The sequence below is a fragment of the Schistocerca cancellata genome, chromosome 4 (genome assembly GCF_023864275.1).
Source record: "Schistocerca cancellata isolate TAMUIC-IGC-003103 chromosome 4, iqSchCanc2.1, whole genome shotgun sequence".
Lineage (NCBI taxonomy): Eukaryota > Metazoa > Arthropoda > Insecta > Orthoptera > Acrididae > Schistocerca > Schistocerca cancellata.
In genome coordinates, this window is record NC_064629.1 from 850530701 (window position 1) to 850819058 (window position 288358).

General features: G+C 39.6%; 1 protein-coding gene across 1 annotated transcript; it reads right to left on the bottom strand.

The window, feature by feature from the left end:
* Positions 1–8302: 8302 nt before the first annotated feature.
* Positions 8303–239048, bottom strand: LOC126184964 (RNA exonuclease 1 homolog). Its single transcript, XM_049927660.1, has 14 exons — positions 238833–239048; positions 205836–207716; positions 157415–157581; positions 113757–113873; positions 92000–92102; positions 66006–66172; positions 56323–56457; positions 51691–51805; positions 42410–42544; positions 40367–40630; positions 25241–25547; positions 16842–16980; positions 10253–10373; positions 8303–9965 (listed from the first exon to the last, which is right to left on the bottom strand). The coding sequence occupies exons 1-14, from the start codon at positions 238930–238932 to the stop codon at positions 9877–9879; spliced, it is 3840 nt and encodes a 1279-aa protein (XP_049783617.1). The 5' UTR covers positions 238933–239048; the 3' UTR covers positions 8303–9876.
* Positions 239049–288358: the final 49310 nt, after the last annotated feature.

Below are 288358 nucleotides of genomic sequence, written 5' to 3' on the forward strand. Positions count from 1 at the left end.
AACATATTCTGTATAGTATCAGAGAGTGAAAGTATGCAAAGTATGTTAGATTACTAATTTCTATATCCTCAAAATTGGCAATTACTCTGATTGCAAAAAATGCTGAAAAATAGACGCTTTAGAAGACCCAAAATATGAATTTTCCAATTAAGATTCTTATCTATATGTACTCCCAAAAACTTTGTATGCTCTACCCTGTCTGCTGACTTCTGTTGATGTGTTATATTTATTGAAGGAACTGTACTTTTTGCAGCAGAAAATTGGATGTACCGTACTGTGTTTTTCAAAGTTTAGAGCAAGCCCATTTGCAGAAAACCAATTAATGACTTTACTAAAGACCTTATTTGTATCATTTTCAATTGGAGTTTCTTTTACTGGATTAATAATGATGCTTGTATCATCAGCAAACAGTGTCAGTTCAGATTCTTGTTCCAGATAAGAAGGGAGGTCGTTCACATATATCAAGAACAGAAGGGGACCCATGATTGAACCCTGTGGAACAGCTAATGTAATTTCACCCGTTACATGAAGTGGCAAAATTATTTAAATCACTTGACCCCTATAAAGAAACATTTTGTTTCCTGTTCTGTAGGTATGACCACTCATATGGTATTTCATTTATACCATAGAAGTGTAATTTCTGTAACATAATGTCATGGTTCACACAATCAAATGCTTTGGACAAGTCACAGAAAATTCTTATCAGTGACATTTTACTATTTAAAGACCCTATTATGTTGACAGTGAAATTGTATATTGCTGTCTCAGTGGAACAGCATTTTTGAAATCCGAACTGTGATTTACTAAGTATCCCATTACTGTTGAGATGGCTAACCACTCTTGAGTACATTATTTTCTTTAAGATTTTTGAAAATGCTGTAAGCAAGGATACTGGCCAATAATTATTGACATCTTTGGTGTCCCCGTTTTTGTAGAGAGGCCTGACAATGGCATATTTTAACCTGTTTGGGAAAATACGTTGAGTTAGCGATGCATTACATATGTGACTCAGAACATTAGCTGTAATTGCTCCACATTCTTTTAATATCATATTAGAGATGTCATCTACTCAAACAGAACATTTATTTTTCAAAGATTCAATAATTTTACTTACTTGACAAGAGGTTGCTAGGTGAAACTTAATCTGACTAAAATTTTTCAAAGTTGGCTCTTCCATATACTGCCTGTCTTTTTCTTTTGAACTAATCTCACCAGTTTTTTCTCCTACACTTAAGAAATCATTGTTAAATACATTAGCTACTCATGTACTGTTGGTTACGATGGTCTTGTTCTCTTTAATAGTAATACTACCTACCCCTGTGGTTACTTTTCCTGTCTACATTCTAACAACATTCCATATTGATTTGATTTTATTGGCGGAGTTGGTAATTTCTTCTCTAACATACATATTTCTTAATTTTCTTACAACTTTTCTCAGTGTGTTACAATAATTTTTATAGTGTAAAACAACTTCTGGATCTTTACTAGTTCTTGCTGTCTCAAGCAGCTTTGCTTTTCTTTCTGAAGACACTTTAATACCTGTAGTAATCCAAGGTTTCTTTGAATAATTACAGCAGTGAAAATTTGTCTCAAATATCAGTCTGTGTTGGGGATCATTTGCAATTTGCATAATTGTTGTAGGTGGAATGGGGTCGTTAATATTTCCAGAGTGTGTTTTCTCTTCTTTTTCTATTGGGTTTTTGGTTTCAGCTTGGAAATGTCAGGGCAGGTTTCCGGAACTGAACATGAATAGCCCATCCTCCAATCCATTTCATGCACCTCTTTCAGCCACTGACGATTGTGGGTCATAGGCCGATGCTAGGGGTGCCTTTGCGACAGTGTACTTATCAATAAGAATCACTGGTGACTAGTTTCCTACACCATTTAATTGAAGAACAGCAGACAAAAAAAATTCTAGAAATTTTGATGAAAGAACAACATATTTTGGCAAACAACACACCAGACTTTTCAGCTGGATGCTCTAACTCAAAAGCTCAGCAATATAGATTCGAGAGCTTTATTTTTTTTAAGTGTCCAAATAAAATATTTTCAGTATGTAAACTGTACACAGGATGTTGGGCATGAATTATATGTACATGTCAATTTAGTACATAACATGGAAAGTTCAATGTGTGTGTTTTTTTTTTTTTTTTTTTTTTAAATAAACAGTTAACCCTTTCATGGGGTGTGGGGGATGTAATTCCCACTAAATGTATTTCTTTACAGCTTTTAAGGGAATATGTTACCACTTCTGTATGCTCCTGGCATCTAGTGGCAGTCTGCTACACCAGCCTTCAGGACTGTGGGAAGTATATATCCCACCGAACAATGGTGTTTTAATGGTTCTTGGGAAGCATGGTTACCACAAAACTAGTTTCTGGAAGGGGCTTGGGAAATATACTTACCTCAAAATTAATCTGTCGTTTGTGATCCTTGGGAAGCATACTTACCCCTAACTTAAGGGTATCCCAAAGCTTTTGAGAATATGTCTTACCATCTCTGTCTATGTCTGGTATCTTGTGGTACTACACTGCACAAGGTGAACGAAAACTGCTACAACAATCAGTTTCTGTTTGTCATGGGAGCAGCTGCTGTTGGAACACATTGCTTTGCTTCTGCAATAAACATAATTGTGACCTGTATCAGCTCATACTTTTATTAGTGATAAAATTTCTAGGATTGTTTTCACATTGTGATAAGTAAAATTTAATACTGGTAACAAATATGTTTTAACTAAAGTTAATAAAACATAAAATAAAAACAGAAAACACTGTTCATTATTTTTTTTACATGTAATGGTAACATACAACAGCTCACAAAAGTGCATGGGAAATCCATTTAGTACCATAGTTTTAATACCTCACAATGATGCCTTAGTGATATATGACCTAAATCACAAAAATAAAATTATCAAAAACTGCACTCATGCTCATAAATTAAGGATAATGCTGATACATGGTGAAACAATGCTCTGGTGGATGGTTTGCGAGTTTAAATCACCTCGGAGTGTAACCATGTGGTGCATTTGACCTGCGGTCATCGCATACTGGCGCTGGCAGCAGTCCACATACGCAGAGGTGTACTGGTGCATGTTAGAGTACGGTGCAGCGAGTAAGTGTGCAGACATTTTCAAACTTGCTAATGGTGACTGTGTGTTGAAAATAGCTCAAAGAACACATATTGATGATGTTATGAGGGGTAGAATACTAGGGCGACTGGAGGTTGGTCAAACTCAGGTCATAGCACGGGCCCTGCGTGTGCCACGAAGTATGATCTCAAGATTATGGCAACGATTCCCGCAGACAGTAAACGAGTCCAGGCGTTACACTACAAGACGTCCACAGTGTACAACACCACAAGAAGACCAATATCTCACAATCAGTGACTGCAGACAGCCACGGAGTACTGCAGGTAGCCTTGCTCAGGACCTTACCGCAGCCACTGAACAGTTGTCTCCTGAAAAACAGTCTACAGACGACTGAACAAGCATGGTTTATTCACCCGGAGACCTGCAAGGTGCATTCCACTGGAGAGCCCATAAAGCCTGGTGTCAAGAACACAGTACATGGTCATTGGAACAGTGGTCCAAGGTTATGTTCACAGACGAGTCCATGTATAGTCTGAACAGTGATTCTCGCTGGGTTTTCATCTGGCATGAACCAGGAACCAAATACCAACCCCTTAATGTCCTTGAAAGGGACCGTGGTTTGGTGGTGTGGGGTGGGATTATGATTGGTGCACGTACACCCCTGCATGACTTTTACAGAGGAACTGTAACAGGTCAGGTGTATCAGGATGTCATTTTGCACCAGTATGTCCACCTTTTCAGGGATGCAGTTGGTCCCACCTTCCTCCTGATGGATAATAACGCACGGCCCCACCAGGCTGCCATCGTGGAGGAGTACCTTGGAACATAAGATACCAGACAAATGGAGTGGCCTGCCTGTTCTACAGACCTAAACCCTATCATGCACATCTGGGATGCTCTCAGTTGACGTATCGCTGCACGTCTTCGAACCCCTACGACACTTCCGGAGCTCCGACAGGCACTGGTGCAAGAATGGGAGGCTATATCCCAGCAGCTGCTCGACCACCTAATCCAGTGTATGCCGACCCGTTGTGAAGCCTGTGTCCATGCGCAGGAAATAGTGGCATTTTGTATCACATGTGTTTCGGGATGGTTTTCTCAACTTATCACCAATACCATGAACTTGCAGATTTGTCTCATGAGTGTTCCCTATGTGCCTATGCTATTAGTGCCAGTATATATATAGTCGCTTGATCACAATTCTGATAGGACAGCAAAAAAAAAATTATCTTCACCAAGTTCCTGCAAAAAATGTGCTTGCGAAAGGGTTAAGCATACAGTATATTATGCAAAACTTACTTGTATAATTACCAGGTCAATATTTGAAGCTGCAGACATGGGGTACTGTGAGTTAGGACAGAAAAAGTTTTGTAGCATGTCAGGTGTCATTGTGCTTTTTTTAAAAACAATTCTATGTGATTGTGCTAGGTATTAAACAGTTTTGTCCCTGAACACTATATACTTAATTTGTACTCAAGATGCTGTTGTAACAGCTACCCGTAATATACTTTTCATGACATGTACACCTACTTAAAGCACATACATGCCAGAGGTAAGTTTTAATACTTTTAAAAAGTTTTGCTTGATTTTCAGCAACTTGAATTTCACTTTTTTGTGTCCCAGAACATTCTTGAGGGGCATTTCCCTGGAAAATGATGCCATGCCTAAGGAAAGAAAGTACAGAGCCATAAATGGTTCAGCAAACATTATTACAAAGGATTTTTACATCACAAGCCATTCATGAAAGTTTGGATAAAAGCTAGTGTTGGTGCATATAATGTAAATGGAACAGGTAATGAAGCAGCCTCTGCAGTGAGCCACATTATGTTGTACAGCATGCACTGCAACTATAAGACATAGTTGGCCTTTGCACACTATATGGCAGTGGCCATTCATAAGGGAGTGCATAGTCCTATTGGGCTAGGATGTTACACAATAGTTGCAGTGTAGTTAATATCATACTACTTCCACAAGTAGCTTGTGTTTGGTGAAACAACAAAAGCCAGTGTGAAGTGTGAAATAGAAGAATGTGAACAGATGTATAGTAAAAGTTTCCAACCTGGACCTTCCACAGAAAAATGAATCATTGAGAAGGGACAGCTAAAATTGTTATTTTTTTGACTAATTATGGTTTTTAGTGCCGACTTGTGTATATTTTCTGAGAGTTTATATTTCATGTGCCATATGTTCTTTTTTTTTCTTTTTCAATTTTTTCCAGAGAGAGGTTGGAAATGAAAATGTACCCATGAGTTATATTTATTGCCATCACACATCCTAATATGTTACTGAAAAAAGAAATATTTATTTTCACCCTGTTCAGTTTAATAATTTAAAGAAATAACTCTGAAACTATAAACTGTTTGAAGGTTTTGAAAAGAAAACACTGTCATATTTTCAAAGTTTTCTTCAGAGACATTATTCTGCCCAGCCATCAATATTTCACTGTAGTACTAAAACAGATGCTCAGACTGTATTTGAACACTGAAACCAAACTGCGTTTGGTGCAACAGCAGGCATTTGACAATGTCCAGATTTCTTGCTGGCTTGGGAAGTTAGTTTTCTATTAAGTTCCGAAGGGATTTTTATATCTTCAGAATATCTATACTGCTGAGACCTGCCTTTCCAGGTATACATACCAGACTCTTTGCACGTCAGTTTTAATGAATGAATGAAGCCATCTCCAATCTTTTAACATGGAGCAGAGATAATAGTTTTATCAGCTGACATTTTATATGTTGATACTTCTGCACAACAAATCATACCGAAAATGATATGTTTTGGAGAGGGCTTTAATGGGATGTATTATTAATCATATTGTAGTTTCTTATGTTCGTTGTTGCTCTGTGACCTATTAACTGTTATGCTGTCACTCCGTGATCTGATAAACTGTGGACTTCTTGTAACTGCGGTTTTCATTCTGTACCAAGTCACAACACATATTTCTGTTGTACACAAGGATAAATGAAAACCACCAAATACTTAGTTTCACAAAAATATAAATCAGCGTGGCATCTGCTCAGTTTGCTTCTGCCAGAAAATCACAGCATAGGACATGATATGCAGACATGGTTCAGGTGGTGCCAACGATCACTGAGAATTATTTCTTTATATAGTTCTTTAGTATTATTTCTATTATTTTCTGAATGAAGTCAGTCATGACAGACTGATCTGGTGTAGCTTGAGGCGTAGGACAGGCTGAAAAACAATAATTTGGTGGTGAGTTGATCAAGGCATTGAACATTACTTCATAAAAAGCTATGAAACTGCAGCATCATTCGAGTCCTTCTATGTCTGATATCACAAGAGAGATGTTTATGTGACATTGCATACTACAGAAATATGCCCTGTAATTGATGCATCACATTAAAGACCTCTCCTTGATATGTTGTTTTTGGTAAAATTCTCTGCGCAAAAGTGTTAGAAAATGTGATGTCAGTGAATTAAACTGTTATGGGAACAGTATTGCTTGGGAGAAGTCTATTTTCGTTTTATGTTAAATCTAGTGCATCAGTCCACTATACCAAAAGTTAAATCTTAAGTTTGATTTTTAAACTCTGCCTTCTGCAAAACACAATGTGCTTCTTGTTTCCATTTTCCCAAACATGTTTCAACACTGGTGCATCATCTTCTGTGGATCTCAATTCATTTCTGCAAAAATATTGTACAAAGTTCACAGTTGTTTTCCTATGTCAAGCCTAAAAACTATAATGTGCATTTTGTTTTGCTTTGATTACTCACCTGAAATTACATTAGTTTTAAAAGTGGATTTGTACAGGCTGATTTACATTTATGCCTTTTTATGGTTTTATGACATGTCATCTACAAAGTAGTTGCAATAATTTTTTAAAAGTGTTATTGATTTTGAGAGACATTTCAAGAATAGTAGCAATGTATGTCCTATACCTACACGCTCTACCCTGTTGTGCATAAATGATGTGTTTTGTTGTTTCAGTTATAATTACATACATTTTCCTCACACCTTTTACATTTCATTCACCCTCATGTGTGAAAAAAGTGTGTGTAAGTACACACAACTAGCAAAACACACAAATGATGAACAACAGGACAGAAAATGTTAAGTGTCACAATACTGTGTGCAGGGGTGGGGTGGGGGGCATAATACTGGTTACATATGGTAAGAATTTCTCAGCCTGGCACAGATATCCATTTGAGGTTTGTTTAAGTTATATTAATTACATAGCATGGAAGTGTAAGTCAAGTGTCTACCCAATATGTGGATCCTCAAGTGGTGTTTCAGGTGGATGAAATTAAATATGGAACCAATAAAAGATTCTTTGTTTTAGATATCTTATCACCAGTGGAAATTTGGTTAAAACTGGTGAAGATTTATGAGTCTGCTCCTACATTTTAAGATTATTAAATGAGTATCTAAATTCCAATAGGCCATTTTCCTCTCAAAGATGAGATATGTGCAAGGCAATCCAAACTGCTACCATAAACATGTGTACATGATTAAAGAGCACAGTATGATACTGGAAGATCAATAATAAAACATTTACGAAACATTTGCACTGTACTAATGTAAGATGAAATTTTCTGACACATTTCACAAGACTGGTCATCTATGAGAAAACTTCGAGTGAAATTGAATGTTTGGACAGTTTTAAAGATTCCTAATAATGTACTGCCTCACTCAGTTATTTATTTGTATGTTCCACAGATTTTAATTGTGATCTCTCGCAATGATGTGAAACGAGTCAATCTTACAATTATGGTACACTTTCTCAGTGAAAAATGTGGTAACACGCTGCCAATTTACGTGATTGTGTTAAGCTACTATTGCCCCTTTTTTTTTCAAGTCTGATTTATGATTAAATATTTTCAATACAGAGAGGGTGGGGGTGTGAAAAAGAATAAACATAGTTAAGGCCATAACAGGGCTATGCCAAATTATATGTGCTTTCTTTATCTAAAAAAAAAAAAAAAAAAATCTTACCCTGGCAGGCTGAATAATTTTTTCCTTGATTTCACATAGTTTTTCCTGAATGATTTGTGATACGTAACTGGTGAGCTTATTGTTTCATACCTGTGAGGGATGTTCACTGACACTGTAAAAGAAGCAGTACTTACAGTTTTAGATGCCATTTCCAAAATCTCTCTCTCTCTCTCTCTCTCTCTCTCCCTCTCTCTCTCTCTCTCAAAAGGATAAGACTTCACAAAGGTATTGAAATGACAGAATGAAAACTACACAAAAATTTTATGAAAAATTTAATACTGCTTTGAAAAGTAACAAAAAGGCAGTTATGCTTTGATGATCAAGTGACTCGGATGAATTTTTGATAATTATGAATATGAAAAATGTGGTTTCAGCCATTTGACAGCTGTTATAAGGCAAAATTCCTTACAATCAGTGTTTTATAGTTGAGACAGACATTACCTAGATAGACCTTATGATATGCTTCAGCTCTCCGTTTTTCAGTCTTGTGAACATATACAGATCAGTTTTCTTCAAAGACCATAACTGTAAAGAAATGAAGTTCTTGTGGCCTGTGTCTGCCTGAGAAGTGTTATTATTATCCTTAAACCTGCTCCCTTCTTACCAAGTGTCACATTCTGTTCCTATCTGGCACTATACGAGTGCACCTTTCAAGATGGCATGTTACGTAATTATTTAGACCTTCTTTCCTAACTCAAAAACATTCTTACATTTGTGGCTCTACATTTCTCTATAGAAAATTATTAATTTGGGAGCATCTGTACAATATCAAAAAGGTATTTTTTTCTTAACTAGTCTTAAAACCATGGGCACTGCCCATGTTCCCAGTAAATTATAAATAAAAGACAATGGAACTAACGCAGTACTTGCAAGTGATAAATAAATCAATCAAAAGTTTCATGTTCACCATATTTCATAATCAAAGGGGACATAAGCAGCAAAAGATATATAACTAATATAAGGTTTGACGACATCAGTGTTGTACAAAAGGTATGCATGATGAAGATCTGGATACTCAATCTGTCATGGTCAAAGATGCACTCACCGTTGCAACGAGGAATAAGGAAATAATACTACTCTGTATTACAAAACATGAATCCTGGGACTAACAGACAAATATGGCAGCTACATTCAAAACAAGTATCTCCAAAAACTAATTCCCAGATAAGATGGGGAAACAACCAGTTACTTTAAAACACCTGAAGTTGTTTTCTTGCAGTACACTGGAACAAACATAGGCCACATGCGCCATATCACTATGCAGTTAATTCATCAATAATATCAGTAAAGAAAGATACATGTCACTCATACTGATGATATATATCATACTATCATCATATGTAGCGACTACCTGTTTATTCAGTACCATACCTGCTGGTAATTTTGTCTATGGCTACAACAAAAGCCAGAATTGAATAATGATATACATTTAAGATAAAGTCAGTAGAGAGCATTCAGCTCCTTGGTAAAACATGTCGACCTGAAACACTGAATGTTAGGAACTCTGGTAACAACGACCAGATGTGTCTACACGATGTGATTAAATGTCCGTCAGATGAAGTGGGCACATACAGCTTCACAAATCACTGAATGTGGTAAAAGTCCAACTATATCATGGCTATTAGTCTGATGGCAGTTAACTATATCAAGTCACTGAGGCATTGAAACACCACAATCAACAACTGCACGATCCATGATATGTTATCAGCTGAAAGTTTGGTGAGACACTAAAAACACAGTGACGGTGAAGTCTTCAAATGATGTTGCACGGAACCAACCACTTGTGCTGCCATTTGCTAGTGGCTGGACCCTGACTGTTCTGCAGCCCTAGCTATGTAGATGATGACCCTTCGTGTTTGATCTTCCACAGCATTAGTTCCATACAAGCTTTCGCATCTTCTGCACTGTCATGTCCAGATTCTAAGAGAAGCAGCAAACAAATAAAATTAAATAGTTTCTTCATCTAGAAGCACTTACGACTTATTTTGTTTTTATATGTGTGCTTTATTTCAAGACAAAGACTTCAGAGACACCAGTCACAGCGTAACTGAATGGCACAATTAATTCACACTGTCAGCTACTACAAAGGAGTTTAGAATATACTTTGTATTGTGCTGAGATGATCACATATCTCACATAAAAATGTATCTTGTTTCTAAAATGATATTAAAGTAAAATTGTATATCAACTGAATTTTTAACACTTACCACTATTTTGAATATTCTTCGATAAGTATTCATTACAAAGAGTTTTCAAAGCTCTCTTGTATGGAGGGCCTTTCCTATGAGGAAACACAACACTCGTGTCCACTACTGTATCATGAATCAACTGCAACATGAAACCATATTTGTTAAAAGTGTTTCCAAACATATGTAAGCAGTAGAAGTATTTACATGCTATCCATTTTAAAGTGGAGAAATTTCTTTTAAGGTAGCGAAAAAAAAAACTACCATTACAGTAACAAATTAGAATATCTCTGCTTAGACAGAAACAAAATAACTATTTAATTAAATTACAAATTATGTATTGTTGTTTGTTAGTGACTGATGATACAAGCATATTAATGAAGTGCCCCTACCCAACCAGAAGAGAGACAAAGCACAGATCACACATACCTGAGGATGGTCAAAACTAATTCACAGCAAACATTTGAAACCTTACTCTCAGAAAGGCTCAAACACTGAGGGAGAATGGGGGGAGGGGGGAAACTGCAACAGCAAGGAGGAGTTTTGAAACAAACAAAAGTTGGCAGGTATGGTTGCTAGATTATGTCTATTAAAATGTTATGCCATTTGCATACGATTGGCACTAGTAGTGCCACTATGAGGACACAAATCAAGTTTGCTTTAAATAAACACTGAAACGGTCGTGAGTGTTAGCTACCTCGAAGATTGGGCATGGTGAGTTGATATCATTCAAGAATGTCATTATCAACACTTCACTGAGTTTGAACGAGGTCAAGTAATAGGGCTACTAGAACCTGAATGTTCCTTCTGCAACATTGCAGAAAGACTTAGCAGGAATGTAGCCACTGTACATGTATGTTGGCATGGTGGTCACAGAATGTACAGTTGCAAGAGGACTGGGCTTCGAATGGCTACATGACACTACCAAGAGAGAGAAGACCATCACATTTGGCGTATAACTCTGGTGCATCATACACCATTTGCAGCAGCCATTGACCAGCACTTGGCACCACAATGAAATGTTACAACTTGGTTATTTCAAAGACAGCTCCGAGCTAGACACCCTGTAGTGTGCATTCCACTGATCCAAAACCACCACACCATTTGTGACTTCAGTGGTGTCAAGCAAAAGCTCTTTGGAGGGCAGGGTGGAAGTCTGCTGTGTTTTCAGTTGAATGCTGGTTCTGCCTCCGTGTCAGTGATGGCTGTGTGTTGTTTTGAAGGAGGCCAATTGAGAGCCTCCAACTATAATATGTGCTAAACACGCTGGACCTACACGTGTGGTTATGGCCTGAGGGGTGATTTTGTATGACAGCAGGAGCCCTCTCATGGTTATCCCACACACACTGACAGCAAATCTGTATATCAATCTGGTGATTCGAATAGTTGTGCTGCCATTCACGAACAGCATTCCAGGGGGTATTTTCCAACAGTGTCGACGTGTCAATTTGGTCTGCTCAATCACCAAATCTGTCTCCAATCAAGCACATATGGGACGTCATCGGATGGCAACTCCCACGTCATTCACAAACAGCATTAATCATCCCTACATTGATTGACCAAGTACAACAGACGTGGAACTCCATCCCACAGACAGACATCCAGCACCTGTACAACACAATGCATGCACATATGCATGCTTGCTTTCCATTTCACATTTGCAATGGCTTATCTCACATTTAAATTAAGCTGCGATCTTGCAATATTAATCACTTAAATTTGTTACCTAGACAAATGTATTCCCAAAATTTCATTATTCTACAGTAATTATTTTTTACTGTTTGATTTTTTCCCATCAGTCTGCAATTTCAAACCAGCAAAAGTAGTCTGATGGTAACAATAATACACATTAATCATAATACACTAAATGAAACTTGAAGTGTAAGATTCCTTGATGTCCAGATTGATAACAAACTCAAATGAACTTAGGGCATAGATAAGCTAATGAATAAGCTCATTTCAACATGTTTTGTGCTTGGCACTATCTCCCAGTATGTTTATTTGACCAATGTCTTAGCTTGTTTTGTACCCTGTCACTGCCAGTTGTTTCATGGAATTATCTTCTGCACAATGCATCTAAAGTAAATATAATATTCATTCTGAAAGAATAAGCAGTTAGAATGCTGTGTAAAGTACAAGGGGAGCAGGGCATAAGTGCCTACTATAAATACGTAATCACTTTAACAAATATTAATCTATTTGTTTAAAACAACTGTTTTTCTTTCTTGCAGTGGCTGAAGTTGATCTTTATGGATATACTTCTTGCAGTGGTAGAAATTGATCTTTATGGATAGATGTATGCCACAGAATGAATGGGCTCAGGTGGACTGTCGATCTGAAGTGTGGCATTCTTCAATACTCGTTTGGGCTTGGCATTATTGCCGGGAACTGTCTGCAGAAGATTGTGACCATCGGAGAACAGAGAAATCATGCTAGGCTGGTTCGGAGACATCCCCTTGTTGTTTCCAAACAAAATTTGGAGTAAGGGTGTGTTTCATGTGAGAGGATTTGTAAACCGTCATAATTCCCATGACTGGATAAAGGATTCTCCACATGCCACCAATGAGTAAAGCAATATCAGCCCCTATGTAACAGCATGGTGTGGTATGACATCAAATCAACATATCAGTCTGTTCCTTCTTCAAAGAGCAGTTAACTCAGACTAGCCATTTGGGAAACCAGGCTTGGCTTTCTGATCATGGTGCACAGCTAGTTACAATATATGACATAGCTCCATTCAGCAATACTAAACAGTCCTCCAAAGTAGTACGTTCAGTCGACGATTTAACAATTGCAAATTTCAGGGAAAGCCTACAGCAGTTAGACTGGGATGAGGTGTACCGTGAACCTGATGCCAATTTAAAATATAATTTATTTCATGACATTTTTGTAAATGCATTTGAAAACTGCTTCCCCAAGAAAATAGTTAAATATACTCGTAAGAAACCTTGTAACAAACCATGGCTTACTAAGGGTATAAAAATATCTTGTAACCGGAAAAGGAAAATGTATCTGACAGCCAGAAAGAGTAGTGACCCAGAAACTATCAAACATTATAAAAACTACTGTGTTATATTAAGAAAAGTTATTAAAAAATCCAGAAGTATGTGTATCATGTCTGAAATCAGCAACTCTGATAATAAAATTAAAACAATTTGGAATAATATTAAAAGAGAAACAGGTCAACCAAGAGCACAGGAAGACAGTATTACCATCAAATTGAATGAAAACTTTACGAACAAAAAGTCAGAAGTTGAAAATATTTTTAATAATCATTTTCTAAATGTTGTGGATATAGTAGGATCCAGGTGTTCATTAGAAGATGCTAGGCTGTTAATGGAAGAGGCCATACCTATGCAATTTGATACAATTGAAATCTCACCCACTTCTCCCTCTGAAATTAGGAAAATAATAAACTTGCTTAAAAGCAAAAACTCACATGGAATTGATGGCATTTCCAGCAAAATACTAAAAGCTTGTTCTCAACAGATAAGTAAGATTCTCAGCCACCTGTGTAATAGCTCTCTGGGACAGGGAATTTTCCCTGATAGACTGAAATATGCTATTGTTATACCTTTGCATAAAAAGGGGGTAGATCTGATGTCAACAATTACCGTCCAATCTCCCTTCTAACAGCTTTATCCAAAATTTTTGATAAAGTAATGTATTCAAGAGTAGCTTCACGTATCTGTAACAATGAAGTACTAACAAAATGTCAGTTTGGTTTCCAGAAAGGTTTTTCAACAGAAAATGCCATATATGCTTTCACCAATCAAATTTTGAATGATCTGAATAACCGAACACCACACCCATTGGGATTTTTTGTGATCTCTCAAAGGCTTTTGATTGTGTAAATCATGAAATTCTGCTAGACAAGCTCAAGTATTGTGGCATGAGTGGGACAGTGCACAAATGGTTTAATTCGTACCTAACTGGAAGAGTGCAGAAAGTTGAAATAAGTAGTTCTCATAATATGCAAAGATCAGCACATTCCTCAAACTGGGGAACTATCAAGAATGGGGTTCCACAAGGGTCAGTCTTGATCCTTTGTTGTTCTTAATATATATTAATGACTTGCCATTCTATATTCATGAAGAGGCAAAGTTAGTTCTCTTTGCTGATGATACAAGTATAGTAATCACACCTGACAAACAAGAATTAACTGATGAAATTGTCAATACTGTCTTTCAGAAAATTACTAAGTGGTTCCTTGTAAATGGACTCTCACTGAATTTTGATAAGACACAGTACATATAGTTCCGTACAGTGAATGGTATGACGCCATTAATAAATATAGACCTTAATCAGAAGCATATAGCTAAGGTAGAATATTCCAAATTTTTAGGTGTGGCCATTGATGAGAGATTAAATTGGAAGAAACACATTGATGATCTGCTGAAACGTTTGAGTTCAGCTACTTATGCAATAAGGGTCATTGCAAATTTTGGTGATAAACATCTTAGTAAATTAGCTTACTATGCCTATTTCCACTCGTTGCTTTCAAATGGCATCATATTTTGGGGTAATTCATCACTGAGGAATAAAGTATTTATTGCACAAAAGCGTGTAATCAGAATAATAGCTGGAGTCCACCCAAGATCATCCTGCAGACATTTATTTAAGGATCTAGGGATATTCACAGTAGCTTCTCAGTATATATACTCTCTTATGAAATTTGTTATTAACAACCAAACCCAATTCAAAAGTAACAGCAGTGTGCATAACTACAATACTAGGAGAAAGGATGATCTTCACTATTCAAGATTAAATCTAACTTTGGTACAGAAAGGGGTGAATTATACTGGCACTAAAGTCTTTGGTCACTTACCAAATAGTATCACAAGTCTGACAGATAACCAACAAGTATTTAAGAAGAAATTAAAAGAATTTCTGAATGACAAATCCTTCTACTCCATAGAGGAATTTTTAGATATAAATAAAAAATAAATAAATAAAAAAATAAAAATAAAAAAACACAAAAAATAAAAAAGTTGTTATATTAACTTAAGTATGTTGTTAAATTAACTTAATTATGTCATGTATTGGAAAATTTGACCCGTTCCACATCATTACGAAATATCGTATTCATGATCCATGGAACTAGTATTAATCTAATCTAATCTAGCTGAACCTAACCGTTTCAGCAGATCATCGATGTGTTTCTTCCAATTCAATTTCTCATCAATGCACACACCCATAAATTTTGAGTATTCTACCTTAGCATCAGACTTCCGTTCATAGTCTATATTTATCAATGGTGTTATGCCATTTACTGTACAGAATTGTATAAATTGTGTTTTCTCAAAATTTAGCGAGAGTCCATGTGCAGAGAACCACTTAATAATTTTCTGAAAGACATTATTTGCAATTTCCTCAGCTGATTCTTGCTTCTTGGGTGTGATTACTATACTTGTATCATCAGCAAAAAGAACTAACTTTGCATCTTCATGAATACAGAGTGGCAAGTCGTTAATATATATTAAGAACAGTAAGGCACCCAAGACTGAACCCTGTGGGACACCATTCTTGATACCTCCTCAGAGGACTCTGCTGGTTTTTGTAGACTATCTGTACTTTTACTTTCAACTTTCTGCATTCTTCCAGTTATGTATGAATTAAATCATTTGTGCACAGCCCCACTCATGCCACAATACTTAAGCTAAGCAGTTAGTTGACTCTGCACCACAAAAACTGTCTGGAAAAAAAAATGTTGACTGAGGTAATGTCTAAAGGGTTTACTATGTTTCAGAAAAAATTATGGACCTAAAAAAAACCACTGTATATAATATTTCAACATTTAAGGTTGGTTGCATAGACCTTAATGAAAATGAAAATATAAACTTAAGACAAACATTTTCTTGATTCAGAATATGAGGAAAATGAAAATCAAAAGAAGAATCTCACCATTACTGCCTACACAGGAGACCAACACAGAAAGAAACTGTGGATATGTCACTAATAATTTGATGCACTTGAGTACAGCTAAAGTTTTGACAGACATAATACAAAATATGAGCTAAAAACACAATAAAACATAACCAGAAACTGACAAAGTAACTTACTGTGTTCTTTAAAGGAATGGAAGAATGAAAACAACAAACTGCAATAAAGCAGCAAATACTTCAACTACTGTCGATATTGGTGGCCAAGATCAAGAGGAAACACATTTTTCACCTCCTCACCATGCCCACTAGCATAGAAAAGGTAATACTCAGTATGGTTCTCCAAATCACTACATGTGAATACTAGAATGATTATAAGCAAGCCCGATAGCACAACACTGCCCTTTTAATTCTCTAAGCGAAGTAGCAATATTTTGGCTCTAATATCGCTGACGCTATGTCCTTTTCTTTCTATGTTCTCCAAACCTTCCTCCTTTCTATTCTCCGACTTTCAGTTATCTATCATTGTCAATGTGAGGCAAACTGTTTTGAAATTTCCTATGTATTGTTGTTCAAATTTTCATTATCTATGTTTTTCTTGGCACACACTCAATATTTGAAACAACAAATGTATTAAGTATTTAAGAGCTTAATTTATTTTTAGCTATGATGTTACCATTATTCTGGTACACGACAGAGAAAGTGATTTAATATGAAATGTACAATACCTTCAGTGCCCTGAAGTCACTGTCCAGACTATGCCCAATTAAAATTGTCTGGGAGCTAATGAAACTCAATAATGCAGACTGTACATCATATATTGAAGTTGTAACATCCCGTAACTGCTCCTCCGTTATACCACTAAAGCTGAAATTAAAAACAAAGCATATGTAAAAGAATCCTTTCTCCTCATGTAACAATGGCAATAACAAACAATTTGATTATTCTATTGTTCTATGGAGCTGCCACACAGGTCGCCAACAGAGATGTCAGCTCTCTTGCCTGTTGTGTTCTCTTCTTACTGTATTGCTATTGACACATTATCCACTATACATGTTACAGGAAGTGCTCACAGTTATCACTTGCATTGCACCTGCCATAGCATCATACCAGAACAACAATTACTACACATGTATCTACCACTGACATGACTTATGAGGCAACACTGCAGTTGTTCCAGATATCTGCTGTGCCAGTTCTCTACAGTATAGTTTGGTTGAAAAGATTTTACAGCAGGTGCTGAAACTTGAATGCTTCCACTTGATTTTCCCCCTCTGACTGAAAACTAGGGCAAGTATGAAACAGTGGATAAAAGATGGAAGGGATCCCTTTCTTACTTGCCAGTCAAAACAGGACTTTTACTGCTCCCATATATATATATATATATATATATATATATATATATATATATATATATAAAATAGAGGGAAACATTCCACGTGGGAAAAATATATTTAAAAAGAAAGATGATGAGACTTACCAAACAAAAGCGCTGGCAGGTCGATAGACACACAAACAAACACAAACATACACACAAAAATCTAGCTTTCGCAACCAACGGTTGCCTCGTCAGGAAAGAGGGAAGGAGAAGGAAAGACAAAAGGATATGGGTTTTAAGGGAGAGGGTAAGGAGTCATTCCAATCCCGGGAGCGGAAAGACTTACCTTAGGGGGAAAAAAGGACAGGTATACACTCGCACACACACACATATCCATCCGCATATACACAGACACACAGGGTGTGTCTGTGTATATGCGGATGGATATGTGTGTGTGTGCGCGAGTGTATACCTGTCCTTTTTTCCCCCTAAGGTAAGTCTTTCCGCTCCCGGGATTGGAATGACTCCTTACCCTCTCCCTTAAAACCCATATCCTTTTGTCTTTCCTTCTCCTTCCCTCTTTCCTGACGAGGCAACCGTTGGTTGCGAAAGCTAGATTTTTGTGTGTATGTTTGTGTTTGTTTGTGTGTCTATCGACCTGCCAGCGCTTTTGTTTGGTAAGTATATATATATATATATATATATATATATATATATATATATATATATATATATGATTATAAATTACTCTATATGTAAAATGATTAGAAATAGCGTAAGAAATTACTCTATATGCATCATGTGTACCCAAAGAAATATTGCAAATAAAGCTTAATACTTTTTTCTCAGTTACTAAAGAATGGCTGATAGAACTTGCACATACACTTTTCTCTGATTACAGTACTCCAACTTCTGGATAAATGGTGGTCCATCAATTTAAAGTAATACTTACAATCCACAGGATTTTCCACTGCAAATACTGTCTCTAGAAAAAATTATATTCTTAAAATTTACATAACATATGATGTAACAATGAGCAGTTCGAGACGTCAGTCATAAAGCCATATGCCCATCATGAGCTCCTAATTGGAAAGCCAAAAAATAATATAATTAATTTATCTCACATGTGTAACATCATGATGTGTGAAAAGGGTAAGACAACATAACAAACACAACACTAAAAAAACTGAAATGCAGAATCTACAACAGATATTTATGAAAGCAAAAAAAAAAAAAAAAAACTACACTTAAGAACAAACAATCGTTTCACACATGTTACCTAAATACATCTCCCAAAAAGTAAAAGTTAAATTAGTGACATACACACACATGACTCAAATAGATAAGGGGAGTGACATTGACATAATAAACTGGTATCACACCCAAGAGTCCAAAATAATACCAATTTCTCAGCATATAAATCAGAACAATATCAACAGTTTCCAAGGTTGGAATTACCTCATGCTACAAAAGTGTGAAATATCTTATGGATTAAAAGGCTTTCCTGCTCCACAGTGTTGTGTTTACCAAGACTGAATTTTAATAGAAATAGTGGTGTAAGTCAGTTTACTTTAGATTTTGAGTAGCACCTTGCATATACAATAGGAATCAACCCTCTTACATGTGTGTGGTGTGCATACTGTAAGACCTTTGGTACACACACCATGAGATTATTTGACTTGTCACTCTAACGAAGTAGGCGAGTGTCAGCAATATGTCTCATGGTCTTATCGTGGCGTGTTTATCTTCTGCCATTAGGTCAGACGATAGAAATGCCACTTGCATGCTTAGAGTAGCAGATTGATGGTGACCAACTTTAAACAGAACTTGATTAATTTTCACCACACATTTATTAAAATAATAAAAAATATAGACATTACATAACTTGATTCTGGATGCTGTTTACAATGACAATCTGAAGTTCCTTTGGTCTTGGTACGTTAATCTTATTCTCACATATCTCTGATACTTGACAAAGTGTCTATACATTTCTCTTCATGGCTGTGTACAGGAATATGATAATCTTATTAGGCGCAAACTGAAACTTGACTACAGACTAATGCAGACTGACTAATCGGAGGTCTGTACACTCGTTATAATGCCTCGTGCGTTCAGGTATCACAGCGCGAGTGTGATCCGCGAGGAGAAAAGGTTCTACGTTAGCAGCGATCTCACTGGCTGTGTTACATATTACTACACAGATCGACGGAAGCAGAATTTGGTCCGTCTTTATGACAGCGCCGTCTCGTAGAGCGGAGACGGACGAGTGCTGCGCCTGTGCTGTTGTGCTTAGTGGGGCGCGCTCTAGTGGGAAAGTTGTGTCCACGCTGACTAAGTGGAACTATGTACACAACAATGTGCAACAGTGGCATATGTCATATTACTGGTGCTTACATGTAGATAGCAACAATAAACAGAGACATACAAGTTTCATTTAGAGACTGAGCAACACTGATATAAAGATCAGAAAGTGAATCCTCTGCCCACGTGTCTATATACTTGGACGAGAATAACAAAGTGATTGATAGCCAAACAGTTGCACACAGAAAACAGTGATATTGGAAGTTCAGCATTAACATAATTTCACACTTCCCCTTAACATGCAGTGTTGAGCTCACTTAGAAGGATGAAACTAGTTTCATCACTTGTCTGTGCAATTTCATTGCTAGTTTCCACTAGTCCATTGCGTAAAATGAATACGCTGTACTGAGAAACAAAACATGCAATGAAACTGAATCAAATGGCTCTGAGCACTATGGGACTCAACATCTTAGGTCATAAGTCCCCTAGAACTTAGAACTACTTAAACCTAACTAACCTAAGGACATCACACACACCCATGCCCGAGGCAGGATTCGAACCTGCGACCGTGGCAGTCCCGCGGTTCCGGACTGCAGCGCCAGAACCGTGAAACTGAATCAACAGTTACATATAGAGTCACGACTGCTATCTGCAGCTGATAGTTCTAACCAACACCTGAGATCCCAGAGTCATACGACAATGGTAAACACAACAGAAGTTGTAGGCAAGGGCGTTCTCTAATTGCTTCTTGCTGTGTGTGTGTGTGTGTGTGTGCGCGCGCGCGCGCGCGCACTGTGATGCAGGCTGTGGCTGAAAGCTATATGCGAGTGTAGTGTCTTTTAATCGCGCCTGTCTGCAACTTGACATGTCTTCTTTACAGTAAATAGCAGTCTACCTCCTTCTACATTGTTGATATTACTGCCTGGAGTTTCCATTCATACTAGAGTGATTTGTAATAATGATAGTAACTATTCCAGTATCAAAAACTCTTCTGTAATATCTGATGCAACCTACAACAAAGGTGAATTGACGTATTTTACTCGTTAACACCAACTGTGGCCAATCCATCAAATTTCAAGAGTTCTTGTGCTTGTTCAGCTGCCATGGATGCAGGAGTGCAAAGTAAGAGAGGTTATCAAGACAATTCAATTCTCCAACAATATGAACAGGTAGGATGGCTACAAGCTTGTTAATGTCCCTGCTGTCATAGATTCCAGTCCATGCGTGTGTTTATCAGCCAGCATCTCCTCAAGACCCAGGTTCAACAGTTTAAACAAATGACCATAAAGAACCGCCATACAAAACTGACGTATTGCTGCAGGATAATGTTGCTAATTTACTGTTGCCTGCCAAATACCTGAAGATGTAGTAAAGGAAACGGCCTTCTGTACGACCTTGTCTACAGTCATCTTGACTTTCATTTGTCCAATGATGTTCCAGAACAGGGACTTTCGTTGCTGCATGACAATCATAATAGCATCATATATAGAGAAGACTGTCATCAGAATCCAGCACGTTCATTACTCTGAAGAGGAACATTGGAAGGATGTATGTTGAATAAAACTGCTGCTCATCTTACAAATCCCTTGTTAAAGGGACGACTGTTTCATAATTTTACTTTACGTCATCAGAAACAGACCATGAACAATATTACGCAAAGACCATATGACAGTCATAGAAAGCATCCAGAAAACCGAATACTTACATTATGCAGTCAGGCCACTTGTACAGTCCAATCCCAAGCCTCTTTTTAAAATTTGGAAAATTATGCAAAAAGCAATAGTTATGGATCAAAAAAAAAAAGGTGGGTGTATGAAACTAGGACTTATGAATGAACAGGATGAGAGGAAAGATTATAAAACACCACCAGAAACGGGGAGGGACAAAGTATAGAATAAACTGTTCCTCAGCTGAAGCTGCACTGGCATGGAATGCTGCGACTGCCATACATGGACTGACTGGATATCAAAACATAAACTCCACAGGAAGCGGTGCATGCACAGAAGCATGAATAACCTCTGTTAACTTTAAGGAACTGGGTGTACGAAAATAAGCATACTAATAAAAATAGCAACTGTCAAGTGAATAACTTCCAGACATAAAGACAAAAGCCTGGAACCTGTTGGTAGTCATTCACAAACATAACATTTAGAATTAAATAATCTTGAAAACTGTTACAATTTCCTTTTTTAAAAAAAAAAAAAAAAAAAACATTTTAAAGAGACGTTTAAAAAGGGTGAATAGCCATTGTAAAGGCACCAAGTAAGAGGAGGTGAGGGGGAGAGAACGAATGAACCAGGCTATTTATTTAAGTAATCAAATCTGGCCAAATGGCTTTATGCCTTAACTCAGTTTGAGACTGTTGTGTTTAGTTTGAAGGTTTTCTTAATGCATGAAACAGCTTCAACTCTTCCAACATATTAAGAACATTATTCTTGCATTCTGTATGCAAAATTGTGAGACCAGATGTAATGCAAGAAACTGAGTGACCCATTTCAGATACATGTAAACTCAAGGCAGAAGTGGGACCCAAATCAGAAATATGTTCCCTAATCATAACTTCATAGGACCTTCCAGTTTGGCCTATGTACTTAGACTGGCAATCATCACAGGCAATGCTGCAAACACCTGATGACTTGTAGGGCTCCCGTTTCATCTTCTCCCTGTGTTTAAACCACAGCCCATTATTCTTAGGAAAGAAATATGCTGGGAAGATATCTGAAACCCTCCATAGCATGGAATCCTATGATAAGAAATATTCCTAAGCCCCCTCTCCCACACAGGGAATAATGTTGATGAAATATCCTGTTGACCCTGGGTCAGAGCAATCATTTGACTCTTTTTCCTTTTTATTTTGTAACATGCTCTTGTTAATACTGTCCAGAGTATTACCAAGAGCATTGTAAAAAAGAAAAAGGAAACAAGCCACATGACTGCACCAACCCAGGGTCAACAGGATATCTTGTCTACATTATTCCCTCTGCAGGAGAATGGCCCCGGGAACATTTATCATAGGATGCTGTACTATGGAAGGGTTTCAGATAGAGTGGGTATACAGTTGGCTACAAAAGATATCGTTCCGTCAGATTTCATTCCCGATAATAACAGGCTGTTGTTTAAACATAGGGAGAGAGTGAAACAGTAGCCCCACAAGTCGTCAGGTGTTTACAACATCACCGGTGAAGATTGCCAGTCTAAGTATATAGGCCAAACTGAAAGATCCTTAGAAGTTAGGTTTAAGGAACATATTTCTGGTTCAGGTACCAGTTCTGCCCTACGTTTGCATTTATTTGAAATTGGTCACTCAGTTTCTTGTATTACAACTGCTCTCACAATTTTACATATGAAATGATGGTGTTCTTAATGTCTTGGAAGGGTGGGAGATCTTTTGCACATTGAGCCAACCTGCAAACCAAACAACGAATTCTAAAATGAGTTAAAGCATAAAGCTGTTTTGGCAAACTTTGATTACTTATAGAGCCTTGTTCATAATCGCCCTCTGCCCCTTTTCTTCTATTCTTGGGTGCTTTACTAGGGCTATTCCCCCCTTTCTTAAATTTTTAAAGAAATTTTAAAAATTTAAAGATTATTTAATTCTAAATGTTATACATGTAAATGGCCCTCATCAGGTTCCATGCTTTTATCCTTATGCCTATAAGTTATTCACTTGACAATTGCTATTTTTATTGTATGTTTATTATTGTACGCCTGGTTCCCAACCACTTCCTTAAAGTTATCAGAGGTTATTCATGCTTCCATGCATGCGGTGATCCCCGTGGGGCCTATGTTTTGATATCCAATCAGCCAGTGTATGGCAGTTGCAGTGTTCCATACTAGGACAGCTCCAGTTGAGGTATTGTTGCTCTATACTTTGTCCCCCCCCCTCCCCCCCCATTTCTGGTGAATTTTATAATCTTTTCTCTCATTCCGTTTGTTCATAGGTTCCAGTGTGATGCCTGCCCCCCCCCCCTCCCCCCTCTCTCTCTCTCTCTCTCTCTCTCTCTCTCTCTCTCTCTCTAATACATGACTATCACTTTTTGTGAAATTTTCCAAATTTGAAACAGAAGGTTAGGATCAGACTGTAAAAGTGGCCTGATCACATAATGTAAATATTTGGCCTCTCTCTTCTTTTTATTCACATTTGCATCTGATGATGTAGTTTAAAATTACAGAAACCAGTCACATCTCTAATAAAGAATTTATAACAACTGCAGCTGTTTTTATTCAACATGCAGAAGTTTGGCTGTGGATGCCCATCCAGTAATTTGTTATGCTGTGTTACAAAATGGCATGACCTAATTAAAATATATATATATATATATATATATATATATATATATATATATATATATATATATATATATATAATGTCTGCTTGTGTCTGTATACGTGTGGATGGATATGTGTGTGTGTGTGCGCGAGAGTGTATACCCGTCCTTTTTTCCCCCCTAAGGTAAGTCTTTCCGCTCCCGGGATTGGAATGACTCCTTACCCTCTCCCTTAAAACCCACATCCTTTCGTCTTTCCCTCTCCTTTCCTCTTTCCTGACGAAGCAGCCGTTGGTTGCGAAAGCTAGAATTTTGTGCGTATGTTTGTGTGCCTATCGACGTGCCAGCGCTTTCGTTTGGTAAGTCACATCATTGAACTGACACTGGCCTGGCAATCCTGAGTTGGTATGAAATGTAACAACATTATTTTCCTTTAGCAGCAATCCTGGTGGAATCCAGAACCTGTGAGAGGGTGAAATCCGTTCAGTCGTTCAGTAACCGTGCATTAGTAGGGCCATCTAGAATGGCTACAGCATGACCAAATTGATTTTACGTTCAGATTATAAAACATGCTTATACATAAACTTAATTTCTTTGTTGTACATTGTAAGATCTTGATGTATTTTGAATGACAACTTCATTTCTTTGTTGGCTGTAAATTAACTGTTTCATAATATAGATGTAATGTCTTTGAAGCAGAATCACTAGACAATGGGCTTGAAACCTGAAATGCAAACCACATAAAATAAAATTTTGTGAAACATAGGCAACAAAGTGTGTTTTCTTGTGAAACTACTTACAAGGTTTCACCATGAATCCACAATCAAGCCACATAAAACTGGAGGTTATTCCTGTTACAGTTACTTCAACTGGCATCACCAATTATGTGTGGTACATATTTAGGCATATAAATTACAATATATGCCACAAGACATCTTGTAACAAAATCATATTTATACACAAAAAGAAACATGAGTACCAAAATGTAAAACATTAAAGTTATGCTGGAAAAACATAGTACATTTTACTTTAGTTGTTATTTGTAAAAAATTTTTGATGGAAAGACTATAAAATAGGTTGACAACAGTGATTTGCATATATTAAAAATAAGTTTACAAGTTTCACTTAAAAATTGATCAATATCGGAAAGATACACAACAATAGAGGTCGAAACTCGTAAACTGTTTTTCAGTATACTAGTAAGTACTAAAAAATGGAAAAAAGACTAAGATTGATTTACCGTGTATTATAATCAATTATTGGATTTTTTGGTTTCACTAGAGTTTCATAAACAGTTTTGTACTTTCGATCAATGACAGTGACTCTGGTTAATTCCAGTCCCATTGTTGTGTAACACATCTCACAGTCCAGTGCATACACTCCATAGTCACCATCTGCAACCTCAGTTTCCCTCGGTAGAGTCCTCACAAATCCTCGGAGGTTACTTGGATTGAAATTTGATGACACATGGCAATCACTATGATTACACCCTGCTGCACCAATGCCTTCACTGCAACAGAGGTACCTCTCTTGCCACGAGCCATTAACTAGAAAAATAAAAGAGAACTGGAACAATTATTGCAGTTCTGGCCTTTTCTTTAATTTACTTGCAACTTAAGCCAAAGAAGCATGAATCAGATACTGTTGTAAAGGACTGAAAATAGATTTACAGTTAAATTACACCACCTGACAAAAAAAGTGAATCACCCAGGAAGGTCGCAGGAAACGAAATGGAACTTCATACGTTGAGAGGGTGTGTGTTGTTGTTGCAGTGATCACAAAATCGAGCCAAATCTATAAAGACCTTGGCAGTATGAGGCAAGTTATTGGGATAATTTCGCACTCCTCCTGGCCTGGCTGTACGCACCAATGCAGTTGGGAAGGGTGTATAAAGCCATTGTATTCTCTCCCAAGGAAATCTGTCCCACAAATGTTGTACCTGGTTCTTGGTACCCTGGATGTTCGAGCTGGTTCCACATTTTCAAATGGGGACAGATCTGTGGATTGTGCCAGCCACAGAAGTAACTCAACATCATGCAGATAGTTTAAATAAAGGCACATGCCATGGGTGGACATGCACTGACCTGTTGAAAAGTGGCAGTACTATATTGTCACACGAAAGGTAACACATAAGGATGCAGGATGCCAGTGGCATACCATTGTGCCATCAACCATTATTACCTGAAGTCATACCAATTGCCTCCCCTCATCAACATGCCAGCAATAACAAACACCACTGTGCCTCTTGAAAACATTCGAAGAATAGTACCTCTCACCAGGTCGCAACCATAGTCACCGATGGTGAGAGTCAGAGGTAATGCAGAATTGCGATTGTTCACTGAACACTATGTGACATCACACCAGCAGTCCAAGCTTGCCTATTCCAGCTCCTGCTAGTGTCTGACCAACAATGCAGGATGACTCAGAATGTTGCATGGAGTCCACTATCTATTATTGTTGTGGCATAGACATGAAGGGGGTTGTGATGTGTTTGGGGTACAATACAGCGATCCTCCCTTGTGGCAGTCATCCATGGTCAATGAGTATTCCTGCCCCAACATTCCCATGCCGTTCACCAGCAGGCCGCTGTCACATTTTTATGACCTGCAAATATGGACACTGCACGATTTGACCTGCCAGCCAAATGGAGACCTAAAATGAGTTCCCTTTCAAACCATGTCAGATGCTAATAACACAGCCTCACACAAGTACACAGTGTATCCATGCCCTTCACAGTGATCACTGAACATCTGATGCTGTTGACACCTATTTTACATTCTGCCAGGCCTGGCAACAACACTAACCACAAGCAGTACTAATGCACTCTAGTGGCTTGTCTACCTGTCACAGACAGTTGCAAATCTGATCATTTACATACCCAATGCTGGTGTGTACATGTATTAAGTTGCATTTCCATCTGACGATGTTTTCTGGGTGCTTCACTTTTTTCATCACATATTGGGCAAGAAAATTCTGGACAGGCAAAATAGCAAAACAGTTGGACAAAAATTTCATGAAATGTATGAATATAAAAAACAATGTGAAGTGAAAGAAAATTGTGTGTCTATGTACTGCATTCCTTGTTTGTCTGAATTTTACAGCACAGAATAGTACAAAAATTTAAGGTGCTTTTGACAAACAGTATCCTATTGTCCATACACCAATCACCACTTAGAGAATATGAGAGGTAGGAGAACTGATTCTTAATAAAGTGGCATTAATATGTCAACATGAGACTTCCAATGGTTGCATTAGAAGAGCCTTGAGTTTTATTTTAGTACTCAACTTCATTAAATACATCATGACTAGATACACTGGCCAGTCATTTGAGTAACATTGTTGTCTTATTCACATTTGAAAGTCAAGGTAATCATTTTACAATGGATATGGCAGGGTAGAAGTATCAGCCAATTTATTTCATTGTCACTTTTTAGTATATGCACTTATGCGCTATGTGGTATTTTTGCGTGAATTATATTTTCTTTTTGTCTAAAATGAGATAGAGCACCCACAGGATTTTTGTGTCACCAACTGCTGCTTGCTGTCCCTCACTTTCACCACTTATCTTGCCTATGACACATGCCCTGTACTTCAACAACAACGTCACAATACATTAGGTAACAACTATTTTGCTGTACTATGACCTATACAAGCCTCCATGACTGCTCTATCTTTGACACACTTTATCCGAGTTTCTGCATTCTCCGATACCTTGTAAATGACACCACATTCATTGCCTTTGAAGGTGTAAAAGGTAGTTTTATAAATAACGGACCTGTCTCACTTTAGGTTGTATAATTAATGGTGTATATGTTGCTCAGAGAATCAGCCAGAGGAATTTCAGTTCATGATCATATTTTGTCTGTTCCGGTGCTTCATTCTTAATCAAATAGAGCAAATATGTTCAGCAAAAGGATCTCTTAGATACAGAAAAGGAAAATTGTGGAGCAGCCAAGCCTGTTATCCTGCTTACCCCTTCCTGTGTATTGTTGAACAATTACAGAGCTCATTAAAATAATAACAAAGATTAATTTTAAAAATACTGCTTTTTAGTTGCTAAATGTAATAGGAAACTGACAGTAGTCAGTAGTCAGAAACTGGCAGTAGTGGACTCCAGACATGATTAAAGACAGCCTCCTACTTTACACCAGGTGTCATTAAGTTACACTTTGCAAGGTTCACAAAAGGCCTCACAGCTTAATGACAATAAATAAATATCTATTTCAGTGATAAGTGAACAATTATATAACCTACCAGCAACTGTGGAACAGACAAGATCCTGTTTGCTTAAAACACCACAATGGCCAGAAAACTTTGTATGCAGCTACTCCTGTAGGTAGCTGTAACCATCTAAATCCTCTTCAAATATATGTATTTAAGTGGGTAGATCTCACTTATTGATATATTGCACACCAACACTTAAGATCATTTTGTAAAGAAAAAAGGGATGTTCTGTCTGGTTCTTGTGAAATGTGCCCTAAGACATTTAAAGGTGTCCAGTGTGTTACCTGCTTGCTTCAGATATTTCAGGTGTAGTAACCAAAACATTTTATAAACAAATAATGGGTCCATTTACAGTAAGAGTGTCCCATGTAAATTAATCATATTAACTAAAACATAGCAGTGTGTTTGATCTTCTTCGATGTATGAATTCTGTAAAGGTGAATAAGAAATAAAAAATGAAAAATTATACAAAAACAGGAACAGTAAACACAAGTTTATACTGTGAACATTATAATGTTAATAATTACAGTAATGTAGCTTCACTTTAGAGTATTAACTGTCATTCTTCTCTTGCTAATAATGGGAAGGTAAAATACAACCAACACAGTATCTGAAATATCAATGAGAAAGAATAAGCCATATAAAAATGAGAAAATATACACAATATCAGTATTCGGGGAGCAGTTTGAGGCTACTGCACCTCTAACAAACTAAGTACTCCAAGTCAAATGGCCTAATCAAATAAAAATAATTTTAAAATAGTGAGATGTGTGCGTCATGTGGCCCATCAATGACACTTACTTGCAAAACTCTGCATTTGGCTGAAATTGATATTTGATGTTAATGAATTTGAAGACAGCAGAAGCAAAAGTCACTGAAGAAACAATATCTTGTACAAGACAATTATGAACAGCAGATTCACAACAGTTGCAAATGAGGTATTATTTGGCCCAAAATTGAAGTTGTGACAACATTGTAAGTTCTTCCCTTATTTGTCATCAAAGTGCAAATGTGAAGTTTTAATGAAGTGATTAAAACACAGTGGAATGGAACACTACACACACTTGACAAGGGAAACATGTAGACACGTTAGATCTTTTTCGGTGAATCTGCAGTAGTCCAGTGCCAAAAGCGACAGTCATCACATTAGCAAATGCTGCAACAGTAATACCAACTTTTAACCAGATCTATGACACATATTTGTTAACAAATCTCTGTATCTTCATGAAGAAAGTTGGTTGTAGATAATAGAGTGAATGCGGATGATGAAATATCAATCACGTAATGTGACCTGTGGTTTGTCAGTTTCCAAGTGTAATAATCAACAAGATGTATGGCACAGAGATTTTGTACTGACTGCACAAATATAAAGCTTGTTCACTAATATACCATGCGTGGAAACAGCCATATTTATCGCGTAACTGTGTGGACCTATAAACAGACTGCACCACACCAGCTGTTTATTCATTTCTTATTTTCAATATTCTGGCTGCAGTCTAGGTAGAAAGTAAATGTAATAACACAGTTTGTAGCAACTGAAGATGACAACTGGGTTGACTGTCAAAACATTGTACAGAAAAATGCAATCAACAATTCCTCTAGCCACCCAAAAGCACATCATTACTGTAGCTGCAATTATTCTCATAAAGGTTATTCAATGTTCAGCCACCAGTACTCTGCAGCAGTATTAATTTTTAGGAGTGGAGGTGTGCACTGACTTTGACTTACAGTTCCTTCAGTTGCTGGATATGACAGTTCAGTGCTGTTGGAACTCTTAACATTTGCATATTGTTTTGTCTCTGTCATCAGACACACAGTCAGACTTCCTCTCAATTGTGCTGACATGTGTTTCATCTATGTGCCCAGAAACTTTTTTTAATTATGATATCATGTAACTTGCATGCAAACAGCATATCCTCCAATCCAATTAATATCAAAAATAAATTGCCTGTCCCTATCTTAGGGGAAGAATTTCATATGGCACACTCAGTGGACATGTCAGAATAGCTATGGGGTGTGCTTTACTTTCCATTATCCAATATGTAAATTTCATGTGCCTTTTCACACAGCAACTTAATGTGGTTCACAGGATTAATTGGCATCCACATACTCATGTTGTTCTATTCACTATCAAACACAGCAACAGCCTCACTTGTATGATGTGTACACCTACAATGCAGCAAGGCTAATACACTAACCTCCAGATGGGTACTGCACAATGTGTAGTTTACAACTGTATGGCATTGATAACTATTCATACTGGTACAATATCAGGTCTTAACCACACTGCCAGTCGGTTTTAGCCATTCAAGCTAGGGTACTTCTCATGTGGGTTGTACTGTATGCAGCCACGAGCATAATTTAATAAAATTATCGGGAATACTTTCAGCGGGTTTATTACTTCTACTGACCAACTGAAACAGTTATTTGAGTCTCAGAGCAGTTTACCATTTATATTACCCATCATGGTGATGTTTCAGGCACAAATTACTTTGGTAGGTGGATGCAAATGGGCATTTTGCTTGTCTGCCTTAGTGAAAGGCTATGTTTTTTTAGTAGCTTGCTTCTGTGTTTTAAAGAGATTTGGTAGGGCAAATCCTTCTCTAAAAGACAAGAGGGCTCATTTTTATCTACGTTTTCCTATTTTTTCATTCGAATTTTAGTAATAGTGTGCATGCTATGTGTGGCCACAGGAGGAGCTCGTTGCAGTTCACAAATGGCTGGGATGCTGTTGGCCACAGTCTGCTACCTGCAGACTCATGCCTTAGGCTGTAGCAGCATCAGAGAAACTCGCGTGTCACATGAGACACATCGAGGGGCACTTGTTTCACCCATAAGCTCTGCTGCCAATGCACATTCCAGTGTATCTGTTGGGAAAATATGCTCACTGCAGAGTAAGTGGCAGGTTGTAACATATTCACTTCACTCTAGGCAGAGGGTAAATGTGGGGACCACCGATCTGGCCCTGCCCATTTGACCTGAGAGTGAACAAATTGCCACTCCTGCAACAGGATCCATGCAGTCACATGAGGGAGGGGTTTGCTTGGTATCAGGAGCTCCATTTTAGGATTGTTATAGAGCTCCTAAGGGAAGTACTGTCTAGGGTTGGAAAGAAGTCCAACATGCACTCAGTATGTCTGCCAGATGGCCTCATCCTAGATTTGGAGGTGGTCCTACCTGCCACTATCGGGAGTGCAAGTACAGTCACACCTTCAAATCGAGGCTTACATAGGTGCCAGTGACGCATGTTGTTTCAGTTCTGAGGTCCAGAACTTTCAATTTACAGCATTGTACCTGGAATTGATCAGAGTCCTTTTGTTTGAGCCAATTCGAGGGTCTCAACCAGAAGCTCCATCGATTCTGTGATGAAATTGGTTGCAGATTTCTGGACCTGCGTTATGGGGTGGATCATTGTAGGATTGCTCTTGATACATCATGGGTGCACTAAAGAGACAAAGCAGCTACTCAGGTGGCAGAGTACTTGTGGAGTGCACATGGGAGATTTTTAGCCTAAGTAATAGTACGAGGCTCTCTGATTAGTGGTTGTGAATCAATACGCAGAGAGCAAAATCAGATCACATGCAAAGTACAGATGCTTCAAATGTCATGATGTTAACAATATATTGCTGAAGCATTTCTAAGAAAGTCCCCAAATTTACTGCCCTTCAGGAAAGTTGGCACATTGAAATTATACTCAGAACTCAAGAGCTGCACGAAACATGAAGAAGAAAGCCCTGAAATATTTAATGAGGCATGGAACGTATACTGAAAAGGCAGGTTAGGTGCCATAGGGAGGGTGAGTGTTCAATGAAGTAGACAAAAATATTGTTGATCTAGGTTGAAATTGAATCTGACTGCTAAGTTATGTGGGTGTGACAACTCCAGTCTAGGTGAACTTAAGTTAATTTTTTCTGACGTTTCTACTGGCCACCCGATTCCTCCATAACAGTCGTATAATCATTCAAAGAAATTCTACGGTCAGTAGTGCAGAAGTATCCCTATCGTGCAATATTAATTGAAGGTGGCTTTAATCTAACAAGTTTAGACTGGGACATCTATGGATTCATTTCAGGTTGTCTTGTGAAGTAGTTCTGAACACATTCTTCGAAACTCAGACAGACTTGACCTTACTGACAGTGTCAGTACAGAGAAAGAGATCTGTGATCATCATGTAATCACAGCAATAATGGTCATTTAAGTGAATAAAGTTATCCAGAAGCGTAGGAAAGTTTTTATGGTGGAAGAGAGGATTAGCAGTTGTTAGCATCCTACTTGCACAATGAATAGAAAATTGGGAAACACACACACACACACACACACACACACACACACACACACACACACACACACACACACACAAGGGAGGACTCTTAACCTCTGACGACACACACACACACACACACACACACACACACACACACACACACACACGCCCAAGGGAGGACTCTAACCTCTGATGGGGGGCAATGAATAGACATCAATAACTTTCAATATTGTGGATGAAGAGGACTTATGGGCAACATTTTAACTGTTCCTAAACCATGCTCTGGAGAAGTATTTGCCGAGTAAGTAGATTGAGGATGTATGTACCAACCATTGTTTAATAACAAAATTATGTACCTGGTGATCAAAAAATCAGTATAAATTTGAAAACTGAATAAATCACGGAATAATGTAGATAGAGAGGTACAAATTGACAAGGGGTTTTACTAGAACCAAAAAAATACAAAAGTTCAAAAAATGTCTGACAGATGGCGCTTCATCTGACCAGAATAGCAATAATTAGCATAACAAAGTAAGACAAAGCAAAGATGATCTTCGTTACAGGAAATGCTCAATATGTCCACCATCATTCCTCAACAATAGCTGTAGTCAGGGAATAATGTTGTGAACAGCACTGTAAAGCATGTCCGGAGTTACGGTGAGGCATTGGCGTCGGATGTTGTCTTTCAGCATCCCTAGAGATGTAGGTCAATCACGATACACTTGCAACTTCAGGTAACCCCAAAACCAATAATCACACGGAATGAGGTCTGGGGACCTGAGGGGCCAAGCATGATGAAAGTGGCGGCTGAGCACACGATCGTCACCAAACAACGCACGCAAGAGATCTTTCATGCATCTAGCAATATGGGGTGGAGCACCATCCTGCATAAACATCGTACGTTCCAGCAAGTGTTTATCAGCAAGGCTGGGGATGATGCGATTCTGTAACATATCGGCATACCTCTCACCCATCACGGTAGCAGTTACAAAACCAGAATCACGCATTTCCTCAAAGAAAATAGGTCCGATAACAGTAGATGTGGTAAATCCAACCCATACCGTGACTTTCTCGTCGTGCAATGGAGTTTCCATGACAGTTCTAGGATTTTCGGTAGCCCAAATTCTGCAGTTGTGGGCATTGACAGACCCTCAGAGCGTGAAATGAGCTTCGTCGGTCTACAACATGTTAATCAATCAATCGTCATCTTCCGCCTTCTTTTGAAACGCCCACACCGCAAATGCCCTCCACTTCACTAAATCGCCAGGTAACAGTTCATGATGCCGACGGATTTTGTACAGATAGCATCGGAAGGTACTCCTAAGTGCCAACCAAACAGTAGTGTATGGAATGCTGGTGCGAGGTGCGACTGCACGAGCGCTGACTTCCCCGTGCATAGACGAACCCGCTACAGTCCCCATTTCTTCCTGAACTGTCTCAGCAGCATTACACCTTGTGCTCGGTCGACCACTACGGGGTCTATCGTCTAAACAACCCGTGGCTTCGAACTTCAAAATCATTCTCGCCACAGCTGCATTTGTCGACGGACCTTTACCCGTTCGAATCCCCTTCCTACAGCGATAGGATCGTAACACTGAACTAGCACATTCCCCATTCTGATAATACAGCTTCACTAAAAGCGCCTTTTCAGGTAACGTCAACATGCTGCGACTGTTGGCGCATCTGATTCTCTCTCTCATTACAGCTCCTTTTATACACGATTGTCATGCGCAGTCACTGACGTTTTGTTGTCCACCGCCATCTGTCAGACATTTAGTGAAACATCCCCCCCCCCCTCCAATAAAAACCCATGTAATTCCAAGCATGTGTGTCAATTTTTACCTCTCTATCTACATTATTCCATGGTTTATTCAGTTTTCAAATTTATACTGACTTTTTGATCACCCGGTATATGCTGAGGAAAGACTGTTGCACTCTCAGTTCAAAAAAGAACAGGCAAAAGTTATTAGAAATTCCTGCATCTCTAAATACATCAATGTACAAAGCATACAAAAACCTTCACCATCATACATTACTGAAAGATCTTGCTGATCACCCAAGCAAATTCTCGTCTTATATAAAATAATCAAGTGGGCTGAAAGCTTCTAGTCTGTCACTTGCCAACCTGTCTCAGGAGAATAGAAGACAACAATCGGAAAGCTGAAGTTACAAATTTTGTGTTTCAGAAAATCATTCACACAAGAGGATAGTACAGACATACAATAATTTGACCATCACACAGACTCCCCTATGGAGAACGTAGAAATAGGTGACCCTGATGTTGAGATGCAGTAGAAAGAGTTGAAACCAAATAAATCACCAGGTCCAGATGGAATCCCTGTTCAGTTTTAAGGAGAGTACTCTTCAACATTTGTCCCTTACTTAGCTGGCATTTACAGCCTATCCCTCACTCAGCAAGAAGTCGCATGCAAATGGCAAAATTTGCAGGTGACTCCTGTTTATAAGAACAGTAGAAAATGGACCCACAAAATTACAGGTATCTGCAAAAGTCTTGAACGTATTCCAAGTTTGAATATAATAAATTTCCAAAAGACAGAAAGGCTCCTGTCCACAAATTAATGCTGAGTTAGAAAGCACCACTCATGAGAAATTCAGATTGCTCTTTTAACCACAGATGGAGGGCAACAGGCAGATTCCATATTCCAAGATTTCTAAAAAGCATTTTACACAGTGTCTCACAACAAATTGTTGACAGAGGGATGATTATACAGAATAGGTTCTCAGATACACGAGTAGCTCGCAGACTTCATAAGTAATAGAACCCAGTACGTTGTCCTGAATAGTGTGAGTTCACAAGAGAAAAGGGTATCACCAGGAGTGCCCAAGGGAAGTGTGATAGGACTGCTCTTGTTCTCTATAAGCGTAAATGATCAAATGATCTGACGGATAAAATGAGCAGCAGTCTACGACGGTTTGTTGTTGATACTGTAGTGTATGCGAAAGTGCTGTCATTGTATGACTGTAGGAGGATACACGATGACTTAAACAGAATTTTTATTTGGTATGCTGAATGGCAGCTTTATCTAAACGTAGAAAAATATAAAGTAGTGCAGACGAGTAGGAAAAACCCTGTAATGTTCAAAACAGTATTAGTGGTGTTTGACACAGTGACACTGATTAAATAGTGAGATGTAATTTTGAAAAGTGATATGAAATGAAAGGAGCATGTTAGGTTGGTAGCAGGGAAGTCAAATGCTTGACTGTGAGGAAACTGTAGCCCATATATAACAGAGACCATACATAGAACACTGGTGTGACCCATTCTTGACTACTGTTTGAGTGTTTGGGATCCCCATAGGGTTGGATTAAAGGAAGACATTGAAACAATTCAGAGCCATGCTGCTAGATTTGTTACTGGTAGGTTCAGTCAACATGCAAGTATCATGGAACTACCCCATGAAGACAAATGGGAATTAAAAATGAACATGAATGGTCACAACCGCAAGAAACCTCCTTTTTTATGAGCTTACCGATTTTGGACTGTTTTAGACCATCTTCAGACCTACCACCATGATGGTAGATGGTGACAGTGAATCGTGCAAGTGCTATAACTCCCCGAACACTAACTGCCAAACTGTAGTAGTTAGCATTCAGGGAGTCTTAGTTCTTGTTCCATTCATAGCCACTGTCTACCATCATGGTGGTAGATCTGAAGATGGTAATCTCATAAAAAAGAAGTTTCTTGGAGTTGTGACAGTCTATGTTCATTTTTAAGTAATAAAAAAATTTCTGTTCTCCAAGATAAATATTCTCAAAAATTGTCAAATGGAAGTACCTGCAGGGACTGTTGTGAACGTACAAGGTGCATTCAAGTTCTAAGGCCTCCGATTTTTTTTCTAATTAACTACTCACCCGAAATCGATGAAACTGGCATTACTTCTCGACATAATCGCTCTGCAGACGTACACATTTTTTACAACGCTGACGCCATGATTCCATGGCAGCGGCGAAGGCTTCTTTAGGAGTTTGTTTTGACCACTGGAAAATCGCTGAGGCAATAGCAGCACAGCTGGTGAACGTGCGGCCACGGAGAGTGTCTTTCATTGTTGGAAAAAGCCAAAAGTCACTAGGAGCTAGGTCAGGTGAGTAGGGAGCATGAGGAATCACTTCAAAGTTGTTATCACGAAGAAACTGTTGCGTAACGTTAGCTCGATGTGCAAGTGCGTTGTCTTGGTGAAACAGCACGCGCGCAGCCCTTCCCGGACGTTTTTGTTGCAGTGCAGGAAGGAATTTGTTTTTCAAAACATTTTTGTAGGATGCACCTGTTACCGTAGTGCCCTTTGGAACGCAATGGGTAAGGATTACGCCCTCGCTGTCCCAGAACATGGACACCATCATTTTTCAGCACTGGCAGTTATCCGAAATTTTTTTGGTGGCGGTGAATCTGTGTGCTTCCATTGAGCTGATGGCGCTTTGTTTCTGGATTGAAAAATGGCATCCACGTCTCATCCATTGTCACAACCGACAAAAAGAAAGTCCCATTCATGCTGTCGTTGCGCGTCAACATTGCTTGGCAACATGCCACACGGGCAGCCATGTGGTCGTCCGTCAGTATTCGTGGCACCCACCTGGATGACACTTTTCGCATTTTCAGGTCGTCATGCAGGATTGTGTGCACAGAACCCACAGAAATGCCAATTCTGGAGGCGATCTGTTCAACAGTCATTCGGCGATCCCCCAAAACAATTCTCTCCACTTTCTCGATCATGTCGTCAGACTGGCTTGTGCGAGCCCGAGGTTGTTTCGGTTTGTTGTCGCACGATGTTCTGCCTTCATTAAACTGTCACACCAACGAACGCACTTTCGACACATCCATAACTCCATCACCACATGTCTCCTTCAACTGTCGATGAATTTCAATTGGTTTCACACCATGCAAATTCAGAAAACGAATGATTGCACGCTGTTCAAGTAAGGAAAACATCGCCAGTTCTCATTCTCGCCGCTGGCGGTAAAATTCCATCTGCCGTACAGTGCTGCCATCTCTGGGACATATTGACAATGAACGCGGCCTCATTTTAAAACAATGCGCATGTTTCTATCTCTTTCCAGTCCGGAGAAAAAAAATCGGAGGCCTTAGAACTTGAATGCCCCTCGTATTTTGATTATGATCCATGAAAACAAGATAAAAGAAATCAGAGTCCATCCGTATGGGCCATGGTTTCTTTTGTAGATGTTTTCTTAGTTTCTGCTCACTGGGAAATACTGTAATAATCACCACTCAATGACTACATTTATGTGTATACTCCACAAGCCACCTTACAGTGCATGGCAGAAGGTACCTTGTACTGCTATTAGTTATTCCCTTTCCTGTTCCTTTCGCAAATGGAGTGAAGGGAAAACCATTGTCTCTATTCCTCTGTACGAGCTCTAATTTCTCGTATCAGTCCTCACATGAAATGTACATTGGCAGAAGTATAATCCTTCTGCAATCAGCTGCAAATACCAGTTCACGGAATTTTCTTAACACTGTTTTATGGAATGAATGTCATATCCCCTCCGGGTTTTTCATCTGAAGGTTTAACAACCCACTGAGCACATATTCATTAGAGATGGAGCATAAGCTCAGAGTGCGGAAGGATAGGGAATGAGACTGGCTTTCTCCTTTACAAAAGAACAACCAAAGTATTTGCATTAACTTATGTAGCGGAATCACTGAAAACATAAACCTGGAGGGCTGAACAAGAATTTGAACCACTGCCTTCCGGATGTGAGTAACTGCACCACCTCGTTTGGTAAGACTTGTAGCAGTGTTGACGTGAGCCTTTGCAAGCATATGAAAAATTTCTGGTCCTGAGACTGTACTATTTCCGCGTGTCTGTAATGTGGACTTGATTTTGTGGCGGCTTTTTGACTACTGATGAGAGTTAAGGCCAGGAGATATAGTAGCTAATATACTTTTAGGTATTTCTGGATCAATGAGAGGACCTAAACTTCAACACCTTAATTTAATTTTTTCAACACTAAAAAAGTGGGCACTCCCAACTTCAAACAGCAGCACTACCATAGTGGTTATTAAGAATGTGGAGATGAATGTTTTTCTTGTTTCTTTGACAACTTTGGCACATTTTCTGCCCTATATGACAAAATGCTTGAATTTGCATAAGATGTCTGGTGTCTAGGGTAACATTATGAAATAAATGAGCCCTGCCATAATATATAAGGCAAGTAACAGAATTGTGAATGGCAGCACAAAAGTTGCTGTCTTCTGTAGCTCACCATTGTGCCCGTGATGTTTTATGACATCATATTTGCCACTTCTTCCTTAGTTACACCCCTTCTACACATATAGAGCATTCCTCCTAAGAGTTCTCAGGTATATTTTCTCTAGTATTTTGGCATGTACTTGCAATTTCACAATTTCACTTATTGAATGTGTAGCGAGAGTCAGCCCAAACAAATCCTACTGCTCACCACGTCAATGTTGACTGAAAGCATTGGTTTGTTTCCCATTACAAACAAACGGACTTTTATGGAATTTTGTGTGCCAACTGTTCCCATTAATACACAATGATAAAAAATTTCTCATTAGACTAATCTGGGGCCAATAAGTAGTTGTTGTGGTCTTCAGTCCAATGACTGGTTTGGTGCAGCTCTCCAAAATTCAACCTTAAAAATAATTTTGTTTCTAATTGGAAACAAACCAATGCTTCCCGTCCACAATGAGCATTGCACGGAAAACATGATGAGCAATATTTGTTTGGGCTGAATCCAACTACACACTGCAAAAATGAAATTGCAAACTTCTGCTGAAACATCAGAGAAAATTCACCTAATGACTCTTCTAAGGGACACCCAGTATATAATTATGTCACATTTTTACATTATAGCACCTTTGGTCTAATTAAGCATATTGGCATTATTGTAACTGGATATCCTCACATATTTTTACACATCTACAAGAAAGCATTATCATAACAGGATATTGTCCCATATTTTTACACATCTACAAGAACAGTGGTATGACAATAGTTAGTTATCAGTATTAGGAAAGTTCCATTTCATTACCTTTTCACTCACTAATGAGTACCACTAACTCAGTACAATGTTTCTGAATATAGCAAGATAATACTTCTTTGACAGGTAATACTTTTTTTCCAACATTGCCACCTTTATGCAATCAGACACACAATGGTAAACACATGTATTTCATTATGGGAAATCTGACTGATCTCAGAAAAATTATATCGAAGGAGGATGAAATGTTGAGTTCTTTTGTTAGGTTAGATGTTAATGCTACTTAATGAATTATCTGGGTTGCTGGGAGAATCACTGGTGGAATTTATACGTTCCATGTTTCTTTCTTCAAGCAAAGCTTTACATGCCTGAAGTTTTTACTGTGAAACTAGATTATCTAGTCTCTCTAACACACAATTTTCCATTTTTTGCCTACAACTTTTACTAATAAATAGCTGACCTGTGCTTAACAGATACCACTGAAGGAATCTCAACATTTGTCAAGCTAGAGCCTTGACAGATGCGACATAGTTTCATGAGGTATCTACTGTATAGTGCCATGCAGTGGAAATGTTAGTGTGGTTTCAGGAACTGTAAAGATTTGATGAACATCACGCTCCACTCATCCTCAAAGAGAAGTGAGGAATGCTGATACTTTCTCATTTCATCTAGTCTTATTGATTATTATTATTACTCCTTTTACAGATAAAATGGATCTTATAATTTTTGCAAATTTAAATATAGTTAAGCCATCAGTGTCAGCTGAGCTGGTAATTGCATTCATTGAGGTGTTGGAGGTGTATGAAGTTAAGTAAACCGCAGCAGTAGAGGTGGCACTGTCAAAAATAATTATAGCAGCAGCAGCAGCACTGTCAGCAAATATTGATGAAAAACACATACTCCTCATATTGTACAGCCTCCCCGAGTGATTTATACATTCCTCAGCCTTTACAGGAAATCCCTGAGAATTCACAGAATATTCTTTGCCACAACGATCACATATCCTTTTTAAAGGATTGCTTGCCACAATAAATTGTTTATAAGATGAATAAACAACAGCTACACCCTTTTCTTCAGGATGTGGTCTTGGGAATCCATTGTTCCTCAGATCCTCTTCTGTCATAAGATGCCTCAAAAAGCAGCTGTAAGTATCTAATGGTACTTCTGAAATAAAAAAGATAATAATATATTAATGCTAAAGACTTTTATTACATTACTTCCATGCTTATAAAAACTACTTCTCAACTTTAATATTTCTGGTGTTATCATTCAAGAGCAATAGGATGTACTGAAAAATAGTAGACCCCAAAGTATTACAACATTTATGTTGAATTCTAAACTGAATACACGCAACAACTAAAGGTTTCTCAGATGTTAGTTATTACATTTGTTTTTAAAACAGAGAATTGCAGCTGAACATAAAAACTGAAATTCACAATGCATCCATAATAGGAGAACAAAGAGGCAAAAGTACAACTGAAACCCACTCAATAAGATTGAAATTTCCTTCAGGAGGAAGATCTTTCCTGAAAGAATCAGTGGTGATTAAAATATATTTATCACATAGCTTTCTCTTGCGACAAATATTTCTGAGAGCAGCAAATGCAAGTATTCTTTATAGCTATAAGCTTCAAAAATAACTAACAGTAGAACTGGAACTTCAAAAATAGCTAACAGTAGAATTGGCTCCGAGGTGCAACGAAAACAAATGAAATATGCGGTCAATCTGAAAAACAAACCGAATGTCTCCGAAAATGAATTCAGAATTACTACATCATCAATTAATGATCTAGGACTGCTGTATTAAACACAGTTACAAGCAATGAATACCCAAAGCAAATAAAGAGGTAGACTATTGCTGCCTGTAACAATTATAGGAAAATGTAATAAAACAGAAAAAAGCAAACAAACCACAACACAATTCGTCATTGTCTGGATGATGTCTCCCAATGTTATTTAGAGACACGTGCTTCAGAACAGCATTTCTTCACAACCTACCATGTTTGTCACAAATCATCCTTATGGCTTTCCATACCACTGCAGAGCTACATGAAAGATTTATTGAGCTCAGAAAAACTTGCTATAACACCTTCTGGTTCTTGCAACCCAAAAGTTTGTGAGGCTCTCTCTGTACGGTTAGCAAAGAAAGAGCTTAACTCCATTCACCTCACCCAAATTGTAGACCAGTACTAGTAACTCCACTACTCTATGCACAGCCTCTGAATTTTGACTCAGAAATTTCAGACACAGCCATCAGTAGCAAGACAGATGATGCTCACAACAGATCCACTCCGTGTAAAATGCTGTCAAAAATACTTATTTGAACATCCAACATGGTGGCTTTTTTTTTTTTTTTTTTTTTTTTTTTTTTTTTTTTTTTTTTTTTTTTTTTTTTTTTTTGTTTGGAAACTGTGGACCGAAGAGCTGGATTCAGATAAGGAAGAGATCACTTGAATAAGTCATCAACCATTTCCCACTGAGCACCATTTGAGAAGGCAGGAGAGCAAAAAGTGAGGTCAGTGGCAGACTGGTTTTTATGTCAATTAATAGAGTGCCCAAGTTTCTGGCACTTGAAACACCACATGGGATTTGAGATGTCATTTTCAGTCATTTCCTACAATCCTATGCATAAAATAATGGGATCAGTCCAAGTACTTCTCAAACATTCTATTAAGGAAATAAACATGACTCATATTTCAACAATACTCAAATGTTTCACAACAGAGTATGCTATTACTCTACATATTATAAAATCAGGTTCAACCAGTTCTCAGTGCGGGGGGGGGGGGGGGGGGGGGGGGGGGGGGGGCGTGGAAGGAAAAGAGGAAATATTAAAAAAGCAACACAGCTAAAGCCACAAACATTTGTATCTGAAAAATTACACAAATTAACATTCAGGAGTGACAGTACAATAAACAATTAGTGTAGACAGATGTTTCTCACCTGGTTGCTTCTTTGGTTTTTCAATACTCCAGCTGACCTTGTTTCGATTTTTTCCAGCTAACACTGCATTGTGCGAGACCGTTCTGTTCCCAAATGGACGCATAGTGGGTTTTGCTGATGCAGCCTTACTGGTACCTGTCATTTAACCAGATAGTGAATAATGACAAAAACAGAGAAAATCCTAAATACTAGGGTAGTATGTATACAAAATTACAGAGATAAAGATTATATCAAAATACCCACAAAAAATTAAAACTTAATATGACACTAAGTCCGTAATTTTTTTTAAGTCTAGGTATATGACATATCCACATAGAAGACGATGATATGATACTTCTGTCTTGCTAACCTAATCAAGATGGTATTGGAGTTGCTTAAGCAATACATTTTTTGACTTGTGGATGACACGTCAGATCTGTATGGATGACCTTAGTGAGTGATAGTTGAGCAAAATGTTGTGGATTTTTACAGAATTAATGAAGACAGAGGTTTGAAACATTACACCACCACATAATTTCCTTCGCTAAAATTTTCCTCCACTAAAAAGTAGCAAATGTACCACAGAGCATGACATCTTGCATCATAAAGATAGATCACCATTAACAATAATTCCCTCACTTCATAAGACACTATGGAGAAGCTTGGAATTTAATCAAACATACTGGCACACAATCTACTGAGTAACAGAATGTTACCCTCTGTCCTTCATTTTTTGGTCAAATTCTGGGGCAAATATTTCTTCAGCCATTGTCACAAGTGGCAGAACATCAATGTAAATCATCAGTCTCAGCCATGGAACTGGAATCTTTAAAACTATGGAAGTCATCAAATGCAAATGAGAATAACCATGAAAAAAAATCATGAGAAAATTCATTCAGAAGTAAAATCTCTAGTCTTTGTGTATAAAGAAATTAAACTGAAATATTTTTGTAATGCCAAAATATATATAACTGTCAAATAAAAAAAATGTATTGATGTTAATTAATTTTTGTGGAATAAATGATCTTTTCCCCTTTTTGTTCCTTTTTTTTCTGGCAAATAATTCATTGTCATTTAACTTCCAACTTATTAACTTCAGGCCAGAATCTGATATAACAGTTATATTCAATCAAATTATAAGTAAGTTTTGACACCATTACAGTGCCACAAATTCACATTTCCTGGATTATTTAAATGTATTTTCTACACACTTTCACCATGCACTTGTAAATATGCTGAACAAGTTGATCATTTCTTTATTCTTTGGCTCTCAGGCTTGCTTTAATTAACTAATGTACAGCAACATCTACAGAATGGTGCCACAAAATGTACAATGACTGTTTCCACTATTAGTACCTGAATCAGTAGCAAAAATGGCCGGCACACTGCGAGTCACCAGTTCAAACCCAGCCACCAGCAATGATCTGTTATTGGGTAATTATCATTTCTGGAAGGTTCTTGAAATATCTTATGTCTGCAATGTCCATATTTTCTGGAACATTTGGCATTTGCATAAATAACTGCAACTTCCACCCAGAAGTTCAGTTCTGTTCTGGCATTCATGCTGGTGTTCATAATAAACGTGCTTCTACGTCTACATCTACATAAATACTCCACAAGCCACCATGGGGTTCGTGGTGGAGGGTGCCCTCTACCACTACTAGTCACTTCCTTTCCTGTTCCACTCGCAAATACAGCAAGGGAAAAATGACTGTGATATGCCTCCATATGAGCCCTAATCTCTCTAATCTTATCTTCATTATCCTCATGTGAAATGTATGTTGGTGGCAGTAGAATCGTTCTGCAGTCAGCCTCAAATGCAATTTCTCTAAATTATCTCAATAGTGCTCCTTGAAAAGAACATCACATTACCTCCAATGATTCCCATTTGTGTTCCAAAAGCATTTCCATAATACTTGCACATCGTTGGAATCTAGCAGTAACAATCCTAGCAGCCTGACTCTCAACTGCTTCGATATCTTCCTTTAATCCTGACCTGGTGCAGAATCCAAACACTCTACCAGTACTCAACAAGGGGTCGCACCAGAATAATATATATGACCTCCTTTACAGATGAACCACACTTTCTTAATATTCTCTCAATAAATTGAAGTCAACCTTTCTCCTTCCCTATCACAATCCTTACATGGTCATTCCAATTTCATATTGGTTTGCAACGTTACATCTAGATATTTAATTGACATGACTGTGTCAAACAGCACACTACTAATGCTATACTCCTACATTCAGAGCTAGCTGCCATTCATCACACCAACTAGAAATATTCTCCTACAGTCACTTGAGAATGACACCTTCCTATACACCACATCATCAGCAAACAGCGGTAGACTGCTGCTTATCCTGTGCACAAAATCATTTATGTATATAGAAAATAACTGCGGTCCTGTAACCCCTCGGAAACTCCTGATGCCCTTTTCTCTGATGAACACTCACTGTTGAGGACAACATACTGGGTACTATTACGTAAGTAGTCTTTGAGCCACTCACTTATCTGGGAAACTATTCCGTATGCTTGTACCTTCATTAACAATAAGCAGTGTATCACCGTACAAAATGCTTTACAGAAAATTAAGAATATGGAACCCACTTGTTGCCCTTCATTCATCATTTATGGGATCTCAAGCAAAAAAAGAGAAAAACCGAGTTTTGCATGAGTGATGCTTTCTAAGACCATGTTGATTTGTGGACAGGAGCTTTTCCCTCTCAAGGAAATTTATTATATTTGAACTGAGAATATGTTCAAAGATTCTGCAGCAAACCAATGTTAAAGATATTTGTCTTTCATTTTGTGGGTTCGTTCTTTTACCCTTCTTATATACAGGAGTCACCCACACTTTTTTCCAGTCGTTTGAGACTCGGCACAGGGTGAGAGATTCGCGATAAATGCAAGCTAAGTAAGACGAAATTGCTGTAAAGTACTCATTGCAAAACCAAATTTGGATTCCATTGAGGCCTGGTGACTTACTTGCCATCAACTCTTTCAGTTGTTTGTCTACACCAGAGATGCTTATTACTATGTCCTCCATAAGGCAGTCTGCGCGATAGTCAAATGACGGAATGTTTGTACAATTCTGCTACATTAATGATCTCCCAAATGCAAAATTTAAAGCTTTCGCTTTCCTTTTGCCATCTTCTACTGCACATCAAACTGGTCGGCAAGTGACTGGACAGAAGCCTTACACCCACTTCACGATTTTACGTAGGACCAGAATTTTCTTGAGTTGTCTGCAAGATCTATTGCTAAGGTATGGCGGTGGTAGCTTTGCATTCTAAGTGATGTATTGCACTCATGAAACTGCATCTGGATTTGGACTAGGGTGACATTATGATGAGACATTGTTTCGTTGAGACACTGGTTACTTCAAAACATCTATATCTCTGTCACTCCAATTAGACAATGTAAAAGGCATCGTCTACATGGACACGAGCCAGAATATGAGCACTACAATTGCTCGCACAGTTCGTATATTCAGGAGCCAATGGATTCCAGGCCAGCAGTGAGTCAGCTGCACATCAGCCATCCATCAATTTTCTACGGAGATGCTGGTCAGTACCCAAAAAAAATGACTGAAAGGATTCGACCAACTTCCAAATACAACATGTGGCATGAAATGATGTGTTTTGCAAATGTGTAGAAGCTCAACATCTGGAATAAATTCTAGCTCGAACTGAAGGAAATGTTTGGCAACAATCAGCATCAAGTCCACTAAGCGGAAGAATAACTGAAGAAGAGTGACCAATGTCATGATGACATGAACCAGTCCTAGATACAGCACGTTTTGGCCTATGCCCCATTGCTGATCCAAATATGAATGCTGACAAAACTTCACATTTGGTGAAAGGAGTTGCAGGAGACATGTACCAAGCTCTTCTGATAAAAGATGTCACACAACCGAGGAATTCATCAAATGGTGCAAGCACATCACGGAAATGTAACAGTAATGAATCAGGTGAAAGAAGTATTACGGACTCCCAAATGTGGTTGCTATGGCAATTTTGGAAGACCAGCATGACTTTCCCTCTCTCAAATGTTAAGTAGTGAAAAGAGATACAGCATTTTATGGCAACCAGAAATGTTCGACCAAGTAAGCTAGAGACAGCAGTTATGAATGTCAATGTCAATACATCAAGAAGTAATAGAGAATGCTGAAGAACAGGTCTGCCAATCCTTAGCACCTGTCTTTGCCACCAGCCAAACATGCCTGGAAGAATGGACTTGGCAAACTCAGACTTGGGCTGCAACCATCAAACGACAACCCAGCACTGACCAACATACATATAACCTACTCCTACACCTACTATATCATCCCGTTGACAAACAGACACTGCTGGCCGCTGTGGCCGAGTGGTTCTAGGCGCTTCAGTCTGGAACCGCACGACTGCTACGGTCACAGGTTCAAATCCTGCCTCGGGCATGGATGTGTGTGATGTCCTTAGGTTAGTTATGTTTAAGTAGTTCTAAGTTCTAGGGGACTGATGACCACAGATGTTAAGTCCCATAGTGCTCAGAGCCATTTGAACAGACACTTGGAAGACAGACGACAGCCTACAAGTGTCTTTCAACTGTGGACACTCTGTACATGTTGTATGCTATTGCAGAGAAAGATGGTGGGTTTTCAACAATTACTATGCTGCCAGATGTCAACCATCACAATAGTTCTATTCACGCCAGTCAACTGCAGACGACTGTAGTCGGCCAACAGGACAAAGTCCACTGCCATACCCTGAATGAGGTTGCTTCTCAACATGCCATAGCCATTCCCCATCACCGTACAGAGGTGCCAGCTTCTCATCCAGCTGCTGACTTCAGTATAAAAAAGTGAGGCGATTGTCCATGGGGGTGAAGTTGCCACAGTTGCTGATCCCACACGGATGTTACCAAGATGTCAGGAACTCTCACTGACATCATTATCTATGGCCAACCTGTCCAGGCACTAGAAACTCAGGGGCTTCCTTTTCTGTAATGTTGGATGCTTATCACTGTCAGTTAAAGAAGACTATGTTCCGTGGTATGAAAGCAATAGTGCTGAAAGTTGAAAATGGGAAACATTCCAGCTGAAGGGAACACGTATTGCAAGCATAACCACCAATGACAGAACACAGCCCCTCGAATGTGGCATTGTAACAGAATGTAGTCATAATGTTGTCAATCAAGATACTAAGTTAAACTGTGAAGTTTTCCTTGACTGCAAAAAGCTACTCAGGCTCATGAAAGAAATCGACATGCCAGCGACAATAGCAAGCAATATGGGTGGTCAAGAAAGCTTCAGATCACTGTCACTAGCAGCCACAACTCATCCCTAAAGGCACGTGCGTAAGGACAGCCAAACCTATCCAGGGAGAGCAGCTCACTGGCATCAACGAAGAAGCATGCTCCACTACTACTACAGACAACACAGAGCAGAAAGCTACAACTGAAACGCCAATAGGATCTGGCCTGACTGAGGAACAATTTTGGTGTATGATAGACATTCTGCTAGATTTTCAAATGCGTTCAAATCTGGAGTGGAAGCAGGACACAGTTAAACACAGCATCAACACTGGAGTCATCCACCAATTAGCCAGCATTTATATAGTGTGTTGCCAGTTGAATGATGAATAAGTGGAGGAGTTGCTGCAAGAATATCATTGAACCTTTAGAGAGTCTTTGATCATCTCCTGTCATCCTTGTCAAGAAGAGGAATGGCATGTGGCGTTTCTGCATTGGCTACTGACAACTAAACAAAAACATGAAAAAAGACATCTACCCAATGCCACACAATAATGACACCCTAGACCACTTGAAAGAAAGAAACAAAGTATTCCTAAACTATGGACATGCACACAGGCTACTGACTACTGGCAAATCGAGGTTGATAAAGCTGACTGGGAAAAAAGACTCTCTTCACAACTTCTGACGGTCTCTACGAGTTCAAAGTTACGCCATTTGGACTGTAATGCTCCAGCCACTTTTGAACATGTGATGTACAACCTGCTTGTCATTATCTCAAAGACATTTGAAGAACATCGAAGCTGTATGAGAACCATGCTGAAGTGTATTTGGACATCAGGCCTCCACCTGCATCCAAAACATGCCTCTTCACCACTCATGAAATAAAAATCTTAGAGCATCTAGTGAATTACAGCGGAGTCCATCCTGATCCACAGAAAATAAGAGCAGTCACAGAATTTCCAACTCCTCAGCACATTCGTGATGTGAGAAGTTTTCTCAGAATATGCTTGTACAACCAGCAATTTATAAAGGACTTGTCTATCAAAGCATGTCCTTTGCAGGAACTACTGCAGAGAGACCAAATTTTCTACCATCATCTCCAGTTCATGCATTGTGTGATGAGAATGCTGAGACAAAACTTCACATTGACATTATCGGTTGCAGGGTAGGTATAGTTCTAGCGCAAATTCAGGAAGGTGCTGAATGGTGATAGCTTAAACTTCCAGAGTGCTCTCCAAACCTGAGAGGATCTACACCAACCGAGAAAGAATGCCTCACTTGGCAAAACATTTACCACTGTGCTGGATCACCATTCCCTACACTGGCTGCCTAGCTTGAAGGATCCACTGGACTGAATGTCAAGATAGGCACTGATGCTTCAGGAATATGACATCACAGTGGTATACAAAATCAGATGCAAACCCAAGGATGCTGCATACCTTTCCAGGAATCCTTCGGTGGAACACAGCCGCATGAATGAAATCTCAGTCATCGCTGCATTAAATGACATTGTTGCTAAACAGAGGGAAGCTAGAGCACTACTGAAAACCATAGGAGTCTTGAAGGAAGAGAAACAAACCAAAAGAGAATTCCAACAAATTAACAGACCAATTGTATAATAGGAACTATGATCCAGTGGGCAGAAATAGTTGCTCTTCATTCCAGCTCAACTATGGCCAGCTATCCAGAAGTATTTCTACAGTGCTCCAACATCTGGTCACCAGCAATTCGTAAAGACTCTAGACTGAATCAGATGCAGTTATTACTGGACACATCTCTACCGATCTGTTAGATACTGTGTAACCCACTGTAAGGAATGACAATGACAGAAGCACGTGCTGCAATTACTTCTGGGGTATCTGATACCAATCTTGCCTGAAGCACCGCCACTCCACTGAACTGAAACTGTCCTCTTAGGGGGAGGTTCCTGAAGTCTACAAATGGGAATCAATGGATTATAATAATAATCTGCACTGACTACCTCACCCACTATGCTGTCACTAAAACCTGTGCTGACTGTCGAAGCTTCAGAAATTGATAAGTTCCTTGCAGAAGACATCATTTTTGAGCAATGAGCACCCCATGTGAGATGACATGTCATCACGGAAAACGTTTCCAGTGAAGATTAATACCAGAGGTGTTTTAAATTGTGACATCACCCACAGGATCACAACTTCCTACCATTCACAGATGAAGGGCATCAGAAAACACTTTAATAAAATGTTGGCAGATTACACTCTCAATGTACACTGATATCAAACAGAGAACAATCATGCCGCCACGACAATCACATATAACACACTGAAGCAAGACACTATAGGCATCACACCATTCTTTCTGTCCACAGTCGTGAGGCTGAAAAGACAATGAGTACGCTGTTAATGTTTCAACCAGACGATACTCAGCAATACTATGTGAAACGCCTCATCACCAGAACAAACGAGGTGAGGCAGATGGCTTGCATATGGATCTTTGACACCCAGGAGGAAGACTGAGAGCACTATAATGCCAAGCACAAGCCAGTGAGATACAGCCCAGGACGCTTGGTAAGGATTTGTAAGCATGTGCGGAAAGGAGGACTACTGAAAATGTCACTAAAATGCTACTTTGGGCTGTATCATATCCTTCATTGCTTGTCAGATGCCATATATGAAACTGAGGATGGTGATCCTTATAATGAAAACAAAAGTGGAGAGAGACAGTCCACATCCTCCACATGAAGACCTACTAGAATCCAGATATACAGATCAACAACAGGAGGTTCGAGGAAACTGAAGACTCACTCCATGATGACCAGAATTCGAGGATATGCCGCGAGTGCTATATAGAGGGCCACTGACAAGATCTAAATCCAAGGTGCTGTAGTTGGCTCAAGTGAGGAGTTCTGCAACAGTAGGTCACTGTTCCTTCAGGAAAGGGTGCACGTTGTGATGCATGCAGTGTGGCTTAGTGGCTAGTGCCTGCTGCAGACTGCCAGTTCAAACCCAACCACCAGAAATCTTTTGTGTTTATTAGTATTTATCATTTGTGGCATGTTCTTGAAATACCTTATGTTTATATATTTTGGAATACTGAATGTTTGTACAGGACCATAGGAACAGGGTGCAATAATTCATTTGTGAGGTATGAAACCAGATTATCAAATTAGTAAGACATGCAGTGATGATGTAATGGGTGTGACAGTTCAAAGGCGACTTAATCTTGTGTGTAGACAAGCCAAACTAAAGTGTCCACAAACAAAGTGGACTGTGCAAGTGGAGCAAATTATTATGGAATTTGTTGGTGCAGATCATACTGCTTGAAGAAATGTAAATACTGAGTGTCTTCAAGGTGAGTACCTCAAATGCTAATTAACCAACACAAGCCTGCACAGGTGGCAGTTTACTGTGTGATGTTAACAAATGATGATGGTATGCATAAACTGTGTTTCCTTTCCACCATCAATCACAGTAGATGATACATGTTTGCAGTTTTTCAGTTCTCAAACAAAACTGCTCTTGGCACAAAGGAAACACAGTTCTTGCCCACCACAGATGAAATTTTAGGTTACTATCAGTATATAGCAAGTTATGGTGATTTTGTTTTGGGAAAGTGAAGATGTCAGCCCAACTTAATTCTGCTGCATCCTATGAACTTATTATGAGGATGAAGATTCTGCAAACATCAAACAAAAGCAATCAGGAAAGCTGCTCATCTATTTTTCTCATCAAGACAATGCTCCTGCTGGTCAGACCTTCCTGACTCGGGAATTTCTTGTAACAATAATATTTACGTAGTGTCTCATGCTCCTTCATCATCTCACGTAGCTCCAGCAATGTTGTGCTTTCCAGTCAAACCAAAACTGCATAAGCAATTTGTCAGTGGTCAAAACAAACACCTATCAAAGCATTTGCCACTGCCATGGAGCCACAGTACCTACATTGTGAAAAAATGCGTAAATGTGCAGTGAGTTTATATTGAAAAGGAGCAACATTTAAACTTTCTGGCGTAAGCAGTTTGTCAGAAAAGATAAGGAGACTTTAGATCCTGAATCTCTTAAAATTGATAAACAGTACATTCAAAGACTTACTCGGTGCATTTTGTGCTGCTTCACGGCGTATTTGTTGGATTCTATTCAACATTAGATTTGTGTATACCTGCCGTGATGAACTGCGACTGTATATATTTTTTTCTTCTTCCACTGCCTGAAATGATAAACTACATGAAATATTGAAGTAGTACAAAAATGGGATAATGGCATTATTATTAATTATTTGACAAGAATAGGATACTATTATTATTATTATTATTATTATTATTATTATTATTATTATTATTATTATTATTGTTGTTGTTGTTATTAATTACCCCAGGACACATAAATATATTAATTTAAAAGAATTCCTGCTTTCAATACAGTGACAAATTGTACTGTGATGTTCTTAAAATGCTTAGTGTATGCATTATACTGAAGTCTACAGAAAAACACATTAACATTTCAAGTTTGCTAAAGAGTACAAAAAGTGGACACTATAGATTAGCTACAACTGGCTATTATCCTCACTAGCACACAGAAGTGGGTAAAACTTTCAAAAAATGCTGAAGCCAATGGGTAGCAAGAGTTCCGAAAATGTCACAGCTTCTCCCGTGCATCCAAAGCAGACAATTCAGATGCTGTAGATTCTGACGATGTTCTCTCCAAACGTACATAAACTACCAGGGAACAATATGATTCATTCACCGTAATCACCATAGATGAAACATGTTTTGTTCTCTGTAGAAATGAACCTTATACTTCAGTTTCATTGGATGAACTGCATATAATATACAACATTCTTATTACTACATGCAGAAATTCATTGTACGTTTCACCTTCCTCCTGTTAGGATTATACATCCCATAACAGATAGCCCAACAGTGATAAAATAGTATAATTAAATAGAAAACATATTGAGAGTTGTTTGTAATGTTGTTTATGCACAATCTGAGTCTGATGTAATATATCTGAATGGCAATGGAAGTAAAGTGAGAGAAATTAGGGCTCACACGAAGGATTATAGACAGTCATTTTCCCCTCACTTTATTTGCGAGCAGAACAGGGAAGGAAATTTGACCATGATAATTTCCCGTGTTGTTCCATCTTTAATACATCTGTATTATTACAACAAACTGCTGCACAAAAACACTGGGCACATCAGCTGTCTGCTTCCAAATACTCTCTCTAACCTACAGTTATACCACATTACAAAACAAAATTGTTATTATAGGATTTACATGTTTTATATATATAAAATTAATGTTATGCATTACTAATGAACCAAAAGAATGAAGCTTCTTAGCAAGTGGATGAATGAGTGATTTGACAAAAATTGTAACAAATAAATTTTAGAAAGAACAAAAGCAGATAATGTAATGACGAAACATGAACTCTACTGAAAATGGATTTCATTAAATCAAATTTTCTTAAAAGTATTCCTGTACTTTTTTCTTCAGGCAATTAAGTAAACAGAACTATTCGGTTGGTGCATAAGTTTGCAGCATTTTTCCATAAGTTTAATATACACATAACAGAGACTTTAGTCATCAATAACATATTCTCCTTCACTATTTACAACAGGCTGTCAACTTTTCGATTCTATCACTGTAGAAATCACATGGTTTTGAGATGAAGAACTCATTGAGCCATGTTAGGAGTGCCTTTTCATCTGGAAAGGAAGTTCCTTAAAGGTTGTTCAACAGAGTGTGGAAAAGGTGAAAATCTGAGGGCACAAGAACAGGTGAATAAGGTGGGTACAGAATAACTTCCCAATCCAACTCCCGTACAGTGTTTTTTGTCAGTCTACCAGAATGTGGACGAGCATTATTGGGGAGTAGCATCACTTCACCCAGTCTTCCTGTTCATTGTTCTTGGACTGCACCTGCACGATGTCTCAGTTGTTGACAAGAAATGTCGACAGTGATGGTTACACCTTGTGGAAGCAGTATGTAGTACACCACACTGTCACTGTTCCACCATGCACACAGGTCTTTGTATGAGGAGTTTCTGCTTTGTTTGGGCTCAACTCTTCCTTTCTTTCCCGTATGTTAGCATAAAGACACAATTTCTCACCACCAGTAATGATACAGTATAGGAATGGTCAGTGTTGCTCATGAGCTAATTGATTACAAGCAAGCAGAGATGCTAATATGGCCACCCGCTGATTTTTGTGATTTTGGCTTAGAGCACGTGGTACCCATACACCCGAATTTTGAATCTTCCCCATTGTATGCAAATGTCATATGATTCTGGAATGATCACAGTACATCACATCTGTCAGTTCTCAAATACAATGACGTGGATCATTGTGGATTAACACGTTTAAAGGATTTTCATTGAACCCCGAAGGTCTTCCTGAATGTGAAGTCATTAATGTCAAAATGATCCTACTTAACAGGAGAAAACCATTTTCTTGCCATGCTCTGTCCAACGGTATTATCCCCATACATGACGAAAATATTTCTGGATGCCACCACTTTTGTCACCTCTCAATTGAACTCAAACAAAAGAATATGTTGGAAATGTTCCGATTTCTCCACTTGGCACTCCATTTTCTAGCATCCACTGCTCCACTCACTATCTCAAAACGACAATATGTACACTCAAATAGCAACAGTGAGATACAAATAAAAAATGACAGTTGATAAATAAATCCATATAAAATGTAATACAGTGAAACCTCTATATAACATTTTTCAAGGGACCACAAATTCTGAACACTGTATAAAGGAAAACACTATAAAGAGGAAGGCTTCCAAATAATAATTGTAGGGCATTACTGAAGATCGGGATACCACTAATCAGCTTTGACAAATGGTGCCATAGATGACATTTTAAATTTTCACAATACCGTAATATGGTATTCATTGCAAATGATCAATGTATCGAATGATTAGTTTTTTGTAATTAAAACATGGGGTTCGGTACGTGGATGGGTGAAAGTAAATGGCGCCAAAAAGATCGCAAGCAGAATGTGTGTCACATGTCACGTGACCAGGTTCTGCCGCTGACATATGAAACACGCTGAGCGTGCAAACTGTGAATTCACAGAACGGAAAACGATGCATCTACATCCAGTCACTTAAACGTTATAAAGAGGTAAATAATTGACCAGGGTTCCAAAAATATGAGCGTTACATGGAGGGAATTGTAATATAGAGGAAACACAGTAAAGATGGGCTTTTAGTCGGGACCGAAAAAAAAAAACAGATGTAACATAGAGGAAAACATTACATGGAGTAACGTTATAAAGAGGTTTCACTGTACCAATATGTAAAACAAAAATCCTTCTAACTTATACACCAACCTAAAACTTGCTCAAAATAGCGCATACAAAATAAGATTCCTCTAAAACAAAATTTTAATAAAAAAATTACACATTTTCTAAATCCACTGAAAGTATAGGCAGATAAATGGCAGTTTGAAATTTCTTGACAGTATTTAACAAGAAGCAGCTAATGTTTTAAACATTTCAACACAAACATTAATTTCCAGACAAAAAAATTAACTGCCACTGTAATTCTACATAAATCAAGTAACACTGACCAACTAGAGCAATTTGGGGTTTATAAAACCACCTTCTAAAATTGTCATAATTTCTTTACTGAGTAAAGTGGCAGACATTTCAAACTTAGGTTAAATGAAAACCTTGCAGTTTTTCATCTGCAACAGCCAAACAAATGTACAGGAGCTGACCTTTTGCTTGATATTGAGTACACCAATGACAATACTAAAAATGGCAAACATTCTGCATGTACAATATAAAATAAAAAACTGGAAATTCAACAAAAAACACAAATTTTAAGACAAAAACTGCATGGCCTAATTACATTCTAAATCAAATGACAAAATGTTATGACAATATTGTTTGAAGACATTTGTCTACTGTAATTCTGGTGTTTATCTCAATATCACCTTCCATTGTCTTCTGAAATAAGCTTGTCAACATTTCTGCAAAATCATTAATTCAACAACTTACAGAAAACCGTAACTCTTTTGATTCATTTGCAAGATAAATTACTAATGATATATGAGAACAGTAAATTCTTTAACAGCATTTTTTTCTCGTAAGATGGTCGTGTGTGTGTGTGTGTGTGTGTGTGTGTGTGTGTGTGTGTGTGTGGAATAAAATTAATTTCAATAAACATGTTTTGATGCAAATAGGTTATGTGGCCAATGTTTGTGTGTGTCAGTTTGTTGGAAGTGATTGTGTATTAAAAAATGAAACATAGTGGGAATTCATCATAGGCAAGAAGTGAAGCAGACTTTTTGTAAAAAACAGATATTCAATAGCGTTGTGGTCTGTTTTACATTAATATTCACATATTCTTCCCATATATTTATCATTCTAACTCCTCTCACTTGAAACAGTTTCATCAGGCCAAATCAATCACCAATGTAAATTTGTGAACTGTAAGATGAAGATTTTAAATCTGAAATGCGTATGAGTTCAGTAAAAAAAAACGAAGCTACTATAGTTACTAATACAATATGCATCTGGGGGTAATACTGAGAGGCCAATTAATATAAAAACTACAAACAAAACTCATTTTTCAACAGTTCTGTAAAATCCCTGCACTGTATTTCTTTGTATTAAAACATGATATTTTAACTGCATAAAAGTTTACATTTACACTGGTTCTGGGTTGATGAAAGAAAAGTACAAAGTAAGTTAAATAAAATTACCTTCTCTTGTGCTTCATCTTCACTGTGATAAAAGTTAGCATATTCACTCGACAGCAAGTTGAAATAATTCTGTCGAATATGTGCTGGGATTTTACCACCAACTTCAGCTGTTATGGTGGCCCTTATTTTTACGTCCTGGAATCAGGAAATAATATAACAGAAACTGACATCATTAATAAAACCAACTGAAAATACAAAAAGATACAAAAGATCACATATATAATCCTGTTTCATAAATTGTTTAATTATTTATCTCATTATGATATGGAATATCTCAAACTGGTTTGTAAATAAAACATATTTTCTCAGTGAAACTATGGATAGATTTTGACCGCTTGCATGACAGACTTTTACGTTAATCTTAATCTACATTTAAATATAGTAACTGGGCCAAGCAGACATTTATCTATGGAGTAGGAGTAGCTGACAAGCAGAAATAACTTTAGTTTGTTTGCAAAGCTGTTTTAATTGTCTATCACTACCTTTAATTTACAATGTACGTAGTAAAATATTTGTATGGTTGCATACTTGCCATTAATAAATACTATTTTTCAGATATTAATTGGTTCTTAATAACACACTTTATAAGAAAGTAAAGGTACAGGGTGTTTAAAAAAAATCCATATATTCCTACAGGGGGGTAGTATGGATCAAAACTAAAGGAAAGTTTGTACACTTATATGTCCAGGAACTTGTTGAGATAGGAGTTGTTTTACTTGTGATGAGTAATGTGTAGTATTCAGTGATTTAGGCCGCCTTATTATTCACAGCAGATGGCACAGTAAACTACCACAACACACATGTTAGCACATGTAAATCCTCATTCAATTGTGAATGTCAGGCATCGATATCACTTCAGTACCAATGTATGGGCAGGACTTGTTGGTAACAGATTAATAGGGCCACACATTTCACCAAAAGATTAACAGGTGCTGTGTATCACCAGTTTCTGTGCAATGAATTGTCAGCTCTATTGGAGAAGGTCACCCTTGCAAAAAGGCAACTGTGGTTGAGGCATCACGCAGCATCACACTATGCTACAGTGAATCACATGACAGCAAGGGCGATGGATTGGTCAAGGTGATGCGGTAGGACTACTTCCCCATTCACTGGACCTGAATTTGTTGGATTTCTGCCTGTGAGGACACTTAAATGCATTGGTGTATGCCTAAACCACTGACAATGTGCAGACTTTACATGAGCATGTTTTCAATGCATGTGACATAATCCAAATGGAGCCAGGTATATTTGAAAGAGTGCAAAGAAGGGTTGAAGGATGTGTTAGGATGTGTGGTAATTACATACAGCAATAGCTATAGCATCTACTACTATGTAATAGACAGATGGCAGTGAGAGGACAGATTGACCCATATCTCAACAGCTATTGGTTTCCAGTCATATCATAATAGGAACTTTTCTTCTAGTTTTGAGCAATTCTCCCTCCTTTAAGAATATGCGTTACTTGGTTTTAAACACCTTGTTTTGTAAGGCGGTATTTAGTTTCCCCACATTCTTTTTAAAAGATGAGCAAACTTAAACATTCAAGAAACAAAAAGTGTGTTCACATGCGGGGAAAAGTCATTTTTACAAAAAGGCCACCTGGAAATGCAGGAACTGATTTTAAAGTTTAGGCCTCTTGATCTTTACATCTCTGTACATATGTAACACAACAATATTTATCACAAAATACCGTTCACAGCAGATAACAAATGCAAGTATTCACAACCACAATGCATGGAGGGAGAACCAGTTAAGACAGGGCTTCCCAAAGTGTGCCGGCTCTTTGTAGGGGGTCTGCGGCCAACTTTCACCAAATCGTGTAAAATAATGAGTAAAATTATTGAATAAAAATGTGAAAATCAAATTCATCACTATTTCTTTTTTGTGTATGTGAAAAAGTGTACTTTTACTTCAGGTCGTATCCCCAAGCAGCCTTTGCGGTTCCTAAGTGAGAACGCGTACACAGTTTAGTGCCGGAGAATGCGGCTTCTCTGATCGACTGATTCGCAACAATACAGGGGTCGTTTGTGCGCCAGCTCACGACGCTAGATGAGCTGAAATGTTTTACGCATGCGCGGAGCGAGCTTTGTCGACCAATCACAGCGCTCGCTGGCACGTATGCGGCCCCAGGCATCATTAAATGTTAAACTAGCTTTGTCAGTGCACTACCTATTTCATAAGTCGATTTTTGACCAGTTTATTACTTCTAACATGGATCGGTGGCTGAAGTCAGGATCATTGAAGAAGGGTGCAGTTTCTCCATCACCTTCACAACAAGGGAAGTTTCTAGTTGAAATGAATGAGAGAGGACGACCACAGGAAGACCTTACATACATTTGAACATTTTTTTTTTTCGGATTTCACGAAAAACCACACACACACACACACACACACACACACACACACACACACACACACACACACACACACCTGTTACGAAATATGCATGCTCCTTACACAACAGTAGCCAAACAGCAGAAGTGAACAGAACATAAGCGGCAGCTTGTCAATAGCGAACAGTTTGGACGCGACGTTGATTGCTCTTGGATGAAGACGGCTCCATTGTGCGAAATTTCAATTACCAAGTAATTTTAATCAGGCTATAGTGTGTTGAACAAAGGGAGTAAATCCACTAGCAAGTGTCTGGATACAGTGGGAATTCAAATTGGGTCGTTAATTTCAAGTTGTTTTCACTCATCTCTAAACCAAAGACTATTGATACTTCGGGTGGGTGGGGTCATTGGGAACATGACACTTGCATTAAGAAGCTTTCAGTTCCCATGGGTTTCGCTCTGAAATTTAAAGTTATTGTGCTCTTGACTGACTAGGGGTCCGCCAGCTGAAAAGGTTGGGAAGCCCTGAGTTAAGAAGTGTATCCTACAAACTGATTATCCTTGGGAAAGGAGCACTGTACTCGGTTATTATATCAAAGAGAAATTCGCCCCAAAACATAGAGGGTAGGGTACATCACAATAACTTTTCAAAGAAACTCACATTTGTATATAATGATCCATGTGATCATTAATGTTAAAATGACTAACAACACTGTTGCTTCTTAAGTAGTATGTGATACTGAATGTTTAATATATTGGCGTGTCCTATATTACACGCTCACAGTGTACAGTATAATCTTACATGACTACATTAAAATCAAATGCATATCATATCCCTCTCAAATTTCAGTTCAGCTCATTTGAAATGATACTTATCCTCCTGATTTATCTAATCTCTCTGTTCCAGTCCTATTTCTGGAGGGCATGTAACTTTTTTTATTATTGAGATAATGTGATTCCTTGTGTGTAACGCTAGATGAAATACACTTTTCACTGAGCAGTTAGCCACTTTTCAGTTTACAGGAATAAACTTTAAAAAATGTATTACAAAAGAAAACATATATCTGATACTCCCTGCAATGAAAAACTGTCTTGCTGTGAAGATTTCCCACGATGAATGGTAATTGGACTCTATATTCAGAATACTGTGCAGAAAGTGACTGCTGCTACCTTTCCCTACATGAATTGTGTCTACTATCAATTGAACTATAATGTTGTGTGATGTTCTGTTCTGAGAACAATCAGACATATTACACAGTATATGTCTGCCTCAAAAGCGAGACATGAGAACAGTATATGGAATTGACCCACATGCACTAAGTACATCATTATTTAAATTCATGGAATTTCTTGACAACAGGTTGAATTTTCTAAGAAGAATTTTCAGTGCACTCAGAGATACGAGATGAAGAATCTGTATTTTACCTTTAAGACTATTTTTGGGAAGTATCTGCATCGATAATTGGTCCCTTCCTTTTTATGTGTTATGACTTTCCAAAGGTAATAAAAATGATACCTTCATTACAATGAATGCAGATGACACTTCAGGCTTTTGTTGGGAAAATTATATTCTTAATCTCGGCATAGAGGTGAAAAAAATTATAGATATTGCCAAGGAAAAATTTGAAAATGACAATCTAAAAGTCAACTTACAAAAAAACAAATATGATCCCCTTCAAAGTTGGTGATTTGCAAACTTGTATTGATTGTCTAGATAGTAATATTTTTGGGAAAAATCTGCTGTGAATCTAAATTCCTAGGTATATGCATAGATAGCAAACTACTATGGACACAACAAATTGACAATGTATGTCAAGGCTATCATCTAGTCTATATGTTTTAAGAAGAATAGCTCCATACATAAATACCCAAACAATGAGGATGATGTATTTTGGTTTAATACATCCATTTCAAGCATATGGTCTTGCATTGTGGGGTGGGGCTTCCAAAACTCATGTAGACCGAGTATTTAAACTCCAGAAAAGATCCTTGAGAATATTAGGCAAAAAAGATGCTAGAACATCATGTAAGGGATTGTTTATAGAATTTGAAATTCTGACTATCTATCTATGTATATGTTTGAAACAATAGTATTATGTGTTGAAGATAAGAAATAAATATACATGTAGTAATGTAGAAATTCATGATCACAATACAAGTACACAATTACCATATGATACACAGAACACTGAAAAAACAAAACAAAACAGCAAACTGTCCATATATTAATGGAGCAAGATACTTCAATGCACTGCCAAATGAACTGAAGGTAATAACTGGAGAGACAATCAAAAAACATCTACAATCATGGCTCTCTGAGCGGTGCTTCTATAGCCTACTGTAGAAACTAAAATCTAAGGTATTATTATGTCAAATAATTTGGACTACATACATAAGTTCCTATTATAAAGTAAAATTAGATTGGATACTGTTGCTATGCATGTAATTACATGTTTCACACAAAAAAATTACAAATTATTGTCTCCAAATTAGCTGACAACAGAAAAGTAAAATGTAATGGCAATTTTATCACATACAGATTTAGAATGAAAACGATCCATGATGGAATGTTTTTGAGTCTTCAGCTGAGTAGCTGACACCATTTATACGCACAATATTTTGATGACTGACCCCATCATCTTCTTCAGGTGCAACTGGCTGTGTTATTACGCATACTTGCTGCTTCGATATCAACCAGACTGTGAATTATTGTTGGTGTTGTGCTGCTACTTATAGCACAGTTCAACTCCAGGCTCCCATTGTTATTCTGTGAAACACACTAAGCACTAAAGGACGTCATTCTCCTGTATTTATGGGGAACCGAGTGAGGTACCAACTCGAGACATTTGAGCTGACAAAAAGTTGCACATAAAAATCAGTAAGATACCTCAGAGACCCCAGCCGTGGAACACATGAAGATGTCAGGCAATATCGTATGCCTTAGGCAAAAAGCCTGCCAATGCCAATTACAACCTGACAGGTAGTCAATTGCAGACTGCCACTCTCTCTGCTTCAACACAATTAATGGGTCACAATCCTTTCAATCAATTTGCTCATCTCATTGGTGAGATTGACTGGTCCATATCTATCAATGGAAGCTGGGTTTTTGTCTGGTTTCAAAATTGGAATGATGGGACTTTCTCTCTACTGTGATGGGCAGTCACCTCTATGCCAAACATCCATATCTAGATGTTGAATAATTCAGTTGTGTATGAAGTCAGAGCCTGGAGCTGTGTCGCAAGACAAGTTGAGGGCTCTAAGCAATTCTCACTCATTAAAAGGCTTCTTATGTTGTTACGAGCGGAAAATGGTAAAAGAAATGCAAGCATCTTCCATCCATCATTGGAAGGTAGGAGGGTAAAGAAGCAAATGCTGACACCATTACAAAGTGGCACTAATGGCCTAAATGACCATGCAGCATTGCCCACATCTCTGAGAAAGATTACTGCATTCCCAATGAGAAGTCACAGCACTGTCAGCGCTCTTTCTTTCTTTGAATTATTAAAAAGACAGCCTTGTATGCAGCCACTTAAAGGTTCTAAAGTCAACCATAAAGAGGTGTTGTTTATATTGTTGGAAAAGTTCTTTGATGATCCTGGACTGTTGCTAAAATTTCATCACACCACCACACGACTGGCCATTGTTTGTGAGTGCCCTTGGAAAGGAGGACCAATGTTCCAGCAGTGCGGGTTATAATAGTACTGCTTCCCAAAATTTCAAGTCAGCATTATGATACCAGTCCAATATTATATACTGTCTGTACAGTTAAGTGGGTATTGTATAGTACTATATGTCCTAAACTCTAAGCAAATGTAACATTCCAGATTCATCACAAAGTACAGTCCTCATTGTTAAAATTTTAGTGATCATTTTGTAACAGTAAATAATTAGAGACTGCAGAAACATTAGCATGAAAAATCAATACTTCTAATTAACAAAATGGTGATTTAACAATCTGATAACAGAAAACTTCATTACCTTGTGAAATAGCTCAGAGGGAATTGCTAAGCAAGGTATTTGTATTCTTAATTAATTTTTATGTCTGCTTTTGATGTTAATATTCTTTGTAATTAAGTTTCTAATTAACTCTACATTGTTTACACCACCCAACATTCCAATTTCTAGAATTTGAGGCCATATTTGTGGATTTTAATTATGTAATCAGATAAAGCACGAGTTCTGTACTGTCAGTAAGTGGCAGTAACAAAGTCCATACTGTAACTAAAATAATACAAAAGACATCATTGTAATTAAAGTTCAGATTAATTCCCATATTTAAAATTACAGATGATACTACAAAAATTATGTCATTTGATTTTGTATTTTATACCTTATTTGGCTATAATATCAGTTTATTTAAATTTTGTAAATTTTAGTTGTAACATCGAAATTGTAGCAAAATTAATAATGGATTATTTTGAAATTCATTGTTAAAATTCTATATAAAGGAATGCAGCAGGGCTGCTTTGTCTCAGTCTTTTGCTTCAGTTTCAGTGTTTATCTCAGTTTGTGCTCTGGACAGTCGGTCTTTTGGAACTGCAGTTTATATCATGTGGAGAGCAAATATACGACAATAAAACTGATAATACACCTGAATCTTTTATTTACTTAGTTTCCACATACAAATCAAGATCCAGGCAAAATTCAAAGGAAGAATTCGACAAGGTGGAAGCAGCAACAAAAACAACAGGTTATGTATTATTATAGTGTAACTTCCACTCATCTATTGTATCAGTTTGTCTTTTGGATAATTATTATTACAGAGAGGGTGGTACAGTTACAGGGTATCAGATCAGGGATGTCCATAAGGACATCAACACTGAATCCTAATGAGAATGATGCAAAGGTGCCGAGTACTGCTCATCAATCTTGGAGGCTTACCAGGTAATACTGACAGATGAGAGAGAAAAGATCCAATAAAGAGTGGTGCGTTTCATGATGGGATCATTTAGCTAGAAAAAGAATGTTACAGAGATGCTCGAATAACTCCAGGAGCAGACGCCACAAGAGAGGTGTTGCAAATCACAAAGAGGTTTATCATTGAAATTCTGAGAGAGCATTTCCTGGGAAGAGTTGTAAAACATATTACTTCCTCACACATACTTTTGCCAAAGACCACAATGAGAAAATTCGAGGAATTAAAGCTAATCCAGAGGCTTACCAACAATAATTCTTCCCATGCAACATTTGCGAGGGGAACAGGGAAAGGGAAAGGGGGGGGGGGGGGGGAGACCATTTAGTGGTACCAGAAGTGCGCTCCGCCACACACTGACAGTTGGCTTATGGAATATTGATGTAGATGTAAAGGAGAGACCAGAGGCATAGTTCCCATCAGTTTGTCCTCTGAAGTGTGTAGCATGGTGATCTGTCTAATGAACCATGACATGGAAGTAACAGTCACACTAGAAAGTGGTCATCATCACAAAATTTTGGTCACAGACCATTCCAACAAGGCAACAAGACGAAGAGCAAAGTGTGAGGTTAATGTCTGAGAATTAGCCATGAGCTACACTAAAAATGGGTGGCATTAAACTCTCAATAATCAGAATAGTTATCAGCAGGTGCTGAGCATACTAGTTGTACCCCAACAATTGGCTCAGTATAAGAATGAACACACTGTGAATCATCCAGGTCCAATACCATCTTACAATTTCTTTTCTTTAAGATCCCTGTTTATATAGCTACTGACGAGCACATAGTGGTGACTCAGAAAATGTCTTCATTTTTGTTTGTTTGTTTTTTTCTTTTTTTCTTTCTTGTCTTTGAACTAGCAAGAAAAATTTCTTCATTAATTTTAGCTCCAATTTCAACTCATAAAATGGCAGCTAACGGCAAATACCTATACAGTCTTATGGCAATCATTTCTTAACACCTAACATTGTTGCTCTGTTGTGCTTATTATCTTTTTATATCTGGTGTGCTGCTTCCAGTGCACTTTCATCTTATGCTATGCATGTCATAAGTACATATATGAGAACAGCAGGCATTTAAAAACTATAATTATTACTTTACCACATGCCTAAGTATAGTGTAATACTTCTATTTTTATTACATTATTAACTCAAATTAAATTTACTTAAATAGAATTCTGCTATCCCTGTCAATGTTTTTGTTGTACACAACTGTAAACTATGAAAGCATGTAGCAACACCTAGTGACCAAGCCAGCTACTGCAACAGTATGATGATGTGACCCTACACTACTGATTATTTGTTTGTTTACCATCTAGTCTTAATATGCTTTACATTTGACAGTGCCTTTTTTGGCTACAAGTTTTTTGTGCTTTTTATACTAGTTTATCAAGACAAGTATGTTGCTGTAAGACCAATTTTAGCTGCTTCTCACATCACTTATGTAAATTCTACTTCCAATACTGTCTTATATTGATGTAATAATCCCAATGACAATTATGCACGTCTATTTTGTCTTTTCTAGACATATCTAATGATGATCACATAGACCAGTTATAAAACTAAACAAAAATATTTAAAATATTAATAATAATTCCCCCCCCCCCTCTCCCCTCCCCCTTCATTTAAAGGCATAAACAAACGGATTCACTTCTGCAATGCTACCTTGAGATCTGCCCTTTCATCATCTCTGGATTCTCTCCTCATAGTTAATTTATCACTAGTTTTGTTTTACTTCACAATTTTCATCTTTTCCCATTACAAGCATTCTCTGCTTTTTCCTTAATGTTTTCTCCACTTTCTTCATCACTTTGTTTTCTTGCCTTAACTTTGATAATAGGAATTTTTCCAAGAAAAACTTTTTCTTATTTCTTTCATATTCCTAAGCTGCAATGTGTCTTTACTTATTCTCATATTGTGCTTTCTCACAGACATACTTCACTAAACGCCTCAATAACTTTACATCATCATATACGCATCTTCCGTATGTTTAGGCCATCCGTTAACTCATACATTTTTTAAAACTTTTTTCATACCTTACCATTAATCTTTACCTTTAGTTCCACAGTTCTCTCTTCCTGACATTTTCATATCTATCTCCTATGTGAAGGACTTACTTGTAGCACACTACGAAAAGCCACTGAAAGTGCAGCCTTTATTATATTTGTTTCAAATTTTCATGAGAACTAATGATACACTCATACAAATTTGCATTTCAGCCTCACTAAAATTTATTTGGTTTACCATTATACCGTATAATACTGTGTAAATTCTCAGAAAGGGACTGAAAATAACTGCAGGTGCTTTTTTTGAGTGTTCATAAAATTAGTCTATTTCCATCTCCTTGTGTTCATATTTTTATGTATTTGTTTTCACAAATGTGATAACACAAGTAAACAGGCTACAACAAACATAAATAATACTGAACATTAAGACATACTTGTGCTGCTGTATGAGCAATACGCTGACCACCTTTAGGCAGTGTGTGCATTACAGTTAATGATGTCACAGGTCTTTTATTCGGCTCATGTGTCTTCAATGCTTCCATTCTCTTTTTGGCATTTAGAAGCAACTGGACATTCTGAACATGGGCAACACGTACGCGACCTGTAACACATGCCAAATTATAGCTGATTTAGTTATTTTTACTTTTGAAGCTTATGTGCATTTCATAATGTTGAGAAAACACATTGACAAGCAAGTGCCTTTCTTGTTTACCACCACATTAAACAGAGAAATGAAACTGTTTCTATGCATCTTATAAAAATCCCTCCTATATTTTAGACAACTGCATGTAACATAAAATATAGTACCACTTAATCCATAGTAAAAATATGGTGATTAATATTTCTTTTCCATTTAGTACTTCAGCAATAGAAAAATTTGTAGACAAAAGTAGCAGGGTAAAGTTAAGGTCAAAGTAAATTGGAAGGATATAATGACAATTAGATAAATTTACTATAAAACTTTGAAATAAAGCTGCATCCACAGCATATCAGCATGTCACTTCATTACACTGATCTTGAATGATGGTGTGTGGAAGGTAAATTATACGTGTTGCAACTATGCAGATAGGTGAAAGGAATCTTCAAAACACAGCAGAAAGTGTTGTTGCTAATATAATGTGGAGTCCACAAGACTTCGTACATAACTAGATAGAACTGAAAGAAATTGGAGAATGCTTCAGACAAACCGACATACGTATCAAAATGACAGTCACGGGGTGGTGGTGACAATGGATCAAAAAGAAATTCAAGGGAGAAACTTCATATACTCCAAATTCTTAGGCAGGATGCTACATAAGACCAAGGTGCTAATTTATTGGGTTGGCAGTAGAAGACTTTTTCTTATCTATAAAATTCACTAATTTTTAACACACAATGTATTTTAGGTCAATGTACTTTGGTCAAAGTTTTCCAGTGAGCAGATTCCATTCCTGAACTCCAATTCTGGAAGGTCTGTACAACAGCCATCTATGGCTGTTTTAACTCCCCCTTATGATTCAATATGTTTTGCTGACAAAACGTTCTTTACAGATAGGGTGACTGTTCCAACAATATATACCTCATTCAAATTTATTTTACTTCAGTACAGTAGTCAAGCCATAGTCAAAGTAAATTACATAAAGTTTAATTGACTAGTTTTTGTGGAGCTCGGTCACCATTATCAAATGTAACAACTATGAAATAAGTCTGCTATTAATTATGAGAACCTGAAACATAAGTAACATCCAACCACAACACCTTTATCATACGAAACAATACTGTGAGTTTATCATGTTAAATTAAACCTCGTTGTGCAGTAATGGCAGTGAAGTGACATCTGCACACAGAAAATTTTAATTTTAATGTCATAAATGTTGGATTAGGATTGGTGTTGTCTAACTACTTGCATAATGAACCTGACAAGTGAAAAATCTTGTCTTACTAATCTTAGCAATTCTGCTGTTATTTTGAAACATACATTGTCTCCAAACCAATAGGTCAACTCTAGAGACAAAAATCTCCACATCTCAATGTCTTAAAGTTGAAAATACATAGCTTGTAATCTTGAACACAGTACTCAATAGCACTGTGTCCAAGAAGCAATTCTTTGCTTGCATGATACATTTAAAGCCAAGGTTAACACATAATTGATCAACATGGTGGACACAGCTCTAGCTTCCAAAAAACCTTTGTTGGCACATTCGCTGTTCTGTAGAAACATAATTTTCTTTTTCCCCTGTTGGTCCCAAATACTTCCACAGTTATTGTTTTACCCTCTGAAAATTAATCAATAAGAATAATTCACTTTACAGTTGAGAAAACATTTGCCATTAAATATTTCCAACAATGAAATCAACTTCACCTGGTCCAGAGCCACCAGCTTCCAAGCACTATTTTGACAGTCATTCCATTTCTGGCATTAAGTGATGATCCACATCTCATCCACAGAAACAAATTGGTGCAAAAAAAAAAAAAAAAAAAAAAAAAAAAAAAAAAAAAAAAAAAAATGATTCATTTATTCTTATTTCCCTTGTACCCATTACCTTCTGGCTAGTATTCAACAAATGCAGCACCGCACTTGCAAAATACTCTTATTTCTTAAAGTAAGTTGTACCATACACTTTCTTCTGATATGACTATGACATCAGTGATTTCAACTACCTTTGACTACTTATGGTCTCATGCAATATTTATATACTCGCTGTGGAAAATGGCCACACCAAAAATATATGTAATATCAGTACTGTCAATGACACAGTGCTGGTTTTATACCACAGATGAAGAGGTATTAGAGCTTCTTGCACCATTCAACTCTTTCCACAAAAATGTAAAATTCTTAGTACAGCATGAGGAAAATCAAGGCTCAAATTTCCTTGAACTTAAAATCATTAACATAAAAAATGCCTAAGTTCAACATACAATGAGGAACACACATATACTGACATAACAACAGACATCTCATCATTTCATCCCACTATACAGAAGCATGCAGCATTTAGGACAGTGATACAGAAAGCACACTCACTAATTAGAACAACAGTCTTAGGCAAGAATTAGACACAATCAAATCATAGCTACAAACAATGACTACACTCTCAAAATAAATGATAACTTGACATATAAAATACACAAAAACAATAGAAAGGAGATAATAATGTGTAACAAAGATAATGACAAGAAATATATGAGGTGTGTCTGGCAAGTACTGCAATTTTTCCCAATCAATAGATGTATTGCAGATATTGTTACAAATGTTTAATATTCTCTGTAGTAGTTCTCTTGGACATCTACACACTTTCTCCAGCAGCTCTGCTACGCATGGTACATGTCCTACAAAGCTTCAATGGGACCCTAGCAAGAGCCCTCATCATGGCACCTTGGACAGCTTCAATCGACCCAAAACACATTCCTTTCGGTGTGGTCTTGATTCTCAGGAAGAGAAAGAAGTCAGCCAGAGCCATTTCTGGTCTGTAAGGGGATTGCAGCATTGCCAAGTTGTACTTCCCCAGTTACTCATGGATGCCCAGCGCCATGTGGCTTGGAGAACTGTCATGGTGGAGCTCTCAGATGGTGGCACTCACTATTCTCACTGACATAATACTTTTTCACAGTTTTTCCAGCACATCAAAATAGTAGACAGTATTCACAGTTTAGCCTTGAGGAACAATCTCTCTGTGGATCACACCTTTGGCACCGACAATGACAATCAATAATGTTTTCAATCTCAACTAGCTCTTTTCAATTTTGGGGATCCCGGGGTGTGTCATTCACAGCTCTGAGGTTTTGTTTCTGCGACATACTCGAAACACCATGTTCATCCCTTGTAATAACATTTTCAAGAAAAGAAGGTTTAGTCTCCATGCCTTCGAGAAGTTCAATCGTGACCATCACCTGCTGATTCTTCTGATTGTCCATCAAAATCTTGTTTTGGCACACACCTTCCTCATGTGCAATTTATCAGTCACCAGTTTGTGTACAATTGTTTTGGGAATGTTGAGAGATTCTGAAATCATCTAGACATTCAACCGAGGTCAGAATTTAACAGACTGCACATATGGGCCAAATTGTCGTCAGTTGTGCTGGTTGATGGGCGTCCAGCATGGGGTTCGTCAACCACCCCTTTCCAGTCTTCCTTAAACACTTTCATCACTGCAAAACTTGCAAATATGGTAGAGCACTGTCCCCAAAAGCTTGCACAATCAATTTTTGGGTCTCTGCATGAGATTTGTTCAGTTTCAAACAAAACTGTGATGCATAACATTGCTCAAGTGATGATTCAAGCGTGTTCCATAATGCAGGCACTAAACAGGCAGACATAATGATCCTGACACCCCAACTGCTTGAGCAGACTGGTGAAGGCATTGCTTTGAAGCTGAGAGCCCCCCACCCCCACCTAACCCAACCAACTGGAATGGAACACCCTGTGGCCACTTTAAGTCCCAGCAAACGAAAAACTGTATGCTTTCCAGACACACCTCATATGCTGGCATTCCATACCAAGGGCCCATTTTACAAAGAAAAAAAAATGCTCAACTGATAACAAAAAATGTAAAAATTGCATTCTTCACTCACTCATAAGAAGTTCGAGTACTTATCAGCCTGCAACATAAAAGCAAAAAACCAATTCATCAGCAACAGTGGAGTATATAAAATATCATGTCCTAGTTGTCCTGCTAACTATGACAGAAAGTGAGTCAAAGGCTTTACAACATCATTCCAATAGAATATGAATGCCTTCAGATTAAATCAGTCACAACACAGCAGAAGCATGACACAAATACATTGTTTAAAGTTCACAAAAAATATGACCATACTACAAATTCAACCCAATTTTAAGAACCTATATCTGCTGTACAAAACTGAAAGGCCTGAATCAATGCTAAAAGAGCAGGCAGGTTTTTGCTGCCGACAGATATTACCACTTTTAAAAACTTGTAATACCTGTAATTGCATGCAATGATAGGATCTAATGAATCTGCAACATATATGTCAATATATGGTCTGTTAACTCTTTCCACACCATAATTGTGAATTGTTTTTTGTATACACAAACATTTCTGTCTTGAGCCAAGTGAGGTGCTTTTCTGAAGTGCAGTAGTTCACATTAAACACTGATACAATGTCAAGTTATGTTCCTCCCAGCTTCTCTGGCAAGTTTCTCATTCTCTCCCAACTCATTCTCCTTCAGTGTTTTTCATTTTCTTTAACACACAATTTTCAAAATTTAACACATTATCCTCTCACCGCCATTACTCTCTATACACACAAATAATTTGGAGGCAGGGTGGGCAGAAATCTGCAGTTGTTTGCTGATGATGCTATGGTGTATGGTAAGGTGTCAAAATTTAGTGACTATAGGAAGACACAAGATGGCTTGGACAAAATTCCCAGTTGGTGTGATGAGTGCCAGCTAGCTTTTAATGTAGAAAAGTGTAAGTTAATGAGGATGAGTAGGAAAAACAAACCCATAATTTTCGGATATAGCATTAGTAATGTACTGCTTGGCACAGTCATGGCATTTAAATATCTGTGCATATGGTAGCAATATAAAATGGAATGAGCATGTCAGGATTGTGGTAGGGAAGGCCGACTGTTGACTTCAGTTTACTGGGAGAATTTTAGGAAAATATGGTTCACCTGTAAAGCAGACCATGTATAGGGTGCTAGTGCAAACTGCTCTCGAGTTCTACTTGACTGTTTGCAATCCACACCAGGTTGGCTTAAAGGAAAACATCAAAGCAATTCAGAGGCAAGCTGCTAGATTTGTTACTGGTAGGTCTGAACAACACACAAGTGTTATGCAGATGGTTCGGGAACTCAAATGGGAATTCCTCGAGGGAAGGCGATTTTCTTTTCGAGGAACACTATTAAGAACATTTAGAGAATCGACATTTGAAGCTGACTGTAATATGATTCTATTGCCTGCAACATACACTGCATGCATGGTCCATGGAGAAAAAAATACGAGAAATTAGGGTTCATACAGAGGTGTATGAGCAACCATTTTTCCCTCCTCCTATTTGTGAATGGAACAGAAAGGAAATGTCTAGTCGTGGTACACGCGCTGTACGGTGGCTTGCGGAGTATCTATGTAGACGTAGATGTAGATATAGATTTAGGAATACACGTTTATATTAATCTCACATCATCAAAAGTAAGGGTACTGAAGCAAGAAGCTTGAGAGGCTGACTAGTGGGATAAGGATATAGTGAAGTACAAAGTGGGAGTTATATCTAAATGTTAGAAGTAGTCACAATCTAGCTACAGTAGTCCATGACAAACAGTATTGTAGGGTGTTTAAAAATGTTATTAGGGAGGCAAAGAGGATGTGGTACGCAAATAGAATAGCTAATTCACAGGATGAAATTAAAACTGTGTGGTCAATCACAAAGGAAACGTCTGGTCAGGAGCACAAGGTCAACGATATAGTCAGTGCGTAGTAAAAATATTTATGTTACTGATAAGTCAGATATATGTACAGTATTTAACCATCTCTTTCTGAGGATCACTGGTGAATTGAACAAAAACTTAGTTCCTACAGGGATTCATATAAATCTCTTGGAAAATGTCTTTCCAAGATTGATGTCTGAAATACTCCTCTGTGATACTGACAAGGGAGAAGATTGAGTCAATAATTAAATCACTGAAGGCTTGAGGGCTCTCGCTGATATGATGGACTGCCTAGCAGAATATTAAAGTACTGTGCTGCATATGTTAGCCCTGTACTTAACCATATTTGCAATTTCTCCTTTAAGAATGATCAGTTTCCTGAACGATTAAAGTACTCACTCGTAAAACCACTTTATAAAAAGGGAGAAAGGGATAATGTAAACACTTTTAGACCTATTTCTATGCTATCAGTTTTTTCTAGTTATTGAAAGGGCTGTGTATGTAAAGATAATTGATCATTTTATTTCACATAATTTGCTATCAAATGTACTGTTAGGTTTTAGAAGTGGTTTAACAACTGAAAATGCTATATTCTCTTTTCTCTGTGAGGTACTGGATGGATTAAACAAAAGGTTTCAGATGCTACTCATCTTTTTTAACTAAGGAATTTGATTGTGTTGATCATCAAGTATTGCTCATAAGTTGGACCGTTATGCAATACGGGGAGCAGCTCACAGTTAGCTCACCTCTTACTTTAACAATAGACAGCAAAAGGTCATCCACAGTGTTGGGAATGGCTATGATGTGGGGTCTGAGTGGGGCACGGTCAAATTGGTGGTGCCCCAGGGATCAGTGCTGGGGTCACTTCTTTTCCTTATTTACATAAATAATATGCCCTCTAGTATTACATGTGATTCTAAAATATTTCTGTTTGCTGATGACACTAGCTTGGTAGTAAAGGACATTGTGTGAAACACTGGCACTGTTTCAAATAGCACAATTCATAACATAAGTTCATGGCTTATAGAAAATAAACTAATGCTTAATCACGGTAAGACTCAGTTTTTGCAGTCTCCAACACAAAATTCAACAAAACATTTTAATTTCACAGGATGGGCATATGATTAGTGCAATGAAACAGTTCAAATTTCTAGGTGTTCAGATACATATTAAACTGTCGTGGAAAGCCCACGTACAGAATCTTGTTCAAAGAGTTAATGCTGCCATTTTTACTATTTGAATGGTATCAGAAGTTAGTGATAGTTCGACACAAAAAGTAGTCTACCTTGCTTATTGTCATTCGCTTATGATGTATGGTGGTACATTTTGGGGTAACTCTTCCCATTCTCAAAGGATCTTTTTGGCTCAGAAAAGGGCAGTTCGGGCAATAAAGGGTGTAAGTTTACGAACCTCTTGTCACTCTGTTGATCACCAATCTGGGTATTTTGATACTGGCCTCTCAATATGTATTACTGTCATTTCTTGCTAACTCTATCAGCCTATTCCCAAGAATTAGCAGCTTTCACTCAGTTAATACTAGACAGAAATCCAATCTGCATTTGGATCGCACTGCCTTGATTCTTGTGCAGAAAGGTGTGCAGCATACTGCTGCACCCATTTTCAATAAGCTACCACAAGAATTGAAAGATTTTAGCAGTAATCCACGTGCTTTTGAATTGAAACTGAAGAGTGCCCTCATGTGTCACTCCTTCTATTCTATTCATTGAAAAATTAGGCCGATTCCTGTGTTATATTGTTGATTGAGTTTACATGAACTTATGGTTTGTCTTTTTTTGGGTTCATAAACATTTTATTTTATCTGTTATTACTTTAATGTTATAATTTCAGGTATTGATACATTCCATGACCTTGGAGATTTGCTCCTCAATTTGGTCCTACAGAACTAGACACGTAAAATAAAAATAAATAATCAAATGGCATCTGGCAATGGACCAACAGGGACCAAACTGCATTATGTGATATAACTGAGTATCAATACGAGGCATGTTTTTTTTAAATTTTTTTTTAAGTAAGCACTATTTTGAAATAAAAATAAAACAAGTAGCCTCCCTTTCTTTCTCTCTCTCTCTCTCTCTCTCTCTCTCTCTCTCTCTCTCTCTCTCTCCCCCCCCCCCCCCCCCCCCCCAAGTCTTTCGGGCATACAGCTGGACTGACTGACCTTTTGATGGTGCATCATCATCACGTCAGCTTTCTCCTGCTGACTGACAGCCTGAACCAGTGGGTGCGATATATATACCTGTCGCCTCCCCCCTCCACTGATCCCCTGTAAGGACTGTGAGATGTGCCAGCTGTGGTGGTGGGGGTAGCTCACGCTTGGGAGTTGAAATACAGTCCTCAATCTGTGTTCTGCCTTCACTGGGCAGTGAATTCAACTTCCGCTGTGTATGGAGAATTTTCAGCACCAGAGCTCATGTGTGACTAAGTTGAAACACATTGTCCTTGTTTATGAGGTTCTCGTGTACCCAGATTTCGATAGCCTCCTTGCATACATAAACCCATCAGTGGGGTGTGTTGTGCAAAATGTTCATATCTTCATATTTAATTCTGTGGTTGGTTACAACACAATGTTCACCAATTGCTGATATTGTGTGTTGATGGAGGTTGGTGTGCCATTTGTGTTCCATGCAGCTTTCTTCAATTGTGCAAACAGGTTGTTCCACATACGCATTCCCACATCCACATGACATGTAACAGACTCCAGATTTCTGTAGTCCCAGGTCATCTCTTACTGTTCCTAAAAGGGACTTAGTCTTTGCCAATAGGTAGTACACTCATCTGATAGCTTGAAGGCATGTCAAATCTGGTGGTCACTATAACCGATTTACTGAAACACATCCCTGAGGTGGTCCAGTTATGGTTTCTTAGGCTTTTTTCATTGGAGATCACACAAGCTCTGTGGACCTTTGTGTTTAGCACTCTTTTCCTTTGTGATTGTTGATGACAGCTAGAGGCATGAAGGTACTGGTCCATGCAGGTTTTCTTCTTACAGACACAGTATCCCAGTGTTCTGTCCAGTTTTCTCCATACCAGAACATCCAAAAATGACTGCTGACTGTTTTGCTCCACCTCCATGAAGAAATTAATTTGGTTGTGGATGGAGTTCAGTTGTTGCAAGAAAACTTGAAACTCATTTTCCCCATGAAGACCAAAGATGAATTTATCTGTAAAAGACTGTCAGTTTTAATGGTGATGATTCTACAGTCTTGTCCTCTGTGACTTCCGTGGACATACAGTGTTGGCCATCACAGGTTACAGAAGACAACCCACACACATACCACTGGACTGTTCATAGAAATGTCCGTCAAAAAGAAAATATGTCAATGTAAGCACAAAATTGAAAATTTTGGTGAATGAGGGCCCAAATTTCTTTTCAATAAGTTCCAGTGACTTGAGTGGGACTCTGTTGAAATGTGAAACAATGTCAAAACTAACCGTGAGGTCAGATTGGTGTCGTGTTTCACAAGTTGATACATTGGCGCTCCTACTGTACTCACTAGTGGTCTCAGAGGTGTGCCCTCTTTGTACAGTTTTGGAACACCATAGAGCCTACGTGGTTTGGCAAATATGGCCAAAGTTTCTTTGCTGTCTCTTCTGTAAAAGTACTCCAGAGAAGTTCAGTCATCTTGGGCTGCATATGGCTGGTTGGATCAATTGTAATCATCTTGCAAGCTGTGTGGTCTTGGAGTTTATACATTTACTCTTTGTATTCTGCAACTGTTAGTACGACGGTTATGTTCCCATTATTTGCTGGGAGGATGCAATGTCAGGTTTGTCACACAGAGAATGTAGCACGGCTCTTTCCTCCTAGCAGATGTTAGCCTCAGTGGTGCAGACCAGGCAACAGTACAGAATTTTCCCGCTGTATCTCCTCTACCATATCGAACTGTAGAGTGGAGGCAACTTGTTCCACTTTTTTTATGATTTCTGGGACAGATGGTGCTGCTGGTGTTGGGGTAATGTTTAAGCATTTCTCAAGGACAGACAATGAAGTGTCATCAATGGTTTTCTCTCTAAGATTCACGATGGTTCATCTAGTGTCTTGTGTTGACTGTTTTGACGCTAGGTGCCTGAATTTTGAAGACTGCTTCATTAACGCATTTCGTTGTGCCCGCTCTGCTTATGCTCAGCATAAACATTCAACCCACTCCCAGGTATTGGGGGGTGAGCAAGGATGCCAGTTCCAGATGTAGGACAAAGAGTTTGTGTCCTATGGAGTTAAGCTGGTGGCCTATGTCACTGATCTGTTCTTACACTAGAACCAGGCTGGCTGTTCTGGTAAATCAGTTCACTGCTGGTGTCTGGATATGATGTACGATCTTGGCAAATGTTGGCACAATGTCGATGTCTCGACACCTTTTCAAAAAGGCAAGTGCACTCAGAAGGTGATGTTTCTTGTTTTGGAGCTCATCAAGCTTCTTGACTTGCTGTAGCATTCCCTCTCCATAGAAGAAACTAATTTGTATTCGTAGATATTTTCAGGCACTCATTTTACCTTTACGTGAAACTCTGTACTTTAATCTACTTTTCTACATAATTCCCACCAATATTTAGCATGTTTACATTTGTTTGTTAGCATTTGAAATGCCTGCTCCTATGGAGAATCCAGCTGGCTGTGAAATACACACTGTGATTATGTTCTTAGTGCTAAAGTTGTGAAAGTGGCTGAAATTTATCATCAGATCAGTGAAGTGTATCAAGAAAACATTATGAGTGATTGAATAGTATGGAAATGGGTGACAGCTTTTGAAGATGGCCGTACAAACATGCATGATAATGAACGAAATGGGCGACCTTCAGACATTACTGATGATTTGGTGCAAAAAGTTGATGAAAAAGTGAGAGAGAACAGACATTTCGTGATTTTGACATTATGTGATGAGTTTCCTCAAGTGCTCAAAGTGTGCTCTATGCAATTGTTGCCTAGTTAGGAAGCATATTTCTATGAGGATGGTATTCAAAAGTTGGTTGTATGATACAATAAGTGCAGCAGTATTCTCAATCGGAGGAGGCATTTAAAATACTCACAAACAAATGTAAACACGCCAAATATTGGTGGACATGATGTAGGAAAGTAGATTAAAGAACATGCTTCCACATAAAAATAAATTCCTATGCAAAGTCTAGTTGTTTTATTTTCATTTCAAACCAGTACTTACTTATAAAACATGCCTTGTATTTGTTACTGAAGGGATTGGTTATTACACTTCGCATGCATTGTGCATAGTCATATCCACAACTACAACTTACGGATGGAAAGCATTTATCTCATGCTTCTAGTAGCCCTCTTCAGTGTCCACTTTTGTAAACAGTGCACTTTAAAATGTACTACTGTTATAAGCTGGTTCAGGAACCAAAATAAGTTATAAATGATGCAAAATAAATGCTCAATGTTTGCTGTGTAATTGCATTTAATATTAAATTAAACAAGGAGCTGATAGAAGCAATACCCATAAGTTTTAATAAAATAAAAAAGTAAAGTAGTGTAATTAATTTTTTTGTTTCCATATATATGTCTGCATTCCTGATACATACAGAAATTCCTGCACAAACTATGATAGAATGCTGCCCAAGAGGAGGGAGAGGTGAGAAGGGGGGTGCACTGTGGGGGTGGTGGGACATAGCATACTCATAAAGCCGAGTATTGGGCAGTAACTGTTGTTTCTGAAGGGAAACGACATTGTAGCAATCTATGCTGGGTTTCTGGAAGAGTACATCAACAACAGTTCTTCCTGTGACAGTTAGTAAGTGACACAGATCCCCTAGTGTGGTCAAACAAGTCTGAATGAGGAAGACCAAAGTAGCAGGCCATCTCTCTGTGAACGATCAAGGATCACAAGAGAAGTGGAGACCCACTTGCTCGAAGTGGTGAGTGCAGAAAAAGTTAAAATCTGTCATGTCAGTTTTCATCATCTTCTACGTTTTGAACTTGAGAAAGGTCGCCACCAGCTAAATTCCACAACAGCTTACACCCATTTACGAAAAACCATCAAACAGATGCAGCACTGGAAATGTTCCAGCTGTGTCAGCCCATTCGGACAACTTCTTTAACCATCTAATTCATCTGACTTTCATAGGTGCCTAATAAACATTGACAAATACTATAAGCCCGAGACAAAGGAGCAAAGGAAACTGTGGAAACATGTGGATTTAGCACTGTCGAAAAAGGCGAGGATCTGATCATCATCAACAGAGGTGAAAATGTGTGTGTGTTGGGACTGACATAGTGTCATGTTACCAGATTATGCTTGTAAGGGACAAATCCATCACAGAAGCTTATTATCAAAAATCACCTGATGTGGTTCTTGCAAGGCTGTCGAGACAAAGTGATGTGGAAAGCTATTTGAGGGGACGTTTTTGCTCCACAATTATTCCCTGGCTTATTCTGCACAAGCTACAGTCATAAAAATGAAAATCAGTCATGGATCAGTTTTCAACATCTTGCATGACATTTTCAAAATGACAAAGGACGCCACTAGCTGGGTTCGACTCTTCACACTCATTCAAAAAGTCTGCCAAACTGAGTCAGCAACTGCTTCTTTAGGCCATAAAATTCTGCCTCATCCCATATTCCCCCAACATGGCATCCAGTGCCTACTTCCTCTTTCCTTGGATGAAGAACTCATTGCATATTTCCAGACTGACAAGGTGATTTTTGAGGTGGAATATTCCCCAAACAGTCAAAATGTAGACTTATAAATCTAGGTCATCACAAAGTCATCTATCATTGAGAAAATGTTTCGCACTGCATTATCAGTTTTTAAAGGACTAACACCATCACCAAGTTTGATAGCTGCAGCCGGATTTTTAAGGTGTTAATTAAAACTTTAAGAGTGCCCCTCATATTTATTTGTTCCTTATAGACTGGATCATTCCAATGAGAAATACTGTAAGAAAATTAATATTTTATATTGTGTAACACAATATCAATCAATAACAACACACACACACACACACACACACACACACACACACACAAAGACCAACATTCCCACACTCTTACTGTAAAAGCTCTCATATTTATCGATAAGTACCTTATAACCAATTTTGATTTAAGCTCGAAACACATTAAAATCTCTATCTTATGTCTATGACTGAAGTTTTTGAATATAAAGAAACCTGTGGTATTTGAAATAAAAGTAGCATGTCAAAAGCTATCAATGAAAGAAGTTTGTTTCTTACTGAATTTGGCTATGTATATGATGTCATACAGTTCCTGAGCATCCCATTGGGCACCAGTATCCAGGACTTAGTCCACACTTCTTTTCAGTATCTTGAGTGAAAGTTTAAGACATTGTTAATGGTAATTATTCATTGTACAGGGACATTATGCTCTTGGTGCATGCTCACTCCCTCCACCCCTCTCCCTTCCTCCCTCCCTCCCCCAAGGTAGAACCTGAACGAATTTTTAATGTCCATCGGGAATACTATCCTGGGACATAAAATCTTCCTTTTCCTTCAGAAAATTAGTCTTGAAATTTTCAATTTGGAGTATCCATTAATATCATCATCCTATATATTTTGCACCAGTAGTTACACATTATACAACTTCAGTTATTCTTTCGTTACCATACAGCTAATTTACAAGATTTTCAATGGTTGATATATCGAAGTGATAATGTAAGTCTTTGCAGCTGTCATTTCTCACATCCTAACACAATTATTCGTATACTTATAGGTTTATTTATAAGTTTACACATGATTCCCTTACTATGTCTGAGCTTTATTTACAAACCAGTCAATGGATATTTGAAGCACAGGTAAATCTGAGTGGTGTGCTGATTTTTGGTTAAAAGCAAAGTAGATTACACAAATCACAATCAGAACCATTACAGTGCTGGTAGATGTCACGTTTATAGTTGTGACACTATGATGTTATCTGTTGTGGTATTTATGTAGGTGCTGAACATTTGTTTGGCTGTAATTCACCCTTTTGGCATTGCTACTAGGTCGGTTAGTGAGCATAGAATTTCTGGATTTAGGGTATTATTTAGGAAGGTTAAGTTTTGGGTAGACAGCACTTAAGTGTCATCATACTGGTGTTTGTAGCTGGTGGACAAAACATTGCACCTGCTAAGTCACTAGTCAAACCGTCTATTACTATTCCGCTATCCCATAATTCTACTCTACTCATACCTGTTGGTTTCCCATGTTCATAACAGTTTACTATGACTACTTCTGGTGTAAAAGCTGAGTAGACCCAGGGGGTGTCCACTCTCTGGAAATGGGGATACAGCATTAACACTTCCCTTTGATATTCGCTTGATCCAGTTTTTCCCAGGAATTTATTTGAACTCATATAGCTGTAAGCCAGACTGTATCATCCTACTTGAACTGATTGTAACACATCAACATTATAGCATAGCCATCTCTTTGTTCTGAAATTATTAATACATATTTGGTCCACACCTGTATCCATTTTGGTATGCAATATGAGAGAAAGGAAATTTTATCACTGTCACCCCCTCCCTTCAGATGCAAGATTACTTTGACAAAACTATACCCCCATATACAAAGATAGCATTGTATCAATCCCTGGACTAAAAAGAAAACTAGAAGTGGAACAAAATAAAACTGGATGACTTCCTAATAATCTACACAAGAACAAACAAAGTTCAACATAAGCAAACAACAATCTTAAATCTCATCTATCGACATGGTCTAAGGACAAAGGCATTTTAGATGTATTCTGGTCGTCAGTCATCTGTTTCTTCTTTGTTCCATACGACTCCACATTTTGTACTACAGATGCTGCTGGTATCTGTGGCAGTGCGTAGACAGCTCCCTTAAGAGGCTTAATATGTTCCACGTGAATAATCATAGTCTTCATTGGTATCTGTATTTTTAACATTGAGAGGTGCCGTCATTTCCACTACCTGGTATGGTCCATAGTATCAGGTCAGGAATTTGTCTGCTTTGCCTTTTGGTGTCTGAGTTCATTACTATCGCCCATTGGCCAATCCTGTATTGCAGTAACTTCCCTTTGTGTTGTACTATCTGCTCTTGTCGTTTTAAATCTTTCATATTTGTGCATTTTACTTGTCGTCAAATGTCACCCAACTTCTTACCAACCTTTTTACTGATTCAATGTCGGATCCAATCTTCGGCTTGTGGGCATGGGTACATATATCACTACTGACACCAGATACACGAGTTCACTCCCTGACTCCTACAGTGGTCTGGAGAGAACCGGATTGGGTGTGGTAGTGAGGACCTAGTTATGCTCGAGAGCACCAAAAAAACTTCACTGACAATAACACAGTTACTGGGTAGTAATACAGGATTGTCTTCCAAAGCACTGCACAACAGCCGGGCTGGCACAGCAGTGCCTCATCAGCAGGGAGAGGCCAGCATGTACTCAACTTGCAGTACCACCGTGTCAGCAAAGTGTCATGTGGCGGCTGTTGCATCACGGGATGGCTATCAACCGGGGGACTTGGGCAGCCTATATCTCTATGTATCGCACTCCAAAGTGCACTCACTGATGTCGAATATTTGCAATCAGGAGGCAGGCCCCAGGTCCACATGAAGTACTCGCTGGCTCGTACGGGTCAGCTTTCAGCCTCCATTTAGGAGACAGAAGTCAGTGGCATCAGTATCTGCCACAATAACCAGACCAGCAGCAGCAGTGGATCCCCCCCCCCCCCTCTCCGCCCTCTCCCAACCTCTCACAGACGGATGACAGACAGCATCCAGGTCACACAGGTCAAGCCTCCAGCAGGCCTGCAGGGTGACGGTGACTTCCGTGCCCTGTTAAGTGTTGCAGCTTACACAAGGGCTGTGACTACACACTGGGCAGTCAGCACTCTGTGGTCAGAAATTTGTTAAGAAGGGTGAGTATTTACGTTGGCACTTCCCATGTGCTCTGTGGCAGATGGGATGGCTGTGACAACATGTGTCCTGGTTTTCCCTCACTGTCAGCTCTCCTACTCACTTCAGACTTTCGCTACTTCATCTTTCTGAGGTTCTTTTCTGCTGGCTCAACACCTAAATACTTATTGTTGCATTTTACTTAGCCTTCTTTATGAAACCTTTTGCTACTACCGATTTAGAAATATTGGTAGTAGCTAGTAGCTCTGTTACTAGCAGTTTCAAATTATAGGTAACCTCATCACCAAGGCACCATGCCCAATTGCAACCTTAGTGCAGAAAGAGGACCTCTCCATATTCCTTTAATGTGTCGATAATCGCAAAGGCAGCAGCACTATTGCCGTTGTTTCGATGAAACAGCTTCACGAGTAAAGCTCTGCTCACCTTGTCCAGACCCATGTTGATTGTCTGCAACTGTAATGCACACTTATGCTTGTGTTTCAACCTTATGTCACTGTATCAGTACTGGCACTTGACAGCAAGTCATGAAACTAACACTACCTACAATACAAATCCTGCAGTTCATAGTTTGAACATCATTACTATAAAGTTGGGTACTCATATGGCAAATAGTTATCCATCTACACTGGCTCAAGTAGTGAAAGTTTAGTCACAACCACCTTGTACATTTGGCACTTTTCTAGGAGTAGAGGAATCAGTGGAAGTCGGATAACTAATGGGCTCGTACAGATTGTTTCCACCTGTTGCCAGATTTAGCTATGAAACAAGGCAGCATGCAGCATGCACCAGTCAGCGTAGGTCTGGACAAGGTCAGCAAGGCTTTACTCGTAAAGCTATTTTATTGAAACAACAGCAACAGTGCTGCTGACCTTTGTGAGTATCGACACATGTCAGATAAAATCAAATTTGTGACTAAAACTGGCTTTCACAAATGCCTTTTTAGTGGAACAGACCCAGTTCTTTTATGCATTTGGTGCTCCGGTATTGGAAGGATTAGCTTACACTGTCATTTCCGCGGGATGTTCCTCAAGAATCTGAAATAGAGTCTGCAAGGAGTCTCCTCCCTAACCCCCCGATCCATACTAGCAGCACGCTTATGTATTGCTATGCCGCCTTCCTTCAATCCGACCTGTTATGGATCCCAAACACTCGAGCAGCACTCAAGAACAGGTCACACCAGCACCCTATATGCGGTCTCCTTTATGGATGACCCACAGTTTCCTAAAATTCTCCCAATAAACTGAAGTTCACCATCTGGCTTGCTCCCAAGAGCAATTTCCAAATTGCCAATTAATTCAAGCTTTCAAATCATGTTTTTCAATCCCAGCATAGAAAGAGGACCTCTCCATATTCCTTTTATGTGTTGATACCCACAAAGAAAGAAGGTGTACAACATAAATATTAGGCTAGTGTCTGGCTTTCATTGCATAGGAAAGGGCAGTGCTGCAGGAACAATGTTATGTGGAATTATGAACTTGCCAGAAATACCAACCAAGTTTGGATTTTATAATGAATTGGTGGGATCTTCTGCTGAAGATTTTGCACAAGCAACAATGAAGAAAGCAGTTGAAGAGGGCGGCGACTGATAATGGAAATCGTAGAGATTTAACTGTTGCTTTAAATGGATCATGGCAACGTAGAGGTCATAAATCTTCAAATGGAGTCGTGACAGCTACCAGTGGAGACAGTTGCAAAGTTACTGATGATGCTATTCTCTCCAAACATTGTGGATGTAAGGGCAATACCAAGGAGGAACATAATGAAGGTTGTGAAGCAAATTTTCATGGCACAAGTGGAGCAATGGAAGTAGAGGGAGTGAAAAGAATTTTTCCAGATCAGAGGAGTGGTATAATGTACGATATACGAACTATCTAGGGATGGTGATCCTAAGGGATATAAAATTGTAGAGCAACTCAAATCTTATGGCAATGAAATTCACATAAAAAAACGAATGCATTGGACATATGCAGAAGCGCATGTGGACTCGCTTGCACAAACTGAAACAGACATTATGATCCCAGGAATTTGATGGTAAGACTCTTGGAGGAAGAGGGAGACTGGCAGATTAATAATTGACAGGTTGCAGAGGTGTTATAGTTGTGCAATTAGGCAAAATACAGGAAGCACTGAGCATATGAGGAAAGAAGTATGGACATTATTTTTTCATACTGCATCAACAAATGAGCACCCACAACATGCACTATGTCCCACAGATGAAGACTCATGGTGTAAGTACCAATTAGGAAAGGAATATGACCATAAAAACGGTTTGCCAAATGCTGCATTTGATGTAATTAACCCCATATTCAGAGACTTGTCACAACCAAATTTATTGGGAAAGTGTCTACATGGGAAAACATAAAATCTCAATGAAAGCACGAACAATTTAATTTGGATCGGGATTCCAAAAAAAGTTTTTGTACAGATAAAAATAGCGCACTTTGTAGTGTATGATGCAGTTGCAACATACAGTGCTGGAAACATTATAAAATGTGATGTGCTGAAAGGTTTAGGTTTCCAACCAGGGCACAACACCATTTCCACAATGCCCCTAATTGATGATGAAAGACTAAGAGGTGCAGCAAGAAGAGACAAAGTCTACAACATGCAGCAAAAGGGAAGAAAAAACCTGTGAAAAGGAAACGAACACAAAAAAAAGCAGAGGATGCTGATTATCCATCATATGGAGCGGGAATGTATTAAAAAACATTGGAAGCCACTTCCCGCAAGTTTCAAATTTTTGTATTTAAGGAACATTTCCTAAAAAACCACTGATGAATCAAAATTATACACAATATTATTTATTTAATTTCCTTCATTGTTATAACAAATTGTAAAAAAATATTGTATAATTAAGGAGTTATAGAATAAAGGATGAAAAATTTTAGAGGAAAAATTGACAACATTAAAAAAAATTGTAAAACAAAACACAATAAATATTTCTGAACATGGCATTATAACTTCGTGGAGAAATACTCATTGAAAATATTCTCCAAATTTCAGAGCCATATGTTTAATAGTCTAAGAAAAATGTTCCTTATATTTGCCAAAATTAATACGGAGCAGATAGAATGTTCCGACTCCCCTTAAGGGAGAAGTATGATGTGCAAGGATTAATATCATCTGAAAACTCATTAGCATGAAATGGGGAGCTCAACCTCAGATTCTGAGAACACTGACTCTCACACTACATTTCTCTGCACCACCGTATGCAGCACCTGCCTGGTACAACTCTGCACATGCCAAATATGTTGATACAAGAATTATTGAGACAGAGTGCTGCCTAAAACCAACAGCAGTACAACAAATTTACCCCACTGTTGTCATAATTCCACCCACAATCAGAAGGCAAGTTGCAGCTGAGTCCGAAAGGAGAAGCAGTCTGATGATCACAGGCACATGTTACATGGTGACCAAATACGGCACAGCTGACTAAATTTCCAGCAAAGTTTTTATGTAAATGAGCAACACTTAAGACGAGCTGCTTGAAATATGGAAAGAAAATTTATGGCAAAAGTGTATTAATCAAATGCTGACAAAGCTTGAAGAAGAACAGGCTGATGAGAATAATCTACCATTTCCACCATGGAGGACACTCAACCATTTAAGAACTTGCATTACACACTGAAATATCAACACAAAAAATGGGGATATAAAGAGAGCAACTCCGGTGACTGAGGAGCAACACAAGATCATCAGTATCTAATGATATGTCCAAAAATAGGCAAAACTTGCACAATGGCAGTCCTCATCACAGTAAATGACAAAGCCATCCATGTAGCTAATTCTTAGAAATGTGCAACATACTTGGTGACCCAGATATGTAAAAGCAAGTAAGTAGGAATTGTGAATGCGATGTTGATTCCAGTACACTGCTCACCATGCGAGGAGGCGGTGAGGCTGGGACCACCCTCACCACTCCTCCCCCTGCAGCAGCCCATGTGCTGGGTGGCAATTGCACACTTATGCTCCCAGCACCACCCACAAAAAGTGAAAAGTAGTTGTAACTGCAATGCCTGCTGGATATGAAGAACATAAGCTACAATTCTCAATTTCTTGTTAACACTAAGTGCCAAACCTGTAGGATTCACCGGCCTGGAGTTGTGAAAAAATCAGGGCCCCTACATTTAAGTTAGCACAAAACACTACAACGTTACTTTACCATGTTTGGTCAGCATTAACCATTTTACACATGTTTAGTAACAATTGTCCATAGATGGCACAGCAGTATTGTTTATAGTGTCATGATTTGTGTTAAACCTTATCTTTACATTCTCAGTATTCCTTACATTGTTGTTTCATTTGTAACCATGTTTCAGCGAGATTTGTCAGATGCAGAAATCGTGGATTCGATTACAATAGCAACACTCCACATAATGTACAGAGGGATCCAGGGGATTCTGAATACAGTAATGTGTTTGAAGATAAGTACTCACTAATTTGCAACAATATATCACTCCATTACATACATTTCTGCTGAACATGTTTGTTCTGTAAGTGATGTACGTAGTATCATATAACGTGGTACTCTTTTTAGTGAATGAGATCGATGACAGCTTGTCTTCAGGTGCAGTTGAGAATGATGTTGAAGGTGTTGGGTCAAATCCAATGGCTGTGTCTTATCCAAAAGTCAGAGAGTGGACTGAATTTGATACTTACTGACCTCTGTCAGTGAATCCAACACCCAGGCAGATACTGATGACTTTTCTAAATTCTTAAAACACCTAGGTGATTTCTATAACTGTAACTCAAAGCTGTGCATTTCAAGAATGTTTTCTTTCACACCATATTGAGACAGAAAAGTGCAGATCCAAAACTGTACTAAATTTGTCACAATCCAATCAGCAGATTTGATGGGATGACTTTTTAAATACTGGACAAATTGCCTGGTTTCTATGGATGGGTACATAAAATAGACCTGGTACTGGCAGTGTTAACATGCCTATACACTGCTTAGCACCTTTGCTGCATACTGAGAAGCTACCTTAAGCCAAATCATTCTTTTCATTGCTGGTTTTTAGTTTAGCATAGTAAAATTGGTTAAAGTCTATCTATTTATCTCATTTAAAGCTACCTATTTTATGCAATTATTTTATGGAAATAGTTCGCAACCTCATATGAACTGTTGTGGCGTAGCAAGAGCCACGCCACTCGGAGGTAGCCGAAAGGCACGCGATCTAATGCAGACGGGCGTGAATTCTGGAACAGGATAACTATTGAATGGTAGCAAGAAAAGTACGTAGCGGCTTTATACTTAACTTTTATTCTCTGATGAATACAGCGTTCTTCTTGAGACATTTATACTATAACTCTCAAAGTAGGTAAGGCTAATGGCGCCTTGCTAGGTCGTAGTCATGTGCTTAGCTGAAGGCTATTCTAACTGTCTCTCGGCAAATGAGAGGAAGACCTCGTACGTCTAGTCGCTAGCAATGTCGTCCGTACAACTGGGGCGAGTGCTAGTCCGTCTTTCTAGACCTGCCATGTGGTGGCGCTAGGTCTGCAAGTACTGATGGCGGCGACACGCGGGTCCGACATGTACTAATGGACCGCGGCCGATTTAAGCTACCACCTAGCAAGTGTGGTGTCTGGCGGTAACACCACATGAACTATACACAGAGTGGTTCACAAAGATATGCAAATATTTTAATATGTTATTCTACAAGTAAAACTAAAGAAAAAATTTCATATAAACATAGGTCCACAAGTGTTTAGTTACACAGTTATGGCTAATAAAAGATTTTGCCTGAAATTCAGCAACTTCGCAACTATGAAACCACCACAAAAACCGAGCGAGGTGGCGCAGTGGTAAGACACTGGACTCGCATTCGGAAGGACGACGGTTCAATCCCGCGTCCGGCCATCCTGATTTAGGTTTTCCGTGATTTCCCTAAATCACTCCAGGCAAATGCCGGGATGGTTCCTATGAAAGGGCACGGCCGACTTCCTTCCCCATCCTTCCCTAATCCGATGAGACCGATGACCACGCTGTCTGGTCTCCTTCCCCAAAAACCAACCAACCACCACAAAACTGTACGAGGTTAAAGTAAAGCACAATTTCCATTTATTTTATTGTTACTGAGCTGGTGAATCAAATAAAACGTGTCCCATACGTGTATCTGCAATAGTTTTCCAGAACATCCAGAGAAGCAAAGAAGTAATTTCGTAAAATTTTTAATTCATTAACTACTTGGCCCAATTTGTTTTTTAAATTCCAGACAATTGCACAAAGTTTTCAACTGAAGTTGTTGAGAGTTTAATTTTGGAAAAATGATGGTAATAACATTAACTGAAACTGTATGAATGTGTCAGATAATCTACTTTTATTAATGCCATAGCACACGTGAATTCATGTTAAACCAGAAAAAAACCAAGCACAGTATTAAGGAAGTTGTACAGTGTACATACAATTTCACAATAAATGTTCAAAAATGTCTCCGCTGAGTTCAATGCATTTAGCTGCATGTGTATTGACAGATTTTGTTGCTCGTTTCAGTTTCACAGGGTTGTTCTTAATTTTGTCTATTGCATTAATAATGTGAGCAAGTAATGCCTCATGTGTATTGACTTTGTCCTCATAAACTATGCCTTTCATTCATCCCATACACAAAAATCCATTGACGTTAAATCGGGCGATCTGGGTGGCCACAGACGGGTAGCATCACGACCAATCCATTTCGGGGGAAAAGGTTCATTTACATGTGTGGTAACGGCATTGGTGAAATGTGGAGGCATGCTGTCATGTTGAAAATACATTTGCAATTGTGTAGCAAACAGAACATCTTTGAAACAAGCAGGGCATTTCTTCTTGAAGGAATTAAGTCTCACCAGTTAGACATCCTGGGTAAATGAATGGTCCAATAAAGTGTGTGTTGATTATATCACACCACACATTTATGCTAAATTGCTGCTGCAAATTGCACTGCACTGTTGCATGTGGGTTTGCTTCAGACCATATGTGCTCCTTATGTAAATTGTTTATATCAGCTCGAGTAAACTGTGCCTCATCGGTAAATAAAATGTATTTATGTAACTGCTGATTAGTATTTACCCAGTTGCACAACTCCAAGCAAAAGGCAGGATCTCCCAGATGTAAATGATACATTTTTTGTTCGTGGTAACGATACAGGTTATTGTACTTCAGTGTACACCATACCCTGGATCGTGAAATGCCTAATCGTTGAGAGATACATCGTGTACTGGTACCCAGGCTACGTTGAACAGCATCCATAATATCCTCATCATCTTCTTCACATATTGAGCGCATGTACTGATTATGAACACTAGGTAGAGAAACTGTCTCCCATAAAATTCGAAATACTCCACTAATGGTTTCTACATTTGGAATCCTCCAAGTTGGATAACGTACATGATATTCATTAACTGCAGCCACAGCATTACTATCACATTTTCCATAAATAAACACCATATTGGCATCTTCCTCTGTCATAAATTTGAAAGGCATCCCTATTTCACAAACAATCTACAAACAACAACAGTTACTATGTGGTTTCACTTAAATACACTGGTGGTGTTATATTCTTTCACTAAACAACACAGAAAACTAACTTGTTTCAAAGTTAGGAAATGACAAACAACTCACTCATGGTTGCCAACAATGACATAAATGTTTCTTCATTCTTAATGGAAAGTAAACAAATTTACTTGTATAATAATCTTTGCTTCTCTGGATGTTCTGGAAAACTATTGTAAATACATGTCTGAGACATTTTATTAGATTCACCAGACCAGTAACAATAAAATATATGGAAATTGTGCTTTGCATTATGCTCATACAGTTTTGCAATGGCTTCATATTAGTGAAATTGTGCTTTGCATTATGCTCATACAGTTTTGCAATGGCTTCATATTAGTGAAGTTGATAAATTTCAAGCAAAATCTTTTTATTAACCGTAACTCTATAACTAAACATTTGTGGACTTATGTTTACATGAACTTTTTTCTTTAGTTTTACTAGTAGAATAACATATTAAAATATTTGCAAATCTTCGTGAATCACCCAGTATAACAGTATCAAACTGAATGTACAAAATCAGGCCCGGAATTTACTGTTTGTTTAGACTGAGCACCCAGTACTAACACACAACACTCATATCATATCAACATTGTAACCGATATTTTTGTTGCAAGAATTGGAATACCATTTTATCTGATGACCTGCTACTACTGGTTAAATTGTTCCTGTCTCGCACTATTTTTGGTACCATTGTCGAACCACAAAATAATTTGTTGCTGCACACAATGTGGTAAGTGTAATCATTATGTGCAACACACCAAATGTTCTTGTAATGAGCAGAACACACACAAAAGCATTTGAATAAATGAAGGAAACAAAGTTAACATTTGTGAGTGGATGGACAAAAGGATAATCAACATAAGGGATTGACAGACAGTGAGTGGCATTATATATTGAGAAGAAATGGTCAAATTCTTGAAAAACTTCCACCTGGTGGTGTGAGTGGAACAACATTGTAATTGCTATTTGAAATGAGAAAAGTCATCCATAACTTGCATAGGCAAAAAGTAGTGTGTGATAAATATTTGCAGGATTCTAATACAGCAGTGCAAATGTCAAAACTGGAATATTTTGAACATTATTTCGATTTTTTGCGTGATTTTTCATTCCGGTGTAAGCCTAAATGTCACATATTTTGTTAAACATTAAGAATATAATTTTGTTCTTTTCAAGGAAAGTTTTTCCACTGTCAGTTCTCAGGTGAAAACTTAACAGCAAAAGATAAGGTGCACCTCTTTCAGAGATTTTGGGTACTTCATTATGACATATAGACACAACTGTTGGCTTTCTAGTGCACTGAGATGGGTGATGTGAAGAGACAAAGAAGGAAGTGTATCCCATTGCCATTGTTCACTTGAATTTCGATTGTCTTTAGAGATTGTTAAGGTATCCATTTGTCAAAAGAGTGTAATGTTTAGCATATTACACATCAGACATGCAAAATTTGGATCAACAGATTAATGAGTAATTCATCCCACAAAGGTAAAAGAAGAAAGCACTCTGAAAGAACCTGCAGACTGCCAGCTCATGACAGACTTAATGCTATTAAAATTCAGATATGAATGTGCACAAAATGTCTGCTCTTCTCCAGGAGAGAAACCTCGAACTACATATCAGTGAAAATATATAGAGTGATATTTTCAGAACTTATTTTAATATAAAATTTGGTGTTCCACAGTTAGATGCGTTGGTAGTCTTGGGAGACAGAAATTGGATCTTGATGAATTGAAATTCTTCAGGGTGGTGGTCTTTCAGGCCTGGAGAATGAGCAGTAGTGCTGTCCATAACAAGCACGACATGGATTGGCAGATTCATCTCAAGCAAATATTTTTTCACCGAAGGACCAAACAGTTCATTGAACCAATCACAAAAAAGATCATGCGTCACGGGCCTCCACATCACATTTAACCCACTCTTCTGGACTTAACACTTCTTGAAGGCTTGTGGAGTTCCTGAATGGTAAACAAGCAGCCATTTAATTTACAAATCACCACTTGCAATGGCACAGAACAGCAATGCGAGACAGTCTTTCATTGGCTTCTGACCAGGCAATGCACTCTCCTCTCCTGTTATTAAGGTACATTTTGGCATATTTTTCCATAGACCCATCTCATCACAATTAAAAACCTGCTGTGGTACAAAACCCTCAGAATCAATGAGCAACTTGAAGTTGCTGGTGAAGTTCTCTGCTGCCTTCATGTCGGAGCTGGCTGCTTCGCCATGCCTCACAATGCTGTGGCTGCCGGGTCTTCTCTTAAACTTCTCAAACCAACCATAACTTCCCTTAAACTCTTCTTCATCTGCTGATGATTCTAGTGTCTTCTTAACAAGGCCAACAAAAATTATTCTAACTTTCTCACAAATAATGTTCTTGTTAATATTGTTGCCTTTCAATCACTTCTCATTTATCCTTGTAAGCAGCAATCTCTCGACATCATACAGAATACGAAGGCATTCTTTAGTGTGCAAGCATGTCATTTCCATTTAGTTAAGGACACCTGTGGCGAGAGGTTTGTTTCCTGCTACCTTTGTGTTGGACACCTACCTTTCGTGAACACAACAGCAATGATGTGGAATTTTTATAAGTAGAAGTACTTGCCATGTCATGTATTATTTGCATAACAAAAGCACACCATGAATAATTTACAAATTAAAAGAATATGATGATGCACATACCACCCGTATTTGCAGATGACTGAAGTGCAGATGGTGTGCAAGTTGTAGATGAGTTATCTGAGAGAGGTGCTGCACGAACCTTCATATACCGTTCAGCCAGTACCTAAGAAAGAAGAGAACTACAATATACATATTCTGAATGACAATTTGTTTTTTAATACAATTACCAGTAAAAGAACATTGATAAATATTGGGCTCCATAAATATTAATCACAATGGAAAATGGTTCTACAGCTATGTCAGTACAAACACCAAACTGGCAGCCAACAAGAGTTTTCTTTAGTTCTAGCCATCAGTTTTGTTGGTGGCATGAGTGCCGAGAAGTCAGTTTCAGTGAAGATAGCTACCCATATAATTTTTCTAGCCTGATTATCACACAATAACACAAGCACTGTCAGTGGCAACTACACAGTATACAGTGTGCCAAGGCTGCTGCAAATCAGGAAGTGTTATCATTATGAACCAACCCAAATTGATAGGTACTATCTGATTTGTCTTCCTTGAAATATCTGCAATAGACAAGGTCACAATTGCATGTCGTCAATCGAATATGCAGCAGAGTCCCAACAGTAACGGAGGTGACTTTTGTTGGTCAAGAAACTGTAATCTCTATTTTTACTACCGCAACCCCTTTGTCTCCATTTCCTACGTCATCGGCTTTTTTCATTCATGTCTGTCACATTTCCTTTACCATAACTTCTATTTGTCATTTACACTTCTTAATCCCTGCCTTCATTTTCTAATTTATTACATTTTCTGTTTGACACATCATCAAAATCTGAATTTATCTGTCACATTGTTATACCTACTACACTCATTACTTTGCACATCACCTCTTACGAACTTCATATTACATTTGCCTCATCCTTTCTACAAAAATAGTACAACTTTTTGTAAGATGTACATTTGATTGGTTTCAAAATCTATTTCAATAGATTTCGGATTTGGTATACCTGCAGGCACCATTCCATGAGGTTTCGCCAAATACCCAGGCACTATTCATTGCTGCACTAAACTTCATTGCAGTTTGAAGAACAACAGTCACTTGCTATTATCTGATCAAACATATGGCAGCATACTTTCAGAGCCAGTTCCATATGATTAATTTAATTCGTTTCAAGAAAATTATAACCTTACAAAGAAAATAACAAGAAAACTCAAAACCCTACCTGGCATCTTGTGGTTCATTATTTATCAGGAACATCATCCTCAGCTTTAATGACCTATCACAGGCACAGAAACAATTTGGCCTTGTCATTTTAACCCCACCACATGTAAACAATAAACACCACTGAACATTTATCAGCTCTAACTGACCAACACTTGAACTGTGAGGATTCTGTTATAAAGCAAAACAGTCAAATAATAAATGGTAGCAACTCAGAAGACTGGCATGGGTAGTTTGAAGGGTAAGTCAACACAATACGTGTATGAAGCGATGCCAATGCTACATACACACAGGCAAATTACAATTGCTCCATGCTCTGCAAAATAAATTATAAATGTAATCAGGAATCTCAAATGCAAAAAGCTCTACAGAATGGATAGGAAAGTTTTCCTGGCAAATCAAATGTTCCATCATCTTTTGGGTGTGCATCCACAATATCATTAATTCTTGTTTTGATATTTCAGCTGATAACCTTACAGCCATTCTCAAGGTGAGTCACTTGTAAGATTTTTAAATCACTTTACAAAATACTGTGGATTTAATGTGCATTTCCAGACATACTGAAATATTCTATTGTGACACCCCTTTACATAAAAGCAGTAAAACCAATATTAATACAGTCTCACTACTTACCTCTTTCTCAAATGCAGTGGTAAAGATTATCTACGTGAAATGCTAATATAATTATCCCAAATAAAATACTTAGCCACAATTTTGATTTCAAGTGGCTATCTACACATAAGATGCCTCTTTCAACTCATGATACACATTAAACAAAATTTAAACGACAAAAGCTGCCAATTCATATTTTCTGTGACTTGTCAAAAGTATCTGACTGTGCAACTCAGAGTTCTCAGAAAGAAGCTAAAATTTTATGGTTTCAGAGGACTTGTGGGTAACTGATTTTTTTCTCTATTTAACTAAAAATATGCAGTTTGTGGCATTAAGAAATAATAGTCACAACAGGTGTATGACAGGGATCAATACTGGTTTACTCTTGGTTACATTATACATAAATAATGTCCCATCACATATACAAGAAGCAGAAATAATTATCTTTGGTGCTGACATGAATATTATAATCAAGTGTGTGGGAGAGATTTCACCACTTGAAAAAGTAAATAAAATTTTCTTGTCAACTGATAAATAATTTTCTTCATACCGATCATCAAAAATGTCCCATGGCATCATATTCTCAGGTAAATTATCACTGAAAAAGGAAAAGTGTTTTAATCACAAAAGTGTGTAATAAGAACACATGTAAAAATCTGTTGAAACATTTGATGACGATGATGATGATAAAGACGATGATTGGTTTGTGGGGCACTCAACTGTGTGGTTATCAGTACCTGTACAAATTCCCAACCTTTGCTCAGTCCAATCTCACCAGTGTCATGAATGATGATGAAACGATGAGGACAATACAAACACCCAGTCATCTCGAGGCAGGTGAAAATCCCTGACCCCACTGGGAATCGAACCCGGGGCCCCGTGCAGGGGAAGCGAGAATGCAACCACGAGACCACGAGCTGCGGACTTGAAAGATCTGAGCCTCCTGACATCATCTCCGTAGTTTCAACAACCAACAAACATTTGTGAACTACAGTAATGTTCATAAATGTAGTATCAACAGGAGAAATGACATACATTATCCTTTACTCAGGTACAAAAATCTTTTGACAGGCACTTCTACCAAATACAAGAATTTCTGAATGTGTAATAATACAATGTGTCATTGTGGGAGGGGGGGGGAGAGAGAGAGAGAGAGAGAGAGAGAGAGAGAGAGAGAGAGAGAGAGAGAATAATTGCTTATAAATTGTTGCCTGTAAAAAAAAAAAAAAAAAAAAAAAAAGTATTTTATGGTAATCATACAAATAGTCGGCATGATGCCATATTTTTTGCTGAGAAACTGTACTGAAATACAAAACTGACTTGTTCCACATCAGAGTGAGACATCACAATTATGATCCAGTGAATGTTACGATAAGTAACCTAACTAACTAACTTGTTATTTACAGGATGCTAATCAGACATCTCTGCTTGTTTTACACTGTGGAACGTCATATCTATTTACACCATTACATAGTTCCTCGTGGATTGTAAGCTCACTATTTTACATTTTGAAAAGTAAATAAACTATCTCAAAAATAACGTATAGCTCCTGATATACACTCCTGGAAATGGAAAAAAGAACACATTGACACCGGTGTGTCAGACCCACCATACTTGCTCCGGACACTGCGAGAGGGCTGTACAAGCAATGATCACACGCACGGCACAGCGGACACACCAGGAACCACGGTGTTGGCCGTCGAATGGCGCTAGCTGCGCAGCATTTGTGCACCGCCGCCATCAGTGTCAGCCAGTTTGCTGTGGCATACGGAGCTCCATCGCAGTCTTTAACACTGGTAGCATGCCGCGACAGCGTGGACGTGAACCGTATGTGCAGTTGACGGACTTTGAGCGAGGGCGTATAGTGGGCATGCGGGAGGTCAGGTGGACGTACCGCCGAGTTGCTCAACACGTGGGGCGTGAGGTCTCCACAGTACATCGATGTTGTCGCCAGTGGTCAGCGGAAGGTGAACGTGCCCGTCGACCTGGGACCGGACCGCAGCGACGCACGGATGCACGCCAAGACCGTAGGATCCTACGCAGTGCCGTAGGGGACCGCACCGCCACTTCCCAGCAAATTAGGGACACTGTTGCTCCTGGGGTATCGGCGAGGACCATTCGCAACCGTCTCCATGAAGCTGGGCTACGGTCCCGCACACCGTTAGGCCGTCTTCCGCTCACGCCCCAACATCGTGCAGCCCGCCTCCAGTGGTGTCGCGACAGGTGTGAATGGAGGGACGAATGGAGACGTGTCGTCTTCAGCGATGAGAGTCGCTTCTGCCTTGGTGCCAATGATGGTCGTATGCGTGTTTGGCGCCGTGCAGGTGAGCGCCACAATCAGGACTGCATACGACCGAGGCACACAGGGCCAACACCCGGCATCATGGTGTGGGGAGCGATCTCCTACACTGGCCGTACACCACTGGTGATCGTCGAGGGGACACTGAATAGTGCACGGTACATCCAAACCGTCATCGAACCCATCGTTCTACCATTCCTAGACCGGCAAGGGAACTTGCTGTTCCAACAGGACAATGCACGTCCGCATGTATCCCGTGCCACCCAACGTGCTCTAGAAGGTGTAAGTCAACTACCCTGGCCAGCAAGATCTCCGGATCTGTCCCCCATTGAGCATGTTTGGGACTGGATGAAGCGTCGTCTCACGCGGTCTGCACGTCCAGCACGAACGCTGGTCCAACTGAGGCGCCAGGTGGAAATGGCATGGCAAGCCGTTCCACAGGACTACATCCAGCATCTCTACGATCGTCTCCATGGGAGAATAGCAGCCTGCATTGCTGCGAAAGGTGGATATACACTGTACTAGTGCCGACATTGTGCATGCTCTGTTGCCTGTGTCTATGTGCCTGTGGTTCTGTCAGTGTGATCATGTGATGTATCTGACCCCAGGAATGTGTCAATAAAGTTTCCCCTTCCTGGGACAATGGATTCACGGTGTTCTTATTTCAATTTCCAGGAGTGTATGAAAATTATGAAAATAGTTAGCTTAGCTTTTTGCATGTACCGTGTGTGTGTGTGTGTGTGTGTGTGTGTGTGTGTGTGTGTGTGTGTGTGTGTGTGTGTGAAAGCACAGTCTGCCAAAATGTGGCACACAGTGATATGTACGCCACAAGCACCACACACTGGAGATGTCTCTTGACAGAGCAAGAAGCCGTGCATCATAGGGTTGTGGCCTATTTGAAGAGGAGTATGGAGAGCCTCATCCCACCTGTGTGGTTGGGAGGAGATATGTAACAGCAGTATTGTGGACTTTACTAGACGCAGTTTGAGCCGTGGTAAAAATTGCTGTTTTGAAGAGCGCGCCGCAGCGTGTAATGTGAAGCAGTCGCCCTCCGTTTCTGGCAGTGGTGCCGCTGTAGCAGTTGCAGCTTTGGTGTCTCCCTCTGGTGGGGAAAGGGGAAAGGTTGCCTGTTCACGTGCATTTAAGGGGCGCTATGAGCTCACCAGTCAGTCAGTCTGAGGCAGTTAGTGTCTGTCTCTCGTTCGGAGTGTATGTATGTAGTTCGGATCAAGGTTGGATCGATCGGTTGGTCGGTCGCACACTGAGACACAAGATGACTGGTCCGTCTTGAGCATTGGTGCATGTGAGGTCACCATGTGAGTCCAGTGGGCCGCGGCGTATAGCGAGGGGTAGTGACTTCGCGGTCGACACAAGAGCAACAGGAGTCACCCACAACATCAGTCTGGTCGGTGCGAGCTGTGACGCCATGGTGTAACTGGTTCTCCAAGCGCTTCTGGGCTCCTTCAGTTACCATTTTGTGGAGCTTGGCTCGGTCCTTCCTGTTGCAGGGATATCGTTTTGCCAGCAGGCGTGTTTCCTCTGCATGGTTGAGTCCGAGCCAGTATTTCTGCCGTCGTGTGTCTGGAAGTGATTCGGAGACGCACCAGCAGTGCAGTCGCGATGGAGCAGCAGTCGCGGATGCAGCAGCGGGCAGTCGTTCGGTTGGTGCGGACCCGGAAAGACGGGAGATTGGCGCACCTTCCTACGTCCGTTGAAGCGGCTGGCAGCGGATGGTTTGGGAGAGTGATTTGAAGGTGCTGTGCCAGGTCTTCTCAAGAAATCACAGTTTATCAGAAGTTAAGTGATTGGTGATATGTTGTGTGATTTACTCCTGTTAAATTCTACTTGTTTTCTTGGTCAGTCTCTCGTCCGCAGCTTGCGGAGCTGCCTCTGTCATGTTTGCCGGATTCGGCATGTTAACGAATTTATTGCTTGGAGTGTAATGGCCCAATACCTGGAATATGTTTTGATCTTGCCTATGATCTTGAGAAGCAGTTTCTGAGTACTGTAGAGCATCTAAACTTGTTTGGCCAGCCTTGTAGGATTTTATATACGACTGCATTTCATTGGCTTCTATTTAAATGGTCATTTTAGTATATAAAGTTGCCACCCATTCGCCGCAAGACTTTTCTTAGAAGTTAAAATCAAGTTGCACCTTCGGTGGCAAGGTCAATGTTTTAGTTCTTAGTGTTTTTGTACCATTTCCATCCCTCCTACGGGGTTGCGTAGTTCGTGTGCTTGTGTAAATTGTTAAAACTTTTAGTTTAAAGTAATCTGTTGTGTTGCAGATTTGCACCAGTGTAGTCTTTCAGAGGCTGTTGCGAGCAGTCTTAACTACGGCCGTGTCAAAATGGAGCGGCAGGGTTCTCTGCCAGAAAGCTCAAACAGTTAAAACTTATTTCCTTCTGCCTCTGAATAAATTGTAACTTGATAACTAGAGGGTGCTTTTACTTATAATTTTAAATCTGTTTCTTTATATATATTAAAAAAAAAGCTTTTAGGAATAAAATTCCCATTTCTTAAAAGCAATTTGGTTATGATTCCATCAGTTACTACCTGGTAACTACTTCCACGCCCATATAGTGTGATTAAATGTGCTAATGTTCTTGATGAATCGCTAGTAAATAAAATAAATGTTTGAGAATATTCTTTGAATTTAAATCCACGGTTCACAGTTTATTATCCGCTACGCCCAGCCCCTCTTCTCCCCATCAACACATGACTCTGTACCTCAACAGTGACATGATAGCATGCAGGAGGATGGCACATTGAACTAACTGAGGATCACTACACGCCTCTTTGGCTGCTACATCTTGCCTTTCATTTCTCGATATACCCAGCCTTTGTAAGTCCTCGATATCCTCGATTACTGTATCACCTGGGTACATGCATTGCAGAGACTGAAGGCACTCAGGGAGTTGAACAGACATGGATTTAACAGGTACAGCATATCTCATCTGCTCCAGCACCCTCAAGATTGCAGATATTAAGTATCAATGACTGTGACGTCTGTAGGCAACTGACTCTTTAAGATACAATCAATGTTAAAACACTGGAAAACATAGTATTAAAAGCATAAGCAGGAGTACAATCTCTCCTGCACTGTGCTAAATCTAATGTCACTGTGGGTCTCTGCAGTAACCCGCGAGAAAGTTGGTGAAAACCCCGGATTTGAACCTGTACAAGCCACACACCAAAGGACTCCAGCATGCACTTTGCACAGATCCCAAACACTCTCATTGCTCGTGGATAATTAGTAAAGAGGCATTCCATAGCTGAACAAGCAGTCTACAGCTACTTACATCGATACTTCACAATACACCTTATGGTGTGTGGCGGAGGGTACCCCATACCACTACTAGTCATTTCCTTTCCTGTTCCTCTCACAAATACAGCAACGGAAAAACGACTGTCTATATGCCTCCATAAGAGCCTTAATTCCTCATATCGTATCTTCATGGTCCTTATGCGCAATTTATGTTGGAGGAAACAGAATCATTCTACACTCGGCTTCAAATACTGGTTCGCTAAATATTCTTAATGGTGTTCCTCAAAAAGAATGTTGCCTTCCCTCCAGAGATTCACATTTGAGTTCTTGAAGCATCCCAGTAACACTTGCATGTTGTTCAGATCTACCAGCAACAAATCTAGCAGCCCGCCTCTTAATTGCTTCGATATCTTCCTTTAATCCGACCTGGTACGGATCCCAAACACTCAAGCAGTACTCAAGAACATGTCACACTAGCATCCCACATGTGGTATCCTTTACAGATGAACCACATTTTCCTAAAATTCTCCCAATAAACCGAAGTCCACCATTACCCTTCCCTACCACAGAATTCACCGGCTCATTCTATTTCATACCGCTTTGTACTACTACGCCCAGATATTTAAATGACATCACTGTGCCAAATAGTAAACTACTAATTCTGAATCTGAACATTACGGGTTTGTATTTCCTACTCATCCTCATTAACTTACATTTTTCTACATTTCGACATGGCTGCCACTCACCAAACCAACTACAAAGTTTGTCGAAGTCACTTGACTTTGACACCTTACAGTACACCACAGCATCATGAGCAAACAACCACAGATTGCTGCTCACCCTGTCCACCACATCATTTATGTAAACAGAGAATAACAGCGGTCCTATCACACTTCCCTGAGGCACTCCAGACAATACCCTTGTCTCTGATGAACACACACTGCCAATTGATAACTTACTGGGTTCTATAACTTAAGAAGTCTTCGAGCCACTCACATATCTATTAACCTATTCCACATGCTTGTACCTTCTGTAACAGCCTGCAGTGGGGGCACCACTGCAAATGCTTTCTGGAAATCTGGAAATATGAAATCTGCCTGATGACCTTCATCTATAGTTTGCAGTATATTGTGCGAGAAAAGGCAAGCCGAGTTTCACACAAGCAATGCTTTCTAAAACCGTGCTGATTCATGGATATAAGCTTTTCAGTCTCAAGAAAATCTTTTATATTTGAACAGAGGATACGTACAAGGATTCTGCAGCAAACCAATGTTAGGGATATTGGCCTATAATTTTGCAGAGTCTGTTCTTTTGTCCTTATTTCACACAGAAGTCATCACAAACTTTTTCCAATCACTTGGGACTTTGCGCTGGGCAAGAGATTAGTGATAAAAGCAAGCTAAGTAAGGGGGCCAATGCCATAGACTACTCTTTGAAAAAATGAATTGGGATTCCATACAGACCTAATAACTTATTTGTTTTCAACCCCCTTTAACTGTTTCTGTACACCAGGGATGCTTATTACTATGTCATCCATACAGGAGTCTGTTCAATGGTCAAATGATGATATGTTTGTACAATTCTCCTGCATGAATGATTTCTTGAACGTGACATTTAAAACTTCGGCTTCCATTTTGCTACCTTCAGCTGCTATACCAGACTGGTCAACAAGTGACTGGATGGAAGTCTTAGACCCACTTATCGATTTTACATAGAACCAGAATTTTCTCGGGTTCCCTTCCAGATCTTTGCTAAGGTATGATGGTGGTATTAGTTGTATGCTTCACACATAGATCTTTTCACAAATGCAGGAATCTCTACTAACCTTTGCTTGTCATAATTTGCATGTTCTCCTTTGAACCAAAAGCACAACAGCCTCTGCTTCCTCAGCACTGTCCAAATCTCATTACTAAACCATAGTGAGTCTTTTCTGTATCCACTTACTAGACACACAATTCTCCAGGCCACGATTTATAATTTGCTTAAACTTTGCCCATAATTCTTCTATGTCCATGTTTTCACATGACTGTCTGTCGGTACCCTTAAAATGAATCCATAGACATTCCAGTCTATACTACAGCGTAAACTCGTCTCCAATTAGTAATGCACGATCTGGGTATTTTTGAACTACTGACCAAAGACATTCTTTGAATGACTCTAGAATTGCCACAGCAGAATCAGGTGGCCAGTAAAAACATCCAACAATTAACTTGGTTTCACCCAGACCAGGTAACTAACTTCAATGTCTCACTCAACTTCGACCTCAATAGAGAGAATATTTTTGTCAACTGAAATGAACACTGCCCCTCCTATGGCCTCTAATCTGTCTGTCTGATATATATTCCATGACTCGCTAAATACCTCAGAGCTCTCCACTTTGGGTTTCAGCCTGCTCTTCCGAGAATAATTTGAGTGTGCAAACTTTCCTGGAGGGCACTAAATTCAGGAAATTTGTCACAGATACTTCAACAATTCACTGATAAAACTTTGACAGTCAAAGTGTCTTTACTCTGAAGGTGGACTGACTTCCCATGCTGTTTACTGACTGGCATGTGTTCAACAGAATACCTCAAACTACTGCCTAACCCGAAAACCCTTGACGTGTCCTCCACAAGCACTCTGCTACCCAAGGAGCTGCTTCCCTTCTGTAGTGCACCCTGATCTAAGTCAAGTCCTACAAATCCCCAACCGATAGCACAGGTCTAGAAATCTCCAGCCAAGACCATCACAGAGTCGACAAATCTTTTGGTTGAGAACCTCCACTCGGCTCCAAGGCAAAGGACCCCAATCAGCTCTGGAAACAATGCTGCAAATTAAGAGTTCTGCTTGCATCCTACACGTGAGGTCAACAGCCTTCACCACTTCCAGCAACTGCCTGTATAAACTAAAGATGGCCTCAGAACCCATGTGATAGGCAGCAGCAGTGCCATCGTCAGTTGCAACTCCACCCTGCACACTCGATATCAGCAAGCAAGGCTGCCTCCATAAAACCCTCCCTCCCATATGCCTGCTCAGACCCTGCTGAAGGAGTGACCTCCTGGGCACCGACAGAGTGAATGGGCGAAGCCAGACAACCAGTCTGTGCCTCGAGAGGTGCAAATGCGTTACCATCTGCCACGCACTCCACTGTGAGAGCGAATTCTCTGTGTTGATTACACTAGGAGATGCCTCAGTACCAGAGCCCTTGGGTGAAACAAGGAACACCTAAATGTCACATGTGACATGCTAGATTCTCCACCACCGCTACACCTAAAAGCAGCAGCCTGAATGTGACCAACTGTAGCCAAAAGCACAGTCAGCTGTTCGAGAACTGTGGGCAGCTCCTCCTGCCTCCCCATACAACATGTACACATCTTACCCATCCTATAGAGGCTAACTGAAGAAGTAAACTATAGATATGCAACTTGTTACCCTCCTTAAGTGTCACCTGGATGCTGATACCTCAGTGAGCTATGCAGCTGGATGTTCTTAAGAAATGAAAAATATGCTACAGACTGCCCAAATTTATGCTTACAAAATGCGAGCTCATACCTCTTAAATGGAAACATACACAAAATTTTAGAAATATACTATAAGGAAAATATCTATGACAGAAAGTTACCATCTCTGTATCTAAAAAAGCGTCCTGAGAGGAAAGCCCAAATGAAGATGGAGAAACCCCATTGAGTAGCTGACGGCGTATTGCGCCTCCAAGTAGTGTTGTACAGCTTATTGATGTCAAAAGATAGCTGTAACAATGCTCGTAACATAGGAATGCCTGCTAGATTTCCACCCCTAGCAGTGTCAGGCTGTCGACAGTTGACCAACATCTCCCAAATTCACACTGAGTGCAGCTAAGGAGCTGCCTAGTCTCTAATATCCAGACCAGACAATGACTTAGTTCTAGGGTCTCTCCCACAAAGTTTGTTAAGGTGATGCTCCAATAACTGCTGGGACACATTTGGACCTTGAGGAGAGGTATCAAAATTGCCTCTCACCACCAGTTGGGAAAGTGGCCTGACAGCCATACCTAATTAAAACACTTTAAGAGGATTTCCTTCAACACTATTCACAAGTGTTGTAGCATGCTGTACCGGATTTAGTCTTGACTGGGCACAGTATCACAAGTGTCAGACAGCATTGGATCCAGCTCCCACGTGGAGCATGGGCAGTTGTAGGACTCCGAAATGGTGTATTGGAAGTTCAACTTGACCCTCTGCACGGTGGCATGGTAATGACAGAACAATGAATCCTGGCACGCAGTGACTGTAGTCAGTGAAAAGTGCTCTGCCATTTTCTGTGTGATGTCTCCAGGTGTTGTTTCGAGATACCTTGTTTCAACATCACCACTACAGGTGACCGGAAATCCTCCTGATGGCTCCCCATACTGCTGCAGAACAAGTGGAACAGTTGGTAGAATATAAGAATGCTTGCCATGATCTTTCTTGCTTTCCTTGAGGATGTGTCAAGTCTTGGCCTTTGCCAAATGAAAGGCTGTGAGGTTTCTCACCACTGGGTGGCACTTAAACCATCGCAGAGCCGCACGCCTGACCCAAATTACTGAACAGCACACATCAGTCCACCAAGGGACAGGCTGCCTCTGAAGATGACAACCAGAGTTGGGGATGGAGACATCAACAGCATGGTGGTTCACTCGTGTGATGTGGTCTGCACATTCCTGGATCTTGTTGTGACATTTAGACACAGTCAGCTAGCTGAACAGCATCCAATTCACTCTGCTGGTCATCCATCATGGCTGCATCCTTTCAGGAAGAGTTCCATCCAATGAGTGCATCCAGAGTGGAAAGTGATCACTGGAATGAAGGTCATCCAACTGAATTCAATCTGTGAGGGCTGGAGAGCAGACAGAGCGGTTGATGGCTGAGGATGACCCAGTAGCAGAAAAAAAAAGAGTGGGAGTGCATATGTTGAGGGTGCACAGCTCACGAGACATCGTGAAGCTCCCAAAACCCAGGCCCCGAGGACAAACAGAGGTAGAGCCCCACAATATATGATGGGCATTCAAGTCTCCCAATAGGAGACATGGTTGGGGGAGCTGTTCTACAAGATTTGTGAGAGCCTCAAAATCTATTGCATCTTGCAGAAGTAAATGTAGCGAGCAGACATTGATCCTCTTAAACACATGAATTTCAACTGAAACCACTTAAAGGTCAGTAGCCAGGGGAGAGGAGAGGTGTGGTGCATGTTAATGACAAATGTAATGACCCCTCCCATAGCCCTTTCCCCATCTGGTCGTCGTTGCAATGGAGGGTATAGCCCCATAGTACAGGGGCATCAAAACTTGTAAAACGCATTTCCTGCAAATACACGCACAGGTAATGTTCCTGTGCTAAAAGTTTTAGTTCCTCCACATGTGTCCTGAACCCATTAATGTTCCACTGTAGTATGGGGGCCATTTATCATGGGGGTAGCGCTTTCAACCCGTCTTTCTGCTGAGGAGGAGAACCTACAATTTGTGGAGGCTCAGTCTTGGGGTGAGATGAGTGCCCTGGCTGTCATAAAGGTCTAGGGGCTCTGAAGACAAATCACGAGACATCAGAGAGAATGACATCGATATTGCCAGACTGTTTACTTTCGGACTCTGTCAGCGATTGAAACTTTGCCATTGATTTTTTGGTCTGGGGAGGCTTCAGAGCCACAACTGCAGCAGTGAGCTCTGCAACATTGGCAACCACAGCCTTTTCTGATGTTCTGGAGGGAGATATGATTCAAAATAACTGCAGCAGTACAAATGCATTGACAAACACTGCTACCAGAGCTAACACTAGCAACCTCTGTTTTTGTAGGAGCATCAGTTCAGTTTTTTGAACTTGCTGTTTAAGAACTTCAGCAAAGGAGATAGCAAATGTGTGTGTGTGTGTGCGTGTGTGTGTGTGTGTGTGTGTGTGTGTGTGTGTGTCAGCGCGCGCGCACGTGCGTGCTGGGGAGGGGGGCTGCATATTCTTATAGATCTTTTTGGCCTCACTATATGGCATGCATTTAATTGTTTTAACTCTCCTGCATCTTCCTTTCTTCAAGGAAGACACTGCAGTCTGATCTCCAGAACAATTTACACACTTTGAAGAAGATGAACTACTGACTCCTTTGTGGGCAGCCTTACCAAATTTGCCACAAGTGGCTTCCACCTTGCATCTTAGATTGGTGTGCCCAAAGTGCTGACTCTTAAAACACCACACTGTGTTAAGGGCATATGGCTGCATGCATAGGTGAAAGAAACATGCCTATATGTGCTCTGGAAGTTTCGTGCTGATGAAAATAAGTATACATGAGTCTGATTTGATCAAATTGTCATCCACCCTTTTCATTATAGTTTGCATGTTAGCAATGCCTTCTTAGGCCCCCTCAGCTTTCAGTTCCTCTTTGGAAGCATTTACCAGATCTCTGCATGGCCCAACAACTTTGCTGTACTTCCAGGTGATGTGTAGCTAAGTTTCAATTGCATATTCCCTGAGGCATTTAGCTTTCTGGAGGTTCTTTATACTTGTTGGGAACTAGAACTTTCTACCAACAGTGTAACATTGCAGAATCGCTTGACAGATTTGAAAGTGCCATCAATGTCTCTAAACCCTTTTGAATACAGAACCGGGAAGCTTTCTCAAAGCTGCCCTCTTTCTTTTTAACTATTAAAAACATATTCTGGTTGGCACTATGCATTCTGTTGCTATTAATGCAAGAACTCTGAAAAATCCCCAAGTCAGAAGGACTGGCTAACTGAGCCCTCTTGTGAGGCTGGGTAGTAGTACCTGTCAGTGCCCCATCCATTCTGCTGGGAGGAAGAGGAGAAAATTTGGAGCATTCCATCCACATCCCACAAGCAGCTAGTAAAATAATGGTCCACTCAGACAGAGCCCTGCCCGCTTGTGTAAGCCTTATACAACTGAGATGCAGCAGTTTCCCCAGAAGTTGCCTGCTAACGACTGTTCCACCTCAATAGCCATGCATCTCATCAGTGCACATCACACCCTAAGACTGAGTGGTTTTTTATATTTTTTACCCTCCTCACAATCCAGGCTGTCCCCATTCCCTGTGCCACACAATATTCCACCACTGTACCACACAGCAGTTGTTGAAACATGCCCAAAGTTTACGGTGACAGAGGACTGGTGGCACTTACAGTCCTTAGCTCCAGAAGCCCTGGGTCCCCAAGCAAATACCCAGCAAACAAATGCTGACCTGCGTAGGGAATTATATTGTGGATAGTAAATGCTTTTGTACCTAGTGTTATTTTTATGAATGCAATTACTGTTTTCAAATAATGACTGATTCCTCGCAAAAAAAATTCATCAGAGAGTAAAATGTATTGTGAGGTTGCTGTTAGTATGCCTGATTTATTAAAGAGGTGCCAACATGAAGTTCAAGGCTGGACACCAGATTTTAACCCTACAATATGTTTATGTGCAATAAATAACTCTGTGTATGGGTGGAATTGTCCCAGGAAATTATTCTATATGACATCAAAAAAATAGAAGTCTGATGTTTTCATCACCAAAATCAGCAATTACATGCAGAGCAAATGTTGCTGAACTCAGGTGTTTGAGAAGAGCTGTAATTAAAAGAAAGTGTTGTCCATTAAGGTGCTGCTGCCCTGCACAATTATGACGAGTAAAGTTCACAATTGAAGATACACTATATTGAAATCGCCACAAATTATTATTTGTCTCCATTTTTCAAACAAATGACATAATAAGGTTTCAAATTTTTGTAAAAACCTCTGAAAATTTCCAAGAGGGGATTCGTAAAGTGTACTAATTATAATTGTGGTGTTTGTCACTACAACTTCACATGCACAGGCTTCCTAGTCTTATTCTGGTGGAAACTACTTGTATCTACAGTTTTGATTTTGTAAATACATGGCAGCTAATTCTTTAGCCTTACTGCTTCTGCAATAGGTACACTATGAGATCAAAAGTATCTGGACACCTGGCTGAATATGACTTACAAGTTCATGGCTCCCTCCATTGGTAATGCTGGAATTCAATATGATGTTGGCCCACCCTTAACCTTGATGACAGCTTCCACTCTTGCAGGCAAACGTCCAATCAGGTGCTAGAAGGTCTCTTTGGGAAAGCCCATTCTTCACGGTGTGCTGCATTGAGCAGAGGTATCAATGTCATTCAGTAAGGCCTGGCACGAAGTCGGCGTTCCCAAAGGTGTTCTATAGGATTCAGGTTAGGACTGGACTCTGTGCAGGCCTGCCCATTACAGGATGTTATTGTCATGTAACCACTCTGCTACAGGCACTAACAACAAGGGGTGCAAGCCCCCTCCATGAAACAGAAAACCTCACCATAACACCACCGCCTTCAAATTTTACTGTTGGCACTACACACACTGTCAGATGACGTTCACCGCACATTCGCCATATCAACACCTCACCATCGGAATGCCACGTTGTGTACCATGATTCGTCACTCCACACAACTTTTTCCACTGTTCAATTGTCCAATGTTTATGCTCCTTACACCAAGCAAGATGATGTTTGGCATTTACCAGTGTGATGAGAGGATTATGAGCAGCCGCTTGACCATGAAATCAAGTTTCTCACCTCCTGCCTAACTGTCACAGTACTTGCAATGGATCCTGATGCAGTTTGGAATTCCTGTGTGATGGTCTGGATAGATGTCTGCCTATTAAACATTATGACCCTCTTCAACCGTTGGTGGTCTCTGTCAGTCAACACATGAGGTTGGCCTGTATGCTTTTGTGCTGTACATGTCCCTTCACTTTTCCACTTCACTATCACATCAGAATCAGTGGTCCTAGGGGTGCTTAGGAGTGTGGAAATCTCGCATACTGACATATGACACAAGTGACACCCAATCACCTGATCACATTCGAAGTCCGTGAGTGCCACGGGGCGCCCCATTCTGTCTCTCACGATGTCTAATGACTACTGAGGTTGCTGATATGGAGTACCTGGCAGTAGGTGGCAGTACAATGCACCTAATATGAAAAATGCATGTTTTTGTGGGTGTCCAGATACTTCTGATCACATAGTGTAGCTGCTAATTTATAATCTTCAATATCCAATATTTTTATTCTTATATTTACATGGTGCCCAGATAGGCAAAGACTGTCATCTAAATTTCCAGTTCTTTTTTCATCCCAGGAAACACAGATTCTGCTGAGGTGGGATAGTTTGCATGCCTCAGTGATACAGATAGCAACCACAATTGATGAAACCTGACAAACATGTGGCTCCTGAAAAGGGGCAACAGCTTTTTTTAGTAGTTGCATGAGCAGCAGTCTGGGGGGACTGCTTGATCTGGCCTTGTAACACCCAAAATGGCCTTGCTGTGCTTGTATTGTGATTGGCTGAAAGCAAGGGGAGGCTACAATTCCTACTTTTCCCAATGACATGCAAGCTTTACTGTGTGGTTAAATGATGATGGCTTCCTCTTTGGGTAAAATATTCTGGAGGTGAAATAGTCCCCATTCTGATCTCCAGCTAGGGACTCCTCAATAGGGTGTCATAATCAGAAAAAACTGAAGTGGAATTCTACAGATCGGAACATTATATGTTAAATTCTTTAATTGGGTAGCTAGATTGGAAAAATTGAAAAGGGAAATGGATAGGTTGAAGTTAGATAAAGTGGGGATTAGCGAAATTCAGTGTCCCCCACCCCTGACTGCCATGCGACAGGCCAGTGTCATATTCCCAGCTGCTTGGAGATTTTTTCCACTTAGAGACTGGGTCATTTTGACTATTTTTCGACCTTGACTGTCTCAATAAATATGTAAAGTTTTTTTTTATTTTTTTTAACTGCCACTACCAGTCACAAACTTTGTCAACTATTGTATTACTTATGTATTTAGTGACATGTTTTGAGGGAATACCTCATCTTCAGGCTAAATGGCATTACAAAAACAACTTTACAATAAGGTCATACTGATGTTACATAGTCTTTTCATAAATGCTGTGGTCGTCATCCTGAGGAAGATGTCACTTTGGAAGCTGGACTGATGTTTGCACAAAAATGTTTTGTAAAGGTCACTAACTTTGTTCTTCTGGTGTGGCAGTCTCGTTGTGATGTGCTGAGGTGTTTCCATTTCCATGGCTCTCTTGGTCACCTTATTGTAAAGTTGTTTTTGTAATGCCATTTAGCCTGAAGATTAGGTATTACCTCAAAAAATGTCACTAAATAAATAGGTAATACAACAGTTGACAAAGTTTGTGACTGGTAGTGGTAATTTAAAAAAAAAAAACTTTACGGAGACTGGATGTTGTGTTATCCTCATTATCATTTCATCATCATCATCGGACTGATGACCATAGATGTTAAGTCCCATAGTGCTCAGAGCCATTCATCATCATCATCATCATCATCATCATCATCATCATCATCATCATCGACAAATAAGTCACCCAACCCCTAAAAACATACATTTTTCATATTAGGTGCATTGTGTTGCCACCTACTGCCAGGTACTCCATATAAGCAACCTCAGTAGTCATTAGACATCGTGAGAGAGCAGAATGAGGTGCTCCGCGGAACTCATGGACTTCAAACGTGATCAGGTGATTGGGTGTCACTTGTGTCATATGTCAGTATGCGAGATTTCCACACTCCTCGACATCCTTAGGTCCACCGAGTCTGATGTGATAGTGAAATGGAAATGTGAAGGGACACATACAGCACAAAATCATACACACCAACCTCATCCGTTGACTGGCAGGGACCGCCGACAGTTGGAGAGGGTCATAATGTTTAATAGGCAGACATACATCCAGACTGTCACACAGGAATTCCAAACTGCATCAGGAGCCATTGCAAGTACTGTGACAGTTAGGCGGGAGGTGAGAAACTTGCCACATGATAATTTCATTTTCAGTGGAATTCAGTGGCAGGATGAACAGGACTTCCGGTATGGTGAGTTCAGGTTTATAAATACAAAATCAAATAGAAATAAAGCATTATTAGATCTAATAATGAATAAGGAGACAGGAATGTGGATAAGCACCACAATGAAAACACTTTTATAGCCAAGATAGGCCCAAAGCCAATACCCACCACTGTAGCACAACTTTTATATGCCACATAGCTCCGCATATGATGATGAGATTTAAAAAAAAAAATACGATGAGATACAAGAAATTATTCAGATAGTTTAATGGGAAGGAAACTTAACTGTGATGGTTTACTGGAACTTGAGAAGAGGAAGAGAATGAAAAATAGCAAGAAATAGGCTGGGGGAAAGCGATGAAAGAGGAAACCACCCAGTAGAATTCTGCACAGAGTACAATTTAATCATCACTAACACTTCACCGAGCGAGGTGGCGCAGTAGTTGGCACACTGGACTCGCATCCAGGAGAACAATGATTCAAACCTGTGTCTGCCCATCTTGATTTAGGCTTTTCATGATTTCCCTAAATTGATTGACAAATGTTGGGATGGTTCCTTTGAAAGGGCATAGCACAACCAACTTTCTTCCCCATCCTTCCCTAATCTGATGGGACCGATGACCTCACTGTTTGGTCCCCTCCACCAAAACAACCAGCCAACCAAGCTTAACATTCTGTTTAAGTACCATGAAAGAAAGTTGTATAGGTGGCAGGGACATGGAGACACTGGAAGATTTCAGAATGATTATACAATGGTGAGAGAAAGGTTTTGGAGCCAGATTTTAAACTGGAATACATTTCCAGGGACAGATATGGAGTCTGGCCACAATTTATTGGTTATCAATTGTAGGTTATAGCTGAAGAATTTGCAAAAAGGTGGGAAATTAATGAGATGTGTCCTGGATAAATTAAAGTTACCAGTGGTTACAGAGTGTTTCGAAGGGAATATTAGGCAGTGATTGACTGAAACAAGAGAAAGGAATATGGTAGAAGACAAATAGGCAGCTTTGAGAGATGAAATAGTGAAGGTAGTAGAGGATCAAATACGCAAAAAGACAAGGCCTTGTAGAAATCCTTGGGTAACACATGAGAGATTGGATTTAATTGGTAAAATGAGAATACATAAAAATGCAGCAAATGAAGCACGCAAAAGGGAATGCAAAATTCTAAAAAAATGAGATTGACAGAAAAAGCAAAATGGCTAAGCAGTAGTGGCTAAAGGACAAATGTTAGTTTATAGAAGCATGTACAACTAGGGGGAAGATAGATTCCACCTACAGGAAAATTAAAGAGGCCTTGGGAGAAATGTGAAGCAGTTGTATTAATATCAAGAGCTCAGATGGAAAACCAGAACTAAGTGAAGAAGGGTAAGCTGAAACACCGAAGAATTTTATAAAGATGCTATACAAGGGTAATGATCTTGATGGCAATATTATAGAAAGGGAAGAGGAAGAAGATGAATATGATATGTGAGATATTACACTGTAAGAAGAATTTGACAGAGCATTGAAATACCCAAGTCAAAACAAGGTTGCTGGGGTATACGACATTCCTTCAGAACTGCTGATATCCTTGGCAGAGCCACCCAATACAAACCAACACCAATTGGTGTGAAATACATACGAGACAGAGGAAATACCATCAGATTTCAAGAAGAATGTAACAATTTCCATTACAAACAAAGCAAGTGGTGAAAGGTGTGAATATTACCTAACAAGTTACAGTTGCAAAATACTGACACAAATTATTTACAGAAGAATGGAAAAATTGGTAGAAGCTGACCCCAGGGAAGATCAGTTTGAGTTCCAGAGAGATGCTGAAACCATGAGGCAATACTGACCCTATGGCTTATCTTAGAAGATGGGTTTAAGAAAGGCAAACCTATATTGATAGCATTCGTAGATTTGAAGAAAGTTTTTGACAATGTTGACTGGAATACACTCTTTAAATTTCTGAAGATAGCAGGCATAAAACACTGGGAGTGAAAGGTTATTTATAGCTCGTATAGAAATAAATGGCAGTTAAAAGAGTTGAAGGGCATGAAAAGTAAGCAGCAGTTGAGAAGGAAGTGAGACAGTGTGGTAACTTCTCAGTGATATTCAGTCTGTACATTAAGGAAGTTGTGAACAAAAACAATTGGAAATTTGGAGATGCAATTTAAGTTCAGGCAGAAGAAACAAAGACTTTGAGGTTTGCTGATGACACTGTAATTCTGACAGAGATGGTGACTTGGAAGTGCAGTTGAATGGAATCAACAGTATCTTGAAACGAGGATATAGGATGAACATTAACAAAAGCAAAATGAGGGTAATGGAATGTCAAATTAAATGAGGTGATGCTAGGCAAATTGCGTTAAGAAATGAAACACAAAGTTGCATTTTGCTATTTGGACAGTGGAATAACTTATAATGGGCAAAGTAGAGAGGATGTAAAATGCAGAATGGCAATGTCAAGAAAAAGAATTTCTGAAGAAGACACTGAATATAAATTTAAGCATTTCTCTATTTCTCTCCAAATTCTCTATTTTGTGATATCTGGAACTTCAGTTATTTTGATCTTTCAGCATTAACTGTCTGGATGAAACCATTAACAAAAAAAAAAAAAAATTAAAAAAATAGCTCCTCTCACATCACTAATTACAGGAATTTTATGTGTGATTATAACCTCCTGTTCCTACTACTCTCACAGCTGAAAAATTGGCTAACCTGTATGTCTCCTACCTATTACACTGTAGATCATATTTTGTGTATTACCACTTCCCACTACATCAACTGGTGCAGCTATAATGAAAGGTCCCTCTAAAGTGTGCAACAAGCCTCTCTGTTTGCAGTTAGCTCACCGTACAACTTTGTCAAGCCATGACTGATAATGCCACCGAAGAACATCAATAAGACCCACATTAGTGTGCATAGTTGCTCCTCCTAAAATGTCCAGGTCTCTCCTGATGCGACACATTACATTCCTAGCAAGGCTGTTACCTGCTTCCACCCTGCCAACACCCTTCCTCCACCACTACACCCGCTGCCTCCACCCCCCCCCCCCCCCAAAACAACTGTTAGTACCTGCTCCTCCTCATTTAAATATCCACATATTACTTTAATATCCTCTATGACCTGGTCAAGTCTCATACTTGGCATCACAAAATTTGTGACCAGGAGTCCTGATCCTAATTTGTCCTGAAACTGTTGACCGACACCCTTCTCATGACTGCCACGTAGCAGGAAGTTAGCTTGTTTATTTATTTACTTATTCCCCCCCCCCCCCCCCCACCCCCCCGTCTGGTTTCATTTCTGATCTCGCTGAAATCTTCTTCCTATCAGTCTGCTATTCCCCGTTTCCATCTATTGCTGCAATCTATGAAAACAGTATATTAAGCCTATATTGGAACATATCATACCACATATCACATTTACTGCAATAATAGTTGACTCAAGGCCACAACAAAAAGCAACTGAAACAAAGTCTACTAAATTGTTCAAATGAAATCAGGAGAACTCAGTAAAATGAATTTGCACATTATGAAATTCTTAATAAAACCAAGTGTCAAGTTTGTGTATCACACATACCTTTCCAGGATTTGGTACAAACTTTTTAGGAATAAGGAACTTTTTGGTAACACTCTGAGCAGCTTCATGAGCAACCCGTTTCTTTCCAATTACTGGTTTATCATCCTCTTTTTCTTCCTGTAACATAACAAGCACAACATCAGATAACATGTACAACAGTTTTGTTATGTAAAAGCGAGAATGATAAATTACATTTTACACAAAGCACATATTGAATGAGCTATAAAAAAATGAGGAAATGCAGCAGCACAGCATTAACATAAGTGTCTTTCATAAACTTTTTACAATAAACCATAAGTCCACATGAACTGGGGAGTACTAAATCCACCTTTTTTTTAATTTTCAGATTCTGAAAGTCAAGTTAACATCAATAATAACAAAAGTAAAGCATTCCAAGCAACAGATTAATTAATTTTTTCAACAAACAGTGTGAATAAGATACAACATAAACCATCGATACATGAGCGCAGAAGGAACACTAAAAGATAAATCACCTCAGTTGTTAAATCATATTAGCAGTCTCAAGCATTCAATTATTTCCATAAACATATTTTATGTGGAGAGCGGATGGCTTCTGAAATGTAAGAAACGTGAACTTTGTAATTTTAAGACCTATGGAAACTAGTCACTGGAAAACAATACTACACTTACCATCAGAACTACAAACACGACCGCCCCCCCCCCCCCCCCCCCCCACTGCATCACCATTTATGCATTTAATGCCACTCTTTACTGATCAAACTTGCTCCATCATCTCCTACACCCATTTTCACACTGTGCCCAGTACACAACTTCATTTTCTGTTTACAATGTCATCATCACTAAAATGCATCAACCCAGCTTCATGATACGATGGAACCCAATATGAAGTGGTGTGGACCATGATATTCATTTCTTGGAGCCCAATTTTCTGACTTTTCAAAGTTTCTTTGTATCCACACAGCATTCAACCTTTGCTCAAATTGTCTGGTCAATATAGTTAATAGCACCTTCACAGGGGATTTCACAATTATCCATGTGTCCCAAAAATGAGGTTGTCTTTCACAGGTTGTAGCATATGTTTGATGTTCATTAGCTGTTCCACGTTAGGAAGGGACTGCAGGTGGTTTCTTAGCTGGCTCTCTCTCCCAACCCATCCCCAACCCCCCAAATTGCCTGTTCCTTAAATTTTGGTAAGTACATGCTGATTTAATCTCTCATTTTTACTACAGCTATTTTTCTTGGACACTTTTTTAAGATGTTTTATTTCAGACTCTAATGCCTGCAATTGGTATATACTGTGAATTCAAAACAAAGTTTAAGTCTTAATTTGACACGGAAACAACATCATTGCCTATCTCCTTCGCTGAAAGATTAATAACAAATTGGGAAACCACAATGGTGTATTCAGAATGAGATTTTCACTCTGCAGCGGAGTGTGCGCTGATATGAAACTTTCTGGCAGATTAAAACTGTGTGCCGGACTGAGACTCGAACTCAGGACCTTTGCCTTTCGCGGGCAAGTGCTCTACCAACTGAGCTCTGTTGGTAGAGCACTTGCCCAGTTTTAATCTGCCAGGAAGTTTCATATCAGCGCACACTCCACTGCAGAGTGAAAATCTCATTCTGGAAACATCCCCCATGCTGTGGCTAAGCCATGTCTCCGCAATTTCTTTCAGGAGTGCTAGTTCTGCAAGATCCGCAGGAGAGCTTCTGTAAAGTTTGAAAGGTAGGAGACGAGATACGGGCAGAAGTAAAGCTGTGAGGACGGGGTGAGAGTCGTGCTTGGGTAGCTCAGTTGGTATAGCACGTGCCCACGAAAGACAAAGGTCCTGAGTTCGAGTCTCGGTCCAGCACACAGTTTTAATCTGCCAGGGAGTTTCACAATGGTGTAGTTGTGCTGCTAGTTTGACAACCAATCATTCAAATTTACATGTTTGCTTTGCTACAAATTTTTATCTGTGCGTTCCCTGATAGGCTGTAGCTTAGGAAACAACGAAAAATCTTAAGAGAAAAATTTAATACTTTTTTTACTGTATTTCTTTCTGTCTTATGGTGGCGAGGTTTGTCCTCCACAGTCTGTGAATCGATAAAAGCATGCAATAATCTCTTTGTCCAGGCAGTATTTTATGAATTTTCTATGAACATAGCAAATGCATTCTTCCAAGCCACTGTTTCTGTTACTGACAAAACCTGCATATTATATCCTTCTACAGAGGATCATTAAGTGAGTTCAGAGTCGCAGCAGACTTGGTGGATACAAGTATCCAAGTAACACTTACATGGATGTTAATTTCAAGCTTTTAATGACGTCAATCATCATTGTCAAATGGGGTGTAAGCTTACTCCTAGGATTCCTATGCACAGTGAGGCAATCCCAAATATACCTAGAAGAAGTAAACATGCCAAGGTGCAGTTTTCACTATGCTATAGTAATGTGGTGAATTTTCAGAGATATGCATCTAATTTTTAACGTATATAGCAGCCGAATTATTTTAAATGTACCTTTATGTATCTTTTGCAACATTGGAAACAGTCTCTGAAGAGGACTTCAATTATGTAACGTGTGGAATTTGATCAAATAGCAACAAGGTAACAGTGCTGCAAACCACTGTCCTGCTGTTAGGCGAATATATCCCCAAAATGTCTATCCTACTGTATCAAACCTTGCAAACAAGTAACCCTAGTGGAGTTTGTGTATTTCCCTGTGCACTCGAAGCCCATGAGTCTCTGCTGTTGTACTGATCAGACTACTACTCGTGAAGCTATTCAGCCTTTCACAATGTATATGACAGTTAAGAAGCGGATACGATTTTCATTTATGGCAAATATTGTGAAACTATTAGAGCAGTGGCTGCTGCATGCCGAAAGATATCCTTATCATGTCAAGCCCTCAAACTCCGTCTTTGTAAAAAAAATTTTAAAAACATCAAGAAATAGGAAGTTCAATGAATAAAATATGCTAGTGAAAAAGAACTACAATTGATGAGAAAAATGCAAGTAACATACCAGCAGCGGTAAAACAATCCATGTGTTATTACAACACACATTTAATGTGCCAGCGGGATAAGCCAAATGGGTGTTCTGCAAATATTACATTCCAATGCATTTAATCCTTTCCACGTTTTGCTCCATCAACAGTGTCATGGCCGTGACTTTCAGACTTGGTTACATCTCTCTGAATGGTATCTACAAAAAATTTAAAGTGATGTGGAGCTCCTATACAAGATATTGATTCTGGATGAAGCATCATTTACAGATCATCAGCAAATCAATCATAGCAATATGCACTACTCGTCAGTTGAATATCTGCTTTAGCTTAAAGGAAGTGGGTAAACACCAACCTCTGTCTATCAATATGTGCAGCAAACATCTACTGTCCCATACAGATATGCTGCCACAGTTACTGGAAGACTTTCCACTCACTATAAGGCAATCCATGTGGTAACACCATTACGGATGTCCCATACATTCAGTGTGCTATCTGATGCTGGGGGAGAAGCTGAGCCAGATCAGACTGCACCTTCTGCCAGGATAGTGGCTGCTCCTTCAGCACGGTCTGGACAGGCACGTGGGGGGTAGGGGTTTGTTAGTTATCGGGAGTTCCAATGTTAGGTGGGTCATGGAGCCCCTCAGGAACATAGAGGCTAGGGCGGGGAAGAAGTCCAACGTTCACTCAGTGTGCTTGCTGGGGGGGCTTGTCCAGGATGTGGAAGGGGCTCTGCCAGAAGCCATCGAGTGTGCGGGGTGCAGCCAGCTGCAGATTGTTGTGCACGTCGGCACCAACGATGCCTGTCGTTGGGGTTCCGAGGAAATCCTTGGGTCCTTTCGAAGGCTGGCTAAATTGGTGAAGGCAGCCTCCACCTCTCGAGGAGTGGAAGCCAAGCTGACGATCTGCAACATCGTACCCAGGGTGGACTGGGGTCCTCTGGTTTGGAGTCGAGTGGAGAATCCAAACCACAGGCTACGTCGACTCTGTGATGAAAATGGTTGTAGATTTCTCGACCTACGCTATGGGGTGGAAGGTTGTAGGCTGCCCCTTGATAGACCAGGGGTGCACTACACACAGGAAGCAGCTACATGGGTAGCACAGGACTTGTGGCATGCACATGGGTTTTTTATATATATATATATATATAAAAATTGAGTTTCCTTGTTTGGGAAAGCAAATAAATAAAAGTGTCATTAATGAATATCTTCATAGTCAGCTCCAAGTATTCACCGTGGGACACAAAGATATTGAGTATCTTTGGTTGGAATTTAAAGGTTTAAAGGTATTGTCCACCATGCGCTAGAGAAGTATGTGCCTAGCAAAAGCATATGGGAGGGAAAGGATCCACCTTGGTACAAGAAACATATTAGGAAGTTGCTGAGAAAGCAGAGAATTTTGCACATGCGTTTTAAACGTAGTCACGGCACCACTGACAAACAGAAATTATGCGAAATGAAAGCAGCTGTCAGAAGGACGATGAGAGACTCTTTTAACGAATTTGAAAGCAATATTTTATTTGCAGATTCTAAAAATAACCTCCAAAACATTTTGGTCATACGTAAAATCTATGAATGATACAAATAATTCCATACCTTCTCTTGCTGATAGTACGGGTAATGTAACTGATGATGATAAACAGAAGGCCAAAATTCTAAACCTAGCTTTCAAAAACTCGTTTACGATAGAGGACTGCAGCACCATTCCCCCTTTCAATTATCGAACAAATGAAAGGATAGCTGACATAGTGTTTAGTGTATCTGGGATTGTAAAACAGTTAAGATCCTTAGACGCCAGAAAGGCATCTGGCCCAGACGGTATCCTCGTAAGATTTTATGTTGACTATGCTACAAATATAGCTCCATTCTTACCCGTTATCTATCAGAGATCATTGGAACAGTGGAAAGTTCCACAGGACTGGAAGAAGGCCCAGGTCATAGCAATCTATAAAAAGGGTAGAAAATCGGATGCATATAATTACCGGCCAATTTCACTGACATCGATTTGTTGTAGAATCATGGAACATATTTTGTGTTCAGACATAATGACCTTTCTAGAAGCTCATCTGCAGAAACCAGCATGGTTTTAGGAAACAACGGTCATGCGAGACACAACTTGCCCTCTTTGTGCATGATATACAACAGGCTCTAGATACCGGCTCCCAGGTTGATGCCATATTTCTCAACTATCGAAAGGCGTTCAGCTCAGTTCCACACTGTCGCTTGCTACAAAAAGTGCGTGCTTATGGTCTATCCAATGACATATGCAGTTGGATAGCAAGTTTTCTAACAGACAGGGATTAGTATGTCGTCCTGAATGGGGTAACTTCAACAGAAACAAGAGTAACTTCAGGTGTGCCCCAGAGCAGCGTAATAGGTCCTCTGCTTTTTACGATTTACATAAACGATCTGACTGATGATATTGACAGCGGCCTTAGACTGTTTGCCAATGATGCTGTAGTCTATAGGAAAGTAGTACCACACGAAAGTTGTGAACAAATCAAGGAGGATTTGCAGAAAATAAATGCGTGGTGTAATGACTGGCAGTTATCTCTCAATATTAGTAAGTGTAACCTACTGCATATAACAAGGCGAAAATCCCCATTAATGTATGAGTACAGAATGAATGATCAGTCTTTGGAAGCAGTAACATCCGTCAAGTATCTGGGTGTGGCTATTCAAAATGATCTCAAATGGAATTACCAGATTACACAATTAACGGGTAAGGCGAACTCTAGATTGCAGTTTATTGGTAGAATCCTGAAGTGACGCAGTCCTTCAACAAAGGAAATAGCTTACAATACATTAGTTCTTCCACCCTTACCATTTGGGTCTGATTCAAGAGATTGAGAAGGTCCAAAGAAGAGCGGCAAGATTCGTGACTGGTACATTTAGCCATCGCGGGAGCATTACAAATCTCACAGAAAGTTTGAAGTGGAACACACTTGCAGATAGACGACGTGCTAAACAGAAGGGGCTGCTCACTAAATTCCAAAATCCAATCTTCACCGAGGATGTGGAGCATATATTGTTACCACCAACTTTCAAATCGCGTAATTATCATCATTCAAAGATAAGGGAAATAAGAGCTTGTACTGAGGCGTTCAGACAGTCGTTTTTCCCTTGCGCGATCCGAGAGTGGAACAGAGGGGGAGGGGGGGAGGAGATACGACTTAGGCCTTAGGCGCGAATTGTGCCCTCCGTCACACACCGCTTGGTGGCTAGCAGAGCATATATGTAGATACATTCCGCAGAGATAATTATAGACCATCTTAACAAAACATCTGGATTGGTCATTCAGGAAACACAACAATATGGCCTGCACACTCATCAGATGTAACACTTCTAGACTTTTATCCATGGGTTTAGACGAAATTCAACATGCAGTATTGTCTGTCCAGAAATCCTTTACAGCACGTATAAATACTCAGTACCAACATCTTGAGCACTTGATATCACAGTCAAAATAAGAAACACACAATTCATAACTGTGTTAACATGTTTGCTTACATTTGGTACAGTAGGGCAGGCGTTTGTGAGACCTCTTGTTCTGATGGAGGGAGAGTGATTTGTCGCACTGTTTGTTTTCGTGTTACTATTTCATCAAGTTCCATACGTGTTTTGTCACTGAAGTCCTGTTCGAAGGTTCTTCTCATACCATAGAAAAAATATACACTTCCATAAAAAAACTAAAAAAGAATCTGTTTCACAATTCAGCAGCTATAAACGTTAAAAATTATTTGTGTATGTCACAAAATTCTCCGTAAGTCTGCTATAAATTCTCAAAAACTGCACCTCAACATATTTACTCATTCTGAATACATATTAGGTTGCCTGTATTAGCTGTCTCACTCTGTAAAGAGGCAGAGGCTGAGAATCTTCTCAAATGTTTAACATACATAGGCTTAGTAGCTTTAATACCTATGGAAACTAGCAGCCATAAAAGAGAGCCGCACCTACAGCTGGACCAATGAAATAAAAGCAAAGGTAACATGGCTAGTGAGTTTCACACAATCATTTCTGCAGCTACTTTCACTTTTTATGGCTAGTCTTACTTGCTTTTCTGTGTCCAGTGCCCAATTCCACATTGTGACTTAAATAACCTTAATCTTCAGTAAAGTGGTTGTCATGGAGGTGCAATATAGAATCCAAATATGGGGTGGCTCAGGGCGGGATCCTCATTTCATGAAACTAGATTTTATGGCCACTTTCAAAACTGTGCTCAATCATTGATGATTATTTCACTCACAGATTTAAGTAAAATTCACATTCTGCACACCATTCAGCCAACTTTTGAACGGATGATATACTGAACACCATTTCATACATGATTTGTAAGGTGCAGGAGTCCTCAGACTGAAACTGTCTGAACTTATGACAAAGTTATACAAGTACGCGCTGAAAAGGAATGCCTTTGAATTTTTTTATATGAAAATTCTTAGAGCTTTTTAAATAAGACAAATGTTATTAACATTCTCCAGCTTTATTCTCCATGTCTGCATATTTATTCCTCAACATAGGCACCCAGACGACGAACACATTTCCCCCAACTAGATACCTCTCTCCCAACTAGCGACCAGTTTGGTGATGCCATCACTGTAGAATATTTGACTTTGTTGGCGGAGCCACAACCTCACCTCTGCTTGCACCACTTCATCACTAACAAAATGAAGTTTTTGAAGGTGGTCTTTCAAGTTCTGGAAATGGATGAATACTGGATTGTACAAAGTAGGAAGAGTATGAAAGATGATCCATGACAGTGAACCAAAGGCATCAGATCATTGTATATGTCGCAGTGCTCCTGTGTGGACGAACGCTCTGAATTCAAAACTTGATTACAGCATGCTGTTTCTCATGCACCAACCTAGTTAAGTAACAAAAAATGGTTCAAATGGCTCTGAGCACTATGGGACTTCAACAATGAGGTAATCAGTCCCCTAGAACTTAGAACTACTTAAACCTAACTAACCTAAGGACATCACACACATCCATGCCCAAGGCAGGATTCGAACCTGTGACCGTAGCGGTCGCGTGGTTCCAGACTGAAGCGGGCGGAGGTCAGCGAATATGTATACATGAAGGATAAAGATGTAGAACATTCTTAACATTTATTTTATTCAAAAACTTTACAAGTTTTCACACACAAAATTCGGCGGCCTTACATTTCAGCATGCCTTCATATACCTGTATGGCGGGGAATGTTATGAGATGACAATTGGTACAGAAATGTGTTCCCACTGTTGTCTATGGTGCAATCCCTTCCCTTTGATACAATTTTTCTGGTAGAAGGATGACACTTTCTTAATATAACATCATGACGAAATAACACTGCAGTGGTTTCTGGGTTGAAACTGGAGTTCTTGCTACCAATTAAAATCAAGTTTATTGATCTGACACTAGGTCTAGCTGTTTCTCGCCACTTGTTTCCATACATGTTCACAATGCTGCTCTAAGTCTCCCTGTAAATCTCTTCTATTAAAAAAATGAAAAAGAAATTATCTACTTGATTTACATATTTCACTATTATGTTCCTGTGGGACTGCAAGGGATTTTAAGTATACAGAAACATTCATCCTGCTACTTTGCATTAATCACATCATGTGCAGTCTTCTGTTATCCATTACATAAAACTACGCTGTGTATATAAAAAAAGTATCCTTCTGCATATCATTTCCTGCCTAATAGGTCGGCATGAATAGCTCTTAAAATTTATAAGTAGGTATTATATTTCATCTATCATTTTCAACACTAACTTTTATTATGGACAAGTATGTAACTAATGACAATGATGAAATAATGATGTAAAGTAGTGCTACTACAGTTACACCATCTATTGATAGACTGTTTACCTAACAGACACAAAAGGCGATTCCTATCATTAAACTGTAAGTACTGTTATCGGACCCATCGGATTAGAGAAGGATGGGGGAAGGAAGTGGGCTGTTCCCTTTCACAGGAACCATCTCGGCATTTGCCTGAACTGAAGTAGGGAAAGCATGGAAAACCTAAATCAGGATGGCTGGATGCGGGTTTGAACCATTATTCTCCCGAATTCGAATCCAGCATGCTAACTACTGTGCCACCTCACTCGGTCGTATCTAGTTGCTGTTGCTATTTTGTTTAACTTCATTGTTTTCCTGACTATTTTTGACATACATGTCAAAGTTATATTTAACACTTACATAAAATGGTACGTATTCTTCTATTAAAAATAACTGTTGTGCAAATATGTTGCAACTACACTGTTTATTTATGACATGTATTTTTTGTGTACACTATTTACTGTATTTTCATCAGGTCATTTGAAGAAGTGCAGAGCCCGAAACACGTAATGAGGAATAAAACAAACAGATCTAAAAAACATGTTGTACCTGCTTTTTCTGTGATCATGCAGTGTTTTCAAATTCCCTATAGTTTTTGTAATTTTAATAGACACACACATCCACCAAGACTTTCAGTCAAATTTATGATCTCTGAATCAGTCCAGATGCGGATCGTCCATCTCTAGTAAGTACAGTCGTGAGGATGGGTCACTGGTCATTCTTGGGCAGCTCAGTCAGTAGAGCACTTGTCCGCTAAAGGCAAAAGTCCCGTGTTGGGATCTCAGTCCAGCACACACAGCTTTCATCTGCCAGCAAATACCATATGATGGCTGACTTTTAAATTTTTGCAAAAACAAGAAAGGGAAAATGTTTTTTGTAGAAATCATTTTTTCTCATAATATTCACCTTTAAAGTACACACACTTATTCACAAATTTGAACCAATAATTATGGAAACTTTTTTTCCACTGTGATATTGGTGCCTACAAACTACCATTTTGCAACAATTCAAAAGCTTCTTGAGTTGAAAATCACTGTCCTTGCATTTTTTGTTAGACATAATGAAATGAAAAAAATCATCAGGCACTCAATCGGGTGAATACAAGCAATCAGACATTACTTCATTTTTTTTCCTCCATCTTATAATCAACTGTTTAACGTGTTGTGTCGCGACTGGCATTGTCATGATGATGAACAATCCAATATTTACAGTCCATTTTCTCAATTTTGTTGATGACTTGCGCCAAACAAATTGTCATACGCCATTCATCACTGACAGTTTGCTCATCTCCTAAAGTGACAATCACAACTCGCCATGCATTAACCACAGAAATAAGCAATCATTTTCTAGTAAGTGCTTCGCAAATAAACCACATTTGTCAGTTTCGCTTCATCTCAGAATAGCGAGAACCTGATTGTTGCTCATTTTCCGGCTTGTATAAATATATCCAAGTTATATCCTGTTACAACATCGCATACCAATTTTGCATTTATATGGTCAAATTTTATAAGCATTTCCTCACACTGTTTTTGAGCTCCAGTCAAATTGTGCAGAATCCTTTAGGAACTGATCTTTTTCACTGATAAATGTTTGTGTGAAATCAAAATTATAGCAGTCTTTGATATGCTTACAGATACCTCTATCTTGAACTTGCCAATCTTCTTCCATTGTGTCATGCACAGTATCTATGTTATTTTGTAATGCGAATCAAATTTGATTAACCTTCACGGAAGGGCAGCTGTAACAAAATTCTGCAAACTGCTTGTAAACAGTGTTTTCTGAAAATTATTGATTGTCTAAAATTGAAGGAAGCTGTTTGAGGCATTGTTATTGAGTTAGGCATTCCTAAAAATCATCTAACTTAAACCTTTGTGATAAATCTACATTTTTTCACAACAGTTTCTTTAAACTCTCATAGTAAACAATCTACATGGCCAATTTCTCAGCTGCTATTATTTTAGCAACAAATGACAATTTGTAAACTAGTAGTAGTGTCGCATCTCAATTGTGCTACGTAGTGGACATTTGTAAAAACTTACAAGGCAACCCTGATACAATCATACACAGATCTTCACAGATACTTTATTGTCTCACAAAATCATTTACTAATAGACCCGGTATGGCATGCTGGGTAGTGAATATTACAGAAACAAAAGTAACAACAAGTGTTCCCCAAAGATGATGATGGGACCACAATATACACAAATAATTTATCAGATAGGGTCAGTGGCACTATTAGATTGTTCATTGACAGTGCTGTTAGCTACAGGAAAGTGCTGTCACTGGATAATCATATAGAAGTTCAAAAATCTTGGACAAAATATGCATTTGATACAATGAATGACAACACTCTTGAAATATACATCAATCGAAAATAATGTCCATAATGAAAAGAGAGAACCCAATAGTATCTAATTGCAAGTTCAGTGGTGAACGTATGGGGGAAAAACCCACTCACAATGGAAATATTTCAGATATTGTTGCTACAGGCTGGCCTGACCTTAGAGAAACCTAGGTATAGAAACAGAGATTAGTGATCAAGAGGTGATCACAGTCATAATAGTTACTCAAGTTAGTAAATCCACGATAAAGGCTAAAAAGCTTTTCCCCACAGTAAAGAAAAGGTAGGCAGTTATTTGCATTCTTTTTAGACAATGAATGATCATAATTTAGTTCCAATACGATTGGCATAAAGGAATTATGGGTAATGTTTAATCCAATCATAAAATGCACTCTGGAGTACTATGTACCAAATAATCAGATGGAAAAGACCATTGTTGTGCAGTACCAAAATTTGGAAAATGCCGAGGAAACAGAGACTCTGGCTCTCTTCTTTCAAAAAGAACACGGAAATGTTTACAGACCAACACTGATAGGCATTTTTGTGTTTATAAAAAGACTGGTACCTGAAGCACACAATAATATCACCATCATACATTAATGAAAGATCTTGGTGAAAATCCTAGAAAATTCTTGTCCTACATAAAACTGCTTAGTTAGTTGAAGGCTTCTATTCAAGTACTCACTGTCTGTGCTGCTGTGGCAACAGAAACTAGCAAAAGGAAAGATGCAGACCTAAATTTCATACTTAAAAAAAAAAAATCGTTTATGCAGGAGGGTTGTATACAAACATACCACCTTTCAGCTACCGCACAGAATCCCGTACAAATCACACAGGTAGGCATCACTGACACTGAAAAGCAACTGACAGAGATCAAAACAAATAATTCTTCATATACAGACAGAATTCCGATTCGGCACTAGCCCTGGTTATAGTCCTAAACGACAGGAAAAATGAATAGGTACCTCACATATATTAGAAGGGCAAAAGAAGAGAGTCGCAAAATTACTGACGAATTTCATAAACAGCAGTTCATTGCAGAATTGTTGACCACATTTTAAATTCAAATATAGTCAGTTTCTTTGAAGCAGAAAATCTTCTGTCCACAAATTAGCATAGATTTAGACAGCAGCACCTGAACAAAACTCAGCTTGCCCCTTTCTCACGTTATCCTGTGAAACGGCGATGAAGGACAACAGGCAGATTCCATATTCCTAGACTTCTGGAAAACATTCAACACAGTGCCACTTGAAGACTGTTAACAATAACAAAGGTATGAGCAGAAGAATAGGTTCTCAGATATGTGAGTGGCTCAAAGACTTCATACGTAATAGAACCCAGTATGTTGTCCTGGACAGTGAGTATTCATCATAGACAAGGGAATTGTCAGAAGTGCCCCAGGGGAGTGTGATAGTATCATTCTTGTTCACTATGTACATAAAAAAAATCTGACACACAGGGTGAGCAGCAATCTGCAACTGCTGATGACTATATAGCATATGGGAGTGTTATCGATGAGTGACTGCAGGATACAGGATGACTTAGATAAAATCTCTGTTTGGTGTGATGAATGGCAGCTTGCTCTAAATGTGGAAAAATGTAAGTGAATGCAGATGAGTAGGAAAAATAATCCTGCAACTTTTGAATACTGTATTAGTGATATTCTACTTCGCACAGTCACATCAATTAAATATCGGAGCATAATGCTGCAAAGTGACATGTAACAAAACGAGCATGTAATGTCGGTTGTAGGGAAGGTGAATGATCGACTTCAGTTTATTGGTAGAATTCTGGGGAAGTGTGGCTCATCTATGAATGAGAGTTCATACAGAACACTTGCGTCACCCATTCTTGAGTATTGTTCAAGAGTTTGGAATTCTCACCAGGTCGGGTCATATGCAGTCAGATTTGTTACTGGTAGGTTTGATCAGCACATATTATGGAGATGCTTTGTGAACTCAAATTGGAATCCCTGAAGGGAAGAAGGTGTTATTTTTGCAAAACACTACTGAGAAAGTTTAGTATTTGCAACATACTGCACATCAATTCTATATGCACCAATGCACATATTGTGCAAGAACCACAAAAACAAGATACGAGAAATCGGAACTCATACAGTAGCTATATTGTGAGTGAAATAGGAAAAGGGGTGGCTGGCTGTGATACAAGATAACCTCCACTACACACTGTATGGCGGCTTACGGTGTATGTAAGTAGTTGAGGACATAGGTATAGAATGTCACATTATTTGAAATATTTAGGGTAATAGCAACAAATATACAAAATGGTAATCAAAAGGCAATGAGAAACTTAGACTTGTTGTAAGCATTCTCGGAAACTAAAAGATATCCGTAGAGAAAATAGCACATGTGATGCTGGAGCAATCAATTCTAGGGTACTACTACATTGTTTGGAGACCTTACCAAGTTGGCATGACCACAGGTGCACTGCTGAATTGTAACAGGTCTGACAGATCCAGTCCAGTAAATGCACATGGTGATAAAGTACAGGGCTATTACAAATTATTGAAGCGATTTCATAAATTCACTGTAGCTCCATTCATTGACATATGGTCACGACACACTACAGATACGTAGAAAAACTCATAAAGTTTTGTTCGGCTGAAGCCGCACTTCAGGTTTCTGCCGCCAGAGTGCTCGAGAGCGCAGTGAGACAAAATGGCGACAGGAGCCGAGAAAGCGTATGTCGTGCTTGAAATGCACTCATATCAGTCAGTCATAACAGTGCAACGACACTTCAGGACGAAGTTCAACAAAGATCCACCAACTGCTAACTCCATTCGGCGATGGTATGCGCAGATTAAAGCTTCTGGATGCCTCTGTAAGGGGAAATCAACGGGTCGGCCTGCAGTGAGCGAAGAAACGGTTGAACGCGTGCGGGCAAGTTTCACACGTAGCCTGCAGAAGTCGACGAATAAAGCAAGCAGGGAGCTAAACGTACCTCAGCTGACGGTTTGGAAAATCTTACGGAAAAGGCTAAAGCAGAAGCCTTACCATTTACAATTGCTACAAGCCCTGACACCCGATGACAAAGTCAAAGGCTTTGAATTTTCGGCGCGGTTGCAACAGCTCATGGAAGAGTATGTGTTCAGTGCGAAACTTGTTTTCAGTGATGAACCAACATTTTTTCTTAACGGTGAAGTGAACAGACACAATGTGCGAATCTGGGCGGTAGAGAATCCTCATGCATTCGTGCAGCAAATTCTCAATTCACCAAAAGTTAATGTGTTTTGTGCAATCTCACGGTTTAAAGTTTACGGCCCCTTTTTCTTCTGCAAAAAAAAAAAAAAAAAAAAAAAAAAAAAAAAGTTACAGGACACGTGTATCTGGACATGCTGGAAAATTGCCACATGCCACAACTGGAGACCGACAGCACCAACTTCATCTTTCAACAGGATGGTGCTCCACCACACTTCCATCATGATGTTCGGCATTTCTTAAACAGGAGATTGGAAAACCGATGGATCGGTCGTGGTGGAGATCATGATCAGCAATTCATGTCATGGCCTCCACGCTCTCCCGACTTAACCCCATGCGATTTCTTTCTGTGGGGTTATGTGAAAGATTCAGTGTTTAAACCTCCTCTACCAAGAAACGTGCCAGAACTGCGAGCTCGCATCAACGATGCTTTCGAACTCATTGATGGGGACATGCTGCGCCGAGTGTGGGAGGAACTTGATTATCGGCTTGATGTCTGCCAAATCACTAAAGGGGCACATATCGAACATTTGTGAATGCCTAAAAAAACTTTTTGAGTTTTTGTATGTGTGTGCAAAGCATTGTGAAAATATCTCAAATAATAAAGTTATTGTAGAGCTGTGAAATCGCTTCAATCATTTGTAGTAACCCTGTATTTGAGATTACCGCTCAGCTGCAGATCGTAGAAACCATTTGACCCAACTAGCTGGACGACTAATGATGTCAATACAGTCATGTCAGTTATGCCAATCTTCATGACAATACTTTCCAATTTTTGGCAAACTCATTCACTATGAATTATTTTTGACCTACAATTACTCTACACAGATGTCTTCCCATGATGTATCTAGGCCTTCATATCCCTAGATACACCCCCCCTCAATACATCTAATATGACAGCAGTATTTGACCCAGATGCTCCAACATCCATAATTCATTAAAAGTAAGAGAAGTCCCCTTGTTTTGTCTAACCCATGTTGCATCAGAATGAAAAGGAAAATACTTAACACTTTGGAGACTGAGCCTGAGCATAGCTTGGCCACAACTTTGTGTTAAAAAGACTGCACACGAGCATATGTTGGGCCACAATTTTCTCAACATGCGAGCCACCTACTGATCAAAAACTGGACTCGTTTCACATGAGAACAAGTACGGAAGTCTCATGACCTGTCCCTTGACTGGTTCTGCCTTCTGTTATCAATTTCTAGAATTATTTTGAAAGAAACATTAGAGAAAATAACAGCTGTTGCCATGAATGGCTGAGCTAAGATGATTGAATTGAATAATGTGATGTATCTACGCATCAGATTTTGCAGTTTGCTGTAATCCTGCTACAAATATGTCACATTTGTTGAGAGAGAGCAAAACATTTGGACCTCAATACAGATAAATTTCTCAATAACACATCGTCCACTTTTTTGTCCAGGGGATAATTATATTTTCTGTCACTGTTGTTTTTAATTTGTAATCCACCAAAGAGCTACAGTAAATATGAAAAATAGATCTTGAAGCTTGGCCTTTTTTTGGTATGTGTTACTCTTGAAGATCCATCAAACGCATACATGCCAGTAATGCTTTAAATAACTACATAAATAGCCAGTTTCCTTGGTCTAATATTCATCTACATGGCCAGTCTCAAAAGTGTTAACATATGCCTGGAGTACTACAGACTAGTCACAAATGCCTCAAAGGGTATGTATGATAAAAGCGTAAACTGGTGAAAATGTGTTCAGAATATGACTGCTGTTGTCATTTAATAAATGTCTGTCTAGGAGATATTTAGGGTGGAAAGCAAGGGACGAAGTAGTACTTGGTATGAATCATAGTAAACACAGGTTATGAGAAAGACTTTACAATGAAATTGCAGTATTTTCAAAATGGCCAAACTGACAAAACAGACCTGTACATTACGAGTGGCTAGTACTGCTTATACAAGCACTCCCCTCTGTCTTTCAGAGGTTAAAATTTCCTCATCAACCTTCCTTAAAAATGTCAAGTTTGTTTCCAGTCAGCTTCTTCATTGAGCAAATTTTGTAGCCATAGAGCACAACTAGATGATGATGGTGCTGTAAATGTTTATCTCTGTTCTATATGACTGTGCACTGGAATAGATAAATCACTAATGCTGTCAAATGTACTCTGAAGAACTTTCTATCAAATGAAATTATAAATTATCAATACAGTAATCGTTCCTGATTTTAAGTCACAGTTTAAACATTTCTCAATTCATCAGCAGAAAAATCACCAAAGCCAGTATTCCATATGTTTCCAAAGTGACTAGCAATTTGATGCACACCTGCCTTCCTTTCCTGCCAAGATAACATCCAGATGCATTTAAATGTGGCAATAACACATTAATAGTGGGATTAGCTGAGGTTTCTGATTATTTACACAACAGAAATATTGATAACAGCAGCACCTAGTAATTGGATGATGATACTTCTCATCTTCTCCCATTTCCCTCGTGGTAGTATTGTTGTACTGTATTTATTTTCCCGATTATTGATTTTTTCCCCCACTACCACATTCTGATTTCTAGATTATATATAATTTTATATTATCACTTTTGGTTACATAAATTTAACTGAAAATCTTCTCTGCCACACTTACTTGAATGTTTACAAACATAATTTAGTTCCTCAACCAAGTTATTTTTCCACATTTCCTTTCACACATCTCCAATCATCCTCATTCATAGAGTTCTAAATGGCACATGGGATAACTGCTGTGGCAGATGCATTTGCCATGACATCGAATAATATGGCCATAGCCTATGACTACACAATTAAATGCACATTTTTTTTTTTACGTGTTTTTGGTCTGTAATCTAAGTCAGGCCATTTTGGTGGGCTCCATTTATCCATACATATGCAAATGGCTTCACAGCTGATACTATACAGTAAAGGAAACAAAATAAAGATAAGTTTTATTTCATCATATAACAGCGAAGTTGGTAAAGTGTTATCATGCCAACAGAAATACTATTTTTTCCTTCTATTATTACATGTCTGCTTTCACACAAATATGAGTTTCATTTCTGCATAATTCCCTGGTCTACTTAATGACTATTTTCACTGACATGGGAGCAGCCAGTGGAAACAACAGTAGTAACTGTTCTGCATACAGAGTTTGCTTTAATATTTTTCTTTCATACTTCTGTGATGAAGTGAATAGTATCCGTGCTGAGTAGCATTTTTTAAACTTTTTTTTATATGTTTGTACAGTTTGAGAGAGCTGTCTGCCTGTGTGCTGAGCAGCTGTATTTAGTAAGTACATATATAACAGCTTCTGGTCTCTCACTGTTTGTGACTTTCTTTTTTGTAGTATCAACTTTCTAATGTTATGCTTACGTAGGAGAGTTATTCGGTCGCTTAGAATTGGATTAAGGTAAGGTGACTATGTTTGTGTGAGTGAGCACTGGACAGCCAGCCTAGGGTCCAGGGCCTAGCGCACAGCGCGGCCAGCCCCAGCTGAAGCGACCAGTACTGTTCACCCCAGGTACAACAGAGGTCAGCACGGCCAGATGTTGGTAAATCCAAGAGCAGGGAGCCCGTGTATGGCTGTTGCTCACATGCACCAGAAATGGTGCAGAATAGGGCATATCGCAGAATATAGGGCAGTCTTAAATGTGGCTATTTACAACTCTTAGAAATTCAGTAATAAATCACAGTTTCATAACAAATAAAATCTGGCTATATCTGCCACATACGAAAAATGATGGCACAGCCCATGACACAATGGTTTCAATATGTAAAAAACTATGAAAGTTAATATTTTACTGTGACTAAATATTTCCACAATGAACCTTAAAATTAACAACTTTTAAACATTTCATGCAATTAAAACAAATAATGCCTCGAATGAAGCATGGCACTATAGCTTACATCTCTGGAAACTACACATCTGTATCTATCTTATTGATTGACTTACTACTTATTTGTATCTTTTTCATTATGCAAATGTTCGTCCACAATAATATAACAACTGAATGCAGCATGAATATCCCATATCTTGTCATTCTTGTGTAGCCACTTAATGAGTATTTTACTATTTCTGCCAGTAACTTTATTTAAAAGTGGGCAATCACATGTGTTACTTGACATTACCACTGAAAAAAGTGCCAAAAGATGCTTCTAACAAGCCTAAGTAATTGTTTGAACACTATTTTACTGTCATTTATTGTTATCACATATGCACGAGAATGCCGACTTATTTATTAATGAACAAACTATGATTTATTGTAAATGGTCTGAGTGTTGCAGAATGTTTAACATTTCTTTATTAAACATTGTACAGTATGTTGGTTTAGATGAAAGTGGTCAAGTTGAGCTAAATCATGTCTGAAGAACATATGAATGATGTAGTGGTGGAACACTACTGGAGTCATATGGAGACAGACTTTTTTTGAGTGGAGAGCTCAAGGAAGTGATTCTGGACACTTTTATGACAGGGCTACAAGGAGGCAGATCTGCCAGAAGCAACAAGGTTGACTGGTTGGAAGAAAGGTGGGAGGGAAGACGGTGAGGGAGCAAACAACAATGTCAGCAGTCCCTCGATCCAAAAGTGGTGCATCCAGAAGTAGACACATTAACTGAAAATGATTTCTGATCTAGTGTGTGTGTGTGTGTGTGTGTGTGTGTGTGTGTGTGTGTGTGTGTGTGGGCGCGCACACGCACTGTCTAATCCCGATGAAGGCCAACCAAAAGCTTACTTGTTGGACAGTCTCTCTGTTGTGCCAGCATCTCTGCTATATGAGTGTAATCTAATCCTTTTCATAATACTGTCATTATTCCATCCTGGATTTTCTATATTTCAACTGGGTAAGTTGATGTATACAAATCATTCACTGGGAGTTTTAACGAAAATCATGATGCTCGAGAGATGCTTACCAGAACTTTTACAATGGGATCTTATAAATAGTCCAACAAATTCCATTGATGAATTATTAGATATTATTGAAAACTAGTTAGGCATTCAAGGTGGGATTCCAGTGCTTCTGTTGAGTGGGCAGCCCATAGAGTTACTGTCCTTACAGGACTAGTTAGTATCTGTAAAACTATGACAGGAAAGCAGTTTTTAATGTATTTTGTTAGGTTTGTGCATTTCTGTCTTTGCATTAAAGCTTGTGTTCTGTACACACACTGTGTTTTAAATGAGTGGATACCTAGCAATTTAAAAAAGCTGGAGGGTTTTAGGTCGTTGCCAACATTCTTTTTCTTTGTTTGGGGTCACTTGGAAATCTAAACATGCGAAAACCATTTTTGCAATGGTTAGTGCAGTTTACAGCTGAGCAACCATCCATATTTATGATGAATTCTTCAATACAGTTACTTAGAAATCTCTACTTGCATCATGACTCATATGTAAATTAGTACAAATATTCTATACACTTTGGGAAACACGGCGGACAGTTCAGCTCATGTTATAGGAGTCTTACACTTCTCCTTGATGTCACTATGTCATGTTCCCAGGCTCCAGGAGAAATACAGGGATAGTCTACAGCAAACTTCATGCAAATGTTACCAGCACACTTCATGCAAATGTTACATCATTTACACATCACATGCTTTACTGAAAACGGAAAGAGAGGTCTATCGACTTTCGCGATTGTTTGGTTCATAACACGCGAGGCGAAAATGACGTTAAAAACAGTAAAATTGACCTCAAGTAGAGAGAAGTGGAGGTTACACCTTTTCTTTACTTCAGGATATGTTGACCCCGAAGTTACATCGCTTATAAATTTGTAAAGCTCTGTTTTTATGTGGACTGGGCTGTGAATAGGGGAGAGATTAAAGTGTTGGCAAGATTTAATTCCAAAACTTACACAAAAAGGTGTACTCCCTATTCTTCCTAACACGCCTTAATCAACCCCGAAAGTGAAATGACTTAGTGATTAACAAAAGCTGAAGCCAGTCAGCATTCAATTATTCAATGACATATGTATTCAACAGTATTCGTTACGGTATCTTAGCAAAATAAGCTTATTTTTAGAACCTCTGAAAACTAGTTTCAGGAGTTGTTCTGTAATTAAAAAGGGTGGGGCATCTTATGCCCAACGAATAAATGCTGTGCCAAAACACCAACACATTGAGGGTCACTAGAAAAAGCGTCGCTGTTGACAAAATGTGTTGTAATAAAATGACGAAAAGCGTAATATTGGTGGTTAAAGATGTACTTGAATTGAAGACGTTTGTTAGGAAAATAAGTGTCCTAAAAGAATGCGTTCGTTTATTGCATTTTAAACACTTTACAGATGGCTGAGACTAAGTTATCTTTTCATACTGTTGCAAATGTGTTAGTCTTTTCTATGTTTATTATACTGAATGATAGTTTGCTTTACCAGGTGATCGACGTAAGAAGAAGATATATAGTGTTCATCAAGCACCCAGCATCGAATGTTGAAGAAAGGAGTTCCTGCGGTCAACGATAAGTGCGTGTAACGTCAAAATGACGTCAGGTTTGCACAAAGTCTAGTGAACTGTAGGTTACTCGAAATACAGCCGCCGCCGCCGCCCCCCAAAAAAAGTAACTTATGACGTCACACTATTCCACTTATCGCGTAACGCTCGACTCCTTGTAGGGTCAACGGAAATCATATGTACTAGAAAAGGTACCCACTAAAGGTCTTAACTTTGTCGTGTGCTATCGAGAGCTTGCATGCATTTAAACAGGCAGTCAAGAATTATTAAACTCGTCTGAAACAAATACTCGCGTTTATCGTTAGGGGCAGCTCGTTCCGAAACGATAATAACCAATAGCAATAGCATTTCACGGCAATCGGGTCGGGTCACGTGATGTTGCTTGCTCGCCATTTTAGATATTCTGCATTGGACTTAACCATATTCTGTTGTTCCCTTATATGACAGTATACCGTTTCAAGCCAATGGCGCATTGAAAATTTATCACAAACGTCATTCTCGGTAGATTTATTATAATTAAATGTCGGTTAACGACACATCAGCGATAAAAACCCTTTAGGAGATCCAAACATAAACAATGTTGAGGACAGGATTTGCATGTGACAGGCGTTCGTCCACATGATGCCTCTTTCCTCGTGTGCACTCGTTGACGCACGAGATAAATAACTACACAAAAATTTTTGGAAAGAAAGGATGAACGCACAGAGGTTCTCGTGTCCACAAGTTGTGTCACTGCGAAAGCGGTCTGTCATGAACCCCCCCTTTTTGCTTGGAAGCTTGCATTGCGTTTAATGTATTGAAAAGCCGACATAAAAACAAAACGCAAAAGCGATTGTAGGTAACGAAACATATAAACAACAAAGGTACATGAAATACGAAGTGATAACGTTTTGTCTGCAAATTTCAGGTGAAGGTTACGAGAGTTTAGATTTTCTACTTGGGAAACTGCAACGATAAGGCTGGCAGTAAAATTTTGTTCACTAGTAATTGGCGACTTAGAAACGCATTTGAATTATTTATTCCTCATTTCAAAACAAAGCATTTCAGTTCTATAGAATTCGTAACTCGTAATGTGGAATAACTGTAATCTATTATTTGAGTGTCTTATACCTCTGTCCACTGTAGGAAATGGGTAAGCTCGTAATTATTAGCATATTTTATTCCTACGATCATATTACAATTTGTATCTAGTAGCATCTATAAGTACTGCTCTCTCTTTCCATACCCATTGTGTTTTTCAGTTTCATATTTTTTGCGTCATCAGTGTGCTTCATTTCTATTTTTAGTAGTTTGTTGAGGACTAACATATCTCATCAGTTCTTTCGTTCAGATGTCAGGCTCCACAGATGTACTTTACGTCGCCATTGCATGAATATTCGTCCACCGTTTCCGTATACACTTCCTCAAATTTTTGGCTTATTCTTCTCAGTTTTACTACTAGGAAAATTACGGAACCTTATTCTTTAAAGAAATATGATCAGCGTTTTTTTTTTTAATCTAATACTGGACGCTCAGTGCAACACATCTCTAATTTTTATTCAAATAATCTTCAGAAGAGGTATCATCTATAAACTTATGCGTGCTTCTTTGAAGTCAGCAAACATTAATGCACATAATTCGCTTCACAGCATAACCTCAACACACTACGTAATCAAACACATATGGGCCCAAGCTGCCTGTCGTCTGCTAAAAAGCAGAAAGAATGCGCATTAGACCTATACACGGCCTCCATTTCCAGGTTATTACGCATCCCTTGGAAATTTCTGCCCAAAGCTGAACTCAAAAAAGGCATCGTGTAGACGCACCTTCAGAGATGTGTGGTTCTGATGTTAAAGGAAGTAGGTTCGCATCCTGCTACGTGGAACTTTTTTTTCCTTTTTCTGGTTTGTAAAAGATTCTGGTTCTTTATTATTCATGTAATTGAAATATGCTCTGCAATATACGATGTTATTTACATATAATAGCATGGTCTCTCAGGAACAAGTTTCTTCTATTTTGTGACTTCAGTGTGATTACAGAACGAAAGATGAAACTCCTGCAAGGGAAAAAACCAGAAATACTATTTGTATTCTAGCTTCTTACGAATACTCCGCTATTTATTCTGAATATGTTGCGATTCCGGAGGGTGTGGTTAGGCAGGAACTTACGAGCACAGCTTAAATTGCTGTGACGAGTGATAACGAACGTTGTGCAAAATACAGAATGGACACTGATACTATGGTGTCCGACTGTGATTTGTACCGTATTTTCCGTTTTACGCCTCGCTAAATTATCATTTAAAGACAAAATACACACTTAATTGTAGCAAGCAACACCATTCGCCAAAGATAATTATTCAGTACAAATTGTGCTGCAAATTACATGAAAAGCATTGAGTAGATCTTTACAATACGTCATGTTCCAGACTCAGTAGCCAGCAACACGAACACTCACTTGCTGAAAATATGGGAAAAGTTTTATTTCTCTCCCCTTTTTCAAGCTGCAGTAACAAAATACACTATTACGTGAATCATTTGCTAACAAACTGTTCCCGCAATGATTCACATGTAAACTTTCAGCTTTCGTTGTTCGCCACAGCGCCCAAACAACACTGAAGATATAAATGTATCCACCGACAGTATTCATGCTGATCCGAAACGAAGCCATCCTATTGGCTCCCGCTACGCTGAAATGCTATTGGTTATTCACGTTTCGGGCTGAGCTGTCTATAAAGATAAGTGTTAGGGTACTGGCACTAATAAGAACTGCGCTGTCACATGCCGTGTTTTTCTAGGGGGCCGCTGACTTGCGAAGTGTCCAGTTACGACCGTCGCGGAGGTCTATCGACTTTCGTGGTCATGTAGAGTACTGAGTTGTGGGCGAAGCCATATTTGATAGGTTTTTAAAATACTATGATGTCCTATGAATATAGGATGCTTCAAATATTGAGGATCTTTAGAAAACGCGTCGCTGCTGGTAAAGATTTGTTATAATTAAATGAAAGGTAAAAACGAACGGCAGTTAACGTCTTCACGGTGCTTAAATTTAAAACAAAGTAATAAACTGCAAGGTGGCTAGTGGTTAGAGTGGTTATGAAAATGAAACAAGTTGGTTCGTCGGTTCGCATCCCGCGACATCTACATTATTTCCCTGCGATTTTTTAACAGATTCTAGGACCCTATTAACTTAATGAAAGTGTGTTCTGTAATATTTGATGTTATGTACATACACGTGCTCTCTCCCAGGTGTGATTTATAATTGCCAATAATTTACAAATGAAGCATGAAACACGGAAATACCGGTGACTGTTCGAAATACGCTGCTCATCTGGCAAAACATTGTAAATATCAGTCAAAATAAAATAAAAACGGAAAGGACTGATACATCTGAAAAGGAATTAAAATGTAATTTAGTCTCAACCGTCTACGAAGTATAAAAGAAAATTTACAAGCTAGTTTTCTTCGGAGACCTCTTTTCCAAACAAGGGACTCTTACAGGAATGTACCTGCAGCTGGTTTTTCTGGTTTTTCAGTTACTTTCAAAAGTGTGAAGGTAGAAGTTAATTTTTCTCGCAGTGAATTGTAATTGTTCGCACAAATTAGTACATCCTTCACATAACCACCACACTTTAACCTTGGGGAAACTTCTTGATAGGTACTTTTCGTAATACATAATTACGGTATGTAAATAAAGAGTATGAAGTTGGCAGGTTCTCACTTTCAAATAAGGAAAAGGTACGAATAGTTTCCAAAATTGCAACATGTGTACCTATTGATGATATGACTGCTGCTTTTATTTGTGAGCACTAATGGCTACTACAGTCACAACGATACTCATTATTGACAATTTTTTACGAGTTCATAAGAGTTTTATGGTAATACTACAGTCATTATTCTAGTGAGCAAATCACGTATAAATCTGTATATGTACCTACACAAATTTAAGTTACATTTATGGTCTTCAAATGAGTAAACAGATCAATTAAAACGAAGTGAATAAACGTGTCAAATCTAATAAGATGAGGAAATGTGTGACTTTATCCACTGGTATGCAGCCAATTAAACCGTTTCAATTTTTTTGCATCAATGAGAGAGACACGGTGATTGGGTATTTGTAGACTATTTCTCAAAAGAACTTAGCTTTGTCATCCAGACATTACTTTCATTCTTTGAAATAACTAGGTACTGAAAACAGCAAGCAGTCACACTGTTTCTGATCGGTAAACTGCTTATTAAACAACGTTAGCTAGGTGGTAGCATGTATCGACACGATGATGGTGCCAACTCCCAGGTGAAATCGTGAGGTTGTAGGCACAAGATGGACGGCCTTCAACCGGAGCCTCACAGCGCTCAGACTCGATACGACCAGGAAAGTCGATTGACGTCACGACGGTCGAAATTACGCTTGGCGCGTCAGAGTGACGCCACGGAGAAGTGTTGGCCGAAGTGAATCTAGCGTTATCCTTTCTGTGCTGAAGATCATAACGAGACCTCATAAAATTACGGTAATCAACTTATCAGGCTGTCCATTATTTCTTTAAGAGTGATACTAAGCTTTCCGCACAAGCATGCCTGTAGAATTAGCCATTATGAAATTAGCAGCCCACAATTCTTATCCTTGATTCTCTTTACTAGTCCCTTTCAGTTGTCGATCAGTTGACAGAGAACATTTTATCATTAACTGAAGTTTGATTTTGTCGTGATGTCATCAAAAGTCTTGAATAAATCTTCTCCGCGAGTCTTGCCTTTAGATTGCTAGCAATTCTTCCCTACATGTTTTGCTTTCAATACCCAAAAATCACGCGAAAAGTTGATATTTGTTCTTCATCAATAATGTCACATAATTCATCAGGAGCGACGGCATAGTAAGGCGCTTTCTGCATAAGTTCGAGAAAACTACTTTTACCGTCAACAACCAAATTTTTAGTTCTTCTTGTATTGCTTTCTGCAGTCAATGTAATACCTTGAATTGTGGTACCAACATCCTTTTTCCCCTCAGAATGTGCTGCGGTCACTTCCAGCATACTTTTTTGTTTTCTACTATCTCAGGGTCTGAAAATGGCTTCTGGTGTTTATCAGGCGTCCAAAACATGCGTAATGCTGCTTCTGCAGATTTTTCTTGGCCGCTCATATAGCACTATAGTAAGAAGCCGCCTGTAATTTTTCTTAATGAACTTCACTACCCACAGGAAAATTGTTAATGGAACTGCTGGTGAATTGTTTCGTACTGTCGCTTTAAATTGGCTCTTTTCACAAGAGCGTCAATTTTGTTACATAGAGGCAAACTGGAATTCCAGGCCTATTGGGCAACGCAAAACAATTTTGTTCAGTTCACCCAATCAAAAAGTATTCATCTTTTCATGCAATATATGTCAAAGAAAATTCGCATTTTTTCTAGACACAATCCCACATCATGAAACTCCCATAAACTCATAATTCCCAACACAAACTATAGTCGAAATGTATTCGCAGTTGCGAATATGGGCAACCATCAGCTGTATAATGGTATGAAGACAATAAAAATTTGTGCCAGACTGGGACTCACCCTAACTTCCATATGTCAACAACCACGTGTCTACAACCTGTACTCATACCTCCATTATGTATATTCCCGTACATGGGAGACATTTTACTCAAAAGTCACTTGTCTGGTGTTAGCAGATAAATATGATATTGCAGTGCATGTGTTATTCCAAATTACGATGCAGAGTTCCTTCAGACATACATGCATGTCTGAAGGAACAGGCACTGTGGTGACTACGGCCATTAGGAAACACAAGGTGGAATCCAAAATTTGTGGGACTGGTGCTGCCATCTGGAAACTAGGAGTAGTAGACCTTTGCACCACTAGGTGGCAAGAGCTGAATATCTGATGAGTCAGTGTGCGGAGTGGCATTCCGTTGGGAGGACGTGTTGCGTGTCCACAGTGATTTCCGTAATACTCTGTGTTTGATGTGTGGTGATGTTATGATGGATCCGCTAACAGAACCGAGCGTGTGTATCAAATTCTGTGCAAATCTCGGGAAAAGTGCTACGGAGACCCTTGCAATGATTCAACAAGTGTTTGGGAGCACAGAGCATTATCCGTACGCATGAGTTTGAGTGGCACGCTCAGTTCAGGGCCGGCCATACAGGCGTCGAAGATGATGCTCACACTGGAAGGCCCGTTAGCCGCACAATGCCAGACATTGTTGCCAAACTTCAACAATTGGTTCGTGCGGATATCAACGTTGAACCATTCAAGAGCTTGCAGATGAAGTGGGTATTGGTTATGGGACACGTCAACATATGTTGACTGATGAATTGGGGATGCATCATGTTGCCGCAAAATTTGTGCCAAGGATCTTGACTGCCAATCAGAAGGCACAACGTGTTGAAATGTGCACGGACCTTCGTCAGACTGCATCTGGTGATTCATCCTTCTTGTCACAGGCTATCACTGGTGACGAGAGCTGGATTTACGGTTATGACCCAGAGACAAAGCAACAACAGTCCCAATGTAAGAGCCTCCAAGACCCAAAAAAGCGAGACAGGTGAAGAGCAAAGTGAATAGCACGATCATCGTTTTCTTTGATACCAAGGGAATTGTGCACAAAGAATTAGTCCCACCCAACCAAACAGTGAATTCTGAATACCACTGTGATGTTTTGCGACGGCTCTGTGAAAACATGCGGCGACGATGGCCCTAAACTTTGGTGTCAAGGGAACTGGCAGCTGCATCACAACAACGCGCCCTGTCACACGTCCTTGCTCACCAGGACCTTTTTGGTAAAAAACAACATGGCGGTTGTACCCCACCCACCGAACTCGCCAGCTTTGGCACCTTGTGACTTCGCGCTATTCCCAAAACTGAAACTCAAGTTGAAAGGCCGTTGGTTCAACACTCTAGAGGATTCAAGAAGCATCGCTGGTGGTGATAAACACCCTCAAAGAACAGGGCTTCCAGAAAACGTTTGACCAGTGGCAGAAGCAATGTGACCGGTGTGTACGTGCGGATGGGAACTACTTCGAGGGTGATGGTGACCATTAGTCCGAAGGTAAGGTTTTTAACAGATGGTAGCACCAGTCCCGAAAATTTTGGATAGCCCCTCATACATGAAATGTATTCGAAGTTGCAGGCACTGCAATATTATTTTTATCCATCGACACCGGGCAAGTAACTTTCAAGTAAAATGTCTGCCATCACTTGTCTACTGAAATGCGCAGGGCCTCCGTCGTGCTGAAATTGAATGGGATGATGAATAGGCATGGGAACATTGTTCAGCGTGTCTGACAGAACTTCTCACAGGAGTACCAGATACGTGCAACAATCAAGTTGCTCTGGGAGAATGGACAACCCTATTATACAGTCTCTGATGATGCCAACCCTTTCGTGACCGTAACATTCTCTCATAGTGTTTGTGACCGCCAGTTCCTGTGTAATCACTGATCCTTGTTGTACACCCAACATGCCATGACATTTTGTAAACTTACTTTTTTTTTTTTTTTAATCACCCTGTATAAAATGTAGATAGCTTTAGTCCTATCTACTTTCTGTACTGGTGCCTTCATGGTGTTGCAATTTTAATACCCATCAGTGTACTTCAAGCAGTTAGAGAACTGAATTGTGGGGGTTACATCTTGCACCTCTTAGTAACACACCCAAATGTTTCTGAAAAGTTGACACAGAGGAAGAACTTAGTCACTCTAAAGCAGTTATAACATCAATGGCTACAATTGTGAGGAATCTTAACAGAATTAGGAAAACACTACTGCTTAGCAAGAGTAACATAAAGCAAACTGGGGAGTATCCAAGCAGTGAACAGCAAATATTCAACTCTAAAGACAAAAGTGTGGAGGAGAAATTGATAAAATTCAAAAGCATTATAAAATATGACATAGACCTGTATGTGGTGAGGAAGGTTATGAGGGAAAGGAAAGACCCAATGTGACATAAAACCACATTAGAATGTTGCTAAGAAAGCAAAGAGAGATTCATCACACATCACAGAAAAGTGAAAGCTGGATAAAGCCAGAATGAGTACAAGGAGTGCAATGCAAGAATCGTTCAGTGAATTCAAAAGTGAAATTTTGACATCTCATCTGACGAAAATTACAAAGACATTTCAATATTATGTAAAATCAGCAAGCAAATCAAAATCAGTTCGGTTGCCCAGTGACCATACTGGAAGATGGCAGAGTGAATGCCAAAGTACTGAATTTAGTCTTCTAAAATTATTTCTCTGTGGAAGAATGTAATGCAGTTCCTCCTTTCAACTGTCGCACAAATGCCAAAATGGCATTTATTGAGAGAAGTGACTGCACAATACAACGTCAACTGAAATACATCACGAATGGAAATGAATCTGGACGAGATGAGATTCTAAAGAGATTATGTGAAGGAACTTGGTCTCCTTCTAACATCAGTTCATTGTAGGTTGTCAGAGCAACAAAGGGTACCAATTGACAGATAAAGTCAGATCATTACCATTTTCAAAAAGGATCATCAGATAAATGTATATATCAGTCCACATTTGTGACTGGATTATGGATTTATTTGCAGATAGAACTCATCATTGTGTTTTTAACAGGATAAAATCAACACACATAAGGTAAAGGTAATTTTGGGGACACTCCACATGAGTGTTACTGGGCCATTATCAACTGGATAATGTCAGAAGCTCCACAAGGCTGTTCACAGATCATGTTGTCATCTATAGGAAGGCAGCAATGTCAAAAGACTGTAGTGAAGTGAAGGAAGACCCACAGAGGATCAACAATCGGTGCTGGGATTAGATGTCGACCTTAATTGATAATAAATGTTAATGTACTGCACATAAACAAATGAAGAGATTCATTAGTGTTTGAATATACCATTGACAATAAATCACTGGAGATGGAAACCGTAAAATGATTACGAGTGCAGATCCCAAACAACACAAAAATAAGAGAAACTAAGCCTCATACGGAGGCTTGGCTACAATTATTTTTCCTGGGAATGAAATTATACTGGCAGCAACAATACCCTCTGCCACCTATTGTGAAGTGGCTCGTGGAGTATAGATGTACATTTGAAAATCCTTATTTGTGATCTTGTTACTTTCTGCAACTGCTTCCACCTGGTACTAACAAATTTATAGGCAAGAATGTGTGTAAATGGGTATGGCCTGCCTGTTTTATTTCAGTCTGGCCAGATATAAGGAAGACATGTTGAAAGGAATTGACAGCACACTTAGCATGGGATAAATAAGCGAAAGACAAAAGGGTAAAGAATAGTAGAAAGGAGAATAACATCTTGCATACCAAAATTGTGAACAATGTGGAAGTAATTTGATAGAAGTGAAAAAGCTTTCACCAATAAAAGAGCTCTATTGGTATCAGATATGTATATGTATATAAAGAAGTAGTTCTTGATACAGTACATCTGGAGCACAGCGTTGTACAAGAGAGGAATGTGGGCCGTAGGAGATCCAGAGATGAAGAAAGCAACAGCATTTGGAATGTAGAGGTACTGAGGAATGTTAAACATTTGGCAGACAGATAAAGTACAAAGTGTTAGATTGGAATACGGATTGGTGGGAAAGTAAATCAGGTGTGATCATAAGTAAGGAACCCTCCGACATGTGCCACTACCTGTTTAGCCAAAACATTCTGTATGGCATGATGGAAATTTGAAGCCTGGTCTTCCCAAATGAGAGTCCAATGTCTAGTTCTTCAAATCTGATTCTTGTCAATAACTGAAATTTTAGTTTGGCAACTTACACACAGCAGAAGATTTCAATTCAATGACAGACTTTTTTTCCTTCACTTTGAAATATAATGCATTTATAAAGGGGAGGAAAGGAGCTGTGGCCCTATTCTGCTGCACCAAAAATACATTCAGTCTATAATGGAATGTTAACCAACATAGACATCATTTACTATATAAAAGATTGCTACAGATGAAAGTTCACGGCAACAAATTTAACTTAACACCTTTGAAATACTTCCACTGCACTCAAACACGTTTGCAAGCAGATTATGTTTCATGTGGTAGTTAAACAACATCCTTAACATGAATAATAATAATAATAATAATAACCGTCCTCATCTATTTAATGATAGAATAATAGAAGCAGTGCATGCTGTTAGCAAATCAGTACTGTCCAAATGCCAATGAGGAAGAATATTTATATGCAATCTGAAGAAAATAGGTAATACATACAATTTACAATAAAATGATTTAGCAAGATTAAAATGGATTACCAGAAAGCAAAACATGCATACCGGATCATTCATAAACAAGGAATTACCACAAGGGGAAATGTGAGATACTGTTCCATCATTAAACTGGTGTGATTTAATGCTGATATGTCTAAAATGAGAAATATCGTATATTTTGTTGCTACTCTGCTTTAGTTTTCCCAGTACCTTAGTAATAACTGGATCATGTATAGAAAGAAGTAAGGTACAATTTCTTGAGCACCATGCCTTGCCGTCAACAAATATTTCTTGGATGACATCATCTTTATCAATGAGTTGCAGATAGGTATGTGTATGTGCGACTCAGCATCTTCGCTATATGGTGAATAGCAATCTATACTTTTCACAATTTCGTCCTGGATTTTCCACTGTTTGACTTATTATTAACAGTCAGATATAAAAGTCTGTTGATTGAAAGAAGGATAATTAAGATTAGGCTTCACTGTGCCATCAACAAGGAGGTCATTAGAGATGGATCACAAGCTAGGTTGGGGAAGGAAATCGGCTGTGCCTTTTGATGAAATCACTACAAAATTTACCTTAAGCAATTTAGGGAAATCATAGCAATCCTAAATTTGAATGACCAGACTGGGATTTCAGTTGTCATTCTTCCAAACAAGAACCCACTGTCCTACAATTTCGCCACCTCACTTGATATATGCTTATCAGCATGTGGTTGACATTCAACTGACTTCATAAGATTTTAGTTTACTTCTCTTACAGTATGAATTATTGAACATGTGTTTGTTCTTAAATACATGAAAAAATGTCTGCTTTTTCACTGTACAACAGTTAACTAGTACTTGTGGCATAACATCTGTATGTAAATAATATCAATTCCTTCTGTATTCATACCCAACAGTTGATGATGAATTCATCCCAAAATATATCCAAATGTTGATGAATAAGATATTGGTAAAGCTATAATGTGTTTGCAACAGAATGCCACGCCAGCTGCTCCATTTCAGGATTCTTGTAATGAACAACATCATGAACAATGAACACTCAGTCTTTTATTCTCATGTGTGCACTATTGTACAGCACTGAGACGTGGTGATTCAAGAGATCAACATCAGACCAATAACACAAAATGTTCCCAGCTCAGCTCAATTCCATTTGACCCTATGATTTTCCCCCTGGTACTTGGCACAGTTTTCACTGCTGGTTATACTTTGTGTCTGCAATTTGTACAAGTTTAATATTTCATGTTAATTATAGGTCCTTTATAAGTTAGTTCAGCAGGTTCATATGTCTAGGTAGGTACTTTACATTTAGCAAACAAATTGGAGGAAATCACATACTAAGGCATTATCAGTTTCATTCTACTTTTCAAATGATGTTCCATTTTGGACTGTAAATGTCTACACTGTGATGACTGTACCTCAATGCCCAAGTTGTATCCATACACTACACTCTTTTCTAAGTTACAAAGCTGTTTAAAACACAATAAAAACTTGAAATGTATTATTTCCTGTATGTCCTGCATATCTCTGGTCAAATTTGATGCTATTTGCTAACCAAATCTCGGCATAAATTTCCCTAGTACTCTAAAAAGTCTAAGGTAGGTTTCTCTCTCAATTTGATACATCTGCTTAACTTGTGCTGGTTACAACACAGCAGTTACCATTCCCGGGAGAGTGGGAGGGAGGGAGAGAGGGGGGGAGAGTGGAGGAGAGAGAGGGAGGAGGGGGAGAGAGAGAGAGAGAGAGAGAGAGAGAGAGAGAGAGAGAGAGAGAGAGAGAGAGAACTTTTTGTTAGTAAATGTGTGATATGTATATTTGTATGTATGAATATTAAAGTAAAGCCTCATGGTTGCTCAACCGAACAGTGGCAGAGAAGGCATCTATGTCATTATTTACTGAACTGATCAACAGGGAACAGTACCAGTAACTCAGCTTGTAACAGCAGTATACTGTTCGGCTCTCTGGCACTTCAGATAAAAGCTTAATGCAAACTGCAAAATCTGTGATCCCTTTTAGGAATAAAATCTATTAATGTTCTGCTCCTTCCGTCAACTGTGCGAATGTATTTCACAAAGTCAGTGTGTTAATTTCCAAATATCCAGTGATATTCATTTTAAAAAAGTTTTTTTTTACTCTTGTTTTTCAGACATAGGTGTACATACTGTGAGGCATGTTAAAAAAAAGTATGGGTACTTGACCAACAGGCTGCTTTTTTGTTTTTTGAGGGTTGTCAACACTGAGTGGAAGGGAGGTGGGGGGGGGGGGGGGATGCCCTGACTGGAGTGAGTATCACAGGAACATGTTAGTATGTAAACTCATGTTGTAGTGTACAGTGGCGTGAAAGATGCCGGTAAGAAATCCTGCCAAGTGAAGACACGTGCTGTGATCCCCAGCCTACTCGCACACCTATTGAATTTTTTTCACAAATCAGATAGTTTATGGTGAAGGTGTTATGAGCAGAATGAATGTGTTTATATGGTGAAGTGTGTTTAGTGAGGCAGAACAAATGTTCATGAGAAACAGAGGAAAGGAAGACCTCCCATTCTGAGTGATGAGTTGGTGAAAAATAATAATCTAGGAAACTGTTTGCGAAGACTGCAGACTGACAGTGCGTGAAATTTCTGTGATGTTCCCACAACTCCCCAGATCTATCTTATACACGACACTCATAGAAATGCTGGGATGCCGGAAACTGTGTGCAAGTGGGTCCCAAAACAGTTGACAGAGCAGCGCAAGAAAATTTTGGTCAATAGCACCTGCAAATTTCTTGAGCAACTTGAATTGGAAGGTGAGGATTTTCTGTGCTCTATTGTGACTGGAAATGAAACATGAGTGGCTCACTACATGCCTTAGTTAAAAAGTCAGTCATCACAGTGGTGTCACACCAATTTCTCATCTGCCAAAGAAATCAAAACCACAATTTAGGGGGGAAAAATCATGGCCTTGGTGTTTTGGGAACAAAAACACATCATTTTGGTTGAATTTCTTCCTTGTGGGGAGACCATCAATGCATAACAACATTGCGCAACCCTATAAACCTCAAAAGGAGCATTCAGAATTGGGGGGGGGAGTGCTAATGAGAGAAGTCTGCTTGTTGCACGACAATGCCTGTCCTCAGACAGCCTTGTTCTTAGACTCATTTGGCTGGGATGTTTTGAAACATCTACCGTATTCCCCTGACTTGGTGTCTTCAGATTGTAATCTTTTTATCTCCCTAAAGGCACACATGAACTGAATTAAATTTTCCACTGAAAAACAGGTGCAGAAAGAGGCTCTGAAATGGGAAAAGAAGCTGGTGGCAGAGTTCTTCGAGGAGGGCATAAAGAAGCTTGTGCCACAGCTCACCACATGCACTGAATGGGATGGCAATTATGTAAAAATATAGTCAACAAGTTATCAGCAATAACCTGTAATTTTTTTTTCAAACACACATTCCCCCCCCCCCCCCCCCCCAAAATAAGAGTCTAGTACACTTACTTTCTGAACATGCCTTGTAACATAATAAATCGACTTTTAAAATACAGTAGGGAAATTGTACTTGTTCTATTACTGTAGGGTTGTTCTTCCAATAAAATCATTGTAAATTTGAATAATTTCTACACAAAAAACACAATTTAGTCCAAAATATCTAATAATACAATGGATTCCCTTCTGATGTATTTCTGGGATACACAGAATGTATGTATTTGTAAATCTGTGTATTTCAATTTTTGTTCCAGCTTCATATAACATATCTTGCCTCCAAATAATGCTGCCAACTTAGAAGATTCTGTAAAGTAGTCTAGTACGATATTTAAGTAGAGTAACAAATCAGTCTTTGCCTTAAGTGACAGCAGCTGGAATCTCTTCCTGTGCACTTTGAGAAATTCAAACCGATCATTAAAGCTCAATATTTATTTATTTAATTTTTACTTATACTGCTTTTGATTATGATGTATTAAGGTATCTTGAAATGTTTCCTTAGTGGTGGTGAAAGTATCTCCATCCTCCATACTTTTCTCCTAGTTTTAATACAAATGCATTGCCCTTTTCTTCTTATTAAGAATACTTCACAAAATTGTTACAGGTCAATGGAGTTTTCAAGTTAGTTCATTGTGCCCCAATTACAATTTCTCAGTAATGGCTCAATGTAACAGCAACAAAATGGGATATGTAAATGAAAAACTTCTCTTACTGGTAGAAAATTTAGTGCAGTCTCAGTTAGTACTTACTTACGTTTATTCAGCTTTCTCTCCACAGTTGTTCCCTTTTCCTCCAGAGGCCTAATTTCTCTATATCAAGTGTTTTGAGTCACTCTATGTCTGCTCTGAAATGGAAGGGCAGAACTGAGATCTGTGAAATAAAGATGGAGTAGGCAGCACTGAAAGAAAATGGGCAGTTATAAAAGAACTTTAAGGAATTATACGGAATATGACTGCGAATTTTTTCCTTTTGTTGTAGAAAATTTGATTACGGATACTACCAAGCAGTAATAAAGGTTTATGGGCTTAAGTGCACAGGAAGACATATTCCAAAGCTAGTTTTGTTCATCGAGAAAGTCACTGTAGACAAAAAATTTACACAGTTTTGACCAACATAAGACAAGAATCAGATCCTGCTTTCATTAAGGAATCATTTCAGCAATCACTATCACAGTTGCAATAGTACATCAAAGTTAGAATTTCATTTGTTTTAATTTATCAACACAACTCACATTCACATGATGTAGATTACACATCAAGATTTCAGTCAATCTTAATTCGACAAAACAAATAAAGTATGTTGGCAAGACAGTGCAACAGAATAAAGACTGAAGCCCAACGACAAGTAGGAGTAACATAGGGATAAAAAAATTGAAAGACTAGATTACAATAGGAAATTTCTGCTCATATATCTCGTCAGATGGGAAATTTTTGGCCAAACAAAATGGCTTTGGAGCCTCATCAGGATCATGGGTCGGAAATTGCTTTATATGATTTCTTTCTACATCCATTACAGAGAACCAAAAGGTTAAGCTCAAAGACTATACACAAATAACACACTGAGCTGAAAGATTTGTTTAGCAGCTACATGGAGACAGTTTCAAAGTGTGGCATTGCTAGCAGACTCAACATTTAACTTGAAAGATAATTGTGCTGAAGAAGCTAGATGGCTATATCGTTTAACATTGACCTACTTCTTTCGATAGTAAATCAGGAACTTATTGATTACTATTTGTGTGTAATCAGCTAACTAATAATGTAATACTTCACTTTCGCTCTTATCCCAACTTCAACTGTCCACCTAAGTAGTTTCTTTTCCTCCTGTAGGCTACAGTATTTGGCATTATTGAAGACACAAATAAACCTGAAAAACCACTGAACCACTTTAGAAATTCATTAACTGAATCATTCCTACCGAATGCTGTATCTAGTTGGCAAACTGAAATGTGTTCGTAAGTCAGCATTAACTGAACTATGATGAGCTCAATATTCAACAGTACAGTGATATAAAATGACACCTGCCTTATTAAATTAAGCTGTCTCTGTTGAAAGTTCTCAGTGTTTTCATAAAGCATTACACATTTAAGTTTTCTCCATCAACTTTCTGTCAATGTACTAACCTATTATTTTTTCTCACCTATTGTACAGTACTGATAACAGGAGGACATTCTTACACGGTTCCTCAAAACAAGATCATGCAGAGGTACAGCTGATTAATTCTTTATTGAAATGACACAGACAATCCACAAATGTCTACATTGACAGATGACTCCTGTAAGTGCAGTGTTCTGGACAGTACAGGAACAAGTGCTTTTGTTAACAGCGTAAATATATTTTGGGATCCAAGGCGAGATGCAGCCACCAGATACATACCATATTGAGTTAAGCAAATCCTATTCACTATATGTTAGTGCCCCACATGAAGTCCTCATAAACATCTAACATGGATGAAAAGAAGCCAAAAGAAATCAATATCATGTTCTAGTTGTTAATTAAAAGTGGCACAACCCACTGCATGGTGTCTCCTAAGAAAGAGTATACTAGGTTAATTGCAACAACAGATTAAGAAAAAGTATTGCCTGCCTTCTGATCTAAATGTTAAACATATTAATACTGCCATAATCTTCAGATATGGGGCAGACAAAATATGCATGAACTGTAGGTCATGAGCAAGATACCAAACATGAATGTGTTTTACGTGATACACAGATGCTAAGTGTAATGGCCCTTTTATTTTACTTCAGAGGTTCAAAGTATATTGACTCTTCTGTGCCTTAGATGCTACTGTCTAATAATTTATTCACGAGCAGGAGAAGGGTTTTTTTTTTTTTTTCATGTTTGTCTTACTACATGACTATACCCTTCCTTATTAGCACCAATGTGTTCATGAACCCCTGATTTTACTCTGACATCCACAATCTCCTATTTTAACATCCGATTTCTTTTTGTGGGATTACATCAGGTATACTGTGTGCATGGCCCAGCTTGACCACAACAGTTAGGCGATTCAAATAAATGCATCTCTTACACTGTAGAGTGAATAACTGATGATATGTTGGGGTGAGCTTAGGACGAAATGGACTACTGTCCAGACATTTCGCATGCCACAAAGCACTCTCATATGCACACCTGCAACAGACAGATGTCAGCACTTGTGGTGGCAAATTTGTAAACTGCTCAGAGATACACGAAACCTATGGGTTGAAAACTTATTAAAATGGTCATCACTAGAGACTACTGTGGATTGTGTGCATCATTTAAATGAAGAATGAATTCATATTACTGTTGCATCATCATCTTTGATAATCTTCTGTTTTGGAGAAAATTACAGTGAGTCCAAAAAATCACACATTTTCATCAAAAAAATTACAATGACGCTGAACAGCCCTAATTCTTTGACTCAACTGATGCTGAAACAACTGTTACTGCCTGCCAAGGTACAAGTCTCAAGACAACAACAAATTTATGTCTTGAAATATCAATTTACTCACCTCATACTACTTCTGCAACACTTATACAGTTAGTTTGATTTGACTGTCATTTGTTAAATAGCTCTCTGCCGTTATTCCTCAAATTTTCACTTCATGAACTGGTACCTATATTTCTGGAGCAATCAGATATCAACCTTCAATAATAGCTGTTTTGTAGGAACAGTTTCTTAAGTTGCTTCTTATTACAATAGAATTTAATTTACTTTTCCACACAGTTCTTAGATCCCCAGGTTTCTTTACTTTCAAACAATTTCCACACACCTAGACATTTTATAGAGATAAGACCTCTCATCACATAAATTGTCTTGTCTCTTTCTGTGAATGTTATATTTCTACAGCAAATAAAGTTTCTTATACAACAACAAAGTGAACACTTGTCAGCTCGGCAGAAAAACCCGAAATTTTTACAGCAAAAATAAACATTTTCAACAAATTATTCTTTAGTTCATAACACTATGTTTAGTGCTTTTCCTGTAAGTACATTCTTTCTCGATTCACTATTCAAGAATTTCTTCAAAATATGCTGACACAACCTCTTCACTAGGCCCAAAATGTTTTCCAGCGACAAATATCTTTATATGTGGCTACAAGTTAGAGGCTGCCAAATCTGATTAAAATGGTGTAGGTTCCAACAACTTGTTCTTCCACTTCCAATTCCCCTCCCCCTCTCCCCCATTCCAAGCCAAAGAACGTTTTTCGGGAGGCACATCATTCTGATAAATATTCCCCCTCCTTACCCTTCTGCAATCCAGTCTCTTTTAACATTGTTTTTCATCCAATTGGTCTATGAGACTTACAGAGTATTTACCATTACATTTGCAGGGTAATCGATCAAAAGAATTACTTTTGAGTATCAAATAATATTTCACCATACAACATTTCAGAAAAAAGGAAAATTGGCTCTTCCTTTTCTGGTGCCACGGGCTTCCACCTCAAAATTTCTAACAATTCTGATTGTTATTTTGTTTCTGACATGAAGTGATGGTTCCACACCTCATCCCCCATAGCAAATTAATGCATAAAACAATTTTTCTAATGTTTAAACATTGCTGATAAATTCCTTTTATTCATAGATAGTCTGTCTTTGCAAATAAATGAGAGACAGTTTGTTTATTCATTTACTTTCTATCATCATTCAATAAATGTTGCACCCATATCACACAAAGCTTCCTCTAATTAATGTTCCAAGTAAAATGTGGCACAGTCTTCACTGTGATATGGCTATGGCATCAGCTATTTCACACACACTTCATTGCTTATCTTGCAACACCATATTGAGAACTTTCTCATCTTCTACGGCACATTTTTGATGCACTTCACATGCACCATCTTCATGACAGTTACAGGCATATTTGAATTCAACTGGCTATTTCTTAACTGGTGGAAATGAAGAAGCACACTTAGGGCTTTGTCAGCTTTGGATAAATTTACACTGGTGGCAAAATGTTCAAAACACAAAATTTTATTTGAAAAAAATAAGCAAAATTATTTGGCAGCTCAAGTTGACACTTTATTCACAACAGTACTTTGCACAACATGTAATGTACCAAAAAAAACGAAAGAATCTAAATTTCGTTGGTATTCTATGTCATCTCTGTGCCAGTCCAAAAACTTTTACCTTATCCTCATGTGCATGTTCTCTGAAATATGTTTCTAGCTTCTTAATCAGTGTACCTTTCATGTAATAAGACTTTTGTCTTCAAAGTTAACAATAGCTGACACTATGTCAAATTAGGACCCAAAACATTAAAATATCTTCGTGCGCATATACATTTTGTACTTTACACAGCCTTAAGAAAGTTAAAAAAAAAGTCCTTATCCAAAAACTACCTTGAGCAGTTAATAGTGACCTGACTCATGAAGGTAACATCTTAGATCTGCTGGCAACAAACATACCCAAACTACTCTACTCATGAGAACACGGCAAGTACCACAGTCCGATTTCCCAGAAACTTCGCTGAGTGGAAAAGGAGCCAAAATAAGTGAACACATGTCTTAGCTTATCCGTAGATCTTCAACCGTTTCAGAAAAATTGACAGTCAAAGTTTTCAAGCTCCTGTGCATGCCTTTCACCGGGTGATATCCTCAGACAAAATGGTGGCCCAATAGTTAGGGTAACGACTTCTTAATTTATGCGTCCCATGTTCGAAATGCGGTTATCCCCTTTATTTTTATTTTTTGTTGTTCATTTATACACCCGTGTCTGTAGAAAGTTACTACAAAACATTTTCGAGTGTATACTGATGTATCATTGTCCTTATTCGTCTACAAATTGCTTATCAGATGAATAAAAAGAAAATTATTTGAAATTGTTTTCAGAGAAATTCCAGCAGCTTATCTTGATTCATAATCAACTGCAAGCGCCAGTTTGCAGAAAAGTGATCAGTTCTGCATGGTTTGCTACAAAATTATTGCCAACATGTGGAATATTCACCAGTGTTAATGATGTTTCTTTCTCGAGTGTGAATTATACGAAAACTGTCACTGTGGCAAACCTGCCTTTTTGCAATATTCATGGTGTTATGAATGTCTGTGTTTCGAATGTTTCCATGATTGGTATTGTCCAAGGGAACACACAAATTTTCCTGAAGAATAAATATATGAATAAAATATAAGAATTAATATGAGAATGAAATATCAGAATATGAGATTTAAAAAGCACCATATACACATACATTCTATAACAAATATGTGACACTTACTGTGAAGCCCAGTTGTAATTTCACATTTAATATAACACCCTTGTACCCACTAATTTGACAAGAAACATTCATGTAGTAATCTTCTACGGACATAGAAAATAAGTGAAAACAATAAAAATAAAATAGATAAAAACAATAATCAGGCTTCAAACAAAGGGCGCAAAATTAATAGGCCACAATGCTACTCATTGGGCCACCACTGCATCTGACGATATCGCGCCACAAAAGACACATGCAGTATCTCGAAATCTTGTAATCTTTGACCGTCACTTTTTTCAGAAATGGTCAAGTACATACAGAAAAGTGAGACGAGTTCACTAATTTTCACTCCTATTACGCTGAAAGAAGTCTGTGGAAATCGGGGTACGGCACTTGCCACATTCTCCTCGCCAGTAAGTGTAGAACAGGAATTCAGTGGTCATAAAACCATTACAGCATCCCTGAATACAGATGTAAATAAGAATACAAAGACAGGTAGGAAAATCTTTCTGCTTAACAAGAGTGAAAAGAAACAGATTTCAGATTACCTGAGCAGTCAGCATGAAAGTTTCATCTTTCACACTAACAAGGTTGAGTATCAATGGACACAGTTCAAAATCCATTGTACAATACACTTTAGATATGTACATCCAGAGCACAGTTGTGATGATGGAAAAGACCCACTGAAGTTCAACAGACATGTTAGAAAGATGCTATGAAAGCAAAGAGAGGTTCACCTATGAGAGGAAGCCTAACAGACAAACAAACGAATGTAGCCAAAATTAGCTAAACAGGGTCATGAATGAGGTGTTCAATGAATTCAAAAGAAAAAATCTGTCTACTGACTTGACAGAAAATCCTGAGAAGTTTTGGTCTCATGTTATATCATTACACAGATGGAAGCCATCTTTACAGACACTCTGGGACAACAATCCCACTGAACAGACAATGACACAGAAAAGTCCAAAATACTAAACGTCTTTTTCTACAACTGTTTCAGAGTGGAAGATCACACTGTAGTACCTCTTCAGAGGCAATGGTGGCCCAATGCATCTGAAGAGATGGTTAGCATTGTGGCTTATTAAATCATTGCACGAATTACGAAATGGCTGATACCAAAGTGGCCATAGTATAGAAAAGCAAATGAAATCACCCAACAGAAGGAATGCCACTGGACATGACAGGATACCAATAAAATTCTACAGATAGTACGCAAAAGAACTTGACCCTCTTCTAGCAGCAGTATACTGTAGGTCTCTGGAGAAGAGTAGTGTTCCTGATGGAAAAGGGCACAGGTCATTTGCATTTTCAAGAAAGGTCATCAAATAGTTGTAAAACCTATAGTCTGTATCTCTGACATTGGTTAGTTGTAGAATTTTGGTTTTATGTTCACATATTGACATTTCTGGAGACCAAAACTCTCCTCTTTAGAAATCAACATGGGTTCCAAAAACAATGATCATGTGAAACCCAGCTTGATCTGTTTGTCCATGATACCCAGAAGGTGGTACATATTGGTGTCCAGGTAGATGCTGTGTCCCCTGACTTCTGTACGGCATTCGATAAAATTTCACACTGCCACCTAACTAACAAAATGTGAGCGTACAGAACATCAGGCAAACTGTGTGATTGGCTTGAAGAGCTTCTAGCAAACAGAACACATCATGTTATTCTCAATGGAGAGAAGCCTTCAGATGTAAAACTGACTTCAGGCATACCCCAAGGGAGTGTTATAGATCCATTACTTTTTCACACAGTACACAACACTGGAAATTCCATAATGCTTTTTGTGGATGATAGTGTAGCACATAGAGAAGTCTCAACACTAGAAGCATGTAGAGAAATGCAGGTAAACCTGCAGAGGATCAGCCCTTGGTCAGGGAGTGGCAATTAACCCTCAACAGCAAGAAATGTAATGTATTGCATGTACTCAAATGGAAAGACCTATTACTATATGATTACACAATTGCAGAAAAATCACTGGGTGCAGTTACTTGCACAAAATATCTAGGAGTATGCATATGGAATGATTTAAAGTGGAATGGCCTCATAAAACTAACTGCAGCAAAGGCAGATTCCAGACAGATTCATTGGAAGGATCCTCAGGAAATATAGTCTGTTAACAAGGAGGCAGCTAACAAAACCCTTGTTTGACTACTGGAAATGAAATGAGCATACGGCATAGCTGGCCGGGAGGCCCCATCCGGGAAAGTTTGACCGCCAAGTGCAAGTCTTATTTCAGTTGACACCTCACTGGACGACTTGCACGCCGGTGATGAGGATGAAATGATGATGAGGACAACGCTACACCCAGTCCTCGAGTGGAGAAAATCTCCAAACTGGCCAGGAATCGATCCTGGTCCCACTTTCATGGGAGGCGAGCACGTTACCATCCAGCTAAGCAGGCAAACTGTTTGACTAGTATTTGAATACTGCTCATCAGTGTGGGAACCATACCAGACAGGATAGATAGAGGAAATGCAAAAGGTCCAACGAAGAGCAGCACATTTCATTACAGGTTCATTTAGTAAGCACAAAAGCATCATGGAGATGATCAATCAATCCCAGTGGCAGATACTACAAGAGAGGCCTCCTGCATCATTGTGTGATTTACTGTTAAAGTTCCGGGGGCCCATACATTCCTACAAGAATCAAGAAATAGATTTCTTCCTCCTGCATAAATACAACAAGACTGTGAAGATAAATTTAGAGAGATCTGATTCCACACTGAGGCTTACCAGCAATTGTTCTTCCCATGAACCATTCGTGATGAACAGGAAAGGGGGGAAATGACAGTGGTACACGAAGTACCCTCTGCCACACACTGCAAGGTGGCTTGTGGTATGCAGATGTAGATAAAGTAGTGTTAATAATATGAAGCTACACTCATATTATGAATAAGTACAATTTTCAACATTACAGTAAAAAATACATTGTGTTGTGTTTAACCTCATGTTTCCTAAAATCTGTTTTGTTTTGAAGTAAAGGAAACAGTAAATCAATCATTAAATGATATAATTAGCAACTAAGAACTTTTCATCTCATTTCACTCCCAATCTCCTCTTTTCATGTAGCCTTAACCAATAAAAAACTTACCTTGTTCTGTACTGGCTCAGGGACACACGTCACTTTTCTTGGTTCATATTCTTGAAATATACGTAAGCATTCCTTAGTTACATCATCTTCATCTGTGCTTGAACTGTCTTCATCACTAGCAGCAGAATCTACACCAGTTTCAAAATTTTGTTCTTCAGATATTCTCCCTAAAACAAACACAATAATTTTATTATAGAATAAATTTACTGTACAGCAATAGCACAGGATCCCAATAAGTCATAGAATATCATTTTCTGGATGAAAATGACGAGAAATGCAGAGAGAGAGAGAGAGAGAGAGAGAGAGAGAGAGAGAGAGAGAGAGAGTGTAACATATTAGTCACAGTCTTACAATGAAGCAATGCATCACAAACCTCCACGAATTCTCTGTCAGTGTCTCCTGAGCCCATCAAGTAGACTCAATTACATACAGCTTTTCAGTATCTGCAGCAGCACTTTCGAAGTTGTAAGTTAACAACTCATATTCAGTTAGAAGCAATCTCAAAATACAGCCGTAACACACACACAAACACAAACACAAACACACACACACACACACACACACACACACACACACACACACACACACAGAGAGAGAGAGAGAGAGAGAGAGAGAGGAGGAAAAATATTCCAAGGACCGCAATCTGCTACACACAATGGCCTTTTATAACTTGAAGTTAGAGCTGCTTTTATAACTTGAAGTTAGAGCTGTTAGCAAGATAAGCACCCAACATAGACCATGACAACATGTCCAAGCAGATGTGCGCCTCTTTCCTTGTGTCTTATGCAGGCCCACTAGAACATTCACAAGCTGTCTTTAGATTTCTCTATTTTATGTAATTCAGTTGCATTGCCATTTTTTGACATATGAGCATGGGAAAAACCATTTTCTGTTTTTAGCTCAATGTGTGAGAAAACTTTTTCTTTATTCTTGAGTCCCCTTTGTATATCTATATTTTACATTCAAAGTACATGTTCTTTCTCACATTCCACATTTATGGTAGTGTGTCCCTTTTCCTCTTTCAGTCAGAAAATATTCATTCTGATGACCCTAGTTTACTTTCATGACACTCTATCCAGCAATTGTTTTCTATACAACAAAAGCTTCTGTTTTAGGTTATTATGACTCCATACTATGTATATATTTGTCAGTTATGATGACAAAGTACCTTTTCCTTTATTTACTTAAAGGCTTATCAGTGCTGCTTTGTGTTTCAATTGTTCTAGTTGGGCCAGCTTTTAAAGAAAACTTTTATATTTGCCTTTTCAGAATAGTTCAATACGTATGCATGCCAACTATCCTTTACTCCATTCCTTAGAGTGCTGCACAAACACGCTTCTCTATTCTACATGACACTATTGTTTGAGTTCATCATTCAATAGCATTCTGTCATTAACCACACCATACAGTAGTAATGTATGCAACATTTGTCAACATATAAGTTAACTAACCAAGAAATGAAACTGGTGTAAAATAAAGCAGACAGTACCAACAGTTGTGAAACTTATGAGAAGTACAAGCCATTTTCAAAACAACAAAGTACCTAAGTCTGGATCCCACTGATATTAATGTATTAAATTAGTGTTCTTTTCCTAGATTTTTTTTAATGGTCAGACCTCTTAATTAATTCCACATAATTGGGTAAGAGTTAAAAAATTTTATGGCTGCAAATCTCACCCATTTCTGTGTCATATTAAGACTGAGTGATCTATAATGCAAGTCATTTCTCCTCCTAGTATTATATATATGAATATTGTTCTTATTCTTAAACTGTGATTAATTATCAGTAACTTCCTAAGGGAGCAAATAAACTGAGAGGCAGATGCTGGTGTGCCAAATTGCATAACAAGGATCTACATTGGACATCATTACACACTTCTGTGCAGCAACACTTTCTTCTTCAATGAAGACAACAGTGAATGAGAATATAAAAAGTAAACCACAAATTTTGAGATCTTCGTTTCCCAGATATACTTCTGTTATACAAAAGTTGCAAAGCTCTGATGTTTAAGACGACAAACATGTTATATCCAGTTCAGATTCTTATCAATGTAAACATGTGGGAAATTACAATATTCTGCTACAGTGATTAGTTTCCAATGTTGTGCGATCAGGTCTTGAGCAGTACAGAATTGCATGTATTGTGTCTTATGTAAGTTAAAAACTAAACCTTTAAAAATTTCCACACCACATCTGGTGAACAAACATAAAAGAAATGTAAATTTCTTTGTTGTAATAATGTATATTAATCCTCACGCAGGCACACCACATTTTCATTAGTCGAGTAGGCGTATGAGATTTTTCATACCCCACAACTTAATTAACATAACACGGTCTCAAACTCTGCAAAAATGGTGTTTATTTTGCGAATACTGTTACTGAGCATTTTAATTAATTTTTTTGTGAACCTGTTTGATTATTTGAAATTCTTTAGATAACAATTTAAATATATAATAAAAAGTTAATACAAAGTGTTTCACTTGAGGTTTACTTTATTTTTCAGTTTAGTGGGTGGTCCCTACATTTTAGGCCTCATGAACGTAAGTCACAGTCAAACTAAGGACTTAGTCATTACAGTTATTGCAACTGTAAGCAATTGTCAAATGTTTCTTACAAACGTTTTGCATATATTACATATAATGGTTGTTGATAAATCTTTTTCTCGGCCACAAATTACACACCTCCCACATTTCTTGCTTGCTGATCCTTCAAAAGTAGATGGACATATGTCATTCTTTTCCAAGAGTTTTTGATATTTAATCAAGAATGAAAAAATGCCATCAGGAAGACACATTAGTTTGGATCTTTCAGTTAGATGAGGCTTCAACAACACCATTGCTAAATTCTTCAAAAAATTCTTCTTGCATAATAAGGGTTTTGTGAATTTCAGGTACACAAAACTTACGCACCGATTCCTGCGACATTCGTGAAAGAGTAAAAGATGCACATTGGACATATCCTTGTTATGCACAAGACATTGTATGCATTACATGATTGATCCACAGTGTCAAAGTCCCCTTTTCTCATGTCGTAGTCCATTATTATTTCAAGCTTTTTTTTATTTTATTATCCAGTATTGGTAGTTCATGCATTGTGGATAGAAATATCATCGATCTGTTTCTCTCATGTATTTATGAAGTGAGAGTGACATCTTTTTGAAATTCTAAAATTGAAGACACAACTTCTCAATTTTTGCTTGCCTCAAATTCAACAAGAGTTTCTCTTTTTGTTCTCCTTCAGTGTCCCCATAAAAATGAGCTGCTTCTTCAGGGGATATGTCACCAAAGGATGAAGTTATCAAATTTGATGTCAATGTTAGGAACAGGTGCATTACTATATCACTTGGCTTGTTTTAGGTCTGATACTGGCCATCCTCTTGCTTTTCACAGTATAGTTCTAAATTACTTGTAAAAAAATGCTTTTGAGTCACACATAGCAAAGACCTTATTCCATATTTTGCAGGCTTATTGTGAATATACTGCATAAAACTGCAGCACCCTTGGAAAGCCTCCAATTTTCTATCAATAGTCACATAGGACCCCAGTTTGTGCAAATTCCTGCATCTGAAACTGCAAGAAAGGATGAATGACAGCTAGTTTGTCTATTTTTCTTCTTTCAGCTTATGTGTTCTTGTCATCAAATTGCATACATTGGACTAAAAACAAAGATCTCTTGTAACTTAGAACTTGCATTCCTGTTCTGTTCGAGTTCCATACCTTGAGTGCATTAGTGTGGTGTCCTTTCTTTGTTCCAACCAAATATAAACATCCTAGCAAAGGAAGTATTTCAGTTTTGATGTCTCTTTTACACTTCTATCGCAAAAGCACTCTGATGATTCACTTTTCTTCTGTATACACAGATTTCTATGAGTGACAATTATCTATTATACTGTTCTCTCTTATTTAATGAAAAGCAGAAAATTCATTACTTAGGTCATCTGCACTGCTTCTAGGACCAGGAAACACTTCTACTACATTCTTATTTCTAACTTTACTCTGGTAGAAATCTTCACAGTTTCTCTCCACTTTGTAAAATCTCTGCCAATAAAAAACTTCACATTTCCAACTTCACATTTCCATTTTCACTTGAATCACTACTGTCACTCTCAGTAACAGACAGAACATCCTGCTAAGAGTCACTACCCATGCTCACTTTCTTGAATTCCACCTCACTGTCCAGTTCACCACTGCCACAGCTGCCCAGTTCATTATCTGACCCATCACACAACTCCTACAGAATTGTAGCTATATATTCCGGCATCATTTCCCGGAATAAGTAACAAATTAAAAAAAAAATTTTTTTTCAAACTACTGATCTGGTATAAATAACTATGCATGTTTGCCTGCACATACCAATAATGTACTTACTTACAGGACCAGGCACATGGGGTACTTCATATGCCAGTAGCATTCTCCCAACAGATTCTCAGAACCACAGGCACACAGAAATTGGTAGTGCACAAGTAATTTCTGACAAAAAGGAGTGTTCCCACTAGCAAAAAACTAAACATAGGGTCCTCTACACCCCAGCACTCCTGCTTGAGGGTTAAAGGCAGGCAAGTCTGCAGGATGGTGAGAAAGGACAGCAAGACCAGCTCCCTGACTTGGTGAAATTTTTGAAGGAAAAAAATTACTAAAACCGGATCTCAATTAGTATTTCTTTACATCCTTTTTCCAAGTGCATCAGTTAACAAGGACAAACCACGTAACTGCAAAATAAACTTAAAGGAAATTGGTAGGAATTATGATGATGTAACTCATTAACGAATTTGTTAGTATCAAATGGCCGAAAATTGTGAACTGTGATTGTGCTCATCATTTTTTAATTAATTCTATAGTTATTTTTCACGTTAACATTGCCATGATCAAAATGAACATACTGCTCCCAGATGCCACGTTCAGTGGCTCATACAGTTTGATTCATTATCTTATTTGTAGTCCAACTGTATCATCAAAAGCAGTGGCTTATTTGCAATTTGAATGACAAAAGGAAAGTTTTTACAATTTCTAACAAGCTCCATGCTGAAACTTTTGAAGTTGCTAAATGAAATGGCAATACTTCTTTGATACCCTGTATAGTCAGAAACCACAATAATGTCACATCAGACACTCCTCCATTACTAAGTTCTGCAAAAGATTAATTTTACATTCAAGCTCTTCACCTGTCAGAGAAAAAAAGATATTCAAGTATTTATAATGTATAATATGCCAGTCACCCAGATGAAACCACAAACAAAACGCATCTTACATTATTTACGGACATACCCACCACTGATAAGAAAGCATGACAAATAAAGCTGTGCAGAGCAGTGCCATATTGAAGAGGAGAGTGGGGGGCGGGGGGGGGGGGGGGGGGGGAGGGTAAGATCGGCCCCCACAAAGCTCAGTAACACAAAAGGGGTGCAAAAACTGGCCAGAAAAGAAAATAAGAAGAAAGACAGTTTAAGAATTAATAGGGAGACGTTTGTGACTTCTTCTCCCCTTATGTTCCTGTCCTTTGCCTACAAGAAGAAACCTTTCTTTCCATCTGCAACTGTAAACTCACACTTTTGTAACAGTGTCATTTCTACGGTATCGTTTTATCCAATTATCATCATAAAGGGAGAGGGTAATGAAGCAAATATGCTATTTACCCAGAGACTTCCAATTTTTGCAGACAGACTGGATAAGATGCAATGGTGGAGAATGTGAGCAAAAAAAGTGGAGGGAATATGTAATTTACTTGTGGCCCCCCCCTCCCCCCAAGCCAGTTTTTCTGCTTCTAAGCTTTGGCTGCTATGATCTGCTGTGTAAATCTAAAAAGAATTAAATAATAAGTCCCCTGCGTCAGATGAATAATGTTACAGAATTTGTTTTGTTATTCATTATGCTTATAGACAGATATATTCTGTTAATCTCAAGTTGAACCCTAGTTTAAACAAATGTTTATTATACCATTCGTAGTCAGCTGCACTGCTCAAGCTGTTAAACTTGACTTGATGACATTCAATGAATTTGCTACGCTCAAAGCAAGGAAAGGCAAAGTAAAATTGTAACAACTACACAATTCCTGGAAAGAAATAATTTCTCAACTCATTATTACAGCTCTGTCTTTTAATTATAATTAATAATTTATGAATAGTAATTTATGAGGAGCAAACATAATTTCTAATTCAATGTATATCATACTTGTATTATCAATTACAGCAGCTGCCATAAACAATAATAGTTTTTTTTTTTTTACTTTCAGTATTTTAAAGTGTACATAATTTGTAATTTATTTATTACAATGGTATCTTTAACGTGTTATGTGCAATATTTTTCATCAATATACTTCATGTAAGTAATATTTTTCAATAATTCTATGTTATTATTGAACTAATTAAGAACTTCTAAAATTTTCTAAATCTGCATGGAAAAAAAATTGCAGAAAGGTATGTTTACACGCTAAAGGGCTCAAGGCGGGGGTGGTGTGGTGTGGTGTGAGCTTTGACAGTTCTGCCAGGGATGTGGCATCACCTCAGTATACATATGGTGCAGAGTGAGAACTAGACAGAAAAAACATCATGAATTACAATGGCTCGGTTTCCCAAGATGAGCTACCTCTTTGTATAAAATAATGCTTCCATACTTACCACCAATAAAAATAATTTTTATTGCCTTTTATATACAATGTACACATTTTACACTTAAAACTATATTATTCACGCGAGCCTCTGTAAGCACTTTGAAGTTACTGTTTTCCAGTGTAAAAATAAAGGGTCTGCCCCACCACACCCAGACAACTTTTAATACACATATATTATGCCTGAAACCTGCTAACTTGCATTTTTATGACACTTTTTGTGGTGTCATCCAAAGAGTGAGGTCCCAATTTACATGTGGTACCTCACGACAGTACCACAAGCTAATGACAGCCACTGTCATGAATGAGAGATGTTGGCACAGACATGCCCTCAAGAGTTTCCATATGTAGCCACTGCCGGAAGCTTGCTTATATCAGAGCGCAGCACTGCTCAGCCCATTCTGTAATCATTGCCCATGATATCATCATTTTAGCCCAGATCTGGCTGTGACCTATCATACCTATAAGTCAGAATAGTGTATCAAGTTTATAAGGCAATTGTACATTGAGATGCAACTATCATTCTGTATTGTATCAAGTGGTAACAGTTACAGCATTCAGTGACAGTAACAAATACATAGTGACGTTCATGTGGCCATGGACTGTTTCCAAGTTAAGTTTTTAGATTTTTCAAATTTTAATAAATATAATTTGTATGTACTGTAGTATCTTCTCGACTTCCTCCAGACGTAAATCTAGGCTTGCTAAAACACACTACAATTGTGACAATGATGGTGGCTTTTGCACTCCAGCATGTTGTCCCGTTCGCCATATACAATAAGCTCCCGTACTTGTCACGAGTGCTTGGTGCATCCCTAGGAACGGTGACAATAATACTTGCATATTTTTGTGTATCCTATAAAGTGTTTAACCATGTCCGAGTCCCCATGAGCATACAACATTACAGGTATGGTACATATTGCTTTCTTTCTGTCCACTGTCAAAACTGATGTGTACTGTCTATGCATAAAGTTATTCCCCGACTCTCATCCAGTAGATAATTTTTATGAGAAACTCGTTCGTAAAGCTGATGAGCATTACAAAGCACATTGCTGTGGCGAGATTCAATTTTTTTTTTGTCTAAAGAAGTAGCCTGAACAATCGTTCATACAGTGTAATGCTGACAAAGGGCTAACCAGATACTGCAGGTTCAACTGGTCTTGTTATAGTGATGTCATTTTACATTATGCAATCATGGAAAATGTGTCAGGTGCATGCATATGCTTTACTATCCTACACAGTTTTGTCTATTGTAGAGTCTTAAAGTAGACACACACCGAAGTTTATTTTGCTGCTCCATCTATTTCTCCTGTTCATAATGCACACGACACTCACTCTCAGTCTCACTCTCACTCTCACTCTCAGACTAAGATTATTGTTAAAGTGAATAAAAGCAAGGCTCAGATTAACAGTAAATGTAAAGAAAAAAACATTTTAGTCATGTGGTACATGAGGCATATTTCAGAATAACATGACGAATTTTTGTCCACAGCATTCTTCAGATCATGATAGAAATGCTTGTCCTTGTCACGATGTAAAGTGTTTCACGTGTGGTAAATACCGTCAAATCCACACAATCTGTGCACAACACAGCCGGGGCAGGCACCAGTCTACTGCATGGCTTCAGCGTAGCTTCTAGAAAGCGAATTTCTGGTCGGCACAAGCATTACAGCTGGTGCCAATGGAGACTTTCTTTTCTGCTTTGCAGAATTCTTCCGCTATAGTCCACAGACAGAGGAACAAACTTTTAGTCCAATTAAGAGTGTCTCAAAAGACAAATTCCAATTAGACAAAGGAGCATCTCTGTCCTTCATCAGTAAATATACCTATGAATTGACAGGTAGCCCACGGCTACGGAAGGCTACTTCTGTTCATCTGCATGTAACAGGTACGAAATACCAGTACTTGGCATTTGCAGCTTTCCAGAAACTTTTCACGATGTTACAAAATGAGTTTCATTTCATATACTGTGTTCTAGAAACAGTACAAACCTTTTTGCTTTAGACTTGTTTGATTTGCTCAACCTGTGTCTTACAATGCATTACAAATCAGTGTTTCAGTGCCTCATACCAATGTTTCTCACTTGTGCGATAAGTACAGTCAACTATTGGAACCAGGATTAGGAAAGGCTAAAGATTTTGAGGTGCACATTACTGTTGAAGACAATGTGCAACCATGATTTTATCAGAATAGGCCTGTCCCCTAGGCTAAACATGAGCAGCTTGCTGAGGAACTGCAACAACTGAAAGACAGTGGTGTGATACAACACATTTATGCAAGGCAGTGGGCATCCCCCTTGGTCATAATTAAGAAGCCACCAGGAAGTTTACATTTGTGTGTGAATTCAAAGTCATGGTAAACCCAAAAACTGTCGTGAATTCACTTCCTCTCTCATGACAGGCGGAACTATTGGACAGACTGGGACAGGGCAGATTCTGTTCCAAGACTGATTTATGTAAGACATACTTACAGTTATCACTGGACGAGCAGTCCAAGCAATATTTTGTGATCAACACTCACCTGGTATTGTTCTAGTTTTGAGGGCTACCATTTCGAAATGCTTCTGCTCCTGCCATTTTTAAACATTTCCTGGAACAATTAACAGTGAAGGTCCCTTCATCTACAAACTATCCTGATGATTGTGTTGTCATGGGTTGTATGCCCACTGGACATGTAGCAAATTTAGAATGTATGTTTAATGTGTTCATCAGGGTTCACTTAAAGTTTAACAAGGAAAAGTGTTCTTTCTTCCATGAAGAATTTGAATATTTAGGACATGTTATAAATCCACAAGCTCTTCACCCTGCTCGTTCACATTTGTACAAATTGAAGATCTGTCAGCACCCCATAACATCAAGGAGTTAAGGGCCATACTGGACAAATTAACAAATTACATTAAGTTTATTGCAAGTACTGCACAAATTGCTGCTCCACTGAAACAACTGTGCCAGAAACGCATTCCTTTTGTGTGGTCCCAAGAATGTCGGAATGCATTTCGGCAGTTAAAGGGCACATTGTTGTCATTGTCTTGATTCATTTTGATCCAGCTAACCTAGTTGTGTTATCTGTGGATGTATCTTCTTACAGAATTTGAGATGTGCTCTCCCATAAATTGATTCATCTGGTAGACCCATTGCTTTTGCCCTGATAACTCTGAACAAAGTGCTACGCAATTACAGTCAACTTGAAAAAGAGATGGTCACCATTGTCTATGGTGTTACTGAGTTCCACCAATATTTGTACAGTCAGAAGTTCTATTTGATTACATATCATTGGCCTTAAACAGCCTCGATCAATCCTTCCAAACCTGTCCTACCGCGGACAGCACAAAAATTGCAATGTTGGGCTCTTTTACAGTCTAATTATCTACTACATGCAAAATGAGGATAATGGAATTTAGCTGAATTAAATCAGGTGATGCTGAGGGAAAGGGAAATTTTTTAATATTGAATATAGAGTTAAGTGCCAGGAAGTCTTTTCTGAAAGTATTTGTATGGAGTTTAGCCACGTACGGAAGTGAAACATGGCCAATAAACAGTTTAGACAAGAAGAGAATAGAAGCTTTTGAAATGTGGTGCTACAGAAGAATGCTGAAGATTAGATGGGTAGATCACATGACTGAGGAGGAGGTACTGAATAGAATTGGGGAGAAGAGGTATTTGTGGCACAACTTGACTAGAGGAAGGGTTCGGTGGGTAGGACACATTCTGAGGCATCAAGAGATCACCAATTTAGTACTGGAGGGAAGCATGGAGGGCAAAAATCGTACGGGGAGACCAAGAGATGAATACACTAAGCAGATTCACGAAGATGTCGGTTGCAGTAATTACTCAGAGATGAAGAGGATTGCATGGGATAGAGTAGCACAGATAGCTGCATCAAACCAGTCTTTGGACTGAAGACGACAGCAGTAGCAAGCACTAGACACAGTTTGAGTCATCTGAGAAACCATATTATCAAATTGGTACTGAAGACTTTCAGACTCCTCAAAACCTTCCTCTTGATTTGCGGCATATGGTTGGAGCAATTGCTTCTGACCTACACAGATTTTGCAGGTCCATTCTGGAACACACAATGGCTGTTGGTCATAGACGTGTATAGTTAATTTCCTTTTGTAGCCCCCATGATGTCCACAACAACTCATACTATATCAGCTTTGTCTTCTATTTTCTGCCTTGAGGGTCTTCCTGTTGCCCTTGTCTTGAACAACAGCCAATTTTCAAGTTTTGTGCCAACAACTGCATAAACCACGTAACTACTGCTCCTTTCCACCTTTATCTTAAAAGTGAAGCTGAATAGTTTGTTCAAATGTTCAAAAGTCACATGGAGAAAGTCCGTTCCCCCCACACACAGGAGCAAGTCTTAAAGATTTTTCTTTTCTCCCACTGCTCCTTTCCAAGTGATGAGAAGCTGCCAGGAGAATTATTTCATCATTGTCATCACCGTACCTTGTTGAATCTTCTGCAGCCACCATGAAAACAGATTGTTCCACCTGGTCAGACATAGTTCCAGTAGCAGGACAATGTTTTCTTTAAAGTTTTTGGCAAGAACCAGTGTTGGGAGCACAGTGTCATCACCAAAGTTTTGAGTTCTTCATTTTAAATTGTTCAAGGTTCCTCTGAGCTGCATCAGAATCAGAAGGACCTGCTGCAGAACTTTTAAATTAGTGACCGTGATGCAGAATTTTAGCCCATAAATCCAGCACATCACTGGGGTCCGAAACAGCAATCAGCTCCGACTCTCCACCCATTGTGGTTGGCACTGTCCAGAGTGGTGCCAATGGTGCCTACATCACCATCAATGTTGCTGACATCCATGGAAGTGCTGACGTCCATGGAAGTCTACCCTCATATGGCAGGCATGAGGCTGCCACCGTCGTCAGGTGTCTCCTTGCATGAGGCTCCCACCGTCGTCAGGTGTCTCCTTGCATGAGGCTCCCACCGTCGTCAGGTGTCTCAGCACTACACGATGACGGTGCAGATGTTTGGGTGGGTGGTGGAAATGGAGGGGGGGGGGGGCAATATGGTGTTATCCACAGCATGTCGTCTCAGGTGACAGTTTTTACCTCACAATGGCACCACAAGCTATAAAGACAGTAAAAAATACATAGTGACATTCCTGTTGACATGGATTGTTTCCAAGTTAAATATTTGAGAATGTTCAACTCTTATAAAGTGATCTAATACTTTGTGTGTGTTGTGGTACCCACTCGACCTGCTCCAGAATAAATCTAGGCTTGGTACTATACTTTTCATAGCTGACTAATATATACAGTGATAACCACAACATTATGACCACCGTCCATTGTGATGTTGGATGCTACCTGGTAGCATTGCGGGCACATGACATGATAACAAAAGTCTGTAAGCAGAACATACATGGATGGTGGACCACCTTAGTGAAGATAGGGGCTGCAAATGGGGAAATCCATTGAGATAAGCAATTTTCACAAAGGGCAGATTATTATTAGGCAGAGCCTGTGAAAGAATATCTCTAAAACTGCAAAACTGGTCGAATGTTCATGTGCTACTGTCGTAAGCATCTACGGAAAGAGGCAGGAGAACAGTGAAACAACCACTAGGTGCTAAATGGTTGGATGTCCATGCCTCTTCACAGAATGTGGGCTTGATAGGTTTATGCTCTGTAAAGTACAATAGGTGGTGATCTGTGGCATCTCTGCCAAAAGAGCACAATTCTGGTGCACGTCCAAGTGTTTCAGAGCTCACCGTTCATCGTACATTGTGGAGCTCTGCAGCAGACCACCCTTACATCATCACATGTTGACCCAGTGACACTATCAATTATCATTGCAATGAGCGTGGGACCATTGGGATTCGACCACTGATTAATGGAAACATGTTAGCTCTTTGAATTAATCACATTTTTGCTGCACTAGGTCGATGATTGTCTCCAAAAATGCTGTCACTAACGTGAATGCCGGGTTGAAATGTGTAACGCACCATGGACGCAGGCTGTTGGAAGCAGTATTATGCTATGGGAGACATTCTCCTGACAGCCTCGAACCACCTGAACCCCATCATACTTGATGTCTTCCCTGACGGCAATGTCATCTTTCAGCAGTATAATTGTCCATGTCTCACAGTCAGAACCATGCTACAATGGTTTTAGAAGCATTAAAGTGAACTCACATTGATGTTCCGGTGACCAAATTCACCTGTTGCAAATCCTATGGCACCCATCTGTGTCACTATCAGGTACCATTGCCATGTACACAAATCAGCAGTCCATTATTTATGTGAATTGCATGAACGGTGTGTAGATATCTACTGCCCCGTACTTCTACAAACCTACCAACAAACTGTTGGCTCCCTGACAACCAGAATCAGTGATGTACTTTGTTCCATGACAGATAAACAAGCTATTAAGCAGATGATCATAACATTTTGGCTCATCAGTGTAAACTTCTTTTGTAAGACTTAATTTGTAATTGGCAACAGTAGCCAGACTGTCAGGGTCAAGGTAACTTATGGTTTGCAGTCACTGTGTTAATTATTCCAGAAAACACTTTCCCACACAAGAAGGTCATGACAAATCGTGTCATTACTTCTAATATTTCCCTCAGTAAAGCAGAGTGACCACGCAGTCCAAAACATCACAATATTTTCTTCCTTGAACTGTTGTTTTACAACTTAGCCTGTAAATATGCTATGAAACTCTCCTGTTCAGCGCAAGTCTATACTTGCAATTCACTTACATTATTGGTGGTGGTGGGAAGTGACCAAGAAGGTCTTTCCTTCTAAATAGCGTTACTGTGGTGAGCTGCCAAGGAAATAAGTAGGCCTATTTTTTTGACAATGTGTGATAACTTCAACTTAGGAAAGTGTGAAGCACTGTTCCCCTGCCCCCCATGGTCAAGACCTGTGGGAAGACTAGACACCAACCAATGCCAACAAACTCCACTCAACACTTTCAGGCTAAAAATTATATTCAATGAATGCATGAAAGGTTAATTTTTAGGTAACTAAAATTATTTATAATTTATAGCAATAAGTGTAGTGTCATCTGTAATGTGGATTGTGGTTCCAAGATTGGCACCACCAGAGGAAGTATTAGATGCCAGCCGGAGTGGCCAACCACAGCAAGTCCTCAACACCCGCAGGAATCTTCGCAGATCCACTGCCACCGGCTGCTATTTATGTACACTTGGCAGTTTCGGAGTTGTTGTGGCAGTTTATGTTCAGTGGTGTGAGTTGCAATCCACATAACCTTCATATGTTAAGTGTGTCACAATATGTACCGGACAAGGACTGTTACCACCTTGGACTCAATGTACTGTGTTTGGTGTTCTGTTATCTTCAATTACTGTACCATCCACACACTGGTTACCTTCTCCACTTCAAGTTATGTGTTTATTAATGAAGTATTAACCAAAAGTTGTGTCATGGCTGTTTCTTGTTTACCTATTCCAGAAGACGTGACACAACCGTTAAGTACAGGATGATTCAAAAAGAAAGAATATATTTCAGTTGTTTATTCCAGACAAACTATGAAGGATAGAAACACACATGTCACTGGATAGAGGAAGGGTCAAAGTTTTCGCTCGAACAGACTCTGTACTATACCCTCAATATGAACACCAAGTATTGCATGACAAAATACGAAATGGTAGTTCATTTCATTCCACATGGTATTTCATTTCATAACAAACACAAATCAACAGGTCCCTGTTAACTGAACTGACAAGTACAACAATTCGATTTCTCAGCTCTTCAAAAGTAGTTAACTTACGTGGGGCAAAGACTCTGTCTTTATGTACCCCCACAGAAAAAAAAATCACTAAGTGTGAGATCTGATGACATGGGAGGCCAAGAGCAATGAACTAGAGCTTGTCATCCACCTCTTCCAGTCCAACATTGTGGGATGGGTGATGTTAAAATAACACACACCTCACTGTGAAAGTGAGCCGGGGCATCATCATGTATAAAAATGAAATCATTGGGATCTGTGAAGTTGAGGAAGCAACCAATGTCGCAGCATGTCTAGGTATGATATTCCTGTCACAGTTCCCTTTGCAAGAAAGAAAAGTCCATACACTTTGTGAACAGAAACACTTCCAGTTTCACTGAGTCTCTTTCCTGTTCAACAACAATTCCAGAATTTTGTGACCCCCAAATTCTTGCATTATGGTGATCTACTTTTCCTGATAGATGAAAAATCCAACAGTCTCTAAAGATGATACATTTGGAAAAAATCCTGGAGAGCTGAAACGCAAAATTTGTACCTTCTGTTAAGATCACAGGGATGCAATTGCTGCAGTAACTGCAACTTTTAAGGCTTCACATGGAGGCATTGTTTCAGAGCACACCACATTGTTGTTTGAAGAAGTTGAAGTTCCTGGTCTGCCCACTTTGTGAACTTCCAAGTGCTCCATGTGAATGCATCTCACATATGCTCAACATTTTTATCAGACGTGTGTGGCCAACAAGTGCTCTTCCCTTTGCATATGCAATCAATCTCCAAGAATTTTGTATGCGAGTCATAAATCTGCTTGTTCAAAGATGGCTTCTTGCTGAATCAACAGTGAAATGCACATCGAACATGAACAATGGATTGACTTTGCACACATTACAACACACAAAATGATTTTTCTTGTGGTGTTGTTGCCATGGTGCTACAAACAAACTACAGTGCAGCTCTATCAAAATTTTGAACCTCATAACCACTCTTTTAATTGAGAACAAGATTATCAGGCTTACTCTCATACAGGAGAGAGGTGATTGATAATATCAGAAATAATTAATAGCACTGAAAAGGTTTTAATTAAAATTATCAATACACAATTCATCATCAGAATAATGCCCACAGCAAAGTAACACCTCAGGGAAATTATTTGGAAAAATTGTCCCCTGCTATATCCTGGAGAGCTGAAATGCAAAATTCGTACCTTCTGTTAAGGTCACAGGGACGCAATCTGTTTCTAAATTCAACTATATAAACCACACACAGGTATTGTTAGTTCTCTTGTCTTGTTTTCTCAGCTCTGAATAAGTCCACATAGCTGCGGCGTGCAATGCATTTCCATGTGACATGCTACAGAAGGTATCAGGGCACTTCCCTTAAACTGCAAGGAAAGTGACTATAGTTAATTTATACAGGACAGACTTACTTTTAAACTTATACTGCAGTCTAAGTAGATCTTTGCTGTAAGGTCATGGACTAAGAATATCTGAGGAATTGTGTGCGCAAGAGAAAGTAGTGCTCAGTATTTAACTATTACATGCCGAATAACCAATAATAGGATCTGTAGACTACATGAAGGAACGTTAAATTGAATATAAGAATGCAATTGGAAATTTAGCTTTGTGAAAGTTAAAGCATACGAAGTTTGAATAACTGTATCGAAGTATAGTAATGGACCATAGTCCTTGCTATAATATCTTTGAGTGATGAACTATAAAAATTACCGACATTTTAGTTTCCGTAATTGTTGAGAGTAGTTGTACGATCAACCCGACTATTCTCTATACACAAAACACAATCATTTATGATCATTTAATTATTATTAAATGTCATTAACAAAAAACTTAAGTGATTTCCACAATAGTGTGCGAATTAGTCAATGATAATCATAGGCAAGCTGCAAACTGTATGTCTGGGTGACGGAAGGTTCGATTATGAAATATTACAAAGCATATATTGTGACTTAAAAGTTATTTACCATTTCATTTCCAACTGGACAGAAATAATACAAAATCAGAAACAGTGCAGATAAGTATTAACACCAAAAATAGAAAGTTGAAGTAATAACTAACATCCAAAGATGTTATTAACTATCTTGTCTTCGGTAATGCAGCAACAAATGAAGTAAAAAGTCAAGATTATTCATTAGCATGAAACACCTGAAATTTAGTCACCATTACAGTGAAGATGTTTGTGGCTGCTCCTTCTGACGCGTAGATATAACAAAAAGTCGGGCACATACAGTAGGTAACAAAATCAATATCTTACAAAAAAAGTAGTATGAAAACAATTATTGCATAATCAACACTGAAGAAATATAATTGTTGAGATTGTGTAATGAACAGTGACTGAAAACTTCCAATTATATGTTTTATATTCTCCACTACAACAACCCACGATGCACGCGCAACAACACGAGCTGAAAGCAGATGAAGATCGCATCTGCGAGTGCAGCCGGCAACAGGGCACCTCCCTCCGGGTACTACAAGACATCAGAAGCTGTACAGAAGGTAACAAATAATTGACTTGTGTTACTGCGGCGCAGACTTGTATGTGTAAAGACATTTTATTACTGGCTGAACAGTACCTCATTGTGCTTCCTTTTAATTTAAATTGTGTGGATAAATGAAGCAAGTCCATGACGCAAAAACTGTGTAAGTAGTTAGAGTTATATTTTATTTATTGTGTATTATTAATTTGGTGTTGTTATGAGGGTGTATACTAATAACAATGAAACAGGGATACCATTTTAGATCAAACCTAGATACAAGTCTAGGGACCTTGGGGAGAGAAAATACGACCGAGGATGAAAACTGCATGGAAAATTTAAATGTTAAAAGGACAGAGAATTTGTTAGAACCTGAAATGTCAAATACGAGTAGAACTATAGCCCGCGTCACCTAGCATGGCACTTCCGCACATAGAGGCAGAGCAGAAAGGAAATGTGGGGAGATGAGAACTGCGCATGCGCGGCAGCAGAGAGTGGGCAAACGAAGTCTATGTTGCCAAACTGCATTTGCTGCGGACAACAGACAGGCCCATTTGCCTAGGGTACATTGTATTATACATTCAAATCTATGAGGGAAATAATAAGTATTAAAACCAATTTCTATCACTCGTCATGAGAGAAATATTAATTCATGTCTTGACGACATTGCATCCACTGCTCCACAGATGTGATATCGGGAGACGAGAACAGCTGACACAGCTTTGTGAAGACATGAAGTCCAATTTTTCTCAAAACAACAATTGTCTAACGACAAGGTAATTGAAGCTGCTTGCAATAATTACCATTTATTGTGATTTGAACTGCATTATAAGTAAAAACTTAATACTCAACAAAATTAACTTCAAGCAAAAACCAAAATCATTATATTTGCTTGACAACTGCTTCTGCTCAATAGAATTTTTAAAAATGTGTAAGGTGTGTGTGTGTGTGTGTGTGTGTGTGTGTGTGTGTGTGTGTGTGTGTGTGTGTGTGTGTGTGTGTGTCCTATAGCTAAGTGCAATCACTGCATGTAAAAAGGAATTTTGGTACAAAAGATTAATGTAAAAGGCTATAATAAAAATAGTCAGTAAGTTGCTCATATTTTTCATTGTTAACAGGCATTATGAGTGTAAACTAACACATTTGATATTACAGTGAGAGACCACATTCATAATCCACTGAGCAACAAACCAATTAACTATCATCTGCAAATAACTCCAGGGAATCTGTCTGATAACATCAAAAACCACCGATAACTCGACAAGTAGCAGTTACTGTCATTTTAGGGCCTTATGCAGTTCGTGCATTGAAAATGACAGAGGTTTACAACATGGTGGGAGAAGCTTAACTTCTCCTTGGGCAATATGTTGAACATTATCGTCGGCATAATTAAAAGGATACGAAGGCCTAATCAAAAAGGATAGGAAGTTCTCATTATTATGTACGCAACCGATATGTTGACAAAGACATTTTTTAAACCATGAGTCTTTAACTCTAAGAAATATTATTACTTTTTTTGAAAGTCTACATCATAATGCCATCATCACTTCTATTTGAGTCTGTTTCCGAACAATCTGATTGTAAATTTATGATGATAGGTTCAAGGCTTATATCCATAATCACTTCCCTGTAAAATTCTTCTTTCTGAAGCTTTTCAGCATGCCACACAGACTGTGCCCACACTACAGGTGGGATGTTGTCTGTTACCTCATTGTGTATTGCCTCATGCACAAGCGATTCACTGTATGTTATCTTGAATGTTTTGCTTTTTTCTCCCACATTGCCTTAAAACAATTTGCCCATATTAATTCCATGGGGCTACATGACAGTGACCACAAAACTGTGTCATTCCACTCACGTGCAAGGAAGTCAAGTTTGTACATTCTGTCACGTGACTTGCATAAATTAACAAGCTGCAGGAGATTGGCACGAGTCTGGTTTATACAGTGCTTAATATTTTTATTTTTAAGCCGGGGAAAAAATCCGCATTTCTGGTGTTTGTACTTGATGTTTTCTCCATAACAGTTGAATTATAACTGGCAATAACCGACTTCAAAGCAAGGTATGATAAGAATTGTGAATCATGTCATGAAACTGACAGTGTTCATTGCCGAATGGTAATCACTGCTGTTTTTCTTACATGTAAATACAAGTTTATTCTCAGAAATAAAACCAGAAGAAGAGTCAGCATGCAGAATAATTATCTGAGAACCTATTCCTATGAGAACTTTAAAACTGCCAGTACCATCACTTATTTTCCAGCAGATCATCTTGGAATGATTCTAATTGACCCATATTTCATCAATGTAATACACTGTTGAACTACTTCCTCCTCTTGTATCGTGAATCTTTATACGGGACATAGTTTGTGCTGCACCTATGTAACTTCTGTGAACTAAAAACTCTCTTCTTCACATGTCTGGAACCAACGTCTTTTAAAATTCTTTACCTTGACGAAGCGCTTACCATTGAAACCTGCATAACTGTAAAATGTTTTTGTTATGTCAGGCATTCATCATTCAATGTAGCACTTTAAAACATCGCCATTAAACCCATCCATTTGTGTTACAGGTTCCTTGCGATTTCAATTCTTTCCAGGCGATATGAAACCAACTGTTTCTACGCTTCCTACAACTCTGACACCACACAGTTCTCTTGCTGACACCACACAGTTCTGGAGTCCATTCTTGTGTTTTCCAATGTCAACAGTAGGAGACCTGCTTTTAAATTCACACTTGAAAAAGTTATAAATGTGGTAAATAATCTGCTTCACCTGCTTGTGAAGCACTTCACATTTATTGCCATCACCTGACTTTTCTTTTAATCACCCTTAAACATTTACAAGATACACATTCACAGCTATACTGCTGCAAGAAAAAAAGGAAACAAAAAAACTGACAGCTGAATGAATAATTCGGTTGTCGCAAATTACGGCAACAGTGCAGCATGTAAGAGCGAGATTCTCACTCTCTAGCTGTAACTCTCTGCTAACTGTTCAGACAGAGAATGAATATTATTGGCCACCAGTGGCTAGTGGAGGGGGATGCACAGAATGGCTGAAAATTGGGCCACCTTCTTACATGAGACAAACTTTAGTTTGGTAAGGAGTAATGACCTGATCAAAAGTGGCAAGTTTGAAACTGTAGGTACTCGTGAGGAAAGTAATCCTACCTGTGTGGTCAATATGCTATCTGGAGATAACAGTATCAATAAGCTGTTTAAATTTCTAGTGAAATCAAATCAGGAACTATTAGAGCAAAACAAACCACGTGAACTCAGAGAAACAGAGCTAAATAAACGACATGATCTTAGAGATAAAGCCTTTAAGAGAGGAATTTTTAGAGCAAAACAAGCAACAAGAGCTTAGAGAAAGGGAACAAGAGAAACAATGCAATCTTAGCAAACTTAGAGAAAGGCAACAAGAGAAACGACACAAACCTGCGGAAAAAACTTTTCGGGAGGAGATGTTAGATTTACAGAAACAATGAGATCATCAAGACCATGAATTTAAGAAAGAGGTATTGAAGATTGTTTTTGATGTAGAATCACGTACTAAGAAAGGGGATGAATACTTACCTGCAGAGATAGATAAAATAACATTAAGTGTAAAATCTTCTAATGAAATGAACGAAACATTGCAAACCTCATCTCCAAATCATAGGAAAATGTGGATTCAATAAATAAAGAACAGATTAAAGTAGCTGAACAGATCGATAAAGTAACTAAACAAGTAGAAGATTTAAAAATCACGGGGCAGCAGTTTATTGATGACTATCTTAGTAAACAGACGACTACGATAGAGGAGGATTTGTCATAATTGTTAAAAGCAAAGGTGGGAGAAATTCACACACAAGTTCAGATTGCTATCAAGAACGAAACGCAACCGGATATACCAAATGCACCATGATGCGAGGAGGTAGACAGCGTGGAACAAATGAAAGCAGAATTCAGTCTTGTTAAGGAGAAAGTTTTATTCGAGATGCCTATGTGGCAAGAATATGTAACTAACTGTTTGTCAAAAGGTGAAAGTAGTCCTAAAAGACAAAACCAATTTGAAAGATATCGAGCATCATATTCTAGAAATCAATCGCCCGTTAGAAAGAGAAAGTGGCAAGAGAACGATCATAGTAACGGTAGAAGTAGCAATGAGTCGGATCTTGAAGATCAATATTATGATCACAAGGGGACTGTTTCATCCTCTAAGGTTGGATACAGTATTTTCAAAGCTAGGGAATACCAAATTTTTTCAATGATAAAAATTCTATACACCCAATGGTGTTTATAAAAAGTTTCAGAAAGGTATTTCCCTGATCTTGGGAGGAACAAGATAAAGTACAGTTTATAGTGTCAGAGACCAGTGGAGAAGTCTCATTGTGGGCACCAGAAGCAGCTGAAAGTTGCAGAACACAAGAGATTTTGAAAAATTATTCATCACGAAATATAGGTTGTAAAGCAAACAAAATCGATTAAGGAACAACATTTGTAGTCCGGAATTTTACAATCCTAAAAAAGGGAATTGATGAAAATACTTCGAAAAGTACAGCAATAAAACTCAATACTGGGATAATCCCATTAGTCACAGAAAGGTTATTAGAATTCTTGAGGGAAAATTATTTATCTGTTTATGCGATAAATTAATAAACATACTGGATGACAATGTTGACCAATTTTTGTCAGTTATTTATTTCCTGGAAGTAATTCAGGAAGATGCTAACAGCATGAAGAATCAATTTCACCGTACTTATTGTAATAACTCTCACCAAATAACTGTTGTAGTGGCAATAACAGTAACAGTAAAACGAAAGACAAAGGAAAGGGCCACTATGTTAATCAAAATCCAAATGTTATGTATAACAATCACAATAATGGTAATCAGTCTGGAGATAAAAATTATAAACAGAATAATTCTAGTAACAATTACAGAAGTAATGGACAAAATCGTAGTAATAATGCCGAATATAGCAATAGAAATCAGCATAATCAGAATGGACACAATTCAAACAGTTTTAATAAAAAAAGAAAGTACAAAGAGCAGTCGGGACAGCAAGGACAAGCACAAGACAGGCACTTTCAGTGGGGTACTGGACCGAATATTCAGTGGGGGCTCCCACTAATGTAATTATTGCTAACAGACAATTTGTACCAACACCCTTATGTCTATGCCTGAGAATATCTCTACTAACAGTAACAATGAATGGAATGATCAAAATTCTGCATTTTGAGTGGTGGTACTCGATGAAATGGGTAACCACCAAAACAGATGTGACAAACTAAAACCCGTTGCCCTGAAGCCTTTCCAGTGTAGGTGGCAAAGAGACGGGAGGCAATTAAATCTTAAAGGCGTGTGTACTGAGATATAATGATGTTATGGATATTAGATAACTCTAAAATAATCCAGGAAAATTAGATAATAATACTACTGAAGTGGTGCAAGCTGTCGTTAACGTTAAAATCCTAGATGAAGATATTAGCATCCCTCTGGACACCGACACAACTTTTAGTGTGATGAATATGGAAGTTTACAAATATTTGAATAGCAAAGAGAAGTTGCCAGTATTACCAATAGCCAACTGTACTTTGTCTGGAGCATTAGGAACGTATTCTGTACCCATAAAGGCCCAAGTACAGGCATAAATAGTAGTGCAAGCGGAATGACTTATTAAAATCTTCTTGTTGGCTCCTACTTTAACTTACCCATATATTTGGGGATGGGATTTTATGCATGAATGAGATGTAATGCTCAACATAAAATGTACCAGTAATGCTCAACAGTGTTAAGTGTGTGTGTTCCTTAAACAATCAGGTGTAAGTTGTTGAGTTACCATTAGTATGGAAACTGGAATTTCAAAACAAAATATGTAATCAAATTAAAATACGAAGTAATGAAGCTAAAATACTCTACTTCAAAAATAAGTTTGCAATATATTCCTTAACTGATCAAAGAGCATCAGACATCACTGACCTTTTAAAAGTTAAAATGCTAGAATTCGAATATCTAACTAATGAGCAAAAGTACGAACTAGCTGAAGTACTTCAGTATCATGCGAATGTTTTTCTAAAAAAGGGGGGGGGGGGGGGGTGTTATAAAGGATTATGAGTATGAGATAGGTATATACCCACATCAGACATGCTGTATACCATCATACTCAATACCTTGGGCAAAAAAGGAAAAGGTGGTGAAGGAAATTTGAAGTATGTTGGAATGGGGCTTTATTCAGCCTTCCACTTCTCTGTACAGCAATCTCTCAGTAGCTGTGGGTAAATCGGATGGTAGTTTGCATTTGGTTTTGGACACCCAAGATATTAATAAAATCATCAAACCTGTACGTACCAGACTGGAAAATTTAGAGAAATTAGTGCAGAGTTGTCATGGGGCGAACTATTTAATTTTTCTGGGCTTATAATAATCTTACTGGCAAACTAAACGAGCTACAAATTCTAGAAAATACACTGCTTTTATATTTGCCGGAAGGAGCTATCAATTTAGAGTGATGTCCTTCAGGTTACACATAAGTGGAGGTGTTCTTATCACTGCGCTCAACACATTGTTGGGTTACAATTTACGAGAGAAAGTAACCACTTATGTTGATGTTATTCCAAGTCAAACAGCCTGACAATTTGGAGGATATTAAGGTCATCTCATTTGCAAGCCACACACTTTCCAACTGCGAGAGAGCATACACTATGACCAAGTGGGAGATATTAGCCATGGTGTGGGCTCTCAAGAAGTTTAGATATTTTGTATACGCAAAGGGACTCATACTGGAATAAGATAATCTAAAATCTATGGAATAAAATTAGTAATTCACATATGTTAAATATACTGTTTTGTAAGATTATGGATGGGGAAGGAAGATGGAGAATGTGTATTCCAACAGTAATATTTCCACAGCATGTACAGTATACCCATTATTCATTAGGACACTTTAATGCTAATAAGTGTTCAGAGAAACTGAAACAGTACTGTTTTGTTCTCGACATAAATAGGAAAGTATTTGAAATCTTTTGTAAATTCCTACATTTGTGTGATTTCGTGTAAATGTAAAAAAACTGTCTTAGTGTATGTTTTATGTATGGTTATTTGCAATGTTAGTGAATTTATGTTCTAGTATTAAGTTGAATAAATGCCTCAGATGTAAAGTCAGTTTCATCAGGCCAGTATATGAAAAAACGCAATGAGTATTGAAGCAGTAATGCAGTACGTAGTGTGAGGACAATTGTCTTAAAAGTTAACAATCACTTATTTCCTATTTAATGGGGGTTGATCTTAATTCAATAGAACAACCTGTGTGAGTTTTTGCAATATATGATCACCGACTGTGACTGACCTGTTATCAAGAACTGGCAAGAAGACAGAATCTTGGTACTATACTTAGTGATTTGATGACGTGACCGCATGTTTAAAGATAAACGTAACTGAATTATAACGCATGAGGGAGAAGCTCAGTCAGTAGTGTCATGCATGTCACATGTTTGGAACTGAATAAAACATAGAACCTGGGCTCATGACACGAAGGAAGTGATTAATTAAACATCATGTCATTCCGTGTTTGGAACTGAATAGACAGAATCTGAACTTGTTATGGGGGACATTGATTGATCATGTGTTGTGGCTGTACATGGATAGAACTGAAAGGACAGAATCTGTTCATGTAACTAGTTGCATAATTATTAAATTAATTAATGTGTTAGTTTAGACTGAACCTGATGAGATTATGTATTTAACAGATGATGACCTCGAATCTGTGTTAAAGACAGTGTCGAGTGATTTGGTGAAAAATAACTAAGTTTATTTTGTGAAGCTCATGAGCACTTAAGGAGACCACTATTTTAAATGTGATTAATTATCATTATTTTGTCTCTAAGCAATGAAATTGTTGCTACTGTATATATGCACAAATTTTATGTTCCATATGCACACTATCTATGAGACTGAGTTGTCCATAACCACTACCTTTGACAGTCAGCTCGGTGGATTGTGCTGACGCTGCACAACCTACCTGATGGGGCGAGAATACACACTGATGCTGCCTGCAACATCTTATGTAGCGAGATGACATGCTGAGGCTGCCACAACTATCTGATGGTCGAGATGACATGTTGTCACTACACGAATTCTCTAATGAGACAAGAGCACGTTAAGCTGCGGCACAGTATTTCTAGACGAAACGAGATTCAAGATGCTGTACCATATCCTGTTGGGCGAAACTGCACACAGCTAGGGATCAAGACGTTAAGAAGACTGCAACAACAACATCCTAATAATCAGATGGTTGTCTAAAGCTGCTTATGTCAAGATTGACAATGATGCAAGAAAGAAACCAGCGGGGGGGCAACATCTGCAAAATAAAACCCCACGCAAGAAAGCCATGATGCATTAAAATGCAATAGAAGATAAGAAGATTTCAATAAGTACTTCGCCAATAAGCAACAAGAAATCAGCTGTACCAATTATCAAGATATAACGTCTACTGCTGATTAATAATTATAAGAACAGACATATCAGTAAACAGTCAGTTGAACTAACATATTCCGCAAGTTGTAAGAAGAGGCGGGTATATGAGTTGGCAAAAATCTCGCAGAGGCACTGACATAACGAACAAATAATTGAATTCGGCATTCAGACAATGCTAATAACCACCTGTCGAGTCACTAGCATATTCAAGAGACAGCTCGAAAAGATGTGTTCCATCTAAAATATTTGCTGCATTTCCTGTGCAATCGCATAGAGAACCTCAAGGAAACTGGTTCTACTCTCCCCTGTGCAACCGCATAGAGGTTCTCAAGAGAAGGGTGACGCAGAGTTGATAAGCTGACGTCCCCTGAAAACTCCATAAAGCTCAAGACCAAAGATTGTTCTTTTAGACAACCTTTAAACAATTCTCAAATACTTGAACTTACTTATTTATGATAGGTAGACTTATTCTGCATAATTTAGTGATAAACTTTTCAAATGAACTATATCTAAAATGCAGACACTTATTTATGGTATGCAAACTTATTCTGCACAATATAGTCATGAAGTATTTAAATGACTTATATATACAAATCTATGATGATGATACGTAAACATGTTATTTCTAAGAACTATTGTACAAACTGATGTAAAAAGAACAACGTAACATAACCATCAACCTTCCCCCTTTCCCCATCACCAGCACTTTGATGCTGCAAAACCTCACACTCCACATTAAAATCCCCAAATTAATCAGCAAATATAAGTTCATTCCCCCTTTTAAGTGAAGTAAAGACTGTTTACTAACTTAGTGGAAATATAAAGAGCGTGGTTAAGAGTGAGAATGACAACACTGTGCAGCAGAGTACAAACTTTTGTCATTCTGGGGAGCTTTTATAACCACTCTTTTAATTGAGAACAATATTATCAGGCTTATTCTCATATAGTGGAGAGGTGATCAAAAATATTGGAAATAATTAATAGCACTGAAAAGATTTTAAATAAAATTATCGATATATAATCCCTCATCATAATGAGGCCAGCAGCAAAGTAGTGCCTCAGGGAAATCAAGGAGGGTTCAAAGTGGATACTTTTATTTCTAAATTCTACTGTATAAACCATGCGGGGGTACTGTTAGTTCTCGTCTTGTTTTCTGAGCTCCGAGTAAGATTGGTTTGAAAGAGGGGGGGGGGGGGGGGGGGGGGGGGGGACCAAACTGCATGGTCATTGATCCCTTGTTCCAAATAAAACAATGCCTCAAGCAGGAGAATCAAACATACGATACGTATAACACACAACAGAAAGAAAGGAAAAACCACAAGAAAGGAGGAAAGGCAATGAACACCAGACGGAACAAAAGAGGACACGAAAACAACAGAGACGCAAGAAACAGTTAGAAGAGAGTAAAACAACAAAGCAGATTAGAGTGGCTGGGCGACCATGAAAATAAAAAGGAGAAGCCAGCCACTTTGCAACACACTAAAATCTCCACCCTAAAAGCACTAGGGTGGAGGACACAGAGGGACAAAGTACATGCGCTAAAACTCCGGTCGAATGATAAAACCCACTCTCACAGACAAAACGTAAAACCAAATCAGCTGAAGAGGCGTTGTCTGCTAAAATCAATGATAACGAGTCCGGCAACCAAAGATGAAGTCACAGGGCAGCCAATGGGGGACAGAGCAGAAGAGTATGGGCCACTGTCAACCAGGCACCACTCCAACACTGTGGCGGATCTTCACGGCGCAGGAGATAACCGTGGGTTGCCCAGGCATGGCCAATGGAGAGCCAGCAGAGAACCATGGAGTCGCTATGAGAGGCCCTCATGGAGAACTTCCACACATTCGTGGTCCCCTTAATGCCCCGCAGTTTGTTGTGCGTACTGAAATTTTGCCATTCCATCTCCCAAAGCTGAATAACCTTGTGGCATAATAACGAATGCAGGTCAGTTGTTGGGAGGCCAATCTCCAGAAGTGGTTTCCATGTAGCCTGTTTGGCCACTCTGTCAGCAAGTTCATTTCCAGGAATTCCGACATGACCAGGGGTCCAGGCGACCACCACTGAACGACTGGACCGTTCCAGGGCACAGATGGACTCCTGGATGAATGCTACCAAAGGATGATGAGGGTTGCACTGGTTGATAGCTTTCAGTCTGCTCAAGGAGTCAATACATAAAAGAAAGGACTCCCCAGGGCATGAACGGATATACTGAAGTGCATGAGATATGGCCACCAGCTCTGCAGTGAATACACTGCAGCCACCAGGTAAGGAATGCTGTTCAACATGGCCGCCGTGAATGTAGGCAAAGCCAATGCGAGCATCAGCCATCGATCCATCAGTGTAAACCACTTCAGAGCCTCAGAACACATCAAGAATTGAGCGGAAGCGATAGAGGAGAGCCGCAGAGTTAACGGAGTCCTTAGGGCCATGTGAAAGGTCCAGGTGAAGCTTCAGCGTAGGGCTACACCATGGAGATGTACATGAATCGACCTCGAGGAGAGGTGGTAAAGGCAAGGACTCCAGTTCAGACAGAAGCAATTTCACGCGAACCACAATCGTTAACCCTGACCTGAGCCGCCTATGCGGGAGGTGAACCGCAGTGGTTGGGAAAAGAAGACGGTAATTAGGATGTTCAGGAGAGCTATGAATGTGTGCAATGTAACTGGCGAGCAGATGTGCACATCTGATGGTCAATGGAGGGACTCGAGCCTCCACCAGTATGCTGGTCACCGGACTCGTCCTAAAAGCTCCTGTTGCTAGTCAAACTCTGCAACGCTGAGGGCGCCGCCGAACCATAAATCACACGCCCATAGTCATGGCGGGATTGAACAAGGGCTCTGTAGAGCTGCAGCAGCAGGGAGCGATCTGCACCCCAGTTGGCGTTGCTCAGGCAGCGGAGGGCACCGAGATAATGCCAACAGTTACGTTTAAGCTGACAAAGATGAGGACGCCAAATCAAACAAGAGTCAAAAACCAGACCTAAGAATCGATGTGTCTCCACGACAGTGAGTGGATTGTCATTAAGGTAAAGTGCTGGTTCTGGATGAACGGTAGAACATCGACAGAAATGCATGACACATATCTTCACAGCTGAAAACTGGAAGCCATAGGCAGCTGTTTAAAGGCTATGAGGTGCTGAGGCGTAGTGCCGTATACCGATCCTGCCTTGGAGGCGGTTAAGTGGGAGATTTCTTTTTTTGTGGTTTTAGGGCGCAAAACTGCTTTGGTCATTAGCGCCCGGTCCAGGACTTAAGAAACAGTAAAAAATCTAAAATAGAAACCAGCAGCAGTGGGAATGAAAGTCATAAAAGTGGAGAAACTAAAAGCAGAAGGAAGGCTTAAAAATCCACTACAGAAAGGGGTTGGGTATCCCAAAAAAAAAAAAAAATCAAATGACTGACGTCATTTCACTGGCACGAATGAACTCTAGAACGCGATCGGCTGATCGCGTGTCATCTGCTAAAATTGACGATATATCAGGCGACAGCTGTAGACAAGCGCGTAATGGATTAAAATAGGGGCACTCAATTAAAAGGTGTCTTACCGTCCACAGCTGAGAGCAGTGGGGACAGTGTGGGGGATGATCGCCGCTTAAAAGATGTCGATGGCTAAAAAGGCAGTGAGTGCCCTATCCGGAGTCTATTTAAAATTACCTCCTCCCGACGACGCGCTCGGTAGGAAGAGGTCCAAGCACAAGGAAGAGTTTTTACGTCCCGCAATTTATTTTGGGGAAGTGTCGACCAGTGCGCGTGCCATAAATGAACAACACGACGACATAAAACGCTCCGTAGATCGGCGACGGGAATCGATGGAATAGCTGGCCGAAGAAGAGAGACTGCAGCCTTGGCTGCAATATCGGCCGCCTCATTTCCGCAGATACCAACGTGTCCCGGGAGCCAGAGGAACGCCACCGAGACGCCCCCCGGGTGGAGCAAGCGCAGACAGTCCTGAATCCGGTGGACCAGAGGGTGCACAGGGTAAAGAGCTTGGAGACTGAGGAGAGAGCTGAGAGAATCGGAGCAAATAACGTACTGTATCCGCTGATGGCGGCGGATGTAGTGGACAGCCTGGAGAACAGCGTAAAGCTCCGCAGTATAGACCGAACACTGGTCGGGAAGCCGAAAGTGATTTGGGGTGTCGCCAACAACATAGGCACTCCCTACACCTAATGATGTTTTCGAGCCGTCGGTGTAAATAAATGTGGCGTCCGTCATTTGTGCACATAGAGCAGCAAATGCCCGACGATAAACAAGTGAAGGGGTACCATCCTTGGGAAATCAACAAAGGTCACGGAGCAGGCAGATCCGGGGACGGAGCCAAGGCGGTGCTGTACCCCAAGTTGTCAAGAAGGTTTTAGGAAAGCGATAGTCCAATTTCGAGCGCACTAAGGCGCGATAGAGGCGGAGAAGGACCACTCGGTCCGCTCCCCACGAGGTACCATTCAGGACACGGAGGGTGTTGAGGGATCGCAGACAACGAGCCGAAAGATACGAAATGTGGGAGGACCAGCATAGTTTTCTGTCAAACATAAGACCCAAGAATTTAGCGACGTCTGAAAACGGAGGGTTGACAAGTACTAGATGGAAGGAGGGTGGAAGAAACTCCTTACGTCGCCAAAAATTAACACAAACGGTCTTACTGGGAGAAAAACGGAAGCCGGTTTCGATGCTCCAAGAGTGGAGGCGATCGAGACATCCTTGAAGACGTCGTTCAAGAAGGCTGGTCCGTTGAGAGCTGTAGTAGATCGCAAAATCGTCCACAAAGAGGGAGCCTGAGACATCAGGAAGGAGACAATCCATAATTGGATTGATGGCAATGGTAAACAGTAAAACACTCAGCACGGAGCCCTGGGGTACCCCGTTTTCTTGGGAAAAAGTACGGGAGAGAGTAGTGTTCACCCGCACCCTAAATGTGCGTTCTGCCATAAATTCGCGAAGAAAAAGGGGCAGCCAACCTCGAAAGCCCCAAGAGAACAGTGTGCGGAGGATACCTGTCCTCCAACAGGTATCGTATGCTCTCTCCAGATCAAAAAATATTGCTACTGTTTGGCGTTTCCGGAGAAAATTATTCATGATATAAGTGGAGAGACCAACAAGATGGTCGATAGCAGAACGATGCTTTCGGAATCCGCATTGGGCAGGTGTTAAAAGACTGCGGGACTCCAGCCACCACGCTAGACGGTAATTCACCATACGCTCCAAGACCTTACAGACACTACTCGTGAGAGAAATGGGGCGATAGCTAGAGGGCAGATGTTTGTCCTTTCCAGGTTTCGGAACGGGAACGACGATAGCTTCCCGCCATCGTCTGGGAAAAATACTGTCGGTCCAAATTTGATTATAAAGGCGAAGGAGGTAATGCAGACTATGGGTTGATAAATGCAGCAACATTTGGACGTGGATACCATCCGGTCCTGGGGCGGAGGAGCGAGAAGAAGAGAGTGCATGTTGGAGTTCCCGCATGGAGAAAACAGTATTATAGCTTTCGCGATTTCGAGAGGAGAAAGCAAGAGGTCGCACGTCCGCTGCACGTTTCTTCGGGAGAAACGCTGGTGGGTAATTGGAAGAGCTCGAAATCTCAGAAAAGTGCTGACCCAACGAGTTAGAAATTACGACGGGGTCCACGAATGTATCATGTGCGACTGTGAGCCCAGAGACTGGGGAGAAACTAGGCGCGCCTGAGAACCGTCGAAGCCGACTCCAAACTTCCGAGGAGGGAGTGAAGGTGTTAAATGAGCTAATAAAGAATTTCCAGCTTGCCTTCTTGCTATCGCGGATGACGCGACGGCATCGCGCACGGAACTGCTTATAGCGGATACAGTTGGCCAAAGTAGGATGGTGGCGGAAAACGCGGAGAGCACGTCGCCGCTCACGTATTGCATCACGGCATGCCTCGTTCCACCAAGGAACTGGGGGGCGCCGGGGCAATTCGGAGGTGCGTGGTATTGAATGTTCCGCAGCCGTAAGAATAACGTCGGTAATATGTGTGACCTCATTGTCGACGCTGGGAAAGTGACAGTCATCGAATGTCGCTAGAGACGAAAAAAGTGTCCAATCAGCTTGGGCAAACTTCCATCGTCGCGGGCGCATGTATGGCAGTTGAGGCTGCAGTCTAAGGATACATGGAAAGTGGTCACTCGAGTGTGTATCATCAAGGGCGAACCATTCAAAGCGCCGAGCTAGCGGAACAGTACCGACCGCAAGGTCCAAATGAGATAAATTTGTCGTGGAGGCAGATAAAAATGTAGGGATCCGCTTGGTGGAAGACGTCTAGCAATAGTGAGCCACGTGGACAAGGATGTGGAGATCCCCAAAGCGGGTGGTGGGCATTGAAGTCCCCAACCAGCAAATAGGGGGGTGGAAGCTGACCAAGAAGATGAAGGAGATCAGCTCGTGCCATTGGTGTGGACGATGGAATGTATACAGTACAAAGAGAGAACGTGTATCCGGAAAGGGAAAGACGGACGGCGACAGCTTGGAAGGAAGTGTTTAAGGGGATTGGGTGATAATGGAGAGTATCATGGAGAAGAATCATGAGTCCTCCATGGGCTGGAGTGCCTTCAACAGAGGGGAGATCATATCGGACGGACTGAAAATGAGGGAGAACAAAGCGGTCATGGGGACGCAGCTTTGTTTCCTGAAGACAGAAGATGACCGGCGAGTAGGATCGTAAGAGGACCGACAATTCATCCCTATTGGCTCGAATGCCGTGGATATTCCAGTGGATAATGGACATGGGGTGAACAGAAAATGGAAGAATGTGACCAAAGTTGCTGTCAACTCAAAGACTGCTCGGAGCCAGTGACCGACAGCATGGAATGGCATTCAGCCGAAGGCAGAAGATCCTGATCCATAGGTTGGTCAGGAGCAGCTCCTGCCACCAGCGATCGGCCGGTTGACCGGCCACCAGCAGTGCGCCTCGGCGACACAGAAGACGGCCGAGGGTGATTTCCGCCAGGTGGTGCTGTAGATGGGACACGCCTTGGTGGAGAAGGAGAGGAACTGGGTTTCTTTGTAGCCTTCTTAGAGGTATGATGTTTAGATGAAGGAGGAACCGATGGTTGGGAAGTTGCGGTACGTAAAAACTCTTCACGAGTATGCTCTTTTTTGGAAGGCTTGGTGTCTGACTTTTGGGCTCGAGATTTAGCAGAACCCGATGAAGGGTGAGCCACAGAGTCGGCAGGCGAAAGTGGTGAGGTTGAACGGGCGATCTTTGCGCTGGCCGATCTGACGACTGTGGCACTAAAGGTGAGGTCGCAAGTCTGCATGGCCGCCTCCTTTGTTGGCCGAGGAGAAGCAAGGACAGTGCTGTATTTTCCTGTCTGAGGCACGGTGGGCTGGCGACTGGCAAATAATTTTCGAGCAGCAAAGGTCGACACCTTTTCCTTCACTCTTATTTCCTGGATGAGCTTTCCATCCTTAAAAACGGGGCAATCTCGAGAGGAAGCAGCGTGGTCACCCATACAGTTGATGCAGCGAGGGGATGGAGGTGGACAAGCACCCTAATGGGCATCCTTGCCACACGTAACACATTTGGCCGGATTGGAACAGGACTGGCTGGTGTGATTGAACCGCTGACACCGATAGCAACGCGTAGGGTTTGGGACATAAGGGCGAACGGAAATTATCTCATAACCTGCTTTGATTTTCGATGGGAGTTGAACTTTGTCAAATGTCAAGAAGACAGTGCGGGTTGGAATGATGTTCGTGTCAACCCTTTTCATAACTCTATGAACAGCCGTTACGCCCTGGTCAGACAGGTAGTGCTGAATTTCTTCGTCAGACAATCCATCGAGGGAGCGTGTATAAACGACTCCACGCGAGGAATTTAAGGTACGGTGCGGTTCCACCCGAACAGGGAAGGTGTGGAGCAGAGAAGTACGCAGCAATTTTTGTGGCTGGAGGGCACTGACTGTTTCTAACAACAGGGTGCCATTCCGAAATCTGGAACAAGACTTTACAGGACCTGCAATTGCGTCGACACCTTTCTGAATAATGAAAGGGTTGACCGTGGAGAAGTCGTGACCTTCGTCAGACCGAGAAATAACAAGGAACTGTGGCAACGATGGAAGAACTGTCTGTGGCTGAGACTCAGTGAACTTATGTTTGTGAGCAGACATAGTGGAAGGTGAGGAAACCATTGCGGAAGAATCCCCCATGATTACCAGCGTCTCCGATGGCGCGCTCCTCCCTTGTGGGGGCCCTCACTGAGGGCACTCCCGCCTTAGGTGATTGTTCACACCTCAGCTCACACCTCCCGACAAACGGACGGAGGGACCAATCGGCACTTTCGGAAGGTATCAGCTCAGGTAATCACCCCTCCCTGGGCCTGGCCGTTACCAGGGGGTACGTACGTGTCCTACCTGTCTACCCGGGGCGGGGAATTACGCGTTACCCCGTCACCGGCTACGCATGGAAGTGCGTGGGTCGGCCTTCAGACACGCACAGGGAGGAAAAAAGAGAAAGGGAAAGGAAAGAAGAGGGGTCTCAAACACCGCAGCGGAGAAAAGTGCAGAGAGAAGCGGGAAGGTAAAGAGAAGGACAGAGGAAGGACGAAGACTTGCAAGTATAGAAAGCAAGGAATTTGTAACAGTTTAGAGCGTCCGTCTCCGGACGTAGGCACAAACCATACTCCCAGAGGGGAAGAAAGGGAAGGAAAGAGCCAGAGGTGAGGGGGGGACGAAGATGGGGGAGGGGGAAGGATGAGGAAAGGGAAGGTATGCAGCCCGGAAAGGAAGGAGGGCCACATTAGCTCGGGGTCCCGTGCTCGCTACGCACGTGTCCACAAAAGAGTTGTGAACCCCCTGGGGGGAAGTGGGAGATCTGTCTCAGAGCTGGATAGTGACAGATGGTGACGAGGGACTGGACACGCATGTAGTTTGTGTGTCAGCCGATAGAGGACAATATTGGATAGGGGACTGATTTAGTTTCGATTGTGCCCACTAGAGTGCACTAAAGTAATAGATAGACTGTTCTAGTATTTTCATAAAGTGTTATTATGTCTTTTTGTGTATGTAAAATGTTATAAATGTGTTTTAACAGTATGAATTATGTGCGAGTGTGGTTTAAGGTTAATATGAAGATAATTGTTTAACAAGTTATGTAGTGGGATTTAGTGTGGGATCATTTCGAAGAAGTATGGATGTGGACAAAGGGGATTTTTGTAGAATAGATCTGTAAAATAAGTTTATGGTAAAAGGAAGTTAGTCAGGTATAAATAACAATAGTAAATAACTTTATGCATAGACGGCATATTAGATAATTACGTCGGTATAAAGTGCAGTCATTAGGTTTACTACTTTGCGATTGGTTATTGATGAAAAGTGAAGACTGATGCGGGAGAGAGTTATTTTGCTATTGGCTGTTGAGTAAACTGACCAGTGGTAAAGCAGTATTCTTCGCGCGCCTTTCTCTGCTGGTAGAAAAGACTTAGAGTATTCTATAAAAGAGTCGGAGCCTAGCCATGAAACAGTTCGGACGTGTATAGTAGTAGCTCTGATGGAAATTATAAGTTGCCAGATCTAGCAGTGTTTCATACATCAAAAGTGTTGTAAAGTGACGACATAATTATTCTGATGGGTGTGTAGAAATTTCTGAATTTTTTAGTGAATTTTGTCACAAGAAAAGACATAAATTCTGAGTATCAGATTGAGCAGGTCAGTGGCTAAAAACTGTGACTGCATTAGGTACCGACAGACTTAATATTTGGCGAGCATTCTCAACCAAAAACAATATGTATTTTTGTAGCTATTACGTTTTCGGTAAATGCAACACCATAAACTTACTAACGTGAGTGAAAGGGATAGTGAGTGACTGCATTAACACTAGTATGGGCTTAGCAGTGATACTTGTTCACCTAAGTTTGAGAATATATTAACTATGGAAAAAATTTCCAACCTTTCATTTCATTTGAAAATTTTCTCCCGAAACGTAGATTTAGTGACTTTAATTGCAGCCTGGTTCACATCGAAGTACAGTAGGTTCCGCTCAGCTTCCCTAGTGATGATCTGCCGAGACAATGTTCACAGGTTGGTGAAGATTCATCGTAAAGGGAATGAAAGAACCGCGCTGCCACAGTGCTCCAGGGAAGAGTGAGGCTGTAGAGCCCACCGATGCTCCTTAATTGCCACAGCGACTTCCGGTGACCACCAAAGGACCGCGTTTTCCGCCACAGTAACGATTGTTGTGATCACCCGCTCAACCAACACATTGATGTTACTGTGTGGGGGAGAATCAACGGTGACTGCAGAGGTGAAAGCTTCCCAGTCTGCCTTGGTTAAAGCCCACCTGGGCAGGCATCCATGGGCCTGACACCAGGGCAGTGACAGGAAGATGGGGAAATGTTCACTACCACACAGGTCATCATGCACTCTCCAGTGGATAGATGGGAAAAGTCCTGGGCAGCAAATGGATAAATCAATGGCCAAGGAACTACCACGAGCCACACTGAAGTGTGTCACGGCCCCAGTATTTAAGAGGCAGAGGTCAAACTGAGACAGTAAAGTTTTGACATCTCTGCCATGGCCAGTAAGCACAGTGCCACCCCACAAGAGGTTATGGATGTTAAAATCTCCCAAAAGGAGGAAAGGTTTAGGGAGTTGATCAATCAGTGCAGCTAATACATGCAGGGGTACTGCACCATCTGGAGGAAGATATACATTGCAGACAGTTATTTCCTGCGCCATCCTTATTCTGACAACCACAGTTTCCAGAGGAGTTTGAAGGGGCACAGGTTCACTACAGACTGAGCTCAGGACATAAATGCAAACTCCACCTGACACTCTATTATAGTCACTACAGTTCCTGTAATATCCCTTATAGCCGCGGAGTGCAGGAGTCTGCATTGCCAGGAACCCAGGTCTCCTGGAGGGTCACGCAGAAAGAAGGTGTAAAGCTTAACAGTTGCCACAACTTGGCCAGGCGGTGGAAAAAAAAACCTGCAATTCAACTGGATGATGACATCATTGTGAGACTGGGAGGGCATGGAACATTCAGTGAGGCAGTTTATGCCTCAGGGTCACCTGCTGCCACCGACTTATTGCCTAAGCAGTCAATATTCATTCTGCCTGAGGGTCCGGTGAGATCTATGTCCTCAGCAGATGCCAGAATCTCCACCTCATCCTCAGATGCAGAGCTTGTAGGTAGCAGTGTAGCAGTGGTGTTGGTGACTTGGCTCTTGGAGGTCTTTTGCTTTTTTGGTGTCTCTCGCAGCTCCTTAGGTTTGTCTCGCTGGGAGGGCTTCACCGATTCAGTCTCAGGGTCAGAGGAGGACCGTGAAGCCCTGTGGTTGCTTCAGTCACTGGCGGGTGTCAACTATGCCACTGATAAGAACCTGGGAAGCGAGTGACACAAGAGACCCCTTCCCAGTGAGAAGAGCTGAAGAAGTTGTACACTTCTCTGGCTTAGAAGTGGGGACAGACGTCCCCGATGTTTAAGGGGGTGTTGCTCCCGAAGTAGGTGATGCAGGAGCAACAGGGATGGTAGTGCCCCCCATGGCCAAGGGGGGCAGGTGTAGTCTTATGGCTCTGAGAGCCGACTGGAATTCATTGCATTGATGGGGCTATCACTGTTGTCATAGCAGCGGCTTAAGAGGAAGTCATTTGCACAGTACGGAGTCGTTCAAAATTTCCTCTTAGCCTCCGTGTAGGTCAGTTGGTCCAGGGTCTTGTACTCCATGATTTTTCTGTCTTTCTGTAAGATGCTGTAGTCTGACGAGCAAGGGGAATGATGCTCTCTGCAGTTAACACAGATAGGAGGTGGGGAACACTGAGTATTGCGATATGCGAAGGACGTCCACAATCTCGACACGTAACACTGGAAGTACACCGGGAAGGTGTATGGCCAAACTTCCAGCATTCAAAACAACCCCATTACGAGAGGGATATACAGCTTGACATCACAGCGGTAGACCATCACCTTGACGTTTTCTGGTAATGTGTAACCCTCAAAGGCCAAGATGAAGGCACCAGTGGCAACCCGATTATCCCTTGGACCCCGATGGACGCGCCGGATGAAGTGAACACCTCGTCATTCTAAATTGGCGCGCAGCTCATCGTCAGTCTGCAAAAGGTCCCTGTGGAATATGAGACCCTGATCCATATTCAGGCTCTTATGGGGCATGATGGAAACATAAACATCCCCAAGCTTGTCGCAGGCGAGTAATGCCCGTGACTGGGCAGAGGAGGCTGTTTCGATCAAGATTGACCCAGAGCGCATTTTGGACAAGCCCTCCACCTCCCCAAACTTGTCCTCTAAATGCTCAACAGAAAACTGAGGCTTCATCGACATGAAAGATTCCCCATCAGCTCTCGAATAGACAAGGTACCAGGGCTAATATGCTTCACTGCCATCCTTAGCCTGGTGTTCATCCCATGGTGTGGCCAGGGAGGGGAACGATTCGGGGTCATACTCCTGCGCATTGAATTGAGCCCTGGAATGCTTAGAGACTACTGGTGGTTGGCCACCAGCAAGAGATGATATACCACGCTTCACTGCATGTCATCCGCCCTGATGCCACCCACTCCGACCAAGGGCCCTCCCCACGGGCGCCACCCAGCCTCAGCAAGGGTCACCTGGCAGGTTGGCCATTGCCGGGAGTCCCAATGCCCCAGGGTGACGGGCATCTACTCCTTGGGGAGTTAACGGCACAAGCATCAGCAGAATGATCCCTGTGTTGTCAGGCAGCTAGAACCAACAGGGTATGTGGCGGTCCCACCACAACGGACTGGCTACAGTGCTGGATATCAGGTGCAAAGAAGTCCATGACAACATCGGCACAGATGGCGACACTGCATAGTGCATGGTAGAAAACACACCTAGGAATGTCCCCTCACCCAAGAGATGGAGAATGAGTGGGACTGCAATACGATGACGAGAAAGTGGGCTAAAGATCTCAATGCACGATGGACCATGTAAGGCGCCCTTCCACAATTGGTTCGCTCTGCGGAAAAATTTTGAAATAGGGAGGTCAAACCCTACAGGGGACCATCATACAAATGCCAAAACTTGTGAGAATCCTTTTAGTTGCCTCTTACGACAGGCAGGAATACCTTGTGCCTATTCTAACCCTCAGACCCGCAGAGGCGTTCTGAATATGTCTACGTAGCTAGCATTTCCGTGTGATATGCTATGGAAGGAATCAAGGCACTTCTCTTAAACTGCAATAAAAGTGACTATAGTTAATTTATACAGGACAGACTTACGTTTAAACTTATACTGCAGTCTAGGTAGATCTTTGCTGTAAGGTCATGGACTAAGAATATCTGAGGAATTTCATGCGCAAGAGAAAATAGTGCTTAGTACTTAACTATTACATACTGGATAACCAATAATAGGATCTGTGAACTACATGAAGGGACATTAAATTGAATGTAAGAACGGAATTGTGAAAGTAGAAGCATACGAAGTTTGAATGACTGTATCGAAGTATAGTAATGGACCATAGCCCTTGCTATAATATCTCTGAGTGATGAACTATAAATAATTGTTGAGAGTAATTGTAGGATCAACCCTCCTATTCTCTATATACAAAATGCAATCATTTATGATCATTTAACTATCATTAAATGTTGTTAATAAAAAGCTAAAGTGATTTCCACAATAGTGTGTGTATCAATCAATGATAATCATAGGCAAGCTGCAAACCGTATCTCTGGATGATGGACGGTTCGGTTATGAAATATTACAAAGCATAAATTGTGACTTAAAAGCTATTCCCAATTTCATTTTCAATTGGACAGAAATAATACAAAATCAGAAACAGTTCCGATAAATAGTAACGTCAGAAATAGAAACATACAAAGATGTTATTAACTATCTTGTCTTCGGTAACGCAGCAAAAAATGCAGGGTGATCAACTGTGCAAAAAGCTGACATCTATTATTATTATTATTATTATTATTATTATTATTTTCTTTCTTTCTTTCCTCAGACGTTATATCTGGTCAAAAATGGAAAGTGACACAGACCGTGAACAAGCGTGACTTCCTTTTAACTGTACGGTATATATTATATTGCATTTAGGAACTTTCGGGTGATTGAACATGTATCAATAATTACGGATTTCTGTAGTTGTATATATAAGCTTGGATGTAGCTGTATTGCATTGATGTACTGGTGGATATTGTGTGGTATGACTCCTGTAGTTGATAGTATAATTGGTATAATGTCAACTTTATCCTGATGCCACATGTCCTTGACTTCCTCAGCCAGTTGGATGTATTTTTCAATTTTTTCTCCTGTTTTCTTTTGTGTATTTGTTGTATTGGGTATGGATATTTCGATTAGTTGTGTTAATTTCTTCTTTTTATTGGTGAGTATGATGTCAGGTTTGTCATGTGGTGGTGTTTTATCTGTTATAATGGTTCTGTTCCAGTATAATTTGTATTCATCATTCTCCAGTACATTTTGTGGTACATACTTGTATGTGGGAACGTGTTGTTTTATAAGTTTATGTTGTAAGGTAAGCTGTTGATGTATTATTTTTGCTACATTGTCATGTCTTCTGGGGTATTCTGTATTTTCTAGTATTGTACACCCGCTTGTGATGTGATCTATTGTTTCTATTTGTTGTTTGCAAAGTCTGCATTTATCTGTTGTGGTATTGGGATCTTTAATAATATGCTTACTCTAATATCTGGTGTTTATTGTTTGATCCTGTATTGCAATCATGAATCCTTCCGTCTCACTGCATATATTGCCTTTTCTTAGCCATGTGTTGGATGCGTCTTGATCGATGTGTGGCTGTGTTAGATGATACAGGTGCTTGCCATGTAGTGTTTTCTTTTTCCAATTTACTTTCTTCGTATCTGTTGATGTTATGTGATCTAAAGGGTTGTAGAAGTGGTTATGAAATTGCAGTGGTGTAGCCGATGTATTTATATGAGCGATTGCTTTGTGTATTTTGCTAGTTTCTGCTTGTTCTAGAAAGAATTTTCTTAAATTGTCTACCTGTCCATAATGTAGGTTTTTTATGTCGATAAATCCCCTTCCTCCTTCCTTTCTGCTTAATGTGAATCTTTCAGTTTCTGAATGTATGTGATGTATTCTATATTTGTGGCATTGTGATCATGTAAGTGTATCGAGTGCTTCTAGGTCTGTGTTACTCCATTTCACTACTCCAAATGAGTAGGTCAATATTGGTATAGCATAAGTATTTATAGCTTTTGTCTTGCTTCTTGCTGTCAATTCTGTTTTCAGTATTTTTGTTAGTCTTTGTCTATATTTTTCTTTTAGTTCTTCTTTAATATTTGTATTATCTATTTCTATTTTTTGTCTGTATCCTAGATATTTATAGGCATTATCCAATATGTAATCTTGTTTAGTGTGTTTTCCCTTGACTATGCTATTTTTCTTACATTTGTCTGTTCCAAAAGCCATATTTATATCATTGCTGAATACTTTTGTTATCTTTAGTAAATGGTTGAGTTCTTGATTTGTTGCTGCCAGTAGTTTTAGATCATCCATGTATAGCAAATGTGTGATTTTGTGTTGGTATGTTCCAGTAATACTGTATCCATAATTTGTATTATTTAGCAAGTTGGATAGTGGGTTCAGAGCAAGGCAGAACCAGAAAGGACTTAATGAGTCCCCTTGGTATATTCCACGCTTAATCTGTATTGGCTGTGATGTGATATTATTTGTATTTTTTTTATATTAAGTGTGGTTTTCCAATTTTTCATTACTATGTTTAGGAACTGTATCAATTTAGGATCTACTTTGTGTATTTCCAATATTTGTAGTAACCATGAGTGGGGTACACTATCAAAAGCTTTTTGGTAATTAATGTATGCGTAGTGTAGCGACCTTTGTTTGGTTTTAGCTTGATATGTCACCTCTGCATCTATTATTAGTTGCTCTTTATATCCTCATGCTCCTTTGCAGCAGCCTTTTTGTTCTTCATTTATAATTTTGTTTCGTGTTGTATGTGTCATTAATTTCTGTGTAATGACTGAAGTTAATATTTTGTATATTGTTGGTACGCATCTTATGGGGCGATATTTTGCTGGGTTTGCTGTGTCTGCTTGATCTTTAGGTTTCAGATAAATTATTCCTTGTGTAAGTGTATCTGGGAATGTACATGGGTCTGCAATGTAACTGTTAAATAATTTAGTTAGATGTGAATGTGTTGAGGTGAACGAACTTCTTTAGCCAGAAATTTGCTATTTTATCTTTTCCAGGAGCTTTCCAATTGTGCGTAGAATTAATTGCTCGAGTGACTTCATGTTGCAAAATTATCACTTCAGGCATTTGTGGTATCACCTTGTATGTGTCTGTTTCTGCTTGCATCCACCGTGCATGTCTGTTATGTTGTACCGGGTTTGACCATATGTTGCTCCAGAAGTGTTCCATGTCTGTTATGTTTGGTGGATTGTCTATTTTAATGTGTGTGTTATCTATTGTTTGGTAAAATCTCTTTTGGTTTGTGCTGAATGTTTGGTTTTGTTTCCTTCTATTTTCACTTTTTTTGTATCTTCTAAGTCGTTTAGCCAATGCTTGTAATTTCTGCTTCTTTTCATCTAATTGCTCTATTGCTTCTTGTTGTGAGATTTTACCTAACCTTTTTCGTTTTTTGTCTGATATTTCATTTCTTATAAATTGTGTTAGCTGTCCAATGTCTTTTCTCAGTTTTTCTATTCTGATCTGTAGCCTGTGTTGCCATGCTGGTTTTGTGGGCTTCTTCTGTGTGTTGGTTTGTTCTGATCTCTGCTTAGTGTGTATACTTAGTGTAGTGTGTGCTCCTATATAAACCAGTAGTTGTAACTCTTCCATAGTTGTATTTTCATTTATTTTGTTGTGTATGATTGTGTTGATAGTTTTTATTGTTGTTTCGACTTGTGGGTTATTTGGCGGTCTATGCAAGAATGGTCTAATGTCTGTATTTGTGTCTTTGTATTCTATATATGTCAGTGAAATTTTTCCTTCTATATCTAACATGTGTGTCACTTCGTGTTCTATTTGTGCTTGTTCTGGTGGCTGTCTTAAGATTTCGTTTTCCTCTGATTGTTTAATTGATGCATGTTGTTCTTTGTTTGTTTGCTCTGGGATGTTTGAGCCCATTAATGAATTTTCTTCTTCTGATAGCACATTATTTTGTTCCAGTATTTGTTGTACTTGTTGTTTGATGTTTTCTAGTTCTGACTGGAGTATCCTGTAATTTTTTATTATTACACGGATCTGATCAGCTAGTCGTTGTTCTGTTAAAAATTTTAATTCTGGGTATCTGGTAATAAATGTTGTGTGTACTTGTGATCTGTATCCAGTTGTGTTGGTTCCTAAGTTTGTTACTTGGTAATAACAGAACATGAGGTGTCGGTTAACTTCATCTGACCAACTCATCCTCTGTCTTTGTTTTCCTTCTATAGTGGTTTCAGGAAGCATATCCTGAAAAACACCTCTATTTGGCTTTAAATAATTTTCCATGTGGCTAGCAGTGTCGTTACCATTGTGGACGGGCATAGGGTTCAAGCGTCGTCCCCGACCATGACAGCACTTGTCTGAGGCTCCATTAGTTCTTTTCTGAACCAACTAATCACACTAAAAGTGGGGTTAGCCCTATTAGTGGTTTGTTCTTGCCGTCACCTTTTACGACAGGCAGAACATACCGGAGGCCTATTCTTTTCCCGGGCCTCCACGGGAATTATTATTATTATTATTATTATTATTATTATTATTATTATTATTATTATTATTATTATTATTTTTATTATTATTATTTCTTTTTCTTTACTTTCTCAGACTGTTAAGTTTGGTTAAAAATGGAACGTGACGCGGACCTTGATCAAGCGTGACTTCCTTGTAACTGTATGGTATATGTTATATTGCATTTAGGAACTTTCGGGTAATTGAACATGTATCAATAATTACAGATTTTTGTAGTTGTATATATATGTTTGGATGTAGCTGTATTGCATTGATGTACTGGTGGATATTGTGAGGTATGACTCCTGTAGTTGATAGTATAATTGGTATAATGTCAACTTTATCCTGATGCCACATGTCCTTGACTTCCTCAGCCAGTTGGATGTATTTTTCAATTTTTTCTCCTGTTTTCTTCTGTATATTTGTTGTGTTGGGTATGGATATTTCAATTAGTTGTGTTAATTTCTTCTTTTTATTGGTGAGTATGATGTCAGGTTTGTTATGTGGTGTTGTTTTATCTGTTATAATCGTTCTGTTCCAGTATAATTTGTATTCATCATTCTCCAGTACATTTTGTGGTGTGTACTTGTATGTGGGAACGTGTTGTTTTATTAGTTTATGTTTTATGGCAAGTTGTTGATGTATTATTTTTGCTACATTGTCATGTCTTCTGGGGTATTCTGTATTTGCTAGTATTGTACATCTGCTTGTGATGTGATCTACTGTTTCTATTTGTTGTTTGCAAAGTCTGCATTTATCTGTTGTGGTATTGGGATCTTTAATAATATGCTTGCTGTAATATCTGGTGTTTATTGTTTGATCCTGTATTGCAATCATGAATTCTTCCGTCTCACTGTATATATTGCCTTTTCTTAGCCATGTGTTGGATGCGTCTTGATCTATGTGTGGCTGTGTTAGATGATACGGGTGCTTGCCATGTAGTGTTTTCTTTTTCCAATTTACTTTCTTCGTATCTGTTGATGTTATGTGATCTAAAGGGTTGTAGAAGTGGTTATGAAATTGCAATGGTGTAGCTGATGTATTTATATGGGTGATTGCTTTGTGTATTTTGCTAGTTTCTGCTCGTTCTAGAAAGAATTTTCTTAAATTGTCTACCTGTCCATAATGTAGGTTTTTTATATCTATAAATCCCCTTCCACCTTCCTTTCTGCTTAATGTGAATCTTTCTGTTGCTGAATGGATGTGATGTATTCTATATTTGTGGCATTGTGATCGTGTAAGTGTATTGAGTGCTTCTAGGTCTGTGTCACTCCATTTCACTACTCCAAATGAGTAGGTCAATACTGGTATAGCATAAGTATTTATAGCTTTTGTCTTGTTTCTTGCTGTCAATTCTGTTTTCAGTATTTTTGTTAGTCTTTGTCTATATTTTTCTTTTAGTTCTTCTTTAATATTTGTATTATCTATTCCTATTTTTTGTCTGTATCCTAGATATTTATAGGTATCTGTTTTTTCCATCGCTTCTATGCAGTCGCTGTTGTTATTCAATATATAATCTTCTTGTTTAGTGTGTTTTCCCTTGACTATGCTATTTTTCTTACAGTTGTCTGTTCCAAAAGCCATATTTATATCATTGCTGAATACTTCTGTTATCTTTAGTAATTGGTTGAGTTGTTGATTTGTTGCTGCCAGTAGTTTTAGATCATCCATGTATAGCAAATGTGTGATTTTGTGTTGGTATGTTCCAGTAACATTGTATCCATAATTTGTATTATTTAGCATGTTGGATAGTGGGTTCAGAGCAAGACAGAACCAGAAAGGGCTTAATGAGTCTCCTTGGTATATTCCACGCTTAATCTGTATTGGCTGTGATGTGATGTTATCTGAATTTGTTTGGATATTAAGTGTGGTTTTCCAGTTTTTCATTACTATGTTTAGAAACTGTATCAATTTAGGATCTACTTTGTATATTTCCAATATCTGTAGTAACCATGAGTGGGGTACACTATCAAAGGCTTTTTGGTAACCAATGTATGCGTAGTGTTGGGACCTTTGTTTAGTTTTAGCTTGATATGTCACCTCTGTATCTATTATCAGTTGCTTTTTACATCCTCGTGCTCCTTTGCAGCAGCCTTTTTGTTCTTCATTTATAATTTTGTTCTGTGTTGTATGTGTCATTAATTTCTGTGTAATGACTGAAGTTAATATTTTGTAGATTGTTGGTAGGCATGTTATGGGGCGATATTTAGCTGGGTTTGCTGTGTCTGCTTGATCTTTAGGTTTCAAATAGGTTATTCCATGTGCAAGTGTATCAGGGAATGTGTATGGGTCTGCAATGTAACTGTTAAATAATTTAGTTAGATGTGAATGTGTTGAGATGAACTTCTTTAGCCAGTAATTTGCTATTTTATCATTTCCAGGGGCTTTCCAATTGTGTGTAGAATTAATTGCTCGGGTGACTTCATGTTGCAAAATTATCACTTCAGGCATTTGTGGTATCATCTTGTATGAGTCCGTTTCTGCTTGTATCCACTGTGCATCCCTGTTATGTTGTACCGGGTTTGACCATATGTTGCTCCAGAAGTGTTCCATGTCTGTTATGTTTGGTGGATTGTCTATTTTAATGTGTGTGTTATCTATTGTTTGGTAAAATCTCTTTTGGTTTGTGCTGAATGTTTGGTTTTGTTTCCTTCTATTTTCACTTTTTTTGTATCTTCTAAGTCGTTTAGCCAATGCTTGTAATTTCTGCTTCTTTTCATCTAATTGCTCTATTGCTTCTTGTTGTGAGATTTTACCTAACCTTTTTCGTTTTTTGTCTGATATTTCATTTCTTATAAATTGTGTTAGCTGTCCAATGTCTTTTCTCAGTTTTTCTATTCTGATCTGTAGCCTGTGTTGCCATGCTGGTTTTGTGGGCTTCTTCTGTGTGTTGGTTTGTTCTGATCTCTGCTTAGTGTGTATACTTAGTGTAGTGTGTGCTCCTATATAAACCAGTAGTTGTAACTCTTCCATAGTTGTATTTTCATTTATTTTGTTGTGTATGATTGTGTTGATAGTTTTTATTGTTGTTTCGACTTGTGGGTTATTTGGCGGTCTATGCAAGAATGGTCTAATGTCTGTATTTGTGTCTTTGTATTCTATATATGTCAGCTGAAATTTCTCTTCTATATCTAACACGTGTGTCTCTTCATGTTCTATTTGTGCTTGTTCTGGTGGCTGTCTTAAGATTTCGTTTTCCTCTGATTGTTTGTTATTATTATTATTATTATTATTATTATTACTATGAAAACCGGAAATTTAGTCACCATTACAGTGAAGATGTTTGTGGCTGCTCCATCTGGTGTGTAGATATAACGGAAAGTCGGGCATGTACAGTAGATAACAACATCAATATCTTACATCAGAGAAGTTGACGACAGCAGATCGATGGAGGACGGCTACAACTTTCCTCAATCCAATGACATGCACTGTGTGTTTCCATCTTTTATATGTAGTCTGTAATAGACAACTGAAATCTGTTCTTTCTTTCTGAATCACTGCACTGGTCACTGGTATGTAAGATGGATACCAAACAGGCAAAGAATTTATATATAATGATTAAAGCACATGTCCTGACACTTGAAGAAAAGTTGTGCCACTCAAAGCCATTTTACGGTGTGGTGATTTTATGACTGTCACTTCCCCCATTCCATCTCCAGGCACAAATGATCAGCAGGAATTACAACCATTGGTACGCCTCTGTGTGAGCTTGAATCGCTCCAATTCTTGTTAATTTTTCATAAAACTCAAAAACCAATCTACATTTTTCCAATTGTCACTTAAAAGTATCTGCACATACTGAACCCTCTGATCAGCATACATGCAACATGCAGTTAAATTATGGTATACTGCTATAGTGACCTGCAGACACAGGTGCAGAGCGTTTTCTCTGTGTTAGGAGTTTGTGCTCCAACATGTGTGTTCAGAGCCACTTTGCCCTCCATTGAAAACTTGCAGCGATCTTTCAGTGAGGTTTTTCTTTCCCCATTTCTCTCTGACATGGTGACGTGCGGATGTAAAGGAAAAAAATTCAGGCCATTTTATTTCTGTATGGGGAAATCAATGTCTGCAACTCTTCAGTTGCCATTGGAAAATGACAGTGCTTGGTGATCTGATGATTTTAATATGATTTTCTTGGACTTTGGCCAGTTTTTTGCTGAACATTTTTCTTTACTTGAAAGTGTTGGCATTTTCAAGGACAAGGATGTTGGTGTTTTACCTTCTAGATGGTGAATACTATTGCTTGTAAGACCCACTGGTTACAGTGCATTTGAGAGTTCAGAGGAGGTGTATTTCTGTCTAACTCAGATGTTTGTGTTTGTGTTGAGATGTCACACTTACTTACTGGTTTTAATGCTGGCAGTTGCTTTCCTAGGCTCACCATATAGGATTCTCCTTGTCACATTTTATTTAAGGAAGTTCATTATTTCATCTTTCAGTCACAAGAGACCTCTTAACACTTACGTAAGAAAATGAAACACTCACAACCGTCCTTACGATGTCATTTATTGTATAGCTACCAGCTTCAGTGCTTCAGTGTACAATCTTCAGGCCTTAGTTGATGCTGAGGGGGCTAACACCACCTGTATACATGATGTATCAGTAGCCAACTGGTTTTCACAGACTTCCTGTAACTGTGATGTTGTCTCTCTGACCATCAACTATTAACTATATGCTGAGGCCTGAAGATGGTGCACAGAAGCACTGACACTGGTAGCCATACAATAAATGACATCATAAGGATGGCTGCAGGTGTTTCATTTTCTTTCATAAGTGAACGGCCAAAGTCCCCCAGACCTCTAAGCACAAACATAGACATACAACAACTCTTAGCACTTGGTTTTTTGATAACTAATGACCTTTAGAATGTAAAAATAAATGTCTGTGTGCACACACTGCCCATACACAGCTGTCCAAATGATTAAAAGTCTTTTAATAAAATTTACCATTGTAATAATTTCTTTTATTGTTTTTCTTAATTTTTCTGGTATACCTGTAGCTATGAGAGCTAATCTCTGAATAAAACGAGGATGACAAAACAATAAAGGCACTTCCCAAACATTTGTTTGATGAGACCTGTTCACAGAACTGGCAATACGTACAACACCTTGAGGAATGGCGAAGGCAAACAAGAAATATTTCCTCTGCAAATTATTAGAAGTTACACAGAGCATTAGCTAGCATAAATATGAACAAAACATTTTAAAATACTTTCTCAGAAACTTGATGTAAACTTCACTTAAGAGGAACACACAATTATTTCTAGATGCACATGCAGACCCTTTACAAAACTATCGTGGGTCCTTGAGAGTCCCTCAAGTTAAGTGTCACTGCTTTAACTTAATATGAATAAACCACAATATACAAAAATCTACACTTTAATCTTTTTTTCAGAACTGAAAGCACTACTGGTACACAAAATGAGAAGTAAGCAACACTGTATAACTGATATGGCAGAATTTAATAATAAATTTTACAGACTGAGCTTAATTACCACACTAATGTGAACTATTGATGTACAAATAAGTAACTTACCAAGAGGTATGCTGGATTCCGTACCAGGGCTGATCCTTTTCTCAGCAGTTTCTTGCTTCAGCCCACTACTTTCAGAGCTAGACTTGTGATGCAAGTTTGACTTGCCACTTTTACTATCGAAATGAGTTTTAGGGTGCTTTGCTTTGGATGTCTCTCTATGTCTATGATTACTAGAACTGCTCCTTGTAGAAGAATCCTGTTTTTTCTTTTTGTTCTCACTGGAATCTTTGTCGTATGTTTCATTGGATTTAGGTTTATGTTTAGAACTCTTTTTTGAGTCTGCATATTTAGAGCGACTGTCCTCAGGAGCACTACTGCCTCTGCTATTACTACTATGTTTTTTATTATTGCTTGTTGCACTCTTTTGGTTTTTATGTTCTTCATTCTCATGTTTTGTCACAGATTTTTCTACATGAATTTTCTTCTCTGGATGAGTATCTGTATCAGTTTTCTTACCTGATGATTTTTCCTTTGTATGTTCATGTCTTCTTTCGGTTTTCTTCTCTCTACTCGTTTCTTTTGTATGTTTAATATCATTTACTTTCTTTTCAAGTTCAGCCTTGTTTCTAATTTCGTGAGAACTTTTTGTGTTCCCACTATGTTTCCTGTCACCTTCAACAGCCTTTTTATGTTTATCCTTATGTCTTTCAGAACTGAACTCATTTTTCTCACTCTTCTTGCTTTTCTTTGGCCTGGTTTCTGTTTTTTCACTTTTACTATCCACTTTTTCACTTTTGGTGCTTAAGTTATTTGTACTAGATGTGGCCTCATTCAACTTAACTTTCTGTTGATGTGTATCTTCTTGCTTGTGAGGTTCGGCTGTATCTGTCTCTTCACCAATTACACATAGTTCTTTGTCTCCACAGGTTTTTTCTAGTTCACTCTCAAGATTTTCATTTTCACATAATAGCTGATCCTTAAGATCAGCTTCTAGTATTTCTCCTAATAAATTGATTTCATTAGTTATATCTATATCTTCGCATATTCTACTGCTAAGTTCTGACTTAGATGTTGGATGATACTCATCTATTGCTTCAGGAATGCATTGTGGTCGGTACTCAGGCTCTATATTGCTCACTGTACTTGGCTCATATATAGAACTTTCTGTGCTATTACTCCTATGAGGTACATACATAGGTTCAAAGTGTGATCCACTTTTATTAGTAGGTTTGTAGTCTATGCTACACATTGCACTGTCATTACTAGGTGCTTCATAATCACTGCTGTCTAATGATTTAAGTGTGGTGGGAACATAAAGATCAGTCTGTTTTTCGTGGCTTGTACTTAAGAATGGCCTATGAACACTTAATTCTGAATCATCATCTTTTTCTACACCTCCAGTATCTGACTCATCACTACTGAATTTTGCATCCAATTCTTCACCTGATGATCCCTGTGAGGGCGACTTCATTGGAGTTGGAATGTATGTATGACTCCATGGTGGAGGTTCAATAGCTGAACTGAACCCAGCACTTCTGTCAGGTTCTATTTTGAGTTTCTTGGCAGGGAAAATCTCTGTTGATGGGCGTTTTGCTAGGACTTTTGTCGATTTCATTAACGATGGTGAGTACGGGATTGGTATATGCCTCTTCTTAAGTTCAGATATTGGGGTTGGTTTATATGACACTTGTGTTGTTGGAACATAACGATTGACAGGAACTGGAACAGTTTCCAGTGGTGGAACAAATTCTTCAATAACATGACTTACTGCTGATTGTGATAAATTACATGATTCAATATCATTAACATTTAAGGCACTTGGGTTAATATCTGAATGCTGTAAAACTTTCTTCACAGCATCGGAGATCAGTTTTTGTAACATGTTTCCTGTCTCTGCTGGTGCTTCAGAAGTGCTTTTTGAGGAAGGTGGCTCGGTTGAATCTGTAACATGATTTGAAACAACTGTTGCAGGATAGTTTGCAAAATACCTTCATACAAAACAAATTTATTTTGGAAAAACCTATCCAAAAATAACACAAATAAATGTTGATGTCCCACATAGTTATCAATGCCACCTATTATCCAAGAGAGCCAATCTAAATAACAAGCATAACACTTCAACATATGTTATAATTTGACAATTTCTTCTCCCTTCAAATAGCTATGAAACTGATGTTTGTAGATGTGACCAGTAACTCTGGCAAGCACAATACCACTACCAAATATTTGAGCATTACAGTAACATGCACTAACAATTATAATTTTTCCATAACACGAATTTCAGATACAGCTCACAATTTAAGCAGCAAACTGCTAAAAGCATTTTTAAACTATTCTATGTTAAAACATTTGATACTATGAACATGGGCATTATTGTAACCTGTTGTGTTGTATTTTATTCCTCTCATAATGAACATTTTATACATCATCTGCTCGAATTTTTGTCCTTTTTTTTTTATTCTCATGTCAGAAACATACATGTACATACATTTTACACAGTTAATTTTTGTCTTGTGATGTACATAGTTACTTAATTCTCAATCACTATTTTTCTGAGTAAAGTTTTATGTAGAACACAATAATATTATTAAATTCAATGGTTGGGAATGGAAACCTCATAACTCCACCTGTCTCTGAAAGCTCATAATTCCAGTAACTCCATAATCAAAGAGATATTTGAAAGTGCATGGGTTTCTCTAATCCGTCAATAACTAGGCTTCAACTGTACAGTTACACATGTAGCAACTTTCTTTATTACTTTATATTATTTTTTAAGAAACTGTTTTTGAGTCACCTGTAAAATTTAACAAAAGGAATTATGCAGTTTTCATTGCCTTCCATCAAATTGGTTTTCTTTTGAGTGTGCAAATTCCCCAAACTTTATTTTATAAATACAATATGATACACAACATCATGATATTAAATAATCACACAATTCAGATGATTATTTCATCTTTCATATATTCTTCCACTGAGTAGCAGCATTTTTTCACAAGCAGACCATGTAGTTTTCTCTATGGTAAACCTACCTCCATGCTCAGTAAATCACTACCCTTGAGTTTATTGTCAACGTTCATTCCAATGTACTGAGATGTCTGCTGGCAGGGTTTTGAGCAGTGTTTTGGAATCATGATATTTTATTTGTGTCTAGTGTTGTGCATATGTCTGAAACAGTTTTCTTCAGTTACCTCAGGATTAATGGGTAAAAAAATGATAATGTAAAATTTGTACAATACAGGGGCAGGTAATATTTTGAGGTTCTTGGGTAAAGGGCAATAGGATGTTCTTGGAGGTACACCACACATTTTTCTAATGATTCTTATTTGGAGTAGCAGGATTTGTGACTTGTGGTTTGAATTCTGCCAGAAAATTCAACTACACGGCATCCGTGATTAAAGTTCCAGTTTAAAAATGCTGTAGAACAAGAACCACTTATCAAAATGATGTAAAATTTGAACAGCATATTATTGATGCAGGGGGAAACTTCCTGCAACAAAATAAAATTTATCATCAGATGGGAAAAATTGGTTTGTAATAGACATCTGTTTCTAATTCTTGGGACACTAGTACAAGACATTTTCAATATGCTGTCCACCATTTTCTACCACATGGTGAAATCAAGAAACACCATGTTCCACAACAGATTGGAGTGTCTCGAAAGTCATGTTCAGAAGGCAAAGCACAATGTACGCCTTAAATTCAGCTATGTTTATAATTGAAGCACTGAACAAATCTTTCAGATAATCCCACAGCCAGAAGTCACAAGGATTAAAAATCAGGCTGTTGGTAAATGACGGATGATAATTCTAGCATTTCCAAAATGCCTCTGCAGAAGCCACTTCACTGGCTGTGCAATGTGCAGAACAGGAAGGGTTGAAATGATGATGGTGCGCATAAGATTCTCATAGTGTTTACCAGTGATGGTACAGGTAACTGGATCCGCAGGACTCATCTCCTTACTGAAGACCTCAGCAGTTTGTTCCCACAGGTACTTACCAGTCCATCTCCTTGAGGAAATACAGCCCTTCGATAAACAGTGCCATCAACACGCACCACAAAGTCACCTTTGCAGAATGAAGTGTTACCAGCTGATGTGCATGAAGATTTTCTATTGCCCGTATTCCACAATTCTGCATATTGACACGTCTTTGGAGATGGAAATGCACTTTGTCTGTCAACAGAACGTTCCAGGGCCATTCACTGTCCACCTCCATGTGAGCAAGAAATTCCAGAGCGAATGTTTGTCTTGTTGGGAGGTCAACAGGAAGCAACTACTGAACATGGCTGGTTTTGTATGGACAACAATGCAGGATATTTCATAGGATTTTATGGACCATGCGCACAGGCACGTCCAATGTTCGGACAATACCCCTTGCGCTGTATGTTTGCACACTATCGCACAACCCCCCCCCCCCCAACTACGCTGTGGCCACATCTTTGAAGGATGTTGCATGAACTGCTTTCCTGCCTCTGCCACACTGCACTTCAAAAGAACCTGTCTTTTCAAATTTTGTAATCATTTTCTCCAGAGCCTTAGCAGACATAGAACCAATGCCTTTTTTCGTACCACTGAGAGTCCAGAACATCAACAGGGCTACTGGCACACAGTCACGATCACCGTTCTTGTAAAAGATCTTCACCAGCAGCATGCGATCCTTCATGGAGACAGCCATGTTTGGCATCTCAGCCACAAACTATAAAACAGCCATGTGTGTGTGTGTGTGTGTGTGTGTGTGTGTGTGTGTGTGTGTGTGTGTGTGTGTGTGTGCGCGCGCTATTCTTATTCTTACAGCATCATTTTTTTTTTTTTGTTCTACAGTGTTTCCCCCTGCATCAATAATATGCTGTTCAAATTTGATGTTATTTTGAATGTGGTTCTCTTTCTATTGTGAAGCTGTAACTTTAATTATGGATACCATGTATGTCTCATTATGGATCAAAGTAACTGCGGTACATCACTTCCCTGCTGTTTATGTCTGTTATACGAGGCAATATGTCCATTGGAAAAGAAAGGCTGTTTGATTTAGTAGCTAAATAATCTATGTGTGCTTGCCAGCTTAGATTTTTGTCCAAGTTTAATCCCAAGAATTTGATGGTCTGAGCTTCTTCCGTAACTATTTTTATTTATGATACCAATGTCATGGATTTTTTTTTTTTTTTTTTTTTTTTTTTTTTTTTTTTTTTTTTTTGAACTGTATAACCAGTGTCTTTGAAATTTAAGTTTAAAACCATTTTATTAAAACCACGTATCTACGCTGTTAAGTGTGTTCATGACACCATCCAGAATTTCTCTCACATTTTCTTTGTCTACAGAAATTTCACAGTCCACAGCATATACCATAGGCTCCACATTAAGTGACAAATATAAACAATGTCTGACTGCATATACAAAATGGACCTCCAGCACTTAAAAGTAACACATTAAAAGTTAACTGTAGTGGCAAACCTCATGGGAATAGATGGAAGTTGAGTAAAACAGTGTGCTGTTGTGCGAAACACTAATCAAAAAGGATTTAGCAAGAACTCAATCATAAATGAGCTGCCACATTCATGAAAATCTGAAAGGAAGCAAATGTGTGTCATTCCAAAAATACAATCAAAACATTTTTAAAAAAGTAGTACCAAGTTGGCAAGAAATCTGACAAGCTTAGGAGTGCCTCTCCCCCATGTTTGTTACATAGCCACATGTTGTTTTAAACAGTTTCCAGTTTTGTAGATTATTAAGGTCTTAACTACCATATTTTCATTATTCCCGCAATCAGTGAAATATGTCTGCTGGTTTTAAAGAAGAAATACTGATCACAGCTTCATGGATTTATCACCACCTCCCTCACCCATATACTTAGTATAGACGTGGTCTGAGGCCTCATCGTCATCCATTGCACCCATTTCCCATTACATGTAACTAATCTGTTACAAGAAGAAATTTTATATTATGGAAGAGAAGAGAAAGAAATACTTTCTAGAACCAAATCGTGTTGGTCAATGACATCAGAGTAAACCAGTTCTTCCAATTTCTTCACTTTCTCTAAGAGCTTGTAACATACAGGAAATTAAGGGAAAAGAGCATACAATGTCACTACCATATAACTTTGCAGTGTTTACAGTTTCTCACTGCCAATGATACACACAGTGTCTCCCATTACTGCAGACCAACTGGGGTGGCATCAATCTTGGTCATTTGACCAGGTTGGGTGGTAAGGAGATGGAAAGAGGCACTGGGTGGGAATCAGGTGGAACAGCAGAGCAGGTGGTTGGCAAAGAATGTTCCTATGTAGAAGTGTACAGGGGAGGGGTGTGGTACCGACAGAGGGAGGAGCCACACAGATAAAAACCTTTCTATGTTCGTCAGATAATTATATTGCAATATAAAAATACACTACTATTTTATGCTTAAAATTTCTTCCTGACTTTGGATCATTGGAAGAGGTTGCTAGTTAACAGAAGAGTTAATGTCAATCAATTTTATTGTGTGAAGAAGAAAACAGCATATGAAACAAAGTTACTGCACAGCAGGAAGCATAATATATATGTCACTGCAACCCAAATCCTTTGGTCTTAGAAGTGTAAAACTGATATAAATACTCAACCACACAAGGTTCTCAAATTTTTACATCACTACTCAAGTGTCATCTCAATACACACTTGGTAACACTTATCCACAAATACGTGAATACATTTTGCACACAATGCCTGAAAATATTTTGTATAGATAATGATTTCTATCACATTACTATCTACCAAACAGACAACACAAGTGCATGCCTCAAGTAGGTTCCATGATTCAAAAACAACAAAATCCACCTGATGATTGCATGATTATTAAAAAACCTAACAGACTTAAATACAAAAAGTGATTTCAAAGAGAAAATCAATGAATTTTTTGTGTACTAAAATGGTTACCATACTAAAAACTTTTGTCAGAGAAGCTTGAGTGTTTATATGTTCCAAGATCATACAAGAAGTTTTCACACCTCACATGCAACAAGGACTAACCATACGATTACAGGATGGAACACAGAGAAGAGTTAGTCATGTTAAGACTTATTAAGCAAATTATGTATATTCAGTACTTAGTGCACATACAACACAAGACAATTAATAAAAATCAAGGGCAGATGGAACTACTCAAAAATGTACACATCTATTTAATAAAATAGGGTCATTATACTACATCAAACCATTTAATCATTTGTAGTTGAGAACTTTAACGTATTTGAAATGAACATCGGCACACATTCTGTGAATATACGGTTGAGGACTGGTCTTTACATTATGAGCAAATGATTAAATACTGTTATGAAATTCTCCTTTTTTTTATATAGGTTTCTACATGAATTTTATGTCTATTAGCAATAAAACAGAGGAGATTTCTCTTCTGTGGGCTGCACATCTACTTAATTGTGTTATGGGGATGGGAAGTCACTAAAATGAATGATGAAGTGGATCATACTGTTTGCCTATGAATACTATAGGTACACCTGACTGTGTTATGGTAAATACAAACTACTAAAAGGAATTGAAAAATACAGAAAACTGTCCAGGTAAGAGTCTTCAGGCTGTTCACCAAATTTAGTTTTTACAACGGGTGAATGTTGGTGACTGCGTAGTACGAGGAGGGACTTCTTAAATTAATGTAGATGAGCAGAGCAATTACATAGAGGAGGAGTTGGAAAAACATGGCAAATTATGGATTTTCTCCAAGATGGATCTTTCACTTGCAGTAAAGTGTTGCTCTGCTCCAAAACTGCTTGGCAGAATAAAACTGTGTGCCACTTGTGGACTTTAATCTGGAGTATTACGTTTTCTATATTTCCTGTCTCTGTAATACATGTAATACACTGAAGAGCCAAAGAAACTGGTACAGCTGCCTAATATCGAGTACGGCCCCTGTGAGCACACAGAAGTGCTGTAACACAATGTAGCATGGATTCAACTAATGGTTGAAGTACTACTGAAGGGAATTGACACCATGAATCCTGTCCATGAATCTGTAAGAGTACGAGGAGGTGGAGATCTCTTCTGAACAGCAAGTTGCAAGGCATTCCAGATATGCTCAATAGCGTTCATGTCTGGGGAGTTTGGTGGCCAGCAGAAGTGTTTAAACTCAGAAGAGTGTTCCTGAAGCCCCTCTGTAGCAATTCTGGACGTGTGGGGTGTTGCATTGTCCTGCTACAATTGCCCATGTCTTTCAGAATGCACAATGGACATGAATGGATGCAGGTGATCAGACAGGATGCTTACATACGTGTCACCTGTCAGAGTCGTATCTAGACGTATCAGGGTCCCATATCACTCCAACTGCACCAGTCCCACATCATCACATAGCATCCACCAGCTTGAACAGTCCCCTGCTGACATGCTGGGTCCATGGAGTCACGAGTTTGTCTCAATACCTGTACACGTCCATCCACTTGATACAATTTGAAATGAGGCTCATCTGACCAGGCAACATGTTTCCAGTCATCAACTGTCCAATGTTGGTGTTGACGGGCCCAGGCGAGGCGTAAAGCTTTGTGTCATGCAGTCATCAAGAGTACACGAGAGGCCCTTCAGTTCCAAAAGCCCATATCAATGATACTTTGTTGAATGGTTCACATGCTGACACTTGTTGATGGCCCAGTACTGAAATCTGCAGCAATCTGAGGAACGGTTGCAGTTCTGTTACACTGAATGATTTTCTTCAGTCATTGTCAGTCCCATTCTTGCAGGATCTTTTTCTGGTTGCAGCGATGTCATAGATTTGATGTTTTACTGGGTTGCTGATTTTCACAGTGCACTTGTGAAATGGTCATATGGGAAAACCCCTCTTCATCACTACCTTGTGTGCTGACTATAACACCACGTTCAGACTTACTTAAATCTTGATAACCTGCCATTGTAGTAGCAGTAGCCGATCTGACAACTGTGACACTTGTTATCTTATATAGGCATTGCCTACCACAGCACCGTATTCTGCCTGTTTACATGTATGTCTCTATTTGAATACCCATGCCAATACCAGTTTCTTTGGTGCTTCAGTGAAAATCTCCCTGTAGCCTGAAATTTTCTTTACACCCCCATGAAGTCTTGTGAGTGAGCGTGCCAAGTTTCAATCGCTTCAGACAGATAGCTTAGCTGCAGGACAGTTTCAAAATGGCATCTGTAGGTGATGTATGTTACGAATAATGTGCTGTCATTGAATTTCTCACTGCAGAGAAAGAAACTACGGGGAATATTCATAAGCACTTGTGCAAAGTCTATGAAGCAACTGCTGTCGACAGAAGTACAGTTAGTCGCTGGGCACAAAGGGTGAGGTCACAAGGAGGCAGTTCAGCGGAGATGCACGATTTGCAGCAGTTGGCGAGACTATCCATGGCTGTCACATCTGACATGTTGCAGTGAGCTGATGCCATTCTTGAGGACAGATGCATTATGACTCGGCAGTTGGCGCGCTGCATCTGTCAATCAGCAAAGGAAGCATGGATGCAATTATCGGCACGCTTGGATATTCAAAAGTGTGTGCAAGATGGGTCCCCGCAGTGTCTAACAGTGGATTACAAATCACACAGAAAAAACATTTGTCTTGATTTGCTGTAACATTCTGAAGCTGAGGGGGAGGCCTTCCTGTCCCCGATTGTGACAAGTGATGAAACATGGGTTCACCATGCCCTAAACAAAACAACATTCAATGGAATGGCGCCATTCCCACTCCCCACAGCAGAAAAAATTCAAAGCAATTGCTTCCATCGATAAGGTCATGATCACCGTGTTCTGGGAATGTGAAGGTATGATTCTCATTGATTGATGCCAAGAGGCGGTACCATTAATTCAGAAGTGTATGTCAACACATTTACAAAACTCAAGACACACTTCTGGCGACTTTGGTGTCACAGTAAACCAGGAGATATTTTGCTGTAACATGATAACGTTCAGCCCCACACAAGTCTGAGGATCTGCCACCAGGACAAGGATTGGTACTGACAGGGCATACATGCCCTTGTTTTGCGCTCGAGGTAGACCATGGAACGGGATGGAGATTACGTGGAAAAATAGGGTGTGTAGATAAAACACCTTTCTTTCATGTGTGTAATTCTCATTATGTTCAATAAAGAATTGTCGAAGAAGAAAAATGCCATGCATTACTTTCTGGGCGACGCTCATACATGGCTCAATCTAAATGACAGTAATGTGGACTGTACAGTGTAACTTTAGAAATTGCTTAGTACAGCTACACTGCAGAGTTTGTCTCTCATTCAGCCTCTTCTGTGTAATGGCATATTTACTGCCATTGCTAATATCACAAACAGAAGCACATCATTTAAAGAGAAAACTTGCATCTTTCACAGGAAACAGATGAGACTACATTTCATCTGACAACATAGTGCAAAGCAGCAGAATCACGCAGATTTCAAGGTACCAATTAGCAGCTGCTGTGGGTGCAAGATGCTATGAGGTGCAAATTATGAAACATGTTCTACCACTGACAACTGCTAGCTGGGCTCCGAAGACACCATAAGTTCCTTTCCGAAATTGATGGAAATGATGATGACTTCTAATCTAACACATACATTAAAAACAAATAACTATAATTTGTAGCAGAATATTCAGAATTACTATGTGCCGTATCAGCAGCCGTCAACTCGACGCGGCGTGCTACAACACGCGCGGCACACAGCGAGTACCGCTGGCGCCGCACACGATGTCAACAACTGGCGCAAGTGAACGTATCGTCAGCGGCAGCCTACACACCACTATCAATACGGATTACCCTGGCGGTGTTGCCCTTGCCACCAGAGTGAGCAACCGTATAAGGGCGCCATCTACCAACACTCTGATTGGCCGGACCGGTGGATTTAAGCGAGCTCCCTGAGCCTGTTTAACCAGTTCAATCTTCGCCGATGACTGTGTTACTGCCCGGCTGCTGGATTCACGATGACCGAATCGTACTGTGGCCTCCCTGGCTGGAAACTTGCGACATGTCGGTATCGACTGGTTGGCAGTGGTTTGGACTTGTATTCTCTACTAGTGACTCTGATTTCTCCTTGGCGCTACAGCCATGCGAAGTGTTGTGCAGTCGAACTTAAGTTTTGTTTTGAGTGACATGAAGGTCAAATAAATTTGGTTATCATGGGATATTTGTTGTATTATAGTGCGGACATAACACTATGCTGTCTCTGGATTGAATCCAGGTGCTTGGGACAAATTAATGTTTTATGTGATCGCTCTAAGCTTGTTGACACCAGTGCCTACCAATTTAAATTGTATATTACAGCACTGAGAATGGTCACTTAGTGACCGAAAATCGATTTTGCAGTTAATAAAACAAAACAAAAATACGACCAATGCTGTCTCTCCTTCCAAGACAAATTAAAGATCTCCAATAATAGTCTTCACTGGAGATTTCTTCATCTGCACTTTACATGAGGAGCCATAAGAAAATATACAGAAAGAATACGTATGGCATGCACATAGAAACTGTTTTTGGCGAGCTAAACATCTATGGAAATCTAATCTGCAATATGGATTAGTCAATATTCAGCAGAGAAGAAAAAGGATGCTTTGCTTCATGTAAATGGATGAACATTTCTATTATTGTATTTTCATGAATAAATTGTCCACCCCCGGTAGCTGAATGGTCAGCGTGATGGATTGTCTATCCTCTGGGCCCGGGTTCGATTCCCAGCTGGGTTGGGGAATTTTCTCCACCCAGAGACTGGGTGTTGTGCTATCGCTATCATCATCATATCATCGACTGCAGGTCGCCAAAGTGGTGTCAAACTGAAAGACCGGCACCCTGCAAACGGTCTGCCTGACGGGGGGCCCTAGCCATACGATTAAATACATAATGAATAAATTATTACAGAGCTTTAAAACTTTGAAGTTTACTCCAATCTGACCCAATGTTAGATTCACTTCTAGTGATCTATAAGCCACACAGTTATTAATGAATAGCATGCTACTTTCATAATATTCTTGCTATCAAAGTTTGTAATTACTTCTATAGTGAAATTAGCTGTAACTACTACTTATCAATTTTTGTGTGCAGACCATCTTAGTTCAATTTCACATAAATACACTGGTTCTGCCAATGAGAGTCCAGTGTCTTCTTGCAGAGGCCTTGAATTCAGGATGACAGGGATTCAAATCGCTGTTCAAACAACTAACTTTTGGCTGTTCTCGTTTCCCCTAACGCATTAGTTAAACATGACTTCTGGAATGGTTCCTCCGAAAATGCTGTGACCAGTTTGCTGCCTCATCCTTGTAAAATCCAACCAATCCAATCTTTCTCTGCTTTCATATATCTCTAATGTCACTTACCATGTCCTACTGTGTGAAATTTCCAAAGAATAAACAAAATATATAAAACCACAACAGTCACAAGTTGCTTGATACCAGTGTCATTAGAGACCATACATTAGCTCAGTTGGACAAGGATGGGGGAAGATAACTATCCAGTTATCAGTAACTCTAACTGGAAATAAACAGTGAAAAATTGTCCTTGCAATATTCAGAAGTAGCATGATGGCATACATCTGATCTGACACAAAAACTTAAAACTTAAAATGTTTTATGGGGGATTCAAACCCTACTTTTCCCACATGTAACTTCAGTAGCTACTGTTCCACTTTGTTATTTCCACTTAAAACAGGTTACTTTGTGAAATGGAAGAAGGTTGAGTTTGGTGTACTCATTAGAAATTAAATGGAAGCTAATTTGGCAACATCAGAAACGGAAATTCAGTAGCCCCTAAACAAGATTCTAATGACAGCCTGTGTGTCACTTCACCCATACTTTCAAAAATCACGGCAAGACGAAATACTGAAGGTTGCAGAGGATTAGATAGGCTGAAACTAAAATTCCAGTAGAAATCTTTGGATAAGACACAAAATATTGAATTTAAGTGGTAAAAGGAGGAAATATAAAAATGTGGCAAATGAAGCAGGCAAAATTGAACACATCTAAAAAATGAAACTGACTGGAAGTGCAAAGTGGCAACGCAGGAATGGCAGGGGTACAAATGCAAAGCTGTACAGAGAGGCCACTTACAGGAAAACTGTGACACATTTGGAGAAATGAGAAGCACCTGTATTAATATTAAGAGATTATCTGACAAAGTACTAAACAAAAGAAGGGATGGCTGAGAGGCGGAAGAACTACGTAGAAGGTCTAGAGGAACTAGGTGAAGCCAAGGTGGGAGATACGATACTGCATGAATTCGACAGTGCACTTGAAGATCTAAGTAAAAACACAGCTCCAGTAGTAGACACCATTCCCTCAGAATTATTGAGATCCTTGGGAGACCTATCCATGACAAAACTATTCCAGCTGGCATGCAAGATATATGAGACAAATGAAATACACTCAGACTTGAATGGTTGGCTGGTGGGTTGGTTGGTTGGTTGGGGAAGGATCAGACAGCGAGATCATTGGTTCCATGATCTAAGGTGACAAAAATTAAAGGAGGAATAGCACAGCACAGTTCAGTCCAGTCAGTGGGAAAGGAAAACAAGGAAACAATAAGGCTAAAGGAATGCCGGGGCAACAGGAAGAGGAAGGAGCATGAGGGAGGGGGGGGGGGGGGGGGTGACAGCAGGGGTTGCCCCAAAGGTGCTATGCACGACAGGGTGCCAGCACTGCTGCTAACCCATCCCAATCCCCACACTGTTTTATGATCACAACACTACTTGGACATCATCAGAGGAATAAGATACAAGAAAAGGGGAAACAAAACAGTACAAAGGACCAGAGAAAACATACGGAAAAAAGAGGGAAAACCAGGCCAACATGGATGCAAGGCCAAAGGCCTCCCAAACTAATTCCAACATTAAGCTAGGGACACCAATTCCAGAAGGAAATTCAGATACTTAAATCTGAGATGATAAACCACATTAATGAAGAAAACCGAGGACAGATGTAACCAAGCTAACATTTGAGACAAGAAAGCTGGTAGGGCATATTTAGCACAAGGGCCAAAAGATGGGAACAGTCCAGCAAAATATGGATCACCATGACTAAAAGGTATCAGATAGATTATATAATGGTACGACAGAGATTTAGGAACCAGGTTTTAAATTGTAAGACATTTCCAGGGGCAGATGTGGACTCTGGCCACAATCTATTGGTTATGACCTGTAGATTAAAACTGAAGAAACTGCAAAAAGGTGGGAATTTAAGGAGATGGGACCTGGATAAACTGAAAGAACCAGAGGTTGTACAGAGTTTCAGGGAGAGCATAAGGGAACAATTGACAGGAATGGGGGAAAGAAATACAGTAGAAGAAGAATGGGTAGCTTTGAGGGATGAAGAAGTGAAGGCAGCAGAGGATCAAGTAGGTAAAAAGATGAGGGCTAGTAGAAATCCTTGGGTAACAGAAGAGATACTGAATTTAATTGATGAAAGGAGAAAATACAAAAATGCAGAAAATGAAACAGGCAAAAAGGAATACAAATGTCTTAAAAATGAGATCGACAGGAAGTGCAAAATGGCTAAGCAGGGATGGCTAGAGGACAAATGCAAGGATGTAGAGGCTTATCTCAGTAGGGGTAAGATAGATACTGCCTACAGGAAAATTAAAGAGACCTTTGGAGAAAAGAGAACCACTTGCATGAATATCAAGAGCTCAGATGGAAACCCAGTTCTAAGCAAAGAAGGGAAAGCAGAAAGGTGGAAGGAGTATATAGAGGGTCTATACAAGGGCAATGTACTGGAGGACAATATTATGGAAATGGAAGAGGATGTAGATGAAGATGAAATGGGAGATACGATACTGTGTGAAGAGTTTGACAGAGCACTGAAAGACCTGAGTCGAAACAAGGCCCCCGGAGTAGACAACATTCCATTGGAACTACTGACGGCCTTGGGAGAGCCAGTCCTGACAAAACTCTACCATCTGGTGAGCAAGATGTATGAAACAGGTGAAATACCCTCAGACTTCAAGAAGAATTTAATAATTCCAATCCCAAAGAAAGCAGGTGTTGACAGATGTGAGAATTACCGAACAATCAGTTTAATAAGCCACAGCTGCAAAATACTAACACGAATTCTTTACAGACGAATGGAAAAACTAGTAGAAGCCGACCTCGGGGAAGATCAGTTTGGATTCCGTAGAAATACTGGAACACGTGAGGCAATACTGACCTTACGACTTATCTTAGAAGAAAGATTAAGGAAAGGCAAACCTAAGTTTCTAGCATTTGTAGACTTAGAGAAAGCTTTTGACAATGTTGACTGGAATACCCTCTTTCAAATTCTAAAGGTGGCAGGGGTAAAATACAGGGAGCGAAAGGCTATTTACAATTTGTACAGAAACCAGATGGCAGTTATAAGAGTCGAGGGACATGAAAGGGAAGCAGTGGTTGGGAAGGGAGTAAGACAGGGTCGTAGCCTCTCCCCGATGTTATTCAATCTGTATATTGAGCAAGCAGTAAAGGAAACAAAAGAAAAATTTGGAGTAGGTATTAAAATCCATGGAGAAGAAATAAAAACTTTGAGGTTCGCCGATGACATTGTAATTCTGTCAGAGACAGCAAAGGACTTTGAAGAGCAGTTGAACGGAATGGATGGTGTCTTGAAGGGAGGATATAAGATGAACATCAACAAAAGCAAAATGAGGATAATGGAATGTAGTCGAATTAAGTCGGGTGATGTTGAGGGTATTAGATTAGGAAATGAGACACTTAAAGTAGTAAAGGAGTTTTGTTATTTGGGGAGCAAAATAACTGATGATGGTCGAAGTAGAGAGGATATAAAATGTAGACTGGCAATGGCAAGGAAAGCGTTTCTGAAGAAGAGAAATTTGTTAACATCGAGTATAGAGTTAAGTGTCAGGAAGTCATTTCTGAAAGTATTTGTATGGAGTGTAGCCATGTATTGAAGTGAAACATGGACGGTAAATAGTTTGAACAAGAAGAGAATAGAAGCTTTCGAAATGTGGTGCTACAGAAGAATGCTGAAGATTAGATGGGTAGATCACATAACTAATGAGGAGGTACTGAATAGGATTGGGGAGAAGAGGAGTTTGTGGCACAACTTGACCTGAAGAAGGGATCGGGTGGTAGGACATGTTCTGAGGCATCAAGGGATCACCAATTTAGTATTGGAGGGCAGCGTGGAGGGTAAAAATTGTAGGGGGAGACCAAGAGATGAATACACTAAACAGATTCAGAAGGATGTAGCTTGCAGTAGGTACTGGGAGATGAAGAAGCTTGCACAGGATAGAGTAGCATGGAGAGCTGCAGCAAACCAGTCTCAGGACTGAAGACCACCACAACAACAACAACAACAACAACAACATCATGAGGAGGAACCCCGCAGCAAGAAAGGGGGATGGGGGAAGGAGGAGGGTGCTCATTATGGAGTACAAACCCATGGGTCAACCTGATATGGCCAATACAAAGATGGCAGTGCAAGGTAGATTCCCACCAGCAGATGATACAGAGGGAAGAACACCACATGGTAGGACCCCTTGATCACACAAAGTTTATTAGAGAGGTTGGTGGCTCCCCAAGCTGAGCTAAAAGGAATTTTATGTGAAGCTGCAAATCTGCCACTGGAGGGGTCTCTGGAATGGAGGCAACGTTGCTGCCCACCAGCCAGGCAAAGCAAGTTCATTAACCAGGATACCCATGTGGCCAGGAACCCAAAGGAAATCAACCGAATGAGCAGCATGGTCAAGATCAGCGAAAAGGTTATGGATAGCAAAGACCAAGTGATGGCAGGAAAAACACTGGGTGATAGCCCGAAGGCCACTCATTGAGTCCTTACATAACAAAACTTGAGTGAGGGAGAACTGTTTAATACAACAGAGGGCCTGATAGATGGCTAACAGTTCTGCACTAAACATCCCACATGTGGCAAGCACGAGAGACAGTGTTCCCTGCCAATGGAAGGAGTGAAGGAATATCCTATATGATTGGTGGATTTAGAGCCATCAGTGTAAGAAGCAAAATCATCTCTAAACTCCCATAAGAATGGGCAGAACAAACAACGGAACACCATCAGAGCGATGGAGGCTTTTGCACCCCACAAAAAATCCATCCGAGTCCAGGGCTGAGGGACTAACCAAGGAGTGAGGAGTGGGGGTTGGGGGGGGGGGGGGGATGATGTGGGGAACAAACAAAGAGGGAAGATGGAAATCATGGCATAGAGAAGTGGGGTGGAGCCGAACCAGTAAACCCACTCACGGGCAGGCAGTGGGTGGGTGATGCCGCGAAGCCACAAAAAGATCAGAATGGGAGGAGTAAGCACAGAAAGAGCAGACAGCAAAGGCATAGGGAACCAGGAGCTGGGACCACCGAACTGAAAGGGGAAAGGGGAGGAGGGTGAGGGTGGGAGCCCACCATTAACCAGAAGACCATCAACAGAGCTAATGCAAAAGGCACCGATGGCCAAACGGATACCACAATCATGGACCGGGTCCAAGGGAGCAGTGTGGAATGGGAAGCTGAGCCATAAACTTGATAACCATAGTCCGCATGGGACAGAACTGAGGCCTGATAAAGACAGAGAGGAGTCGAATGATCTGTGCCCGGTAAGCAAAGGACACTGAGTTTACAGAAACAATCTTCAGAAGGCAGATTTGGGGCACCAAGTAAGCTTGTAGTAAAAAAGATGAGCCAAGAAACTGAACTAGGGGACCACAGCCAGATGTTGGGTGTCGATATAGAGCTCCAGATCAGGATGGTCTGTAGAACAGTGACGGAATTGCACCACTCATGATTTAAGGCGGTAGAACTGAAAACCATGTGAGATTGTCCACACGGAAGCACACCAGATGGCACACTAGAACTGTTCCTCCACAGGGGCCACTGAGTGGGAACTAGCTCGGATACAGAAATGGTCCACATATACAGCAGGGGTGACTAACGGTCCAATGGGGACCATAAGTCCATTAATAGCAATGAGAGTAAGGACTCTTAATACAGGACACTGTGGAATGCCATTCTCCTTGGCCTGTGAAAAGTTGAGAATGTTGCCACCCTGAACTCTGATTACAGATTGGACAGGGACTGCCGAATAAAAATCAGGAGGGGCCCCGAACACCCCAACTCATGGAGTGTAAGAAAGATGTCATGGCACCAAGCCTTGTCGTAGGTCTTACAAAGATCAAAGAAAACTGTGACAAGATGGTGGCCACGAGTATAGGCCTGTCGAACTGCGGTTTCCAACTGAAGATGATGATCAATCAGAAACCATCCCTCCTGAAAGCTGCACTGGTAAACAGACAAGAGGTCCCGAGATTCGAGGACCTTATTCAGCCAATGAGTCATTATACATGCACATCACTTGCTGGGGATATCAGTCAGACTGATTAGCCAATAACTATTGAGGGACAACGGATCTTACCGGGCTTGAGGACAGGACCCACAATACTGCAACACCACTTAGAGAGGAATCACCTTGGAGCCGCATATGGTTAAACATCTGGAGGAAATATTATCATCGTGGCGGATTGAGGTACTGAAGCAATTGGTTATGGATGGAATTGGGGCCACGGGCTGAATCACAGGAAGAGGAGAGGGCCAGATGTTCCCATTCAGTAAAAGGTTGATTGTAGGATTCAGCCTGACAAGGGATAAAATGTAAGTGGGAAGCTCCAGCCTGTTGTTTCCAGAGGAGGAAGGCAGTTGGATAAGAGGCTGACGCCAATGCCATCACAAAATGGGTTGCAAGGTGTTCTGTGAGAACCGATGAATGTGATAATTTGTGAGTTATGATGGTGAAATCTGAACTATTTTGAGCTGGTGAACCTTATGTGTACTGTGATCATGAAAAGGACTTCGTTTTTGCAAGTCTTTGATGACCATCTAGTTTGGGATATTGCTACCATTCTCATATTGTTCTCAATGTAATTTTACCACATTTAATAAGAGCATTTTCTGTTTACATTTTAACTGAATATTGTAGGACCACTTCCTGTTTATTTGAGATGTCTTTTCTTGAATAAATATTATTGAACATAATTCTCTGTCGTCTACATCTATTACAGATGTCAGAATAAGACCCTTTTTATTAACTTATTCATTTATCTTTATTTTGTATTTCTGCGTATTTTATTAATTCACAATTCTAGTCAGTGCATAGACTGTTTGACTGCAGGATCACAGCTACAGGTTATTATATGCAGCTAATTAGCTGCAGAGCATGAAAGCAGATGTGCGTGGCTTGACCCTATGACTACATCGAGCTATTCTTTTTAAACAGAGTCGTGCATAGTCCCAGTACCTAAACTGCAAATAACCCCAAGTAGATATGCAACTGGTTTCCTAGTATGGACTGTTGTTTGGAAGAGCAACTACACTCAGTGCAGTAATGTTAGGTGCCTTGGAGCCAAATACAATTAAACAGTCAGAGGAGATATTATTGCTGTGAAGGATTGGGGTACTGAAGCAACTGGTTATGGATGAAATTGGGGGCAGGGGTTGAATTATGGGAAGAGGAGATAGCCAGAAGTTCCCATTCAGTAAATGATTGATTGTAGGAATCTGCCTGACATGGGGTAAAACATAAGTGGGAAGCTACATCCCGCTGTTTCCAGAGGAGGAAGGCAGTTGGATAAGAGGCTGACGCCCATGCCATCACAAAATGGGTTGCAAGGTGTTCCGTGAGAACTGATGAATCTATACTCTGGCCACCTTTATGGCAAGGCCCAGGATGGAGCACATTGGAGGATGCGGAGCATAGCCCAAACCCATGATGAAGGGACTGAGGAACTCAGGGTGGAGGAAAAGCATTCCCAACACATCTGCTTTCTCTGTTTCATTAAGTAACGGGCTTTGGCACCCAAGACGTTTAAAGGTAATAAGACAATAGGAGTAAGAGTCCTGTTTAAGGCACTGCAAGGCCAACAGCAATCACAGGTGGTGATGGAAATGGCCATGTTTCATCATGGGACCAGTCGGAAGTGAATGGGGCCCATCAAGTGTGGGTCAGCAATGCCGGCAGCTTGAATAATTGTATTTTACATGTCACAGGTGACTTCATCAATACAAAGTGGCAAAGAAGGCGTAAACACTATCTGTGAGGTATATAGATGCCAATGAGCACAATGCAATGTCCAGTGGAGAGTGAGGGTCACACTTAACACATACAGGTGGCAGAACACAAGGGCTCCCCTCATGGATTGGGTGACCACATCCACCGCATAGAGGGCTCACAGTACAGCAGGTAGACATGACCCCAAAATGCAAAAACCAAAACACCTCATGGGTGGCAGGATGTTCAGCTTCACATCACACATAACCTTGACCACCTCCAGGAAAGTACCCCTCAAATGCCAGAATAAAGGCGCCGGAATCACTGAGATTATCCTTACGGCCTTTCTGAACACCCCACCTTCCAGACTGGCCGGGAGTTCCTCATCAGCTTGAAGGACGAGGCCCCTATAAAACTCCTTGAACCATATTCCAAGACTGGTGAGGATTAAAGGACACGTGGAGGTTGCCAAGATGATCACTGACACCATGGGCAGCAGACTGAGTGGCTCGAGAGGTTTTGATTAGCAGTGGACCCGACTTAAGTCAACTTAACTAAACTTGTCTTCAATAGTACCCACAAAAAATAACAGTTGTCCCCGTCAGTTCTGGTACAGATCAGGTAGCAGGAAAGGGTTTCATCCCAAGCCAGCAAGCCTGGCCCTCCTCCAAGAATGTTGCCAGGGAAGGGAAGGCCGCAGGGTTATAAGAAACAGCATTAAAAGATCCATTTCCAACTAAAGAGACTGTCGCAGAGGACTGGCCATCTTGAATCTTAATGCATTTCACATCCAAAGTGTCTACCTTGATACTACCTACCCCAACTGGGGCTCTCCACAGCCAGCCACAGCGAGGGCCATGTGGCATGGTGGCCATTGCAAGGAGTCCCAATGCTCCAGAATGAAAAGCAGCCACTCCTAGGCATACTTTAGAAGGTACGAGAAGTGTGATCCCTGTATTGTCAAGGAACTCAACCAAAAGGGTGGCATAATGACCCCACCACACTTCTTTCTCAGTTGGATTACGCTATGGAGAGAAAATTTAGAAAGGGAGGTCAAACCCCAAAGGGAATATGAAAACGAAAAAGCAAGAGGAACCAAAACTGCAAGGAATCCAGATACCAGGAGAATAGCCAGGACGGCGAAAGCAAGGCCATGGAGAGAGGTTAAGGACGAGACAGTGGGGAAGAAGTGAGGAAAGTGAGGGATGGAGGGACACGGGAAAGGGAATGAAACCCTGGAAGCAAGAAAGGGCTGCAACATCTCGAGGCCCCATGTGCGCCACACACAAACTCACGAGTCGTGAGCCCCTCAGGGGAGATTTCACAAAGAATATAATAATTCCCGCTCCACAGAAAACAAGTAATGACAACTGCAAATATTACTTAACTATAAGTTTAAAAAGTCATGGCTGCAAAATATTAACATATACAGAAGAATGGAAAAAGTACTAGAAGCCTACCTTGGGATATATCAGTTTGGGTTCTGGAGATGTGTAGGAACACACAAGGCAATATTTACCCTAAGACTTACCTTAAGGGGCTCCGGAAAGGATCAAAATCATGTAAAGTTCAATTTTTACTTTTTTGCGTTTTCTGAATCTGCAGGCTATTACCTTTTAATAGATATATAATTTATTCAATTCCGAAGACTACAACTATTTTTAAATTTTTTTTGAAATGTGTTCTACATGGGCGTGACCCACTGTGGCGCTGTTAAACTGCTGTCAAATGGTGTTATTATTAACGTCCGTGTTCATCAGGTACATTTTAGTGATGTGAGATAAAGTATGTGTTGTGGCTAACCTGTGATGGTTCAATATATATCGCTGGTGTGATTGTCGATTGTTTCATGTTTATTTACTCTGTCGTTATCTCGAAAATATTCGTAATTAATTCTGTTTCTTGAGTCTCTGTTTTGATGAAGTATAATAATGAGTAAAAGTAAAGTTGCTGTTGCGACTTTCAATGATGGCAACATTGTGAGGTGCAAGGTATTTAGAAATATGGGAATGAAGATAGGTTCTAACATGGTATGAGCGATGCTTGCTTTAGACAAGGAACGCCTTCGGGCTGCAGACAGGGCTGTAAAGAGTCTAGAAATACAAGCAAGAGTAAACAGGAAGAGGAACAAGAGGAAGCTGGAGGAGGAGTTAGCAGAGGATGAAGATAATCCATCCTATGGACCTGAAATGCACTAAAAAGTTAATCCAATCTTTGTCGCTCGATTCCCAAAACTTTTATTTTCTCATACTAATTACATGTTTTCTAAGGATCTTCCAAACATATTTGTTTCAAACTTTCAGTAAATGTTACACAGTACCTTCTGCATAATTTAACACAGCCTTTTTCCAAAAAAACTGTATATTTTTGAATATATAAATAAAAAATTGCAAAAAAAATGTTGTGAATTTTCATTACAATTGAAAAAAAATCATCTTTAATAACTGAACTAAAATTTTGTAAAATCCCTGTGTTAAGTTGTAGCCCATATTCCAATAAATAATCTATAAAAAGTTCAACTTCCTACCTCAAATACTTTGTGAGGAAAGATGTAATTTATAAGCGTTATTTTAACATTGCAAGTATAGGGCGTTCCGGAGCCCCTTAAAAGGTAGGCTGAAGAAAGGCCAACCTATAAATATAGCATTTGTAGCCTCTTTTACTACATGACGCAATGTATAATACATTGACATATTTTATACCACTTCGTGATGTTCAAAGTGTATTTTCATATATCATGATGAAGCTGTTAGTGGATTGATCACATCTGAAGATATCAATAAATTTCCAACATAGGTAATGTGAACATTGTAATTACTAAGTGATCCCGATGAAACAAATTATTAGATAAAAATTTTGAGTAAATTTTAGACAGTGTAGAGTGGTACACACTCCTTGATATTCTGAATGTAGCAGAGATAACATAGAGACATCAAAAGATTATATACAAATTTCACAGAAACCAGACTGCAGTTATACAAGTCAAAGGACATGTAATGGAAGCAGTAGTTGAGAAGAGAGTCAGACAGGGTTGTAGCTTATCCTCATTGTTGTTTAAATCAGTACACTGAGCAAACTGTAAAGAAACTCAAGGAGAAAATTGGAAAGGGAATTAAAGTTCAAGGAGAAGTTAAATCTTTGATGTTTGCTGATGCATGTGCAAACATGAAGAGAACAGAACACTGAAAATATTTATTTGTGTCTATATTACTATTTAGAATGTACATCGTCATGACCAAATAACCTGCAGTGCAGTCTAAGATATGTGTTAGGTTGAAAGGTGACAATTTGGCAGCCAAGAAATGTGAATCCAAAATCTTAGTTGTGGTTAAGAACTGAATTGCAATATCGCCAAATGCCTAGTTTAAGTTGAAAGATGACAGTTGAGCTGTGACATGGCGAAGTGGTATTAAAGGTGCAGTTAATCCCTTGGAAGACAAGTTGAATGAAATAGAAAGTGCATTGAAAGGAGGTTATATGACGAATAGTCAAAGGGACTAACATTCAAAGGTGTAACCACTGAACCAACTCCAAATATAATGAAATTTTCTGTGAATGTTCTATATGGTATCTTATGGTTAGATACCACATTTCAGTCCATTATCTTCAGTGGTTGGATTTTTAGGGGCTTTAAAGGCAGGCTACCCATCCTCACATCACATACGAATGTCCAAATGTGGCAAGTTTGCTATGCTTTTTTACAAGTTCTAGCATACATTTGGTCATTTGCTTTAATATACACAGACGAATATCTATGATGAATCCCACCATGGCAAAAAATTAGGGATTTAGCCACACCTAAATATAGATACAAGCCTCTGAAGTGGCTAAAAAATTCGTTGCACCATTCTGAGAGCCATGGTTTGACTGAACACTATCACATTTCATGTGCATCAATCACACCAAAACTTCAGAGGGTTATTCCTACCTATGATGTCTATATAGAGATCAAATTTAATTAACATTGGATGCCTAGATGAAAAGATATGCATCTGCAAAGTTAGCCAAAATTTTCTAGATGCATATTTTACAGTATTTTTGGGGGACAATACTCCAACTAGGTCTTGTTCAATCCTCCTTTTCTTGCCACAGCTGGAAAGAGCAAGCTTTAAGATTTCAAAGCTGTATTGTTCAATTTCTGGATTTTGTGTATTGACAATTAAGGACACTTATCAAAAGTAGGGGAAATGGATTATCGATACACACAAAAAATTCATATAATTTGAAGTTGTAAAACAAAAAAGGTGTAACTCTTGTGTCTTTTAATAGTATAAAATTTGACTGTGGCTTGTGGAATGTAACTATGCTGCTAAGAAGTGTTTTTGCATTATTTTGCTGCACAGAATATAAATATAATAAAACTTCAGAAATGCTCTTAAGATCATAAAATCTAGAAGATCATACTGGAATGCTATGTTGCTTTAGAACTTTTCACCCTACAATGCATAGTGATACATATACGAATTGTCACTCAGTTTCCAGCAACAGTTTTTTAAGGCTCTATCTTCGCAGCAATACATGGCTGATATCTGCACTTTCAATCATTGTTTTCATTATTGGCAGTGTCAGTCTTCTTTGGTGTTGACTTTGTGCAATCTTGGTGTTAGGTAATGAGTGAGTGAATAATCAATAATCATTGTTGTAGCTGAAGGTAAGCACCAAAACAGTATGTTTTGATAGGGTAATTTGTATATTTTATATACAAACAAGTGTGAATCTGCTATTCTTCAAACCAGGATATTCATGAGCTTTCAAACTTGCTTTTTATATGTTAATAATCTAGTGTTTAAAAGACCCAATAGACCCTTGGACCCTGCTACTTTGGTGGATCATATGCAGCTGATTGTCATTAGTCATCACCATTCTATTATGGCAAAAGTCAACTACAATCATTTAAAGAAATGTCACCAGTGGACAAGGAACTTTTACAATGTAGGTCTGGGCTAGATTTTACTGAAGATGCCCAAATTTGTTAGTACCAAAATGCCTTGTAGATTACAGAATTTCAATTCCCCCAGAAGACTCTCTGCAGCTCACCTGGTAAAGAAAAACACCTAATCAAGAAGGTTTTAAAATCAGTAACCATTGCAATGTCTGCCAGGTTGAAGTTACTGATTAATGAAGATTTTAAACCTGGTCAGAAAATATGAACTGAATGTAGACATGAAGTGGCCCAAAAGAATCATCCCACCAGGATAAGCAAGAGTCACCATCCAGAAAAGACATGGATGTTGTTGATGCTTGCTTTACTGCTAATACTTCATTATGATCACTTGGAGAGTCACCATTGAAGCTTCAACGGATCAGCAAAAGGGATTCAATGAGATACATAAAACACAAAGTTCTGAAAGCCCAAGGCAGCATTACTAAGATAATTGCCACAGCTGCTGGGTGAGTCAAGTTGATATCGTTCAAATGCAAACAGATGAGTGCCAAAAATGTCAAGATCTTACTTGAAGATCCTAATCTTCAGCATCAGGCTTCAAGAAACTGCAGTATAGTTCACACTGTGATCCTGGCCCAAAATAGCTGGACTATTGAAAAAAAAAAAAAAGACTGAAGAATTTGCTGTTTCAACTAAAATGGTGAAGCAGGCTAGGAAACTAAAGATGGACGGTGGCATTTTGGTAACACCTGCAAATCGAAAAGGTAAAAAGCTGTGTGACAAAGTAAAACATAATGTCCTCACTCCTTTTTTAAGATGATGATTTTTCTCCTTTATGGCCACGCAAAAATGATTGTGCTGCAGTAAATGAGAAAAAGATTCACAAGCAGAAATGCCTACTCCTTTGCAACCTGAAAGAAATGTTCATTGCTTATATTAAGCAATAAGGAAATCAACTGAGCTGCTCAAAATTTTGTTAGCTCAGGCCGAAATGGTGTACTACAGTTGGCATTTCTGGATCACATTCAGTATTCGTATGTGCAATTCATCAAAATGTCTAATTAATATTGGCTTCAGCAACATCCATCCAAGATAACTGCAAGGATTTGATGAAGAAAAAAAAAAAACTATGCACTTTTGAATCAAAAGATTGTATGCTGCAATGTTATGAAAAACATACAGGAAAAATGCAACTAGAGGCTTTTCCTGAAGATACTTTGAAAGACTGTGATCCTGATGAAACAATGGAATACAAGCAATGGATTTATACTGACAGACACACATTAGAGACGCGTCAGAGAACTGTTGAAGATTTCATGGAGGCACTGATTTTTAAAATTACCTGTTTAAGAAGCCATCACTTTGTGCCAAAACACCAGAGTTTATACTTACAGCAGCTAAAAAGAAACCTCGCAGAAAACGAATTAATTATGTTGATGGATTTTGCTGAGAATTATTCATTTTTGTTCAAAATGCTGTGCAAGGTCACAATACATCCATTTGTGGCAAAAACGTCAGAGTATTAGCATTTGTATGATTAGTGACGGTGTCCATCATTATACCACTGGTGTCCATGCCTTTCATATAAAGTGAAAAGCATATTTAAAGACAAAGATTGAAAACATTAAGAACATTTATTACTTTAGTGATGGTTCAGACGCTCTATAGAAAAATTTCAAAAATTTATGTCTGCACAAAAAGGATTTTGGCATCACTGACAAATGGAATTTTTCTGGAACAAGCTACAGTAAATCGCCTTGTGACTGCATTGGGGAAACTGCAAAAAGACTAGCAGCCCTTATTCATCTGCACAGGCCCTTAGATAATCAAATATTGACTCCATATGATTTGTTCAAATTCTGTGATGATAGTATTCCAGCCATAAGGTTTTTTTATGTACCACAAGATAAAATTGAAAAAATTCAGCCTGATCAAGAAGCAAGGTTCGCCATGGGACATACAATATCTGGAACAAGAGAAAATAAGCAATTTAAGTCAATTAATTGTTAACAGCTGACAGTAAGCAGAGTTTCCAATGATGCTACAGCAATCACAGTTAATGCCTTCGGACCAGATGAAGAAATTCCAAAAATCTCAATTGCAAGTTTACAATCAGGAAAGTATGTTGCATGTACGTATGACAGTTTTTGGTGGGTTAGAAACATGTGTAAAGTTTCACATGAACAACAAGATGTCCTCATCAGCTTTATCCACCCACACAGTTCTGCTCATTCCTTCCACTGGACAACTGCTAAAGACACCTGCTGAGTTCCTGAGTAACATATTTTCATGACTTTAGAAGACCATCAGCAGCAGCATCAGGAAGACAATGCAGTTATCCACAACTTGTCCTTGACAGAATTATAGAACTGTTTAAACAAAAATGGAACCGACTTGAATTTTTGTTTTGCAAATTTGTTGTGCTGAGTATTATACTTGTTTTTATGGCATGTATTAAATCAATGTTTTAAACTGATTTATATACTCAAAAATATTAATTATGGGATTTAATGAGCAAAATATTTCAGTTTTCAATCTTCTCAAAATGCTAAAATAATAACTTTTGAAACATATCCTTACTCATCAAAATGCAAGATCCAGAAATTAAACAGTATAGTTATGAAACCTTAAAGCATGATCTTTCCAGCTGTGGCAAGAAAAAAAAAGGATTGAACAAGACAGTTACCATAAAATTTGCATGTAGAATATTTTGGCCAACTTCGCAGATGCATATCTTTTCATCTAGACATCCAATGATAATTAAATTTGATCCATATACAGACGACATAGATAGGAATAACCCTCTGAAGTTTTGGTGTGATTTGTGCACATAAAAGTGGCAGTGGTCAGTCTAACCATGGCTCTCAGAATGGTGCAATGAATTTTTTAGCCACTTCAGAGGCTTGTATCTATATTTAGGTGTGGCAAAATCCCTAATTTTTGCCATGGTGTGAATGTGAACAATAAACAGCTCAGACAAGAAGATGGTGGGACCTTTCCAAATGTTGTGCTCCATCAGAATGCTGAAGATTACATGGGTACATCAGATAACTAATGAGGAAATACTGAATCAAACTGGGAGGAAAAAAGAAATGTATGGCAGTACTTATCTAAAAGAATGGATCTGTGAACAGGGCACATCCTGAGGAATCAAGGAATCATCAATTTAGTGATGGAGATAAACGTGAGAATTAAAAAGGCTTCACTACAGCAATCAGGTTCAAATGGACGTATGCTGCAATAGTTATGCAGAGATGAAGAGGATGTACCAGACAGACAGACACACACACAGAGAGCTGTACCAAATCAGACTTCAGACCAACAATGACAACCACCACCACCAATAACAACAACAATTTCCATCTGTCAAAGGAAACAAAGCAAATTTTGAATCCATACATAATGGAAAAAAGTGGAAGTATATACGTTCGTTCCATATCTCCTCCTAAACCACTTGATATCAATCAACCTCAGTACAAATATCACTTACTGTCTGGAAAGAACCACTGCGGGAGTAATGAATCTCTCAAAGGTATGGAAGGGAGGGGTGAAAAAGAAGTGTAGCTCACAATGCACAAACAGACAGACTATATTCATCCATTGAGAATGAGAGCATGTAGTGACTTGCAACAAACTTTAAACATAATTTCAAATCTTTAAGAGACTTTTTATCATTCAGCTCCCCCCCCCCCCCCTCTCCCACAAAATTATGAAAGGAAAAAACTTTACTGTTTACTACTTTTCTGCTGTTCACACAGTAAAATAGTTACATTGAGCATTATTAATTTTAAAATTATTACCTCTGTACTACCAACTTCATTTGCAACACATTTTGCAGACAGTATCCACATATACAACTAGATTTTATTGCAAAATTATATCATTTTACAGCACATAGCTGAAGAGATGACCATCATAAACACTGAGCTGTGTGGATACAAAACTGCACAGCAAAATTCACTATGGATACAGGTGAAATATGTTCAATATACGAGATATTTGCGTATGTGGGCAAAGCTCTGGGTAAAAAGCACCTCCTAAAGCCCTGGATCAGTTTTTTTTATATATATGGAAAGAAATAGTGTGGGTATAAGAACCAGCAACCCCTATTTTGGTGGGAGTAATAACATTGACAGAGAAAGAGGCAGGAGGAGATGGAAAGACAGAGAGGGGGAAATGAGAATATTAACTGATAAAAGATTGTAATTGATAAATACCTAGCTAACACGGGTACTCAGCTAGTATATATTATTGGAATGTATATTGCTTTCAACAAACACATAGGTAAAGAATATTTAACATACACATAACTGACAGTAACATAACTGCTTAAATCCAGCAGTTTGAGTCACAATCTCAAGTCTCCCCAAACTCTCAATGTTTTTGTCATAGAAACACTGACAAAATGCATCACTTACATAAACTAGTATATACATTATGAATATAACATTTCTATATGTACGATGAAAGGAACATTCAACTACCTATAACCAAGTACCATTGCCGACTGAATCACTACTTAAAATGCCTATGAATTAAAGCAGCAGGGTTGGAGAAATGATTTGTTTTTCACAAAACAGGCAGGCAACAAGGGGAGGAGAGTAAATGAATCAGGATATAATTTTGGACTAATTGCTACAAAATATGTTTTACGATGATGCAGAGTAAACACTTTTTCCGTACAAGTTATGCAAGATTTACATTGCTAAAACAGCAATGATCTAGAATGAGATTTTCACTCTGCAGCGGAGTGTGTACTGATATGAAACTTCCTGGCAGATTAAAACTGTGTGCCCGACCGAGACACGAACTCGTTTGGGCACACAGTTTTAATCTGCCAGGAAGTTTCACAGCAATTATATATTTTGGATCAACTGAAACTGCCAATACCAAATTTCATCTTTCTTCCACAACACAATAATAATGTGGGACCATACATGCCCAAACAGAAAGAGAGCGAAACACTGACAATATTTCTTTTGTGTCTATGTAAGTTTTTGGGATGTAGATATTGGTGATACGACAGTTTGGTCTGCATTGGCAATACAGTATGTATGGTTGATCCTGTATTTTGTTTCAAATCCTCAAGATCACCTTCACCATTTTTCAGGGTAAAATATAAATTGATATGATGGACAGTAGGCTTTTCTGAGTGTCAGTTGCGTGAGAAACAGGAAGTTTTATGTGAAATTATCCGTAATACAAATCCTTGTGGAGTTGATGCCTACATTAACATGGCTTATAAATACCATTATCCACATAGATTTTAACTCCATAACAAAATGCCTTGGTCTTGGAGCTATCAAGTTACAGGGACTTGAGATTTAAGATTGTTGCCCCTGAAACCTTTAGTGTGATGACAGACTAGTCTGTACCTTCCCTGACATCTAGTTTAGACTGTGTCAATGCACTTGCGAATTAGTAAAGCCAATGAAAGCTCCATATTTAACACTTTTTATTATAAATAACTAGATGTTTATCGTAAATTCAGAAAAGTTTTAATACAAATCGATGAATATTTTGATCGTATTATGTAAATATATCATACATCAATTATGAGGTGTGGGATGGGGGCAGCAAAGAGCACTAAGTAACTGTCATTTCTTAGTAGATCTAAAATAACAAATAATGAATGTCGATAACATTAAAAATCCCTGATGGAGTACAAACATTTATCAATTAACAGTTGCTTTAATTTTGTCTTAATGTGTTTCCTTTAAACAATTTTATATTATTTGGCAATCTGTTATAAAAATGTCTTAAAGCAGGAAATGGACTATGATATGTTACTCTTCCATTACTAAATTTTGTGTGTTTATGCTCTCTTTTTTCTTGTATTATAATTACACATTTCACTATGCTCCATTTTTCTTTTGCAAACAGTACATTACTGAGAACATACAATGAATACACTGTTAGTATGTTATACTTAACAAAATATTCTCTACAGGACTGATGCTTACTAATATTACCTATTTTCCTAATTGCTCTTTTCTGAGCTCTAAAAGCCCTATCGATACATACCGTTAGTGCCCCATCCTAAATCTCGATACCATATAGCAGGTGAGTGTATAATTCCAAAATAGATTTGTCTTAAAACAGGTTGCACTACTGTGGTAGAATGGCGTTTTAGCAGGTACGTGTCACAGGAGATTTTTTTTACACACACAGCTGATGTGCTCCTTCCATGTAAGATGTTCATCTACTATAATACCAAGGAATTTATATTTATCAATTGTTTCAACTAATAGCTCTGGTTCTGTATTCACTTGTGTTGATTTATAATTTAGCAGAAACTCCATCAGAATTGTCTTGTCCTTATTTAGTGCCAATTTGTTTTTGGCGAGATATTCTGTTATGGGGCTAATGGTCTCTGCATTATTTTGCACTGCTAACTGTTTTGTAGAGCCCCAACTTATGAAGGAGGTCTCATCAGCATAGTTTACTAGGTTCGAATTTTGTGGAATTATTATATTATTGATGTACACAATAAATGAAAAAGGTCGGATGATACTTCCCTGAGGGACTCCACAGCTAAGAATTTTGTAAGACAATTTTATTGTTTGTGTATGTCTCCCAGGTGTATATTACAGCTTTGCACATTGTCTCCTGTCAGCAAGGTAGCATCTTAACAAATCTAATGCTGCTACTCTGACTCCAGAAGTTTCTAATTTACGTAGAAGAACAGAATGATTTACAGAGTCAAAAGCCTTGGATAGGTCTTAAATGGTGCCAATAACTTTGTTTCAATCATTAAGTTTATTCAATATCACTTTCAAAAATGTAGCTACAGCTGTTATTGTAGACTGGCCCTTTCTGAAATCATGCTGACAGTTTTTTAATAGATAGTACTTACAAAAAAAAAAAAAGATTCAAGTTGATCAAGAAGTAGCGTTTCCAACAGCTTACTAAGTACTGATGTCAATGAAATAGGCCTATAATATTGTATATCTGTAGTTACTCCCATTTTATGCACTGGTCTTATTTCAGCGACTTTTAACAAGTCAAGAAATGACCCCTGACTGAGGAAGAGCTGTTTATTAAATGTTGTAGTGGCTTCATTAATTCATTCCTGCATTCCTTCAGAAATTTTGCTGAGATGTCAAATACAGCCACTGGCTGTATTTGCTTTTAAGTTGAAAACATAGACAGTTTTGTTTAGTTTAATATTTGTGCATTCTGTGGATCATAATTGCGCCCTATCACTATGGTGTGGAACAAGTCAGTTTTATACTGGTAACTCTGGCAGCATCCTATAAACCAATGTAAAATTTAGAAAATTACGATTACACGGCAGATACTAAAGTACATGAGGCATGGAAGGGGGCGGGGGGGGGGGGGCAATGTGTACAGAAAGATCTGGAAATTATTTCTGATTGTAAAAGAACTAATGCTGAGTGAAATAAAAGACTACAGACTGCAGAGAAGTGTAGCCACACGCGAGTTGTTACAAATAAGTAACATCTTCGCCCTACAATAACTAAATTTACGAATAATTACTCGGATATTTTATTCCAAAATAAAATTAATAAAAAGAAGGGAGGGGGCAAATAGAAAAACAAAATAACTAACTTCTGAAGCTCTATAAATATTGAAATGCAACCTTTAGTCAGAGAACAAAAACATACCATTTAAGAATAATTATGCCGGTCAGATATCCGTACAACAGTGGCTTCCTAACCACGGTTCTGAACAGACTGAATGAAAGATTTAAGCTGCAGACTGGAGTGCACAAGTTGTTGCAACAGAACGCAACTGCCGCGAGACGAAGTAAAAAGCACGCACATACTATGACAACATTCCTGGCGTGTAATTGTCTCGGCCGGGTGCATGAGATGCAAATGACAACATAAAAGTGAGTTTTAATGCACGTGCAACCTCTGTCATCTTTGAAATGGGATCAAACTTTATCAACAATTGTTGGAACAAGTCGCGGTACCGACAACAAATCAGACAGTGGAACAACGCACACAGATATTCATCTTTATTGGCAGATTGAAAGAAGGCAGGAATAAGTTACGTTTTACACGCGTCACATCCGATATTACAGTAGCGGGATTCGATATACAGTGTGTGAAATGGTGACTAGCTATTGCTATCATTTTTTACCCTCCCCATGCAGCAGTAGCATTGTGAGTCATGCAGCAAAATGACTGGCACTTTGGATTCTAAGAGTTTGCAAGAACTTTGTTAAAATGCATGTAACCCGGGCTTACCTTTCTTTACATGCTTGAAATGACAGTACGGCCTCTCGCAAAGACCGCTATCGTAAAAGGGACAACTAATCCCTTTAAAACAACCAGTGCATGGTAACATTATGAGTGTAAGGAATTTAACGTGACATGTCACGAAAATAAACTTAAAATCAACATCCTATTACACCACCACTCTTCTCCGTCAACAACAACACATGATACCAAACAAACCTAACTTCTGTGACATCCTGTATAAAGATGCTACTCTATAAAGATGCTACGTTCGTACGATATTGTCAAACGACCTTAACCATAGCGTATATTATTCTATGACTTTAACCATGGTGGTATGATAAGATACCTCCATGACTTTAACCATAGAGGGGGAATATAGGCATTTCTACTCTATGACTTTTACCGAAGATCTTCCTCGAAAATGGGAACATTCTGTGCATTCTATGAATACCATATCTTTTGTGCGCTGACTAAATGGAAACGTTTCTACAACGTTCACTTCTACATCATTATTCTCGATGGATTATCTGCCTTTTACGGAAACAGTTAAACGATTTACCGAATTAAACTCCTAAAATTAATGTATCGCCTTTTTCGTCAACAGAACGATGGCCCAAAGGGGCAAGGTCCAACTTTCGTTAAGAAAATGACACTGTAAATATGTAGTGAACTTTACTGCAAGCTTCACTGAATGCTTTACTGAAGCATTTGATCGGGATTTCTATGATCGATTCCTATTGAAATTTTATTTTAGTGGTGTTTAAGGCCGATGAATCAAGATGGAGTCTTGTTCAGTTGTGTATAGTGATCAAACGAGCATAAGTTTTAAGTTCTGTCGAAAAATTTATTTTTCGGAATTGTGATAGTGAAATAATGGCACTGAAAGAACGCTACAAGTTTATATTTCATTTAGTTACTCATTTATTCATCCATCTCCGACCATTCGCATGCAATCGATGTAGTCATGAGCAATGCGCTAGAGTTTTTATTGAGTACGATTGACATGTTTAGAAATGTAACTATGTTATCACACACAACTTAAGTACACATTGCAAAAGAACATATCTAATAAAACAATGCAGTTCATACATAAAGAGTTATTCACATGATTAGCAGTTAAATATGGAACTAAATATTGTTAAGTTGCTTACTAAGTTTTACATAATTAAAGAACAGAGACCACACACAAAAAATTTCTCTGTGCAGTTAATAATATAATATGATCTGAATATTATTTAGTACATGAATATTAGTTATATATGTAGAACAAGATACCAGAAGAGACAAAAAGCATAGGAAAAATTACTAACAAACAGTATTATGAGTTGTTTAGTAAATCAAGTCTACTTTTGAAGAGCTTTCACATTCCTTAAGAGTGTAAAAAGCGTTGTCTTCCATTCATTTTTGAGTCTTCCTTTAAAACATATTAAGAAAGAGACACTATGTGCCTGCACATATAATGTGTTGAAAAACCTTATTCCAATACATTAGTAACTCTTGTGTTTTTTTAAGCAGGGTTCTTGGTATGGCTATCTTTAATGTTTGATGAGTTTTATGATTATTAATGGACTTCCTAAGGTTGTAACTATTAAAGTTTTCCTTTGTGTACAAAAGGCACCAGTATATAAAAAGAGTGGGACTGTCATTATCTGTAGTTCTTTGAAATAAGACCAACATTACTTGTTTTTCTTTTTTTTTTTTTTTTTTGTAATCCCAGATATGCTCTTGATGACTTTCTTTCCCAAATAAAAATGTTCCTGATCCCTGGAGAATTAGCCCGTAGAAGAATAGGGTCATTCCATGTCAAGGCCACCAGGGGCCCCTCCTCGACCATCTACAAATTTAATGAAATTTGGTACAATGGTTCCATATGTTCTTAAATGGTTATATACCAAATTTCAGTTCAGGATATTCATTGGTCGAATTTTAAGAGGCTTTTCAATAGAGGCTACTCATCTCTGCAACATGTACAAATGTGCAAATTTGCTAAGCTTTTTTAAAAGTTTTATCAACCATTTGGTCATTTGCTTTAATAAACATAGACAACGTTCTATGGTAAAGCACACTGTGACAAAAACATTGGATTTAGCCACACCTACATCTAAATACAAGCCTCAGGAGATGCTAAAAAATTGTCTCGCTATTCTGAGAGCCAAGGTTTGATCAGCAACTACCAATTTTCATATGAGCCAATAACACCAAAACTTCCTACCAATGATATCTGTCTAAGGATCAAATTTAATTAACACTGGATGCCTAGATGAAAAGATATGCATCTGTGAAGTTAGCCAAAATTTTTTATGTGCAAATTTTAACGTATTTTAGGTGGACAATATCTCAACTGCGTCTTGTTCAATTATTTTTTTCTTGACACAGCTGGAAAGCTTTAAGGTTTCAAAGTTATATAGCTTAATTTCTTGATCTTGCTTTTTGATGAGTAAGAGTACTGTCTCAAAAGTCATTATTTTAGCATTTCGAGAAGATTGAAAAGTGAAATATTTTGTTCATTAAGTCCCACAATTAATTTTTTTATTCAAGTATATAAATCAGTTCAAGATATTAATTTAATACATGCCATAAAAACAAGTATAATACTCAACACAACAAATTTTGCAAAACAAAACTTCTAGTCAGTTCCATTTTTCGTTAAACAGTTCTATAATTCTGTCAAGGACAGGTCATGGATAAGTGTATTGTCTTCCTGATCATGTTGCTGATAGTCTTCTAAAGTCATGAAAATATGTTACTCAGGAACTCAGCAGGTGTATTTCGCAGTTGTCCAGTGGAAGGAATGAGCAGAACTGTGTGGGTGGGTAAAGCTGATAAAGACATCTTGTTGTTCATGTGAAACTTTACACACGTTTCTAACCCACCAAAAACTGTCATATGTACATGCAACATACTTTCCTGATTGTAAACTTGCAATTGAGATTGATGGAATTTCTTCATCTGCTTCGACGGAATTAACTGTGAATTCTGTAGCATCAATGGAAACTCTGCTTACTGTCAGCTGTTAACAATTAATTGACTTAAACTGCTGATTTTCTCTTGTTCCAGATATTGTATGTCCCATGGCGAACCTTGCTTCTTGATCAGGCTGATTTTTTTTCAATTTCTTCTTGTGGTACATAAAAAATACCTTATACTTTGAATACTATTTTTCACAGAATTTGAACAAATCGTATGGAGTCAATATCTGGTTATCTAAGGACTTGTGCAGACGAACGGGAGCTGCTAGTCTTTTTGCTGTTTCTCCAATGCTGTCACAAGGCGATTTACTGTAGCTTGTTCCAAAAAAATCCATTTGTCAGTGATGTCAAAATCCTTTTTGTTCAGACATATATTGACGAAATATTTGAAATTCTTCCATTGAGCATCTGAACCATCACTAAAGTAATAAATGTTCTTAATGTTTTCAGTCTTTGTCTTTAAACATGCTATTAACTTTATATGAAAGGCATGGACACCAATGGTATCATGATGGAGACCGTCACTGATCATACAAATTCTAATACTCTGACATTCTTTCCCACCAAAATACACAGCATATGGATATAATGTGGCCTGACTATCCTCCTAATGAAACAACAAGTGAATAATTTTCAGTAAAATCCATTAATATAATTAATTCGTTTTCTGCAATATTTCTTTTTTACCTGTTTAAGGTAAAACTTGTGTTTTGACACAAAGTGATCTCTCCTAAAATGGGTAATTTTCAAAGTCAGTGCCTTCATGAAATCTTCAACAGTTTTCTGATATGTTTCCAATGTATTTCTGTCGGCATGGACCCACTGCTTGTATTACATTGTTTCTTCAGGGTCATAATCTTTAAAAGCATCTTCAAGAAATGCCTCTAGTTTATTTTTCCTGGACATTCCCACATTGTTGCAGAATACAATGTCTTAATTCCATACTGCATACGGTTTTTACTCAAAACCTTGTAATCATCTTGGATGGATGTTTCTGAAGCCAACATTAATTAGACATTTTGATGAATTGACGTACACATACTGATTGCGATACAGAAGCAACATCTGTATTACACCATTCTGGCCTGAGCTCACAAACGTTTGAGAAGCTCAGTTGATTTCCATGTCACTTACAATCAGCAATGAACATACACTCCTGGAAATGGAAAAAAGAACACATTGACACCGGTGTGTCAGACCCACCATACTTGCTCCGGACACTGCGAGAGGGCTGTACAAGCAATGATCACACGCACGGCACAGCGGACACACCAGGAACCGCGGTGTTGGCCGTCGAATGGCGCTAGCTGCGCAGCATTTGTGCACCGCCGCCGTCAGTGTCAGCCAGTTTGCCGTGGCATACGGAACTCCATCGCAGTCTTTAACACTGGTAGCATGCCGCGACAGCGTGGACGTGAACCGTATGCGCAGTTGACGGACTTTGAGCGAGGGCGTATAGTGGGCATGTGGGAGGCCGGGTGGACGTACCGCCGAATTGCTCAACACGTGGGGCGTGAGGTCTCCACAGTACATTGATGTTGTCGGCAGTGGTCGGCGGAAGGTGCACGTGCCCGTCGACCTGGGACCGGACCGCAGCGACGCATGGATGCACGCCAAGACCGTAGGATCCTACGCAGTGCCGTAGGGGACCGCACCGCCACTTCCCAGCAAATTAGGGACACTGTTGCTCCTGGGGTATCGGCGAGGACCATTCGCAACCGTCTCCATGAAGCTGGGCTACGGTCCCGCACACCGTTAGGCCGTCTTCCGCTCACGCCCCAACATCGTGCAGCCCGCCTCCAGTGGTGTCGCGACAGGCGTGAATGGAGGGACGAATGGAGACGTGTCGTCTTCAGCGATGAGAGTCGCTTCTGCCTTGGTGCCAATGATGGTCGTATGCGTGTTTGGCGCCGTGCAGGTGAGCGCCACAATCAGGACTGCATACGACCGAGGCACACAGGGCCAACACCCGGCATCATGGTGTGGGGAGCGATCTCCTACACTGGCCGTACACCACTGGTGATCGTCGAGGGGACACTGAATAGTGCACGGTACATCCAAACCGTCATTGAACCCATCGTTCTACCATTCCTAGACCGGCAAGGGAACTTGCTGTTCCAACAGGACAATGCACGTCCGCATGTATCCCGTGCCACCCAACGTGCTCTAGAAGGTGTAAGTCAACTACCCTGGCCAGCAAGATCTCCGGATCTGTCCCCCATTGAGCATGTTTGGGACTGAATGAAGCGTCGTCTCACGCGGTCTGCACGTCCAGCACGAACGCTGGTCCAACTGAGGCGCCAGGTGGAAATGGCATGGCAAGCCGTTCCACAGGACTACATCCAGCATCTCTACGATCGTCTCCATGGGAGAATAGCAGCCTGCATTGCTGCGAAAGGTGGATATACACTGTACTAGTGCCGACATTGTGCATGCTCTGTTGCCTGTGTCTATGTGCCTGTGGTTCTGTCAGTGTGATCATGTGATGTATCTGACCCCAGGAATGTGTCAATAAAGGTTCCCCTTCCTGGGACAATGAATTCACGGTGTTCTTATTTCAATTTCCAGGAGTGTATCTTTCAAGTTACAAATGTGCAGATGTTTTTGATTGTGAACCTTTTTCCCATTTTCTCTTACTGTAACACAATGCTTTTAGCCTGGGCATAAATGAGAAACCTCATCACCTCCAATAAAAAAAAGAGGAATTGTTTTACTTCATGACTGAAATTTTTCCATTTTTGGTTTGCAGGTCTTGCCTAAAACCCATCTTCCATCTTTAGTTTCCTTCACTTCTTCACAATTTTTGTCGAAACAGCTATTTTTTTTATTTTTAGCCTAGCTATTTGGCGCCAGGGTCAAAATGTGAACTTTACTGCAATTTCTTGAAGCTTGAAACTTAAGTTCCTCAAGTAAGATATCTTTACATTTACCAAAATGCCACCGTCCATCTTTAGTTTCCTAGCCTTCTTCACCATTTTAGTTGAAACAGCAAATTCTTCAGTCTTTTTTTCAATAGTCCAGCTATTTTGGGCCAGGATCACAGTGTGAACTATACAGCAGTTTCTTGAAGCCTGATGCTGAAGATTAGGATCTTCAAGTAAGATCTTGATATTTTTGGCACTCTTCCGTTTGTATTTGAGCAATACCTACATGGCTCACACCAGCAGCTGTGGCAATTATCTTAGTAATGCTGCCTTGGGCTTTCAGAACTTTGTGTTTTATGTATCTCATTGAATCCCTTTTGCTGATCCGTTGAAGCTTCAATGGTGACTCTCCAAGTGATCATAATGAAGTATTAGCAGTAAAGCAAGCATCAACAACATCCATGTCTTTTCTGGATGGTGACTCTTGCTTATCCTGGTGGGATGATTCTTTTGGGCCACTTCATGTCTACATTCAGTTCATATTTTCTGACCAGGTTTAAAATCTTCATTAATCAGTAACTTCAACCTGGCAGACATTGCAATGGTTACTGATTTTAAAACCTTCTTGATTAGGTGTTTTTCTTTACCAGGTGAGCTGCAGAGAGTCTTCTGGGGGAATTGAAATTCTGTAATCTACAAGGCATTTTGGTACTAACAAATTTGGGCATCTTCAGTAAAATCTAGCCCAGACCTACATTGTAAAAGTTCCTTGTCCACTGGTGACATTTCTTTAAATGATTGTAGTTGACTTTTGCCATAATAGAATGGTGATGACTAATGACAATCAGCTGCATATGATCCACCAAAGAGCAGCGTGCAAGGATCTATTTTGTTCATTTAAACACTAGATTACTAACGGATTATAAGCAAGTCTGAAGGCTCATGAATATCCTGATTTGAAGCATAGGCAGATTCACACTTGTTTGTATATAAAATATACAAATTATCCTATCAAAACATATTGTTTTGGTGCTTACCTTCAGCTGATTATTGATTATTCACTCACTCATTACCGATCCACAAAAATTGTACAATGTCAGCACCAAAGATTACACTACTCAGAAGTCTGACACTGCAGAAATGAAAGCAACAAGTGAACGTGCAGATTCAGTAATGTATCACTGCTGCAAGGATAGAGCCTTACAAAACTATTGCTGCTTTATAATGCCAAAGCAAACCGAATGAAAATTCACATATGTATCACTATGCATTGTAGGATTAAAAGTTCTAAGGCAACATAGCATTTCAGTCTGATTTTCTAGATTTTATAATCTTAAAAGCATTTTCTGAGGTTATTTTATATTTATATTCTGTACAGCAAAATAATGTGATAACATTTCTTAACAGCATAGTTACATCCCCTAAACCACAGGAAAATCTTATATTATTAAAAGAAACTACAGTTACACATTTCTTGTTTTACATCTTCAAATTATATTAATTTTTTGCGTGTATCGATAATCCATTTTCCCTACTTTTGGTAGGTATTATTATTAATCAATATGCAAGATCCAGAAATTAAACAATATAATTTTGAAAGCTTAAAGCATGTTCCTTCCAGCTGTGGCAAGAAAAAAAGGGTGAACAAGATACAATTGAGCTTCTGTCCTCAAAACTACCCTAAAATTTACACATACAAAGTTTTGGCCAAATTCGCACATGCATATCTTTTCATCTAGGCATCCAATTTTAATTCGATTTGATACATATATAGACATCATGGGTAGGGTTAACCCTCTGAATTTTTGGTGTGATTGGTTCATATGAAAAGTGGGCGTGGTCGGTTAAACCTTGGCTCTCGGCATAATGCGACCAATTTTTTAGCCCTTTTAGAGGCTTGTATCTATATTTATTTGTGGCTAAATCCCAAATTTTTGTCATGGTGTGGTTCAGCATAAAACTTTGTCGTTGTATATTAAAGCAAATGACCAAATGTCTGCTGTAACTCTTAAAGAAGTCTAATAAACTTGTCTCATTTGCACCTGCGTACGTGATGTGAATGTGAGTAGCCTCTCTTCAAAAGCGCTTAAGACTTCAACCACTGGAGATAGGGGACTGAAATTTAGTATATAACCATCAAAGACCATATGGAACCTTCACACCAAATTTCATTAGATTTGGAGATGGTCGAGTGGGGACGGTTTCTAATATTGTTCCCTTTGACATGGAATGACCTAATACCATAAGTTATGTGGAAACGAAAGGAGATATAACAGGAAGAAATGAGCAGTTTTTCCGTAACAGAGGCGCATAAGTTTTTCAGTAGATAGATAACTCATGAAAACTATTGTTGTATATAGTTTATGTGACTTTCCCAGATTAATTTTGTATCTAGATATATACCAAGAAGTTTAGTAGAAGTGGACTCAGCACCAACATTTGATAACCTGAAAGAAAGATTTGCAGTCTTTTCATAGTTAACAGCTAACTCATTAGTTTCAGACTACATACTGGACAATCTGACGAAATCTTTACTTCGCTCCTTCAGTTGATTTATGTCCTTTCCACAAATGATGAAAGTTTTTTATCATGTGTGTAAAGCTCAGATTTGCATGGCATATTGCTGGGCAGGTCATTTATAAATCTTATAAACACTAGTGGCCCAAGCTCTCATCCTTGGGGAGCATCTCTAGTGACATTGAGTAACTACCACTTTTGACCATTGTAGCTTGCAATTTGTTTTCAGTTACTGAGATATGATTTAATGACAGAGAGTTCCAAATCCATAATGCTATAACACCACAGTTTTTCCAGCAATAATGTGTGTTTTACCTAATACTCAAGTCTACTAGCGTGGCTGCAGCAGATAATTTGGATTCAAAGAGGACTGCACAATGGAAATAACATTTTCAACAGCTTTAATTGTTGGTAACTGGAAAGTAATGCTGTGTTGAGATTTAGGCAGTATATTCTTTCTTGACAAATCCATTCAAGTGTGGTATTGTTTACAATATTCTATTACTTTTGAGACAAGAAGTATCAGCGAAATTAGACAATAATTATTAGAGCAGGATTTATCACTCATTTTGTGCACTGGAATGACTACTGTCCATTTTTAGATATTTGGGAAAAATTCCACTGACAGGCATCCAGTTTATGAGTGTACAGAGAGGGAATGATACCAAGTCGATTATTTATTTTAATCACAAAATCTGAAAGGCTATAAATATCCTCTGATCTGGAGACACTTAATTTTGCTACTGATTTAATGACATCATATGCTTCCAATTTTCCCCACTTACAAGCTGGCACAGTATCAGCAAAGTTTTGTAAAAACTGGTTTATATAAACAGATTGTGAATTAGATTTCTAACTCTTCTTACGAACAAATAAGGAATTCGGATTAGCAGCACTGATAAAAAAGAGGTTAATTTCATCTGGAGTGACATTAACATCATTGGGAACTTTTCTACACAATGACTATCTGTACCTAATTCTGGATTAATGATCCTCCATGTAGCCTTACATTTACCAGTGTCATTTGATCTACATTTGGCTAAAATGATTTGTGATCTGTAGTGTCTCTTGCCCCTCCATGAACTATGGACCTTGCCGTTGGTGGGGAGGCTTGCGTGCCTCAGCGATATAGATAGCCGTAACGTAGGTGCAACCACAGTGGAGGGGTATCTGTTGAGAGGCCAGACAAACGTGTGGTTCCTGAAGAGGGGCAGCAGCCTTTTCAGTAGTTGCAAGGGCAACAGTCTGGATGATTGACTGATCTGGCCTTGTAACACTAACCAAAACGGCCTTGCTGTGATGGTACTGCGAATGGCTGAAAGCAAGGGGAAACTACAGCCGTAATTTTTCCCGAGGGCATGCAGCTTTACTGTATGGTTAAATGATGATGGCATCCTCTTGGGTAAAATATTCCGGAGGTAAAATAGTCCCCCATTCAGATCTCCGGGCGGGGACTACTCAAGAGGACGTCATTATCAGGAGAAAGAAAGCTGGCGTTCTGCGGATCGGAGCGTGGAACGTCAGATCCCTTAATCGGGCAGGTAGGTTAGAAAACTTAAAAGCGAAATGGATAGGTTAAAGTTAGATATAGTGGGAATTAGTGAAGTTCGGTGGCAGGAGGAACAAGACTTTTGGTCAGGTGAATACAGGGTTATAAATACAAAATCAAATATGGGTAATGCAGGAGTAGCTTTAATAATGAATAGGAAAATAGGAGTGCAGGTAAGCTACTACAAAAAGCATAGTGAACGCATTATTGTGGCCAAGATAGACACGAAGCCCACACCTACTACAACAGTACAAGTTTATATGCCAACTAGCTCTGCAGATGATGAACAAATTGATGAAATGTATGATGAGGTAAAGGAAATCATTCAGGTAGTGAAGGGAGACGAAAATTTAATAGTCATGGGTGACTGGAATGCGGCAGTAGGAAAAGGGAGAGAAGGAAACGTAGTAGGTGAATATGGATTGGCGGTAAGAAATGAAAGAGAGAACTGCCTGGTAGAATTTTGCACAGAGCACAACTTAATCATAGCTAACACTTGGTTCAAGAATCATAAAAGAAGGTTCTATACATGGAAGAACACTGGAGACACTAAAAGGTATCAGATAGATTATATAATGGTAAGACAGAGATTTAGGAACCAGGTTTTAAATTGTAAGACATTTCCAGGGGCAGGTGTGGATTCTGACCACAATCTATTGGTTATGACCTGTAGATTAAAACTGAAGAAACTGCAAAAAGGTGGGAATTTAAGGAGATGGGACCTGGATAAACTGACTAAACCAGAGGTTGTACAGAGTTTCAGGGAGAGCATAAGGGAACAATTGACAGGAATGGGGGAAAGAAATACAGTAGAAGAAGAATGGGTAGCTTTGAGGGATGAAATAGTGAAGGCAGCAGAGGATCAAGTAGCTAAAAAGACGAGGGGTAGTAGAAATCCTTGGGTGACAGAAGAAATACTGAATTTAATTGATGAAACGAAAAAATATAAAAATGCAGTAAATGAAGCAGGCAAAAAGAAATACAAACGTCTCAAAAATGAGATCGACAGGAAGTGCAAAATGGCTAAGCAGGCATGGCTAGAGGATAAATGTAAGGATGTAGAGCCTTATCTCGCTAGGGGTAAGATAGATACTGCCTACAGGAAAATTAAAGAGACCTTCAGAGAAAAGAAAACCACTTGTATGAATATCAAAATCTCAGATGGAAACCCAGTTCTAAGCAAAGAAGGGAAAGTGGAAAGGTAGAAGGAGTATATAGAGGGCCTATACAAGGGCGATGTACTTGAGGACAATATTATGGAAATGGAAGACGATGTAGATGAAGATGAAATGGGAGATATAATACTGCGTGAAGAGTTTGACAGAGCACTGAAAGACCTGAGTCGAAACAAGGCCCCGGGAGTAGACAACATTCCATTAGAACTACTGACAGCCTTGGGAGAGCCAGTCCTGACGAAACTTTAACATCTGGTGAGCAAGATGTATGAAACAATCGAAATACCCTCAGACTTCAAGAAGAATTTAATAATTCCAATCCCAAAGAAAGCAGGTGTTGACAAATGTGAAAATTACCGAACTATCAGTTTAATAAGTCACGGCTGCAAAATACTAATGCCGATTCTTTACAGACGAATGGAAAACTAGTAGAAGCCGACCTCAGGGAAGATCAGTTTGGATTCCATAGAAATGTTGGAACACGTGAGGCAATACTGACCCTACGACTTATCTTAGAAGCTAGATTAAGGAAAGGCAAACCTACGTTTTTAGCATTTGTAGACTTAGAGAAAGCTTTTGACAGTATTGACTGGAATACGCTCTTTCAAATTCTGAAGGTGGCAGGGGTAAAATACAGGGAGCGAAAGGCTATTTACAATTTGTGCAGAAACCAGATGGCAGTTATAAGAGTCGAAGGACATGAAAGGGAATCAGTGGTTGGGAAGGGAGTGAGACAGGGTTGTAGCCTCTCCCTGATGCTATTTAATCTGTAGATTGAGCAAGCAGTGAAGGAAACAAAAGAAAAATTCGGAATAGGTATTAAAATCCATGGAGAAGAAATAAAAACTTTGAGGTTCGCCGATGACATTGTAATTCTGTCAGAGACATCAAAGGACTTGGAAGAGCAGTTGTATGGATGGGATAGTGTCTTGAAAGGAGGATGTAAGATGAACATCAACAAAAGCAAAACGAGGATAATGGAATGTAGTCGAATTAAGTCAGGTGTTGCTAAGGGAATTAGATTAGGAAATGAGACACTTAAAGTAGTAAAGGAATTTTGCTATTTGGGGAGCAAAATAACTGATGATGGTCGAAGTAGAGAGGATATAAAATGTAGACTGGCAATGGCAAGGAAAGCGTTTCTGAAAAAGAGAAATTTATTAACATCGAGTATAGATTTAAGTGTCAGGAAGTCATTTCTGAAAGTATTTGTATGGAGTGTAGCAATGTATGGAAGTGAAACATGGATGATAGATAGTTTGGACAAGAAGAGAATAGAAGCTTTCGAAATGTGGTGCTACAGAAGAATGCTGAAGATTGGATAGGTATATCACATAACTAATGAGGAAATATTGAATAGGATTGGGGAGAAGAGAAGTTTGTGGCACAACTTGACTAGAAGAAGGGATCGGTTGGTAGGACATGTGTTGAGGCATCAAGGGATCACCAATTTAGTATTGGAAGGTAGCGTGGAGGGTAAAAATCATAGAGGGATACCAAGAAATGAATACACTAAGCAGATTCAGAAGGATGTAGGTTGCAGTAGGTACTGGGAGATGAAGAAGCTTGCACAGGATAGAGTAGCATGGAGAGCTGCATCATACCAGTCTCAGGACTGAAGACCACAACAACAACAGTGTCTCTTGAGGCTAATGTACGCTGGTTTGTCAACATTACAGTTGTTTACCCTATCATGGCAGATCAAAACCATTAACCATAGCTTCTTTAAATGTGGTGTGAACTATTTATGTAGTGTTGTTTGTTCATGCTTGCTTGTTTTAGTTTTTTTTTTGTTTCATAATCATTGGACAAGAGGATTTCAAAATTTCAGATAGAGTACTAACAAACCTGATACAAGCCTCCTCAACGTCAGTGGAAGCATATTTTACAATATTCCAGTTTATTACCTTCAGCTTATCCCCACAGCTATCTATAATTTTATAATTTAATAGCCTACCATACTGAGCTGGTTCACAGTCCCACTTTCGATCATTAATTGCAAGTTTTACCCATATACCTTTGTGAACAGTCAGATAGTCGACATTAATTAGTCCCAATTCAGAATCATTTTTATGCACTTTTGTAATAAAATTGTCAAGATGAGAAAATTGTTATGTGGAGCTGTAATTTGCACAGACGAGATTATGAGACCTTAGCATGTTTAGCAAATTAGTATTTCTAGGTGTCTTTTCTTTACATGTAAATTTAAATCTCCTATAATTACTGTCTTGTGTTTGGTATATTTTTCTGTACAGAGAAGAAGTTTATCGAAGCACTCTGCAAATTCTTCAGCATCACAATCAGAAAAATGTTATATAGAAATAACTGTGAGTTTTAATGTTGGTAGTAGCATGACAGCTGCTTCAAGAACACCTTTAACAAATAAGTCCCTAACATCAAGCAGGGTCTGCAGTATCTTTAATTAAATTACAACATGGTAGTACATACACTTTTATCCCTTCTTCTCTTAACGTGTATCCATTAATATATAATATTATTCTTTTGTTACCATTCAATATAACACCAAGTTCATCAGCTTTATATTTCAGAGACCTGATATTTATATGCACAAATAAAATTGATTTTTCACTGCAAGAGGGAAGATGCTTAGTGTCCTGTGCCCAATTGGATGCAAACACGGTGGCTTATCCTTCTCTGGTCCTCATGTTTGGTGTGGTGGTGTCGTTATGTTTCTGTATCAGATGGACTTTCTTGAGGCACGCCATAAAAAAATCATCAGTTAGCTGTGGCCTTTTTGTCTTGTTTGAGGCTCGAATGGATGCCTTTTTTTCATTTCCTGCAAAATTTATCTAGCATGCGTGATTTCACATACTTGATAACACATTATAAAAAATATTGTGGGATGGCTGATTTTCATGCGCTATACAACACTTCACATTGGGATGGAGATGATATAGTACTTACTGAGGTGGCTGTCTTCTTATCTGCTAATAGAAGTGACATTTTTGTTGTCTGTTTCTCAAGGTTCTTGTCTGTTTCAAATGCTACATAATTTATGAGGGCATGCTGATTGGAGGCACTTGATAACACTTTGACATAGGATGGAGGTGATGATTCAGTACAGACTGTGGTTTCCCTCCTGTTTCTGTTGCTCTTGATACCGTTTCTGCTTCTGTTGCTTGTGCTGCAACAGTTAATGGTCTTGTTGTTTGAGTTGGTTCAGATGCTGCTGGTTTTGCTGGTGGCGCACTTATTGTTGAATTTGATTATGATGCTCTAGCTATTTGTGGTTCTCCAGTTGCTGTAGTTGTTGCCGCTAAGACAGATTCACTTCTTGTGTGATTGCTTTCATTACAATGGCTGGTACTGACCCAAAGATGCTCTGTTTTTTGTATGTTTCTAACGTTTCATAAATTGCTTTGCAAGGCAATGACTTGCCTTTTCTATTCAGGCTCATGCCATGTTTTGTAAACCTGTGTCTCTCCAGGAAATCGACGCAAAGATATGTTATATATGGGTACACTTTGAATGTTGTTTATATCTGCTTATTTGCTTCCTTAATTTCGGCGTTCCCACGTGGAGCACATATAAAGTCATACCTATGTGGTATACCAACAGGAATTACTTTTTGGTTTTCTACCAAACCCAGGGCACATTTTAGATCGAGAATGATGTTCGGTAACTCGTTACAGTACACGTCATTCGTTCCTCCAGTTAATACAATATGATGATTTTTATTTTTTGGTTTGTCCAATAAAACGTCCTTTATAATTTGCCACATTAGTGCCCCGGGATTCACATGACTGTATACTCACTGAAGGTAATCGTTTTGTAGTTCTTCCACAAGTCAGTTTCCGTGGCTCTCTGAGTAGAGATTTAGCTCAGTGTAATTTCCTGAACTTTTCTTATTTTTTCTTGGAAACAAATAATTCACTTGGGTGAAGATTTTCACTTTGTTAGATTCGTCACTATGCATTTTCTGTTGTAACTCTTCAATTTCGGTGTGTTTTCTGTGTGTGTCCTGTTAAAGTAAATTCTTTTTTTTGACGTATTTAAAAAGAAGTTTTGTGTTAAATTATTAATCAATATCATATATAAGCGTAATGTTTCATTTATCTCTGTTTTTTATTTTGAGTCACAACACTCGCACTTTTACCAATAGATGCTTGTAGAAGCTCTTTGGTCAAGTGACGTCTTGTGTAAACAGTGCCTCCAGACTCAGAAATAAACCTAAGTATTTGAAAACCAAATTCACCGTTTTTTGTCAGCACCTGATCTTTTTGAGAATAAAAAAGTTTTTTTCCTCAACAAATGTACGGTAAATTATGGGTCCCAGTTACGTGTGTAAAAACGTGTGCTAAAAGTGACAGATACAGTTTTCTTTTAACTCGTATTTGTGAGTGTGTTTTTGGTTTTAGAGTTGAAATGAATTTTGTAAAACATATCAAGCCGTTGAATAGTGAAACTGATTGGCCAATGTGGAAGAGAAAAATACGAGATATAATTGATTATCATGAAGGAGCTTTAGACGTAATTGACGGCAAGTCAGTAAAACCTGAGTCACTGTCTGAAGATGCTAATGATGCAACAATAAAGGATCATAAAGTCAAGTCAGATTTTTATCATAAAGCGAACAGTTATGCGAAGTCGATGATTACAAGTGCAGTTACAGACACTGTATATCAGAAGATCATGGACGAAGAAAAGGCTCAGGAAGCATGGGAGGCATTGAAGCAGAATTTCGAAGCATTATAAAAGGACCAGCTGTTCAAGATTTGTTCACATTTCTTCGCATTTATTTGGACTCAGTTAAAATATACCTCCAAACACATAGCGTAGTTAACAAGTCTGTGGAATGAACTGAACAACGCCCAGATAGCACAGTAAGCCGGTTTCAAACTTGTTTCCAGATGTAAAGTTCAAGTATATAAGCTTGATCAAAGCTGGAATATTCAGGCCTGTTAGTTGGATTCAAGCTTGAAACAAACATTAAAGTTGGCAGAGTTCAAGCTATATTTCAAGCTTGACTTATCAAGTTTGGCTCCAGCTGTATCTACACATGTGGAATACAGCCTGATATTTACAGCTTGTTTTAAGCTATATAATTATTAACCTGAATTTATTGAACCAAATTAATTAAATAAATATCAGAATGGAAATGGTGTGAAAAAAATTATCAAGACATGTATGTTTAAAATTTTTTATTTTCAAAGTGTTTAAAATTGTTTTATTTTAAAATTTAATTATTCTGAAGCCCCTCCAGCCTCAGCACACAGACCAGAGCAGGATCAAATATCGCTGACTTCTGCTGGTATAATGATCCTGTAACAGGTAAAAGAAAATGTTAGCCATACCTAAACATAAAAAATGTAAAAAGTTGAAACTGATCAACCTAAATTTAATTTATGCCCCAGATTAGCAAAATAACTTCAAACTCACTGAAGTAGTAAGAATCATTAACTAGTATAAACGTCACTGAGTAAGCAGCTGCTTCTGGTGACTTCATTCGAAAGAGTTTTAAAGTAATTTGAAATAACTTTTTGTTTGAAATTTTTAAAGTAAAGATGACATATGGGTAATTTTGCGATGACTTCATGAAGAAGCCACACATTACTATTTCTAACAGTTTCAGGGCCATTTAATCTGAATTTGAATTATAAAGAAACAATTACTTGAAGTCATATACACCTCAAACTGTAAGCTTATAAGGAAACTACCGTTTAGAAAAATGTAGACGTTTTATTCTACCCACAATTATTTTTTGGTGAGTGAAACGGAATCAAAATGAAATAAAAGATGAAATCGAAATGAATTTCAGAAATTACCAGTTCAGTGGAACTGAAATGTAAAAGAACAAAAAAAGGCGAAATTTTAAAAAGGTAAAATAACATTAAGTTTTAATTTATTGGTGGCACGTACTAGAGAGCTAGTTTAAAATGACCTCTTTTTGCTGAACGTCTTGTAATATGTATTCTTAGCTGGTAATCCATTTCACTTTTATCCAGGCTCAATTTTTCTATGTAAAAGAATATGATATTTCTTTACATTATGTAATAATATTTAACATTTCTAATATTAATGTACCACCAGAGAAAAATGCACCAACGTACCTGTAATACACTATATATCCTCTTCAGACCCGGTGTAGTAGTAAGGCAGAAGACGCCACACATTTACCGAAATATTTTCCAGTATAAAACAAACTTCACAACAGTCAACAGTCATTAACGCGCGTCACAAAGGTAAAATGGCCGTAAATCTAGCAGAGTCAGTGCAAGCCTTATAAACGCTTGTGGCGCTTCCCGTGGACGTCTGTGGACGCTATGCTGTGCGCGCATCTGCTGTACAGCCTTCCAGGGAAATTACAGTTTATTTCAAGCTTGGGAAAATTATTTTAATTCAAGCTAAATTTTTACAGCTTGATGTAAACTGTGTAACAGGTTGATTTTTCAATCTCGAATTTTCAACTGAACCTAAACTCAATATCCATCTTGAAATAAGCTGTGTAACAGGCTGATTTTTCAATCTTGAATTTTCAACTGAACCTAAACTCAATATCCACCTTGAAATAAGCTTCAGTGCTAGCTGGGCGAGCTTAAAGCAAAGGGAGACGCTGTGCTACCTGATCTGATATTGGTATGTAATGTTTTACATATTCTACCTGCAAGCTTTGATTCCTTTAAGTCGAGTTGGATGTTATTAACGAAAGATGATAAGAAAACGTTTGATGAGTTAAAGGAACACTTGTGCATGTTTCAGAGAAATTTCACAAAGAGTAGTGACAAAATCGAACAAGAGGCATTAGTATATTAGGTGTAGAAAACAAAATAAAAACTAACAAATTCAAAGTTAAAGGAAAATGTAACTATTGGGCCACTGGATCAAATATTGCAAGAAGTGGATTGGTGATGGAAGACCAGTTAAAAATACAACTGTGGAGAAAAACATGGACAAAACTGTAGTAACAAATGTAGCATTGTTTACTGTTTGTGGCGAGGCTTGTTCATTAGAAGTGGATGTATACAACTAGTGGATTGACAATGGTACAACGAAACATATGACAAACAGTCCTGATTACTTTGTCAGCTTTGAAGCATTCAACAGTCCCTGCTGTATAAAGGCCACTGGACAGGAGTCTCTAGAAGCAACAGGAAGAGGATCTATTCGGATTCTGTCTACAGTTGGCAGCAGATGTGAAGAGCTGACCCTCACTGATGTCTGGTAGGTACCAAAAAATTTCCTAAAACCTCATTTCCGTTTCAGCTGCCCAAGATCGTAAAAGAAATAGTATATTTCAGTCAAGTACTACATATTGCTCTTTGACAGTTGGTGGTAGAGTGAGACTGTGTGGAAATCGTAAAGTTAGTAGCACTTTATACAAAGCAGAAATTAAACCCTTAGTGCCAGAGAAGGGTGCAACTTTGAATCTTTCAGTGGAAGATAGATTTGATGTACTCCAACTGTATCATGAGAGATGGGGTTTGATGTACTTCAACTGTATCATGAGAGATGGGGTCATCAAGACAAGCCACGTGTTAAAACAAAACTCAAAAAAGGAATTAACATTGATGTTAAGGAAGGGGCAGAGATTTGTAAACCATGCAAATTTGGGAAAGTGCATCGTCTACCATTTGGAACTAGAGAAAAGTCAACAAGGCCTGCTAAGTTGATATCAGCTGATCTGTGTGGACCTTTTCATGAGTCATTCCAGAAGAAACGTCACCTCATTTTGTTCAAAGACAATAACGCCAAGTTTCGCTATGGTTATTTTTCTGCAGAAAAATCGGAGTTGTGTAAAATTCTCAAAGATTTTCTCTCACGTGCAAAGGCATTGGGTTACTCTGTGAAAGAGATGCTAAGTGACAATGGGAAAGAGTTTGATAACAAAGAGGTTAGATCCATCTTAAGTTCAAATTGTATAACAGCAATTGACTGCTCCCTATACTCCTGAGCAAAACGGTATTTGTGAGTGGGATAACAGGACAGTTGTTGAGATGGCCCGGACACTTAAGTATTCAAATCCAGATGTCACTTATCCAGAACAGATATAGGCTGAACTGGTTAACACAGCAATTTACATCTTGAATAGGACAGGGAAGTCATCTGTAGAAGATGTCAGTCCTTACGAGTTGTGAGAACGCAAAAAGCCTCGAACTAAACATTTTAGGATTATGCACACGACTCACCGCTTTTTGTCAGCACCTGATCTTTATTGAGAATAAATAAGTTTTTTTCTCAACAAAAATACAATATGTCCTGTCTTTGTAGTTCATTAGTTATCCTACTTATTACTGTTTCTGCATCCTGCATTTCTTTTTTATATTTTAAGACATCAGGCTGTAGGTTTTCTTGTGTTAAGGCGACATATTTACGTTTTAAAATACCGACATCATTTAGAAACATTCACTACGTTTACATGCGACACATCTTCCGAAAGACGAAAACCGAATTTCCGAAACCTTTTTTCGCTGTCGTGTTTACATGTTAAAGTCTGAAGTGGATTTGCTAGTCTATTTAAATATGGCGCTTGGAAAACAAATGTTACGGTTTATGATTTAGTCAGCACAGTCACAATTTCTCATCAAGTAGACGAGATGTAAACAGCTTCAATCTAATATTTCTACTTATCCTTTACTAACAAAAAGCCACTCCATCCATATTAGCCGATAATTTATGATAACAAGACGAAACCCCAACGGCCCAAGCACCTTTCAGAACCGGTTGCGTTTACATGGCACGAATATCGATTGCGGGATTGGAAAACTGGCAACCAGAAGCGGATTTCCAAAATCGATTTTGGAGTATTTACATGACCACACAGAACCGGTATTGGGAAATCGGTTTACGGTATTCGGTTTAAGGAGCGCCATGTAAATGGGATGATTGTTAACATTAGACTTTCGTATTCTGCCCTGATCGTTTTTCTGTCAATGTCGTCTTCAAAATATTTCCGACAAATCGAAACTTTTTGTTCCGGATTAGCACTTACACAACTGTAATGGCGTGAGTTTTGCATTTAATTTACAAAATACCTTTCGCTGGTCACTTGTTGCAGTATCAATTGTGTGAGTACATATGATAATGTTCAGCATGAGGTTGATCAGAAGACGATGTGGACACTGTACTAGCAATTGTGTTAACGAAATTTGTCGAGATTCCCGTTCTTTCCTCTGATATTTTTACTATCACATGACATGTAACACATTTCATTTCACTACAGGTATTCAGTTTTTCACATTATGTGTACTTTTTACCACTGTTTATTAATATTAGTGGAGCTACGACACTCTAGATCTACACATTCCGCCGTGCACTCATGAAAAATGTGGGCGTTCTAGTATATTACTTTTCGCATTTAAGAAATACACATTCTGATCTGCAGAAAGTCCCTCTCAGCTTGAAGCAAAGCGCAAATGAACAATCAGTCGAATTGCTTGACAGACACAAGTAAAGTATGCATAATGCATGTTGCATGTGCAAACAATTCAACATATTTATGACAGAATGTGTTTAGCTTGCACTATAATATCAAAAGTTACGAAAAAGAGAAATTTATAATCGAAGAAGTCCGATAGCGTACGAAACGTCATCTTACGAACATAATGTATCGTTAAGCCGAAAAGTTTCCGGTTTTTGCTACAGTGGCAATCGTATCTTCAAAGGAATTGTGTGCATCAAGCATTAAACACTGTTTCATTTCTCTTGTGCAAATATGAAGTCGAAACAGAAGTTATGATTGGGCATAGGCGACGAGCTAGGACTGAATTTGAAAAGAAAGATGGTACTTACGATGTAATCAATTATGTAATCAAATGAAGAAATTAAGGAATTAAAGAGTAAATTCGATGAACTCTCACAACAGAAGTTAGAAAATGATGATGAAATAGACAGACAAAAAATTTGGTGCTAAATCATGTGAAAGCCAATTCTCTGAAAATAAAACCTTTGCGGGGGCTAAACAGTAAAATAAGCCTAAAAACGAATTTAAAGCTGTAAAAAGAATTATGAACAGTTTTTTGTTAATTATTACGACAAGCAACAGGTTTGAAGTGCTTCAAAAAGGAGAAATTCACAAACAACAAAGTACTACATCTACATCTACATTTATACTCCGCAAGCCACCCAACGGTGTGTGGCGGAGGGCACTTTACGTGCCACTGTCATTACCTCCCTTTTCTGTTCCAGTCGCGTATGGTTCGCGGGAAGAACGACTGTCTGAAAGCCTCCGTGCGCGCTCGAATCTCTCTAATTTTACATTCGTGATCTCCTTGGGAGGTATAAGTAGGGGGAAGCAATATATTCGATACCTCATCCAGAAACGCACCCTCTCGAAACCTGACGAGCAAGCTACACCGCGATGCAGAGCGCGCCTCTTGCAGAGTCTGCCACTTGAGTTTGCAAAACATCTCCGAAACGCTATCACGGTTACCAAATAACCCTGTGACGGAACGCGCCGCTCTTCTTTGGATCTTCTCTATCTCCTCCGTCAACCCGATCTGGTACGGATCCCACACTGATGAGCAATACTCAAGTATAGGTCGAACGAGTGTTTTGTAAGCCACCTCCTTTGTTGATGGACTACATTTTCTAAGGACTCTCCCAATGAATCTCAACCTGGTACCCGCCTTACCAACAATTAATTTTATATGATCATTCCACTTCAAATCGTTCCGCACGCATATTCCCAGATATTTTACAGAAGTAACTGCTACCAGTGATTGTTCCGCTATCATATAATCATACAATAAATGATCCTTCTTTCTATGTATTCGCAATACATTACATTTATCTATGTTAAGGGTCAGTTGCCACTCCCTGCACCAAGTGCCTATCTGCTGCAGATCTTCCTGCATTTCGCTACAATTTTCTAATGCTGCAACTTCTCTGTATACTACAGCATCATCCGCGAAAAGCCGCATGGAACTTCCGACACTATCTACTAGGTCATTTATATATATTGTGAAAAGCAATGGTCCCATAACACTCCCCTGTGGCACGCCAGAGGTTACCTTAACGTCTGTAGACGTCTCTCCATTGATAACAACATGCTGTGTTCTGTTTGCTAAAAACTCTTCAATCCAGCCACACAGCTGGTCTGATATTCCGCAGGCTCTTACTTTGTTCATCAGGCGACAGCGCGGAACTGTATCGAATTCCTTCCGGAAGTCAAGGAAAATAGCATCTACCTGGGAGCCTGTATCTAATATTTTCTGGGTCTCATGAACATATAAAGCGAGTTGGGTCTCACACGATCGCTGTTTCCGGAATCCATGTTGATTCCTACAGAGTAGATTCTGGGTTTCCAAAAATGACATGATACTCGAGCAAAAAAAAAAATGTTCTAAAATTCTACAACAGATCGATGTCAGAGATATAGGTCTATAGTTTTGCGCATCTGCTCGACGACCCTTCTTGAAGACTGGGACTACCTGTGCTCTTTTCCAATCATTAGGAACCTTCCGTTCCTCTAGAGACTTGCGGTACACGGCTGTTAGAAGGGGGGCATGTTCTTTCGCGTACTCTGTGTAGAATCGAATTGGTATCCCGTCAGGTCCAGTGGACTTTCCTCTGTTGAGTGATTCCAGTTGCTTTTCTATTCCTGGGACACTTATTTCGATGTCAGCCATTTTTTCGTTTGTGCGAGGATTTAGAGAAGGAACTGTCGTGCGGTCTTCCTCTGTGAAACATCTTTGGAAAAAGGTGTTTAGTATTTCAACTTTACGCGTGTCATCCTCTGTTTTAATGCCATCATCATCCCAGAGTATCTGGATATGCTGTTTCGAGCCACTCACTGATTTAACGTAAGACCAGAACTTTCTAGGATTTTCTGTCAAGTCGGTACATAGAATTTTACTTTCGAATTCACTGAACGCTTCACGCATAGCCCTGGGGAAAGTCCTCTCACAAGTGAAGCAAATAAAATAAATAGCAAAAAATATTGCCACAATAGAAACGGCAATGGCGTAAGCAGCTTATTTCACCACAAGAAAAGAATAATAGTGTTTTCAGACAGTCATGGTTGCTCAATAACAGCTAATTCAATGCATCAAAGTCATAATATTATGTAATTCAAGGAAATGTTATACCAGGTTGTAACAGAACCTATTAAAGGCTTTACTTTACCGAAGTGTGTGATACACTCCAAATTTAACCAGTTTAACGAGTATTTATGATTATAGAAAAGTTATTGTGTATCTTAACAATGATTGCGTAACATGTCTCCATAAACAGTCAACCCATTAAATTATACTGAATAACTGACCCACACAAAAGTTAATATCACTTGATCACTGATACAGCAAATGTCATCATGCAAAAATACTAAGTTCATCTTAAATAATTAATATTAAGTATGAAAAATAGTGGCCAACTCAAGTATTTTGGATCTCCTTAAATAAAAATCACCCAGTGAAACCTATTTGTTCACTAGGACCATTTTCACTCAGTATTCACGTAAACACTCCTATTTTAGACGAAAACCAATGTAATTCTTAATAATTCACGTTATTTACTTATTCATGCAAATTAGAGAAGTCAATTGACAAACTTCTAAAAAACTACCTTTTTGTAACAAAGAATTTTCTGTCAAGTCAAAAAATCTGTCTGTCATTTTAATAACCTGTCAAATTATGTCACTTGATATAAATTAATAACTTTTCTGCACAAATTACGATAACAGATGTACATGTGACTTATAAACTATATCTCTGTTTAGTAGTTCTTTGACAATGTTATAAATACAAGCAGCAGGAAGGGTCGGGAGCACAGTCAGAATGTCACTTTCGTGAAGTGTGTTTGTGTGTTATTGTTCGAGGTGGATAAACAATGCAAAGAACATGGAAAAGAAGTACTATTTTGTGTTTTCATTGTCTTTGGTGGACAGTGGAATTAAGATGGCCACCAGAGTAATAAATACTTGAAGTTTAAATATTTGTTGGTTTCGCTCGTTATTTATCTTCAAAAGCACATCAAAAACACGGGACCTCATCTTTTTACCCCTAGTCAACCAGATTTAGAGCCAGCATCAGCATCAAGAGACAGCAGCGATCCAGCAAGCAGCAGTGATTACCACAATGCATTTTAAAGGCGCCAACCTAACATCAAGTGCTAACAAGCTCCGTAAATAGGAGTGAAATAATGCGATTATGGCAATATCAACGACTAGGCGACCATTATGAGCTGCACCATTAAGTGCAGTACTAGAACGCTGCAACAACTTACACAACCTCTCACTGAATGATACAGCTGTCATCAGGGATGACACAAATTATGTAGTCAAACATGAAGCTGATAAACGTTTAAAAGCTATAACATCAACATTAGTGGGCCTTCAACACACAAATGTAGTCATAGTTGTAATGCCTGCAGATATGATCTTGAAAACTGGTCTTGTGTGAATGATGAAACCAGATGAACAAATAGTAAAATTGCTAAAACAGTAAATCATTCCAAAACACTCAGTTTGTTAGAGTAGCTGAGAATAGGAACAGGTGTACTTCTCATGGACTGCACCTCAGTGCTAAAGGAAAAGAAGAAATGGCTAGAAATTTACTTGCTGTCACCTCCGCAAAGAGCCGAATAGAGCCTGCAATATCACTCAAATGGAAGTATCCAGATGAAACTGGCCAAATGGTACCACAAGAATAACAACAACCAACAACAGTACCTGTAATTAACCACAAGGATAGAAAGGGCAGTAATGAGCAATGGAGTGGGAAGATCAGTTTGTGGCAACAGCAGGCCTATACGCTAAAGGCAGACAAAAGTAGTGCCCTTAGAAAATTCCTCAAGACCAATGAAACCCAGAGCTCAAAATGACTTTTGTTATGGCAATGTCAAGCAATTCACAAATTCCAAGTGGACAGCTTGCCAAGTCAGTCAGTGGGAACAACAGACATTGTGGCATGAACAAGTGCAGACTCTTCAGCATTACTTATTCAGTGAAATGTTGTAGGATTCACAGCTCCAATTGCTGCAATACCAAGCACTTCTGCAACTTTTCGGCCTATATGGAGCAGACAAGTGCTAAAGCTATAGAGCAAGAATCAACTCGTTTGCCAACTTTGTTTTTATTATGGAGCTACAATAAACCACCAATAGTAACACACTCTTCAAAACCAAAGAAACAGTAAGGATCGCTTCTGCAGATCAAGCAAATAACAACTAATGCCTATAATCAGCATTTCCTTCGACTCTATACTCATAGAACTGTTCCACATCGAAGTTGTTTGTTAGCTGTTGGTAGATAGCCTAACACGATGGAAGCGATGCCACACGGGGTTAGCCTCTCGGTCTGAGACATCATGTCTCAGTCCGTGCGGCTTCCCTGCCAGAGATTCGAGTGCTCCCTTGGGCAAGGGTGTGTGTGTTGTCCATAGGGTAAGTTCGTGTAAGTTGGATTAAGTAGTGTTAGGCTTAGGGACCAATGACCTCAGCAGTTTCGTCCCATAAGACCTTACCACAAATTTCCAATTTCCGGAATGACGTATCACAATTGTTGCGGAAGAGAGGATGGCCAAGGTGGCACAGTGCTGGACTGGCCGATCTTCTCCACACTTGGAGAGTCAGGAACTGTCTCCTAAACGGCCGGGTGCTGGTTTATCTGGCCCAGGCTATAGGATATTTCGGGGCTGTTTGCACACATGTGATCCCAAGGAAATAGTTTGTTGACCGTCGCGCCCCCTTCCTCTGCTGCTGGTTGATGCCCTCTGATGGATGTTGGCCAAGCATATGTATTTGTTGTCAATTGCAGTACTTGCTTGTAAACACTCCAGAATCGGCCAGACGTCGCGGTGGACACGGCAACATTCATCACTGGTCTGTCTGTGGTGTTGCTGCTGCAGTAGGTGTCTGTGGTGACTGCAACAGTCCTCCCCCCCACCCCTCCCCAGAGTGGGACGAAGGCACATGTCATCAGTCCCTGGGTCTGCTGGTGGAATGTGACCACAAGGGCCGGCAGAGGTGCTGGTAGAGCCTCATCAACATCCATAGGCGAGGGACCCACCCGCAGGGACTCTGCGAAAGCCGGTGTAGCCAGTGTCGCCGATGGCTGCAACGCCGGCAGCTGCAACGGTGGCAGCTGCAATGGTTGTGGGGCTGTGGCAGCGGCAGCTGCAACAGTTGCAGCTGTGACAGCGGTGACTACAAAGAGTAGTCCTATGGGCCCCTGGTCTCCCAGAAGGCCTCAGACCAAAGGCGCGGTACCAGAGACAATAACAGTGCTGGGCCTGGCCCACGACATTGCCATAGCTCATTAAAGTGCTTCCGATATAGGGAACCATCATCAAGGACGACAGTAGCCATGTTGTGGCCAAGAAGCGTGGAGACCTTGGCGGGAAGCCAGCAGGGGTGGCCCTTCGGAAACACCAACACCCTGACTGGATCCTGTGGAGAGTACCACAGCTGCACTGCAACCAGAGCAGCTGGACGAGTGGAAGCAGGAATCAGGAGTAATAAGGGCATCCAATGAAGGCGGCCGTACAGCTTCTCCACCAGAGAGGACCCCTCGCGACCAGAAGAACATTAAATAGACAGGAAGAGGACAAGGGTGGCTGCCTGGGAGTGATATTGACACCATTTGGCCATCTACAATTTAAACATGTGGACTAACCTTTCAGCCAACTCATTGGACACAGGATGGAATGGTGCCATATAGAGCAGCCGTATGCCCGATGTATCACAGAAGGAAGTAAACTTAGCCGATGTGAACTGTGGCCGTTGTACATCAAAATCGCCTCTGGTAGACCCTCAACGGCAAAAACATGAGAGAGGGCTCAAATGGTGTGAGTGGCAGTCGTCGAGGACATACATGTGATGTACTGAAAACCACTGCAAGTGTTCACCAAAATGAGCCAGTAGGACCCTAGGAATTGACCCAAAAAATCCAGACGGAGCTGGAACTATGGGGCAGTGGTCCGAGGTCACAGAAGCAGGCATCGTGGCCCTGCTGACGCTGACAGGAGGAGCAGGAACCCACCATGTGGGTGATGTCACTGTTTATTCCCCGCCAATAGACACGTTGGCGGGCGAGGCGCCCGAGGTGCCCGACATGTAGGAGCACGAGGACCTACTGCTGGAGGGAGGACGGTATCACGACACACCAATGATCAGTGTCTGTTGCGGACGGAAAAGTCGTTGCGGCGACGCTAGTAAGCCTGAACCTCTGGGTCCAACAGTTGATGACGATTGGAGGGCCACCCGAATTGAACATGGTGCAGAATCGTCTGGAGAACCGGGTCTGAGACCTTGTGCTGTGCTATGAGCCGAGCGTTCAGTGGCAACACGGCGATGGTGGAGGAGGCCACATCATCCGTATGAAAATAAGCAACCAGATCAGCATAGAAGTCAATATCCACCCCCACAGGAAGTCGAGAGACAAAATTGGCATTGGCATGGTAGGCAGTGGCCTGGTAATGGATATCAAATGGTTCAAATGGCTCTGAGAACTATGGGAATCAACATCTGAGGTCATCAGTCCCCTAGACCTTAGAACTACTTAAACCTAACTAACCTAAGCACATCACACACATCCATGCCCCAGGCAGGATTCGAACCTGCGACCGTAGCCGTCGTGCGGTTCCAGTCTGTAGCGCCTAGAATCACTCGACCACCCCGGCTGGTTAATGGATGTCGTAGGTGGACTCAGCAAGGAACAATGCCCAGCACTGCAGGTGGCAAGTGGTCTGGGTAGGGATGGCGGATGTGGCCCTGAACATGGAGACCAAGGGGTTGCGGTGCATGCAGAACGTGAACCAGTAGCCATGGAGGAGCCGCTGAATGTCCTCAAGGTATTGCGGCATTGGGTGAATGTCCACAGCGCTCAAGACATGGCTGCGATAGATCACTTGTGGCACAAAAAATTGACATTTGGTCCTGTTGCACTGCAACCCCACAGCCTGCAGTATCTCGAAAAGTCGCTAAGATTCCGCACTAAGTACCAGGCCCAGATCCCTGCAACTAAGATGTCTTCTCAGTAATTGGTGGCGGCGGGGACCTCCCGAGTCACAGACTCCAAGAAAGTGTTGAAAGATTCCTGGAGTGCTGGCGTTCCCAAAGGGCAGGCAGTTGTACCAGAAGAGTCCAAAAGGAGTATTGATGACAAAGACCTCTTGAGAGGGAGTTTCGACTGGCAGCTGTAGGTATGTTCCCCTGAGATCAATCTTTGTGAACATCTCTCCACCTGCCATCTTCGAGAGAATATCATCGACCTTTGGGACAGGGTAAGAGTCAATGACAGACTGGGCATTGACAGTGGCCTTAAAATCGCCACATACCTGGAGGGACTCATTCAGTTTTTCGAGGATGACAATGGGCGAAGCTCAGCATCTGTGGTGAACCTATGTCAGAACTCCCGCCTCCTCGAGGCGACTCAGTTCCTTGCATAAGGCATTCTGCATGGCGAAAGGTATTGGACTAGCCTTGTGAATCTTTGGAACCGCTGAGAGAAGTAGTTGGACATACGCTTCAAAACCAGACACCCCTGGAGAAGAATCAGAGAAGAAGTCAGAGAAAGAATCGAAAAGCTCCTGTAAAAGAGCCTCATGGGACACAGTTTCGATCTCTTGGGCCGAATCATGGATCTCAAGGCCAAGAGAATGAAAGAGATCCATTCCCAAAAGGTAAGTGGTTGTGGGAATGGCGAGGACCAAAACTCAGACAGTGACATCATGAGAGCAATACCACACCTGCACCAGGAACCATCCCTGCATGCGGATAATGTCATTACTATAGCTCTTCAAGGGAGTCAGGAATGGGCAGAGCATAGGAGCACCCACGTGATGGGGAGAGTCGCCCTCGATAATAATAGCCAAGGACCCTGTGTCCAACTGGAAATGGAGAGGAGTCCCATTGATCAGGACTGTCAGAGCAATGGACCCTGCCCCCTGTGGGAGGACCACCTGGACAAAGGAGATGCCCGGCAGCTGGCTCGAATCCTCTAAGACCGAGCCAGAGGATCCAATGCCGTGAGGTCCACCACCATTGATGAAGAGGAGTAGCAGACATCAGCTTGATGAATCTTTATTCTGCAGGCAGAAGAGACCACCTGCTGGAAACTACAATCACGGTGCTGGTGCATAAAAAAGTATTGACGGCAGGAGGGCAACCTCTGACGTTGCTGAGCCCAAGAACACATAACCTGGGCTGGAGGAGGAGGCGGGGTTGGGATGCTCACCACGGGCTATCAGTGTGGCTGCTGCTCCAGCAACTGTGACTCCGAGTGACAGAGGGGCCGCCATGTGGCTACAACCTGCGGTGAAGCAAGAAGTCCAAGGAGGGATCCATCAGCTTCAACACATCTGTTCACAGGGCATTGTCAGGAGCATGGACCAGAATCATGTCGTGAATAAGGGCCGAACCATACGACTGCTTACACCCTGGGTTCACACAAGACAACCAGAAGTCTTGGAGGGCCCTTGAAGGCAGGCGATTCATTCCCTGTAAGACTGCGAGGAAAGCTTCTGACAGTTGAAGAACTTGTGACAAGCTGCCAAGACCTGGACCTGGGCATCAAAACACTCTGCTAAAGTGGCGGTCAGCTGTTCGTAAGGGAGGGCATGGGGTTCTACCTCGGGTGCAACTGCTGCGCTAAGCAATAAATGGCAGGACCCAAATAGGCAAGAAAAAACACATGATGCTGGCTGGTGTCGATGATTTCATGGGCAAGGAAATGTTGTTCCAAGCGAGCAGCATAATTACTCCACAGTTCAGTAGACTTGTCAAATGGCAGGAACGTGGCAGGAGCGGCCGACACCAGAACCCCTGGAGGAACACTAGTCAAAGCCTGCAGATTCTGAACCAGAACAATCTAGCAGCTCAAGCACGCGAGCTGCCGGCGCATCTAAATCCGGAATGCCTTCAGCCACGTCAACAAGCAATGGAGCAAAGCAGGAATTCGAACAAATTCTTCGCCACTGCTAAATCTACAGAGCGAGAAACAAATCTTTGGCCAACTTTGTTTTTTTTAAGGAACTACAATAAACCACCAACAGTAACACACTCTTCAAAACCAAAGAAACAATAAGGATACCTTCTGTGGATCAAGCAAATAACAACTAATGCCTTTAATTAGCGTTCCCTTTGACTCTATACCCGTACAACTGTTCCACGTCGAAGTCGGTTGTTAGCAGCTGGTAGATAGCCTAATACGACAGAAACGACGTATAACTATCGTTGCAGAAGACAGGATGATCGAGGCAGAACGCTGCTGGACCGGCCAATCTTCTCTGCACTTGGCGAGTCAAGAACTGCCTCATGAACGGCTGGGCGCACGCTTATCTAGCCCTGGGCCGAAGGATATTTCCAGGATTATTTCCACGCATGTGATCGCCAGGAAATAGTTCGTTAATCTTCCTCTGCTGCTGGTTGTTGCCCTCTGATGGACATTGGCTGCACCTACATGTCCGTTGCCAACTGTGGTACTTGCTGTAAACACTCTTGCATCACCGGCCGTTGTAGCCGAGCGGTTCTAGGCGCTTCAGTCTGGAACCGCGCAACCGCTACGGTCGCAGGTTCAAATCCTGCCTTGGGCTTGGATGTGTGTGATGTCCTTAGGTTAGTCAGGTTTAAGTAGTTCTAAGTCTGTGGGACTGACGACCTCAGATGTTTAGTCCCATAGTGCTTAGAGCCATTTGAGCCACTCTTGCACCGGCCAGACGTCGCGGCGGAGTCGGCAACCCACTTTGCTGGTCTGTCTGCGGTGTTGCTGCTGCAGGAAATGACTACGTCCAGTCGTTAAGAAGGTATGGGTTTGACGTGGAGTACTATGACAGCAAAGGGAAGAGTATGTCAAGTCATAAGAATGGTGACGATATTTCTATTTCCAGAGCCACAGCCGTCAGCAGGTTGTTCAAATGGTTCAAATGGCTCTGAGCACTATGCGACTTAAGTTCTGAGGTCATCAGTCGCCTAGAACTTAGAACTAATTAAACCTAACTAACCTAAGGACATCACACACGTCCATGTCCGAGGCAGGATTCGAACCTGCGACCAGAGCGGTCCCTCGGCTCCAGACTGTAGCGCCTAGAAATGCACGGCCTCTCCGGCCGGCTCAGCAGGTTGTATTTCCGATACTTCGCTCATTGCCTAAAGTCATTCAACTGAGACCACCATCATAACATTTAGTTGTAAGTACTGGGATGAAATATATAAGAGCCCATTTTTTTCCTTGGTCGATTCTGCCTAGGCTTCCTTAGCGTGCAGCGCCGGTGACTTGTGGCAGGAATGGTTCACGTTTCGGCCGGCTGCGGTCGTCTAGCGGTTCTAGGCGCTCAGTCCTGAACCGCGCGACTGCTACGGTCGCAGGTTCGAATCCTGCCTCGGGCATGGATGTGTGTGATGTCCTTAGGTTAGTTAGGTTTAAGTAGTTCTAAGTTCTAGGGGACTGATGACCACAGATGTTAAGTCCCATAGTGCTCAGAGCCATTTGAACCATTTTGGTTCACATTTCCTGTTAACTGTAGGAGCCATCCGAATGCAGAGGCCTCTTGGAGTGTAGGAATGCAGCTGACTTAACTGTTGTCCTCCAGACGGCCCAACAGGGAACTAATACCTAGTATTTGTCAGATAGAATTCATGATCGAGTGGAAATTTGAGAAGATTCAATATGGACATGTGCTTGTGCTGGACTGTTATTCCCTCCTATGTAAATTATCCGGTTGACTTCTTCTGCACATTTCACGCTTTTATTTAGTTGAGGGAAAATCGATTGTGGTGTGCGCATCTAGCATGTGGAAAACATGTTTACCGGTTCTCTAGACATGAGGAACACCTTATTTTACCTTGTAAACTCTAGGGGTGACTTGGAATCTGCTACATCACTGGCATCAGTATTTGTGAGTGGAAATATCAGTTTTCTCGAGTTTCCATGTAAATATCTTCACATATGTGACAAGTTTCTAGTGGGTTATAGCACGCCCCACTTAGCTAAAGTTTCGGATTTGTAGAGAAATAATTTCCAGACTATACCTTCAGAATTGTATTGCACGAGCGATTGGTGGGATACTGCTGTGTGCTTGATATCGAGAAGTACCGCGAAAATGGTATAATATTGTGGCAAACCATGTGAAAATACATATGTTACTGTAATCCCAGAGTCTGGAGATGGGTGTAGAAAAGTGAGCAGGCAAGAAGGTCAGGACCAGAAACAATAATGCGTTTGTGTTGAGGGGAAACGAGCCCGAATTTGTAGAACAGTTCTGAGAGTGACTTTGGCCCACTGAGGGCACTCTGGTCACCCGTCGGGAGTGGATGACCACCGATCTCACAGGGAAATATCTAGTGCTGAGAGTATATCTACGGTGCTGTCTGTCTTCATGGTATATGTACAAACGATGTAAAAGAGGCGGTTTTTATATGGTGTAGGATACGAATTGCATGTTTACTACATCGACACGGTACATGGTGATATATTGCTGTTTCACGCTCTAATATTCAAGCTCCTGTCCTCAGTAGGAGAAGCAGTGTAATTGAGTTACAGTTTTTCAGTATTTGACGATATGTAGGGGCATTTTGCAAGGTTCAGTTGTTGGTGCAGTATCGCGATCTGAGTAAAATAGCTTTTTGCTGCTGAAAGCCTTGTCTGCAGAAAGAAAAAAAAAATACGGACAGTTCTTCCACACTGGCGGCATAAGTAATTCGGTGGATAAATTCAAAAAGAGGCAATCATAATGAACAATTCATTCACAAGACATCCTTTGTGCTTGGATATAGGAGTCTCTACATAGTGATGAGAACGTTTGCATATGTAGAAAGCAGGAAGGGTAACACATTATGGACGGGCTGCCATGTTAGGACCGCAAGGAAGAAGGCATTCAACGTTATTCTGCGCTATTTTCGTAAACAGGTTCTGTTAGGGCAAGAATTTCCGTGCATACAAGCCGAGACATCACGAAAACTCCTACAAAAGCACATGTTAAGTATTTCTGGGACACTATGCAATTTTCGAGACTTCGCTATAGATACTAAGATTCGTTCGAGGACCACAGCCATCAAGAGGAGACATTACCTGTACATCGATCGGTGTCAGACTGTAGCAGCAATCGTAATATTTAATTGCAGTTACACTGGTAAATATGTTCCTGGCTTCCAATATTCTTGTGAGTCTTGTGTGTATTTGATAATCTGTAGACAACTTTTTAGGGGTTTGATTGTCAGTGCAATTTAGCGATCTGTGCAAAATAATTTTACTGCTGAAAGTCTCGTCTGCAGAAAACAATGGCGAAAGGATCACTGGGAGCAATGCACCCTGTGCTATTCTGGAACATCTCTCTCGGTGCTGGACCGTATCGCAGCTATGCGTCATTGCGTGTGGGGCGAGTGTGAGCGCGCCTTGGAGTTCTGTGACGTCAGTATAACACTTGAAGTATTCTAACTGTATACATGAAAATAGACCACAACTTTCACCTGCTCGCTGCAGGTAGCAGCGGCGTGGTGTTAGCGGTACAGCAGTTAATGGGTGTGCGTGAGTAGGTGACATGGAGAAGAACTGCAGGTTATGTGCAGAACACTACGTTAATTTGCATACTTTTATGTAAAATGCAGTACAATAGTCTAAGGGGGCGGGTGACAGGGAAGAATGTGCCAGAAATGGAGTTGAAAAGCATGTGAAATTCGAAATGTGTACCAGAAAATGGTGGGAGGACATAACTGTTTACTTAATTTGATATCAAAGGCGGTACAATATTTTAAGGAAACGGGGGGTGACATGGAAAACCAGTTAATGGAACAATAGGTTAAGTGCTGAAAAAGGCCGAAATGTTAGGTTAAGACACCCAGAGTACAGTGCTAAACATTAGTTTATGCAGTATGTTTGCCCCATGTGATTGCTTCTTGCAAGACCTACACGTTTCCAAACAGCAAAGAATGATGAGCAAGAGAAATCCAACCCTCCAAAAGTGATTTTTTTTTATAAATAAACAATATACCCTTGAATTTCCTGTAATGAGATCCTTCTTCTCCACCAATTTCCATATATTCCATACACTGCCTTGAATTGCCTAAATTATTTAAATAAACTATATTACACACAATGTCTAAATTGTTTAAACAATATTCCATACACTACAATCGAATTCCCTCCAAATAATCAAGCAACTGAGTCTTTTTCCCGCTAGTTCCTAGAAAGAGGTGGCGGTCGGATGACTTAGCTTAGTGGAGGTAGCCAGAGTTCCCTTTCTTTCCTGCCATTTTCTTAGGTTAGTAGAGATAGTCAAATTGACCTATCTTCCCTCCAAAATTCAAACTTTGTGCCAGTCCCTAGGAAGAGGTGGCGGTCGGATGGCTTAGGTTAGTGGAGGTAGCCCATTTTAATAGGTTAGTGGAGATCCTGATGGAATCTGAATTTCCTGCCAGGGGGGCTTGGCACTTTCCCACCAGAGAGGTTAATTAATTGATCAATTTAATTAAGTAGTCAAACTGATAAGAGTGAGAGGGGGGCTGGTTCCAATAACTCAGACCTGAAAGTGTACCTGTGGCATTGAGGGGGCTATCAACGTGCAAGTCGCCAAAGTGGCGTCAAATCGAAAGACTTGCACCTGGCGAACGGTCTACCCAATGGGACGTCCTAGTCACATGACATTTACATTTTTTTAGTTAGGGGGCTGGGGGTTGTGGGAGGGGGAGGGGGTGGGGGGACAATAGGTTAAGTGTCTGTCAATCAAATTGAAATGGGATTGACATGGAAAAGCACTTAACAGAACAACAGGATAACTCAGACCTGAAAGTGTGCCTGTAGCAATGAGGGGTGGGGAGTTTCCTGAGGGAGGAGGGGAGGGGGTGGGGCAAAATAGGTTAAGTGCAATGACATGGAATACCACTTAACAGAACAGTAGGTTAAGGACCTGTCAATCAAAGGAGAACAACAGGTTAAGTACCTGTCAGTCAAAGGATAACAATAGGTTTGCCCCAGAGTGCATACCTGCCCCTGATGTAGGCAACCCGCACTAGCAAAATGCGCTCGTACAAAGGTATCTCTACTACTTTCTGTGTCCTTTGGCTTCCAACTCTCTGCATTGAAGGATTAAATGTCGCGCAATTTTACGCCCCTCACCACATAGTCTGCACCCAGGGACTTCTTTTTCTATACCCATCTTGTGCAGGTGTTAATTAAAGTTCCTGTGGACAGTCATAAATCCTACCATGAGTTTAATCTGCCTCCTGTTTAAGCCAAGGTTTACAGAACTTTTCTTGAAGCACAGGTTTGTCGTCATTAGGCTGCCATGTTTTTGTTTTTGAATCTCAGTTAATATTCTTCATGCTGCCTCATAAACCAGATACGTAGTCCTATTCTTACCATAACCTTAATGACAGTTAGGATTGTTTCTGGCAAAAAAATTATAGTAGCCGTACCTGTCCATGCCAGCCTATCAGATAACTCATTGCCATTGATTCCTGAGTGACCAGGGCGCCACAGCAGGTTTACCCTGTTGCTTTCCCTTAGGCTCATAAGGACTTGACAACATTTGGCAATGATCTGTGATCTTGTTGTGAGGGCTAATAGAGATTTCACAGCTGCTTGGCTGTCTGAATGAATGTAGATGCCATGATCCATGTAACACCTACTCATATCCTCGTCCACATGCACTCTGATAGCGGTTATTTCGGCCTGGAATATCGTGATCAGCTTCCCTCACGAGACTGCTCACTCTAGTCTAGGCTGTGCCCCATATACGCTGGCCCAAGGACTTTGGTCTGTTTTCGATTTGTCAGTAAACCAGACTATATCCCATCACCATACTGAGACTTGTTCTTCCACTGCTCCATACCTCCAATTATTACCTTGAAGGTTTACATAAGCAGCTGGAAGTTGCTGTACAGTCAGGTGGCATTTCCTTGACCATTCCTATATTTACCAAATGTTCTATACAAGTATTGATGTGGGATTCTGGTCACCCTAAAGGTATCCTATTATTTCTGGTTTTTAACCTGTGTGTCCCTGCTACTACCGCTGTTGTGACCCAAAGATATAATGGGGGCACACCCAGTATGGTCACCATCTCAGCTGGGGATTTGCTGCTAATTCCGCCTGTTATGGCTAAGCAGGCCAGTTTCTGCACCTTGTCACGCTCCTTAGCGGACACCTTTATTCCACCATACTGTATCCTCATATCTTATTATATGTCATATTACAGTTGTGTATATCCAGCTGATGCTCCTGGGGCTTAGAAGTCAGACCTCAGCTTTTTACCAAAGGCCTGTCCAGGACCCAAGAGCAGCTTTCGTTTTGGAACATATATTCTATATGTGTGGGGGTCCAAGATATTTTTGCATCCAAGATTATCCATAAATACTTCACTGCATCCTATAGTGATAGAGTTCTATTAGAAAACTTGAGATTCGTGTATGTATCCTGGATATACTACCTTGTGAAGGGTGCTGCAACAGTTTTCTTGACACCAACCCTTAGACCCTGTTTCCCGTACCTGTCTTGCACAATGTTCAATGTGCATTGCGCCACAGTGACACACTTGGACGACTTATACTCAAGGCCATCCTCTCCCTCTCCTTCTGTGGAACCACCAGGACTTGATCAAGGTCACCCAGGGGAATTCCCAGGCAATTATGCGAGTTATATTCAAGATCATAGAACAGATTTACACAAATCAATCAGTCAGAACATTATGACCACGGACCTACTATCGATATAAACCCTTCAGGGCAATAGCAGCATCACCTGGTGAGGAAAGACTGCTGATCAAACACACAGACAGTGCATGTAGTACTATTGAGTTAGCTGTCCATGTGTAGAATAGGGAAGGCACACGATCAATCTGTGTTTGACTGAGGGCAGATTGTGATGGCCAGATGCTTGGCATGAGCATTTCAGAAAGTGCATGGCTTGGTGGGTGTTCAAGTAGTCGTGTGGTGAGTGCCTTCAACACGTGGCGAAACCAAGGTGAAACCGCATCCAGACCTCATGGGGTTGGGCGCCCACCCCTCATTACAGATGCTGGACTTCATAGGCCGGGCAGACTGGTAAAACAAGTCAGGCAGCGAACTGTGTCTGAACACATAGTGTCTGAAAACACCTAATGATAGGCCTCCACAGCCAACTAACTATGCATGTGCCAAGGTTATCACCAGAACATCACCAACTGCGGCTGAAATGGGTAAATGACCATCAGCACTGGACGATGGCACAGTGACAGAGTGCTGCATGATTTGATGAATCCTGATACCTTATTCAGTATTCCAGAGGAAGAACGTGAACCATCATCTTCCAGAGGGATAGCTCCTTGACACTTGCACTGTGGTACGGGGCGAACTTGGTGTCGGCTCCATTAGGCACTGGGGAACATTCAAATGGGAATCCATGGGTCCAGTGAAGCTCGTGCAAAACACCATGACAGCCATGGAGTATCATACATTGATTGCAGACCACGTACACCCCTCATGACGATCATGTTTCCCAATGGTAGTGGCATTTTTCAACAAAAGCGCCATGTCAGAAGGCCAAGAGTGTGATGGAGTGGTTAGAGGAACACAGTGGCGAATTCCAGTTGATGTTCAGCCCCCAACTGGACAGATCTGAACCCGGTTGAACTCATCTGGGGTGTGATTGAATGTGGCGTCAGAGCTCATCATCCGCCCCCCGGAATTTTCAGGAATTAGGTGACTTGGATGTGCAGATGTGGTGCCAACTCTCTCAGGCCTCATTGCTTCAATGCCATGACACGTCGCTGCCATTATCCATGCCAAAGAAGGACTTTCCAGCTGTTAGCTAGGTGCTCATGGTGTTCTGGCTGATCAGTGTATGTGTCAACGTGATGCCACTACAGTGTCATGTAGCACCATGATGTCAAGACTTGGTGCAGCATTGCATCATGTCTTGACATCATATCAACATAACATCACATCGTGTCGATGTCATGTTGCTCCCAGCCAACCACACTGCAGCATAAGTCCCAATTTATTTATCATTGCTAGGCCTAGGCCACCACTCCATTACTAGTGTGTGTGTGTGTGTGTGTGTGTGTGTGTGTGTGTGTGTGTGTGTGTGTGTGTGTGTGAGTGTGTGTGTGTGTGTGTCTGTGTCTGTGTGTGCATGTGTGTGTTACATCATGGTGTATTTGTTGAAAACAAACATATTGGTAGAAATAATTATATCATACCATTTAATTGATTACATAGCAAATTCTATAAGCACTACCAGTTTCTAACCAAAGATATTGTACATGTGCTAAACACCATAACGCAGCAGATAAACACCTGCCAAATGACCACTACATTACTAGCCTGTGTGACACCATACTAAAATCAAATCTCGTATTTTGTCGTAACACATGACGAGAATCCTTAACATTTTATTTGTGTGATAAATTATTACTGTTTCGAAGATCAGTCATAGTTATTTACTTAATACACCAATGTGGCAATAGCATTACATAGTGGAACTGTGACACATCTGGAGAGACAATGTTACTGCCAACAATAACTACGAGTGCATAATAATAAATTTTGTTTCCCAGTCTTGGTTCCATGGGAAGTAATGTGGGCAGGTGGGAATATTTTAGTTATTTGGGGGAGTAGCTCTGAATTCCAACATCAGATTGGCTACAAAAGAGCGGGCAATATCGCTGTTTTTATCTGATCGATTTCCACATCAAAACTATAGGCATACAACACTTGGTTTAATAAACCGTTACAGAGCTTGATCGTCTATTGCCAAGTGCGGTATCTAGCATTACATACTGCTTTTACCAAATAATCTATTAAAAACTACAGTCTTCCACAACTTGTACACACCCAGCTAAAAATATAGCACATATGTATTCCAATTTTTGGAGTCATATCAGCAAAAAGAAGTCACGGTCAGCAGCATCTAATGTAGTATTACTCCCACAATAGTATGACAATTGTCTTGTGTCTTAAGAAAGTACCATAGTTCCACTATTAAGGCATATGTTGTATCACTCCCTTTCTTATATCTAGTCATTAAAACTCCTACCAAGAGATTACCCCATTTGTATGATGATTTTGTTTTACTAACTATATGTGAGATGTCATGTATATCCCTCCCACTGTATAAACAACAAAATTCATTTATTTTTTTCCGAGCCCTCTATGACGAGCTCGCCTTCTTACCGCAGAAAACCCTCAATTTGAAGGGATATGATGCTGTGATTATAATAGACCGCTCATCCTTGTAGCTTTCTAGGAAAGTGTCCCTCTAGATAGTTTGACCTAATGTCCATATCACATTTGGACTACACTCTGCATTCTGCATGACCATATTGTATCTGGATTCTTTACCGAATTTTTACGTTTTCCGCGTTTCTCGATATCTATCCATGTTTTCCATATTCGTTATATGTATCCAAGTATGGCTTGCTGTTTTTTTAAACCATCCAACTTTGGTACAGAGAACCAATCCAGCCAATGTATGTACTTATTATTACAATGTCAACACTAAGTGCCAAAACCAATGCTAAAAGACATAAATGCACATATATGGATTGCTGTGCGGGTAGAGTGTTGATGTTATTCAACTTTAAACACTCATAGCACAGCTATGGTGTTTCATGTGTTGGCTTCCAGCAGGGGTCCCCATTCCCTCCCTCCACCGACGCAGGGGCATCATTGGAGGCGGTGGCAGTGGTTGGCGTGGCGTGTGGTAGGGGCATTGGCACCAGAGAGGCTACAGCAGCGGTGGACCCAGCGGCGGTGGCGGCACCATCGAATCTAACATCGAAGGATTCACCTTTCGGATGCTATTCCGAGTCATATGAGGATGGGTCTATACCAAACGTTTAACCAATATTTTTTTTGCATAGGTGGATCCACCCCAAGCAGTACACTTGGCTTTGTTCAGCTGGATCCACCCTGAACAGTATTCCTGGATGTATCAGATGCTGGATTCAGCCCAAACGATATCCCTAGACATAGCGCTGTTGTATCACGCTTTTGGACGATTCCTCGGATCATACATGGGTGTATCCATACAGAACATTACCTGGGATGATTTTTAGCGTAGATGAATCCACCCAACCGTCATCCAAGTTTTTTTCCAGGTGGATCGGCTCCAGACAGTACTGCTGGATGTAGGACATGCTATTTCCACACCTAATAGTATTCCTGGGTGTATTGTGTTGTGGACCCAACATTAGTAATATTCTGCACGTAAAGCAAGGGGATCAACTATTCAGATGCAATTCCAAACTCATTCTGGGATGCTGCAGCAGCTGCTGCCACCACCACCCTCCAATGTGGTCCCCACTGCCACATCCCCTGCCATCCCTGCCACTACTGCCCATGCCCTCAACAGGGAAATGAATGGGGCCCCTGCTGGAACTCAACACACTGAAAGAATACAGCCTGTTCCCTTCCACTTTTGTTCAGTTGGGATAGATCTGTCATATTTTGTGCCTATAATAGTCATCATTCTTTGGAATGTTTGTAACAGTGAGATATGGGGGAGAGATGGTCATACTGTATTATGTTGTTTTTCATTGCACATCCCTTCTTTTTCTTGAACTGTCATCATTGTATCAGTGATTTTATTAACATGATTCGTTTTTGTCTGCTTCTGGCGGCTGGGTTGAAAGTTTGAATGGCATTGAGTGTGTCATCTGCTCAGATGTTAGAGGAAGCTTTCATAGATACTGCATGTGCAGTCATCGAAATAAGTGTCCAAGGAATAGAAAAGCAACTGGTATCACTCAACAGAGGAAAGTCCACTGGACCTGACGGGATACCAATTTGATTCTACACAGAGTACGCGAAAGAACTTGCCTCCTTCTAACAAGCGTGTACCGCAAGTCTCTAGAGGAGCGGAAGGTTCCAAATCATTGGAAAAGAGCACAGGTAGTCCCAGTCTTCAAGAAGGGTCGTCGAGCAGATGCGCAAAACTATAGACCTATATCTCTGACATCGATCTGTTGTAGAATTTTAGAACATGTTTTTTGCTCGAGTATCATGTGGTTTTTGGAAACCCAGAATCTACTCTGTAGGAATCAACATGGATTCCGGAAACAGCTATCATGTGAGACCCAACTCGCTTTATTTGTTCATGAGACCCAGAAAATATTAGATACAGGCTCCCAGGTAGATGCTATTTTCCTTGACTTCCGGAAGGCGTTCGATACAGTTCCGCACTGTCGCCTGATAAACAAAGTAAGAGCCTACGGAATATCAGACCTGCTGTGTGGCTGGATTGAAGAATTTTTAGCAAACAGAACACAGCATGTTGTTATCAATGGAGAGACGTCGACAGACGTTAAAGTAACCTCTGGCGTGCCACAGGGGAGTGTTATGGGACCATTACTTTTCACAATATATATAAATGACCTAGTAGATAGTGTTGGAAGTTCCATGCGGCTTTTCGCGGATGATGCTGTAGTATACAGAGAAGTTGCAGCATTAGAAAACTGTAGCGAAATGCAGGAAGATCTGCAGCAGATAGGCACTTGGTGCAGGGAGTGGCAACTGACCCTTAACATAGATAAATGTAATGTATTTCGAATACATAGAAAGAAGGATCATTTATTGTATGATTACATGATAGCGGAACAAACACTGGTAGCAGTTACTTCTGTAAAATATCTGGGAATATGCGTGCGGAACGATTTGAAGTGGAATGATCATATAAAATTAATTGTTGGTAAGGCGGGTACCAGGTTGAGATTCATTGGGAGAGTCCTTAGAAAATGTAGTCCATCAACAAAGGAGGTGGCTTACAAAACACTCGTTCGACCTATACTTGAGTATTGCTCATCAGTGTGGGATCCGTACCAGATCGGGTTGACGGAGGAGATAGAGAAGATCCAAAGAAGAGCGGCGCGTTGCGTCACAGGGTTATTTGGTAACCGTGATAGCGTTACGGAGATGTTTAGCAAACTCAAGTGGCAGACTCTGCAAGAGAGGCGCTCTGCATCGCGGTGTAGCTTGCTGTCCAGGTTTCGAGAGGGTGCGTTCCTGGATGAGGTATCGAATATATTGCTTCCCCCTACTTATACCTCCCAAGGAGATCACGGATGTGAAATTAGAGAGATTCGAGCGCGCACGGAGGCTTTCAGACAGTCGTTCTTCCCGCGAACCATACGCGACTGGAACAGAAAAGGGAGGTAATGACAGTGGCACGTAAAGTGCCCTCCGCCACACACCGTTGGGTGGCTTGCGGAGTATAAATGTAGATGTAGATGTAGATGCTGCCGACTCGAATTTTCTTTCCTGGGTACTTAAGCAGGCATGAGGGGCAAATATGAGTGGAGATCTGCAGGTTTGGGAGGCTGTGGCTGGTAGATAGTCCTTTCCCAAACCACTTTCTGGTAGAATGGTCTGGTCTTTTGTGTCGTGATGCCAAGCACTTGGACACGAATGCTGGAGATGGATGGTTGACTTTTGTATGTGCTTAATGAATTATGTCTTTGACAATGGTATTGTGTGTGAAACATTTAGCGTGAAGTACGCAATTATCTATTCCTTTTCATATCTTACCTGTTATTACACAAAAGAGAGATTTTTCCATTCTTTTAATTGATTAAATTAGATACATCACTTGATTACACTATGGCCCTTTTTCTTAAACAATGAGAACGCTTTGCAATCATGGCTGGATAAGGTTTCTGAGTGAGATAGCTTAAGTTGAAATATTCTCGTATGTGCTAGATTAAGTTGAGATTAAATGCCTTTGAAGTAGGCAATTAAGTTTGGATTACATTCATTGTCGAAGCATCATATCCAGTGGACCTTGTGATTGCTGGCTGAACAGGGAATGAGAGAGAAGATGCTTGATCTGATGTCAGTCGAGACCAGCGTGTATAGAATAGGTTAATAATACATGCATGTTATTTCTTTTGTACGATGAAGTATGTGCAATGGTTGAGTACATTGTTTAACCTTTTTCTCCCGTTGAGCTCATGTTCGCTGGCTGCACAGACAATGAGGAGAGAACGTTCTCGATCAGATTTCAGTCGAGGCTAACGTGTGTAGAATAAGTTGAGTATACGTGCATGTGCAGCGTAGAATAAGTTCAGAATGCCAACCTTTGAATTCTTGTGTACAGACAAGCACTCAAAAAAGGTGATTACAGTGAATAACCATTGTATCCCTTAGAGCTTGTGGTTGTGGAGTCTGTCCGATGGTCATGTTAATATGTATAGTGTGTGTCTTTTCGCAATTGTTTGTAGATCTTATTTTGGATGGGAGATGTTTTACTGAACTTCAGCTAAGTATGTGCATGTGAAAGTGCTAAAACTGGAGGGAACTGTGTCCGAGTTAAGGAAATTACCTTAGATGTATTAATGGTCTGTCCGAACTGCTTTATGTGGGGCTAACATGTTGATGTGATCTGGGAGCATACTAACTTCTGCTCTGCTATTTCAATCAGTATGAGGTATATTACAGTCAGTGAGATAGAAATTGTCTGTGTGCGAATGATTAATGAAGGCACCTCCTAACCCCAAACCATGTGCTAATTAACAGAGCATTCTGTAAATGTTTTGTAAATAAAGTTCAGAAAGTTAACTGTGTCCAGCAAGAATAAGTTTTTGAAATAATAAGAGCCTAGAGAGATAATAAATAAATGTCGTGTGACTAGGGCCTCGCATCGGGTAGACCGTTCGCCTGGTGCAAGTCTTTCGATTTGAGGCCACTTAGGTTACCTGTGTGTAGAAGGGGATGAAATGATAATGACAACACAACACCCAGTCCCTGAGCGGAGAAAATCTCCGACCCAGCCGGGAATCGAACCCGGGCCCTTAGGATTGACATTCTGTCACGCTGACCACTCACCTACCAGGGGCGGACGTCTAGAGAGATTACTGTTCGTTAGATACCATTTTGTTTTAGGAGAAATTTATGTTGAATTTGTTAGAGTCTAGAGAAATTAATATTCATAAAAGACCAGCATGTTTAGTAGAAATTGTTGAGAAAGTTAATTATTCCCCATCAAATGTGGATTTTAGAATGAATAATGTTCATAACAATCAAATAACTAATAGGGGCATCCATGACATTTCACACTCAGTACCAACTATCCATTCCCACCACACTTTCTCTGTATGACTGCGGTTATTATTGTTGCACATCTAGAATATACTATGTGTGGCATAAGAGGAATGTGGACAGTCATTCATAGAGTGGCTCACCATGCATAAACTAAGCTGATTTTAAGATTATTTTAACGTTATTTGTTGCACAATTAATCTCTGATCATCATAAAAATGTTATGTTATAATTATTGAGGGCCGTTATTCATCTGCAGTACAGTTCTATCTGAGACTTGGGAAGGGTGTGCAATAGTGGGTAGACATACATGTATGAATGGGGCCATGACCCTCGCAACTATCTATGAAAGGTGGTGCATGCACCTTATCTCACTAATAGCATGAGTATGATGTGTCATAATAATAGATATTTAGTGTGAGTATCAGTGCAGTAACAGATAACAGAAAAGATTAGTAGAAAATTATAATAATAATAATAATAATAATAATAATAATAATAATAATAATAATAATAGAATAGATGCATCCTCCTCAACATGAAATAGTGTAGCTATGTATGTCAACAGCTGAATAACGTCACTACTCTACACCCATAGTAATCATGTATGTGTTTTAGCGTTGGTTTTGGCACTTAGTGTTATCACTTGAATATACACTCCTGGAAATGGAAAAAAGAACACATTGACACCGGTGTGTCAGACCCACCATACTTGCTCCGGACACTGCGAGAGGGCTGTACAAGCAATGATCACACGCACGGCACAGCGGACACACCAGGAACCGCGGTGTTGGCCGTCGAATGGCGCTCGCTGCGCAGCAATTTGTGCACCGCCGCCGTCAGTGTCAGCCAGTTTGCCGTGGCATACGGAGCTCCATCGCAGTCTTTAACACTGGTAGCATGCCGCGACGGCGTGGACGTGAACCGTATGTGCAGTTGACGGACTTTGAGCGAGGGCGTATAGTGGGCATGCGGGAGGCCGGGTGGACGTACCGCCGAATTGCTCAACACGTGGGGCGTGAGGTCTCCACAGTACATCGATGTTGTCGCCAGTGGTCGGCGGAAGGTGCACGTGCCCGTCGACCTGGGACCGGACCGCAGCGACGCACGGATGCACGCCAAGACCGTAGGATCCTACGCAGTGCCGTAGGGGACCGCACCGCCACTTCCCAGCAAATTAGGGACACTGTTGCTCCTGGGGTATCGGCGAGGACCATTCGCAACCGTCTCCATGAAGCTGGGCTACGGTCCCGCACACCTTTAGGCCGTCTTCCGCTCACGTCCCAACATCGTGCAGCCCGCCTCCAGTGGTGTCGCGACAGGCGTGAATGGAGGGACGAATGGAGACGTGTCGTCTTCAGCGATGAGAGTCGCTTCTGCCTTGGTGCCAATGATGGTCGTATGCGTGTTTGGCGCCGTGCAGGTGAGCGCCACAATCAGGACTGCATACGACCGAGGCACACAGGGCCAACATCCGGCATCATCGTGTGGGGAGCGATCTCCTACACTGGCCGTACACCACTGGTGATCGTCGAGGGGACACTGAATAGTGCACGGTACATCCAAACCGTCATCGAACCCATCGTTCTACCATTCCTAGACCGGCAAGGGAACTTGCTGTTCCAACAGGACAATGCACGTCCACATGTATCCCGTGCCACCCAACGTGCTCTAGAAGGTGTAAGTCAACTACCCTGGCCAGCAAGATCTCCGGATCTGTCCCCCATTGAGCATGTTTGGGACTGGATGAAGCGTCGTCTCACGCGGTCTGCACGTCCAGCACGAACGCTGGTCCAACTGAGGCGCCAGGTGGAAATGGCATGGCAAGCCGTTCCACAGGACTACATCCAGCATCTCTACGATCGTCTCCATGGGAGAATAGCAGCCTGCATTGCTGCGAAAGGTGGATATACACTGTACTAGTGCCGACATTGTGCATGCTCTGTTGCCTGTGTCTATGTGCCTGTGGTTCTGTCAGTGTGATCATGTGATGTATCTGACCCCAGGAATGTGTCAATAAAGTATCCCCTTCCTGGGACAATGAATTCACGGTGTTTTTATTTCAATTTCCAGGAGTGTATAAGTAGATACCCTGTTTGGGTTGACAATTGTGTCAAAGTAGGGTGGAATTTAAAAAAAAAAAGCAAGCCACACCTGGTTAAGTGAGCAATAAGAGCACATAAAAATTATGTACTTGTACATTTACATATGGACTATGGAAAAATGCACAACTATCTAAAAACGCAGAAAATCTCAAAAATTCAATAAAAATCCAGATATGATAAGGTCACATAGGATATCTGCATTTAAACATAAAGTGTAGTCGAAATGCGACATTTGGTACTAGATCAAAGTGTCTGGAGAGATCTCTTAGATGCTTTCCTAGAAAGCTACAAGGATGAGTGATCTATTATAATTATAGCACCATATGTCTCTGATTTCATGGAGACCTGCGCTAAAGGTTGAGAGAGAGAACTCGTTATACACCCCTTGAAAAAAATTGGATTTTGTTATTTACACAGAGGGATAGATAGACATGACGTCACAGATATACTTAGAGAAACAAAATCAATTCCGGAGTCTGTGCATGACCATATATTCCATGGATCCCATCCTTTATTACACAGCACCTAAGATGTCTTGGGACACTATGCTCAAGAAAACGAAATGCAGCCTTCAAGGTCCGGGCAATCACAGAGGGTGGGCTTATTGGTAGTTGGGAGCTCCAATGTTAGGCGCGTAATGGGGCCCCTTAGGGATATGGCGGCTAAGGAGGGGAAGAAATCCAGTGTGCACTCCGTGTGCATTCCGGGTGGAGTCATTCCTGATGTGGAAAGGGTCCTTCCGGATGCCATGAAGAGCACAGGGTGCAGCCAGCTGCAGGTGGGGGCACATGTCGGCACTAATGACGTGTGTCGCTTTGGATCTGAGGAAATTCTCTCTGGATTCCAGCGGCTATCTGGTTTGATGAAGGCTGCCGGTCTTGCTTACGAGATGAAGGCAGAGCTCACCATCTGCAGCATCGTTGACAGAACCGACTGCGGACCTTTGGTGCAGAGCCGGGTGGAGGGGCTGAATCAGAGGCTCAGACGGTTTTGCGACCATGTTGGCTGCAGATTCCTTGACTTGCGCCATAGGGTGGTGGGGTTTCGGGTTCCGCTGAATAGGTCAGGAGTTCACTACACTCAGCTGGCGGCTACACGGGTAGCGGAGGCTGTGTGGCGTGGACAGGGCGGTTTTTTAGGTTAGAAGGCCTCGGGAAGGTACGGGGTGGACTGCAATCTCAAAGGGTGCATGGCAAATACAGGACGTGCTTGGATCAAGGAACAGTCGGAATTGTAGTTGTAAATTGTTATAGTTGTGCTGGGAAAGTCCCTGAGTTTCAAGCGCTAATAGAAAGCACAGAAGCTGAAATCGTTATAGGTACAGAAAGCTGGCTAAAGCCTGAAATAAGTTCTGCAGAAATTTTTACGAAGTCTCAGACGGTGTTCAGGAAAGATAGATTAGGCAGAATTGGTGGTGGAGTGTTTGTCTCTGTCAGTAGTGGTTTATCTTGTAGTGAAGTCGAAGTAGATACTCCGTGCGAATGGGTATGGGTGGAGGTTATACTTAACAGCAGAACGAAGTTAATAATTGGCTCCTTCTACCGACCCCCAGACTCCGATGATATAGTTGCTGAACAGTTCAGAGAAAATTTGAGTCTCGTAACAAATAAATACCCTACTCATACGGTTATAGTTGATGGGGACTTCAACCTTCCCTCGATATGTTGGCAAAAATACTTGTTCAAAACCGGTGGTAGGCAGAAAACATCTTCAGAGATTGACGTAAATGCTTTCTCCGAAAATTATTTCGAGCAGTTAGTCCACGAACCCACGCGAATTGTAAATGGTTGCGAAAACACACTTGACCTCTTAGCCACAAACAATCCAGAGCTGATAGAGAGCATCATGACTGATACAGGGATTAGTGATCACAAGGTCGTTGTAGCTAGGCTCAATACCGTTTCTTCCAAATCCACCAGAAACAAACGCAAAATAATTTTATTTAAAAAAGCGGATAAAGTGTCACTAGAAGCCTTCCTAAGAGACAATCTCCATTCCTTCCGAACTGACTATGCAAATGTAGACGAGATGTGGCTCAAATTCAAAGATATAGTAGCAACAGCAATTGAGAGATTCATACCTCATAAATTGGTAAGAGATGGAACTGATCCCCCGTGGTACACAAAACAGGTCCGAACGCTGTTGCAGAGGCAACGGAAAAAGCATGCGAAGTTCAGAAGAACGCGAAATCCCGAAGATTGGCTAAAATTTACAGACGCGCGAAATTTGGCACGGACTTCAATGCGAGATGCCTTTAATAGGTTCCACAACGAAACATTGTCTCGAAATTTGGTAGAAAATCCGAAGAAATTCTGGTCGTATATAAAATACACAAGCGGCAAGACGCAGTCAATACCTTCGCTGCGCAGTGACGATGGTACTGTTACCGACGACTGTGCCGCTAAAGCGGAGTTATTGAACGCAGTTTTCCGAAATTCCTTTACCAGGGAAGACGAATGGAATATTCCAGAATTTGAAACACGAACAGCTGCTAGCATGAGTTTCTTAGAAGTAGATACCTTAGGGGTTGCGAAGCAACTATAATCGCTTGATTCTGGCAAGTCTTCAGGTGCAGATTGTATACCGATTAGGTTCCTTTCAGATTACGCTGATACAATAGCTCCCTACTTACAAGGGAACCTCCCCATCGCACCCCCCTCAGATTTAGTTATAAGTTGGCACAGTGGATAGAGCTTGAAAAACTAAACACAGATCAATCGAGAAAACAGGAAGAAGTTGTGTGGAACTATGGAAAAATAAGCAAAATATACAAACTGAGTCGTCCATGCACAAGATAGGCAACATCAAGGACGATGTCAGCTCAGCAGTGCAGTGGTCCCGTGGTTAGCGAGAGCACCTGCGGAACGAGAGGTCCTTGGTTTTGCGACCGCACCGCAAAACTGTGCGATTAGTAGACGAAAGGACGTGCCTCTCCAATGGGAACCGAAAACATTTGATCGCAAGGTCATAGGTCAACCGATTCCTCCACAGGAAAACATGCCTGACATATTCTATACGACACTGGTGACGGCATGTGCGTCACATGACAGGAATGTGTTGTCGACCCACCTAACTTGTACACTTGGCGAATGGGTAAAAAGATTCTTCTACCTTGCCCTATTTAGTTTTTCTTATGGATGTGATAATCACTCCCAAAAAAGTGATGAAAACATAAGAGTTTGTGACATAAACTGAAAATAAAAGATTAAACTTTTCGCTCGAGGAAAGACTTGAATCGAGGACTTCTCGCTCCGCAGCTGCTCACGCTAACCACTGGACCACGGCACTGCTGAGCTGATATTGTCCTTGATGTTGCCTATCCTGCAAATGGACTACTCAGTTTGTATATTTAGCTTATTTTTTCATGGTTCCACACAACTTCTTCCTGTTTTCTCGATCGATCTGTCTTCAGTTTTTCAAGGCCTATCCACTGTGCCAACTTATAACTAAAT

What these genes read in the sequence shown, in the direction of transcription:
- LOC126184964 (XM_049927660.1), bottom strand. Translation starts at nt 238,932, where the DNA reads ATGTTACCATGCACTGGTTGTTTTAAAGGGATTAGTTGTCCCTTTTAC. An exon ending in AAGATGAAGCACAAGAGAAG is followed by an intron (nt 51,806 to 56,322) that starts GTAATTTTATTT and finishes TTATCATTTCAG; the next exon opens with GCAGTGGAAGAAGAAAAAAA. An exon ending in GTGACTTCAGGGCACTGAAG is followed by an intron (nt 10,374 to 16,841) that starts GTATTGTACATT and finishes TTCATGTTGCAG; the next exon opens with TTGATTCATGATACAGTAGT.